This window comes from Corvus kubaryi, unplaced genomic scaffold (assembly GCF_017639235.1).
Source record: "Corvus kubaryi isolate FWS band 111438036 unplaced genomic scaffold, C.kubaryi_AGA036_p1.0 37308, whole genome shotgun sequence".
NCBI classification, from domain to species: Eukaryota; Metazoa; Chordata; class Aves; order Passeriformes; family Corvidae; genus Corvus; species Corvus kubaryi.
This window is the reverse complement of record NW_024581096.1, coordinates 14,003,122-14,289,484: the sequence shown is the minus strand read 5'-3', so window position 1 is coordinate 14,289,484 and position 286,363 is coordinate 14,003,122. Positions and strand designations below refer to the sequence as shown.

General features: G+C 44.3%; 3 protein-coding genes across 23 annotated transcripts in view; all 3 read left to right on the top strand.

Moving 5' to 3' along the window:
- UNC13B (unc-13 homolog B) overlaps window positions 1-118,055 on the top strand; it is a 206,048-nt gene extending 87,993 nt beyond the window's left edge. For 3 of the 7 annotated variants that reach the window (XM_042028646.1, XM_042028644.1, XM_042028642.1), the window contains 29 exons: window positions 33,028-33,074; window positions 37,362-37,440; window positions 39,161-39,235; window positions 39,886-40,105; window positions 47,989-48,216; window positions 48,523-48,664; window positions 57,337-57,506; window positions 58,385-58,500; window positions 60,309-60,472; window positions 62,472-62,622; window positions 63,642-63,710; window positions 65,936-66,025; window positions 67,459-67,593; window positions 68,390-68,523; window positions 69,439-69,524; window positions 76,994-77,120; window positions 81,732-81,828; window positions 82,635-82,778; window positions 82,925-83,002; window positions 83,528-83,605; window positions 90,583-90,671; window positions 93,760-93,912; window positions 95,832-95,955; window positions 102,427-102,483; window positions 106,977-107,057; window positions 107,451-107,598; window positions 113,554-113,646; window positions 114,718-114,877; window positions 116,045-118,055. In XM_042028646.1, the coding sequence (XP_041884580.1) occupies window positions 33,028-33,074; window positions 37,362-37,440; window positions 39,161-39,235; window positions 39,886-40,105; window positions 47,989-48,216; window positions 48,523-48,664; window positions 57,337-57,506; window positions 58,385-58,500; window positions 60,309-60,472; window positions 62,472-62,622; window positions 63,642-63,710; window positions 65,936-66,025; window positions 67,459-67,593; window positions 68,390-68,523; window positions 69,439-69,524; window positions 76,994-77,120; window positions 81,732-81,828; window positions 82,635-82,778; window positions 82,925-83,002; window positions 83,528-83,605; window positions 90,583-90,671; window positions 93,760-93,912; window positions 95,832-95,955; window positions 102,427-102,483; window positions 106,977-107,057; window positions 107,451-107,598; window positions 113,554-113,646; window positions 114,718-114,877; window positions 116,045-116,330 (3,621 nt within the window). In that variant the 3' untranslated portion in view covers window positions 116,331-118,055. Of the gene's footprint in view, window positions 1-33,027; window positions 33,075-37,361; window positions 37,441-38,209; window positions 38,216-39,160; window positions 39,236-39,885; window positions 40,106-47,988; window positions 48,217-48,522; window positions 48,665-57,336; window positions 57,507-58,384; window positions 58,501-60,308; window positions 60,473-62,471; window positions 62,623-63,641; window positions 63,711-65,935; window positions 66,026-67,458; window positions 67,594-68,389; window positions 68,524-69,438; window positions 69,525-72,443; window positions 72,480-74,518; window positions 74,561-76,993; window positions 77,121-81,731; window positions 81,829-82,634; window positions 82,779-82,924; window positions 83,003-83,527; window positions 83,606-90,582; window positions 90,672-93,759; window positions 93,913-95,831; window positions 95,956-102,426; window positions 102,484-106,976; window positions 107,058-107,450; window positions 107,599-110,985; window positions 111,043-113,553; window positions 113,647-114,717; window positions 114,878-116,044 lie in introns of all 7 variants that reach the window. The other 4 variants (XM_042028640.1, XM_042028643.1, XM_042028645.1 and 1 more) reach the window with 4 other exon arrangements.
- Window positions 118,056-140,667: 22,612 nt separating this feature from the next.
- Window positions 140,668-225,334, top strand: LOC121664928 (phospholipid-transporting ATPase ID-like). 6 transcript variants are annotated; one of them, XM_042028634.1, is made up of 29 exons: window positions 152,905-153,343; window positions 153,433-153,952; window positions 160,301-160,379; window positions 172,036-172,094; window positions 181,665-181,778; window positions 183,858-183,956; window positions 184,857-184,918; window positions 186,489-186,561; window positions 186,758-186,828; window positions 187,979-188,061; window positions 191,804-191,962; window positions 192,674-192,762; window positions 197,724-197,920; window positions 199,032-199,240; window positions 201,303-201,346; window positions 202,897-203,062; window positions 203,850-204,038; window positions 204,805-204,920; window positions 205,782-205,946; window positions 207,518-207,629; window positions 208,663-208,768; window positions 209,582-209,729; window positions 212,557-212,740; window positions 214,291-214,514; window positions 215,847-215,930; window positions 216,899-217,144; window positions 218,498-218,636; window positions 220,541-220,671; window positions 222,550-225,334. In XM_042028634.1, exons 3-29 carry the CDS (start codon window positions 160,337-160,339, stop codon window positions 222,769-222,771), a joined length of 3,534 nt encoding a protein of 1,177 aa, XP_041884568.1. In that variant the 5' UTR covers window positions 152,905-153,343; window positions 153,433-153,952; window positions 160,301-160,336; the 3' UTR covers window positions 222,772-225,334. The 6 variants fall into 6 exon arrangements, with proteins under 6 accessions (XP_041884569.1, XP_041884573.1, XP_041884571.1 ...); XM_042028635.1 differs by lacking the exons at window positions 152,905-153,343; window positions 153,433-153,952 and adding an exon at window positions 140,668-140,931; XM_042028639.1 differs by lacking the exons at window positions 152,905-153,343; window positions 153,433-153,952 and adding an exon at window positions 142,767-142,785.
- Window positions 225,335-225,427: 93 nt separating this feature from the next.
- On the top strand, window positions 225,428-285,691 carry RUSC2 (RUN and SH3 domain containing 2). Of its 10 annotated transcripts, none has more exons than XM_042028627.1 (13): window positions 225,428-225,617; window positions 247,663-247,768; window positions 267,178-269,253; window positions 271,515-272,300; window positions 272,793-272,993; window positions 274,207-274,350; window positions 275,274-275,350; window positions 277,386-277,560; window positions 278,596-278,701; window positions 280,250-280,296; window positions 281,568-282,546; window positions 283,597-283,770; window positions 284,087-285,691. In XM_042028627.1, the coding sequence occupies exons 3-13, from the start codon at window positions 267,285-267,287 to the stop codon at window positions 284,265-284,267; spliced, it is 4,839 nt and encodes a 1,612-aa protein (XP_041884561.1). In that variant the 5' UTR covers window positions 225,428-225,617; window positions 247,663-247,768; window positions 267,178-267,284; the 3' UTR covers window positions 284,268-285,691. The 10 variants fall into 10 exon arrangements, with proteins under 10 accessions (XP_041884561.1, XP_041884563.1, XP_041884557.1 ...); XM_042028623.1 differs by lacking the exon at window positions 225,428-225,617 and adding an exon at window positions 232,215-232,534; XM_042028631.1 differs by lacking the exon at window positions 225,428-225,617 and adding an exon at window positions 232,216-232,534 and having other exon boundaries at window positions 267,178-269,151.
- The last annotated feature ends 672 nt before the right edge of the window (window positions 285,692-286,363 follow it).

Genomic DNA, 286,363 nt, shown 5'->3' with positions numbered 1-286,363 from the left:
GAATAATAGAATCGTAGGATGACTTGGATTAGAAGGGACCTTAAAGATGATCTAGTTCCAACCCCCCTGTCATGGGCAGGGACACCTTCTGCTAGACCGGGCTGTTCAGAGGCCCATCCAACCTGGCTTTGAACACTGCCAAGGACGGGGCATCCACAACTCCTCTGGGCAACCTGTGCCAGTGCCTCACCACCCCCACAGTAAAGAATTTCTTTCTGATATCTAATCTAAACCTACTCTGTTTCAGTTTGAAACCATTATTCTTTGTCCTGTCACTTGTGAATAGTCCCTCTCCATCTTCCTTTTGGGTCCCCTCAGTTACTGGAAGGCCACAATCAGGTCACCTTGGGACTTTCTCTTCTCCAGGCCGAACAATCCCAACTCTCTTAGGCATGCTCCATCCCCCTAACCATCTTGGTGGCCTCCTCTGGACTGGCTCCAGCAGGTCCCTGTCCCTCCTGTGCTGGGACCCCAGAGCTGGATGCAGTGCTCCAGGTGGGTCTCAGCAGAGCAGAGCAGAGGGGCAGAATCCCCTCCCTCCCCTGCTGCCCACGGGGCTCTGGATGCAGCCCAGGACACGTTTGGCTCTCTGGGCTGTGAGTGCCATGGCCGGGGCATGTCCAGCCTCTCACCCACAGCACCCCCAAGTCCTTCTGGGCAGGGCTGCTCTGGGTCTGTTCATGCCCAGCCTGTGCTGGTACTGAGGGTTGCCCTGACCCAGGTGCAGCACCAGCACTTGGTCTTGTTAAACCTCATGATGTTCCCATGGGCCCACTCCTCAGGCTTGTCCAGGTCCCTCTGGATGGCATCCTGTCCTTCAGGTGTGTCAGCTGGAAATAGAGTTGCATTTTTATTTTCTGCATAGAATTCAAGCTCTTGTGACGCAGTAAATGAATGCTGCCTATTAGGATGTAGTTCTTACTGAGTGATAACAAGAACTCGCTTTGCATACAGAGTCATTTCTTGGCATTCAAATAGGATTTTTAAGCCATATCATGGACACATACATATCTGCTGATATTTAGGGTCTGGATGGTTTAGTGATGGTTTGGTTGTGAAGGACTGATCAGATGAGCCAGATCTGGGCTTTGTTTATTTCTACTGCTTTGATGGTTAATCACTGACACTTTAAAAAGGGCTTTTTAGTGGTTTCCCATGGGTTTGATTTGAAACCTGGAGATATAAAGGTGGGACCAGTTCTTCCTCTTGGCTTTTGAATCTGTAAAAAAAGGCCTGCAGCCTTTCCTGGCAGTCTGTGAGCTGGGTTTGTAACACACCTCCTCTGCTGAAAGGCACTTGAGAACATCAGTTTATCAATATCTGCTTCGCAGGAAGAGTTTCCTGAGGTTGTTGACAGCCTCATCCTTTGTGTACTGTAAAACTAAAGATAATTTAGGCATAAAGCTGGGGTGAAATCCCAAATGTAGATTGAGATTCTCATCTGTTGCTCAAGTGTGCAGTTACCAGATGCCGGAAGAGCTGAGGTGAATCTGAGTGCCAGTTTACTGGGGTGCTGTAGGCTGTGAGTCTCTTGCTGTACTGGGTGGCTTTTGCCTTCAGGTTTGCAGGATGATGTAGTACCAGGTGATCAGTAGTGCTGTCCTCTGGACTATGGGAGTATCTGCTCAAAATAGGAGGATCCTGTTTAAGCCACGCTTATGCATTGGATCAGTAGGGGAAGGAAGGGCTGTTCTGGGTATCTACAAACTTATTTAGTCTGCCCTCACTAGTGGTTCTGTAGAAATAGTTATGAAAGAGAGCCTTACTGCTTGGCAAATGGGAAATGAGTAAAATTATTAATTGCTTTATGCTGCATGCTATGCTGTGGCAAACCAGGTAGGCAATAGGTCTCTCCTGCCTGTGTTTCTATAGTATTTCTAATATGACGTGAGAAAACAGGAAATTATTTGGAGAAGATGAGGACTACTGCAAACATCAGAGAATAGAAGTGGGAGAGGGGACATCAAGGCAGCCCAGGGAGAGAAGGGGCTGAGGTTGTGTGAGATGAGACCAAACAAGTATGGCTCAGCTTAGTAGACTGGAAGCTGAGAGCAGACACTGCTGCCATGTACTAATAGAACATGGGAGTAAACATTGCCAAGTTTATAGCTATTTAAGTGAGAGGTTAATGTTAGCACAAGAACAGAAGGGCATAAACCAGTTAGGAACAAACCCAGGCAGAAATCAGAAAGTGCTTTTTCTAACTGTTAGTGAACAGCTTCCAAATTGGTTTCTTTGCCCTTTCTAATTAGTCTAAAACCAGGTCTTTTATGAATGCTATTATATGACAGTCGTCTGTGGGAACAAAGAGTGGGACTTCATCATCCAGAAAGCCTCTAAGTAGGCCGCCAGAAATGTCCATGGAACCACGGCCTCCCTCACTGTTCCTCATAGTGTGGCTTCCCTGGGTTCACTCTGCCCACCTGCCTGCCTTTACTGTCGAGCTGTGCCAGATTACAGGACCCTGTGGGTTTCCAAACACAGCCAGAGGGGTGTAGGAGAGGTATTTGCTGCTTAGAAGCTCTCACAGAAATAAAATTGTGACAATCATATTGCGGCCCCTCTTGGATGGTGGCTTTTCCATGCAGTTGCACAGCAGATATTAAGGATGCTAGACTGTGTTAGGGGTTTCTTGAAGAATGGTTGTTCTTAGTGACTCATGCCTGGTAATGAACCTGTCATAGATATAATTTTGTTTTCGATGAATGTTCAAGTGGTAATAGCTCAGAAAATATGGTGTAGTTTGTAAACAGGTTTGTTCTTAAATCAGATTTTTGAAATTCCCCACGGGATTTCAGTTGCTTATTTAGGCAGTAAATTGCAATTGAACTCACAGTCATTAAAAGTTTTTAAAAGTTAGCACTTGAAAATTATTTTATAGGAGACCTTGAAAAGGAGCAGAGACAGTATCAGGGATATGCACTAAAAAGGATCATGATAGAGCTGTCCATCTGCAAGTGAATTTAGATAAATCAGTTCAAGAGTCAATTCATTTAGCCTCACTTTGGTTAATACTTTAGGTTGTTGCAGACAAGAATATTTGAAATACAAATAGAAATTGCTTTATGTGAAAGATCAGTTTATTTTAACCATGTCTCCATCTGGGTTTTATTTTTGTTAATGAGTCAATATTCACCTTGTATTTTAAGATAGCAAACACATTTTTGAGAAACTGTTATTGAGAAACTGAGAGTGCTAAATTTTAATGCAATTTATTTTTATTTTTCTATTTTTATTCAGTGTATTATGTTAGTGCAGCAGATTGAAATGCATGCAAGTTTTTTTGTGCTATCTCATATAACGGGCACTTAAGGGATCCAGTTTTGTCTACACAAATACCTATGGATTGGCTGGTGTATTCACTCTGAATTTCGTTATGCCTAATTTAAGGAACTCAGTTTAAATCAAGTACAACTCTCCTTCATATTTTGTGACATGGATACATGTTACTCATCCAAATTATATCACTCTATTTTTAGCTTGCAGTAGTAATAGCTTGTTAATACACAACTGTTTACTGCTGCTAGAATCATGCCTTTTTAATCTTGCCTTTACACCCATTTCTCTGGGAAGGTGGAGTGGGCTTCTGCGACCTGAGAGCACCAAACAGTGACAGCAGTTATTGAAATAAGCTCGCCATCCCTGCTCAGTATTTGTGTTTTGGGCCAGCTGTACTTGCCTCTTCCATCACAGACTTTTGCCAGAGGGGCTAATTGGCCTCTCAGTGACTTGTCTCAGGTCAGCTATATTTTCAAAGCCTGGTTTGTAGTGCAGTTTTCATCCCTTTGCAGAGGCTTTCTAAGTCCAGGCATTTTCATTTTTTTACATTTAATTTCTTCCTCTGTCCCTCCCAGTCAGTGAAGCAGACTGACTGGATTTCCAGAGCCCCTTAATTCAGGCCCAATATGAGCCTGTCAAGTACCTTTACTGGAAGTGTGGAAAGTGTGTCTGAGTTTATTAATATGGGGGTGGTTGCTGGAGTTGGTTTTGTCAGACCCCTGATGTGGCAGTGCTCCTTTTTTTCATGTTCAGTGTCTATGCTAACAGTGTCCTCAGAGACTGGCAGAGGTTTGTACTTGGTTCACAGCAAGTATTTGTGGGGCATTTTGGTTCATTAATCAACTGCTGCCTTCTGCAAGGAGTATAAATACACAAAATTATTCCCACCTAAGAGAAAAGTGTACTTAAGCCAGGAGACATAAAGGCAAAGGTGGGATAGTAAAAAATGTTTTCTTCATACTTTTTGAAAGCTGGGGCATCTGTAGCAATGAGAAGGAAAATGCTGGTAGAGGACACAATCTGTCAGCAGAGGTAGCTGGGCATTCATTGCTCTTTAAGATTTGTAGTTGTTATTCGCCTGCCATGTTATTACATGATGCTGGGCAAGCCACTGTGTCTTTTGAAAGGGCTTTTCCATTTCCTCTCTCTCAGATCCATGAGTTGATTTCTGATTATCTGATTTAAGATTCTGGAAATGAATCATCAGAGCAGTAAATGAAGCAGCTGGAAAGCCAGAATTTTTAGTGCTTGATATGCTCCCAACTTAATTACTTTGAGAAATCTGGGGTTTGTTGTCCTGAGATGAGTGTTCAGAGAGGAAGCTCTTGACCTGATATTGCACACGTTCTTCAGTTGAAATGGGAACTTTTTGACTTCACAAGTATGCTGTCAAAACACCAATTAAGCTTGAATTACCTCAGTAATATGATGAGGAGTACCCCTTAGCTCTCTGCATGTAATGGTGATGTAACTGCATGTAATGATAGGGCCTGTCTGTGATACAATGAATAAAGCATGCCATCCTGCTTTGAGTAACACCAAAGAAACAATATTAAATAGTTTCTTGTTTAGTGAGCAGGACACCCTCTTCTAGCTTGAGTTTACCTCCGGCTGGAGAAGGAATTGTGGAAGTTCATACAGAATGCTACCCTGTAGGATCAAGGCACTTAGTTCCTTCAGCCAAATCCCTGTGTGTTGGACTGACCTTGCAGAATGCATGGACAGTTCTGTGAGAGATAGTTTGCATGTTCTCACTGTCAAGCTCAGGTAGGAAAACGTCCTCTGCAGTGTCTGAACTGAGCCGTTGTGTTGTGGGAGGCAGGGTTGTCCTGCAGACCATCTGTGGGGGGTAATGTACCCTCATGCCTCTTAGTCTGCTATATGTGTTACCATGTAGTCTCCTACCTGAGACAGGCTCTGGAAGGATAAAGAACAATAAAACTGAGACGTGAAGAGATTAACTAAACCATCTGTCTTCTTCAAAAGCATCCCTTAAAAATGTCTGCACTTCCACTTGTTAAAACCTTTTGGGATAGAGATTTTTTAGCTTCCCTTGATAATCCATGCTCACTTCTGATTAAAAGCTTTTCCAGGAGTCTAACCTAGCTTTCCACTGCTGCAAGTTAAGTCTGTTATTTCTTTATCTGTGTTTATAATAGAAGTTCTGAATAGTTTATTTCCCTTGTGCTTTCCTCAACCAGTTCATGTTGGAAAGCTGTTATGTCTACTTGAGGTCTACATTTCATATCATCTGCAACCTTTCCTTCCCAGGCTTCTTGATCAAAAAAGCAATTACAGCTCCAACTGAGAGTATAATTACAGGTTTTTTCTACTCACAGCACATGTCTGCGCCCAGATGCCTTTGCATTTTAGGAATGCTGATTATTTAATTAGATGTGCAATTAACGCATTGATTGTAATTTTCCAATTTCGTAAGATATCAGGTCCTTACGTTTTGGATGCTGTTAGGAGGGAGAGACATGTAATTTGAAGGAGGAGGCAGCAGAGGGAGAGTTTTCTCTGCTGTAAATGCTTCCTTGCTGCCTGTTGACCGAAGGTACTTAAGCTGACTCTAGTCCAAAAGCCAGCATAATAGTTGTTTCTGGAATGGGGGCATCTAGCTGGTTAAAATTTTCAAGTCATCTGAGTTGAAGGCACCATGGTTTTTTCAAGAGTCCATCTTCTAATTGTACTTGTTAATTAAAAACACAGAGTGACCATTCAGCTAGAGAAGGGCTTCCATGCTTTCAGATGGGCAGCCAAAACCCAGGGCAGGAGCTCTGGGGTTATCCTGATGTTTTCAGGAGTACATTAAAGAAGGTTTTATGTCTGTCGTTGCTGGAGCACAAGGAGACAATGTGCTTCCCACAGCTTGTCACCTGAGACAGCTCTGCTTTTAAAGTTTCACTACCCTGATTCTGAAGGCTGGTGTGGGATGTGACGAGTGGGGTTGGCATTGTCTCGACAGCGGCTTCTGAAGGGAGTGTGGTGTCTGGGAGACAAGGCTTGTTTGTGCCCCAGAGTGGTTGGAACCTACTGAAAGAAGAATAAAATAGCCTTTTCTATGAAGTGTATGGTTGCAGAGCTTACAGTGTTTCTTTTTTTGTATCCCAAAATCAAGAATGCAAACATCCATCAAGACAAGAAACGGACAAGGAAGTTTAGCACCTGCATCTGCCTCACATCTCTGAGGAAAGGCATTGCCATTGTGAGTAACAATGGCTGTAAACAAATTAAATGGAGGATGATAATATGAGGGTTTCTATATGACCAATACTCCCTGAAGGACTTTGCACCTTAAGACTTCCCGTGTGAGACTAGATCTGTTCAGCCTCTGGAGGAGTTTTTTGACTGGTATGGCAGCAGCAGCCTCAGAGGGACAGATATAGGAGAACGCATTGCAGGCAACTCAAAGGTCTCTGATTACTCCCTGCCTGATAAAGATTGGCCTAAACTGTGAAGTTGTAAAGTTTGTGGCTCTTAAAAAATATTAGTGCTATGTTAACTAATTTTTTCATTAACCTCACAAAAATGCCACTCTTTGAATCTTACTACGTTCTTGGCCTTGGAAATATCCCTTATTCCCAGGTATGTGAAAGTCTTTCCTTCTATTAGTTCAGAAATGTTGATGTCTCAGGGTTCAGCAGATGTCCTTACAGTCAGATGATAACACATGGAGTGTCAACATCTTTCCTTTGAAAAGTCCTAATACCTCCCATCTGTAGCATTTTTTTCAATGAGCTAGCACCATTGTCATTGTCTTTCTGTAAACAATTCAACTTGTATGAGAGGAAAAAATAAACTTTTTAAAGAGTGAGAACTTTGGAAACTTTGGGGAAGATTATTTCCTTCCTTTTCTTCAAGTCTTTCAATGTAATTTCACGCTATTGCGAGTTTCCAAGATGCTCAAGGTGCTGTGGGAGGTACCTGTGCCTTTCTTCCCTTCCAAGTTTGTATGTTGCCCTTGCCTTAGCCTTTCCTAGGGGGAAAAGAAAGCCCTTAGTGCTTTGAGTGGCACCTTCTTAAGGTTGTTCTTTCATCTGACAGCGACATCTTAAGTATATGTTTTGTGAGTGTGTTCTGGAGCTGCTGTAATGACAACAGCATCATTGACAGGGCAGTTTTGAATGCCTGAGAATATACAGTCTCCTCTCTTCCAGGCTCTATTTCAGCAGCACTGCTTGGGTTGTGTGATGCACAGCTCCTCAAAGCTGATATTCTTTGAGGACAGCTGCCAAACAGCAGGAGGTCACTGCTTTTTCATTAACACTTCATCTTTAGACTGCTGATTGATTTAATCTTCTTGTGGCTTTGAAGAAGATAATAAATAGGATGTTATCACTGCTGTATAAATTTATAAACTTTACACTGTGTTTATGAGCTTGTGAGGTCTAGTGCAGCACTGAACTCAAGCTGCCTTACTGAGAACTCTGTCTTTAGGGAGACACAGCAGACAGTTTTACTTGGGACAGATGGTTCTTACATTTTTCCCAGTGAAATAAAAAATTTGTTTTAGTGAGCTCTTGGCTCAGAGATGTCCAAGGCCATTTGTGAGATGAATTAAACCTGAGAGTGAGTTGGGCATTTCGCCCTGCAGTTTCAGACAAACCTCTCTCCCTTGACTTTTCTCTCTTGACTTCCCCCCGCTTTGTTTCTTTGTTTCATCTCTCTGTGTAACGTTTTTATCCTCTAATTTCCGTAGCCGCTCATTTTTGTATTTCCCCCAGATCCAGTAGAAATGCTCTTGCTTGCCTTCCTGCAGGGAGAAGGGGTGTAAGTGTGCGAGAGGGAGGGGCAGGACCTGTGCTTGAAGAGCGCTCATTTTCCTTTGGTTAATCCACTCGTGCTCATGAAGGAATTGCTTACTTTTTACAATTTTATCAGTAATTCAGTACTTTACAGGAAGTTGGAATGAAATAGATAATGAGGATTAAAAAAGAAGAAAGGGTAACGTATACCTCGCAGACATCAAAGCATTTGGCCTATATAGCTGAGCCAGGCTTTATCAGTTTTAATAATTCCCTGCTGGCTCAACCTAAAATTAAAATCTGGTGGTGAATTAAAAAATTGCAGTAAGAAGTATTTAAATTTTTAAGTGGAAATTTATTTCTCTAGTAGAAAGCAAATAACTCAGTGCTCTGAGCCTTAAGGTAAAGCATACACTTTCTCATAGACTTTTTTTATGTGCAAGTCATGCTTATTTTACTCATGAAATTATCTTCATTATTTCAGAAAAGATCTCTGAAAAATAGAGTCTGTCTCAATATCCTATGCATTAGGTAAGGGGTTCTAAACATTTGAAAGGTGCCATCTTCCTTTCTTCTGAGGGCACCTGGTTTTTTATCTTTTTTAGCCACATTGTGAGCTCTGGTGAGGGCAGTGACATTTCCCAGCACTTCATTGCTCATGACCTCCTTTAGTAATGTCTCCTGGCTCTGTCTAATGAGACTTGCTTACTTTTTCCATGTGTTTTTCTGTTTCTGTTCGTGTAAGACAGCCATGGGAACATTGGGATTTTATGTGGCAGTGTTTGGAAATTTGCACGGGCTCTTTGGGTCTCAGGAACTGTGGCTGGAGCATTGTGTTTGACTCCAGTACAGTTTTGACTTTGCTATGTTACTGTCTGGTACTGATGACTACAGTGATGGGCAAAGACCAAGGAAGGAACAGATGGGAGGGACAGAGGCAGTGATTGCCAAGATGACACTGGCTCCACTTGTAGTAGGATCTTTGGAAAGAGTATGGCATGTAAAAGCCTGTGAGGCAGTCTAGTGGATATTTCAGGTGCTGTAGCAAGTTAATGTAAATAGAAAATTGTCTGATGGATACTTACTATAATCTTTTTAAACTATTGCTATGTAAGAGACCTCTCTCAAGATTTTTTTCATGTTCCTTGTAGGCAGAGCTTTGAAGATTCTAAGTGCTCTTAAAATCCTGGATTGCAATTTATTTTCTCAGCTGGGCAGTCCTCATCCTTATGTGGATTAATTTGATGTAGAGCTTTGACTCTGAGCTCAAGGGCTGTAATTGCTGTGTTTAGTAGAATCATTCTTATTGCAGTTGGACTCGGTGCTCTCAGTTGGGCAGGAACCCTGCTTTCCTGGCAGAATGCGAACATATAATGAGAAACTCAGGGTCAGACTCTTAAAATCCTTTAAAGCTAAATCACTTCTCAAAATACTCCCTGCCCCTGCAGCAAGGGAAAGAGCAAAAATGAGAGGGTGTTCTGGAGGATGGAGGATATGAGTGACCATGAGGAACATCAGCCTTGCAGAGGATCTGAAAGGAGGTTGGTGATTTCTGTGCCTGGCTGAAAGGGGCAGTGCTGTGGCTGCACATGGACAGAGCAAGGATACAGTTCACCAGTGGTGCTGCTGAGACAAAGTATTGTGAACTGTGACATTAGGCTGTATGTGAAACTTGTTACCCAAAACAAACAAATAAACTGGGGAGGACGCCAGCCTGGCTGTTCTCAGCTGGCAGGTGCTGGGATGGAGCTGTGGGAGCAGAAGGTTGAAGGTGCCAGGAGAATATCCACTGTGGTGAGGGCAGCACTGGAGCACAGTGATGCTTGTGGAGGAAGTGCTGAATAAAAGTTGATACTGATGTAGGTAAGATATTGAAGGGGAAGTATCATTCACAGCGAGGCTGGCTCACGAGGAGGTAGGAGGTATTTGAACAGATGGGAGGATAGTGGCATTTCCATAGCTAAGTCATATAGGCCTCTTCAAAATCCTACCCCACACTGTGAAAAGACACTGTTTTGAAAGATGCAGTGAGTTGTTCTTGAGCAACACCAGCACTCACACAGTGCCTTTGATGCTAGAGGCAGAGAACCAGTATTGGGGAAGGAGGTGGGTGTTTATGCTGGGTGCACGAAGAGGGGGGACAGGAGAAAGGGGGCATTTGTGGGAAGGGGGATGTGAACATGGATCAACTGGCCAGCAAGTTTTTTTGGTGGCAGTTTGTTGGATGCTTCTGGAGCAGGCTGTGGGGCAGATAAAGGGTGCCTTTAATTCAGGCACTTCTTGCAGGATGAGTGCCTGCTGCTGCTCACTCCCAGGAGAGAAGTGTCAGTACAACGTGAGTGGATCTGATTCTGTGCACAGCACTTCTGCAGTCATTCTTTTATGTAACAATGTGACTTTTATTTTTGGGAAATGAGAGATCAACGGGTGTTCAATCCCCCACACTTGTAGCAGAGCTGGTACTAGTCTTCCTTGGAAACTGGATTCATTTCAGCAAGGGCAGAGCTGAATCTTGTGGGTTAGTCAGGGGGTGAACAGGAGAGATAAAAATAAACCTCTATCTCAGAGCTGGGCAAAAAATCTTCTTGGAGCTGGTTAATTATGTTGAGTCCTGGGCTTTTTTCCTCAGCCCCCCTTCTCCACAGTCCCGGAGGATGCCAGAGAGCTTTTCCAGGAGAGATCCGCTCGCTGCGCTGCACTGCCTGCTCTCATAATGCCAAAGGAGTGCGTTTTGTCTTTAGTCAGATTGGCTCCATCAGTTCGTATTTCCTTCTGAATGGATAATAAAGTGGAGAATCATTTTGAGGCGAGGAGTGAAGCGGGGAGGCTGCGTGTGTGAGGAGCTAGGCAGTAGGCAGCTGACGAGGAGGAGTAAAGTAGCTGCACAGCTTTCTCTCTGCCTCTGAAGTACAATATTTTCTGTTGAGTCACATCTGAAGAGAAGGATGAAGTTTTAACTGTACTTGGTACAGCCTGAGAAAGGGAAGAGACGCACTGTGGTGGGGAACTAAAGAATTTCTGTTGAGGGATGCTCCTGGAAACCAAAAGGATTTCTGCATTTTTAGATTTTGCAATCCTTAGCTTCTGCTGTTTTTTTGCTTTTTGGATTTTTAGTAGCTGTTTGCATTTTTTATTCCCTTCAACATGCCTTCAACTTTACATGATTTCTCCTCCTAGTGCTGCTGTGGAACGGGAAACTCACGGTGCCTTTAACGTTGCTTTCCCTGATACCTCAGATGGGACATCAACAATATGTTGATAATCTCCATAGTGAAAGTTCATTATACGGTGAACCTTTAACAACATTAGGAATCCTTCAGGACATGTATTTTCTATGAGAACAAGCTGTTGTATTCTGTAATTTTCTTTTAATTCTATACATTTCCTTTACATTTTAACCTTTTGTTTTATTTTGAAGCAGTGAGGTAAGTGAAAGATTGGAACAAATTAAGTGCCTGGGTATAAACTGCAAGTAGGCAGCAACCAAGGAGAATTGCTCTTTATTTTTAGAGTGGGCTCTGTGTGTGTGTGTGTGTTTACTTTAACAATACAATAGCTCCATTGGAAGCTGACTGGATTTAAAAATGTGCTTTGTAAAAACAATTTACACTTAGTATGTTCATTTGTATGCTCTATTTCTTAGTTTCTGTTCTCACCCATTAGACACTAATTGTAGATGTCTTATGACTGGTATAATTGAGGTTGTGTCTGTTTACTTCTCATACTTCTCTGTTAAGAGGGTTTGTATCTCAGCTGGAATTTGACAGCAAAATCACTATGGGAAAAAGAGTTAAAGGGAAAAGAGCTTGGGGAAATTTAAATTTGATCACTTGAAAAGCAAATAACTTAAAGTAATTAAATTACTAGTTTGATTCTTCCTTAAATATCACTTAAGAAAGGATTTCTTTTAACACAGAGTATTTGTCATTGGCCTGATTTCTTGTGCTGAGAAGCTTGTGAGTTGATGAGATGGAATGACTGGCATGCAGGAGCTATGAGGATGCTGTACAAGCTCGTGAATCAGAGCAGATGGTGTGACTGTTTTCAAATATCTTTTCAGTTTTCATTCCATTTATATGGGCAGGTTTCTTTTGCTAATGGAGCAAGCCTTTGGGGGATAAACCGAAGACTTAATACAGAATGCTAAGGTCTTCAGTCCTTGAGATGAAAAGGAGAGAGCTTATAGAAGTAAAGCTGCAGTTTTAGCCCAGGAAGATTTTAGTTGCCACGTGCTAGGTTTTAGTATCATGAGCTGTAAAACCCTAATTACTCTATTTGCTGCATATGGTACCTTCACCCAGTCTGGCTGAACACTGCTAAGTGTCTGCCCTAAGGGAGTGCAGAATAGGTCACAATCAGTGAGTAAGATCGTGTAGCACCAGTCTGTACCAGGGCTGTGCTCTCTCTGCCCTGACAACAGAAATTGGGTCTCCTAATTCATCACCCTGTACTGGTGGGTGCTACCTGTCCCTCCCCTGCCTGAAAGTCCCTGTGAGCTGAGGCACTGTCACCTGGAAAACCAGCTCCAGACCTCCTCAGTGAGTCATCAGAGTTTTGAGAAAATTCTTACAGATGAATGTTTCGTGGTGGTTCTTGTCAGAAATGCAGAACTTGGAGAGTTCACACTATTCGTTGAGCAATAATTCAGCACTGGGCTGTAAGCTGGGTTACAAGTAGGGGAGAGGTACAGCACGTTCTATTTCTGTTAGTCTAGTCAGAGCTCTTAGCATCATTCAGCATTTTCATAATGGTGAATGCAAACCTTCTTTAAGCCGGAGGTACTGTGTTTGTACTGCCAGTGCTGTCTGTTTTCTTTCTGGTTAGAGATAGCTGAATAATCAGAAACCTTTCCCCAAAGTCTGGCAGGTATTTCTAAAGTTTTCATCCCATGGCCAGCCAACTTGTCAGCATGTCCTGATAATTTTGTTTCAGTTCTTGGAGCTCTTTCCTTTAAACAAGAAGTTGATTCTGGATCCTGGCCCCTGTGTTCAGTATAATGCTTTGTTCTTAGGATCCCGATTTGGGATAAATCTGTTTTAAGGAGCAATTAGTGCTGGGCAAACCATCTACTGATTGATTCAGCTGTGTACAAAACCCCCATGCTCTGGAAATACTCAATTCAGGGTACTGCTGAACTTAATTACTTTCCCATTTGCTCTTAAACTGCTGATAGCTGCTGCTCAGGTTTTGTATTTGCTGGGAAGGAGTGAAGTAACTTTTACATAAGATAGACAGAAGCAGCTGTGATGTCTGTTTTGAGTAGTCAGTTACCCTTTTTGCCTTTTCCTCAGCACAGGGTTGCCTCAGAACTAGGTAGGTGCCTCAGAGTTAGCTTGCTGCTCACTGGGCATGAGCCTTTGCAGTGCCGTGGTCGGCAGCTTGCAGCCTGTGCCTCCTTCTGTGCTTGGGGACAACCCCTATTTCTGTCTGGATGCTGCCTTTTCCTGGCTGCCAGGTGGTGACAGACCTCGTTTGTTACTGCAGGCAGTGTATCGCTGTGCCAGGCGCTGCTGCCTCCAGCCTGCAGGAAAAGCTGGGATAGAAGGATGCAGAGGGAATGAGCACAGTGAGGCACTGAAGAATGGAAGCCTGGTGCTGAGGTGCCTTCCAGGGCTTCCCAAGGCAGATGGACTTAAAGCCTGGACATTTCAGTCCCTCTCCATCTGTGTTCACAGAAGGGGTGCTGTCTGGATGACAGACATTAGTCCCATTTTACAGAACGCTGAGACATGCTTAACTTCTGGGGTGTGCCCTAAGTTTGTAGGGGGTGTTAAGAAGTTAAGGCAAGAAGTGCCATCTCCTTGTTCTACTACACAGTGATACTCTTCAATTACATTAGTTTAATTTTATGCTGTTTTACAACAGAAGTTTTTACGTTGGTGAATGCCGTGAACCCACAACACTTCAGTGGGTGTTTTACCCTCATAGTTTGTGATTTTTACTGTTCCTGTACTTAGTAGCTAGCCTGATAACTTGCTGGTACAGCAAAATATTATTCAGATGTGGTTTTTTTCCTTGGTTGGATGGCCTTGTATAAAAGGTGAGAAATAACTGTGATGTGGGAGGTGCAGAACTGTGTTACATGCAGTGTTCCCCGGATCAGTTTTCCACCATGAATTTGACTGACTACACCTGACCTTTTGTCACTTCTATCAAACTGCTCTGGAAAGGTTTCAAGTGTGGGGTTTTTTTTCTGAAATGTGTCAGGTGGGAAGGCCAGCTGTCATTGATACCTGCATTGGAGTGTTTTGTCATAGTTTTTGGTTAGCTGTATTGAAACCAATGTTGTAGGTACAGATACAACCTGGAAAAAAAAATGGGAAGTGCTTAAAAAACTTAAGAAAGTTCTACAGCTAGGGCTGGCATGTGGTTTTGCAGCTTGTGCAGTAGTTCCCGAACAGGAAACATTGGCTGCAGAGAGACTGTGAAAGGGTTACCAAGGGTCTGAGTAATAAGTTCTTCTCCTCGCATTGTTTTTTGTAAAATTATTTCCATCCTTTTGTAACTACTGTCTTTTCAATGTCATGGATGTATTTCCTCTTTAATCCACATGGAGTTCCACGTGTCTCTTCTGCACCTTACTTCTAGCCGAAATGTCCTGAGGTGAACGTGTTTCTCAACAGTATGTTTTGTTCTCCATCTCTGCTGCTTTTTGCCCGGGATTGCTCAGCTCAGTACCTTATTATTCTGATCATCCATGCTAGGAGTCAAAAGTTAGAATTTTTGTTAATTATCAGGAGAAGGTTTGAAGAAAGACACATTCTCAGAAGCAAAGCAACAATGCCATGTTCAGGTATGATCCAACCCAAAACTAAGTCTAATGATATTAATTAGAAAATTGCAGGCTCATCTCCAGAAGTCAAACAGCAAAACTGATGATAACTCTTCATATCTCTGTCAAGCCTTGTTAAGATTCTTTCAGCAATTATTGTGTTTAAAAATGCTATAATATTCTCAGGAAGAGTTGATGTTTCAGCATGCTGAGTGCTGGGGCGATGTTGCTATGGCAGCCTTAGCCGTGATTTCTTTCTCTTTTTGATGCCAAAATCTTTTTCCCGAGAATGTCCTGCATTTTAGTTATTGGTATTCTTCATGTTTAAATCACACTTTATAAAGTAGCAAGACCATTTATTAGACATTTTATTGCTTTTCCTAGTGTAATTGCCTCTACAGGTAATGCAATACCACTTTGTGTGGACGATACTGCAAATATAATCTAATAAAAAAGATTTCACTCAATAGCATGAGTCAGTAGCCAGAGAGGCTGCTGTGAAATGTTTTTCTGATCATAGTTAATTGTTTTTATATCTCTTTTCTGGGGACCTTGAACATCACATCTGCCCTGAGGTACCAGCACCTTCTAACATGAAGTTGTGGAGTGAAGGTGTCTCAGTATTTACCTCAGTGTGATGAAAACCAGGTAGCCATTAACAAGGGGTATCAGACGTTGGAATGAGCTGCCCGTGGGAGTGATGGAGTCATTACCCCTGGAGATATTTCAAAGACGTATAGATGTGGCACTCGGGTATATGGTTTAGTGGTGGCCCTGCCAATGCTGGGTAAACTGATGGATTTGATGATCTTAAAGATCTTTCCCAACCTAAACAATTCTATGATTCTGTACGATAAACCTACCTCATTTTTGTAGTCTCACCCTGTTTTCTTCCACCAGAGTGCAGCCAGCCCACTGCAGTGTGGGGTAGTGCTGAAGGCACACAATACTACCTTTGTTTTGAACCATGTTGGTCCAGTGTCTCGCAGAACTGAAGGTACTGCTCAGAGAGGGTTGCAGTCACCTCCCCTCTCCCTGGTGAGAGCCTTGCCTTCCCTGAGTGCTGTAAGGATAAAACATGGCTGATCCCCAGCTGATGAGCAGAGATTACATAATTGCATGTTACTCCTTCATGGGATGTCTCATGTTCTTTTTTCTCATTATGGATGCTGGCATATGACATGCTTTTACTCCTGTTGTCATGGCAAATCTGTATGTCAGGACGAAAAGTTTCTGTTGTTCATGCATTACAGGGGTATTTCAGAAGTACGTCCAGTGATAAGGTAATAAGCTGTGCAGTGTTTGTGGTAGCTCACCTGTTTCCCCTCTCTAAAATCCTAATATGTCAGCTTTGTTCTCACGGGAATAGCAAAATAACCCAAACATCCCCAAGTAAAGCAGCAATGTATTCCTCATGTTGAGCTTGAGCCTGGCTCTATTTTGGGAAGTTGGGGAACATAGAAATGGTGGTGCCTGTGCATGCTGTTCTCCTGCACATCCAGAGACAGCTGCCCTTAACTGAGCATGGAGTTCTCCTGGAAGGAGATGCCTCCTAACAAGGCAATCAGAACAAACCTTGTGCAGTCAGTGAAGGCTTGCAGCATCTGGCAGGACACCAGGATCGAAATATTGTTTCCTTAAAGACTTACTTTCTTGTTATGTATTAGTGTGACTCCTGGAGTGATCCTGGAAGAGAAAAAGACTTCAGCAGGGATTTGCATCTAGATTAGGTTTTGGGGTTTTTTTTCTGGGTGAACCTGCATTAACTTTTATTCCCACTTTAGATGTCTGTGCTACAAAAAAGCACGGCTCTAACACAGACAACACGACAGAAATAAGGGAACTTTATAGGGGACATGTTGCAGAGCACCTAGTCTGGAGCAGTGGAGGGGGTCAGGAGCAGGCACACAGCCCTTGAAGAGGAGGAGGGAAGGATCTGGCAGGAGGTGCAGAGACACTGTGGGACCAGCCAGTGGTCCCACAGAATGAGTGAATGCCCAGAGCTTCAGGTCTGAGTGTGGGCTTGGGATGGGGAATGGAGGGAGGAAGCCTGTGGGAGAGCTACAAAGAGGGCGATTCTCTTACTTGATTCTTGGCATTCCACTCAGTGGACAGTGATTTGATCTTTGGTGGTAAACAGCGATTTCCGTTCATTTCCACCCACTGTAGAGAGAGGTAGAAAGGCTTCCCTCTGAGCCAGAGCTGCTGTCCACGTGTTCTGCTCTGGCCTTGTTCCCAGCTTTGGAGGAAACAGTTTCTGTCCTCCTTGGGGAAAGATGGAAAGGTACTGCTGGTATTTCATGAAATCAAAGATGTGCTTTTGAAAATCTCCAATGAAGCAGATATTCTTGTGTGTGTGTATATATATATATATATATACACACACACATACATACATATATACACACCTATATATTCATAAATACGTACACATATGCCACAAATACTATATATAATAGATAAAAATGACAGCATTGTACTGTTTGCACTGAGCTGCTAGCTTTGGAACGACTGCAATCCTGCAAGTAAGTGTTCAACAGGAAAAAGTGATTTCTGTAACAAGCTGCTGCTCTTGAGTGTTGTAGCATACAAAGGAAGTGAGAGCAAGCTGTCTTGAATTGATTTTTTTTTTAAAACTAAAATGATCATTATGCCCCTCTGATGCCTTGAAAGCTGCATACAGAAGGAAACATAATGAAGATGGAGCTTTCTGAGGGAAGCCTTGCACAAACGTATGTAGGCTTTTCTCCTTGCACTTGGAGTTCAGTATGCTGGATAATACTTGAAATGAGCATTTCCGTGTGCTACCCTCAAGCAAAGCATGTAGGGAGCCACAACTGTGGAGCTCTTTTTCTTGGCTGCCATTGAATCCAGTTGCTTGCTCTCCAAGGGTTCACTTCTTACGACTGGTACAGAAGTGATTTTTTGATGTTAAACATCAGTTGCCCAATCAAGTAAAAGTGACTAAACTGTGTGAGTGGTGCAAGAAGATAGTCTGAGAAAATATCCCTTATGTCAGCCCTCTTCTGTGAGGGAATAGTTAGATAAAAAAAAACCTCACAGAAATCCCAACAGATTTTTCTGGATCAATGGCCTGAAAATTCTAGAAAATTAAAGCTTGCTTTCTCTAAAAAAGCTGATAATCAATCCCACAGAGAATTTGTTTAGCCTGCACAAGGGCAGGTAGTGCCTTTGTTATGGAAGTTCAGCTGAGATGCTTGATGATGGGACTTAAACCTGAAGCACAGATGCAACGTCTTTTATAGCATATTAATTAAGCTCTTATTACAGAGATTGGTATTTGCAATGCTGCTTCCTCCAGATCAAAAAATACTCTTTCCCTTCCTGCCCACAAAGTGAAACAATAAAAATGAAAGACAGTTACCATAGGTCTTAAATAAAACAAGAATATGAGAAAGAATATGTGCTTCAGGCAGCAAGTCCAAACTGAATCATCAAACACACTTGTGTTCTCCAGTCACCTTGCCTCCAGGAGGATCCTGTGTGGGTCTCTTGTGTGCCCTACTCTCTGGAGGAAAAAACTGATTGTATGTTGCTTAGTAAGTATGGCAGTAAAGGCACATGGAAGTTCAAGTAGTTAACATTATGGTGGTTTTTGTTTTTATTTTGCTCATTGCAGAGGGGATTTAAATAGGGGAAAATAATCCACTGCAAAATCTTCAGAGCTGGAGTAGAAGTGACATGCAGAAGCTTCATGCTGTCGGCGCAGGCTGTTTGTGCATATGCTGAGTGTGGCATATTTAACTGCAGGTTAGCTTGGGAGCTTGCAAGCTTTGAGGTTTTTTTGGTTTGGTTTGTTTTTTGGATTTTTTTTCTTTTTTTTTTTTACTGCTTTGTAGCAAAATATTAAGATGAAAATACTAAAATAGCAGAAAGGCTTTTACTCCTAAAATCTGTCATCCAGTGTTCTTGCCACTTTACAGCACTTGGTGCAATTCCTGTGGGCTAGCTGGTACTGCGCCAAGTTAAATTTGATTTCTGCTTTGGTTTGAAAAAAGAAAGGATGAAGATTGTGAACTTGAAAGGAAGGGAAACGTGCAAGGATAGAATTTCTAATGTCAGAATTCTGTATTCAGAGGGGTAATTAAATCACACAGTGCACAGTTGCAGGAGCTCAAACTTGAGAGTAATTTGCAAACCTGGTAGAAAAATGGCCACAGAATTGCTTCTTGAATTTGACCTTTTTTTTTTTTTTTCCCCCCTTCACTTTCTTGAATAGAAGAAGGAGCAAGGAACACTTATTACAACAAGAACCTGATCTGGGGAGTTGGCCAAAACCAAGACAATGTCTGTATACTTTAAACAGCACATCCTCTTTCTGTCTGATTTTATGTGTATGCTGATTTTAGGATTTTGGGGTTTTTTTGTTCTGCTGCTTAAGTTACCTCGGATATTTCTATCTGAACCAAACTGTAATGTCTTTTTCCCCTCTTTCGGTAGCTGCCTCATGACAGAATAAAAACTGGATACAAGTTGTGCATTGGGAAGTGATTGATGTGTGCTTGTGCAGCTTGTAGCACTATGAGAAACACAGGTGCAGCTGATGATGTTTGCTAGAAGTAGATTGAAAAAGCAAGAAAATGAAATTTCACTTCTGCACAGAAAACCTGTTGTAAAACTGCAGGGCAGGAAGCAATTCCGGAAGCAAAAACTCCATTTGTTTCTGCGGGACAAAATGAAGAGGCTTCTCCAAGGCCAGGTGGATGATAATTCAAACCACGCACATCGCTGCCAGCTCTCCCCGGTGGAGATTGAATCAGACATGTTTGTTTGTGGAATCAAGAGGAGCTCTCCAAGCACTGAATTTTCCACGGCTGGAGGGGACTTTCATCAGGATGGAGGACGTGATTCCAAGGGAGTGAGTGAAGTGTGTGTTGGTGAAGTGGAACTGAACTGGGGTGGCTACGTAAAAATACCATGTTCAGTTCAACAGAACAAGAAGGACTTGCAGGGGAGTTCTTCTGGTGGTATCACGCAGACCTCTTCTGAAATAAAGGGCAGAGTGTCTGAGGGGCAGGACCTTTCTTCCCTGAGCATTACCATGAGCTGGAGGGATGCAGCTGAAAGGCAAGGATGCTTTCCCCAGGAAAAGACCATTGGGTACAAGAGTCGTAGAAGGCAATCAAGAGACCGCTCAGCTGATGTGGTTGATTACATTGTTAAAGAGCTCCAGGGCATAAGTCGAATCCAGACAGAGATTGCAGAGCTCCGTCAGCACCTCACCTTGATAAAAGGCTCTGTGGATGAAGTCTCCAGCTGTGTGGACACGGTCTTGAGTGAGATAGAAGGCTTGCAAGGTGGTTCTGGTGGCAAATCCCAGGGTATGCATGCTCGAGAGCCAAGAAGGGAGGTACAAAAGGAAGAGCCAGTGTTGTATTTTTATGGCATCCCAGAGAAAGATGGTGAAAACACAGTAGAGCTTATCTGCAGCTTTTTGTCTGAATATCACTGTTTCAATGGTATTCAGTGCAGTAAGTATATAAAAGATGCTTATAGGTCAGATATTGGTACAGGCAAGCCATTAATGCCAAGACCAGCAGTTGTGAAACTTGTGAGTTGTGAACAGAGAGACTTTATTTTACAGAAGTCTATCCTTCTGCAGAGCTCAGGGGTCCGGGTTGCAACCAGTGAGGAGCAAAAGTGGCAGAATGGCCAGAGGGGCCAGAAAACAGATTCAGTCTCTTCGCAGTCTGGCTTCAAGAAAAATAATCAGAACTCGGTGAATCCTGATGGAGCTCAGAGAACTGATGCAGTTGGGCACCTTCAGATGGACTCATGCCAGGTTAAGTATAAAAGCACGAGTAGGAAAGGACAGTGTGCAGGGGAGAGACTTGATTCTGTGCAGAAGTCAGCCTTGACCAAGACAGACACCTTGATACCTGAAACTGGAAAGGAAGCACAAACAGTAAGCTGCAGTGAGCAGCCTTCAGATGACAGGGACATTTGCCAGGCCCTTGCTGAACCTTCACAGGTGACCAATTCGCCCAAATCAGGTGATGGAAATCACTGCTGCTCATCTGACTCTTCGGGCCATGCAAGCCAGATGTGTGCTTCAAGTAATGGTAGTGAGCAGAGGCTTGACACTAAAAGCGTCACTGAGAATTCTTCTTCTCTTCTAGAAAAAGATGAGGGAATAACCACAGAAGAAATTGAAACAGACTATGATAACTCTTGCAAATTTACCAGTGCAGAGAAAGGTGATGTTCAAAGAGAAGATGTTTCTAGTGGGGTGACAACCATTAGCTATGATCATACAACAGATGAAATGGCTGATAGTAGTGACAGCTTGAAAGATATGATCCAGATGGACCTGAATGATCAAGATCCAACTGATCAGGTCTTTAGGGATGTCCTGGAAAATTCCCAGTATTTCCTAGACCACTCCAGGGACAACATTGATCTTGTAGACATGAAGTTTTACACTAATAAGCTTGGGAAAGCTATTCACCACTTCAGGTCTGCTCTGCAAGTGGTGTTCCATAAACTGGAAACAAGTGATTCTGAAATCCTTTTGGAAAATGATAGTGGTTTACAGATGGATGATGACAACACGCTTATGCTGACCAGTTCAGGTATGGGTGGCAGCTCTGACTACTTTGCAGAAACCCCTCCTAGTCAGTCCTCTGAGAGCCAGGCAAACACGAATGTCAACAGTGAAACATCTGCTCAGATGCAATTGGCTCCTTCCAGTCTTTCCTCTGTTTCACATGAGCCTCCTGTTTCCAGTGTGATGCCATCATCTGTCAGTGAAGTCCCTGCTGGGCAGCAATTACCTCCTGAGGAGCTTGGAGAAGATGTGAACCGTCTGGCTGAGCCAGCAAAGGAATGTAGGCCCATGAGCCTTGACAAGGTGTGCGCAGAGACCATCTACCTGAACAAATGCATCAACAATTTCAAAAATGTGCTGAGGGAAAAGAGACAAATGCGTAGGAGACTCTTAAAAGAATTAGCACAGGAGGGAAACTGGATTTCTGCTGAGGAGACAAATTCAGGTAAAATGAAAAGAATGTTTTTAAGGAGATGTCAAAATCTGGTATTTGTGCAGCCAGCGGCCAACACTTCATTCTGTGGGTGAACTGTGAATATTCTGTGAGTGTATTAAAAGTTGTGAGCAAATAGTTACAAAGAGAAGTACATGCACTGTACAACAGTACTGACAAAACCCCCTGAAATTTACTGTGTAACACACTGAAATGCCAGTTAGCAAGCTTCACCTTTTTTTTTTCTTTGAGAGAGAGAGATTTGCAGAGCTTCTTCGAAATAGCAGGTGTTAAGGTTTTTCATCATAATTCGTGACTTGGTTTCTTGTTAAATATAATAGTTAAGACATGTGATAACAAAGTGTGCATTTGAGCTATAAGTAGCCAGATTTGCAGTTTTGTGAGTTGAGTGGATCTAGACTTTAAGTGACTCCATCACAAAGTGACATCCCACAAAGTGGGAGTTCTCAGTGTTTAATCACTGCTAGATGTTATCCTAGTAGAGAGCATTGAAAATAATAAAGAAAATAGTAATAATAATAATAGTAATAATAATAATAACAGTAATAATAGTGTAGTAATAGTAATAATAATAATAGTTTAAAATTTGGAAAGTTGAGACTTGTATTTTTGTATTCTTTCCATAATTTGTCCATGAGGTGAAAATTTTTTGTTTCTGGGGAAACAAAATACATCTCTTATTGCCAGCACAGATATTGAAATGTGTGACCGCAGCAGATGGGAACTGATACAGTGGTGGAGCAGTGCTGCTAAACCATTTCCTGAGGATGTGATGATAGAGCTGACTGGCATCTTTTGATGGGACATGTTTTGATAGGCCTCAATTTAGTAAGACAGAACCTAAAGTTGAAGTGTAGGTCCACCTTCCCTGTCCCTCTCCAGGCGGTGAGAAGGCTTTCTCAGTGTCATCTCTACAAATCACTACACAGTTCAGGAAAGAGGCATTGTTTCAAGAGTGGAAGTTATTTTAACTACAGCTTGAAATCTTCACATACTTGTTGTGAACTTCCTTGTATCAAATACTGTGTTCACTCTTCTTGCCATCATGAAAGCTGGTCAGAATAATCAGAGATAATCCTCTCCCAACTGAAGGAGTCATCTGCCAAGTGCTTTTCCAGTGACTCTGCTTTCACTGTGAAGAAACAATCTGTCAACCCGTATTTGATTTCTGTACCAGCATTCTTCTCAGTTATGCAGATCATAAAGCTGGTAATCAGCTCTCTGCTTTCTTATTTTGTACAAGGTCTTTGTTGAGTTGGCTGAAACAGTAAGTTTTTAATGAGGGAAACACTGGGATTTGTTAGCAGGCTTGGCACAGATACTTTTTTTTTTTTGGTGGTGTTTGTGTGGTGCTCAAGTCCTGGACATATGTCCTAATTTTAGAACCTGAGGGAACAGACAGTGGTTGGGATTAGCATTTGCCACAGTACAGCAGAAGTACTGAAATAGCCTGTTTCTGAATGTGAGAGGAGGCTGCTCATCTCAGTAGAGTTTGAGCAGCAGAGTTTGAGCAGCAGAGTTTGAGCAGCACAGGCACGTTCACAAGGCAAGAAGTAGCCAAAACAATTAAGGAGGAGGAGGAGCAGCAGAGCTGGACTTTGTACCTTAGATCTGGCCCCAAGGTGAATTGGGATTTCTGATCCTCCCTGAATCAGTTCTCTTGAACATCATCCAGTGTGACAAAAAGTTGGTGGCACTTGTGTGCCGCTCCCATAAAGGTGGATCTATAAGGTAGATTTGGCAACTGAAGCTATAAAAATAAGTATGTGATGAAGTCACGATGTAGCAAATGTGCTCTGAGAGATGGAAGAAGTCAAAGCTAGTGGAAATCAGTGGATAAAGGGTAAAAAAAGAGAGACCTTGGGAAAAAAACGGTGGAGATGTCAGGGAGCAAAGCAGCCCAGATCCTGACAGCTAGACAGGAAAGAGTTGGAACTAGATGATCTTTAAGGTCTCTTCCAACACAAACCATTCTGTGATTCTGTGACTGTCTGAAATAGTGTTGTTTTGGCATGCATTTTTCAAGAAAGAGAAGCTGCATCCTGTTTCAATGTACTCAAGTGAGAGCCAAGCTTTTATTTTCTTCCTTTGGAAAAAGGATCGTACCTGGAATGCAATGAAATGTTGTTGGTTTGCTTTTTTGTCCCAGCTGTAGATGAGTGTTTGTGTCTTACTTTAAAAATATAATTTGTTGTTAATAGCCTTTTCAGTTCCCAGATAAGGTCCACTGAAAACCCAGTTCTGGAGCTGTTTTTTTGGTTCTGAACCTGAACTTCACTTTGCTCGGAAGTTCAGTTCAAGGTATTTTCTTAAATGTGTTTGTTAGCAGCCTCCAGCAAAGGAATGGAAGATAAATTTGAAGGTGTTGGTAAATATGCGTGTTTTGGTGATTCAGAGATGATGCACTGGCATAAAGGTTTAAATTATTTATAGTTGAACACAGATGCAAATTACCAGAAGAACTTGGAACTTGGCAGATGCATATAAATAATTATGTTTAATTGGAAGTCAAAAGAGAAAAAATATCCCCTGAAAATCTGAAGAAGCTTTTGAAGTTTGAATTTGAGAAAAAGCAAAAAGTGTAACTGAAGATGATGATAGTTTGAATTTGTTTAAAGAAAAGCCATGAAATGCTAGAGATTTTTTGAGATTTAAGGTGACTGCTCAAAAGTGAAATGGTGAAAGAATTCTGTGATCAGGGTTTAACCAAATTAGTCACCATTGATGAAACTGAGTGCACCTGCTGTAATGAGATGCAAGATTTTAAATCTGTGTCTGCAGTTACCCAGAGCTTTGCCAAATTTTACATTTGGCCTGAAAGTGTCCCTAACAACCTTAAACTGATGGTGCCCCAAAGTCAAAGATATGTATGGATTTTAATACAAAATGTTTTGTTGTTTTCAGTTTTTTGTAATTATCCAAAAATTAGTCTAATGCAAGATTTATAACTTTGCATTTGTATAAAAATAAGTGTGACCTATATTTGAGAAGCTCTGGTGCCCTGAGGTCTTAAAATTTGGCAGTGCTAGTCTGTGTCAAGGAATTTTCTGTGGAAAATCAACCCTGAATGAGCAGAGTGAATACGCTTTTGAAAAATGTGTAGTTTGCATATGCTCACTGGTAGCTTGCTACTGTTGAGCTGTTGCACTGCCAGAGACTCTATCTGTCCCCAGTGTTTTCCAGCTGGGGGCTAGAAGCAGGGTTTCCCTGCTCGACCTGACTGAGAGCCACAGCAGACCTGAGAGGGGACGAGTCCAGGTCTTCTGCATCTTCTGCGCCCCGAGACTCCACAGGAGATGCTAAGAAGGATTAGAGTTTAAATGCAAAGGAATTAAAAACCCAGGAATGAGGGGTGTCTGGGTCTGCCTGAGACTCACTGAAACCGCTCCAGGAACCAAGTCAGGAGAGATTTGGCTTGGGTTGGAAGGGCTTGGAGTGACTGTGTAAAAAGAAGGACAAAACCAGGGGACTTGAAGTGAAATTGTGCCTGTCTAGGTGAGAAGGTTTGGCTTAATTGAATAGGACAGGCAGGAAGATGGTACAGAAAATTACTTTAGAGAGAACAGTCAGAAGGGTCCATGCCCAACAAAATGTGTTCCCATCTGAGTCTTGAAGGGACCCCAAGTTTCCTCAGTTTCTCCAGGTCAGCAGGTCTGTGCAGAGCGGACTGCCAAAACACGGTACTTGTGCCACACTGGTGGTTGCAGCATCCTGCTGCTTGTGATTTCTCCTCCATTAGCACCAAAGGAGAAACCTCCAGGGTGGTCCAGAGGCTTCCTCCCCTAATGAGCATCCATGCAGGCATGTCTTAAGGTGGAAAATAGGATTTTTATTTTAGCTACAATCCAGCACTTCGTTTGCTAAAGTAATTCAACTTCTCCTTAGCGATTGAGTTAAAATAGCTTCTCTATTTTCCTGTCTTAGTGATTGCATGTCTGTAATTACACCCATATAGACAGTAACTTCAAAAACTATTTTTGCTTTTACACCAATTTGAGTGTCTCCTGTTGCCATGAAGATATTCCTTCCCCTCCATCTTTCATACACAAATGAGTAATACGGTTCTTCTGTGCAGATAGAGAAGTATCTGATTGGAAGACTTAAAAAATACCATGTCTGTACCGGAAGTTTTGAGTATGACTCTCATGTAACTTTACTAGCCTTGAAATTGCCTATCCATAAACATGAGATTTAGTGTAGGAGGCTTCTGGATTTTTTTTTGCTCAGAGGAAAATTGCCTAGATGTATAAACTCAGAAAATATCTCTCTGCATTATGGTATTTGCAAAAGCAAAATGTGTTCCGTGGGAGCTGCCAGTTTCCTCATACCGGGCAAAATGTACAGGGGGTGAGGAAGGGAGCAGGGGATATGTTTCAGATGCAGGCAGTGGATGCAGTCTGGGGGAGAGGGGAGCAAATTTGTCCCTCCTTATAATAAATACAGGGTTTTTTTCTTGTATGGTAAACGGCAGCTCCAGTTCTGTATTAAGATTACTTAAAAATCCCCAGTTAATGAAACAGGAATGGTAACTCTAAAAAGAGCTCTCAAAAGCATATATTTTTATGCATGTGTAGTTATGGATGAAATCTGATTAGTTTAATTCAAGGTTGTCTGTTAGTGATTAATTGACTGGTACATGTCCCAGGAAGTGCATGGGAAAACTCTCTGCTGCACAAATGTGTTATCAACTTGTGGCAAACCTTTACCCCAATTTTTGTAAAAATCATTTTACAGAACTCATGGCAGAAAGCTGGTCTACTAACTTTTGTTCCTCTCCTTCTTCTCTTTTTTTTTTTTTTTTTTTCTTTCTTTGCAGAAGGAGGTAGAGGAGAGCTCCAGGTTGTACATGTTGTCCCTTGTAACCAGCATCTCTTTCTGAAACCTCTGTGTGTGCATGACTCATCTTCCTGTAGCCAGTTGCTCCCACTGAGGCTCTGAGATTCAGTTTAGCATGTCATGGTTGTCTGGGGCATTGTTAACACTGTGTATAAGTTAAGAGTCTGTTCAGTGCCTATGACCTTGTAGAAAGAGGAAAACATGAATGCTTGGAGTGATCTCCCTTCAGTGCTCTGTGGGGTGTGTGTGATGTGCACAGGCACCACGTGTGCAGAGGACAAGTTGCTCATTCCAGTCTTCCTCTTTATGAATCTTGTTTAAACCAAGTATTTCCTCATTTTTCTTCAGTTGTATTATTTCATTTCATCTGTCTGGCTTGTCCACTTTCATCAATTAAAGTCAAAAGTACATCTATTGAAAGTATATCTATGGGCTGTAGTAGTGAGATTAATCAAGACTGGATGCTGAAAGGTCTGCTGCAGGTCCCATGCCTTTTTAGATAGTCACTTTGCTTTGAGCAGGGCCCTATGCCCCATGGGAAGGGCAGAACTTTTTCCTTAATACCTATAGTTGTTGTCTTTCTATTCGTGGACTGGCTACCTCTCCGCCCATTATCCTGTGGGCAACAGGTAACTCTTTCCTCCTAGGAGGATCTGCAGAATTGTTTTGTCGACTGCTGTGTGCTTTGTCAACAGTTGCGTTAGCAACTCACATAGAGAAACTACTGGCTTTCGGATCCTCAGCTGTTTTATTTTCATGACTCTGTGCTATATGCATTCAGTGCCTGCTGTGCTTCCCCCTCTCTCGTAGCTGTATGAATGAGGCTAAACTGGCTTCCAGGAGAAGCTGAACCTTGAACGGATTTTGGGCCTCCGTGCAAATGCCATCCATGGAGTTTGATGAATTTGCATTTCTAAGCTTTATTGACTCATGTATCAGCAGTTTTGTTTCCTTCTTACTGGTAAATATCTGTCCATTAATGCTTTTTCAGGAATGCAGAGATACCTGGTGTCAAATACCGGTGTTAAATTCAGTCCCATTTTGGCTTCAGTGCAAAACCACTGGAACCTCCTTTAAACTTCCCATCTGGCAGCTGGAAGAGTGGCTCCAGGTGATCCATCAGCAAGAAGGAGCTTCCTTTGGGGCTCTTCAGCCGTCAATTAAATGGATGCTGTTGCAGAATACAGAATGAACTTAAAATAATCCCGTGACTTGTTGCAGCTTTGGATTCCATGTAAAATGTAGCATACTTGACTGAATGAAGACATTGAAACACAAGACTGAGTTGTTTAATTGGGAAGATTTAGTTCAGTCTGACTCTGTTAATGCCACTGAAGAAATGCTCTAATTAGGCATGACCAGAAGTTTAATTTTGTCAGTGAAACAGTTGCTCCTTGTTTTAGCCTGATTCAGATTAACCTATATCTAACTGAGGTTTTTGAGGTTTAATAATAAAGCATGGTATTTGAAAACAAGTTAGGATGGTTTTCAAAACAAATAAGTTATTATTGATCTTTTTATCTGTTTAAATAAAGCAGCATAAAGCAGCTTTACATGTTTTACATCTGTTTTATATCTTAAGAGGATAATGTGCTAGACACAGTACTTAAATGTGATGGAAAATTACATTGTTAGGAAGCCTTTTATGAGGAGAGCTAGATTTATATGGAGAGCTAACACATCTGTGGATGTTCTTCCTTTCCCTTGTACTGCTCCAGACTTTATGATTTTTTATTTCTTTTTATGCCCCTCTGTCCTTTTTATGGACTTTCACTTTCTCTTCTACAGAAGTGCATAATTGTTTGTTCTATTAAAGTATCTTGTGTAGGAGAGAATTTGAAAAATTTGAAAATTGCAACTTTGTTAAATAACTTCTCAAGTTACTTGTAAGCCCAGCTGCTGCTTTTTCTGAGTAAGCAAAACTGTTGTTTCCTTTTTAGGCTTCACCAAACATTGCCTTTCCTATGACTGAATACTTGCCTTGAGTGTCCATGTCTGTTGCCTTCCTTTAATTTAAGGGCCTTAAATTTATGCTGCTCTGTCACTGGCATTGTTTTGCTAACTGGTTCTTGGTTGACAAGAAACTTTAATTATTTAGAGAAGACCTTTCAGCGCCGGATTATGGTATACTTTACTGTGAGTGAACATACTGCAGTACTAGGGGTCACAAGCACTTCCCCATTTGAAAGTATACGTTGGACAGTACGTATAAAAATGTCATCCACCAGCACCAGAAAAAAAAAAAAATCGCATTCCAGATTCAGCCTGGTGTGGCTGCTTTCAAGGAAAGATCAAGTGATAGAGCTGTGCAGAGAAGGCCATAAGCCAGCAAAACACTTTCTGTGACATGCAGGATGTGGATGGCAGGGTTTTAAATGTGTCTGCTTTCCCTTTGCCCTCCCATTTGTCCCTGCGAAGGACAGTGCTAAAAACTCTAGCAGTTGTTCCAGTGCTCTTCTCACCTGCCTGTTGTTTCTGCTGCTTGCCCAGGCTCTGAGCAGGTCAGGCTGCTGGCATGGGCTGAACTTGAGCAGACCCATGGCTGGTGACAAGTCCCAGGGCAGCTACTGGAGGCCTGCTGTGTCCTGGCACGAGTGGTGCCTTTGGAGGGTTGGAACCTCTCCACCTGCAGCAAATCCATCTGGAGGGACAATATTGCTGTTTGCTTTCTTTAAATGAGGAGGAGTATGTGAAGAGTTCTTACTCCCAACAGGGGTGCAAACTCTGGATTACTGTGTTTAACTGGCACTTGGGGAGGCGTCTTAACCCTCATGCCAGCACTTGTAGCTAATGCAGCCTCTGGTTCTTTGACTCCGTATGTCAGCACAAGAAGGGACTGCAGAGGACTTCTTGGTGACTGCCACTGTGTGATATTATGCCATTTCCTTGTATGTAAACCTCCCAATTTCCTTCTCTAGAACTGATTAGGTTTGGTGTCTGCTTCTCCTTTTGAAAGGCTTCTACAGAACTGTTGTGGTGAGACACCTCTGAATTTTCAACCTCTGTTTAGCTGCAGTTCTTCTCCCATTCACCTACCTATTGAACAAACACAGGAAAAGGTTCTTCTTGCTAGAGTAAGCAGGATGCTTTGTTCTTCTCCTGTAGTATTGTGTTTATATCCTCCAGCTGCTTTTGCTGTTTTCCTTTGTGATTTTTTTTTTACTTTGGTACAGAATAAAAAGATTTCATATACTTTTCTGAAGGAATCTTGCCAGCACAGTACAAAGGTATTTATGCTTTTATTTCTGTGGAGACATTTCATTGGACATATTCTATGGATTATGTTCTCTTTCTACCTGGCTGTATCATTGGAAGCTTATGTCAGTGTGATGACTAGAACTCAAATCTATTGTCACATGCTCTTCTCCACTGAGGAACAGCTTGTATGTAGTCAAATTCATGGCAGCCTTCGGGGCTTTGGCCTTGCCATTTGTTCCATGTTTAATCCTCCATTGTTACAGTGTTTACTGTCATCAATTCTTTCCACTGGACCTATGAGTTCAGGATCAATAATTCCCCTGGGTTTGTCATTTCAAACCAACCAGATTTTATCAGCAGATCCTACTTACTCCCACTAGCTTCCTTATTGCGTTGTCCATGGCTGGCTCAGTTACAGTTACTTGTTTATCCACCTGAAAGCTCCTTCCTCCTCCTCAGCTTATCCGGCCTCATTAACGTCACATGGCTCTGCATCAAAAGGGTTTTTTTAAAATGAAAATTCAGTTCATCATTTATTTTATGGTTAGAGAAAAAGAGTTCCTTTGTGAAACAGGCACAGAATGTTTGCAGGATTGGTTGTGCCTCTGTTATACTTTTTCCTGGTTTTCAGTAGCCTCCGTCTTAATTCTTTCCTTCATGTTTGCTCAGAACCCGTTCAAGCTTTTGAAGCCAGTAATGGTCCTGCACTAATCTGGATCACATTTCCCTCCTCCACACACACACACACACTTTAACTGTGGGTACTGCACTGACTCTTCCACAGTCTCAAGGCATTAGCCCTTGTTTGATGGATGTCAGGTGCTGGTTCTCTTGGCATTTTCTCAGGGAGAAGGCTGCCTGGAGCAAATCAGCTCTTTACTTTGCTTTCAGCAGGTGGTAACTCCTGCTTTCACACAGCCATCACCTGCTTTGGCCCTGCATCAATATTGCCACTTACTGAAAGCCCTTTCTTTTGTTTTCTGCTGTTACACCCAGACGATTTTTAATCTTGACCCTAGAGAAGCTCTGCCTCTTTTTTTCTTTTTATTTGCGTGTCTGAAAGGCTTGGTAAAAATAAATTATACTTTTACTCATTTATTTTAATTATCTGGAGCTCCTGGCAAATTTTACTTTGCATGTCACAAATCTGGGACATGATGGAGGTTTGTTTCCTGATCATACTTTCTGGCCTCCCCACATCTACATTCCTGACTGTTCTCTGTTGACTCATGGTTGCCTGTAAGAAATTGCTCAACTAGGTAACAGCTTTCCCTGCATCTTCCCCTCCCGCCTTTCTCCCAGATTCTTGATGCTGTTGTGGTCTCCAGTCTGCAGTGAACACACTCTTTTGTAGTCTGTTAATGTCTCAAATACCAGTCACTTATATTTAGTTTATCATGTCAAATGATTGAAAACTTTGTTATTACTAATACCTTCTGCCAGTCAATGTTTCCACATTAGTGTTTGTCATTCTCTGTCATTCAGCACAGCCAAGCCATTGGTGCCAAGCTCAATCCAGTATGAAACTTTTGTCCATTTTAGTGTTGCTTTCTAACCACAGCTCTTCCAAGTGTTCAGATGCAAAGGTAGAGATGTCCTCCCCTGTGTGCTCAGAAGGATCTGGTTGCATTTGGTTTATGAAATCTCTCTTGACCAGCAGTTGGTTCATATTCCTTAGGAGGAAATGCAGGTTTCAGGCTGAGGGGTTTTGGAAGCACAGCTTAGTGGAGCCTGGTGTGCTGCTGCAACTGTGGGGAAACATGCACTGTACTGGGCTGTGGCTCTTGGCCCCTTCCTGCTCTGCAGGCCTGTCTGATCGTGTCCATTCCGTTATGGATAACATCATACTGTTCAATCTGTTTAAATATAAAATAATAAACATTACTAATATGTAGTCTTTAAATCTGCCTATCCCTGAAATTGTAGGACTCCAAAGTACAAAGTTAGGACGTTTGCTTCTGTTCAAGTTCATACCTCAAAGAGAACTCCTTTTCCTTGTTTATTTCTGGTCTTCTTGGGAGTCTTTTACCTGTGAACAGTCTGGGGTTGCACAGCTCACCCAAAGCACAGGTTAGGGGAAAAAAAAGAGAGGAGAAGAAAGGAAAAAGAACCCTTTCTTTTGGAGCCGTGTTCTTTTGTCTTGCATAGAGTTGGATCTTATTTCCTGACTTAAGCTCCTTTACTTTGTTGACTCTCAGGTTGTGAGTCCCATGGCTGGAAATACTTTTTCTCTGTGTGCAAGTTGCAGCCTCCTTATTCTCTTGGCAGATGTGATTATCTGAGGTTGGATTTTTAAATGTTTGCATCGTGACTTGCTTAGTCCTGTGTGAAAGCATCATTTCGTTCAGGGAGTGCAGGAGAACATATGACCTGTGAGCTGAAACAAGGAGGTTTCCGATTACAGGTAACCATTTCTTCCAGGTACATTTCAAGTGTTCAGGTACTTATCACTTCTAATTAGTCCACTGAAGATCTGCAGAGAAACAGAACATCACTCTATGAAGGCACTCCTAATAGGAACATAAGAACATGGTTTGAATTCCTAAATATGAATCCCCACATTTGCAGTCTGTTGTGTTTTCCATCACACCATGAGATCCCAGTTGACCTGCAGGTGGTGGCCCTTGTTTCATGCCTGTTGGAAATGAAATACTTTCAAATAAATGGGTGACTCTGTAATAGGACCTCTCTGCTTAGGGGACTAAAGAGTCTTTGCATTTGGGCACGAGCAAAACTCCCAAGTGTTCATACAGAGGTTCGTGTTACTCTGTCATTTGTGCATTTCATACAAGGGCTTTCAATTTATAACATCTTCATTATGACAACATTCGTGTTAAGCAGTGACCTGTAGTAAGAGGAGCTCTCCAATAACTCGTTGGAGTTTGAAAAAAATGAAACGTTTGTCTTCAAGACTGCCTTTTGAATGAGAAGTTGCACTGAACAGGCTCTTCAGGTTCCAGTCCTAGCTGTTCAATGAAATTGCATAGTCTGTCTGTGTCTGTATGACTTATCCTGGCATCTTGGTCACTGGAGGTGCTTGAGTGAGTTTCTGTATGCATTTGCCTGCATGCAGTGTGGTCTATTACCCTTTCCACAGAATATAATACAAATACTTTTTCTGGTGTTCCTGGAAAGTAATTTCATGTTGTTCTTTTCTCTTCCCCCACTTCAGGGCCAAGATGAGGCTGATCCATCGAAACCACCCTGGCTCAAAGGAGGGTAAGTGGTATTTTGAGACCTTTTATCCCTGTATTTATGATTACAGTGTACTTCACAGGTGTGCAGTTCAGTCCAAGTAAAAATAGCATTTCTGATGTTTCTAATGAAGTAATCAAGTGGCCAGACTTCACTGAGGGCCAGGCTGCTGCTATATTTCAGTCTCTTCTTAAGCAGCTGTAGGTGGACAGCTCTTCCGGACCTGTGGTTAAGAACAAGGCTATAGTTGCAATGTATAATCTGTAATGTGTTGGTGGCAAGTGCTTATGGCAGCCGTATTAAATAATTGCTACTGAGTACCTCAGAGTGGTCTGGATGAAATCTTCTCTTTTGGATCAGTCATTGGTGGCAGCAGAGGGGGGGAAGAGAAGCTCTGAAAGTGCTGTGTCTTTTGCTCTTAGAAGAAGAAGATAGGTTTGGGGAAGTCTTCTGTATTTTAAATGATTCCTTGTAGTAGCTAAAACTGCCCTAACTCTAGAAGTTATTGCAATTTGTATTTTTAAAGCAGTGCTCCTCATGCCTGTTTTGCACAGATGAGAGTGATTCTTGTGAATGAGTCGTGCATTCTCTTCACAACACACTACTTGCAGCAAATGAAGCAGACAAATTCTGACTGTAATTTCGGCATGACACTCCGTGATAATAGGTGCCACCACGGCAGCTTCCCTGAGATCCTCTGGCAGGAAAAAGGCAGTGACACATTTTACAGGTTATGTGCCTGGTACCACGATCAGGATGATTTGGTTTGGTGGTGGGGCACCCATGAGGAGCTATCAGTCAGCAGCAGCAAGATTTGCCCTGAAATCTTGGCTAGAGATTTGCTTGCTACGTGCTTAAGTTAATTCTCATACTATTGAAGGAAGCTTCCCTAATAAAACATGAAGTTAAATTGGAAGCTTCGGTATATGGCTGTCTGCTTTTGGAGTCATTGTTCTGTGGTGTTGATGTTCCCTCGAAGCATCACCTGTGGATGCCTGGAGCTGCCTAGCAACCCCCTGCTTTTCCCAAGGACCCTGGGACTTAGCGAGCGGGCTGCTGGAGAACTGGCAATTTGCAGGAGCAGGACACAGTGATTTATTGTAACTATAAACAGCACCTTCCTTTAACAAGGAGACAATGTACTCAGTTTATTGGTTCATGCACACAAAATGATTTCTTAGTCTGAAAGGTGGATACACCTACAGTCCTGAAATACTTAAATACGTGTTATGTCGATTTGAGGCATTGTTTGCTCTAGTCTGTAATTTTTTTTTTTTCCTCTCTGCAAGATATAACTAAACAGTCTGGCTAATGTAGTTTTGACAAAAGTTTGTCATACTCACTGTATCCCCTGTGCAAGGGATTCCCAGAGAAGGTGGTTGTGGGTGGTAAACCTTTAATTCCACCCTTAGCCATATTTTGGCTTATTAGCTTCGAAGTATATGAAAGCATTTATGTTTGGAGTTGTTCTTTTAATGTGAAGATTAGAGCTGTGTTTCTTCGAAGGAAGTAGTCGTCCTCTGTCATTGCAAATCACCTTAGCTTTCTTAGATTGTCAAGATCTAATGGAGGCTTCTGTGTGATACAACTTGTATTAAAAGAAGAATACATGCTTCAAGCAATTTTCATTAATAGTATAAGGCAACAGTAGCTCCCTGTCTGTAATCATGGATTTTGGAGAGATCACTTTAAAAAAAAAAGGTACAATTGGTATTATGGATCAGTCTCTGGGTGTAGTATTTGTATTTTTTATTTATTAGTGCAAATCATCTTCTCATACAGAAATGCTATTCACTCCTCCATACAGCTCTCCATAATAATGCTATAAATATTACATCCACTGCAGAGGAGAGTTACCTTATTACATAGAAAGCCACACTGTGCATATTTGAGGCACTGTCAATTCTTCTCTCTGTGCAAACACAGTAATTTTATTAAACGAGGTAGTAGTTGTGCTTGAATAAAGAGGCTGAGGTAGCTGAAAACACAACACTTTAGAAAACTGGGAATTGTTGTTGAATTTTTTTAAAATTAATATTAACAAGCTAAAAGCAGGTCATCTGGGTGTATAACTATGTAGGTACTAGGACACCTTTCTTCAGTGATGAATACAAGCACCTTTCAAATATGTTTGTCATCCTGGCTTACCACTGGTTCTCTCATAAACCTCAATCTATCAAAAGTATTTTGCAACAAATCAAGTTGTAACTAGACATGTTTCTCAAACACAATCATTTATATAGGCTCATCTTGAATTTATAAAGCATGCAATTTTTATGTTCTTTTTCTTTCCTGGGAAATGTCAGAGTACCACAGTTTCCTTTCAATTAAATTAGAGAAAAAGTACTTTGAAATCATGTAGGAAAAGACTGTTAGCAGGAGCATTGACTCTGGAACTTTTCTTGTTCATTTACTTGATCATTTTGTTGCATCTTTTCAGGTTGTAGTCTCTCCCTTTCTATTTTGTATATGCTTTCATAATTCAAGTGATTCACACAAATCTTATCAGTAAACTGTGTTGTAGTGTAAGTAATCCTGGGATTCTTTGCATCATCTGAGTAGTCTGCCATGACACCTATTTTACCCCAAAACAGTACCACCAGTATCAGAAAGGTTTTATAACATAAGGGCAGCAGACAAATCTGGGAATATAAATGTATTTATTTCTTGATGTGGGTGAGTTTTTTCTATAATAAGGAGGGATTTTTGCAGTGTGACTTGGTCAAAAAGTTTTTCTGGAGTTCTCTGTTCGGAATGGTGATAGCCTCTGGTAAAAAACACAGTGTGGCCTCACTGTGAGGATTTCCAGTGATGGAAAACTGCACTGTTGGAAAACTGCGAAGCTGACATGGCTCTTGCAGTTACACCTTCCCACCAGGCTTGTTCAGCCAGCAGCAGCTGTCAGCTCAGCCATGGCTCGGACACGTCACCCTCCTACGCCCCGTCAAAAAAGCCAATTTTACTATTACAATTCTGTCACATGTTTCTGTAATAATGGACTGTTTTCCTCTTTGGCACAGCCTTGTGCTAGGCTGTGTTGTGACATCCTTGTCCATCCTCAAGCTGTAGTATAGGTTTGGTCACGTTGGACGTTTTATTGTTTGTTTTTTTTACATTTGGCTATATTTAAGGGGGCTTGAGTAGGCCCTGCTTTCTGATGGTTTTAGATTGCCTTTTGTCATTTATCAACCCCACAATTTTTCGTGGCATATGCAAATTTGTAGTGGCAGTTTGATTTCCTAGATTGTTTTGAAAGGTAGGTCCACGTGTGGTTTTTATGGCTGTAGGAACAGTTTGTCCCATACTCCTTTTTCCTGTAATGTTCCTGCAAAGCATTTTGACAGGGTATGTTGTACCAAATCAACAAAATACCCAGGTTGAAATTGCCAGCCAGTTTATCAAATGCCAAAATGTGTTAGGCAGAGTGGTAGGGAGTGAAGGCAAATTGCTAAGGATGGAGAGGCAGTCTCTGTAATCAAGAAAAAGGCCTCGGGAACCATATTCCTAATGTTAGCAAGACCTGAGGGCAGAGTGGAGATGGGCAAGGTGAGAGAGACACTGAGAGGTGCTGTGGATTTTGCCTGCTGGACTGGGTGTTTGTTGCAGGGAGGAAGCCACAGCAGAGAGGTGTATGCTCAGTTTCCAGCTTTAGGAAACAGCATTATCTAAAGTCCTTAGAAATGAATGCATTTACTGAGGGCCTTTAAGCTGGATTAACAGACTTTCCTCAAGTACAGGGTTACATCCATGTGATGTTGCCAGTGAGTGGCGGGATCCAGGTATAATTATCCAGCCTGGTCTCGTCAGGAGGGAAGCAGGTTATAGTGTTTTATTTCATCAGGCTGTGACTGTTGCTAGGGTAATGGCCTTTTTGCTCCATTGTCACTTCTGCCAGCAAATGCCATCTCTTGTGTGTACAGGTCTACATGGCTTGAAATGCTGAGTACCGTGAATAGTCTCTTTTATAGAATTAAAAATAATATATTTTTTCCTTCGATATAAGGTTTTTCCTAGTAATTATATGGACCTCAAGGGCCAGTATTAAGTGTGTTCTAGACTTGAATCAGAAGATGGGTAGCAGCATCCTGCCCCTGGGCTGATCCTCTTTGAGTGCTCCCTCCTAGCCACCAACGCCAGGCAGAAATGTCTGGATTGTTGTGTGTGAAGATAAACACTTAATTGTTTTTAGCATTAACTTTACACTTTCTTAAGTATAATCTTCTGGCTGTTTTTCTTCCTGCAGTAAAGCATCTCCTTCTTCACCCCTCTCAACCCTAAATTAATAATTTTTTTTCCCTCCTGAATTTCCAGGCCTGCTGGTGGCCTCTATGGCATCGATAGCATGCCTGATCTACGCAAAAAAAAGCCAATTCCACTTGTCAGTGATCTGGTAAGAGATTTGTTTGTTTCTCTTCTGCCACACAGCATTTATGCGGCTGGCTTTACTTTTTGAATACATGGGCACATTCACTGTCACTTCAAGCATTTTGTTAAATTAATTCTTACGCTAAAGAGTTAGGAATAGTGCTTGAAAAATCTCAGTGAGAATGAGTTTTTGGTTTTGTAGACAATTTCAATCATTTGACAGAAACAGGGTATTTTTCATGTTCTTTATCCTTTTTATTCTACACAAAATATTTGATTGTTTTTAGGCCTGCATCATTTTTAAATGTTTTGCTAAAAATCACATAGTTTAGGGGAAGTTATAATGTCCATGTGAGGTTTGGCAGCTTACCAGAAGATTGGAATTACAGAGGATAGATAAACGAGCATATGTGCTTGGATTTTAAAATATATTTGCAATATTGCCAGTAGACTTCTGCACTGAAGGAAGCATGAGAACCAAGTGAGTAATGAGGACAACTTTCATATGCTTGTATGAGATGGTGAAATGAGGCTTCTGCAGGACAAATGGTTTTCTGTTGGCTGTATTCAGTACGCGTAGTGATTTCATACTTGAGAGAAATGCTGTAACAGCTGAAAGACCGAAGTTACTATATCCTGTAATTCATGTGAAAAGATGCATACAATTTTGTCTGCCAGCTTATGCATGGGCAGCTTGGTATGTGTCTAGCTAACTGCTTGTATCTTAAATCTTTGCAATAATGGCATTAACTTGTGTTACTTCCCTTGAATGCATTCATTCTCTCTCTTCACAGGCCATGGTAAGTCGAGGTGAAGACTATCCATCAAGTCTTCCCCAGAAAAAAAAAAAATCCCTTACTTACCTTATTTCCCCCTTTACTTCTTTGCTTTTTGTTTTGAATCTGCACTATTGCAGTGAATGCATATCCAGCACTCTGTCCTGCTCCATCACTGTTGGAATGAACTTTTTCAGTCTCTGTTGAAACAGCATAAAGCAGAACATAAATGGTACAAAACTGATAGAGTTGGATGATTTCATAGCAAATGCTGCTACCTTTAAAGACCCTTCTCTGCCTTCATGTTACTGGAGTGGCTGCAGAAATTCCTTGTATGCCACTGTGAGGTGCTGCAAAGACCACTGCCCTGTGCTGTCCACAACTGCAGAGCAGTGTTGGCATGGTGTGAAAGGCAGTTCTTTGAGGGGAAAATGTAGTTCATTGTGTTCAGTGATGGCTGATGAATGTGATACACTGTCACATTCAAACCTCTGCTCCCAACTCACTCCCCTTTCTTTTATCCTTGTTACTTGCAACTCTTTACTGTCACATTTTGGGGTGTTTTATGTGTTGTAAAGCTGATGAAGTAATCTCCTTTTGGATATAAGTGGAGTTCGATATAGAAAAGTGAGTCTGTTGTAGTCACCTTAGACAGTAGAAGAGTTACTGTTGCTACCGTAATGTAGAAGTGGAGATGGGAACCCAGGTTTTCATTTCTTTCAGAGAAACAGATAGAAATTTCCTAGAGTGAGACTGGTTATGGACAGATGGAAATAAGTTGGAGACCTTTCAGGGTATTCATTTGACTCCTCTGAGATATGAGCAGTCATTTTTAAGAAACCAATTTAAATGCAGTAGATGGTTGGTTTAGTGTCAGGCGTGACAGGGTCCCTTTGCTCACATCTCTGGACGTAATGCCATTGCACTTGTAAATATTGGTGGTGAGTAAAAAATTTTTTTCCTCCCTAGTCACTGGTTCAGTCCCGAAAAGCTGGAATTACCTCAGCAATGGCCACTAGAACATCTCTCAAAGATGAAGAGCTGGTAAGTAGGAGGGTTGCTTGGCTTCTCTTAATTCTTAGTAAGCAAATTAAACAGATTTGGCTCTCTGAGGTGCAGAGCCAGCTTCACAGATGTCTAGAAATATAGATGCAAAGCTTCCTGTATCATTTGTTTATAGACACTAAACACGTAAAAATAATATATAATGTATCAATATAATTCTGAAAAATGTAGAAACACAGAATCACAGAATATCAGAATCACAGTTGGAAAGGCACCCATCAGGATCACTGAGTTCAACTCCTGGTCCTGCACAGGACACCCCAGGAGTCACATCATCTGCTTGATGCCATTGTCCAAACTCTTCTTGATCTCAGTAATCCTACCATTTCTGTCTGTGCTATCTGCCATAAGGGACAATGTGTGAAACTTGTTTTATTCAAGATATTTCCCACTCACAAACATTAATTGTTGTCTTCCGATTTTTTAAATGACTAGGGAGACGTTTTTGGAAGGCAAGGGGCTGTGTGTCCTCTGATACAGCATGTAAATACCTGATAGGTTTGTCCACCTCAAATGTGTAGCTTTATTGCACTGGTCATGCCTTTTCCTGTAAAACTCTTGTGTCAACCAGCAAAAATAGGCTCAGTCACCTTCCTGGATGTTGGTTTACATGTGCTCTTGCCTTTCAGAAATCTCATGTCTATAAGAAGACCTTGCAAGCCTTAATTTACCCCATCTCTTGTACTACCCCACACAACTTCGAAGTGTGGACAGCCACAACTCCTACCTACTGCTACGAATGTGAGGGGCTGCTGTGGGGCATCGCACGGCAGGGAATGCGCTGCGGGGAGTGCGGGGTCAAGTGCCACGAGAAGTGCCAAGACTTGCTCAACGCTGACTGCCTGCAGAGTGAGTAGTGGCCAGTGGAGTGTGGCTGTTCCAGAAATAGTTGCCAGAGCCTTCCTAGATGTATTGTTGATATCTAAGGGATCAGTGAAGCTGCAGTGATTAAAGTGACTGTGTGTTTTCTGAAAAGGTGCCTTTGGGCTAAACCTGCCCCCTATGGGCGCAGACAACTCCACTGATGCAGAAGAACTTTGCAGCATTGTGCTTGATGTCCTTTAAAAGAAGGTTTAATTCTTGACTTTTTCACATCCGTTTGTTGGTTTTCATTGATTTTTTGTTTGTTGGTTGGGTTTTTTTGTTTTGTTTGCTCTCTTTGTAGTCAGCTCAGGTTGTGTATTTGCCAACATATCCTGCATTGAAGCATGGGTTGGGTGAAGAGAGTATGAGGCTGAATATTCTGACATTTGTTCTGTCCCTCCTGTCCTGTATTGCAGTCAGATTGCTTGTTCCAACCATCAGTCTGTGCCACTGTTTAAAGCTTTTTAAAGCAACACTAGGTTCCTGCTTAGGGAATAGAGTCCCTGGATTTACCTTGGATTATCTGTACCAACAGCAGCTAGGGAAGGCATTTTGTCTTTTCAACAGTAGGCCTCCTTGGCTGAATCACTTTAGAGACCTAGAAGTGAGTTAGCAGAGATGGTGAGTCACATACAAAGGTGTTGTTCGAGTATATGGGCAGTATTTCGTCTTCCTGCTAACACTTCTGATTATTTTGTTGAGGTTTTTTTCTGCAGTGTAAAAGACTAAGTCATCTCATCAAGGAACTCTGTGACTTTGGAGAATAAATGACACCTTACACAAACTGTGGAGAAGTTTAAAAGGAATTTGATTAAAAGGGGGAAAAAAAGAGCAAAAAGTATTCATTTAGGCATCTGCCTTGGTCCAGTTATTTTTATTTGCTTGTAAAACCATTTCTTAATTTGGTCTCACATTTATATTCCTGCTTGAGAGTAAACTATCGGAGTCTAAATGGAATATAAATTTCTTCCATGTGTGTTAAATTTTGCGTAGGAAGGTGGGGCTGTTTCTGTTCCCTCTTACTTTTCTTGTCATTGTGACTCGATGGACTAAGTCTAAGGAATCAGAAAAGTTTGTGAAGTATGAACAGACCTATTGCAGGTTCCTGTCAGCAATTACAGGAATATAAAAAGTTAAATCTTGTGTCTGCCTTAGGCTGCGGTTGTTCAGGATAGCCAGGCTGATTTGGCAAGGGATACCAACAGGGAGTCATAGGTAATCTGTTTTTTCTTACTGCTTTTCTTAACACCCCAAATGGATATTGTTTATACTTGTATTTTTGATGTGTGCAGGTCTTCAATTTGTCATAGTTAGATCTAGGGCTGTTTGCAATGGCTTATTTGTAAGACACATCTATCTGATCCTGGCCAAACACCTCTGTCCCTCATGTGCTTAGTGGTTCCAGATTTGTCTTTGAGGGTTGGGAGGTGAGTTTATAGCGTTTGAATTGTTGCATCATTGGCACTTTGGCTTTGTTGGGACTTTTTTGTGACTAAGCAAAGAACTGTGATGTTGCATTTGGTCCAGGAGAACGTAGTTCGGTCATAGCTGAGTTTTCTGTCACAGTCTGATGCACGGGGTCAGTTCCTGAGAATAACTTTTTTATTTCTGGAGTTCACCAGAACTCTCTGCTAACTGGTAATTTTCAGCATTTGAGGTGAACAGTTGTGCATCCAAGCTTGATTCAGATGCATACCCCTGATGCTGTAATGTTGCAAGGGAGTTGTGATGTCTCAGTGAGGGGGAAATCTGTGGAGAGCAGAGGAAGACTAGGTTTACACTAGCAGCAGACGGGGAACAGGCACAAAGCTGTTGTACAGAGCAGTGGTCCTGAAATTGAAAACAATAGGGAAAAACCTCTATATTAAAGAAATAGCTAATGACTAAGAGGAAATATGTTCTTGCAGAGGAGGGCTGTCGCTATCCATGTTCAAAAAGGGAGACTTCAGATGGGAATGAGTACTGGAGAGAGTTCAATAGTAATGGGAAAAATATGAGAATGTCTCGAGAGAGGATGATAGGAGATTGTTATCTTTCAAAAGAGAGGCTTGGCAGTCTGGAACAGGAGGACAGGAATCATGCCGGTTCAAAAAAATACAAACAGCTGTACTAGGTCTGTCCTAACAGACTGTTTCTAAAGGGATGCTGTGTAGCCCAAGGCAGAGGTGTAAGGCACATGCATATAGTTCACCTGCTATGACTCTGGCTTACTCTTACAGCTTACAGATATCCATGGCTTAAAGCCTTTCTGGGCAGCAGTAGATACTGTTTCATAGCTGGCAGCGGTGGCTCTGTGAATTGGTTTAATCCTTGTTTGAACCTGTTTATGCTTGCACCATATTGGAGAAGAGGGAGATAAGCAACAGGGAGAAAGATGATCTTTTCAAGCTTACTGTTTACAAAAGAGAAAATGGGCTGGAGTTGCTGTGAGAAAATTAAAGGTGGAAGTAGAAGACAACTTCAGTGATTCAGACTCCCTGAGAGCAGGGAGTCTCTGGAGCTGAGACTCCAAAGAATAACCATGGAGGAAGGTTTTCTTATCTCCAGTTGTAATTGCATAATCTTATGCAGTGGGCTGTGGGATGTGATGATGGCAATACTATGTGTTTTTCCATAGAAGAAACAACTGGAAATTACTTTTCATATATGGCAAAGCATTAAGTAAGAACTTGTTGTTTTATTCAGGGGCTGCAGATGTTTTCACATTTTCTTTCAAAATGTAAACTCAGGGTACTTTGTCATGCAGAATTACAGAAACAGAGAGAAAACAACTGGGATTACACCAGGCTTAAAATTAGTGTGAAGCATGTAGAAAGGTAAAACCCAACCAAACAAAAATTTTACTTACTGAGTTACTTGTAAGCTGTCCAGAATCAAGGAAGATAGACTGTGTGCATGATTTGCAGGGTTACCCACTATAAATCTGGAAGGTATCATTAGCTGGGGTGGAGATGTAGAGGAAACTGAAGATGGTAATTGAAAAGACAGAGAAAACAGAGAATAGTCCTGGGAGATGGAGAAGGGGGTGAATGGGCCTCTAGCATGGGAAAATAATTATCAATACTAGAAATGTATTGAAAGGCAATTTCAGGCAACTGTGTTCTTTGCTTCGGTTTGTTCATGCTAAAATCCTTCTAACTGGAATCCATCAAGCCGGAGGAAAATGGAGAAGTTTAATTTCTTTTTATACGTATGTTTGAAGAACATAATCTGTGGTTGAGGAATGAGAAACAGGGTGTCTGGGGGACAAACAACAGTTTAGAGATCCCATAAATTCAACACTGAACTTTCTTGTATACTGAACTCAGTACGGATTTTTTCTTAACAGAAGCTTTATTGTTGCTGTCGGCAAAAAACCCAAAACATTCTCAGGACATATCTTCACTTAGGTCTATTTAGGACTTCCAGAAAATGTTACAATGGCGTAAAATGAATTTTCAGACCGGTAACAAATACAATTCTATTGATTATACCTTGATGCCTCAGGATATATATTCACTTGAATCTGTGTAAGTCTTCCAGAAAACATTGCGTTGGAGTAAAATGAATTTTCAGACTGGTCACAAATACTTTCCCATTGCTTACGCCTTAAAATTTTGGTAGACACCTGGGGTTTTATTCCTTAGAATCAGAATGTGCTGTTTATCCATCTTCTGTTCTTCATACCTTTCTGGGGAAAATAATTGTCCAAGTCTTTTAGAATTAAGTTTGGTTATCTCTTCTGAGGGTATTTGTCTTTGTCTCTGTGTTTTTAAGAAACTTATTATCTGATACACTCAACAAATTTACCACCAGTATGGGACTGCACTAGTGAAATACTCAAATTCAACAATGCTTTGTTGCAATTTGAATCAAAACCCATTTGCAGACTGCTTCAGCAGGGTTATTCCATGAATTGGTGGTGTCTGAAGTGCAGTAAACTGGAATCAGTTGTAGTATGTGCACTGCAGCCTCCTGGTTTATAGTACTGTAGGTACTTATGATGCCTTTTCCTGGTTTTAAAAGCAAGAGTCATACACAGTTAGAAGGGGAAAAGGGATTTTACCTTGGTATTTATTTTAAGGATCCTTAGGTGCACACATCCAGGTCATATGCACAGAAATGCACCCCACAGTGCATCTGGTATATACAGAAGATCTGGTATAACATTATAGGTTTTACTAATCAGCAGATCTATCAAAGATTCCCCAATGAGAGACTCAAGTGAGCCCCCCTCCCCAAGGAGCCTTCCCCTGGATGGTTCTATCTTGGTTTACAGAATGTGTTCTGGAGAGGACCCTGGGGTCTGGGGCACACTGATCCCTACCTATGAAGCTTCTAAAATGTTTAGTCTCTCAGCTTGACAAACAAGTCCAAGAATGTAGGCAAAAAGCACTAAGAATACAGAGGTTGTAAAAGGGTATAACAGGGGTATAAAGTAAAAAGCAAAAAATCTTCATGGCATCACTTAGAAGTTATTATTCTGATGATAGAGCACTTACCTTTTTATCATAAGCTCATAAATACTTGCTCAAGGGACAGTACTCTCTTTTTAGCTGACTGCTGTTCTTGGTTGTAGTAGAAATCTCTGCTGAATGGGTACCTTTCCTTTCTTACTTGACTGAGAGTGGACAGAGGATGTTCTTTAACATCCCCATGGCACACAAAGCTTTTGGAAACTGAGCTTTTATCTCTTGCCTTGAGCATTGGTGTAGTACTAAGTAAATTACAGTGGGCTTAGCAATTCTGGTATCAAAGAAAGAGTAAATCTGGGGATGGATGTGTAGGAGACCAAGGAACAAATGCAGAGAAGTAATTACCAAGAGGGTGGAAGGGAAGGACATTATGTGAGCCAGAGCCTAGTAAAAGGCCTGCACAGTTGAGGGCTAGCCTTTTTGTTCAAAGCATTTTGACTTGGGACTGTGAGGCAGTTGTGTTTGTTGCTTTTTGGATGAGAAACTTGCATGTGTTGTACTCTGAGTTCAGAGGCTACAGTCCTGAGACCGAGTCAGTGAGTGGGGTGCTAGTCAGACCAATTAAGTCAAGTACTAACCATCTTGGCTTCTGAGTTGAATGATAGTTAAGACACTATGGTGATGAATAGTTGTTTGCTCCCAGAGTCCTATGTAGGAAAATATTTGCACAGAAGGAAGAAGGATACCTTTATTTGAAACTTGAATATCTATTTTAAGTTTCAGGAATATATAATTTCTAAGCATTATCCGCCTACTGAACAGCTGCCTTCTATCCTGACAGTGTTGCTTTCTTGAATTCTTCTTCTTAAAGCATGGAATAACAGCACTGGTGGTGTACTAATAGCTGTTATCAGTACAATTCCCAATATAGATACATTTGCTTTCTGTTTCCAGTCATAAATTGACTAATAATTCAGTCCTAGAGAGGAAGAAAGAAAGCCCAGAACCTGTACACATTACTTGTGCCTTTCTATTGCCATTCACAGGACTTGAAAAGCTGATGCACTCATCAAAAACCTCTTTGCAGCTTGAAGAAACACAATCCCAGTCCAAGAGCAGGAAAAGCACCCTCTGTCATTCAGTATAACAATATGTTTTGTGTTTAAAACACCTACATCATAGTTAATTAGTCCCCCAATGGTTGTTTTGGAAACCCTTTTGGTTTTGTACCAAGAAGCAGGTGTCAAATTTAAGAAAGAGTGTGTTGTTGAGACAGCAGAATAGACATTGTCTGTTCTTTGTTAGTCTGTACTGTTAAATAAGGTGTCTATCTGATACTGGCTTTTGCCCTGCAGTTCGGGCGCAATCTCTGCAGGGAGAGAGGAATGTTTTCCAGGGAAGGAATAATGGAGCTACCTGGGCAAATTACCTGGGCAGAGTGGGGAAGCAGCGTGGATACAGGTGGGGGGTTTCCTCTGGAGTCACAAGGCAGAGCCAAGCCTTGGAGGTGACTGGAGAGCTCTAGGGGTCTAGGGGTCAGGGTGCCCTGGACTGCTGCTAGGCTTGTAGAGGGATAAATCAAGGTCTCTGGAGGTTGTGGGGATGTTAAACATGTTTTAATTAGAATTCCTCCATTTGTCCAAATTTGCATTCTAAAGCCTCATTTGATCCTCCTGCAATGCTTGCATTAAGGAGAGATTTAATTTGGTTCTTAATTTCCTTAAAGTCAGAAAGGTCAGGGCAGAGTTGGTTTCTTTGGATCATGACAGATTTCAGAATTCCAGCTAGGAAAGGCAAATTGTTCAGTTTGGCCTTTCCCAATTCCCCAGTAACTTTCTGTAGTTCTGCATATATAGTATAGAGTCCGTCTCCATCCCCAGGAGACCTGGTTCTGTTAAAGCTGAATAGCACTTCTTTTCTGAAGTTCAAAGCATAGCCCCGGGTATCATTTCAGTTTCATATTCCTTTAATAAATGTTAGGTGCATCACTGGTGAGTAGAAACAGCAGGGACTGTGTAACTAATTCCAGTATTTTTGATTTTATTTCATCTTAAGCCAACAGCAGGAAATTCTGGGGCATGTACTTTTTATTGTACTAAATGAAATACTGATAAATATCAAGCCTCTAGCAAGAAAAATGAAAAAATACTCAGGTAATGTAAAATTATGGCTTGTTTTACACCCAGGTCCTTAACAATATGCCTTGGTATGTAGTGTCCTTAATGAACTTCTGACAGTCTATTGCAAATTGGTTTTATTCTCTTTGGTTATGTACTGCTGGGCTCCTGTGTGTGTGTGTGTGTGTGTTCATAGAGTTTTTTCATATTTAGTCACTACTTGTTGAAGCAGTTTTGTATGCAAAACTGTAATTCCTTATACCAGAGGTGCTTCAGATATCATATTTGCCCACTTCTGGAAGAAAACAGTTTCATGTATCTTTGTGGTTGATGGCTCCCTTTGCACACACCTTGCACCTGCTTTAATACATATTTTTAAGGTAATTTAATATTTGGTGAATACCTGAATGAGGACCTTTTTTTCTAGGACCGAGCTTACTTTAATTAAACTATCCTGGAGAAGTAAAACAAACAAAAGCATATTACATTAAACAGAAAGGTTATGATTGAATGTGTTCACAGGACTTTTGTACTGGTTTAACTTAATCTGATTTAAGATCATAATTTGAAATTGCTGCAGACTCTGTATGGTGAGACTGTGTGCAATCCTGAGTTCCTGCTTTTCATTTCACACCTGACTTACCTGCCCTATTAGCTCACATTGGTGCTTTTATTGATGCATGTCTCACATGTGACACAGTCGTCAGTTTCTAAATTTTGGCAGTAAAAATGACTGTCAGAATTGAGTAGGAAGTATTTGGTTGTGGGAGTAGTCTTATCTCATAATTACATGAATTTTGAAATTTTATAAGAGATAAGCAAGCGACCAGAAGCTTCTCTTTTTTCGGATGCAGTTGACTAGCTGTGCAGTTATAGACTCTACTCTCAGTTACAGACTCTGCTACAAACTTCTGCTCTTCTGTGGTGTTGAAGTGCAGCACTGAGATAAGCTCGTAGGTACTATTTGTAATGGAGGTCCTATGTCCTCTTCATAGCACTTGCCCAAGCAAAGATTTATTTATTCGTAGCAAGGATATGAGAGCAGAGGGCATGCTTATGCTGCTGTTAATTTAAGAACCTCATTCCTGGGTGTTCCTCAGCTGTAACGACATTAAATCAATCTGTTATTAGGAGGGCAATCTGATCCTATATTATAGAGGAACTATCCCCTCTGCGTCCAAATGGTCCAAGTTCTCTGTGTATGTTGAAGTAGCGGGGACTGAGTGTAAAAGTCAGTATCAGGAGCCACCATGTGAAGGGTAACTTGTAGCTTTGATCCCCCTGTCCAAATTCAGTGAGACATGATTTTTTGTGTGTGTTTGTTTCTGATGAGCATGGTGTATTTTCTGGTGCACAGGAGCAGCGGAGAAGAGCTCAAAGCATGGAGCTGAAGACCGGACCCAGAATTTCATCATGGCCATGAAGGATCGCATGAAAATCCGGGAGCGGAACAAGCCTGAGATCTTTGACTTGATCAGAGATGTGTTTTGTGAGAGCAAAATGACACACGCTCAGCAAATGAAGACAGTGAAACAGAGCGTGCTTGATGGTACCTCAAAATGGTCAGCAAAGATCACAATCACAGGTGAGTAGGAGAGTTGTGGGTTCTCCTGGCCTCACTTGGGAGCCTCAAGTAAGAGAGCTGGTGTGAAATTAGAACAGAGAGGAAGGGCTTCTCTGACATCTGTGTCTTTCTGCTGAGTGCACATACAGGTAGCAGGTGGAGATGCCCCTTGCAGGCACTGTGGTGCACCTTGAGCTGAGACTCATCAGAAATGCTCTCATGGGTGATATTCCTGTTTCTCTGGCCATTATGAGCTGCTGCTTCATGTGGTGGTCAGACACACTGTCTTGTTCCAGGGTGATGGTAACCCTTCTCTTTTCCTTTCAGTGGTGTGTGCTCAGGGTCTGCAGGCCAAAGACAAGACTGGGTCCAGTGATCCATACGTGACTGTTCAAGTGGGTAAAACAAAGAAGAGGACAAAAACAATCTTTGGGAATCTGAACCCTGTATGGGAAGAGAAGTTTTACTTGTAAGTGCTCTGACAAGGATTTTTAGCCCCATGTCACCTGTTTGTATGATTTGTGCTTTGACAGCTGTGTCTTCTCTCTCAGTATGCGTTCCCACATCACCTGTAATCTGGGATGGTTCTATTTTTGCTCAGCATTGTGTGTGTGTGGAGGGTTGACATCTTTAACAATGTAGGTAGTGCATACATAGTTATCCCATCTGTCTTCCTTGTGTATATACAAATCATCTGTTTTATGAATACTCTTATAGTGATGTTCCTAGAGAATGCTAAAGAGAAAGGAAAATATTTAAATCGCAGCTATTGTTCCTGGCTAAAAAAATTCCTTGTAATATGAGAGTAAAATTTGTTAAAAGACTAAGGAAACTTCTGTGACCTATTTCTTGGATCTGCTGCTAGTGTTTGGCAACCAAATTTAAGGTAATTAGTTGTCAGTTGTCTGTGACACAGGCAGCCTCTTCTTTCAGTTTTGGAAAATCAATGTAACAATAACTCAAAGGAGTTATTGTTGCAAATGGGAGCTTTCAAGGTGACCAATGTATTGATGTCTGAATTGAAAACAAAGACTGGAGGCACAATTCCTTGGATAACAGCTACACTGAAAATGTACTGTTCCATCCTGCTTTTATTGAATAAGCAAACAGTACCCTCAATTTGTCATTGAAGATGTTATAAACCAAAATGGAGACATGAAATCCAACACGTGTTTTCTGAAGATTCTGGGTGCTCTCATTCAACATCAACAATTTTTATTTCTTTCAATGTGTAAGGTCTTCCATCTCTTTCCTTCCTTTCTTTTCCTCCCTGCTCTTTCCTAAACTGCTTGTCGAGAGCTCTGTCTGCAACGTGCAATATGTTTGTGTTTTAAAATCAGGTTTATATCAGTCCAGCTTTGTCTTTACAATGTACAGTACAAACAAAATTATTTTTAAGCAGTTTTGAGCTACTCATTAACGTCAGAAAAATCTTACTGCTATTTTGAGCGAGTGAGCCCTTGGCTTTATTCTTAGTTTAATCCAAGGTAACATTGCTGCTTGGTAAGTAGTAAGAATGCTTAGGTGCCTGTTATTTGGATAACTGTAGTTACAATAGGAGCAAATCTGTGTGGGAGCCTTAAGGACCTTGATTTACCATGCCAAGTAGTTACCATGGTATTTGCAGTGTGCTCCCTTCTAATTTTAGGAGCTTCAACAAATACTCTGTTTAAAGATAGATAGCAGAGTGTGATAAATGTCACAGTTTTAACGGTGACACTGTTTAGACTTAATCGCCATGTCTGTGATTCAGCAGATAGCATGCTCTTGGGCATTAGAGTTGATGCTACTTTCTGTCTTGCCTGTGGTGGTTCCCTTCATTGTCTTGCAATAGCAGGAGATGAAGGGAATGAGCACAGTGTCCACACTGATGTCTGGAGAGCATTCAATACTGGAATCAGTGTGTTGTTTCATTAGTAGATGTCAAAGCTCACCTTCTGCTGGATGAGGAGAGAGTCATTTACAAGTTTTTCTTGTAACTGTTTTTCTACACACCCATGTTTCTATTTTGCATTTATGGATCTTTTTGCAGCTTACAGCTCTTTAAGTTCTAAAATTTTCTACCCCATAATCAAATGGAAATTTAAATCAACACATTCAGGCCCAAAATACCTGTTACATACCAGGCTTTTTTAGAAGAGATTGTCAGGTCAATCAAGAGATTGCCAAATTTTAAAGGGTTCGATGGGGAGGTGTCTCTGATTCTTAGAATGAGGTTAATTTCTTGTAGTGAGAGAAAGGTGTGCTGGTAGTTACTGAAAGCCTTGCAGTAGACATATGAAAGCTTTGGTGTTCAAAATGGTTAATTCAAAAGGAGCAAGATGTGTAAGTAGAGAGGTCAGGTCAGTTACTAATGTGTATGTCAGCAGTGCTGTTTCTTTTCTGTTTGGCTTGGTGGACTTGTTTGTAGCTGATGTTCATTATATGCCTAGTGCCTTTCATATGATCACAATTCCAGTATCTTTTCAAAGGTTGAATTTAGAGCCAGAAATCTATGTGCATCAGTCATTAGAATTATAACACTGTTATTATAATCCGTGGCATGAATGAAGCACACTTTGTACAGATGAGTGATATAACTCTTTCTACAAGCTCAGTAAAGTTTATTAAAGCAGCCTAAATAAGTTGAAAAATTTTTAAGGCTCTGGTATCCTCTTTTAAATAGGGGGGTTTGTGCTTATTTACGGTGATGGGTAGAAAAGTATATAAACTTAAATATCTCCCCCTAAAAATGCCTTTGTTCTTTTCCATATATTTTCAGAAAAAAAATAGTGTGGTAGGTTTGACCCAATTCTAAAGTCCAGATTTAGAATCATATTTTAGAAAAGGCAAGGTTGAAAATGCTCTGGGTTTCCATTCTAAGTGTTATTTAGGTCGTTACTAGCCTGTGTAACTGTAGGCATCTGCTTAGATTAATCATGAGTTCTTGCAGTGTTTTCATGTTGCCTGAGCAAGTGATTTGCAGGCTGTTTCTTTCTGAGAATTATCTCTTTGTATATTTACATCTATAGCTTTAGGAAATACGTTGTTATGGAGAGATATTTGTATATTGCATCAGAGTTTGAAGACCTTTGAAAGCATAAGGTGTTGATTTTTCTGCTCTGTTCAAAGTGTTGTAGGCTCAATGCAGATTTTGCATATATGAGGCTTGGCAGCAGGAAGCTTGGTGGGGGACTCCAGCCACTGCTGCAACACAAGCATGTTCTGTGAGCGTGCACTAAGGAAACCCTGCTTTGCTTGGGTTTACATCCCCTTCCCTCACGCAGTAAATGCCAATATCTTTCCTCTAGTTATGATAAGCAGGCTTACAGATCTCCTTCTCCATTTGCCATTTACTTTTCTCCCCTTGTGCCCTCAGCTCTCTTCCCTTGCCCTTAGCTCTGGCTGGACAGAAGGCAGCATTTGTCCTGCCTACAGTTGGATTCCGACTTGTCTGTAGTGGTTGGTACATGAGAGCCAGCTGGCTCCAGGCTTTCCAGGGACAGCAGTTGGTATGGGTTTCTCTTCTCCATCTAGCTGTTATTTTTTCACAAAACCTGTTGGAATGTAGATGCTTTCATAACAAGTCTGCATAACTCTCATTTCCTTACGAAGCAGTCCAGTAATATTAGAAGGAATCTATTTTTGCCATATTCAGTGCAATTAGAACAAGACAGTAATTCCCCTTTTCAACATGTTTTAGATTGTCAGTGGAAATTACAGGATTCCTGGAATCTTTTTTTTCTGTAAAGGCTGAAGCTAAGCATGCATTTGCATGGGTTACAATACCAGACAGTGCTTAGGAGGATAAACCTGACCACAGGGCAATTTCAGTTTTAAAGGGAGAGCTCTGGGGTTGTTTGGAGGTTGCTTGTCCATATCTTTTATTCAGAGAATGCCATGCCCACTAAATATTATTGGATTCAAACAGGGCACTGCTGTTCTTCCTGGCACAGGTGCAAAATTACTTGTTCATTTTACAGTAATGTCCCCTTGAAGTTGTATGGTCTGAGTACAGCTATGTCTTGAAGCTTTGAACGGTGAGTGTGAAATAATTGCCTGGAACGGATTACATTGTCTCTGAACAGGTTGCAAGAGACATGTTTATTTTTTCTCACTTCAGAAGAATAATGGAGTTAAAATGAATGCAGGGCCTCCTGCTAGCAGATAGCCAGTATTTTACTGGGACATGCGGAGCCCATATGATATACATACCTGTTAATCCTTTGGGAATGGCGCTGCTGCTCAGCTATCCAGAGGCTAGTTACCCAAACACTTCTATTTGGTTCTGCAGTTTTCCTTTCAGCTGCTGAGCGTGTTGTCAAGCTCAACATCTTTCTGTTGTCTCTGTGATTATATGTACTGTTCCAGAGCTGTATTTTAGGCTTCCCCTTCTGAGATCACTGTATTTATAACCACTGTAACTCTTCCCCCCTCAGACTCCCTTCACTGTGTGGCAGGGGCCATCCAGTTTGTCTTGCTTTCTTTAATATCCAGGTACTGCAGATACTGAAACTGGCACTCTGATAAAGTCTCACTTTTTTCCCTGCTCAGTTACCAGTGTGAGACTTAAATCTGAATGCAGACCTGATGCCTTGTGGAAAGCATCTGGTGGAAAGCCGAGTTAATGTAGCTGGGGATGTAAAATGCAGAATCACTTTATCTGCTCTTTGTAGTTAGAAGGGCTGCACCATTAATTTGTCAGTTGGTGTTGTAACATTGGGTAACAGCAAATGATTGTACTTGTTCTCCTAGGAAAAGAGCTTCATGCTAGTAAGAACAGAAAACTCATTTCTTTATTCTTAGACAGCAACAGCAGGCTCTCCGGGCATATTATTGTGCTGTCATGCTTAACTTGTAAGGTACTGAGGATTTTCCTTCGTTCTCTTTCCACTCTGATTTTGCCTTCAGTGTTTTCTCCACTGTCCCTTTTTCTCCCTAAAAGAGGAGTCTTGTCATTGTTTAAAAATGAGCCTCTTCTGAGAAGTTTCTTGCGTTCCATTCCCACTGCAGTTGGCCACAACTGAGCTGCCAATTGGACCCTGCAATGTTATGACACTTCATTTGAATCAGATTTGAATCCTCCTGCTTTTTCAGCTACATCATTTCCCAAAACAACCCTTTTTTCTGCTCCCTCTCTGTATGTTGTTGCAACTTTTTACTGGGCTTTCTCATACTGGTTGCTACAACTACTCCTTCCTTTCTCATTTTCCAGAAAATCACTCTTTTTTTTTAGGCTTTGCTCCTCAGAAGCAGAGCTGTCCTCCTAAAATGATCACATGTCCTGAAGTCTTGCTGATCTGTTCTCTCCTTCTCATTTTCCCACCTCCTTTACTCTCATCCATTATTTCTGCAAGCAGCTGTGCACTCTCTTTCTTTCTCTTTCTCTACCATTGTTTGAAATATTCCCTGCACTGGACTCTGGAACTTTACAGGCCACTCTTGAGAACTGTGTCGGCAGAAAGGAAACTGCTCACAGAATATGGACATACAGACATTCACTAGACTCTTTGAACCATAAATATTTTTTAGTATCAAAATACAATGAAACTACTCAATTCTGGGCTTGACTGACCTACTTTAAAATCTGCAAAATGTTGTTTCTTCCTCTGGTCTTTTACTTTCATTGTATGTTCTTGCTTAAATCTACATGATGTGTTTCGTCTTTATTATCCTGTCAGCTCTGCAGGGCAAAATTAGCAAATCCAGCACGAATGTTGTTGGGGTTTTTGTTTCTCTGTATGAATTGGTTCAGAGCTAGTGTTCTGGTCATTTTTAGACGCTTCTCCTTTTTCTTTCTCTCCACATTTGGAGCAGACAAGGCACAGGCAATGTCCTTTTCCAGACCCCTGACATCATCCAAGCCCATCTGGCCCAGTCTTTACAGATCAGCAGAGATCTCAGAACTAAGAATCACTTCCTACAATTTTTTTGCAGAAGTTGGAGCTAGATTAGAGGGATACAAATTGCTAACTTCATTGTGGGAGGAACTACAGTGTAAATTCAACAGTTGCTTGTTCTGTTTAGCCACCAATATACTAATTACCGTGTGTGTGGGCATGTCACTGTGTGAGCAGACCAGAATTAACCACAGCTTCGTGTGCTCTCGTGCTTCCCCTCAGCTGGGCATGGGAAGAGACCCAAATATTGACAGTGCAGGGGACGTGTGTGGGTGCTGGGGCTTCAGTGCTGTGTAAGACTAAAGGGGAACGTGGCAAAATAGATAGAGGTAGAGAGTGGGGTAGTGAGCAAGTCAGCAGAACCAGGCTCAGCTGCTTCCAATGCAGGAACCACTGGCTTTAGGCAGAAAATCTTAATGGAAAAAAAAATTTCAATCTTAATTTTTCTTAAAGATTTTGTATGCTGTTTCTGGAAAATGTTACTTCATTTGGTAGCTTAAAGTGTAAAAGTAAGTTCTTTTATAAAAATGGCACCACTCCAAACACTGAGACAATATGGGTAAAAAAGAAAGGGTTTGAGCCATGTATGTAGCATACCTGGTTTCCAGTCTCTTGCTCTCTGAAAGGGACCTGAAAGTATTTGGTAATTTCTTCCTTTTGGTGGCGTCACAGAGTGCTTTTTTTCTCTGCATCCTCTTGGGAAAAGCTGTGAGAGCTCAGCTGTGGGAGGGTGGACAGACATATGTGTGCACATAGTGAAATCAAGCTTCATAAAAACATAGCTAGAAGTGGGGCAGGCATCTTGAGAAATGTGCCAACTCCTGTATTAATGAGGGGGAAAGCTTCTAGCAGCAGAGCTTGTTAGCCACAGTCTTATGGAGTCGTGTCACTGTCACAAATTGGAAGCTATTTCTCATTAGTTAGAAAGTTGTTACCTGTCTGCAAGACCAAGTTTTCCAGTGTTCATGATTCTGTTTTGGGGTGCTCACTGAAAAGTGAACTAGTTTTCACACAACTGTGTTGCTTCACCAGATCAAGGACTGTGGTTCTACAGACTTAGATGTTTGATGCTAAGCCACCAACTGAAGGCTTTCAGCTGCTGTGAGCAAGTGATAAAGCTCACTGTCTGGCATGGGACCAGCACAAAGAAAGCAAGTTGAGCAGTCTCTTAAAAAGAACAAAGGAAGGTGTGCTAAAATAGAAGCTTTAGTAGCTCAGTAAATGGTATTGGAAGGTTTCCTGTAGGATGTTGCAGTGAGTTATGCTGCTGTATTTGAGTGAAGGATGATAGCCAGGCGCCTCAGGAGCGGGGGATGATGCGTGTGGGACTGCTTAAGTTAGATTTAGGTTTGAACAGTGAACGTTTTCCTTAAGAAAAGACCATTGGAAGCAAAGAAGGAAGACCAAAGTGGTCCTAGCAAAGAGCTATGAGCCAGGAGGTGATGTCTGAAGAAGTCAGGAGTTAACTTACTGATGCTTTGTAAATGGCTCTGTGTGCCAGTTGTATTTTGAGGCACGCATGCATTTCTAAGCACTGAGCCTCTACAATACTGACAGGCTGTACATTAGTGCACCATGTCAGGAACAGAGGATTACTTTTACATGCTTAGGCTGTATTGCTGGCAGACATGGCAAAGCACTCAGATAAATTTGAGAGCTACAAAGAGCAGCAATTCCAACCATTCCCTGCTTGTGAACACTTGTTCACATGGTTTTGTTGGGAAGACATTCTTGAAGTAAAGGAGGAAGGAGAGGAGAATGAAGATGGGAGACAAACATCGAACCTCTTTTATTCTGAACTCTAAGTACAGATATGATTGCACAGCAAAGGCAGGGAGCAGCGATGTGCTCTGCCTGTGATCAGAGCTGCATGGAATTGCCTCTAACCTTGTCCATATAATTCCTAGCTATTCCTCTGTACTGGAAAAATCAGTGGGAGCTGCATGGATGTCTGTTAAATGTTGTCCTGAATCACGGTGGTGGCAGTAAGAGCCCAAATGGTTTCTTGGCAGAGAGCATGCTCATAACCAGCCACTGCCACATCCTATTGACCAGGCTTAGCAGATCTCTTCTGACCCATTTCTTCTTTCTCCCTGTTGCTTAGCAACAGATGCAGCATGTTAATGTTAAAAAGGCTGGAAAACAGGCCTTCAGCAGCAGTTGCCTATTTTCATAGGTTTTATTTGCTTGAGGGTAGACATTTGTAGTGGTTATGGTGAGTAATCACCCTTGTCATGGTCTCATATGAGCATTCAGGTTGCTTTATTGCATGCTCTGTAAATTAGCAGAGCTGTTATAATATGGTTCTACCCACTTCTGACATCCTGGAGCCTGTTTGGATCTACGGAAGTTATCTGAACACCTAAAAAAGAGGGAGAGGCTGGAAATTCTGTCTGTGCATTAAACTGGAAGGTGCTGATTCATCAAACAGTAAACTGCTTCTTTTAATGGAAATGTCTTTATTGATCTGCCCGGAGCACAAAGTATCAGTCTAAGCTGTGAATAATAGGCAGAATCAATTCTAGTAATTAAATACCAATGCTGTAACTACTGCATCACACCCATTCCCCTCAGGCAGTGTCGTGTATCATCTGATTGTAATGTATTGTGAATTGATACGCTAGTGCTTTGTGACTGTCTTGAAGTAAGAGATCTACCTCCATCTGAGCTATTTATCCTTTGTTAGAAACCAGCACAAAGGGTGTTCATCACAGATCTTCACTGTGCTAACCTAGAAACTGCATAAAGACAGGTGGTCCTTAGCGCCTACAGCTGAACAGGAGGTCATTGATGGAGAGATCTGTTGAAGCCAGTTAGATGCTGATTGTCGTTTTTGGTGGGGGTGTATGCTGGCATTAACCAGCCTAGCTATCCCCAGGCTTCTGTGGGCTTTACAGCAAAACTGACAGCTGTGAAGAGAATTCCCAAGTTCTGTGAGCTGCTGCTGAGAGTGAGGACAAGTAGCAGAGTCACAGCCACTTAGGAAGTCAGAAATTGGTGGCTGAGGTCAGGGCAGTGCAGTGCTTCAGCATGCATCTGGAGTGCAGCATCTGCCATGTCACACGAGCATTTAGAGTGCACCAAAAAGTTGTCACATGGTTCGTATCAGACACTCCACTTTTGAAAAAATACACATTGTTTACACTCTGCTAATACATCTCTCTGATGTTGGAGGAGTGGGTCATGAGGAATGCAGAGTGTGTAGCATATAAATGTTGCCTGCACTGCGCACTCTTGAAATTACATTTTCTCTTGTTTGCAGTGAGTGCCATAATTCCTCTGACCGGATCAAGGTGCGAGTGTGGGATGAAGATGATGACATCAAGTCTCGTGTCAAGCAGAGGCTGAAACGCGAGTCAGATGATTTCCTGGGGCAGACAATTATTGAAGTTCGCACTCTGAGTGGAGAAATGGATGTGTGGTACAACCTTGGTGAGCAGGGCCTTGGGACTGCAAGTGTGTCGCTTGTTGGTTTGGGAATGTTTGAGAGCACTTGGATGCATGTGGACAATTGGCAAGAAAGGGAAAAAAAAGTTTACATGGTTTCAGGGGCATACGATGCTGCTGCAGAGCAGCTGCAAAGCTGATCCCAGTTAAAATGGAGTATAAGGTGTCAGAAGGTTAATGGTTTTTCTCTGTCAGCCTTTGAAAAGTACAATGGGAGAAATGCTTGGAGCAGGATTCTACTTCCCCTCTGCTGGAGACATGCTGTACTGTGTTCTTTTTTTTAGTGTCAACAGAAGCATTTTACCAGTCTGTAAGACTATCAGGTGCCTTGCACTGGGCTGCCAAGTTGTTGAGACCTTTTCCAGTGGTTGTTGTAGAAAGTACCAGCAAGCAGCCAGATGGTGCTGAGTCGACAGGCACTGTGGATTTGTCATCTCCTAGGAGATCCAAAATCTTCTTGATAGGGACAACCACCAGTTCCAAGGAGTTCAGGGCTCTGGTGAAGTTAGGGACAAATTCCACATCAGTCAGCACTGTTCTCAGAAAAGGAATCTGTCCTTGGTGGTTCTAGTTCAGCTGACCGAATCCGAGACCCTGTAGCACATTTGCTGACAGAAAGGCTGTCTTATGTCTAAAAATGTGCGTAGTTGTAGTTAGATATGTCATATTGAGGGTGTATCATGGCAGTTGTTTTGCTGATGTCTACTTGGTATTATTTAGTGTTTTGAAAGAAAAGAGAAAGTTTTCTCTGTGGTGACTCAGCCCGATGGTCCAGCAGTTTCTCGTGCCATAGTTGTCACCCCGAGATGGCTGTGCTCTGAACATGAACAATGCATATAATTGCTGATGTTTTTGCCTTCTAGAGAAGCGAACAGATAAGTCTGCAGTGTCTGGGGCTATCCGCCTGCAAATCAGTGTGGAGATCAAAGGCGAGGAGAAGGTGGCTCCATATCATATTCAGTACACTTGCCTTCATGAGGTAAGTGGGAATATCACACTGTTCTTTCTGACTATTGAAAAAGCAATCTTCTGACCTTTATTTCCTTGAAATGTTCCTCTTTGCCCTAGGTGAGCCTTCTTTTCCCTCCTATGCAGGCCTGGTAACACACTGAATCATCAAACCCACATTTGTCAGGGAGGCAAAGGCAGATTTAAGCTGTCTCCCCCACACTGGGGACTGGCTGGCTCAGTCTGTCCCACTATCACAGCTGTGCTGCTGTCAGGCAGAGATCAGGCTTTGGTTTCACTCAGAGCCCATGATGAGAAACCTCTGAATTTCCTTGACTGATGTTTTCAACATGTGCTGTACCTCTGTCTTTCTTTAGAGGAAGCATACTAAAATCATTATGAGTAAATTCTGATTGAGGAGGGAGTCTCTGTCTTGGGCTGTTAAGTGATGCAGGTATTGGTGGCATAAATTCTTCGGTGCTGCTGCAGTGGTGTGTAGTTATGAACAACTGTTGGGGAACAGAAGATTAAACTGAGGTTTCTGGGCACTGACCTGTCTCAGGATGGACTGAGCTGCACAGGCAGTGCTGCAGAAGTTGGGAGAAATCCAAAGATGACTTATGAGAAGGACTAAAGGGAAAACCCTGTCTTGGAGAGATGCCCAGTCTATCTGTGTCAAAGAAAAGGCAGGCAGCAGGGTCAGTCTCAAAAGTGCCTGAAGAAGGAAGAGTAGTCAGAGTCCTGTATACAAGAATATCCTGAGGTCAGTGAGGGTTAAGCAAGTTCATCTTAGACAGAGAAGGACAGTTGTATCACAGAGAGGAATGTTCATCTACAGGAACAACATATTTATCCAGATGTTGAGCTGGATGAGCTCTGTGGTGTCTTCTAGCCTTACCAGGGAGCTCTCTGTAAGGTAGGTATGAAGCTCAAGAAAGTAGGCTTCTTTTAGGAGGCTGTGTTGTGTCCTTCAGTACATATTTATTGTTTTTTAATTCAGTGATGGCTATTATTTGGTAAGCTGTTTTGGTTTTGTCCTTTGAACATGCATGATCACTTGCTGCTCTTTTTTTGCAAATAGGTATCTTTTTATTATCACCTTCTTTCTTTTGTGTATTCCAAAATGAAGATGATTTGCAGCAAGAATAATACAATCAGGAAAAATAGTAGTGTAAAGCAGAGTCCTCGATCTCCTAATGAGATCATTAGACTTTTGCATCCCTTACTGTAGGGAGCCAGCTGTCTGAAAGGGTGATGAATCTGTAAGTGACATGAATTTGAGGATTACTGAGTAACCCACTGAGCTGAATGTGCAGTTTCTGCATAGCAATGATAGCTGAAAACTTTTCCAGTGTTGGATAAAGTGAAGGGTTATGTTGAATAATAATGCAAGTGTCTAGTTGTTAGGGGTGATCTTAGGGTGTTCTTTTCAGGAAAAAAAAAATCTGTTTGGACTGTTCCATATAATAATAATTACAACACTGATACAGAGCTGTAATGTCAGCTAGTTTAAATAGCTTGTCCGTATTAAGGCATTTTCATTTTGAGGACAGAAATGCGTAGGTTTCAGGCAAACTAATTAGTGTATAGCACTCTTCTGCATCGTTCACAATGTCTGCTGGGTAAAGTTGTAGGTAAGCATGTGAAAAATTCAGCTATGAGATTCTTACAAGAAGAAAAGAAGGTAAAAGAAAATACAGAGTGGGCAGGGGGAAAGAAAGAGGAAAATGAAGAAATTTGTGTTAGTGCCACCACCTCAGCAGTTCCAAGCTCTTCATGAATCTTACTTAGAGGCTTCAGCAGCCTCAGATACAAACTTGTTCCTGTTTTGTGTTTCAGAACCTCTTTCACCATCTCACAGATGTGCAAGGGAATGGGGTGGTGAAGATCCCTGATGCCAAAGGAGATGATGCATGGAAGGTGTATTTTGATGAGACAGCCCAAGAGATCGTGGATGAATTTGCGATGCGTTATGGCATTGAGTCAATATACCAGGCCATGACGTAAGATGCATTTCTTGTGTTCCTGAGTGCTGATAATTGGTGTAACTAATTGATGTGACTCTTACTATTTAGAAGATGAAGTGTATCAGTAATGGAAAGTTTGGCAGTGACAGCTGCTCCTTATGGGGTTTACTGCGCGAGGGAAGAGACCGCCTGTCCTTGAATCACTGGTGTCCTCGAAGTCTAGAAATTATTGTTTGCCATTTCTGTTTTGAGACTCTCAAATCCCTGTTTGAGAATTCTTCTGTTAAAAAGGTGTTGCTCAAGGTTCCCACTGGAGATTTCTGATGATATGAGAAGGGATGAGGTTTTGTGGAAGTATTTGTCCTATGTGTCTGTTGTGGCAAGTGTTACAGTCCTTTGAAGTGACTGATCTCCCAGGTGCTGCTGAAAGCATTTGAAGAAAGTTTGAGTAATGGTGCCACTGATTTGTCCTCTTCGGAGCTAGGCTAATGCAGTGCTGTATCTTCAAAGAACCTTTTCCTTGTCTGTATACTTTTGCTTGGATTTGGGATTAGTCATTCTTCCTCTTAAAGACTAGTATTGCTATGCTTAGCTCATTTCTTATTTCAAATGTAATATAAAATGTAGCAGACAAAAGTGAACTTTTTCACATAGAAGCTGAAAGTTTTGGGTTACGGGTCCTTAGATGAGTTATGAGCTGTACTTATGTCACCTTGCAAGCAGCTTTTCTGCCTATTGGTTTAAGCCAAAATAGAAAAGAATTGGCAGATTTCTCTGGAAGTCTAGTCACTGCTTATAGCAGGGCTAACTTGAAAGTTGGACTGGGCTGCTCAAGGGTGTGGAAAATTTCCAAGGATGAAGGTCTACTGCCTCTCTGATTAGATCCCCAGTCCTCATGGCTTCTCTTCTCAAAGCTAAACCAAGCCATTTCATGTGCTTATATTTACCCAGTACCTAAATGACCAACTGGTACACAAGTGTCATGCAGCAAGCATGGTTTTAAACTTGAAGAGGTTAGATTTAGGATAGATAAAAGGAAGAAATATTTTACCATGAGTGTGGTGAAACAGTGGATGGATAGGCTAGGCTGCCCAGAGAGGTGGTAGATGTCCTATCCCTGGAAGTGTTCAAGATCATGTTGAATAGGATTTTGAGCAACTCGATGTGGTGAAAGGGGTCCCTGATCAGTGAAGAGGTTGGACTAGATGACCTTTAAAAGTCCCCTCCAACCCAAACTATTCTATGATTCTATGAGTCCCTTAGGGAGAAAGTTACATTTGGAAAATAGCTCCTGGATTTAATCTGGGAATTTAGTGAGTATTTCTGCATAAAAATGGCCCATCTCTTCTGCCTCTTGGAATGAACTTTACTTGCCATTTCCCATGATATAAGACCTCTTAAGCTCTAATTTTTTTTTTTTTTTTAAGGTCTAACAGACTTTTTTAAAAAATTTTTAATCATTTCACAAGCCTGGATGCTCCTAGCATAATTTTGAGATTTCCTGGAGGAGGGTTCCTTGCATTTAATGAGAGAATGGGAAAATGCAAATCAATGTGCATGCTTCTTGGAGGCTGAATGGGTTAGCCATAAAAAGTGCAGCACAGAAATACTAATGTGTACTCTCACTGGGCATTAATGCTTTCCAGTTGCTGCTGCCTCATGACCCCTCACAACCTGTGTCTGCCTCAAGCGGCAGCAAATTGTGTAAATTTCCTTGTGTCAGGCTTGGTTCTAGGAATTGGCATCAGGACCCGGGGCATCACTAAGCCATGTACTGCTGGCAACAAATGGTTGAGAAGCTGTTTTATGATCTGGAAATGGCTGCAGTGAAGGGATTTCTCTTTGTTCTGAGCTGTTGTCTAGATGGCATCTTTCTGAAAAAAGCTCTGAGATACTGGAGTTCTATAAAGGGATGAAACGTAACTTCCATCTGTTCATGGTGCCCACCAGCAGCAAAAGGGGTCTATTAAAGGGATAAAGTCAAGTCTGCTGCACAAAAGAGACCAGAATGACTTATATTGCTGTCCTTTTGCAGGCATTTTGCGTGTCTCTCCTCTAAATACATGTGCCCAGGCGTGCCAGCTGTGATGAGCACCTTACTTGCCAATATCAATGCTTATTATGCACACACCACTGCCTCCACAAATGTGTCTGCTTCGGACCGCTTTGCAGCCTCCAATTTTGGGGTAGGATTGTGTGTTTGGTAGTGTTGCAATTGGCATTCTTTCATTTGCCTACAGGGCTTTCACCCTTCAGTAAACAACTTGTTCTGTTAAAGAACATTAAATCTGTGAGGAGTTGGAAGCAGTGGAACTCTTTTACACCAGACAAAGAGCATGGGTTTATTGTCTTGATCATCACACATTTCAGATATCAATCAGTGTAATGCATTGTGATGTTTATTCTTTGTGTTCACATTGCAGTGGAGCACAGATGGTATGGAATGAGCAAACAATACTAACTCTGCATGTTAGTGCTGTTGGTAAAATACACTGTGTGATCTGGTAATTTCAGAACTTTGTTTTTAAAAACAGCAACTGCTTTAAGAAAAAAATCACCACCACCACAAAAGAAGTCTGTCCTCCTAATGGTTAAAATGTTTTGTATATAATTTGTGGTGGAGTTGAGCATGCTGGAAAAGTATTTGGAAAAGCTAATACTTCCCATCAGATTGAGAATTTATAAATAGATTGAAGAGGTATTCACAATGCCAAATCAGAATTCAGTGGAGAGACCTGACCTCTTCAGTGGAGAGACCTGACCTCAAGAAGTTATGTCACAAGAAGCCTGTAGTACTGGTCACTGATACAGATAAGATCATGGAGCTGTGTCATTGCTCTGAATTAGACCCTTTTCTGCTGGTACTTTATTAATCTCTGAATAAGCATTTTCTCTCAAATACAAATTCAGTGTAAATTGCAGATAGAAAATCAAAGAGGTTTCTGTTCTGCCTCTAACTTCAGAGTGATAATGGAATGTTTTTTCTGACAATTCTGATGTTTCACAGACTTCAGAAATAATTACAGTTTAAAAGTAAATCCAAGAATCGAATGAAAGTACTGTTTGCACAGTGCTGTGTATCCATACTGCTTCCTCCTGCTCTCATGAGATGTAACACTGATTACCTGATACCCTGCTGCTTACTCTGAATAGGGATTGGACAGTGGTGATATGTGAATGTTTATTGGTGTTTTCTGCTCAACAGAAAGAACGATTTGTGAAGCTTCTGGACCAGCTTCATAATTCACTTCGGATTGATCTCTCAATGTACAGGGTGAGTGGGAATAAAAAAAATCCTTACAGGTATTCCGGTGGGCATGGGGAAACACACTATTTGGATTTCTCTTGCATTTCTAAGTTGTTGCACAGTTTGTGTCTTAAGGAATTGTCATGACAAGCTTGTTGTTCAAATGTACCATTTTGTTTTCCTCGTGGATAGAACTTACACCTTGTTTTTTTCTTCCATTATAATTCCTCAAGACTTCTGAAATAATTTGAGGATTGTGAACTGTGCTTATCTCTGATATTTTCCCAGAAGTTGGATTGGATTAAATAATTTGAATTACTCTTATCTGCTACTTCAGGTATTATCTAAAAAGGGAAAATAGAGTTGTTCTATGCTAGGACAGAAATATTTTAGAGGACCATGTTGTCACTTACTTTAGGTTTGGCAAACTCGAATCGTGATGTATTGTCAGATTTGAGATCCCCCCCACTTCAGCAGATTAATTTCAAATGTTGACATTAGTCCAACAGGCTTCATGAAACCTCCACTTTCTTTCTTTGCTGTTCCAGAGTCAGCATTGTCTTATCATGTGACCTGGCTGGTTTTTTTCCCTTAAATTCCTTGCTATGTTATTTCAATTGGTGACTAATTCATTGAAAATTTTGAAAATGGTGGCCAAATATGAGCTTTGATTTTATTTAGTTATCCACTTCTGATTTCAGCATTTACCTGAAACACAGAAAAACATACAGAGGAGAAAAACACAAGGAGATTAAGAGAAGTGCATTAGGAAGACAAAACAAAAAGGAAAAGGGGCAAGGTGCAAAAGAAGATAAAAGGAGTATTGTGGGAAGAGCTATTCTAAAGCTACATTACTAATAAGAGAAGGTCTAAATAGAGTGCTGATCCACTGAGTAGCAGAGAGAAAATTACCAACCCATGGCAATAGGGATCTGTAGCTGTGCTGCCTTTTTTGTTTGCTTGGTATTCAGTAAAAGCTGGTTTTTGGTGGCTAATGCAACTGGATTGTGCACAAAAAAAGTAAGATCTTACATAAAGGACCAGGAAAGATTTGTGTAGTTTAAATAATTCAGGTGTAATCTAATTGCCATTATATTTAGAGAAATGGCTGAAGCACTACGGGAGCACTTAGTAATTATTTTAAGACCCCTATAGGGCAAGTTAAATTCTGTAAGAAAAGTTGTTAGTTTGCAGCTTTCCAGACAGGAGATGGCAGTTTACATTCGTCAGATGGTTTGTATTTAGGTCTTGACCCATGGAAGTCTTCGATTTCGATAAATACCCTAAGTTCCAGAGAGTACGTGTGTGGAGACCTTAACTCTAAAAGGAGAGTTGTCTCAGAAGGACATCTACGAATGACTGCAAAGAGCATCAAATTGCCTGCAGTGGTTAGCTGAACTGCAGTAATATTCAGTTACTACTGTCAAGAGACAGCATATTTTTCTGCAAGTCCTCAGTAAAAAGTTAAAACTTTTTCCTCTCCACCCTTTTCACCTTCATATCTAATAATTTTTGAAAGTGCAGATGTGAAGAGTCTGTCCAAGAGAAGGTTGCCCCTGCTGTTTTACTTGCAGCAAAACCATTCATATCAGCTTGAATGTAAGGACATGCTGAGGAACATGAATGCTGTTAAAGGACACAGGTCGGAGACAGTGGGAATGTAGGAAAGGGCACAGTGCCTGAGGTCGGAAAGGGAAGAGTTTTGTGCAAGAAGCAAAGCTAGCTGCATTCAGCATATGTATTTACATATGGGATCTCACAGGGTTCTGGCTAGTTCCAATACCTTCTTAGGGGATCAGTGTTAATTTTTCTTTCTTGGTCTTGTTTGCTTCTCTGGAGAGGTGTTGAATACACCACACCTCCTGGCCTTTCAGAAGAGAAGCCAAAAAACCAAGCACTGAGTGCAGAAAGGAAAGTGCTCACACAACCTCAGGCAAAAGGCCAGGTCTGCCAGTGGTGAGGCTGTTCCCAGCCTGCTCTTTCTACAGCCAAGGAGAGATTTCCTGCCACCAAGGGCTGTCAGTCTCCTGGCATCCACAGACTTTACGTTTATTTGTATGAGAAGCTGTTTAATTAAGCAAACAGATAAGCTCCTGCAGCAAAAAGGCCTTATTTATTGAGCATTGTTTTGACTGGTGCAAGCTTCTTGAGCAGGAAATGTTTCCAAGACAGTTTCCTTATTTAGCACATGCTTGAAGCCTTGCATGGATCTGACTGTGCTTTCCAACAGGATTTCCCTTTTCTGTCAACAGAATAACTTCCCAGCCAGCAGCCGTGAACGGCTGCAGGACCTAAAGTCTACAGTGGATTTGCTCACCAGCATCACTTTTTTCAGGATGAAGGTAGGGATATGGGTGGGGATGGGAATGGCATCTCTGCAGTTTTTTCCCCCAGGAGTTGATTCCTATTTTCAAACCATTGTTTCATGTTTCTGTGCTTTAGACACTTAAGGAAAATGGAAATCATCTGCTGACCATGTATAAACATCCACATTTTGTCTTTACCTCTGTGTATTTTGCATTATGAGGATGTAAATTGCTTTTCCCTATTGTTCTCGAGTCATAAAGACGGTACAACCCTCTCGCCACCCCCCAAAAAAAAAGAAAAACCAGGAGGAGGAGAAATAAAGGAAATTGTCTAGTTTCAGGAAGATAATTTGCTTTTTTAATAACTTTAGGAAGGTTTTTCACTACCTTTATCTAGTAAATATTTTAGAGTTTCTCTCGTGGAGGATAAGATACTGAAATGGGATAATATCTCTCAGTAGAGATCCAGGAGAGTTGTTATGAATGCTAATGTGCTGGTTTCGTAGTTAAGTTTATTGTCCTAGCAGTGTGTAATGAGATTATTTTATATTCCTGATTTTTGGCTTCTAAGCTTTTTTAAAAGTTTACAACCTTACATTACCAGTTAGTACGTGTCACTTAAAAATTTTTGTCTTACCAAAAACAAAGCAAGTGTTTAATTTGAGCTACTTCAGGAAGTGCTTAAAATTTTACTCCTAAGCCCTAGGGTAAATGATGATTTAGAACTTTATTTTAAGAGTATTAATTCAGACAGTCTGTCTGTGTTGGAAGTTTGCTTTATAGAAATACTCTGAAAAGTTTAGAGGTACTGAAAATACCAAAATTTTTAGGTTATAGTTGTATTTGCAGGGTGATGATTGCCTGTCTGTTTAGTTTAAAGTACCCCTGCAGCATTTTTCTAAAACAACATAACAATGAAATAATGAAAACAGCTGCTGTTGCAAGGCGTATCAGTTGGCATGTCCGTAAGGATTCTGGTTGCTTTAAAATTTAATAAAGTTTGTGATGAAAGATGTACTTAATGCAAGTTTTCTGTATTTAAAGGCAGACAAGTGGTCTTCAGCAAGACTTTCCAGATCAGATGTAAACTGCTCCGCTGGTCTGTTGCACATTCTTCCAATGCTGGGGAAGATTGCCCGCTGGCTTTGTAACAAAGTCCTATAAATTCAGCAGAAATTGTGTGTTTGGTTCAGATTATATACATATCAAGCCACATGATCTGTCTGTTCTGGGGAATCTTCCTTGGCGCATCAAAATCTCTTTCATGCTTCAAGTGGTCCTGTGGGGAGATAAGTGTTGTTACTGCTTTTTTATGCCTGGGGGGAGTGACCCATTTGTGGTTTCAGGTCACAAGTTGCTGGAAGCAGATCCACCAAGCCCCGAGTGGTTTCCAAAACGGCGATGTGTTCTTTCCCTGTTTGTTTTATGAACCGTACTTTGTTTGACGCTCTTTGTTATACCCTTGCCAGGTCCAAGAGCTGCAGAGTCCACCCCGAGCCAGCCAGGTAGTGAAGGACTGTGTAAAGGCTTGCCTCAACTCCACCTATGAGTACATTTTCAACAACTGTCATGAGCTGTATAGTCGGGAGTACCAGACAGATCCTGTGAGTAGCTGATAAGCAAGCAGAAATGCAATTTTTCTGATTTTCTTAAGATAATAACAAGAATACTAATTGATACAAAAAGCCAGCACAAACAAAGTTGCGTGACTTTTTATCTTCTGAGTGCACAAAATTTGTAATCAATTAACGAGCACTAATTAGTAAGGGGAGGATGATAACTGTTTTACACTAATTACAATGCATTTTGCCAGCCTCAGCAGTTATTTGTGAAGAGAAGGTTTGATGTAGCTTTGAGCGAGCAAAAGCCAATTACAGCAAATGTAGGCTGATCAAGGAAACTGTCATTAGCATATGTAAACCTCAAGCAGTGAGATTTTACCTTGTTTTCAGGAACCCAGTATCCTGCACTGGGTTTAGGAGGTGCCTCTAGACACAAACTCTTCTCAAATGCGTGAAAGCACCACTGGCCTCTGTAGTAATGCACACACAGCATGTCAGCGGGGATATAGTCACCAGCCAGGTACCTAAAGAGCAAGTATTTGGAATAGGCTTAGGGCAAATGATGTCTCAGCTGGTCTCCTGGAGCCTGGCCTGGTCTTGGCATGGTAGATGACAGAACAGGGATTAGTTGGGTTTGAGGCTACCAGCTAGCAACATGGTTTGGCATGTTACTGTGTTTTGCATTAGATCAGACAAGTTGCCAGCAGTCATTAATAATGTTAAGCTCTTTGGAAGAAAGGGTCCACAGGTGACTAGTGTTTGCATCGTCATCTGCATCTGCCAGCTTTTTTTTTTCCCCTTAAATTTTATGCTGGTTTTCCAATTGCTTCCTTCCCAGAACAAAACTCAGGACCTTCCTCCCGAGGAACAGGGCCCCAGCATAAGGAACCTTGATTTCTGGCCCAAGCTCATCACTTTGATAGTTTCCATCATAGAAGAGGATAAGAACTCTTATACCCCAGTCCTGAATCAGTAAGAATCCTCCATGTCATGTATGACTATCGCTAGTCCGTGTGTGCTCTGCTTTATTTGTTAAACTGCTTTCTATCTCTTCTGTCACTTGTGCATTTATAGAAGTACTTATCTTGTCTGTCTGTCTTTCTGTCTTATCTGTCTCTGTCTATATAAATAACTTTTTGATTGGGATGGAAGAGTTTCAAAAGGTTCAGTTACGATGGCGTTCGAGCACAAACCCTGATTATTACAATCCTGAACTCAGGGAGGCACCTGAAACTGGGGTGAGAGTTCTTTTGGTTTTTTCTGATGTTGAGCAGTTCAGGGGTGCACATTAATGCACATAGTGGTGCTGAGGTGTCTTACAATGTGGTTTAGGAATGTGGCGTTCAGCACAGCACTGGGAGATTGCATTGGGTGGAGTCAGCACAGCATTGGAAGGGACCCTGAAATAGGTCTGCTTAACCAGTGGATACCCCTCCTACAGTCCCACAGGGCAGAAAGGGACAGAGATCCTACAATGTACTACACACAAAGACCTGGATTATGCCCTAATCATCATTGATTTAGCATGAATAGCAATCACCTGTCAGCCTAGTAACCCTCTAAAAGGAGAAAGAAAAAAAAAATGGACAAGGAAGAGGAAAAAGGTGCAAGGGCATTGAGATCACATTCCCAGAATGACTGTGTACACCTCTTCTAGGAAAGAAGAATCCAGGTCCTGTCTTTCTGAGTTAAAACCAGTTTTTCAGGTTACTTAATCTATGCCACAGAGTACAGTCCATGATCTCCAATTTTCATCTGGTGCTTTATCTAGGGTGAAGGAAGCATCTATAATGTTGAGCTTTTCAGCTTGTAGTGTAGCTCAGAGCTAAATAAAAAAGAGCCCTTTGCTTTGATGTGTGCCAAAGCCTTTTCTAAATGTCCCCTCAGGTTTCCTCAGGAGCTTGCAGTTGGGAAGATCAGCGCAGAGGTCATGTGGAGTCTTTTTGCCCAGGATATGAAATATGCCATGGAAGGTAAGAGAATGAATGTCTCACTGCTGCCAGCTGACTTTTTGCTGATCTCTTGTTCTCCATCCATTTGGTGAAAATGAGGCTTAAGCTCATGAGTAGCACCACTGACCGGAGCAGGGATTTCTAGTGGTTGGTTTGTCTGTGCACAGCTGCTTTATGGGTCAGAACTGAGGCTGAGATCTGCATGAGGCGTAGACCTGCATGTCAGGCTGTGTTGCAGGCTGTTTATTGACATCCCAGCTGGTTTGAAATCAGAAGTTCTCTTTGGCCTGATGATTTGATGGCTTGGATCAGCAGCCAGCAGCAGCTTTATTTTTCCTTGTGCTGTGGTAGAAATGGTTGGAGAAGTTGGTGGACTCTGGGTTGTGCCATGGCTCCAGTTACCTGGATAATACAGCACTGATTGTCTAAGCCATCAGCAGAAAGATGCTGTTCGAACAATTCCTGCTGCAGACATCTTCATTTCGAATTAGTCTTTGCGTAATTCCACCTCCTAGTAAGGAAGAAATTTTACTGTTTCTAAAGATGAGTTAGGCATGCAAAACCCAGGAAACTTCCAGAAGGGAATTCTGCTACTTGCAGTACTGTTCTGATGGTGGGTTTCTGAACTTGATTTTAGTTCTGTACATTGATTTTCACAATCTCACCAACTTTTCAAAGATTTCAGAGAGCATCCGGCTCGCACTGTCTCTGCAGGGTTGGGCTTTATGATCATTCATAAGGTGATACTGTGATAAAACAGAAATGCCTCTGCTGTCTGCAGCATGCTAGCTGTATTTATATTCCAAACCCAAGTCAAGCTACTGCTTCTGGGCACTCAAAAAATTTTGCTCAATCCACTTGTCCCCACTTTGATCTGAGCTCACTTATAGGAGTGACAGCCAATTAGACTCTTCAGATTGGTAGGAAAAAAATGCTGCCAGCAAGAGAGCTGCCTGCATTTTGTACTTTGGAAACAGTCTGTGGGGTTGCTCTGTAGGTGAAAAAGATTTACTCCATTTATTTTATTAATCTCTGTCAGTGCAACAGATGTAGAAACTGTGCTGTGGGGGGGACACTCTTTGCCAGCTGTAGGCTTGAATCTGACAGGCTGCAGGGCTGGATGAAATGTTCTCACTTCTGTATTAGGAACTTTTTATATATGCTTGTACCCCACAGTGCCTTTGTCTTGTGAGGTCAAGCTCATGTAAGAACAGGCAGTGGGAAGAAGGACTATGACCTACTATGTTGAGGAGTCTCTTCTATAGTGACTGTCGCTACTTGCTCATGTGTTAGAGATAAGGCAATGGTGATCATTTCATGTTCTCTTTCCCTAGAAACTGTTTGCTGCTGCAGACCATTTTAGCTCCCCTTTCAATTTTGTCCTTATTTATATAGGAGGGATGGAGATCCTCTCCTGTGAAGAAAAAGTGAGAGAATTGGGTTTGTTTAATGTTCAGGGTGATCTAACTGGGATACCTGAAGGGGAGCCCACAAGAACAATGGAGAGGACTTTTTACAAGAGCTTGTAGTGCCAGGACAAGGAGGAATGCCTTCAAACTGAAAGATAATAGGTTGAAATTAGGTATTAGGAAAAAGTTCTTCCTGATGAGGGTGGTGAGGCACTGTCACAGGTTGCCCAGAGAAGCTGGTTTTGCCCCATCCCTGGCAGTGTTAAAGGCCAGGTGGGATGGGGCTCTGAGCAACCTGGTCTGGTGGAAGGTGTCCCTGCCTATGGCAGTGGGTTTGAAATGAGATGAGCTTTACAGTCTCTTTCAACTGAAGCCGATCTACAGTTCTTTTTACTCTTGTATGCTCACCTTCAGGAGTTTATAATGGAATTTGCACTTCTGCATGTTGAAAGCACCCTAACTTCCTCCTTTGTCTGCAGCCATGAGAATTGGATGTCTCCAGATCTGGTTGCTCACCTCCCTAAGACTCCCTTTCCCTGTTGCATCCAAAATGCAGCTGTAAAAAGGTTACAGATTGCATGACTGTCAAAGGGGACATGAATTTGAATGTTTTTCTGGGTTTTTTATTTGCTTTATTTGGTTGCCAGTGCCCAGATTAGCTCGGTCTCCCAGGTTTTCTCTGTTGGTGTCTCATACCATGACCCCACTGATGACTCTGAGCTTAGTTTACCTTTTCCTGACATCCTTCTGGTTACTTGTGAGCTTCTTAAAACAACCATTGGTATCACTCATGAGTTCCTCAGTGCATACCAAATACTTGATGAAAAGACCATCCCTCTTCAAAATATTTATTGGTGATGAATGTTCATACCAATGCAGCTGGTGGACAGGGATTTTGCATTTTGAACAAAAATTTAAAAACTGCATGGTAATTTATTTGTAGTCTTAACTGTAGAAGTTCTACAGGAGAGTTGAACAGTGATAGAGTCTGTGTTAGGATGTGTCTTTTCCAAATATATATTCAAGAAATGCTTAGGGTGCAGAATTCTATTTGAGGCAAGTGTGATTCCTCACTGCTTTGCTCTTCAGAAACTTGTGAAGATAACCTTTAAAACAAGCTCTACAATAATTCAATTACAGGTCTTACTACATATATTTTAAATACAGATGATTGGATTAGCTCACTGCATTTTTTTTTAAACTAGGGAAAAAGGGATTAAATGAAACTGATTAAATGATGTGTAGGATGATAATTAGATTTGCCAGCCTCAGCTCTTGGCTCTGTCATTTCTCAGGTTCAGTTGCTGGTTTTTCTACCAGTTAACCTGCACCAAGAGTTTTATATTCCTTTTCCCAGTCTGTGGCATAATCCCTGGGTACATTTCTTGTCTGCTTCGAGATCTGTGTGCATCAGGAGCTCTCTGCAACAAAAGCTAATCTATTTTTTTTGAGATATGTGCACATGAACACAGAGTATAACACTTGCCCCGAACTTTCCTCATGGTGTTTTCCCTTATGTTCTGTTCCTAAGTTCTGGATAACATGAGCTCATTCACCTCACCAAGTGGTAAGTTCATGCTCCTTGGTGGAGCGTAGCTGTGAGTAGACAAAGACTTTCATCTGTTAACCGTAGTTTTAGCACTTTGGATGTCGTGTGTAACACTAGCTTTAATGTTCAGTAGTTTTTATGCCAGCAATAAACAGATCTGCAAAGAAGACTTGAAAGACCATACTGCTGCTGTAGAAATGGAGGGTATGTGCTCTAAGGAGGCTCTGGATTAGAAAGAGTGCAGACCTGGCTGTATGAAATGGCCCCCTTCCTCCTTCCAGCCTGATGCTTCCACACTGCTCTCTAGTAGGCAGTGTGCAAGAGAGTTGGGAGGCTCACGTGGGAGATGGCTTCTCTGAGCTGGAGAGCGGTGCCTGGCTGACTGAGTTGTTTTCCTTTTTCCCCATTGTGCCTCTCCCAGCTGGAGCTTAACCCCATATGCACCATGCAGCCTGTGCAGGACAATGCATAAATCCTAATTTACACCTGAAATATTAAGGGCTTCAGATCCAGAACTCGTGCCAGCCTGTGGATGCTGCAGCAATGTGTCCTTTGGGCACCTTCTGAAGAGTTAGATTGCTAATGTGTAAAATGTTGAGTCATAAAAATGAAACGCCTATTCTCTGTATAAGATATGTTCAGTGACTGGTAGCAGTAGTCATGACAGCGGTGTGTTTGACTGCTGGATCTTATTCCTTTGACTGTCCTAAGGAGACTTGGTGTCTGAGACAGAGTAGAAGCTCCAGTATCTACCCCACTTGTTTTCTCTCTCTTCTAAAGCAGTGACTGCTCAAGGCACCATGCACAACAGACCCAGCACTTCCCTGTTTGCTGGGTCTTTGAGAAGTGTCCCTTGTTCCCCATCAGCCCAAGAGTAAAATAGGTCAGATACACATGTCCCAGACTTGGCTGGAAGGCTCATGTTACCCTGGAGTCCGTGTAGGGTAGAGGATGATTTTCCAAGCCATACAGTTGGCTCCACCCCAGGACACTGCCTGGTGCTCAAGCAGCTGGATAGCCTCTCAGTTACAGTTAGCACATTAACTGTAGTTAGTAGTTTTCTTACTGTCCTTTCTGAAACCTCTGTCACCCGGAAAGTGACAGTAGTAAAGTAAAGTAAAGAGGCTTCTGCTCTTCCTTTGCTAGGAACACCTTAAAAGACAGTAATAGAAAACCAACGTCATCCTTGACAGCAACGTTTCATCTTAGTTTGGACACATCAGTATTAGGAGAGCTGCAAATTGGAAACACCTCTGATAGGAAGAGAGACTGAGTAGACTTGGCAGGCAGGATTGAAATAAATCATTCTGCCACTTTCTCACTTCTAATAAGAAGGGGATCAGAGGCACACGCAGATGCCAGCTATCTAAAGTGTTGACGCTTCAACAGCCTTGGTACCTATTAGAGTTTCTTTACAGAAACTTGGCATTATTTGCTAGAAATTAACCCATGAAAAGTAGCTTTACAATCAAGAAAAAAATCTGTGATTAAAGAGTGTTCTGCCTGAAAAGTAGAACTGGACATAACACTAGAAAGTGTGCTGCTAGGGAGCAGTTCCCTATTAATGCATTAATAATATGGCCTTGGTGACTCTAAAAGCTTTTCTCCGTAGGAGGCTGTTTGCAGCTGAAATCTGCTAAGGAAGTGTGGGAGACTTAGAGAACTCTGTGGTCTTTTCAGGATAAAACACAGCAGTTGCTGTACAAATCTGTGTGCTGTTCTGCAGCTGCTGCTGCTGCTAAGCTCTTTAAAAGCCAGCAGGTTATAAAGCAGAACAGAAATGTTCTAAGACTGATGGCTGCCAGGATCTTCACTTTACTTTTTCTAAAATGGGTTTTCAATGTATGCCTCTGACTGATGTGTTTCCATGTCACCTTCAGGTGGTCTTAAACATTTCCACTTACAAAGGAAGCAACTGATCAAAACTGTGTGGGGTCCATTAAATGGGGAAAGGCAGATGGTGCAAACTGGGGATGAGGGGGGTTTGGGTTTTTGTTGGCTTTCTTGGTTTTCCAGAATGTTTGAGCTGTTCATTCTTGTCTTTTCTCTATCACAAGCCCCTCCTTTCTTTCGAATACGTAAAGTTCTCTTTTATGGTGGTAAGACCTCTCCTTCTTTCTTTTAGTTTCATGTGATTTTTCCCTTAGTGTCAAGTGTCTCCTTTAGTGCCTAGATGGCCAGGTAGTCGTAGTAGCTGTACTTGGGTTTATGCTTCTGTGGCTGCTTTGCATCTTCTTCTGCAACTTAGAAGTATTTCAGATGTCATAGAGAACAGGAAAAGGCTCGAATTGCTTGCTTTTAGTGCATTGTTTAATTTTGAGGAACTAAATCTGATTTAAGTCCTTTTTACATCCAAGTCAGACCTTTCCTCAGCAGGAATAGCATTTTCCACACGCGGGAGCAGCAACTGGCGGCAGCACACATCCGAGTTAATGAAGTTATAATTGTCCATCGGTTTCCTCACTCACAGGGAGCAGAGCAGGCACAGTTATTGCTTTATTTGTTTCCAGTTTTAGGTCTGCAGAGGGAGTTCTCATTTTCTTCTACCGTTGCTTGAGGGATAGCAGAGGGTCAGCAGTTCAGATGCTGAGTATACTCCTGCTTTCTTAGTGCTCAAGAAAGATATGAGATTATTAATATAAAGCAGGAATGGACTTTACACAGCTCCCTGTGGAGTGAAATGGACCATAGAACATGTAACTTGTCCATTGAACCATCACCCCTGAGGATTATGTCTCTCAGATATTGGGCATTTTAATTTCTTTTAAACAAAGATTGGGTTTCTTTCTCTTTTTTTTTTTTTTTTGAGATTGTATCTGTGTGGATCTGTGACGTGAACTAGAAGGAAGTCTGTATTACACTGTTACAAAGCTTGCCGGCAAATCACTGGAACATTCAACTGCTTGGCAGTTGACAAGGTTTATGGAAAAATTTTGCATGAACATTACTCTGGATTTTGTATTTTCAGTTGGATAATTCACACTTGATTTGGACTTTATTCTTGTGCATGTTAATGAAGCTTCAGGCGAGATGTGGAAGTTTCTCCATATTTTCAATTAGTTGCAAGAATTGACATTTACTTGAAAATAGGTAATGTTGTAAGATAAGCATACCTATCAGTTAATAAGCCATTCAAAATTGAGAAGAAGACTCCCACTTTTTAACATAGCTGAAACCTCTTTGCACATCAGCAGTGGTGCCCTTGGAAAGTTACATCAGTGATGAGGTTTCCACATCAAAGGTAGAAAGAAGAGTCCAAAGTCAAATACTTCGATAAAAACCTGAGTCTAAGCCAAAATCATGTATGTTTTAGTATAATATCTCACATTGTAGTCATGGGCTAGCAGCTTGCTGTGGAGCTAGGGTGAACAAAGAAGCTTGGCACAAAGTGTATTCCTGCTGTGAAGCTTGGCAGTAGAAAGCTGGATACAGACAGGAGGCACTGGGGAGCGGCAGTGCAGAATTGATAACCTGATAATGCAGGGTCACAGTGCAGGCAAAAGCCAGCTGCTGAGTCCTCATATTGTGAAAAAGGAATTAATTTTAATCTCTTCAAGGAGGATTTTGAAGAAAAGCAGTGCAGTAGAAGGAGCTGCCTGTGTAAGCACAAGGCGTGGCTTGGGAGAAAGCGTTGAGCTGCTTTTGGGAGAACTTAACAAGTATTTTAAATATAGAATTGTGGGCTGATCAGAGGTGGGAGTCAATTGCTGAAAGATGGTAGTGTGGATGTAGGCTGTGGAGGGCCTTGAGGGTGAAGACATGGACCGTACATTTCTCCTGATAAGGAAGGGGAACAGTGGTCTGTGGAGATGATTCTCTGCGGAAACACCAGTCTGATTATGGCCAGTGCTTTAGTGGTGTAGGTGTGTGGGAACGGTTGTGTTGTGGAGGGAGGTATTGGCATTATACAGGGACAAACTGCATTTTCCCAGCGTTGCTTGGGTACAAAAACATAAGGAATCCTGGCAGGAGGAAGAAGCTCAGCAGCAGACCCTGCCTTGTCTCCCGAGAAATATCATTAATTTCTTCAAATGGGAGCAGGGAAGGCTCCAGTTCCTATGTAGCTCATTTGATCTTGCTTGAGTCACGCTGTCAAGCTCTTGGTGCTTTTTACTCTTGTCTCATAGGGGATGTAGTGTAACATGTTGGTATGGCCTTTGTTTATATCCAAGAATGAACAGATTTGCTCGCTTTGATTTTTCTCCTGCAAAGATGGAGTCTCAACTATGATATGTTAAATGAAAAGGCCATGAGAGATTGCTCTGTTTTTATTGCTTTGACAAGAAAAAAATGTTCAACAAATGGAAGTATTAATTGGAGCTACAGAAAAAACTCCAGAGCCCCAGTGGTCCCAATCTCCAAGAGCTCCTGCCTGCTGCCAAAATCCTGTGTTGTGAATATTTTGTGGCTCTATAGGTGCTTCATCCTCAACACCCTTACACTCTGCAGTCATGCTTTAGAAGTTCTTCCTGTGCCTGGTGTGGTGACAGTGGTGAATTCAGACCTAACTGCTATTTTTCCCTTCCTTACAGAGCATGAGAAACACAGACTGTGTAAAAGTGCAGACTATATGAATTTACACTTCAAAGTGAAGTGGCTGTACAATGAATACGTTCGTGATCTGCCTGCCTTCAAGGGAAAAGTGCCTGAATATCCAGCGTGAGTGTTTTATGCCTCCTGTAGTAAATCTCCACTATTTGCCTCCTTCTGTTACCTTGGGGTTAGGGTGGGCCATTTGGTTCTCCTGTGGCTGCCTTTGAGATACATCATTTCTTACCTCCTGATTTTCTGTCTTTATGTGCATGTTTGTCCCCTCTAGTGTTCTGTGACACTGCCCTTCACCCAAGTCAGTCCATTATTGCACAATACCTCCCAACATTTCGAAAGCCTTAGCAATAGCATGGACAGACTTTAAGCTACTCTGTGCCTGCAGTGTGAGCAGTTCTTGAATAGATGATGTATGCCTACAGATATGCTTAATGTGTATATACATTACAGGATTTGTAAGTAAAGATAATGTTTTCTCTTTCTTAGTAAGACTGGGTGGTTTAGTTGGAAGCATGAGATAAGCTGTCGCTCTTGAGCTCTAAGCAATTGTTTGCAACTTTTAACTGTAAAAGAGCAACGATAGATTTCAGACCTGGAGAAGATGTATGAGACCAAAAGGTTGTCTGAGCAACCTGGAGATAATGCTGTAGCTAGAGCATCCCACACTTGCCTCATGCAGGAACAGGTATCCTGGGTCTGACCAGTGCTTTAACTGGTTTTCCAAAGCTTTCAGTGATGGTTGCTGCACAGCTCCTTTTTTCATGTGCTTCACTGTTAACCCTCCACTAGGTTTTGGAGATTTAACATGCACTCTCCTTTTCACCCCCTCCAAATCTTTCTTGCTTCAGTTTGAGCTTGTTATAGGCTGCGCATAGAGAATAAATTGTTCCTGCTTTGCAAGAGTAAAATGCTTTGCTTGTGTCTCTTCGTGGCCTTCTGCTGGTTCTTGTTTGTTCCTAGCTTTCCATCTAAGTGAGGTTTACTCACCTCTTTCCAAATGATTTGTGTCATAGAATACTTGGCCTTAAATATTGATGTTTCATCTAGACCATGCCTTGCATTGCAGGCTGTGCTGCAGCTCTCATGTGCTGTGTTGACAGCAACCTCTTTTTTTTTTTTCTGTTCAGAGATATTGCTGACAGGGGATGCTTCCAGTGGGCCACTGGTCAGTCTGCAGGCACCCTCAGCATTGTGTCCCATGCTGCTGTTCCCACCCTGTACATGACTGTTCAGTGCTGTCTAAAAGCAGCACTGTGCCCCTCTTGACAAATACATTTTTCCTGGACTCTGTTTCCAGTTTGGTACTTTGAATTCTCTTGCCATGCTGTCATGCATGCAGTCCCTCAAGCCTGGTGCTAGCTGCATACTAATGGGACTTGAGGCAGTTGGGCATAATTGCTCGGTGTGAGCTGTGGGCCTTGATTAACAAATCAGGTCAGCAAGAGGCATAAACTCAGTGAGCAGGGTGCTGTGCAGTGACAGTCTCAGAAGCCCCGTTCTCTTTGCTGTGCCTCTGAGTCAGGGCAGTCTCATGCAAGCCATCAGATATTCTTAATTTCTCTTCTTCTCCTGTGTAATCAGGATAATGATGCTCAGTTTTGTTCTGCAGTCTGTTCTGCTCTGCTGGCCTTTGTGGTAGAGCTTCAGTGCTCATGTGCATTTTCAGCCACTGGCTTTGTTAGTTCACCCATGTGTTTCAGTACAAAAGCCACATTGTCAGACATAGGTGATGATTATCTCAACCGTAACCTTCACCTGTCACAAAATACTCCCTTGATATGAATTGTCCTTTGATTTGCTTCATCACCAGTATTTTTAGCCTCAAAACTTCCTTAAACAAAGGAGTCACCGCATCAGATTTGCACATTGGTAAACTCATTAGGTGAAACTAAATTGCTGCTGTCCAGACAGCGGTTGGGTTGTCTGTCTACTTATCAGACAGAAGGCTATCCACAAATTCACTTTTCCTGTTTATAAACTATGAGAAACCGTGTTCCTGGTAGCCTTGAGATGTAATTGAACAAAGTGCAGGGTCCAAAGTATTGAAGCTGAAGTTTTTATACTCCCTTTATTTTCTGAAACTCAGAAGCATTTTCTGAAATGGAAGTAGCTATGTAACTGGGAGTGAATCTTCAAAACATCCTCTCTGCCAGCTAAAAGCTGTGAAGTGACAGTTCCTGAAAAAACCCAGCTTTTTAGGTGTGTAAATAGGTGTTCTATGTTTTGTTTAAGTACTGATCTTAGCATGCAGGTAGCATTGTAGCTGTACTGGAGCCTATGTCCTCTCTGGTGGGGGAAGATACTCCTTCCTTTGAGATCCTGTTGGCATATTCTGGCTCTCTTCATCGAACACAGTATTTATTCTTCTACTCATTGGAACCCCGCCTGCCTTCTTGCCTCAGCTTTTGCCAAGGCCCAGAGATTGTTCCTTAGATACTGACAGGAAATGAACAAGATTAATCCACCTGCAAAGTGTGACCCTGAGGGAGCCAGGCTCATGGCCAAGCTGAAACGGTAGCCTTTTGTGTTACCTCATTGTTGTGCAGCCAACAGAGGTGAACTTATATGTAGTCCTGAAGCACCACTGCCTTTCCCAGCAGGCAGGACTGAAGTGTATTCTGTGCAGACCTTGTTTGGAGAGTCTGGCTGTGCTGTCTGGAGCCAGGCCGTGCTGACCCCTGTGAGCAGAGAACGTCTCTGAAGCAGCACCGTGAGCCACTGCCGTGTGTGCTGGTGTGTGAGTCATTGCAGAGTTTGCTTCCTGACAGATAATTGAAGCAGATGAGGGAGAAGATATTTGCCATATAACAACATTTTGAAGCTATTTCCCTATGAAATCAGATTATTTTTGTTCGTTTCTGTGCTAAATAATTTTGCATATTGTTCTGGATTTGTTGCCTTTGTAGTCCTCAGAGTCCCCCTGACTTGCTCGGCAGTCCAAGACCTGATAGTAAAACACTGTCAGGGGTTTTTGGCCTAAGATAGCTTAGGTTTGTGTTACAGCTCAAAGCATAGTTTGGCCCTGAATGTACACATGGACTGGAAGTATTTGTAAGTTATTTGCATCTCTCAGGTTTTTTTTGTCAGCCAAAGGACAAAATTGAGGCTGGCTCTGCAGATGTATTTGCGTAATTTCCTGAACTAAGTCGTTCATTCAACACTCATAGTAAACCTCTTCCTGAAGGTAATGCTTTTTTTTATGAGAGGGAGAGCAAATACACCACTCCCACCTGCCCAGCAGTGCCGTTTTCTTTTCCCCATTTGCTTAGACAATTTGGCAAGACAGTTAGGTATACCTAGGCACTTGATTTTGTGTAGCAACATACGGTATCCATAAAAATGGGCAGTGTTCTCAACAGCAAATGGCCCTTTCTTGTGAATGTGGTGCAATAACTAAGGGTGAATGATAATCAGGAAGTTGCTCTGCTTCTCAGAGTGAAAACTGTGTCTTCTAGCACGAACAAGTAATCCTCCCTGCATGCTGACCTGTGACATGTGAAGCAGTCAGCAACTCACAGCCTGGTAACTGTGAAACAGGTGGAAGATGTATAGTTGCTTCCCTGTTAACTGCCTGAGTTCCTTTCTAAGGCTTGAGCTGTTTAAAATACACTATTGCAGCTTAAAAGAAAACGTTGAAAGCTTGAGAAACTTGCAGCAGACTTCAACATATGCTGACTTTTAGGAGCCTGAAGTGCCATTCAAAAGGAATTCTTCTAGAATACAGGAAGTCCATATGTCTGTGACAGTGTTCCACTGCTGCTGTCTATAATAAATAGGGCTGCATGGACAGGTTGCTTTTGGCATTTTAACACTGTGTCAGTTACAATTTCCAATATTAGCACTGATGTGCTTTATATTTCAAAGTGTAGAGATTATTTAAGGCTATCTAGTATGCTCTGCCTGTGAATTTGCTCTTGATCTCCCTCTCATGTCTGGCACATGCTTTCATGTTCTTTGCAAACTCAGCCCACAATTAGCACAATCTCTATGAACACAGCTGCCTGTGTAGAGAAAGCTGTACTCTGTACTGCTCATATAATAATCTTTTGTATGGACTAAATTACACATGGACACTTCTTTCTCTTGTTTGTGAATGCTGTTTAGTAATATTTGAAATTAAGATTTGCTTCAGCTGTTCTGTGTTGGCACTTGCATGCAACAAAGCCTAGACAGACATTTAAATAAGGCTGTAAGTGCTATGTTATTGATTAAACACAGGCAATGAAAACACACCCTCCCTTTTGTACTGTGTGTGTCCCTCACAGAAGAGGACAGAGGGACCAGCTGTCAGATCCCATCACTGAAGCTGCTTCTCAGCTTGCCTATTCTCACACTGCCTATTTGGTACACCCAGCTGAGCGGCAGGACAGGTGCCTGTGGGTGTGGAGGCCTCCCTTGTGCTCTCTGGCACGCAGATGGAAGGGAAAGAAACTACAAAGTGCTTTGAGGTGAAGCAAAGTTCAAGGTGGCTCTCAAGGGCGGGGAAAGGGGAAGGTACCAAGAAGAGAAAAGACAGGAAGAGGGACAAGAACAGCTCAGAACCAGCCCAGGTGATGGTACAGGCCCTGTGCACCTGTAGCTTATGTACAGGTGCAAGTATATTTGGGAACTTTGACTGCACACACAGACAGCAGCATTCAGACATCTGACAGCTTTCACAAGGCTTGCTGGGGTTAGGGTGCTCCTCTTCCTGCTGTAACTTGCTGTCTTTCCTCCCTGCAGGTGGTTTGAGCAGTTTGTGATGCAGTGGCTGGATGAAAATGAAGATGTTTCCTTAGATTTCCTGCATGGTGCTCTGGAGAGAGATAAGAAAGATGGGGTATGTAGGCCACTGTGAATGCACAGCTTGGTGCTGCATCATTCAGTGCACAGAACCAAATAAAACACTATAAATTCAGCTGTCATACAAATGGAGGATGTGGTCCTTCTTGCTTGCTAAACACTTGGGAAACTCATTTATTTTAGTACTTTATAGGTCACAGAGAACTTTTTAACAGCAAGGTGCATATCGTTCATTTTTGTATGTTTTGCTGCTGTTAATCTGTCAGCCAGTGGCTTGGTGCTCTCTCAGCTGTCTCTGTTTGGGAGTAGTAATTGAAATTGAAAATTGAGGCACTTTGCATGTACTTAGTCATGCAGTGAGAATGTGACCTTAATCCAGTGAGAGACCAATCTTACTCTTAATTTGCTGAGTATTGCCAATGGAGGGAAGAGCTTTCCTGTTATTCAGTGACTGTTGGCACTGTAGACTGTGATACTCATGCAAACATTCTCTTTAACAGCTAAATCTAAAAAAAAATTAAAATAGCTCTTTACTCTCTCCTTCTTTCCTCATTAGCTGACAGGCAAACCATGCACTGCATTAAGGATCTCAACATCATGGTACATTTCCCTGGTGCTTGTCACGATCATAGTTAGTGAAGGACAGTAAATTTATAATCCAACCAAAAAAGGCTATTTAGTTCCTCTAGGGCTTTTGAAGAGTTTTTGACTAATTCTGAGGAAGATGTAGGTTTTGGTAAAGTTACCCTGCCTTCAACGCGACAGATGATGGAAACACCCATGCAATGTGGCTATATTTCAGATCTTTCCATTTGACAGTGACTCTTTGTACTTCTGTTTTAGTTCCAGCAAACATCGGAGCACGCTCTGTTCTCTTGCTCAGTGGTGGATGTGTTCACCCAGCTCAACCAGAGCTTTGAGATCATTAAGAAGCTGGAGTGCCCAGACCCTGTCATTGTTGCTCACTACAATAGGAGGTTTGCTAAGGTAATACCCTCAGCATCCAGATATTTATCTTTTCTTAATAGGGTGTAAAACAGTATGATTATTTTTGTTCTGTTTCCTGGAGTTCTCCTGCAGTGGTAGAGGACAGTAACAGAGGAAGTAACAGTGCTCACATCTTGTCTTCACAGACTATTGGTAAAGTGCTGATGCAGTATGCTGACATACTCTCCAAGAGCTTTGAGTCCTACTGTTCCAAGGAGAAACTGGTGAGTTATGCTGAGCTTCTCTTTTCCCTCAAAGAATCACATATTTGTCCTGATGAAACCAGTTTCACATTGCACCTGACCGTGGTGATGACGTAAATGTTGTCAGTATTGTTTTTATCATCATTTGTATGCTTTTGAATTCTGGATTGGACCTAAAATAAGAATAGGTCCTGAGGATGATATGCAGATGATATGCTACCAGGTCCCCTTGAAATTAACTTCCACACTGCCTGTGTTGTGTGATTTAAAATAATAAGAGTGGGTCCAGATTACTCTGTAGATCTGGTACTTAGAGAGATCTGCTCATCTGGGTGTTCTGGAACTGGCAACTGACCATACCATTTCAAGCTGGAGAAAAACTGACCTTTTTTAATGTTTGAATGCTGAAATATGTACATTCTCTGCCTCCTTTGTAACTCTCGAATCTGGTGGTGCTTGGGAAGGGTGTTGAGATGCAAGGTCTCCCACTGGTGACAATGTGTTGGCATCCTGAGCAGTAACAATAACCTGCTTTTGTCCCTTCAGCCCTGCATCCTGATGAACAACATCCAACAACTGCGGGTGCAGCTGGAGAAGATGTTTGAAGCTATGGGTGGTAAAGAGGTAAGAGAGCTCAGAGAATGAGTGTTATTCCTCATTCCTCCTGCACTGTTGTTACTGGGTTGTTTGCATCATACTGGTTCTTGAAGACTGCAGTCATGAGGAGAGCCTTGTGACACCTGGCACTGTAAGTGTGAGGAGACAGCCATGACTGAAGGCTTCCCAGATAAATCTCTCATAAAAAGCAGGAGGAAATGTTTTGGAGCACAGAACAGCATAGGAAAGTAAAGGAAGGATTGCCTGTTGTGCTCATGTGGGCGTGGCTGGTGGAGTTCTCAGAGCTGTGGACATTGAATCATTTTATATGGCATATAAATGTGGAGCAGTGCCTTTAGCATGAAATGTCCAATATCTAATAGATTACAGACATGCAAATGAGTTCTCTAGTCATGTTTCGAGGGATATTAAGATGTGTCCATTTGTTATGAGATGGTAATTTTTACAGAAATAATGTTTTACTCCTCCAGATCACTTTGTCTGTTCTGATGTAATATATGTATCTTCTTTTTTTTTTTTTCTCTTCTTTTTTCATTGCTTTTCAAGATTCAGGAAGATGAAGAAAAGCCTGCTGATGTTAGGAAAAAATTATTTTCAAGTGCATTTTCTTTGGTTGTGTTGTGATAGAACCTGTGCTATGACCTGTATGCCAAGAGGAAAGTCAGCTTTGCTGATGGACAGCTCAGTTTTTGCCTGTATTGCTTTTCTAAATCTTGCTTTTGCTCAGTGGCAGAACTCTATGAAGTGACAGAAATCTTGACAAATAGATTTGCCCCATGAGGCAAGGAAAACTGCTGTCATTCTTTCACATGTCACCTCAGTAATCCTAGTTTCTGAGCCCTGCATCAAGAACTAGCATTATATGCTTTCTGCTGTAATAGCAGCAGTAGCTAAATGCTCATTTTTGGGAAAAAAATAAACTTGTGATGAAATGTTTGTGAAGTGGCGTATAAAACTTTAATGCCTGTGCATTTCATTTCCCTTAAGGAATCAATTTGCTACTGTTTTCCATAGTGGTAGCTATTAAGTAGGGTTTCCCTATGTTTCAAATTGAAAATATCCCCTGATACTGAAATAAGTGGAGAAAAAAGGTGTTTCTTGAGGTTGTTGGTTACTTTCCCTAGCCTAGATCTCTTCTCTGCATTTTGCCCTTTAAAACCTTCCACGGGAGGTGTAACTAAGGTAAAAATGGGGTAATGAACCCACTATTTCCCCTGTACTGTGGAAACAAAAGACTGAAAGGGGAGAGAAACCCAGGCAGTGAGTAGTAAAACACACAGGAAGAAGTGTGACAAGCACACTAGGAAGCTGGTTTTTGGAAGTGATTTTTTTTTCATTTTCTTTTCAAATGCTCCTTACTGCACTTCATAGGGCTGCCACTGATCACCAGAAATAAGTGTTGTGTTAGGTGCTTGCATTATCTGCTGTCCCCAGGGGTTTCCCACTTGGTGACTGTGTAGTACATTGCTTCTTGACTCAAAACCTGCCAGGTTCCCTGTTTTGCTAGAGTAAACAAGGTCTTGTCCTAGTTTGAGTAGTCTTTCTGCTGCAGATCAAACCTGACTATTGAGTAACAAGTAGGTGAGACAACAGCTTTGAAAATAGAACTTCCTGGAAATGCATCTGTGGGGTTTATCTTCCTTCAGGAGGGACAGTTCTTACTTTCTGTGGCAGATTTGTTCTATATTCATCTATACATGACACGGAAGCTTGCACAAAAGTAAGCATTATCCTGACTATCGACAAAGGAACTGCCTCCTTGGGAATGTAAGAAACTAGCACAGTGGTATGCCCTGGTCTTGAAATGTTCAACTTCTTGTGTTCTTAAAGGTGTTTTTGAGAGCCAGGTACCAAATATTCCATTGTTCCTGTGGCATTGTTACTTGTGGCATATATGCAGCCAGACCTCGGGGACTGGTTTCAGTTACTGTGTGCTTGTGGCTTCATCTGCTTCTGATTCCCAGATCCATCTCCATCTACAGCTGTAGCTGTAGCACTGCACAACTCTGGAAAGCTCTGAAATACTGCTGCTACCTGGTGGTCTTTGCCAGTGGGTCCAGAGCACATCCCTAGGGAAATCCAGGTCATTTATTCCCTTTTGCAGCAAGGGAAATGAACGGACACGGCTCACCTGTGGTCACCCTGCAGTATAGTGGCATAACATGGAGCAGAAGTGCTTGCCCAGTACTATTTATTGAGATTGGGCTCCTGGATATAGTGCCTTTCTTTACTTTCTCCTCCACCCACTGCCCCCAGTGAGTTATGGTGTCTTTTCCCCTCACTTTTCGTATTATTTTCTGAACTGTAGTACTCAAAACAGGGCAAAAATTGCCCAGCATCTCTGAGTTTAATGTGTCAACATCATGTGGTCTCTGAATATTACTAGTTAGAAACAATGAGCTTTAGAGAGCTCTGGAGGGATTCCCTTGGGTCTGTGCTTGAGAACTCAGGGCAAACATATATATACACACAAATACATAAACACACATGCATACGCAGAGAAAAATACCTTAAATAATTTTTAGGAATATAATTAATACTTTTATTTCCCTTCTAAGCTGTATTGATCTCATGGGATCAAAACAGCTTCATCATGACCCAGGCGTATTCTCAGACATCCCTAAAGCATGTTTTGGAAGGGCAGTGTTTATGAAGTGGCAGATAGCATTAAAAGTATAATGAACAGTGAAATGGGGGGGTGAGTCCTGGATAAAAACTGGGTACGTGAATACCTTTTGAAACATTTGATTCCTCTGAATCATCTCCATTACACCAGCAGAATGGAGATTATAATTTAGCTCTCTGCTAGGGTGGACTACACACATTCAGTGCTAGTGTTTGCCTGAATTTAGCCGTATTTGTTCATTCATTACTTTTCCTAATAAAACCAAACATGACTTGTATTTTCTACCCACCTCTGTGGTTTTCCAGCAGACTTCAGCCTGCAGTCCATTATTTTGCTTAGCTTTTCACGAGTAATGAACTCATGGGAGTGAAATTAAAAGGTGCTATACTGCATTGCACACTTCTGGAATCTAGATGTAGTGTGGAAGAGTAGTTTAAAACATTTCTATACCTTTTTTCCCCAAGGGAAGCATGTGAGGTGAGTATCAAAGACGAGCACTGCCTAGGGAACCCAAGGAATTAGCTGCTGAGTAGCAGCGTATTGTCATCATACAATTTTCATGCCTTCGGTTTCAAGCTAATCTGCACAATTAAAGCTTCAGGAAACTCTCCTCTTAATGCTTAGCCAGGGTTAGCCCACATTTTAAATCCTAAGTTAGCCACCTGAATAACAAATTGCAGGACAGCTTAGAAACAGCCAAGACTTAAATAGGAATGTTCTCAAAGGATTTGTGGTATCTACTGTTTGCTGCTCTTTAGCATCCCACATGCCGGAGCTAAGGCCACCCTAGTATTTGGGAAGTTGGCAGCTATTGTTTGGATTCAGTGCTCCATGTTCCTTACTCTTGAATCCTGTAGGAAAGTGGGGAGATGCCCGAAAATTCAGTGCAAGTGAGTCCTTAAAGGGGGGTTGGATCTGCTGAGCTCCCAGGAGCTGGTAGAGGGAGGCAGAACAAAAGCCAGCAGCTTCAAACTGGAGTCAGATGAACTCCATAACTTTCATAAAGCTAAAATATAGTATCAGGGCATAATTCTTTAGCTACTGATATGCCAGATCAGACCTGATGATTTCACAGTGTCTCTGCCTTTTAGGTGTGAATTGATTAACATCTTGAGCTTTCTAGAAGGCAAGAGTCATGTCTCTCCACCTACACCACCTACAGAAAAGCCTTCCAGTTCTGGCCACTCATGCTTCACCAGTGTGTGTGGAAACCAAAGAAGAACTAATTAAGTCTCTTGGAAAACTTGGATTCTTGGAGTCGGGGGTTCTGTTTCATGCATGAGGAAAGGAGGAGAAGATCATCCTAAATTCAAGTTAATAGCACTTCAGTATAAATGCCACCATTCAGATTAGCAGAGAATTTGAGGTTCCAGCCCTAAATGGAACCCCTAGATGAGACTTTGAGGCTGAGATTCTTTCAAATGCCAAGTCCCAAATATTTTCAGAAAATTAACAGAGACTTGATTTCTCCCCTGAAATTTAAATATGGGATTAGCTTTCCCTCTTTGCACCTCAGTTTTCAGCATCACACATTAAGCCTCAGACACAGAACTGTGTCTGTGCCAGCCATTATTTCCTCTGGAATTGGAACATTTGCTCAGAGATCAGAAGCCACTTCACTGTCCCATGTTTTGCACAGAGAACTTTTCATTCTTCCTCTGAATTATCTCTGATACACCCACAGAATGGAGATCATAAGCCTGCTGAGAGAAATGGTGTGGATGTGACATGTGGCAGTGACCCAGCTGTCTAATCCTGTTTTCTGCTATACCAGCCAAATTTATCGTGCAGTCCAAGTAGCATTTCCTGCTATCAGTGATAGCTGATACGCTTAAAATTCATTGAGTGAGCAGCAACAGCAACACCATTGTGGGTTCATTTGAGCACTCTTATCAGTGCTTCACCACGCTGGCCACATTTGCAGTTAATACCAGATGCTGCAGTACTCTGTTACTGGCATGTGATTTATGCGTGGGAAATGGCAGTACACACCTACCAGCACCTTCCTAATGAACTTAAATCACACTCAGGTAATTCCCCAAAACTTGCTTTCGAGCCAGAGCAGGCCAATACCTAAGTATTAACCATCAGTAATGTGTTATGTGGAGTCCTTCTTCCCTCATAGCAGTTGCTCAGAAAACAACAGCTTTTCTAGTGTGACAAGGGGCTTTGGGGATGCTGAACCAGAATGCTTACCACCAGGGTTTGGCTTCCTGAGGATGAGGCTGGGCACCTCAAAGTTAAGCCTGGGCAGCTGTCTTGCCAGTTGTATCCAGAGAGTTGTGAGCTGATGTTCTGGAGGAGTGAGAGTTCCTTACCACAGATAATGGAGCTCATCCCCCTGGCAAAGCACTGTTCCAGCTGTCTCTTCTTGCAGTAGTGGGACAGCAGTGCGTCTGCTATGAGGAAGATCAGTTCGCAGTAAAATACAGCAGTGAGGGAAAGCTTAGAGGTAACCAGTGAGCTCTCCAGGCCACCTCACAGTAAAATACATCACTGGTTGCATCATTCATGAACCAGGCCAACAAGTTGTTGCTCCTGACCTCAAATATCCTCTAGACTGTGCATCTGATAACTTACAAAGAAGTAGAAGTAAATTGTAAAATTCTTCTGTCTTTTTTTTTTTTTTCTGACTGGAAAAGAAGTTAGTTGGAATGTTTTCATGAGTCATGAACTGGTCCTACCTCAAATCTGTCAGAAATGACTGAAATCAGAGGGCAATTCAGTACCATTAATTGTAGAGAGCAAATCAGACAGCTTGTGACTCATTGTGCCTTTACACAGTAGGAGGGAAGGGTTAGTATAGGGGCAAGAGAAACCACCAACACCAAATGCTGTTTTTATTTTGTTACCTATACGCTTGGCTTGTAGGTAGAATGAATGCTGATTGGCATGACATTAGCTTCCTTCTGCTGTCATAGAGCAAGAGGTGTTGTAAAGATAATAGGAAAAGAAATTTACTTCAATAAGGGAAAAATAATCGGAGGCAGCAATGCTTAAAGTTACAAGGCCTAAGTAATCATCATTTGCTTGGTTGTTGGTTCTTACTTTAATTACTTTTAAAATTCTGATCCAGAAGTTTCATTAGCACAGGTTCAAATGTGTAATAGAGTCAATTTTCCATGCCAGCTTACAACAGGAAAATGAACGGATCAGATTCCAAATCCCCTAAGGCTTGGCTTTCTCTGCCAGATGCTGAAGGAATATGAAGAGGGCTTCAGCACTGATTTTAGAAGTGGGGGCTCCTGTCGTGTTCAAATCCTGTATAGATGGATATACCATAAAAATCTGAACTGATTTTTAACCACTGTACTGGTACCTGGCTCACTGCATTCCTAAATAGATGCTCTGCCTTAGAGGAAGCTTTTTGTTTTACAAACATCTTGTCTGCCTGCATACACAGGCAAATCTGTTTTACAAGTTACTTTTTATGAGCAAATGATCTGAAAGCATTCATTCAGTGCTGCTATGTGTACACACAGGTATGTTGCTCAGAAGTGGCTTTTTTGAGGCTGGAGGGGTGGCTGCATCTGGAATACAAGACAGTATAAATCATGTTCAATTTAAAACAGGTGGATTTGGACTGATAAGAATGGAGGAAGCACTTCCTTGCAGAACTTGCCAAGGTGTCAGCAGCATTCATGTAGTGCTTGGGGCACTTGTTTTTTGTTTTCCTCTGAACACTTGCATACAAAAAACTGTCTGGTTCCATGTGAGAGTAGAGCTACATTTGCTCAATACCAGTAGCTGAGATTTTACTTTCCAAAAATGATCCACAAAAGATCGAAACAGCTCCTGCCATGATACTGTGGCCGGATTTTCAAAATAGCTGGGGCCCAACCTTCTGAGAGCAGTGTCTGGGTCAATCTTCAGCTGGAGTATTTGACAGCAGGGTGAAAGGCGAAACAGCTTCTTTCAAGATCGTGCACGAAGAAATGCATGAGTAGTAACAACCAGTCTGAAAAGCCCTGTATCCTTCTAGACTCAGAGGGGTGAAATTACCTGTGAGCCCAGGGTAATGCCCACTACTTGATGGATTCTCAGCCTAGATACACTCTTGGCCACAGGGAGTTCACATTCCCTTTCTTGCTCAACTTTACAAACATCGGGAACAATACTGAAAGGGATAGGAGCCTGGGGAAATTACTTGCTGCTTTTTAAGCAAGTACCTGTTGATGATTTCACAGCTTCTGTAGCAGCAGCAGCAGGCAGTGGAGGAGAGCATCCTACCTGGCAGGGTCCAGTGGGCATAGTTCACCTGCTTATTAAGTGTAGCCTCAACAGTGAAGAGAAGCACTGCAAAGGACAGTAGACTGCCCTCTGGATTCAAACTAAATGCTTTTCTTTTCATCCACAGTTGGATGCAGAAGCAAGTGACCATCTCAAAGAGCTCCAGGTGAAGCTGAACAATGTTTTGGATGAGCTCAGTGCAGTGTTTGGTAACAGGTGAGTATTACAAGGTCCTTGTCCTTGGTGCATTCCTTTCTTTTGTCTAACCTCATTCAGTCAGGTTAAGAAAGAAAAGAAACTCCTGTGAACTGCATTATATTTTTCTTTTTGTCCTTAATTCATGGCCTTTCAAATACAGAGACCATCTAGGGAAGTGAGAAACATTTTTAATATTAACATTTTTCTCCTCTGTATTTCTCTGCTTGGAAATGTAACATGGAGATCCCTCAACTGTGAAATGTATTTGAATTACACAGAGTGATTTTTTTTTTTCAGTAAGTAGTGCTTGTCAGTAACAGAATTGCCTGCTCCTTTACTGCTCGCAAAGCTGTTTCCAGCTTAGTGTTTATGAAGCAACATTCTTGTTTAAACATTGTGCTCTAAATGTATGAAACAGCTGACTGATTTCTGATTGTTAAATGAATACTGGAATAAGAAGGAAACAGGTTTGGAATTTGAGATTGACTTGTTCTAATACTGCTGCAAATGTTACCTAGTGTTTCAAGGAGCTCTTTAAAGTATTGCTGAAGTAATTGATGGCAATTAGGTTTTGCATGTTGACGTGGAAATCATGTTACCATTTACCTGAGGATAAAAACGTGCTTAACTTTATAAGACTTCTGTAGTGAACTATAAAGGATGTCAATTAAGTGAAATCTAAAAATACAGAACTCTTGAATGTTCTTCGAAAACAACCACTTGTCACTACAAACCCCATTCATTTCATGTTGTGCTGCATAGCAGGATTAGTGCAGGCATGAGCCGTAGTGTAGCTTGAACATGGTTAAGGCAGAGCAAATTGTACCAAGTTGGCCTCCCAGGGTTGACTTACGCAGTTCTTATGGCTAAAAAATCATGGTGGGATTTGTCAATGACTGGATTTCAGCACACAAAGCTAAACAGGGAGATAAGTGAGCTGTTCCTATTGCCAGTAATAGATGCTACAGCAAGAAATGGAAAGACTCAGACTGTAACTGAATAGAATCAATGAAGTTCATAATTAGATGGAGGGTGACTGAGAAATAATGATTAGGGAGGTGAATTTTTTTTTAATCTGAGTATTTTCTCCATGGTGTCACTGCTACAAAACAATTAGGGGACAATCTTAGCATTTGCAAATATGATTAAAGAGATTATCCAGTATCAGCATACATACTGGGGAGTGTTTTAGAGAGATGACCCAGCCAGAGATTTAGGCAGTCAGATGGTTCAGGTGCTTCATTATTCCTTAACAGTCTCAGAGAGTGAAAAGCAGAGCTGCAGTGTACTATATAAGCATGATGTCCTAAAGGATATAAACTGGGGAGATAAGACCGATATCCAAAAGATTCTGTGCAGAGTCTGTAAACAGTTGCTCCTTCAACACTGTGCACACCTGACAGTGCAGATCTTAACTCTTCATCTATGTGAGATAATTGCATTTGCTGAGAAGGCAGCACATGTCCTGAGAGACTCACCACCCTTGTGCTGAGAGAGGATTTTGTCCGGACACAGAAGCATTTTCTACTTTGAGAGGAGTCTTGGAAGGGTTTATCCTTCATGCAAGGCTAACTGATGTTTTGTTCTTGGAGGCTGTAGGAGTGAAGGAAGGAATTCCTGGAGGAATTAAGGAGCAGCAGGCCCTGTCTGACAGCATAGGTGAAGTGTTTTTTAGCTTGCTGCTGCCAAGGGTTCCTGTTAGGCTGTACATCTACACAAGCTTCACTTTCAGGTGAACCTGTTGCCACAGTAACTGATCTACTGTTTTTCATAAAATAGGTAACCATTTTGGCTTGTATTACTTTTTATCTATGAAGGCATTGTTATTTTCCATCCCTGACTGGGGGGTTTAAAGCATCTTGAAGCAGGGTCCTGCAGTTGATGTAGTGATGGGAGAACTGTGGGGTGGGATTGGTCTGTGGCAGAACAGGGACTGTTAATGGCACAGGAAATTTTTTATGCTCTTTTACTTGATGTGGCTTAGGTCTCTGGTTAAACTGACATTGCAGCCACAACTGACTGCTGCAGCACTCTTTCTGCTAGAAACAGGGCAGGTGGGAGACAGCTCTGGAATTTTTCCAGTGAGAGGCAGGCTAGAATTGAGCAAGAGGGGCCATGAGGCTGGCAGAGCAGGAAAGGTGACCAGGTGGAGAAAGAGGATGAGAGCCATGGGGCAGAGAAGTTGCACACTCACACCCAACCCACAGGTGTCCCCAGTGGCTCGCACATCAGAAGTTCAGGGCCTTTTTGCAGCTGTAAAGCTGACTTCCAAACTTTTGTAGCTGCTTTTAAATCTTTACCCTAGCTCCTAACACTGGCTTCTCTTCCTGTTTTCAAACCTCTGTGCCATTAATGGATAGTTAAATGTCACTTGTAGTGCCTATTGTTAGTAACTGTTCTTTTAAATGTCAAAGCATTTTCCTTTATTTGCTGAATTGATTTGTTGTCAGCTCTGCTGATCTATTCATAATTTTTAATCACTGCATTATTTAATTTTGAACCGCCTCTTAGCAGGAAGAGGTGGAAAAGTAATTGTGCTTTAATGCCTTGTGTGTCACTTCGTTACAGGGACACTGCACTTTGCAGCTGAGCCCCACATCCCAGTTTGAGACTTGGTGTGGACTGTATGGCAGTGAACTGGTTTAAGCTGGTGCCTGCCTTCAGGCTGTCTCCATTATTTTAAAGAATTAGCCTATGATGGGTCATAACTGGATTTCTGCTGATGGGCTCCTGGGTGCTTAGAGTGGGGCATGCATTGTGTCATTGCTTTGTGTGATATCCCAGTCTCTGTGGTGGAGAAAGCAAAGGGTAGAGCAGAGTGCTTTGAGCTAAGACTAACAGCATTTCTTGAAGTCAGGAAAGGATCATTTCTTGCTGGAAGATGAATGAACAAACTCCTCTCAAATGTGCTCGTGTCTCATGTTCACAGGTGTGTGGGTGGTGGGCATAAGGAGCTGGAGAGCATGCCCCTTGGTAACAAATACAGTAAGGAAAAGAACAGCAAGTCTTGTGAAAGGAGAGGGTGAAACTGAGTGAACTTGAAATTTTTTACCTTGTGTTTCTGCCACTAATAATCTTGGGTTTTGCCTCTCTCCTATCTGTGCAGCTTTCAGACTCGGATTGATGAGTGTGTCAAGCAAATGTCTGATATCCTCTGTCAAGTGAAAGGGACAGCAAATTCTGCTGCTAATGCCAGAAACACAGTTGCACAAGATGCAGATAATGTCCTGAGACCACTGATGGACTTCCTGGATGGAAAGTAAGGGAGTGTTCAAATATATGCTATACATATGGTTCATTGGATTGGAACAAGAATGAGGCAGAGGGGAAAATAGCTCTCTGTTCTTGAATTGTTACTGAGATTTTCAGTCTCCAAATTTTCAAGATGAATTAATACCTTTTCTTCCCTTATCTGCCTCTCACAAGCCATGAATAGGCTCTTTAGCCTTCATTCAGAGCCAAAGCACACTCACAGTTCTTCATCTACCTCCAGTAATTATAGCAATCAGCAAAACACACTGCTGATCAAGCAGTGAAAAAGACTGAAATTCTGAATTTTCTAGCTGTGGGTTTTTGTCCTATAGAGATTTTACTGTAGACAATTTGCAAGCATATTGCAAACAGTGCTTATGTACTGCTTATGTACATATTCTACTCAGTATCACAGTCGTGTCAAATGTGTGTTCTAGTTATACCTGCTGCTGTTCTGACTAGCAAATAAGCTTCTGAACCATGGAATGTGCCCAAGGTTGATCCATTGCTTTAATTAACCATTGCATTAATACCATGCAGCATGATTCAGCTGGTCAGGGACAGCTAAATGTGGCTACTGGACATAATTTTTGTAAGTCAAGTCTTGAACTGCAAACAGAAATGGTTTTTAATCCTTGTAGTAGTTAAACTTAATGCTGCTTTACATCAGTTCTTAATTTAGTAAGGAATGGCCAGCAATTTTCATAATAAATGCTGCAAGAGATGTGAAGCTTTACAAGTTTAAAATATAGGGGGGTTGGTTGCACTTAGTGTTGATTATCCCATCTTGCTCTTGGGTCACTGTGTACTAAGTGACTCTGCAGCAGTCATTACATCTAGGAGCCTTCTCATCTGATCATCTTCCATGCATGCCGTCATGAATCCTGAAAAGCCAGAATCCTTTGTACCACCGAGAGCTTTGTATGCTACAGGCTTGCCATCCAGCTGTGGAGCGAGTAATTTGATTATGATAATGCATGTCTGGTTTATTTTCTTTCCTCCTTTACAGAAGGAGAGTATTTTTTAATGCTTCCTGCATCCCACCCACATCAGTCTTGTCCCTGTTTGGTTTTGTTCATTTACTGTCTAACCAGCTGTGGGAAGAAGGGAGGTTGGGAGAAGATGGTGCATAATGGAGAAGAGTCAGCTGTCTGAGTGCTGCTGGCCACAGAGTTCCTGTTCTGTAGCTCTCACAGTGTGATTGGTAAATCCCGAAGTTCAACAAATGTTTCAAAGGAGGTTCTAACAGTTCTTGGCCTTTTTCATAGCCTGGACAATAAAAAAGGAAGAAAAGCTAGGGAGATAAAGCTCTTTGTGTTAAAGCAGATAAACACATGGCAGGTGATTGGTGAATGCAATCACAACAAAATATGGAGTTGTCCAAGAAATACTTTGGGGTGATTTTAGAGGTGAAAGATTTAGATACTTCAGCAGCTATCAGAAGCTGTGCAGGAATTTCTGCACAGCACTCTGGGAAGTATTAATTTAGGTATCCATCAAAAATCATTATAGTAACCCCTTGAAGCTTAAAACCAATTATTCTATATTTGTAGTTTTTTTCTATATAATCTGTAAACCAGACACATCTTAAAGGGATCCTGTTCAATGTACCTGCACTTACTTGGATTATATATATTATTCCCAACCACCTATCACCAAGCGATAACTTCTGTAATCCCCAGGTCAATATATAGAAATTATTTGGGTCAGAAATGTCAATCATCCATTTTCGCCAGGGTTTTTAGTGCTAGAACTCCAAGGGTGAACACAGGCTCTGCTTTACGAAAAGGGAAGATTTTTACCCTTAAAGCAATTGTTATGACAAACTGCTTTGGATAGGGCACTGAATCTTCCATATGCAGCTCCTTTTCTTTCATTGCATATTGTGCTCGCTGTACTTACTCAGTTCTTGCTCTCTCCCTGCAGCCTGACATTGTTTGCGACTGTGTGTGAAAAGACAGTGTTGAAACGGGTGCTGAAAGAGCTCTGGAGGGTGGTAATGAACACCATGGAGAAGCTGATTGTGCTGCCTCCTCTTACAGACCATACGGTAAAGCATTTTCTCCTTCCTGACTCATACCAGAAAGTGTTGCCATTGCCGGTGTAACTCATCCCCCTGACCTAGTGAGTCATCCATACAGGTAAAATTGTCTGCTTGTAGCCTGCCTGAGGATGGAAAAACATGTCTGGTAAGACATAAACTTGGTAAAGAAAGAGAGCATCTCTATTTATGGTAGGGTTGCAAGATACAGAGCATGCTCTAGAAAAAAAACCACGATTCAAAATCCATGATCCAAAAGGAATTTCTGTCCATTGTATCAGTTTGCACTGATTAGGGCTTTGCAATCCTCTCAGGAGAGCTCTGTGTGTGGGGGGGATTATGGAACAGGTAGGCTTCATGGGCTTAGGTCATGATCTGTAGCCACTTTTGCCTGATTATTTATTAGCCAGAGTGTCTCTCTCACAATTAGACATGGTTAATTTGAGCGTGATTTTTAATCACCCATCCCCCAATTTAACCCTCCCAGAAGTCTTTAACACCAGCATTGGCTGGCAGGATTTCTCTCTTTGTGATGCTGGGGAGTTGGAAGCGTGTCCAGATAGTTTTCCCTCAAAGGCAGGGTTTTGTATAATTGTTCAGCTGTGTGGACATGCTGGATGAATCTGTGTCATGAATGTAGTGATGCTTTTAACAATGGAAGATTAACTCTTCTCCAGTTTTGAGAAACCACAGAAACTGATTAAATGTCAGTCATGCATGCCCAGCTGCTCTGGGGGATGACACTCAGTTGGAGGCAGTGTGAAGTTTGGTCTGTAACCTCATTATTTGCAGATGATCCAAAACTTCTTTTCTTCTTGCTGTTAAGAGTAAACTTGCGGTCTGTAGCTCATTTATGTAGCCTTACTTTTTTCCCAGTGGTGAGTAGAACAATAGTGGTTTTCACTATTCAGCAGTTCCCTCACATATTTGGACTGGGCTTCCTGGGTTGCAGTGTCCAGGGAAGTGATTCAAACCTACCTCCTGCTCTAGGTGTTTCTTGCTCTGAGAGGGAGGGCCCTTTGTCCCTGGCGTTGATGATGATGACTTTAAATAAAACTGTTGAGAGGAAGTGTGCTGTCATACCTACAACCATAAAATTACCGTGAGGCATAATTTGCTAAAGACTGCTTTCTCTGAGCTCAGATTTGGAATAATCATTTCTAGTTGCCTTTGTGATTCATAAAGAAGAAAAAGAAAATAAATTTAGGAAGACAAAATTTCTTTGTCTTGGTTGAATTGCTTTTAAAAAGGAGTCTTCGGGGACAGGTGCTAAAATCATCATGTAGGAGCAGCATTAACATGACCCATTTGGAATGGAATCAGTGAGATCAAGGGCATTAGAGAGAACTAGGGAGGAGCTGCTTGAGCTTTATGCTTGCTAGTTTTGGATTTCAAAGGCAGAGTAGGAGAGTGATTCAGTACTTGTATCGTGAAAGAGGCAATAACTGTGATCAGCCAATTCTTGCAACCTGCAGGATGTTGCTATAAGCCATTTCAAGTTTTTTTCATAGTTTCTTGTTGCCATCATCTCAGTTTCAAATTATGAAGCAAATTGAAGCACATACTTGTCTGAGATAATGCAAAATACTCATAGCTGGATTTCTTGGTGTCTAATTAGTTGTATGGTAGCAAGGAGGCTGAACTAGTCTAAACTGGAAAAGAGTTGCTGTTCCAGAAGGACAGTTAGGAACAATGCAATGATTAAAATGGCCTTGTCTGCAGTCCTTGAGCAGGGAACCTGTGGTGAGGCTGGATGAGCTGCAAGGACGAAGAGCTGCTTCCACTGTTCTCTGGGGCATAGCAGTTTATTCTGTCACCACCAGATTTTCATCGTTCCCAGCAGTGAAGGCCAGCAGGGCAAGGCAGAACAAGGTTGCCAGCATGGACAGAAGCAGTACTTTCTCTTTGGTATTCTACTTCTGTGCCAAGCAGCTCTTATCTAATTTGGCTTTTTATTTTCTTGCGTTTTTCTTTTCTTTTGAAAGCACATCAGACACAAATAGCCTCAGGCACTGTAACACGCTTTCCTCCCAGCCCTCAGGAACAGAAAGCCCTGGTGGTGCCTCTCCGTGTTTGAACGACCACTGATGGGAATTTCTGTCCTAAAATTCATGTGCAGCCCTTAAGAAGTAGAGGATATTCATGGCAGAAAAGAATCTCTTTTATGAAATATTTTCTCTTCTTTCTGCAAAATTGTTGGAGGTGCAGAAGTCTTTTTTTTGATGGAGAACATGGAAAGCATACTCGGGTAGAAGGTTCCCATCACACTGCAGTTTGCCTCGCCTGTCACTTGTGTGGCCCTGCCACTGCATAGCGCTTAAATGCCTCTCTCCAGACTTAACAATTCCACTTAAATTAGCTTCTGGAAGATTCTGCTGTGTGGGGCTCAGGTGAGAAAGTGTTAACTCTGTGAGGAATCCAGTGGGGACAGGGCAGTTTCACAACCTCCCACTCTGAGGACCTGAGCTGCTGGTCCTTCATGACTTTCAGATGGGTGACTTCAACTTCTCTGAGCACTCTCTGCCTGTGGCTTGTGAGATTAGCAGCAATGTGATCTCCAGTAACTCATTAAGTAATTCACACCTCACTAATTTTAAGATCCAGCATGTAATTAAACACCTTCTATCATGGCTAAGTGGATATACACTCTGGGAATCCTTACTTTGGGGTTCAGTGCACAACACGTGGGGATATTAACAGTTTAGTTATCCATCTCTTTCTCTGCTGCTTAGGATGAAACTGTACCGTGCCATCAGTGACTAGTCAAGTGAGAGAAGAGGTGCTCACTTTACACCCAGGTGATTCCTCTAGAGTCTCTCCTTTATTTATTTCACACAGTACACTGCAGCCATTCACATAAGGTTCTGTTTGTGCTTGCTTCTGCTGTGCTTTTTTTCTACTTGTCAGACTTCTCTTCACTAAATGAGAACAGGATAAGAACTAAATTTTCTTCAAGCTGAGGACAGAATTTGCATGTGACTTCCAGACTGTTTTTCAGGCTCATCTGCCTGTGCTGCTCCAGACCTACTCTGTGGTGGAGGAGAGTATGGCTTCAAAAGGTTTTCTGAAACCTTTCTTAACTTCTGTTAGTTTAAATGAATCCTCTTCCTTGTGCTAGCTTGGAGCAGAAAAGTTCAAGGCTGCCTCTGTGATGAGGAGAAAAAACTTTCTTAGAGTTGAATAAAATTATGGTCTGTGAACTGCATATGTGCCTAGTTCTCTGTACTGACAAGTAATTATTTTCCTCTTTTCATCCCACTTTTAAGCCTATTTTGTCAATTTTTGTGGTTTAATACACCACAACAACTAAAAAATAGTTTTATTTTTATGTGTGCTAACAAACATTACCAGATATGATTGAGTTTTTTAAATGAACTTAAATGCTAAGTTAAATTATCAGATCTCATTGTTATTGAACATAGGAACTAAAAAAATATGGGAAAAGAATGTACAATACCAGATGAAACTTCCTTTCACTGTTATGTCTCAGAAAAATAAGCATCGCTAATAATATGGTTTCCAAAAAAGGATTGGAATCCAAAAAACTTGCAGCAGGCTTTTGTTTCCTAACTTTGTCAGCTGAGCAGTGGGACAGTTAAGCTTTAAGGATTTGAGTCACTTGGAGTATAAATCAGTGCAGTTCTGTTGGCTTCCAACAATTAGACTTCAGTCAGCTGATGATCCTTCTCTAAATGCTTTCACTGAAGGGACAAAAAAGCATCAGACCATTAACAAGGAATTGAAAATCTCTGTGTTGTGGACTATAGGTGTGTTTCTTGTTTCTACGGGGTTTAGGAAAGTAAAACTAGTATTACGGGAAGAGCCAGAAAAACCGGCATGAAGGACCATCCCCTTTCCAGCTGCGTTTGCCACAGAGCTAGGCATGATTCATGATAAGAATTTAATTTGTCCTCATATTCTATCCTTGACATTTTAATCAATTCCATTGTGGGCAGCTTTTCTCAAAGCTACCTGATAATTTAAGTTTAGTTGTTTTCACTCCCTGGCACAACTGGAATAAGTGCTGTCTGTAGAGCTTTGCGGTATGTTTTCCATGCATAAATAACTTTTCTGAGGAGTATGGCATCTTGTTTACAAGAATGCCATTTGGCAGGGGAGCTGTCCAGATTTTCATTAGATGTTACCAGCATTGATGACAAACTCAGTGTAACAGCAAAATAATCTCTCCTTGCAGATGCATTGACAGAGGTTGTCACTGATGGATGAGGATTTTCTTAGCGTGCAAGAACTGGGAGATATCTGAGCAGCTTTGTTCCACGGAGCGTATCCAGTCACTGGGTATTGCTCAGTGTTACTGACCTGCCCTCCTTAGAAGCCTGAGGCAGCAAGACTACATGCCTGGGCTGGTTAATGTTGTTCAAATGTATACATAAAAAAGTGTCCAGTGAATGCTGAAAATACTGAATTAAGAAATGTTGATATTACCGTGTTTTGGGACTACTCCCTTTTTCAAAATTCTGGGTATAAAAATGTTTCGGTTTTTGTTTCCTGCTTGGTCAATAGACTGAAAACCCTTAAATTTTAAGATCTGTAAGTCAACAAAATTTCATGGCAAATCATACAGAACAGCAGGCACATCCATTGGGTAACAGAGGCTGGTGAAACCCTTTATTCTGGTGGGTTATTTGGCATGGCCCACATTGAAATCTCTCTGTTGCTGCTGGTGTGCAGTCATGTTCAACCCTCCTTGCTGGAAACACATGGAAATTTGTGCTCTTTCAGATTAGAGAGCTGTACTCTTCAACACTACCCATTGGAAACTGACAACAGGTTAAGCTCTCAGTCTCATTTCAGAAGCTTTCCTTTGTGGATTCATTGTGCTGCCTGCACTTTCCCCTCCACCCCTGCCAAAAGTTGTGAATTTAATCATTTATCAAGAGCTTCTGTTTAGCTACAAAATCAATAATGTTCATTCTGTGTCAGTTTGTATTCAGCAAACATAAAAGGCTGAGAAACAGTGAGGGTTAGCTGGTGGTTACAAGTAGAGAAAGTCAAGAGGTGATCTGTGGTTTCAGGTCACAGCTTTTCAGCTTGAATAAATTTCCAAAGCTGGAAAAACTAAAGAAAAGGCCCCCTCACCTTAAAAATTCAGTTCTAGGCTGCTGTTCTAATGGGCAGAGAGTGTCCAGTTGCCCTAGAGCAAGTCTTAGGTTTTCCAGTATAAACTGCTTGTTTTTCTTCTGCTACCCCAAGCAACAGGTATAAAGAGACTTTATGCTGAGGGCAGACTTTTAGAGGGGCTGATGTTCATTTTAATCCTTAAAAAAAAGAGTTATTTCAGCAGTGATCTTTGCAGCAGTAGCCAGTTCAAGGCTGGCTATGAACAAATAGTCAGGGAACAAATGAACAAATACCAGAGAAGGCAGCAAAGGAAAGCTGAGTGACATAGGCAGGGGCAAAGGGCAGTGTAATAATTGTGGGTTTACATCTTGCTTCATTACAGTTTGAGGTATTTTGGGGTGGGGAGTGGTCATGGCTGCTGTGGTGAAGTGGGAGGGTTAAAGACTGCTAAGATAAGAAAGGATAGTAAAGAAGAGGGAGGAAGAATTGGATTTACTGGAGACGTTTAGTTTGTGAAACCAACAGTCCTCATACAAGACGCCCCATCCCTAGAAATATTCAAGGCCAGGTTAGATGGGACTCTGAGCAACCTGATTTGGTTGAAACACATTTTATGTGTAAAATTTATTTTCCAAATGCCTAAATAACCAATTGGTACATAGGTATGTAGCTAGCATGCTTTTAAACCAGAAGAGGGTAGATTTAGGCTAGATAAAAGGAAGACTTTTTTACAATGAGAGTGGTGAAGTGACTTGAAGCAAGATTTCCTGTCACTGGAGTTCATCTTCCCTTTATGTTTCTTCATTGGTTATACAGCTTCAGGAAGGCACAGTGGGGGAGAAGAGCCATTGACCAAGCTCTAGGACATTTGAAGGCAATGCTGTAGTATTCACTGGACTGGCAATCTCTCAGGCCTAAACAGCTGAGGGCCAGTTTTGTTTCTGATCTGATCTGTGCTTACCCCCACCCTGATGACTGAGCCTCTGTAGAGGGATTCTCATCATCTTGGGGTTGTGTGATCTTTTGCTTTGGCCAGTCTTTGCTGTCTTCATGTGTATTTAGACGTGAAATCTAAAGGAGTGTTTGGAGATGGCCTGTATCCCAAGCCTGTGCAATCCATTTGAAGGTTCATCCTGTGTGAGTGGCTGCTGTAAGCAAGAGTGAACTGGTTAGCAAGACATTGTGCTCTGAAGTAGCTCTTGATGTAGTATCCACAGAAATGCCAGTGTTTATACTAGGTAATAAACTGGCAAGGAGTCCAGTTGTTGTACCTGGCCTTGGGGTGGTTATGTAAAGTTGCTGTGAACTGACTTGACTTGCTCAAAGAAGAAATATGTGAAGTTTGTTTATAACCTTTTTTTCCCCCCCTCCTTTCTTTTCTAACTTTTGCAACCATAGGGCACACAGTTGATTTTCAGTGCTGCTAAGGAACTGGGACACTTGTCAAAGTTGAAGGTATTGTCCTGCATGGCTTGTGTTAATGTCCCTGTGTGTAAGCATGGAAGTGTGGTAGTGCATAGCATGTCTTGTGCTTGCAGTGGTTTGTTGCTGAATGCATTTGTAGAGAAATGCCTTTAAATGCATTAAATGTGCTTTTAAATGCATTCTACTAACATTAGCATAGTACTTAAGATTAAATCTTATTGTGGGTTAAATCATCAGTGTAGTTTTTCTCTTCTGTATACATGGTGATAAGTCTGGTACATCGATTTAAAATGAAAAAAAGTAGACTCCTCAATATCTGGCCAGCTCCTCCGTATCCCCATTTATAAAAGGGAGTCCCTAATGGTTGGAAAGACACTTGTGCTAGATATGGATGAATTACATGGACTGTTACAAAAATAACTGTTGCTTATGGAAGAGAGAGCCTGTGTCTGTAAATTCCTTCTGCGTGGGCTCCCTTCACAGGCAAGCTGGCATTTAGCATGAAGGCTCTGTTGATGTGTTTTGACAGTGCATGACGTGACAGTGCATGACATGAGCATTATGAAGTGCACGCCACCTCATCATAAGCGAATCAAACACTAATTCACTGATCACGACAGCAATGGTATGAACATAGTGATGCCTTACAGCACTCAGATTGCACTGTGCTGTGGTTGGTCTTGTGTTACAAGACAGGTATGGTGCAGGAGGAGGAGGAGGTCTAAATCTGAAGTGTTACAGTGCACAGTCTGCTGTGAGGGAGATGGAGCTGGACCTGAACTCTGTCTCAGAGCGTGATCAAGGAAATCTTCCCAGTGCAAAGGACATTATTCTAAGTGACTAGTGCCGTTTCAAAATGGATTTGTCCCTTCCTGTTGATTTTTGAGTTTGTATTGCATACTTAATACAGCTGTCTTCATATACCTATGTCCCTTGCCCACCAGATACGTTTTCCATACACGCTTATGTGGCCAGTACACAGCTCATTTAAGGCAGTGCTTATTAGCAGTCCTAGCAAGTGATCATGGCATGCAGGTGTGTCATTAGACATGCTCCTGTTCTCCAGCTACATTTTGAGGCTGTAAAATAGCAGTTAATAGTCACCTAGCATAAACTCCAAGTGTGGCTCCCAATCTGTCACTTGTGCTGAGTGATGGCCTTATGCAGTACCACAGTCAGGCTGTTATCCCTGGTGACATGGTGGCTCATGAGGATTGTTTCCTTCCCTGCTTCCTGTGCTTGCAATGCTGTGTGTCACTTCCATGGGAAAAATGGGGAGAAAGGAGCTTTGTAGCCAGCCTGGGAGAGTGGCAGCAGAACCGCAGCATCCAAATGTGACTCCTGTTTCCTGTGAATTTCCCCTTTTCCTTGCAAAAACATCAGCAAGGACTCATCAAGTGGAGGAAGAGAAGCCATCCCTGCCTTTTACATGTACTCCTGGTGTCTGAGGGCAGAGCTCTGAATTTGCTGTTTCTTCCCCCAGGTCACAAGGACAGTCTGTGAGTTCCTGTGGTTTGCTTGCATTCTTGGGCATGGCCACTGAAATTCACTGTTATCTTTTACTTGTTCCATATTTTCTCATTACTGGAATTTCTGAGCATGTACAGGGCACATTCTGCTGAGAATGTTTTGGAAGCTTTGCTGGTTTCCATTTGCACTGGTCAGGTGAATGCCGTCCCTCAGCAGCAGCCTATCTTCAGTGCCGTTACTGTAGAGCTTAGCTTTGGTGACTCTGGACTGCAATTTTAGAAATGCGCATAATCATGCAAATCAGGCAAGCCCCGGTGTGTGTTCAGGTCTTTATTTGCATATCCACCTATAGAACAGCAGCAATACAGGTGCACGGGATTTTTTATGTGGCAAGACAGTCGTGCTCAAGTGTGAAAGCACCGGAATTTTGGAGACCATAAGGGAAATGGCACTGTGTCCAAAAATTTCCAGAAGAATAGGAGTGTTACAAGAGTGTAAATTGTTTGAGTCCCTGTAAGAAGTGTGGATATTACAGTTTTTGTCCTTTTGTTTTTGCAGGCACATACAAGCTAACAGGGAAGGAAGGCATGGTTCTTCAGAGCCCTCCTCCTCTGCATTTTGCAGTTCCACTAAAAACCTGGGAAAATTATGGGATGGATTTTAAGCTTTATTGGTCTTAAATAGACCAGGGAGAACAGAGCCCTAGTGAATCAGATAACTCAGCTGAAAACTGAGATTGACAGACCTGACAAGCACAGGCTCTCATCCTGATGACAAATCAATTTCACAGTGTATTTTAAAATGCTCAGAAAACCAACCATAAATCTGGCTCCTTGGTGCCACATACCTGCCTCCCACTTACTATCAAACTCTTTCTGTTCAGTTTGCTTAATAGCCAGCAACTGGTGCAGGGAGCAGCTGCCTCCTCTCCCTTGTGCTGCCCCCAGAGTAAACAGCCAGAAACTCTGACCACAGAGTTTCTTCTGAGAATACCTATGGAGAACACAAGGATGAGTCTGAGAGATCATGAAAAGTTTGTTGGGTTGGTTTGGTTAGTTTTTGTTTTGTTTTTTTTTTTTACTTCTTCTGCTTGAACTTGCATAATTATTTGATGTAAATATTTGTTTCTTGCTCCTGGCTGGCAGTCTGGGAAGTGCAAGGTAGCACGTGTACAGTTCTTTATAGGAACAGCGTGGGATTTGGAGAGGGCAGGTATGCACAGGAATGGCAGTCGTGGGCTCCTCTCTGAGTAGGTGCAAATATTACCAGTCCAGTCTCTGGGTTATTTTTACATAATGTGTTGAAGAAACTGACACTGGGAAACTCGGAGAAAGCAGTGATGTGTTGCTGTGCATTGACAGCATGGGCACAGGTGGAGTGACCGCTCAGGGGGCTGAAAAGCTCTGTAGGTGTTTGAGAGAAAAGTGTTGACCACCTGGTTTCTGTGGCAGTTTGGGGAATCTGGCAAGCAGGCCTAGAAAGTCATTTTAGCAGATGTGAAAGTTGCTCTGCCTCGGGAACACAGCTATCCTGACTAAATTGGCCTCTCCCATGAACATGGCCCTGGGCTCTGGCTGATTTTGCACTTAATCTGACTGTCAGACAGAGAAAAGAATGCTTTACCCTCTGTGTGCTGAAGTGTCTGTGTACTGAAGTGTGAAGCCACATCATCTTCAACGGAATTACCCCCAGCTCACAAAGAAGAGGGAGGAGGGCTATTGCTTCCCTCAGGACAGCATATCACAACAGAAGACACGCTGCAGCTCACCAAGTACTGTGCCCCTGCACACAGTCCCCAGACCAGGGACATCCTGTGTGGGGGAAGAGGCGTGTCGAGGCACATCTCTGCTACTCAAGAAAGCAGGGTGTGAACTTGTCTGAGAAACTTGACAACTTGAGAGGCATCTTCTGTGGAGTTCAAGGCTGCACTGTGTAAAGTTGATGGCTAGATGTCTGTGAGAAGTGTAGCAAACGCCTTGTGCTGCCCCTAGACTGCAGAGAGTCCTGTCTCTGTCAGGCAGGAGATGGATTGCAGTGGATAATGGATGGGGACAGCACCAGGCAGTGTGAAGAATCAGCAAGCTGCAAAATAGCCAGCAGGTCTGTCCCTGTGAAACATGCACATGATGCCACACACTAGGTGTGTTTTACACAGAGGCAATTTAGCAGGCATGTGTCCTGGAAAGTGTCTAGGGGGGCTGTGACATGTTTAGAGTAGGGATAAACAGCCTTTGCCTGATTGGCCTGCAGCTTTTTAATGAATGCTTTAGGACCCAACCTGAAGTCAACTGGCCTGACCTTCAGCAGCTCAGTTAGAATATGTGTTTGTGCAAAGCTTTGACTTCTAAAATACGCTGTTTTCCCCTGAGACCCAGACTAAGCATCAGAGAGAAAGAGCTTAGTGAAATGACAAAGGATGGCACATCCCTGTAGTCAGGCAGGAGTCTAACAGGAATGTGCTTCCACTGCAGGAAAGGGAATTCTTTCCCAAGTGATTCCTGGCTTTTTGCTATTAGAGTTGGTGGGTCTCAATGGGAACAATGTCTTCTTTTAGCAAACGTGTTTTCTTTTGTTTTTCTTCTTTTACGCAAATGATGGAATGAATTAGTGACCTTTGTAGTTGGAAGAGTTAAAAAAATCCATAAATGACATAAAACGACTTTGACTAATGTCTGGTCCTCAGAATTCCTTGATTAAGGCGGTATTTGGAGAGTTTTGTTGTGGCTGCTCTAGAATGACAGTGGTGGCAGGCAGACTTCTGTTTGGGTTTTCTTGAGAGACAAACTGTGATTTTAAATTGTCACTTACCTTTGTCCAGTTCTTTCCTTATTTATGTCTTCTGTGCCTGCAAGAAAGAGAGAAAATTAGTTTATTTTCAAGTTAAGCTGTAATAAATGATTCTGAGAGACTCCATTAAACATTACTCGAACAGCTGAATTAATGCTGTCACCACATAGATACAGCATGAATCCAGAGAAAATGATGATACTGGGGACTCCTTTTCCTTTAGCCTCTGACAGCATGCTCATGTCAAATACAATGGTTGTTTGCAGGATCATATGGTGAGAGAAGAAACCAGGAGCCTCACTCCAAAGCAGTGTGCTGTCCTGGACCTGGCACTGGATACAATCAAAGTAAGTGATTCCATTTCTGTCTCTGCTGTTCTCTAACTCCATCTTCAAATCCGTTTTGGGAGGACAGTGCCTGTCCTGGTTTAGGAGGTGACAGGAGTCTGTCCCTACTGCCACAGTGATAAAGGCTCTAAGGGAATACTGCCATGTTTGTCTACACCTGAAGAGGTTCAGGGGACTGGTATGCTGGGAGTCAGCATATTCATATTTAAGTGCTTTGGAACAGGAATGCCATGAGCAGTTGGTGTCAGCTGGTATTAGGGCTGGGTTTCCAGTACAGAAGCTGTTTTGTGAATTTTTCCAGCTGTTTCCTATCCGTACATACAATTGCACAGACCTGTTGGTTGCTGGTTGCAATTCTTGCTCAGTACCTTTCCCATTTCTTTTCACTCTCAGCAATATTTCCATGCTGGTGGCAACGGTCTGAAGAAAACCTTCTTGGAGAAGAGCCCAGACCTGCAGTCACTTCGATATGCTCTCTCCCTCTACACTCAGACCACGGACACTCTCATCAAAACGTTTGTCCAATCTCAGACAGCTCAGGGTAAGACTCTTTTGTATTGGCAGAGTTCAATGGAGCTCTTGGATCTGTTCATAATTTCTCTCCCTGGTACTGCCAGTTTGTAGAGTGCTTTTGGCAGTAACATTTCTGAAAGCGTGACAGTTCAGAGCTTTTGAAACTGGAAAGGAGGGAAAGGGGGTTATTTCCCACTCTATTGACTACATTTTGAGAGAGCAGAACTCTGTGAAACATAAGGCTTGGGGTGTTTGTGGTCTTTTTTTCTCTGCAATCCTCACTTAACAGTCACGTTTCATGAATTAATGTGGGTGGGTGGCTTAAGTGAAATTTGAAGTTACTGTACTGAGACTTGCACAGTGGTGTGAGGTACCATTTCAGCAAGACACCACTGCAGAAACCAGTGGTTAACGTGTGTGGCCTGTGCCTGGGTCACAGACCAGCTGCTGGCACAGCCCATGTGGCCCTGACTAAGGCTGAGTGACAGCAATTTGATGAGTTATGGAGCTACAGGCTTCCTGTAAAGAGAGAAATCTCTCAGGAGAGCAACAAATACACTGTTCTGTCTGCAAGCCAGTACAGGGTATGTGGGAGCTAGATGATTACAGATCACCACAACATATTAATAAGCTGCTGGGATGGGTCACCAAAGTGTTTGGTGACTCTCTGAGAAGCCTTATGGCTCAGTAGTGCTGTTTCATTGATTTTGGAGGGATAAACAGTTAATTTCATCTCTTTCATGTGAACATCTCCATATTATTGTACTGAAAAAATTTGGTCTCTAGTCAAGGACCTTCACTGGCTGACTGTGAATCTCACTATTTGCAGTAAGAGGAGACAGATGCTGTTAGGGGTTGGGTCTAAACCAAAACTGGTATTTTTAAGTTTTCAGGCTGTTTAATTAAAAGCCTTGCCATTAAGCTACTTCATCCCAGATGCAAAGTTATACAACTCCATGGGCATGTCCTTCTGCCATCTGTTTGCATGGAATCCTTTTTCTTTTACTCCTTCCAAGCCTAAGAGAGCTGGCGACCCCACATACTGTACTAACTCTGCCAGCATGCCATCACTTCGAGCCCCAGGATCAAGGGGAAAGCACTCCATTTGCACACTTTCCCTTGTGTGCCAATGAGGCTGCTTGATACTGGCATTCCCCTAGCAGTGTGGAAAGTTCAGAGATTTCGTGAACAAAACAAGGTTTGTTTCTAGAGAGAAAAGTTTGGTTTAGTTTTGGATGGTTGAATCATCAGAAGAGGAGCCTCAGAGGGGATCTGAAACTACCTGAAAGGAGGTTGTAGTGAGGTGCAAGTTAGTGTTTTTTGCCATGTCTCAAGTGAAAGGATGAGAGGAAATGGCCTGAAGTTGTGCCAGGGGAGGTTCAGGTTAGATAGTAGAATTTATTTTTTCATTCAAAAGGTGGCTAGACACTGGAATAAATTGCCCAGGGAGGTGGTGGAGTCACCATCTCTGGAAGTGTATAAGAGGTGTCTGGATGTGGCATTTGGGGACATAGTTTAGGGATGATTTTGATGGTGCTGGGTTGACAGTTGGACTAGATGACCTTGCAGGTCTCTTCCAACTGTGATGGTTCTGTGATTCTGTGATCCCTGCCTTTAGCAGCACAGTCTAGTCTTCCTTATGTTGAAACATACTGCATTAAGACACTGAAATTAAATAAAAAATCAGTACCTTTGAGAGAATGGTCCTGTCGCTGTGTCCCAGCAGAGCAACGATGACATCCAGTGGCCAGACGGGTCAAAGACTGCTACATCCACTAGGGACTCCAGGAACCTGGCTGTTGCCATCACTTACACAAACCACTTTTTAACGGGGAACTTGAGTGCACACTTGAGTGCTTACAGTCTTTGCTGTTCTGTGCACATATTTCCCGTTATATATCCAAACCATGAACTGACGCTAGTTTTTTGTGTGGATCCTGTTAAACTGTCATGATGAACTAAGATACAAGGAAGTGTGGCAGCACTGATGTTCTGCAGTCCATGCTACAGTCAGGAGTACTTAAAACTACAGAAAGAAAGTGCTCCACTGAAGTCACAAAACTGACAAATTCAAAGCTGATATGAAAAAGCAGCTTCATGCAATGCATGATTTGGCTGTAAAGCTTCGCTGAGGGCAAGTATTTAGCAGAAACACAAAGATAATGGAACACTGTCATTATCTCTCAGAAGCAGAAATATACAGGGCTCCCACAGAAGTGGGTGCCTGGGTATTTATGTATTTTTTAAGAAGCTTAGAAAGAATGAAGCTCTGGCGTTAGGGCATAATATGCACACGTTGTGAGATCATCAATTAAATCTCATAGCTGACTGATGACATTTCTTTGTGACTTAGTCTAAGGCACTGTGGGGAACACTGGGCATGGTAGGCCACTGGTACAAATCAGCATCTTGTATGTTAGTAGGTTTGAGAATTTTGGACCCTGTTTGTGGAATAAAAGATCTGAGCTATGCCACCTAATATCTGCAGAATCAGTGCTAGGATATCTCTGAGAAAGGCATGACTCTGATCTCTTCTCTGTGGTGACCAGTGACAGGACCTGAGGGAACGGCCTGAAGTTGTGTCAGGGGAGGGTTAGGTTGGATAGTAGGAAAAGGTTCTTCACCCAGACGGTGGTTGGGCACTGAACAGGCTCCCCAGGGAAGTGGTCACTGTACCAGCCTGACAGTTCAAGAACTGTTTGAACAATGCTCTCAGGTACAAGGTGTGACTCTTGGGGTAGTCCTGTGCAGGGCCAGAAGCTGGACTCAATGTCTCTTGTGGGTCACTTCCAACTCAGCTTATTCTGTGATTCTGTGACTCTCTCCCAGGACTGGGGCTAAAGAAGGATATTTTCTTACCCTTCTTATTAACCACGGCTGGTATATGAGTTTGGAGAGCTGCACACAGGTTGAAGGGACAGAAGGGGCAGCACCACTGTTTACAGCTGACATCTGCTTACCAGAGCTCTGTGATTGAGGTTTCCCTTTGCATAAGTCCCATGAGCTCATGGGAGGACATGGCTTCATGCAGAATCATTTAAATGCTGTTTGCTTCTCTTACTTCTGTGCTCAGTGGTTGCACCTTCCAGTTTGTGAAGTACCTGCTGCTTTCATTTCATTACTGAGTAGACTTCTATTGCACTACTTCTATTGCTGCTAAATGTTTGCTCTGCAGGATCAGGGCTGCAGTTCAGTTATGCCAGCACAAATTCTGTTCTGTTTTAACCCAGACTATGCCTTACTTGCAGACAGCCTTGCTCTCCAAAGCCGGGTGCAGAAGATCTAGGAGGATATTTTGTCTGTTAAGAGCTAGAATATTTGCCTTGTGTTTAAGTGACATTGCTAATTGTGTTGTAATTCATACTCTTCTCTCTTTATCCTGCTTGCTTTCTTGCCTTTTGAATTCATGTCTCAGTGCATGATGGGAAAGGTATAAGGTTTACCACTAATGAGGACGTTCTTCCTGATAAGGGTATGTTCAAGATTAATGTTGTTACCATAACAACATTATCCAACTGCCTTGCTTTTGAAGTCATCTTGCCCATGCTCAGAAACCTTTTCCAGAGTCCTGTTCCCTGTAGTTCCCTTGTAGCAGTGAACTTCCACCGAATGCTTGCATCCCACAGACTGAGCCACAAGTGGTGTGGTTTGGAAGTCTGTACCTTGCCTGAGAGCCTGTTCCCAAGCTTGAGATTTATTCATGGGATGTGAAAGTTGTCTTGAAAATGGACTGGGTTTTGGAAGAAGCTGCAGACTTGTTCCCTACCCTTTACCATGGGGTGTGTGTTTCAAGTCCTGAACTTGCATGTGTGTGGTCTGCTGAGAAGGGCTACTGTAATACGTGGGAATGTCTGATACGCACTCAAGGCTATGGCCAAGCTTGAACTATCTGGCTTGAAGCAGGGTTAGCTAAAGGTCTGGATGCTCTGGAGACCCCTATATATTAAGTCTTGCAGTGTTTCATCTCTTAATTTATTTTTTGCTGTCCAAAGTCTTTTTTTTATATCAGGTGAAACACATCTATAACCCATTGCACGAGCTCTGTTCTGCAGTTTCACCTTTCAGTATTGCAATACCAATGAGGCCTTCATGTCAAGAATTAAATCTGCTTGTCACTAAATGTACAAGTATGTGTATGCACACAGTTGTACATGCTCAGAATATTTTTTTGTTGGCTGTCTTCAGATTGCTTTTTTGTCTCTGAAATTTTCAGTTCATAGAACAAGATTTTTGTATAGAAAGACAAGAATGAAGGCAAGAAAAACTGTAGTGTAAATTTTGTCTTCTTCAAAGGTAATGGAATGATTCTGCTCCCATTCTTCTGAGGCATCAGCATCTCCTTTATAACCGATTAATTACACTAAGGATCAATAAAGTGAAGACCTGAGTGTTTGTTGGCTAATGTTTCTGTGGATTGTGGCCATACTGTTGGTAATTCTGTTTGTTTCTGTGGAAAATGCCAACAGTGTAAGTGACAGATCCACACCATCAAATGGGTCAGGTCAATAATTAAGCCTACCAATTTTAAAGCTCTGTGCTTATATACAGAAAAAAAAGCAGCATTGCACTTCTAACCAAGGAGGAAACAGTACCTTCAAGATTATATTTGTTACAGCCTAAAGGTCAAGAATGAGAACCTACCCTGAGGTAATAATTTGAGGTTGTGTTTTGGTTGCTCAGATACTTGTATATTAATGTGACTTTCACTGCCTACAGTTCTGTGGCATGTAATTTGCCTCAGAGAATTGCACAGTGTCATGGCTCTCAACCTCTTGGTTTTTAAATGAGTGGTTTTGCTGCCTGCAGACCATTCTTGTGGAAGTTAACTTGTTAGATCAGTCTACTCAAAATGTTTGTTTAATGATATCCTTCAAGCTCCTTATCTAGAATTTCAAACAGACCAGTTTTTCACTTAGAAATGTATCTTACCCTCAGATTTGACAAAAAAAATGCTGTTCATAGGTACTCAATTACCCTCTAAGTATCTCGATTACAACAGCATTGCTAATTGTCAAACTGAGGTCAGGCAGTTATCAAAGAGAAAGTCAAATCAATCTCACTCTCTTATCAAAACTTGATCTTCATTTTGCACAGCAGTCATTTTCGGTAATTTACGTGACATCTTAATTGTATTACCCAGAAAAATGTCATTTCCATATACTACATGATGATAATTGTGATTAACAGTTAAAAAGTTGAAAAAAGTCATAATATATGAATTGTAAGGTTCATGAAAGCTCCCTCTGATACCAACATACTGTCTTTCCTTTCTGAAGTTACATCTTGTTTTCTCCATGGCTAATTGATAAAGGGAAATAAGTATGCAAATTGTGAGTGCTTCTCTCTCAACATTTTTGATGCACAACAAAGAAGGGGGGTTCTCATCGTGCTCCAAAGGGAAGCAGATAGGCAGTCAAGATGACAACTTTTAAGTGATGTACAACATGCAGAAAGGTTCTTGGAGGGTGAGACTGCACTATGGCTCCGTGCAAATCACTAATACCTATATCTTTTTTTTCCCCTAAATTTCCTCTGTTGTGTGATGTCCTCTCCTCCTTTTTCTGTTGTTGTTGAGTTTTTTGTCCTCCCTTCTTCCCTGAGCAGACAAGAATGCCAATGCCCATCACTGGAATGCCTGCATGTACACACAGCAGCTTGGCAGGAACCTCTGAAAAATTCTTGCTCCCTGTGAAGGTCCACTGTTGAGCATTAGGTCTTTTAAATTCTTTTAAAATCCTCACTGGTGTCCTCAATAGGATGCAGTCTTGAGTGGAGTGGAAGAAGTGCTGGTGTTTATGTGTGTTGGGCATGTGAGCCTGATGTTATCTTGCACTACCGTGACATTCTCGGTGCTGACTGAGAAGCTGGCTCTGGGAGGTGTGCTGTGAAAACACCACATTGTCTTCCTGAGGCCATAAAGACTTACGCCAATAACAAGTAATCCGTGTGTGCGTGGCGGGGGGTGTTGATTTTCTTCCCACAGGCTCTGGTGTTGATGATCCCGTGGGAGAAGTGTCCATCCAGATTGACCTGTACACCCACCCAGGAACTGGGGAGCACAAGGTCACGGTGAAAGGTATGGCAAAGCACATGCTGCTGCTCAGGCTCGCCGGGGCAAATCTCCAGCTGGCAGTCAGGATGTTTCTGTGTTAGCTCGTGGGATCTCAGGCCAGAATTGTTTTCCCTGTTTCACATCAGGGACACGAAGAGAAACAGCAAATGAGCTTGTGCAGCCAGTGACATGGCAGTGCACAGCCCGGTTGTTTATTGGCAGTGATTTATGCAAGTAAACAGAAATCAGATGATGGCTCTCGCCAGGCGCCACAGTTTAGTCTGTGCTGCAGAGAACAGGGCAGGCTGATCTTGCGAAACTGCTCAGTGTGCACCCGGACATCACAGAGCCACTGAGAGTTCAGAGGCTCCTCTCCCCCGTCCTGAAGGCCATGTTGGTCCCTGAACAGCCACTCTGAAAATAACCAAAGCAGTGATTCATCCCAGGGTTCCTTTTCCTCCTTCATCTCCTTCGCTTGAATACAGCATACTTAACTACTTTAATTTCCTCTGAAGATTTATGTAAACAGTTCTTCAGGCCTCTCTTCTGGTTAAATCTACATGGAAGTGCAAAAGCTAATTTTCAAAGCTATTTCCTCTGCTTCGGTCTGTTCCCTGCAGTGACCTGAGATAGAATGAGAATTAAAAGCTAGTAAGTCTGGATCCTGGAACCACCCACAGCTTTGTTTGTCTTACCTGCAGTCCCATTTTCCCTTTTCAACAGATACCTAAATATTGGCCTCCAAAATGCCCCTTTTTTTTCTTATCCCACACATAATGATGATGTAAGCATGGAACTGTCAGGGCAACCTGCCTGGAGCTGCAGGAGTGCCTGTTTTCTTGGGCTTATTTCTTGACAATCCATATGGCAGAAGCTACATGCTGTCCCAAACATTAAATTCCCTTCACAGAACTTAAACTAGATCAAAAAAGCAAATCCTTGCATTACAAAAAAGTCCTGCTCATGTGTGTTGTGACACTGTCATGTTTCAGGTTAGAAACAAGAAACTGAAAGCAGAGCAGAGTTGAAGGATGTCCAGAGCAATGAGCACAAATGAGTATTTACTGTAAACAAGGTTGTGACTCTCTCTTCCAGTTGTGGCAGCCAACGACCTGAAGTGGCAGACATCTGGCATGTTCCGTCCGTTTGTTGAAATCACCATGATTGGGCCCCACCAGAGTGACAAGAAGAGGAAGTTCACAACCAAGTCGAAGAGCAACAACTGGGCTCCAAAATACAACGAAACCTTTCATTTGTAAGTGTGAAAAATATCCTGGGCATCTGGTATGGCAAGTGCAGATGCAGAGGACAGTTAGGGTTTTCCAGTGTCCCCAGACAGCCTGCTCAGGGCCCAGAAGAGTACATGAACCAGTAGCTTGGTCCTGTCTTTGGTGTCTTTGCAGAAAAGCTGGATTATGGAAGTTTTTGCTGCGGGTGGGTTGCTGAGGTCTGTTCTATACCAGCAGTGTCCTTCGGCTTCTTTCTGAAATACTCTGTGTGTCCTGTGAACGTATTTTACTGTGCTCTGTCATTTTAATGAATTTTGTATTTTTTATTGGTAGAGTTGAGGATAAAAGTTTATTTATTTCTTAATGTGCGTTTTTATCCCAACTTGACCTGTAGGACATGCTTTTGGAACTTGTTTCCAAGGATACAGCCCTTGGAATTGGTAGTAAGTTGCTCTGCTAAAATTGCAGTGTTTCTCAGCATTGAGTATTGATCTCTCCTTATTTCATTTTCTTTCATTATTATAAGGACATATTCCTTCTTGGGAGGCTTAACAGAGGGAGCTGCAGGCTTGAGCTCTCTCAGCTGTACATATAAAAATGAGATGAGCAGAACTGACCAGCAAAAGGCTGTAAATGTCTGGGGGAGAAGGGAGTGTTCATATAATTGTTCTGTTCTGTGAGGAAAGGCAGGCTCCCTCTAAGTGAAGAGATATTGTTCCTTTTATTCTTTTAATTTTAGAAACATCAGAAGGGCTGGGGATTTTTTTTATTAGCTTTTGCATTAATGGAAGGTCCTGAATCTTTAACAAAGACTTCATCTAATTAAAATAGTAATTCTGAAATGAAGCAACCCTTAGCAGAAGCAGAAATGTTTAAAGTCATCTGAGTTGAAAATCTATTAGCATGGCTTTAATGTTTCCCGCTCCTCTCATTTCACAGTTTAACACACACACGCAAGTTGCAAAGGCAGCTTGAAAGGGGTTGTTCATTTTTTCTTCTTGAGTAACCAGGTTTACTTTATCTGCTGTAAATCGGAAAAAATGCCCACATGCTGTAGGTTTTACTTCTCTCTTTCTGACCAGGGTTTTCTGTAGAAAGGAGTTTTCTGTGACTTACCAGAGCCCTCCAGTCAGCTGCTGGCACCTTTGTTTTGCACTCAAGACACTGTAAATGAACTTGTGTGTGTTTTCCAGCATCCTGGGGAATGAAGATGGCCCCGATGCCTACGAGCTCCAAGTCTGTGTGAAGGATTACTGCTTTGCCCGGGAGGACCGGGTTCTGGGGATAGCAGTGATGCAGCTCCGAGATATAGCAGACAAAGGAAGCTGTGCTTGCTGGTGCCCCCTCGGGCGCAGGATTCACATGGATGAGACTGGACTCACAATCCTGAGGATTCTCTCTCAGAGAACCAATGATGAAGTTGCCAAGGAATTTGTGAAGCTGAAATCTGAGTCCCGCTCCACAGAGGAAGGCACCTGAGCTGAGCTGTGTAATGTTCCCTTTCCTCTTCTGCCTTGTGCCAATATGTGCAAGTGTTCAACAATTCTCTTTTATTAATTGCAAAAGGTTTTTTTCATGTTGTCTTTGTCAGCTCCGATAGCGCACGTGTGCTGTATAGGAAACAAATCCATCAATCTGATGTGAATTATTTATTTTTTAGTAGCTGGGTAAGACACCGTAGAGAATGAGACAATCTCTTCTTATTTAACATGTAAATTCTGCTTTGTGTATATAAATTATTTTATATTGGAGGCTGGAGTTGCTGGGTTTTGTTGATATGCAGCACTGTGATTTTATCCTCTGAATTTGGCAGGCATTAAAAAGGTTCTGCATAATCACACTACGATGCAAACACACAACTGTGTGGAAATTGGGAGGAGATGATTTGGAGGGGTTGACAAAGCACAGTTATCTCTCATTGAATTCACGTACTGTGGAGCTGCCTGGGGATCTTCTGACACAGATTATGCCAACGTGATATACAGACACCTCAACATCTGCTTAAAAAAGAGGTTGCAGATGGCTCTGAAGATGCACACCGAATGAATGTATGTCCACGGATGTGCTGCTGTGAGCGCGGGCAAGACCAGGGCCACGAGCCCGGGGTGGGGCCTGAGATGTCGTAGCCAAAAGCTGCAAAGGCAGCACACCAGGAGCAGGCTGCAGCTGCCCTGCCACTGTAATTAGCTGGTGTGTCTCGGAGAGTACAAATCCCCACGTGCTGCTGGGAGTCCCTGATGGCCGTGGGGGTGCTGTAAGCTGCTCAGCTCCGTAAGGCACGCTCGGGCTGCCGTGACCGACACGGTCGGGAAGGGATCAGCGTTAGAATCGTAGAGTTAGAGCCATGGCGAATCACATGGCTGCTATGTGCTTTTTCCACTTCAATATTCTTTTGTTAGTGTTTGACAGAGGATTCGATAATTTAATATCGCAGGCTTTCTGTAGCATTTTTTTACCCTGGAGTAGCTAAGACCATTCCTCACTATGAACCCAGAAATGACGGCTTGCTTGGAAGAGAGGAGCACACCTCCCCTCTGCAAGCCCTCAGTCTGGAGTGCTGGTCAAGGGGCAGCACGTCCATTCGCTTCTGATCTTGGAGATGCTGTTGGCCGTGCTGTGATTGACCCATGCTGATTGTCATTAATCTTATAATACCATTGACAATACCATTGAAATATTTTTGCACTGTCTTAAAGAAGCGTCCTGCTTTTGTTTTCTTAAAAAACAAAACACTGTCCTGAGCAAAGTAATTGCAGGGAGGTCAGAATTTCTGACTGAAAATTCGCAAGAAGGAAGGTCTGGAGTGGTGATTGCACCTGAGGCATGTTCGTTGGAGGGTTTTTATTGGGGATATTTTTGCTTTTCCAGCTGCCCTTGTGCTCTGGAAAGTGCAGCTGGAACAAGCCAGTCCTTGCCCATAAAGTACTGTAATACTGTCAATAAATTCAAGGACTGCATATTGAATTACTTTTTTTTTTTTTTTTCCTTTCTATTTTCTCTGACACTTGTGTAGCTGTATGATGTGACTCCTGTATTTCATGGGCCTGCTTGTAGAGTTCTGAGACAGCACATCTGCTTTGTTCTTGTCCATGTTGTAATAATGCTCTTCAAAACTCCATGCTATTTGTCATGATTTTGAATCATTGTACGTGCCATTGTTATGAGAACTGTTAGTATGGTCTTTAATAAACTCTTTTAGCAGCATTTGGAGCTGTCTTTTGGAGCGTAACTGTGACTGGGTTTCCTAAACCATGGAGGACAGAATCACTGCTGCATCTTCAGAAATTATTCAGGTTCAGTATGTAGTTTTCTTTAGTGCTTTAGATGCCCAGCAAGGAGTATGAGTCAGTTTCCCCCTCCTCCATGGTGCCTCTGTCTGGGACATCTATCCCTGAAGTCCTTGGCTTCTGATAACACTCTGAGACATCACGGAAAAGCATAAAGAATAGCTTATTGACATTTTTTTCTCCTGTCTGGCCTTTAAGCCACATTTCCTTTGTACTCAGGGTAGTCTCCTGAAGGTGCTGAATGGAAAGACTCAACCAAGGCAGCTGGATACTTCGCAGATAACAGATGAAGAAAAATAATTATATACCAAGCTTGATTCATAACTTTCAGCCTCTTACAAACATTAATTCTCTGTAGATGGTATACACAAGAGATGAAAGAATAAGCCTTCTGGATGGCAAATAAACTACTCCCCCTCCCCATTTTTTGGGGATTCTGCCAATTTCCAGGTCAGATAACTCAGAGACTCATATTTCATGATAATGTGGGTATCTGAATTTCTGTAATCTGAAGTGCCATTTTTTCCTTGGTTAACATATGCTTAGCAACATAGTCACTTGGGAGGCAGTCCTGAAGGGCAAAGGAATCAGGGAACATTGGATATTCTTCAATAATGAAATCTTAAAGGCACAAGGCACAGGAGGAGGGCATCTCCATGTGCCGAAAGATAAGCCAGCAGGAAAGAAGGCCAGCCTGGCTGAACAGAGAGCTTGGGCTGGAACTTGGGGAAGAAAGGGAAGTTTCTGACTTCTGGAAGAAGGGGCAACTTGGGAGGACTACAAGGACGTTGTGGGATTATGCAGGGAGAACACTGAAAGGGCCAGAGCCCAACTAGAACTTAACCTGGCTACTGCCATATAAAACAGTTTCTGTAAGTACATCAGCAACAAAAGGAGGGCTAAGGACAATCTCTGTCCCTTATTGGGTGTGGTGGGAAACAAAGTGACAAAGGAGAAGGAAAGGCTGAGGTACTTCATGCTTTCTTTGCCTCGGTCTGTAACAGTAAGACCAGTTGCTCTCAGCCTGATTAGCTGTAAGACAGGGATGGGGAGCAGAATGAAGCTGCCATGATCCAAGGGGAAATGATAAGGGACCTGCTGCACCACTTGGGTGCACACAGGTTCTATGGGATCCACCCAAGGGCACTGAAGGAGCTGGTGGAAGTGCTCACCAGACCACTTTCCATCATTTACCAGCAGCCCTGGCTCATCAGGGAGGTTCCAGCTGACTGGAGATTGGCAAAAACAATGCCCATCTACAAGGAGGGCCAAAAGAAAGATCCAGGGAACTTCAGGTCTAGCAGCCTGACCTCAGTGCCCTGGAAGGTCATGGAGCAGATCATCCTGAGTGCCATCATGGACACATACAGGAAACCAGGGGATCAGGCCCAGCCAGCGTGGGTTTATGAAAGGCAGGTCCTGCTTGACCCACCTGACCTTCTGTGACAAGGTGACCCATGTAGTGGATGAGGGAAAGGCTGGGCATGTGTCTACTTGGACTTCAGCAAAGCCTTTGTCACTGTTTCCCACAGCATCTCCTGGAGAAACTGGCTGCTTATGGCTTGGATGGGTGCACTGTTCACTGGGTGAAAACTCTCTGGATGGCCAAGCCCAGGGAGTGCTGCTGAAGGGTGCTGCATCCAGTTGGTGGCCTGTCACTAGACATGTCCCCCAGAGGTCAGTGTTGGGCCCCGTCCTGTTTATCTTTATTGATGATCTGGATGAGAGGATTGAGAACACCCTCCCTCAGTCAGTTTGCAGATGGCACCAAGTTGGGTGGGAGTGCTGATCTGCTGGAGGGCAGGAAGGCTCTGCAGAGGGATCTGCACAGGCTGAATCCATAGGCTGAGGCCAGTTGTGTGAGATTCAACCAGGCCAAGTGCCAGGTCCTGCCCTTGGGTCACAACAACCTCCTGCAGCTCCAGGCTGGGACAGAGTGGCTGGAAAGCTGCCCAGGGGGAAAGGACCTGGGGGTGCTGGTCAACAGTGGCTGAACATGAGCTGGAGTGTGCCCAGGTGGCCAAGAAGGCCAAGGACATCCTGAATGTATCAGCAATGGTGTGGCCAGCAGAACCAGGGCAGTGACTGTCCCCCTGTGCTGGGCACTGGTGAGGCCACACCCCAAATCCTGGGCTCAGTTTTGGGCCACTTTCTACAGGAAAGACACTGAGGTGCTGGAGCGTGTCCAGAGAAGGGAACAAAGCTAGGGAAGGATCTGGAACACAAGTCCTGTGAGGAGCAGCTGAGGGAGCTGGAGGTGTTTATCCTGGAGAAAAGGACGCTCAGTGTGGACCTGATCACTCTCTACAGTGACCTGATAGGAGGCTGTAGCCAGGTGGGAGTCGGTCTCTTCTCCCAGGTGAACAAGTGACAAGAGGGAATCGCCTCAAGTTGCCCCAGAGAAGGTTTAGGTTGGATGCTAAGAAAAAATTTGGTCACTGAAAGTGTTGTCAAACACTGGAACAGGGCTGTCCAGAGACATGATGGAGCAAACATCCCTGCAGGTATTTAGAAGATGTGTAGATTGGGCCCTTGGGGACATGGTTTAATGGTGGAGTTGGCAATGCTGGGTTAATGGTTGGACTTGATGATCTTAGAGGTCTTTTCGAACTTAAATGGTTCTATAGTTCTGCAATTCTTACGTGAGTAACTCCGGTAACTCAAGTACAACTCAAAGTCCTGGCTTCGTCATGGGGAAGTTGGTGGCATATACTGCATGGTGTGTAGCTTAAAGCATGACTTTAAAGCCCCAGTTCAGTACCTGGTCAGGTGGTTCACAGGTTTTTCACTCATCAGAATTCCTGCTTGTCATGGCTTCAGCAAGTGCTGCAGAGAAGAGAAACCAATACAGAGCAATTCAACGAAAAAAGTGTTGCCTGTAACCATGGTGAAGAGGCTTGGGCAGGGCAAGAGGTCTGGCTTTTACAACAGAGCCAGGAACCCAACTCTGCTGAAGGTATTGCTTATCCACTAGTTTAGCACTTCTCTTGCCATCCAAGCTTGTGAGCTTTTTAATCACAACATCGGTTTCCACAAGCGTTACTTTGTAACATGTTTGCCTAAAACTGTTTGCCCATCTTGCTTCATTTCTTGGGTTTACAGTAATTGTGATGCTTTGAAATTTTCCTTTCTGCCTGAAAAACCTTGCAGATCCGAGCTATGAACATTCATGTTTCTGCTGGTACCTATGGCAGCAATACTGTGGCGTGCTCATGAATGTCTTTAGTCGAATATTCCTCAAAATAACAGCTGGATGTAGGATATGCACTGTAAATGTATTTATTATATATGTAATAATAAATAAATGAACAAATAGAATACTTATTTTACAAATATCTGTATGCTGGTCTACCTGGGGTGGAAAGGGTTGTCTTGAATTGGAAAAGACTGTTCCAAGAACATTGTGGCAAAGATGACAAGCAGCAGGTAGTGGTAAGTGGCCTGCTGTCCCATTCAAGAATCATCTGCGGAACGCAGTGACACCAACTTAGAGCAGCACAGGAGGGAGGTGAGAGCTGCATGCTGGAAGCAGGTGGGTCAATTCTGCCAGTGTTCTCACAGTTCTTGCCCAGGAACTTTCTGTGAGGTCTATGGGAACAGCAGACTGGTTTCAGACCACAAATCTTGCCTCCAAGAGTGGTTAAAGCAGCTGTCCAGAGAAGAGTCAGAACAAGGTAAACTTCATGATGCTTCCTTCTGATGCTCTTTGTGGTGCTGGTGATTTTTAACTTGAGGGCTGTTCCTGACTCCATGATTTCTCTAATAAATTCTGTGTAGTTCCATGGATTTACAAGTGCTTCTAGAATATTAGTATCTTCTTTTATTTTAAACATGATTCCAGCTAATTAATTTGACACCCTCCATTATTTTTTCAAAGAGATGCTGAAGTGCTGCCCTCCTGGCAATGGAGATACTGTAGACCTCTGTCTTATCCCACCCTATCCTGCTCTGTGGGGTGGCAGTGTCTTGGTTTCTTTTTCCCCAAACCTTTGATCGTCTTTGCTTTTCTTTGAACCTTTCCCATTTAAGTGGATCATTTCTGAGCTGTGAGGACCAGGAATATGAGGACCAGAACAGCATCCAGCATTCCAAATGTGGACCAGCCTCCAGGAGGAAGCTGTTTGAGGATAAGAGTTTGCACTTTGCTCCTAATCTTAAGAGCAATGGTCAGTAATTAAAAAAACTCTTGTTTTTCTTCAGAGCATGCTGGAAGGCTGCTGGGAGGAGCAGACATGGTGCCAAACCTTCCCAGTGACACAGAAGCCTTTTGTAGGATCCCAAAAGGGGAAGTTCAAGGGGTTGCTGCAACTTGGGAAGTCACCCAGAGAACAAAAGAAGTCACCCTGATGAGAATTGGTGGGTGATTGAGACCTTCTGACAATCCTTTCATTTCTAGACTTCTAATATTTAAAAATATTAATTAATTTTGTAGGAATAGAGAGAAGGAGAACAAGTCTGGTTTTTGGACTTCAGAGACTTTTTGATCTTTGGGAAATCACCTTCAAAGCTGTGGCCAACTTGGGTCCATGACATCATCAGAAAACTTTGCTGGTGGGATGAGATAGCTGGACTCAAAGGGATGATGTGTGCTTGTGTGCACAGGGTGGGAATAAAAGGTCCATATGGGAAAGGATGTTGTGTTTCTGGGTGTGTGATGGATGAGAGCAGAGACCCAAGGGCAGGACTGGGAAGGGTGGTTTATCAGCCTTCCTGGAAGAGATTAGCAACTTGATGGATGGAGATGAGAAGACTGGGAGTGACTAGCATAGACACTGAGAAGGCAGATGGCACTTGAAATGTGGGATTCGGTTTCTGGACAGCATCAGGGAGGGAGTAGGCAGTGTTGTGGCAGTGGAGTAGGTCAGGCTGTTCATGGGATTTCCTCCAGACATGTCATCTTCCTCCTTTTCTGCTCTTATGCTCTCATTTCCTCCCTTCTAGAGAAATCTCTGGATGTGGCTCTGTGAACATCTGCAACAGCCTAATGAGGCTGGCAGTATTGCCTGGAGCTTGGTGGAACATCCACTGTGGGTCTGAGCCCTCCCTGGGGGTTGTGGTATATAATCCCTCAGACTCTTGTAAACTAGGAGTGTGGATGCTGGAGGATTTTTTTCAGGATCTCATTTCTCTGGTATTTTATCTTCTCAGTTGTTGCCTGAGATTTATGTCCAATGTAGAAATATTTGTTCTTGCACCAGTGTTTTTTATCACAGTAAAGTCTCCTGGTGCTTGGATAACATTGTCATCTTAACTAAACTTTGTTCTGCTACACCAGGCAAGAGCTGGGTTTTTGCTCATAAGCAGTGCTCTCCATTTCCAGTCCCACGTGCATAACTTGTTTTTGTTTCTCTCTGATGTACAGCCTCTCTAGCATCACTTTCCCCTAGCTTTAAGAAGTACTTCTCATTATCAGTCCCTTCTCATATTTCTCTGCCCATTTCTATTATGTCACGCCAGAGTCCTTTCACCAGGAATTCCCATCTCACATTGTATTCAATGAGGGTTTTTTTTGAGTCCACCTAGATTTGAGCTTTCAGATATGTACCTAGAAATTAAGTTTGCCCACCTACAACCTGTGGGAAGATTCAGCTGGCTCACAAATGGTACTGAATGCCTCTTACTATCATGTATTTATTCCTGCAAGCGGCCACTGCTTCCACATCATCTCAGAAGCAATGGACAAACTTTCAGAAATGTACACCTTGAACAGGTCGGAGTTGGGAAATCTCTAATTCCCCAGCCAGGATTAAGCTGGTTCTGCGCATTCTAGCTCTGCCTAATCCATGTTGCATCTCACTTCTCTTTCAATCCTTCCTTTTTCTGTTCTTCAAGACTTCTAAAACCTTGAATGCTGCTCAGGTCAGCTGCAACACTCACAAGTCACTTGGATATGGCACATATTTGGGACAAGAGCTCCACCTTCACAGATTAATAGACCCCCTCTTCCTTCAGTTCCCCTCTTCCTTCAGTTCCACGTGTGTTACCAGAAGTGTAGCATGGAAGTGATCCTTTCCTGGAGATCAGGGGAATTTGAGCCCTCTGAACTTCTAGTGACCATAGCACAGTATAGTCTATTTCCTTGTTTTCTGTTTTGGGCAGTTTCTTTCCCTGTGGGTGATATCTGAGGTGAAGTCCTTTTGTGGTACATTTTTCATCTGCCTGTCCTTGCCCACCTTCCCTGACAAAAAGCTGTTGGGGCTTTAGGAGTTCTCCTTTTGGTTTTTTTTTCCTCTTAAGGAACTTTACCCCATACGTGTTGCTACGAGACAATAATGACTGGATACTTAAGAGAGCCAAAAGATCCGGCCACAGCTCAGGGGAGGAGTCCAGCTGGCTACTCTCTCTTACCTGGGGTTTTCTCATGTAGGGCAGACATGCCACAAGATTCTGGGGGAAAGGAGCTGGGTGGAGCCCCTAGCCCTCTTGTTCTCTCGGCATTCGGAGGGGAGAGAAGCTGCGGTGGCTGTGGGGAGAATTCATCACCACTGCGGGGTTCTGCCTTCTGCTTCCTTCCTTCTACCATGAGTGGAGCTTGCTCGTTGGAGCGGATGTTTCATTGGGACCCTATTTAACACCTTACCTCACTAAAAGAGGGACTTTTCACCATCTGGTCAGGTGCCTCAGGGGAAAAACCCCGGGATCCCGAGCCCGCCTTTCCCTGCCCCGCTGGGAGCCGGGCCACGGCCACTCTGCCCCCACCGTTCCTTTGCTGCTGCTCCGAGCCTTCGCTACACTGCAGCTCCGCACCCCCTGCCTGCCCAGAGGTCCTGGGGTTCCCACTGCAGTTCTGGAGTTCGATACATCTTGTCTGCCACCTGGGATTTGTGCTCGTCCCTGCCGTTCCAGCCTGCCGTTCCAGCCTGCTGTTCCCGAGGGTCCGGCTGGACACTGGGATCAGCTGCCCAGGGGTTTGTGAAGCTTTTTTTGTTCCATCCCTTCCCGGGATCCCAGGGCACCGGTGCCGCGTGCTCCCCGAGCTCGCTCCGGAGCGCCCCCTGCAGCCGCGGGGGAACCATCGCACCTGCCCTGCTCACCGGGAGCCGCCAGCGCCCCTGCCGGCTGCGAGCGGAACTGCACCCGAGGGGAAAGGGCCCGACAGCCGAGAAGGCTGGCACTGGGTTTGTGGTTGGTTGCTGGTACTGCCATAGGTATTGCTGTTTGTTTGACTGGGTTATACACATAGAGATATATAATAGTAAAGAACTGTTATTCCTATTTCCCACATCTTTGCCTAAAAGCCCCTTGATTTCAAAATTATAATAACTCGGAGGGCAGAGGGGTTACATTTTGCCTTCCAAGGGAGGCTCCTGCTTTGGTCTTTCAAACCAAGACAAAAGCATATGACAGAAAGGAGACCAGGCCTCTTTTGAAGACACCATGACCATGAAATAGGCTTTAGACTCAGCAGAGTCCCCAGGAACTGCCTCACACCAAAACACCAAGGAAACCCTCCAGCATCACACCAACAAGCTCAAAATCTCAAGAAACCACAATGACTTATGAGGAGAGAGCAAACCAGATCCACAGCACTGCAAACCACCTTTGCAAATTCCTCTCTCCTAAATGTGTGCAAGTCAAAGAGGGGCAGAAGAGCAGGTAGGTGAACTGTGCCTCTCTAATCCAGATTCTGATGACATCTGTCAGTCTCACCTGGGGACCTCTAGCACAACAATCCTGCTTAACACTGAGCAACAGCAAGTTTGTGAGGTGCCTGAGCTGATTCCTTTGCACATTTTGTGTGTTGCAAAAGACACTGAGAATCAGAGAAGTGCACTGGGAAAGAAGATTGATGATTTTTGGCAGCCTGCAGGTGACAAGGAGAAGTCTGGAAGTGTAACATTGGTTATTTCAGTACAATATAAAACACTGTGTGACAAATAATGTAAGCATATTGAAAGTTCAATGAATACCACATGAAATTTGGACCTCCAAGCACTCAGCATGTCCACAGGCCTGCAGTACTCATCACAAACTCACACAAGACTTCTTCCAGTCCACTAATAGTTTCACTTTGAGACAAAGGCATTAGCCTCAAGTTCTGTCATGATAAAGTACATAGTGCTCAGTACTCTCAATGTGCCTCAAAGAACCTTTATATTTTCCTCTGTTTCCTTGTCAAGATTAACTCAGATGAACTTTAACCTGATCTTATTTATCTTGACTTGATTTTGCTTTGTGAAGTCTTTTGTTGTTGTTTCAGAAATCAAAAACCCTTTATTTATCCTTAAATATAAACTACAGGTAACTATTCACTGGACAATAGTGCTTTTATAAGTTACTCTTTCTAGTATTTTTGCTTCTTATTGGAACTAAACCCAGAATAACACCTCCTCTTATCATCTCTGTGACTGTGTAGTGACAAAACCTGTCATATCTGGTAGTGCCTTGATTAATAGAAGCTATTCACCAATTGCTGAGATACTGTTTTCCTGTAATGACAACTGTCAGCCAAAAGAATTTTCATCTATTTTCCATAATTCAGAGTGAGAACACCAACCCTGTGAATGAACCTGAATTAACTGAATTCTGCAAAGAAAGAAGTGCTCTCACTGCCTACTGAGAATCTTTTTTTCTCTTCCCCCCCTGCCCTCTGCCCTTGAGATGCTCTTTCTCAAGGCTGTCTCATAACCCTCTGGTGTTTAGCAAACTAAGGAACATAAGCCTTGTCTGTCAGCATCTCCAGAAGCAGAAAATACAATTTACAGTGGTTTGCCTCCTTCCTAATCACAGTTAGAGGTGCAGAGAGGTATATGGCTTTGGCAGCTGGAAGATGTGATGAAGTCAAACAGCCTCCTTTAATTCAAGTTGCTGATAAACATGGTCGGTTTATCCTTCTCTGGAGCACAGCAGCTTGTCAGACTGCAGGTCCTTATTTGGAATTATTTTCATGTGCCTGGAGTCAAGCCTAGGTCATCAGTTTCATCAAAGGAGGAAGTTTCTGACTATGACCATCACAGATTCAATAAAAACACAATAGAAACCAAGGTTTTCTCTCAAAGCTTGGCAGCAGCAATAACTTATTCCCCTGTGTGTATGTTTTTGTGTGTGTAGTTTGAAGCCATAAATACCCTCTGTGTTTCAGGAAAGTTTCTTGCTCAGTTTTGAAACACTTTCCAACAAACCCACCCAGTTTTTTACAAAAACCCTCAATCCCCATGTGCTACAGATGTGAAATTTTTGGGGCATTTTCCTCCTCTCCTTTCTCCCCCCACTGGAAGTAGCAAAACAGCCATGAGCAGAAGTGGGACACCATGGCCAATGCTGGATATGAAGCTATTGTATTACAGCTGATTCCTGCAAGCCACCTTTTCCTGACAACACCTGACAGCACTACAGAGAAACCCCCACACATTTTTCTGCAGAGGAGAGCTTGTACTCCAGCCTAGACACTAGAAGCAGGAAAAACAATACCTTGTTCTTTCAGCTGGAGCCCAAATTAACTAAACTCCTGCCATTATTCCCCAAATGAAGGAGGTTGTGAAGGCTTTGGTCACTGGGTGAGTGCTGCACACCATCAAACCTGAAAGCGACAAGTTATGAAAGAAATTAAAGCAAAATCTCTGTCAGAGGAAGTTTTGCTTCACAGATTTGTAGCCCTAGGACTTTTTTTGGGGGGGAGCACTCTTGAAAAATAGAAAACATGAGTGTGTCAGCTCCAGGATAACAAACCAAAGCCCTCCCACTGGGTCAGCTCACAGCCTCATATGCTCAAATGGTTCCTACATTTCAGTGCCAGCAAAAGCACATATTCCCGTAAGCCAGCAGGTACAAGTCACACTTCCCAGGAGCCATCTGATAACTGGCATGATGGCACTTGGTGATCACCCTTCCCTAGTCAGATTTGGTCCCTATCACAATCAAAAGATGCCTCTTTAAGCAATATACAACCCTTAAATTTCATAGTTCTAGTGATGGCAACTAATGCTTTTCCACTAAAAATAGCAATAAACAATACAGAAACTGATACATTTTGCCTGGGAAGTCTTTTTCCTCTCCATCCTTGACTAGTCATTTACTGGCTTTATCTTGTATGTCACAACATTTTTTCTTGCCCAGATAGCCAAGGTGAGTTGTACCTGTGTTCAGTCTTTTCATTTTGATGTCAAAAAGCATGCAGGATTCTTCCGTGCTATCCGGACTAACTGTAGCAATCAGTCATTTTGCTGAGGTTTCAAAATTTTTACCTAATATGCATGAGGATTGAACCAAAGGGAAGCAGGAACAAGAAGGTAACATGGCTTGGGGATATCCACCTTTAGTCTTCCCTGCATGGTGTGGGATGATGAAATGGGAAATAAAGAGATATGTTTTGCCTCTTGACACTGATACATCTCAGTCTCCAGTGTCTGTCTGGTGCCATCCTGGTGCCAAAGCAGAAACAGCTCACCCTTGGTAAGAGCTCACATCTGTTCTGCAGAGCACCACCATAACGAGCATCAGTAAAGCAAGAGCAAATGATGCTGCAGCCAATTTTGTCCATGCTGCAGGTTTCATCTTTAGTAGGTAATGTGGTTTGAGAACACTGACAGAGAAGTGGGACTTGGCAGAAGACATTGCTAGCATGAGTTTTAATAAAGGTGATCAACTTCTGTGAGAGAAGAGCCCACCACTTCTCTCGTCATTTACCACCCCACCATCTGCCCAGCTCACTGCAGACTTTTCTTACATTCACCAAAGCAATGACGACTGCAGGATGTCCCATCCCTGGAGATGTTCAGGGCCTGGCCTAGCACGTGGCATCCCTGCCCACAGCAGGGGAGTTGGAAAGAGGTGATCTTTAAGGGCCCTTCCAACCCAAACCATTCTGTGATTCTATGACTGTCTGTGTAACATCCATATAATCAGAGCCAGGGAAGGACCAGCACATCATTTCAACTCATCTACTGCACTGCCTAGGCCACAGTGCACCACCTGTGAAGTTTGTATTGAGCTCAGTGGCTTTGGATGCATTTGCCAACTCCACCAGAAAAATATTCTTTATCTTGCTGCTGAAACTCTAAGAAATTGAGATCAGCTGTTGGCATTTTGCCCTGTTGGTTAATGGTTTGGGAGTTTTTAGTTTTCTAATACTCATTTACTTGGTTTAAGACTTCCAGACACTGGTTCTTTCTTTATTACACATTTGTGACAGAAGGTCAGGTGTTTAGAGCAAATAAGTGGGGGGTTTAACTGGTGTTGTCTATCTGCAGGTTTACCAGAGCAGAATTAGTTGCTGAAATGAACCCACATGGTTCAATCGGTCCAGAACAAAGAAGAAAGAAATGCCAGATAACACACCATTGCCAGGTCATGTATTTTGGTATTTCAGAAGCCTCCTGGAAGGATCAGGTAGTATCCCATCTTCTCCATCTCACTGAACACTGGTTAGAAATAAGCTAAAAATAAATACAAGCTTCCTTCTCCTATTTTTCCTGTAAAGCACCAGAGATTGATCTTACACAGTCCTCCATGGTTTATGGGCACCTCAAAGCTTCCCTTTTCTTAAGTGTTTGGTTGCTGCATGTCATGGTTTAGGAATGGTATTACACAATTTAGTAGTCCTGCAAAAAAAAAAAAAAAAAAACCAACCAAAAAACCAAAAACCAACAAAAACCACACTCCCACTCACTTCCACTCCCCCTCCAGAAAACACAAAATACAAAGAGATAACAACAATTTACTGGAAACAGCAACGAGATACGAAAATGAACAGTAACAGTGACAATAATAACAAAAGGTATGGGACAAAGAAACAATATACACAGAAAGCCCATGGCAAAATACTGACCATGCTTTCCCCACCACCCCAGGCCTCCTCCTGACTGGAAAGGAACATCCTTCTTCCTGGAAGTGAGTGTCCCTTTTCCTCATCCCTGGCAATGATGTGAGGAGGTATCAAATTCCACAATGTTTTGGCCATGCTCCCTCCCTCTGATCCCAGCTGGAACCAGGACCAAGCATCTCACTCAGATTCCCAGGGTCCTGCTGGTTAATGGATTTGGGATCAAGCAGAAGTATTCTTTCAGGTCATGTTAACTGGAGATTCAAGGGATTTCCACCTAGCTCATCTTCAAGTAACTTTCCAAGCTCCTTTGGCATTCCTGTCCCAGGTAAAGCTTTCTCCATGAAAAGGCCTTGCCTGTGGGAGGCCTCTCAATTAATCTCACTGCCTGTAATGAGCAAGTCAGCCCTCTGAGGACTGAGGTATTTTTGTCAATTAGTGGTTTGGGTTCTTATCACCTTCTCATCTACACCCAGCCTGTTCCTCAGACCATCTGATCTGACGAGAGAGTTCTGCAGAACAGGAAACCTAGGCAAAAATTCTTTAATTGTCACTTTTTTCAAGTGTTCCCAAACAGAAAAAAATTGTTACTGGTCTACAAATCTGGGAAGCAAAACTTCCTCCAGCAGAGATTTTGCTTCCATTTCTTTCCTAACTTGTCACTTTTGAAGAATGGAGTTGATCTGGGTGGGTTTCTTACCCAGAGTACACAGGTCTCTGGGAAGCCTTTGGAAGCCCCATAGCCTCCCAGGTTTGTCACTTGCATGGTGTAGGTGTTTTGCAATTAGGTAATGGACCACTTTGCAGGACTAGAAACACTGACATTTGGTATTTGGTGAAGATAACATTTTCTTGCCCAATGTCAGGAAAGCAAACCTTGTTTTCTTTACAGCACGGCAGCGTAAGCAGAATTCCCACATACCTGCTGCTCCAGCATGCCTGAGTCCTGGTCTGCTCGTGGGCCTTCAGCCAGGACTAACACATCCTTCACCACTGCTTAAGGTCCTGCCTCCCTTAGGATACTGCCCTGGGCAGGCTGATACTGCACAACCCAGGACTGTGCAGACATACAGGGATGAGATCCTGCAAGTGCTGTGGTTTTGCTGGTCCACTGCCACTCCAGCCAGCCACAGGCTTCTCCCTGCCAGGTTAATTGTATTGCTTTTCTTTGGACCTAGGTCTGGCAGGGTATTGCTCCAGTATAGCACAATGAGTTCATTAACACAGAACTTGGAACAAAGGCTCATGACACATGGTGAAAATCATGAGAAATCACAATTGTCTGGGAAAAAAATACTTTAAATAGAAAGATAGAGCATGCTACATATATATAATAATTGTTAAAATAGCATTAAATGCTATTTTAACAGAAGAATAACACAAACTTTGGTTAATTTTCACTCTGTCGGGCAAGCTGACTTTTCTGGCTCTTCATGACAGCCTGTAGTGGTGCCAAAGGCTGTGCAATCACAGCGTGTATCCCTGTGTTGAATGTGTTGAATGCCTGGCATGAAATCAACCACCAGAACTGAAGACACAACTGGAAGGGCAGCTCTGTCATCACAGAATCACAGCATGGTTTGGGCTGGAAGGGGCCTTAAAGACCATCCTGTTCCAACCCCCCTGCCATGAGCAGGGACACGTTCCACTAGACCAGGTTACTCAGAGCCCCACCGAGCCTGGCCCTGAACATTTCCAGGCGTGAACCATCCATGGTTTCTCAGTGTGGTGAGAGATTACAGGTGAGGGCAATACCCAGCAGTGCAGGAGCTGGTATGCAGCCACAGTTTATGACTGGAGACCTGGAAAGGCTCTCAGGTGACCAATTGACATAATCTTTGTGAACTGGCCGCTGTAGTTAAATGAGGGGGCAGGAATCCAAGCCCTCAAAATATACTCCATACTTTGCCAAGGTCTAAGCACCTTCCCCATGAGATTGCAGGAGAGTGCTGGCTTAGTCATGGGCTTGCCTACTGGCTCAGGTAGCTGTTTCAAAGTGAAAGGTAACACATAAATGTGTGTTTGTGTGTCTGAAGCAAAGGGCAGTATATCTAGTGATAGTATTTCACACTCTGACTCCTGCAAGGAAATAAAAAAATACCCCAAAGCATCTCACGAGAGTATTTCTCCTTGGATATGGTTCATTGAAGTTCAGCATAGAGCCTGTCCTGAAAAACATCACATCCAACCCAAGCCATTCTATGATCTCCTAGGACTGACAGTGTCCAGAGGCAGTGGAGAGGGAAATTGGAGTGATAAGTAGAAAAATAACTTTCCCCTCTCCTTTGAAGTCTTGCAGACACAGTGCTGAAACCAGCCCTCTTGGAAAGCACAGCAGCTCGCTGCGTTGTAAATTCACGTACGCTGGGGCTCCTCCAGAAATCTGTGAACAGAGAGTTGAGAGAGATCAAAGCCTTAGGTAAGTAGGGCACCTATTATTGCAAGCATTTATCTTTTCTTGAGAGGAGATGGGAGAGAGCAGGAAGTTTGATGATTTTGCAAACCTAGACCAAAATTTTATTTCTGTAGCTGGGGGATATCAGAGACGTCTTCACAGTGGTTTTGAATTTGCATCTCTCAACATCTGATGTCCCCAGCATGCAAGGAACAAACTCAGGCACTCAGAAACATGTAGGGAAAAAGAGGAAACAATGCTAACAAGGTAATATCTTTGTTTAACTTACTCCCCTGACAGTTTAAACTCTACTTGGGGTTACCACTGTTGAAATTATTTTTCTTGTTCTTATTTGTCAGATGCCTTTTTCAAAAGCCTAAATAATATTGCTGGGTTAAACAGAAGCCTTTAGGTATGGCTGTGATATTGCCTTAACTCAAATTCTCCAGGGAGGAGATGGAAAGCTCTTCACATTCTCAGAATATGGGAATATGTGAGAATCTTAGAAAAATATAATTCCTGCCTAGTTTTTCCTCCCCAAGCCTTTCCAGAATCTTGGCACCTTCAAGCACTTCTTGGGACAAATCAAATAATGAAAAGCCAAAATCTGCATAAGGTTTTCAGTAAAGCAAATTTGGGAAATTTGAGCAGTGGGATGTATTCTCATCTGGTGGATGCTGTAGGTCAGTTTCACTGAGGGCCCTTGGCACTGACTGCCTAATAGTGCAGGCAGGAAACAACCACCTGGCCTGGAAAATACAAAAGCTTGGGCCAATCCTCAGTTAGCACACAGTATGTTAGCTTAATTTCTGACTTAAGCTGGGACAGAAAATGGCCCTTAGTAACTCATTCCACAAGGGGAAACTGAGTCTTATGTATTCTGCTTTGCCTGTCATGCTGAGGGAGTGTTTTAACTTTAATATTTTATTATAAACCTGTCAGCCATTATGTTTCTGGAAGTCCTTCACCAAAATTTCTCCTCGGGCAGAATGGGTATTGGTATATCTGAGTCTGCTTTTGTGGGGATTAAAAGTCTATGCACTGTGTTGTTCTTAATGAACACTGTTGTGACTGAATATGGGGTATGTTAAATAAAAGTATTTTGTGATGTTTTAGAGCTCCCTGACCAGTTCAGGGTGGATGATGCCAGACAGACATATGTCAGCAATCACTTGCAATAATATTTTAAATGTTTTCATTGTAGAAGTTCATGTGTGTTGAACAAGTCCAAGTTTAACACGTGTTGTGATCTTTTGCTTGTTTGCACAGTTAGGCACGTAGGGTCAAATTCTAATCTATGATCCTGTTGTAAATTCAAAGTCCTATCACATTAATGATGTTACCTATGAACCACATTTAATTGTTAAATGTAGATCATGTTTATTTCAATCGCAGAAAAAGTGAGATGAAGCTGAGCAGAAACCTTGCACAAGACTTGACCTACCTCTCACAAAATGAGCTCTGAACATTGTTGACCCCTAAGTGATGTTGAGTTTCACCTTCACTGGGGCCAGATTTTATTCTGTTACTGTTCTCTAGCTATTTTATATAGATGCCTCTCATGACTTTTAATGTCCTTTTCTTGTAATGTTCTCTACATTTAACTGCTGGTCAGAGAGCCAAAAGGTTTCGCTTCAGGTATTCAGCCATGACTGAAAAATCTCAGTTTTTCTCGAAGCCTTAGAAATTGTTGCTTTGAAGGTTATGTCACTGATATTCTCACAAGCTGCTGGGAAACTGAGACTTTTCACAGCAGCCAAAGGGAAGCAGGAACATGAATAGTCTTGAAATTCACTGGAAAGTGACAACCACACTATAGCAAAAGTTAAAATGGAAACCTTGGTCAGGAGTTCTCATGACAGCAGTGGGTTGTAGTGACTACATGACCATGTGCTGCTTTTAGACTCATATTGTGGCACTCGTTCTTTACTTAACACCTCTTATTTTTAATCTTCCATCATGATGAAAGCACCAGGGAGTCTGTTTGTGCAACAAACATCTGACATGCCTTAGAACAAATCAAACCAGTACTAACAACACCAGGGAGGGCTGTCTGAATCCTAATCAGGAATAACAAACCCATTTCTACAGAGCTGTCCCTCCCTGGGGTCTTATGCTATTCCTTCATATGTTTCAGAGTGAAAGGCTGTTTATAGCCCCATTGTAACATGTTTAGCATTAAATGTCAGGAAGCATCTGCTGGCATATTTCTCAGTAGGAGACTTCTAAATTCTGCAAGTGAGTTTGGGTAGCTGTCCTGAATATACATGGGAGTTCCCTCCAGAGATTTAAGTCATGTCTTTGAAGGCAAGTTAATGCTGCCTTATTGCAAATATTCTTCATGAAATAGGGTTCTCAGCAAAGGGTCAGGCTGAATATTCGACAGCAGATATTTTGTTCTTCCCTCATTTCAGTAACATCCACTCTCTGGCCCATGTTGTAGGCACCACTAGGAGATTGCTATTTCTGTTATTTCTGCCATGTGTGAAGTCACACTCCCCTGAGACACTGGTTTCAGTCATAATGCTGGTTTAAGGAGTTAACTTCTACCTAACCCCAGCACCACAGTTCCTCTGATGTGGACTGTAATGGTGCAAGCCTTTATGAGACTCTGTTTTGAACTCAGTGGCTGGAAAGATGTATTTTTTAAAAAAAAAGAAGGAAAGAAAATTTGAAAGCCTTTGTGTCTGATTTTTTTGGCAATAACTTCATGCAGACATAACCAGACCTCACCAGTTGTCATTACATTGTGCAGACATTGCTTTAATGCCAGTGAGTCAGATCATAGACTCATAGAATGGTTTGGGTTGGAAGCGACCTTAAAGATCATCCTGTTCCAATTCCTCTGCCATGGGCAGGGACACCTTCCACTAGACCAGGTTGCTTAGAGCCCCATCCAGCCTGGCCTTGAATGCTGCCAGGATGGGGCATCCACAGCTTCTCTGGGCAACCTGTGCCAGTGCCTCACCACCCTCACAGTTAAGAATTTCTTCCTGATGTTTAATCTCAGCCTACTCTCTTCCAGTTTGAAGCCATTCCCCCTTTTTCCCCTTGTTACTACATGCCCTTGCAAAAAGTCTCTCCATCTTTCTTGCAGGCTCCCTTCAGATACTGGAAGGCCACAACTAGGTCACCCTGGGGCCTTCTCTTTTCCAGGCTGAACAACCCCCACTATCTCAGGCTTTCCTCATAGGAGAGATGCTCCAGCCCTCTAATCATCTTGGTGGCCTCCTCTGGACTGGCTCCAGCAGGTCCCTGTCCCTCCTGTGCTGGGACCCCAGAGCTGGATGCAGTGCTCCAGGTGGGTCTCAGCAGAGCGGAGCAGAGGGGCACAATCCCCTCCCTCCCCTGCTGCCCACGGGGCTCTGGATGCAGCCCAGGACACGTTTGGCTCTCTGGGCTGTGAGTGCCATGGCCGGGGCATGTCCAGCCTCTCACCCACAGCACCCCCAAGTCCTTCTGGGCAGGGCTGCTCTGGGTCTGTTCATGCCCAGCCTGTGCTGATACCGGGGGTTGCCCTGACCCAGGTACAGCACCAGGACTTGGTCTTGAACTTTATGATGTTCCCATGGACCCACTCTTCAAGCTTGTCCAGGTCAAGGGGGGATATGGAACATCAGGGGGGTTGCACCTTCTTTGACTTTTCTTTTCTGGTTAACACACCTGTAGAAGCTCTTCCTGCTATTCTTTGCATGCCTTGACATGTTCAGTTCCAGCTTTGCCTTGGCCTTCCTTACCCCATCCCTGCAAAACTGTACTTTGTCTCCATACTCTTGCCAGCTCACCTGCCCTTGCTTCTACTGCTTGTGCATTTGCTTTCCCTTTAGTTTGACCAGCATTTCCTTACTCAGCCATGCCAGTCTCTTGCCTTTGTTGCCTGACTTCATGCTCCTGGCGATGGCTAGCTCTTGTGCTTTGTGGGAGATGCTCTTAAAGATCTGACAGCTCTGTTCCAATACCTTGTCCCTGTGGGCAGTGTCCAGGGGATCTCCCTGAAGAGCTGGAACTCTGCTTTCCTGAAGTTCAGGAGCCTAACTTTACTCCTTACCTAGTCACATCCCTCTGGACTAAAACTCCATCAAAGATGGTCACTGCAGCCCAGACTGCTTCCAGACTTGATGTCCCCAGTTATCTAGTTTGCATTGGTGACCAACAGATCCACTATCACAGCCCCTCTGGTAGGACTGTATATTCAAGAAGTTATCCTCCATTCCAGGAGTCTCCTGGAATGTCTACAGCTCCCTGCGCTACTTTCCCAGCACATGCTGGGGAGGTTGAAGACCCCCAGTAGGACAAAAGCCTACAAGTGTGATGCCTCCTGTAGCTGCAGCAAGAAGGCTTCGCAACAGGCTCCTCCTGATCAGGGCCTGTAGTAAACACCAGCCACAAGGTTCCCTTTGTTTCCTCTGTCCCTGATTCTTACCCACAGGCTTTCAGCTTGCTCATGACTGTTCTTCAAAGGCAGCTCTTCACGCTCAATCCACCTCTTGATGCAGAGGGCAACCCCCCTGCCTCTCTTTCCTGCCCTGTCCTTTCTGAACAGCCTGCAGCCGTTCATAGTTGCACTCCAGTCATGGAATTTGTCCCACCAAGTTTCAGTAATGGCAACAAGGTCATAGTTTTCCAACACCACAGTGGCTTCCACCTCGTCCTGTTGGTTGCCCAGGCTGTGTGCATTGCTGTAAAGGCACCTCAGCTGGGCTGTCAGCGATGTCACCTTCCTAGGGCAACGCCCCTTAATTCCCGTGAGATAATTTCCTGGTGTTTAAGGGGAATACCACAAGGGAAATGATCCAATAAAAATGTACTTCTTTTTTTTTTTTTTTACATCTTTTTTTCTTTTTTCCCAGATCAGCTTCCAGTCTGATGATGGGGGCAAACATAAGCTTCTGGGGGTGGGTTTTGTGTTAAAGTGGATGCCCCATGCAACTGCCCTGATGGTTTGGAGGAACCTCTCTTTTAACGTTTGCAGGAAGTTGTGTGCCAAACTCATCTGAGGTTTTGTGGCCATAAATCAAAGTGTCCATTTTTCTTCACGCCCAACCAATACACATTCTTAGAGACTCAGTTACGTATATCTGATGACCTGTATGGTCTCTGTGGCCTGCATGGCAAGACCTAGAAAAGGAAATAGGGATAGTCCTTGTCCAAAATGAATGAAATGGTATGGCTGATGAATGCATCTGTGTTTCAGGACCTGTTCTTCCGTTAGATTTTATCCTTCTTTTTGGATATGCAGAAGGGCCAAACCCAAATACCTGCTGCTTCATGTATCAGTTGAAACAAAAAGTTTTAAATCTAACAGCAAAAAAACCTGTTGGACAAATACTCCTAATAACAATTTTGAGTCAAAATTTGGAACATATTGGGAATTTATTTGCTTTAGACATGTTCAAAGAAACAATAATTTTCAGGCACCTATATACACTGTAACATCCAAGATTTTTTTATAGACACTCTCAAAAGTCTGCCCAATTTATTGCATCATGGTATAGGTGTTTTGTTTCTTTAATTACTACCACAATATCTCATCTATCTTTGTTTAATGAATAACCCAAGTTTTATCCAGCTAAACAGTGCTTCATTAAATTTGCTGTCCTGGCTAGACCATTACCATTGATTAAGTTTTCTGAGGTGTACAAGCCCATGAAGTGGGTCCCTTAATGCACCTGCAGTGTATTAATCAAGTTTTCTGGGGGGTATAGGCCTTTGACTCCTTAACTTTCTCAAGGTATCTTTCTTGTTCTATGACATCTAATTAATTAATTTCTAGTTATATGATAACCATTAAACAATTCTTTATTGAATTTTGTTCAGCTATTTATTAAGTTCTCTAAGAGGCATGGATCCATGGAGTTCCTTTCTGCAGGTGAAGTGAGGTAATTTCTCAGGATTTTCTACTGACACTCAGCCAACACAGATTTAAAACAAAAGCAGCTAAAATCACAGTCAAACATTCCTTAACTAATTAAACATAGTTCACTACAAATTTTTTAGAGCCACAAAACTCCTGGCTAACTAAGATGTAACTCACTGTCACAGTGTCATTCTAAATTTTCGTATTCGAGGATGTCTGGTGTGCTTATCGCTGGCAGGATCAATGTCCATAAGAAATCAAGAGAGGTCTGTCCGTTGCCGTTCCTCTTTCCCAGCACATGACAGCTACGTGAGGAAGCCACAGCACAGCAGGATATTTTTAAGGCAGAAACTGAGGGTGAAGAAATTCCCTCAGTAGCTCTGAACAAACACACACTGAATTCACACAGCACGAGAAAAAGAGGTTATTGGTGCGACCCACAGTCCACAAGATGGGAGAAAGGGGAAATGCTCCCCAAAACATTGTATTTTGCAAAGGGGACAACAACTTTTGAAAGAACTCCTCTGGAAGAAATCTTCTGGAAAAGTGCTGAGCGTCATTAAGGGAAGAGCAGATATTGTAAGCAGTTCTTGCAACATGGCTTTTTATCAGGCAGCAGCACGTCTTTCTTTTTCCCTTAAAAATTGCATCATTCTTAAACAGTAGTTTTTTAACTCCAAACGAAGGGAGTTCTCGCGCTACACAAACTTTAATCTAAAGTTGTACTCTCAGCTCCAGACTGTCAACCATTGTTAATTTGAAGTTATTTTTACTTTAGTGACCAACACAGCAAAGACAGGAAAGAATTGTAATTTCGTGTATCCTCCAAGACTAATTCTGAGTGCTATGTAAAAGTCTTCCTATCAGCTCGCTGACTCATAGCTGTAGTGCTTGGAGGCAAAACGCTAACAGGGGAGGCTGTCATATTTCTGCTGCACTATGTGACACCTTTTTCCCTTAAGACCTTCTGTTTCAATAAAAGTATCATGAACCAACACAAGAACTGGAAAGTAAATAGAAAAGGATCTTATTTATTTGTGCCCCACAGAAATGTGATTATTCCCATTTTGGAGTGGGGGGGTGGGGAATAAAAGTGTGTTTAACAGGACTTTGGGACAGCCTCTGCCTTTGTTACATGAAAGAGACTTAGAAATTCTCATGTTCTGAGGCGTCACCGGTGTGTCTCTAAACACCTTGTAGTTGCCAATGTCTCCTACTTGGTCTCTTGATGATGTGAAGAATTATTATTCCCTTTTATGAATAAGGAAAGAGAAGCACAGCAGCATTTATTGACTCATCCAGGATCTGTCACAGATGTGAGAGGGGATTTGAGTCTCATTTCAGTGTTGCTCGGGCTGTTATCCTTCCTTCTTTAGGTCGTGTCCACATGACCCTATTAGTCATAACCACGGCCCATTATCTACTGGGAGATCTTTAAATAAAATCGTAAGCTTTCACTGCTATGTTTGCAGTCCCATCTGCTGCACTGAAAGCCAAAGAATAGATTTCGTTTGAAAAAGGCTGCAGGGAACAGTGGTACTGATGAATTTCTTTTCATTAACCAAGAACAGATAGAACAAAAAACCCCCAAACAGATAAGGTGGTTAAGGAGGTGTGAATTACCTTTTAGAAAGGCTTCTGCTTCAATAATTTAACATATTGCAAAGAATGTTAAAAAAAAAAAAAAAGTTTCTTTGAAAAAAATGTTTATCTATTTAAACCTGACACTAATTTGGAATTGTTCAGGCAGAAGGTGTCATTAAACCTAAAGTAAGTGCCAAAAGGACCTTAAAGGAGCAAATCAAAGCTTGTGAATTAGCACTGGAAGTTTGCATTATCAAACTGTAGGAAAGTATGCAGTACTGGTGTTGCAGATAGATGTCATTACTTAGACAATTTAATTTTATCGAAAGTTTTCATATTGCGCCCTATCACCGTTGTACTTAGGTGGCTTTTTCAGATTAGTCCTGTGTCTTCTCTATCTCATATTTATGATTGTAAACGATTTATTTAGTCTGAAGAGGGCATTGAAACAAAAAACTGTGTGAAAAGCTGAACCTACGTGGTTTTTTTCTCATAACCATGGAATCCAGAAACATGAATCAGGATCCTGTTGTACTTGGCGCCATAAACTCCCCAAACAAGCAACTATCCCACAGAAGTTGCCTGCATTTTATAGGTCCTTATGGGAGGCAGTGAAATGTCTGACCTGTAAGAAAGAACGTATTTTATTATTGAAATTCCCTATCTGAGTGCTGTCCAAGGAGACAAACCTGCTGACTGCCAAAAGCCGAGCTCAAGGTCTCGCTGCTGCTTTAGCTGCAAGCAGGGTGCACCACGGGATTTTTAGGCTGCATTTCTCTTAGACGAAATGCAAAGTCCTGCCTATGGTATAGAAACCTTTGCAATACCTGGTGATCACACCCGAGTCCAACGATCACTTGGTCTTTATTTACTCAGCGCTACGCGGTGCCACGTTCCACCCACAGCCTCGGGAACTTTGCCTTTCCCCTCGCCGTCCTTATCGAGGACACGGAACACACCGAGACATCCTGTAACTCCTGGATCGCGTTCAGCGTGCCCCTGTTTCAAATCCTGGAAAGCGTGGTGTTCCCTCGCCAGCCCCACCTCCCAGCTGGGGAGAAGCCTGGAGTGCTCTGTGGGGGAACCGTCCAGGGAGCTTAAAAGAAGCTGCGGCTCCTTGCGTGGTGCTGAAAACAATCCCTTCTGTTCGTCGTGACAAACAGCTCCAGGTGGAACAGAAGACACAGAACAGCCAGGTAGGACAATTTCTTTATTTCTTTTTCTAAGAGAAAAGTGTAAAAACTGGCATGGAAGCCCAGATTTCAGCTATTTTTTTCCTGTGCATTTTTTTTTTCCCCCTTTTGCATGCTGGAGTATTACTGCATCTGTAAATGTTAGCTCTCTATAATGACCCTGGCGTCAAAGTTTTCTGTTTGTAGTGCCAGCCCCAGTGTGTCAGCAACACTCAAAGGTAGAGCAAGTGTGGCTTTGGCAAAGCTCTCCAAAGTCGGTGGGAAAGCACATGTTCATATTACTGGCTTTGGATCCAGGCACCTCTTCTCTCGCTGTATTAATTTCTGAAGGGAGAGCTGGGCTTCTCCTTCTCCGTGGAAAGTGCTCTGAGTTCTCCCTACCATGATTACTAGCAATTGAATTTTAATTTAACAATAAAGACGTGAAACAAGCCTCCATCATGAAGGGGTTTGTATTGGAACTGACTTTCTCTAGAGGAGACCTGCTGTTGCTCAAACTGGTAGATGGGACAATTAGCAAGTTGTTTTCTGGCCTGTCGTGTGCTAGGTGATAAATGGTGTCACTGCCTTTAAAACTGGCGGGCATGAGACTGGGATGAAGCATTTGCACCACTTGTTTAAGACCCTTATATAGAAATCACAGCGTTGGGTTTCTCCTGGACAGTCTTTTCTTAGCATAGTTATTTTTGTTTCATTAAGCCAGTATATGACACACTGCAAAGGGGTGATGTCAATTTGTGGATGCCCAAAGACTTTGCGAAGTGTTTCCTAGAGGAAACGCATCCAAAATATCTTCTGTACTGTGAGAAAAATCACCCCTTCCCCCCAAAATCCATGCTCATCTAAGTCCTCCCTTGTTTCCTCACATTTGGCACTATGTTGATTCTCATCCCAGGAGTAAGACACTTTAGCATATGTTGAAGGAGGATTTTCACCACAAAGCGTTGCTCTTCTCTCTCTGCCCATGATTTTTCAGGTATCCTGACACAGGCAAAAGAAGTCCCATGAAAGCCAGGAGATTTTGCTAAATGAGGCTGAGGGAGAAGGAAACTTTTTGTTGTAGCTAAAGCAAACTTGCAGCGATACCTAACTCTGCAGATGTTAAATTACTTCAAATTTGAACAGTATTGAAAACAAAGGTTAAGGCCATATTACTGGTGATAAGAGGCACTCTCTTTATTTCTCAGCATTAACGTGGTTTAAAAGCATCAGAGGAAGGTAACACTGCAATTCATAGTACTGAACTGTTTACTTCCTTTTCAGTGGATGGCTTATTTTTCTTAGTGATAGAAGCTCCCTGTGGATCTCTGTTTAGTCAAATGAGTGACTTACTGCACTTCAGCTTTGGTTCTAGGTGTTAGTTTATTCATGACCTACACACAGTTTTGCATTACCAAAAGTCACTATTCCAGGCTTAAGCAAAACAAAAATCACTGGAAGAAGGAAAATAAGATGTAGGCTCATTTGCTGGTATCACAGTAAATCATGGTGTTTGGTGACAGTATAGCTCTCTTCAAATCAGCCAGGAAACATGCTCGCAGTTTCACTGGGAATAGTTCATCTCTATCAGAGAAGACAGATCCCTGGGTTATGACCAGGCAGTCGGCTGTCTGCATTAGAGGGACACAGTGCTCACTGGGGACTCACCTTCCACACACTTAGATTGGCTGTGTTTACTCAGCGTAGTAGTCCAGCCCCTTACACTCATGGGTCCAGTCTGGGACCCATAAGTGTTTGCATGTGCTCAGCACTGGCTGCAGCAGGAGCAGGATTAGGTTCTTGCTTGGTGCAAAGTGGTGTAGAGGTAAGGAGGAAAACCCACCCCAGTACCTGAGACTCACACAGCAGAAGTCAGAGGTGAGTTCTGCTCTACTGTCTGTAGATTTATATCTTATCTATATCTATATTTAAATATTTAAAGGTGATTTTTCACAATTTAAAGGTGGAATGTTCTGATTTTGCCAATGCTTCCAGTACCATACTCCAAGCAGGAGCAGTGAAGGGGCTGTAGACAGGGCTGTGATCCATAAACAAGACTCCTTTTCCCTTCCCCTGAGTCACTCCAGGGGCCTGTGCAGCTCCCTGCCTGCCTCCATAGGTGGTTCAGTGTTACTCTTTCATCTTTTACTTCCTTCCTGCTCCGTTGTTCTTGCGGGTCTGAGTTTAGTGGGATATGCAGCTACTGCAAGTTGCTATTTAAGTGGGAATCTGGACTACCCACTAGTTCAACATTAAGACCTCCACTTGCTTTCCCCTGCCCCTCAGTAAGAGCTGCTGTGTGCAATTTATACTCTTGTGTTGTGAAATGTTACCAGTCATTCCCCACCTTCCATTTCACTTCGTGGATGAACGGGACTTTGTTTACTTCTCCATCTTAAATGTACAGACTTGGCTTTACAAGAGTACAAAAGATACTGGTACAGGTGTGAGGGGAACAATGGGTCAGAGCAATGGGTTTGCTTAAATTATGCAAGTTCGCAAGAGAGTGATGTCTTGCATGCCAGTTAGGATTGCTCTCCCTTGTCTTCTAGACCCCTCCACCCTTGGAGTCATGTCCTCGGAGTGTTTTTTTCTTGAGGGCTCTGTCTCTGCACTGGTTGGGATGGCTTTATCCTTAAGGCTGTTCCCCCACAGCAAAGCCATCCAAACCGAAGTGCATCTCTTCTGAGCTGCTGTAGTTTGTAGGAACTGTTATGTGAGCATAAACTGAAACTGATGCTGATTTATGTTTATTCGTGGGACTGCAAACCCTGACTACTCCAATTCCTCTCCAGCTCTGTCTGCTGCAAGATCAATTGATGCCTCACTGCCTGTGTCAGTTTCAGGAGCCTCCAGGCTCCACTCCACTGCCTGCAAACGCAGGCATCTCACATTAAGTTCACTGGTTTCCAGTGCTTTCCTTTCTACTATATCCATGAAACAATGGGTTTATCTTGAATTTTATGTCTAATTCTAGGGCTGTTTCTGTTCATCCTGGTATGCTCCTAAAGTGAATCCTTTGCCTGTGCTGCCTGACCTTCACGGCTCCATATGTACATTCCTTCTTTCTTTGACTCTTCTCCTTCAAGTGATGTAAGAGCCTCCATGGAGGCCTCTTCTTGTTTTGTTAACAGGCAAAAGACTTGAAACACAAACCAAAAAACCTGAACAAAATTGTAGAACACTTGCAAGACCAGCTGCAGACTGAAACAAGTTTCCAAGAAATCATTCATCCAAAAACTTTCCACTACATCAGATATTGATTAATGAAGCTATATACACTTTGGTCTATTTAAATTTCATGCCTCACTGGCACGGTTGCCTCATGTCCTAGGCATTTTTGGGAGTCTCAAGGTGTAGCTTGAAGCACAACTTCACTACATGCTAGAGAATTTTCCCAGCTCCAGCTGGACACCAGACACTACTTTTGACTTTGTGTGCTTGCCAGAGGTTGTCATTCTGTGGATTGTCACAAGTTTAATTTCTGTTCAACCCTTGCTGCAAAGTTGTGCTGCAGGTCGATCGGCCAGGCAAAGTGCTTTTCTTTATTTGCTTTACCAACACCATTTTTTCTCAGCACTTTTTTGCTGGACTAGTGTAAATATGCTCTTCCCAAATATGCTCTGCAAACTCACTTGGGACACTGCCTTTGACTATCCCCTTTGTGCTTAATGCTGGTTTTTTTCTCCTATGGCCAAAACAGCAACCTGATTGTAGGAAAAAGTTCAAGTCCTTGCCTGGGCAGACACCACCTGTTAAGCAGATGGCATCCAAAGAAACACTCAGGCCTCTGTCTGACCTGTTTATGTCTCTGTACCACTCTCATCCCCAGAGCTAATCCAATCTTGCTTTTCTAAGAGAAATTATGACTTTCCTTTACTGACACAAAGCATTTATTCTGTTCTGATTGCACCATCTTTACAAAGTCTTTAGGGATTACATGTGTTTTCTAGTACTCGGCTTCACCCAGGGAACTTGGCCAGATACTAGCAGTCCTTAGAAGACATTTCTGCTTAACTGAATCCTTGTGGATATTTGCTGTCAAACCAGCCTAAGCAGTTACTTGGGCAGCTGGGCACAGGGGATACCAGCAGTCCAATGTGGAGCTGGGCCACAGGCAGAGTATTGCAGAGCTTTGCTTTTAAGATGTGACACATCTGGAATGAGGAACATGTTGTCGTTGCCCAGATTCAAGGTTATAATCATAGAATCACAGAATGACTTAGGCTGGAGGGGACTGTAAAATCTTTTATTTCCAGGCCTCCTACCATGGGCAGGCACACCTTCCACCAGACCAGGTTGTTCAAAGCCCCATCCAGCCTGGCCTTGAGTGCTTGCAGGGATGGGACATTCACAGCTTCTCTGGGCAACCTGTTCCAGTGTCTTACCACTGTCTCAGTAATAATTTTTCCTAATATCTATTCTAAACCTACTCTCTTTCAACTTAAAGCCATTCCCACTTGTCCTATCACTGCATGATTTCATCAAAAGTCCCTCTCCAGTCTTCTTATAGGTTCCCTTTACGTGTTAAAAGGCTGCTAAGAAAGTTAAGAATGCCTATTTGGAAATAATGGAACACAGTACAAAAAGAACCTAAAATAACAAAACACACCCTGAAGATTTTGCTTAAGAGCACAGTTTCTCATTGTGTGCACTAATTCTCATGCAGTTTCCACCTCTCTTTCTATTATTTTAGCTGGGATATCCTGTGATTATCTAAAGATTATCTATCTCTTTGTGGGGAGGAGGCACCAAAAATGCTTGAGCTTTTATGCTTCAGTGCCACAGCAAGAGAAAGGGCCATGGGTTTTGTGGTTTTTTTTTACTTCCTTATTAAGAAAACTGCTTTCTTTATTTCTTTTGACTAGGCATTTGGTGCTGCACAGTACTGCTGAAACCGTACTTCTTCCCCTTTAGTCCCAGAGTCTTTGATTATGGGGTTTTTTGTTGTGTATCTTCATTAGCATATTACCAGCTTGAGGCTGTGTGTCACTGCCTTCTGGAGATACACCAACAAAACCTTGATCACTTTATCAGAAACAGTAAATGCTGTCTCTTCTTATGGGGCCCACAACTTATTTAACCCTCAAGCAGCACATGAAACCCGGAAGTGGTATGACAGATTGTAACACTGGGAATAGGGTGTTTAATTTAAATACCTGCCTCCTTTTTCATATATCTCCTTGATCTTAAAGGGATCTTCTGTGATACTGCCTCATACCCCAACAGCAGAAATGGCAGTGATTAATCTCAAGTGAGCTACACTCCCAGCATCCTTATGGCTGTGTATGCTGCACATTTCTCACTGGCTTAGCTGATGCTGTCTTCTTCAGGTTCTCCTGAATTGCTGGGAGAAGAGCGAAGAGCACGCCCTCCCAATTCTGCCATCACATCCTGAAGGCCCCAGGCACCCATCAGGTTGTTCCTCTCTTTCATAAGGCTGCAGAGGGATTCATATGCACAACTTCTGTCTCAGTTAACAGGAATTCACTGCCTAAACGCTGACTGTCGGTGTGCATGGAGATGGGAATAGTACAGGTCTTTGCTCTCAGCTGAGCAAGTGCAAAGGAACATACACTTCTGTTAAATACCTGGAGAACAGATGGAGGAACAATATAACATAAATTAAACTTGCACTGAATAAAGCAAAGGCTGGCAGTGCTGGGACCTGGCATGTGCTGTGGCCATGCTGGCAGATCTGTGGATATATATGGCTTATTTACTGCCAAGGTGGTGCTGTAGTTGAAGTGCAAACTGTTACTTAAAATGTCATGCAGTTTTGTTAGAGAAATATCCAGGGAAATAAATTGTTTTGTGCTTATTTATGTCATATTGTATTAGTGCAGGCATTTCAGATCTTTGGTTAATTACCCAAAGTTTAATGTTCCAGAGGGAAGCCGAGTTCTCTATTGTCAATACTTTAGGCTCTCTGGGCCTTGTTTTTTATGATGGCTACTTTTTTTCCTGACCATGCGCCTTTGCCACCAGGCAGGGGCTTCCTTGTTCCTCTCAGAGTTCACAGAACTTGAGTTCTGACAGGTCAAGAAGTCACTCGGTCCCAGTCATGACCACTACAAATTATTGTAGCACTACAGTATTACACTCCTGTGTGCTCACATCCCCTTTTGGGATCATGGCTCGATGGAATGTGCTGGTCCTGCTGCACATCCCTGCAGTGAACATCAGTTGCTCACCCCCAAGGCCCTCTGACCTCTAAAGTGGGCCAGCTTATCACCATCTAGCCATCAAAATTATAATAATATAAAAAAGGACCTAATTATAGAATCATAGAATGATTAGGGTTGAAGGGACCTTAAAAATCATCTTAGCTCCAACCCCCTGCCATGGACAGAACACCTTTCGTCAGGTTAATCTAGCCAGGCCTTGAGCACCGAATTCAGTAAATAATATTAAAAATATAAAAAAGATTGTTGATACTAGGAGTAATTTTGTGGAAGGCAGCAAGTTGCCTCCATATTTTTCCTGGCAGGATAAATATGATTGTACCCTGGAAAAGAGACGGTAGAAATATAAGCGCATACAATGTGTTTAATTTGGAATTATGGTTAAAATGCTTATGAGCATAATTGATGTGACATGCTATTTACAGAAATTCTCTCAGAACACCATGAAGTCTTTCATGGGATGGATAATTGACTGTCAGAGCAATATGTAATGAAAACCACAGAGGACTTCAAAAAATAAATCCCAGATCTCTTGGCTGATGCTGTAGGGAATGCAGAAGCGAGCTACGCCATGCAGAACCAGATACTTCCCATCCCTTCCACACATACCTAGCACAGAAAAGCGTGGAAGATTGTGGGAAGACTCTAAAATGTGGCAGCTTGGCATGCATTGGATTTCCTGTGTGTGTTCAGCCATGGGGTCCCACTGAGGGGTATCCTAATTCCTCAGTGGTTTGAGCTGGGTGTTCTGATGTGTATCTGAGGAGTGGGCATGTGACAGCATCTGAAGTGTCACCAGGCACGGCTTATGTGTTTGTGGTAGCTTCTGCCTTGCCAACAGCAGCCATGGGCCTTGTGCAACATCCCTGTTACAAAGGGCACTCTCCTCAGAGGCTCTAACCAGATGGGCTGCAGCTTTGCCCTCACCTACTGATTTTTTCTATTCACATTGGTGTGATTAGCTTTTAACGAGCCCTCCCAAGCATCCCCCTGGGATTCTCCTCTTTTTCACTGGTGATGATTAGGAAATATGTGTTAAGCACAGTGTGGACACCTCCGTGGTTTGCTGCAGCAGCTGATTAATCCCCATGCTTTGCCGGTGCAGTCGGGCACATGCAGTGTCATGGGCAAAGGAAGAGACACAGATTTTTATTCCAGGAACATAATACTGAGACATGGGGATCTCCATCAGCTCTCACCAATATCTGTGTCCATCAAATCACTCCATTTCTCTTAGGATCACAGAGAATATTTCAGGTACTCAGGAGATTTCTCCCCTTGCAACAGCCTCTTCCCTACTGGAGCAGTGAAATTTTTGGCCGGAAGGGAGTTTGTAAACACAAGATCCCAAGTCTTGTGGGAACTGGACTCAGACGTGAGTTAGCCTTGGGCCTTGTTCCCTGCAGAATTGATTTTTTTTCTGCACTTTTATCTGCCCTTCAGTGTAATCTGAGCATCTGAACCCAAATGAAAGCTCTTTCACCAAAATGTTTTCGGCCCTGCTCCATGTCTCATGGGCTGCAAAGGCGACACCTGAGAAACATTATTTCAATTTCTGTTTTAAAACATCAGATGATATCACATTTGTAGGTTGGTGCCTGGAAGATGAGATCAATAGTTGCCGGAGCAGGTTGTTGTTTTCTTTTTAAAGACATGAGTCTGGGCCTTTTTTGATTTCTTGTGACTTTCCTTAGCTGGCCATTGTTTGTTAAGGGTTTGGAATACTGGGCAGGGGCTGTTGGTGGAGAAAAGGCGTCTCTAGCCACACACCCTTCCTTCCCTGATGAAGGTAAGTGGCACTCCACCATATCCTGATCAGTATGACTCAGGTTATTCTGCACACACTCACAAAAGCTATTTTCTGACCATTTCCATGTAGTGTGTACTGGGACAGCTCACAGTTTCTGGAGTAACTGGTGAAGTATGGGAATACTTCTGTATGAACCTGCAGTACTAGAGCTTATACCCACAGAGATGGATGCATACAGGTAGGAATCCAGAGCATCCCTTCAAACTGAGTTAATCTGGAATTCCTTGGAGGACCGCTCAAATGAGTTGAGCAGAGTAGCTCCCAAAAGGCAAGGACAGCCCTAGAACAATTGGTCACTTCATGACATGACCCTCCTCTGCCCATTTTATTTTCCACCCACAGGCAGGCCATGATAACAGGAACTTGTAGGATTTCATTTTCCCTTCCTCTGCAGAGCTGTGGTATGCATTCTACCAGTCGGACAGTTTCGTCTGCCACGTCCTCCACAGGGATCAAGGACACTGCCAGTGCACTTCACATGTGATACAGTGTGTTTTGGGACCCTTGGTCTTTCATTATTCACTTTACGATTGTGCTGCTGTTTCCTGGACTACAGCAATTTACAACTTGGATGTTTTTTTTTAGACTCTTATTTTTTAAACAGGTCTCATATCCGAGGTGTGGACAATAATGTCCTGATTTGTTCCTTTCAGTCCTGTATTTCTCATGCATCATAATCTGACTTTTGACATCAAGAGGATGCAGAAAGTCTCTCATAGGAAAGCCAGTTGGGACAAGGGGACCATCTGACCCCTTGGACCCATTGCAGGTGCTCAACAGATATTCCAGGGGTCCCCAGAGTGAAGTAGGCTGCTTATCCCTCCCCTAAACAAGGAGCTCCTCACTGGGCAGGACTAGTGGGGAAAGTTAGGACAAGGAAAGCATAGGCTGTGGGAGGAGATTCAGTCATCTAAGGCTGGCCCTTAGGGGGTTTGTGAGGAAGCCCTCCAGTGCCATGTAGAAAGGCTTCTCTGGAACAGTGACTAGCATGGTTAGGAACTGAGCAATGCACTTGTGCTGTTCTGGGAGATGGAGATGAGACTCGTTGGGTGGAAAGGAACCCTGGAGATTGCTCTGGCTCTGGGCGTGGGGAACCCAGCTTGGCTCATCAGTCACAGCTGCTTCTCTGCAGAGAGTGGTACTAGCCATGGTAGAGCAGGTCAAGCTTCAAACCTGGCAGCTCAGGAGTGGCAGACTGCAGTTAGAAGAGAGTAAGGGAAAGCAAAGACCATCAGTGCTCCTTTTGAACAATCCTGGATCATCGGGAAAGCATCAAGATGACAGTAATTTTAAAAATTGCGTATCATAGTGAAAGATTCTCTCAAGGACTGACATTTGGTTCAAGCCTTCATTGTGGGATCCTCCAACATGTCCTTCTCTCCTGTTTCTCCCCTATCCTCTAGTTTGTCCCAGTTACTCAAGGGCATATTGACGCATTCAAAGCCTTACTAAGTCACCAGGCACAGACACGTTAGAGTTCTGGGTGCTCCTGAGGTGATCCTCTGCTCTGTCAGCTTTGCTGTTTGGAGAAAGACCACATCTAATCTGGAGAGTGGGCTGAGAGCACCCTTTAAAACAGTGCTAGTGAGGCTTCAGTTTTGCATCTTGATCACAGCTGAAATGTTGCAGAGGCTGAAGGACTGGAGGTCATTTGCCCAAATAAAGTCTTTGGATAAGGTCCTAATGGCATGAATTTAAATCTATCCCACTCCAGCTAGCCCTCTGTGATTAGTGGGCATTGGGAAGGTGGAGGATCCAAAGGTGAAGGAGCACAGTATGGAGGAGGCTGCCTGGCCAAAAAGACAGTTTACTGGAAAAGCTACAGATTTAACCTCTTCCCACCAGTACGAATCATGGCAAGTCACAGCTGCCCTGCTGCAGCTGTCCAGCTGAATCTCTGCCCAAACTGTGTTGGCTGCAGGGGACACTCAGACACCCAGCATACGTGTACACCCTTTAAACGGGAACTGAAATTTCCATAAATGCCGCTGCAGGCAGCAGTGCTCCCTCGCGTGTTTGGAAATCTGCAAAGGAGGATGCAAATTGTGTGGTGATCGGGAAGATGCTGTCCAGGGAATGAAGTGTAAGGCAAGTTCATAACCCTGAGTCACTCCTGCTCTTCTGAGTACTTCCATGTGTGTTGAGCTTCCCTATGTAAGCAGGTTCACTGGAGTCCACAAGGAAAGCATAGCTGAGGGGAAAAGTCATGGCCAATGTATGTGAGGTGGATTTCAGTGCCAATAAAAATCATTAACAAAACAGCCTACTAAACTCTTAGCTATTTTAAAGTCTAAACAAGATCCAGGGCTGGGTGACTTTATGATTGGTTCCACTTGTGTGTCAGAGGAAGGAGACAAATCTAACTCTAGGAAAGAAGAAATTACTGTCGCCGAGGTCAAAGTGGTAACAAGCAAGTATAAAGACAGCAGCAAAGAAAGTAGGAGTAGTGTAGAATGACTCGTCATCAACCAACATATTAAAATGTCATGAAGAAAAGCAGATGAAAGTTATAAGAAGGAGGAAGACTCCAGAATGAGGCAAAACCAAGGGGTTCTCCAAATATGTAGAAGGACCAAAATTAATCCAGATCATTGTACTTTTGCTTGCAGGAAAAAAATGTGATACTTGGGCTGTTGCTGTTAAAACAAGGTGTGGTTGGTGAGAACTTGAGAAATGGCTACTGCAGGGGGAATTTCTTCTCCAGTTAGATGCTGTCAAGGTCATACTCATCTGAAAATTACCTGGATCTTGAGGAGATCGGTCCTATGTGCCATGTCCCATGCTGGCTGTTTGTACATGTGTTAGAATTAGGAAGCCAATTCAGTGAGTGTTGTCTCACATCAGTGTAGCTTGGAATATCCCTGAAGTCATAGCAAAGGGCACAGACTCTTTTTCTTCTTTCAGAAATTGCTTATGGTGCTAGAGCGTCCTCTTCATTGTCCCTCTGTTCCTCAACCTTCATGACCAGCACTGGAGTACTGCCAGTGCAGCTTCCAGAGTCCTCCCTACCTTTCCTCTTGACTACAGAAGATTTCACTTTCTAGAAAATACTCTTTGGCAAAGCCTTGACTCTTGTGTTACTATAATTAATCAGCTGATTAATGCATTCAAGTGGGTGGGTTTGAAATTAATTTTAACAGCATTGATGAATTTCCCAGTAGAAAAACTCAGAAGTTGAAGGAGAAAAACAGACACAAATACACATAGAACTGTTAGTTTCTTGCGTTGTCACAATAAATGGAGATGTTCCTGGTGGGCATTACTGTGAACATGGCTATGTAAAGAATATGGTGGTTTAAAAATAATTGCAATTCACAGGTATAGGGAAGCTAGAAGTGGATTAAAGTTGTAGTTGCCCCAGTTTTGGTCTGGAGACTAGAGCATCTGGTAGGTAAAATGCCAGGAGACTGGCATATAGGAGGACACTGTATTGTAAAGGGTCCCACAACTTAGGCAAAAAAGTGAATTTTTGTTCGTTGAAGGTGGGAAAACAGGTGGGATGGTTGGAAGGCTCACAAGAGTGCTGGGGGGCTCTGGTGAGGAGGGACCCCATGACCACAGTGAGGTCATGCAGGTGTCCTGGAGGGCAAGAGAAGGTCGTGTTCTCGGGATGAGCAAGCAATTTGGCGCCAAAGCAATCCTCTGGCTGGCCGGAGGAAGCTCTGTGGTTGAGTTATGCAATTGTGCTCTATGAGACTTTTCTCTGCAGAGTTTTTGCTACTCACAGCTTTGGAAAGTGGGTGAGGTGGAGCCTTGGGATCGGCTTGTAGGACTGTGTCTCTGGGTTTAAGGAGTCCTAACCGACTCCAGCGTTACAGACACAGAGAGAAGGGCTGCTGCTAAGAAATGGATCCCTTCCCAAGTTCATCCTTTTTGAAAGCAAATTGATATGTTGGCCTCTTTTACCCGCTTGCTTTCTTTTTGAAAGCTTCCGCGTCGGCAGGAGGTAGGTAAAGCGAGCAGCTGTTGCCTCTGGAGTTAACTGGGTTTCCCCAAGCCTAGGTGTTCTGCTTTTCTGCTTTACTCTTTCACAGTTTGTAGCACTGAAGCATTTTATTTTTAAAGGGAGCTACTACACTCTCCCTACAGGAAACAGAATATAAAAAAAGGAAAGGAGGAGGGAAAAAAAAATTTGGCAAGGAGCCAAGCCCAGTGACTGAAGTAAGAAGTAAGGAACTTGGAGTAAGTGTAGTTGCCGGGACGTTGTATGTCAGACCGAGTCAGCGGCGGACTTTAAGGGTGTCGGAGAGGACACACGATGCCCATCTCACAGCGCAGATAAGGTTTGCGCCCTTAGGTGAATGACCCGGCGCTGCGACTGCGAGCGAAGCTGTCGGTCTTGGGAGGGGATAAAGCTGCGTGTAAATGAGAAGAGAGGAGTATACCAGAGTGCTATGGAGGGCAGCAACTTTGTTGCTGTGACTTTCACAAGGCTTCAAGGGTAAGATTTAATGCTTTCCTTCCGCTCTCCTTTTCCCTGCCACTTTTAGGGGGGGCCGAAAACATGTGGGTTTTTTTTTTTTTTCCCAGACCCAAGAGTTTTGCGAAGCTTAATCAAAGCGCTCGGGGTTGAGCTTTTCCTACGGGCGAGCTGAGAGACGTCTGGGTGGAGTGAGCTGAGCTGTGCATGATTCCAAGCAGCAGCGGCCGGAGCAGCAGCAGCCGCCCGGGGAAGCTGCTATTGTTTGTTTCAGAGGGATCAGACCGCGTTCCTCTTTGGGAGCCCGCTCCGCCACAGCTGTTGATCCGTAACCTGAGCGTCGTTGCAGCTAACTTACCCAAAGGAGCTGAATGCAGTTTTTTAACTGCCATCCTGGTGTCAGTTTAAAGAGTGTTTTAATGAAGACAGATGGACGATGTTGGATCATTACTCTAAGACGTGGCAGATAACAGACTGAGCCTGTTTCCCAGCAATTACAGCTAATTGCATTGGCACATTTGAGTGTAGGGGTGGAAACGCGGAGTTTCACGGGCTTCTGTATGTATAGATTGGAACAGCACCAGAAAATATCTGTAGGGCTGGCTCACCTCATCCAGGATACCTCTTCAGGTATGAAAAAAGCAGGGAAGTTTCAGGGATACTTTCAAACTCTTTGCAGTGAGTCAGTAGGTGTAAACCAGAGACTACACTCGTTTTGTAAACCCTGATGCAAAGAGCGACCACTTACAGTGCCTTAAACTTATTCCGGGTTTTAGTTCTGCCAAATCTGACTTTAGTCCTGCAAAAGAGTAGTTCTGGGATTCAAGACACACATTTTGATTGTCCACCCTGCATCTCACTTTCTGTGTTTGCAAAGCGGGTAGTGGTACAACACATGCTATTCCCTGTTTTGCTCTTGAGGTATTCAAACACCGGAGGCTGTAAGGAGGGGTGGAGAAATGCAAATAGTAATGTATTTCAGTGCTAAATGATGATTAGTGCTAGTTCCTTCTAATGGCTGAAATTTTTGTGTCTGCTTTTGATAGAGAAAAGCAAATGTGTTCTGTTTGGAACCGAAATTTGACAAATTTGACTGAAATAGTTAGTACAGCTGTAGTTCAAAGTAAACATGCGTTTGTGTGGCACATGGCAAGGTCAGTTTGTGCCAGGTGTGCCAGGCCTTTATGCTGCTCTTACCAGAGCCTTGGCAAACACAGCACTGTGATGTCCTTCTTTTGCAATACCTGCGAGTGAATGTGACTGTCCAGCTCCAGCACATGACATGTGGCAGCAAAGGCATGGATAAAACAGGGAGGTTGAGGACCTGATGTATTTTAAATCCATAGTATCTTCTCAGTTGTGCCTCCAAATCCAGTGTAAAGTGATACATGTTTAAAATTTAGGGACTTGTATCTGGCATTTAACATCATTACTCCACCAAGAGCAATGGGTAGTGAAAGCAAGACGTTTTCAACCTTTTCTGTCCTGATGCTCAGTGCTTAGGATCTGTTTTCTTGTATGTTGAGTTATTGGTTGGATATTTAGTACTTGAGCCTGAAAATAATAGAATTCTAAGACCTGTGGGTGTTTGTGGTCACTACATCATCTAAACACAAATTTTAAAAAACTAAACTTATGTGCAAAAACTGACCTGATGTGAAAAGGTGAGTGGAGGCATGGTATGCTTTCTGAATTTGTATCTGCACGGAATTGTTTCAACTTTTTTGTGTGTATACATACGACAGGATATTTGATGGCAAAACTGACTGGAGAAATCTTGTTCTGCTGACTAATTCCCCTCATTTCTGGGTGCTTGCTTCTTGTACTATAGCACAATTCACTGCCCACTCAGATCTGATATGACCACTACTTGGGCAGGACTTTCAGTCCGTACTGAACTACACCCCATGATCTGGATTAAAATAACCCTTCCAAAAATGATTGTATTTAACATGGATCATTTCACAGAGTCTGGGAATGAAGTGATAGGAGCAGAGGCACCAAGTATATTCTAATCCGTATTTATCATTGAATCTGATGTATCATATAGCTTTGTCCAGAGAAATAGGGCCAAGAAACAAGACGTGTTTTCCATCCACGGCATCTGCTCTGCATTCATCCAGGTTGTGCCATGTCTTTTCTCATTTTGCCTCTCAAGACTGTGATGGTGGGAAGTGCCTCCCTCCACCCCCAGTTTGCAGTACAGCCCTCAGTGAACCTTTGCAAATTCCTCATGTTGTAGTTCACTGCAACTTGCCCCTTATGCAGGAGGAGCTTTGCAGTTGTGTTCTCAAGCCAAATAGTTGAATTGTGCAGTGGTTTGGGTTGGAAGGGACCTTAAAGATCATCCTGTTTAGCTCCCCTGCCATGGGCAGGGACATCTTCCACCAGACCGGGTTGCTTAGAGCCCTATCCAGCCTGGCCTTGAGCACTTCCAGGGATGGGACAGCCACAGCTTCTGTGGGCAACCTATTCCAGTGCCTCACCACCCTCACAGTTAAGAATGTCTTCCTAATATCTAATCTCAGCCTATCTCTTGCAGTTTGAAGCCATTCCCCCTTGTCCTGTCATTACATGTCTTGCCAAAAGTACCTCTCAAGTTCTCTTGTGGCCTCTTTAAGTACTGACATTTGCTCTGAGATCTCCCCAAAACCTTCCCTTCTCCAGGCTGAACAATCCCAGCTCTCTCATCCTTTCCTCATAGGAGAGATGCTCCATCCCTCTGATCATCTTGGTAGCCTCCCCTCTGGACTGGTTCCAGCAGGTCCCTGTCCCTCCTGTGCTGGGACCCCAGAGCTGGATGCAGTGCTTCAGGTGGGTCTCAGCAGAGCGGAGCAGAGGGGCAGAATCCCCTCCCTCCCCTGCTGCCCACGGGGGTCTGGATGCAGCCCAGGACACGTTTGGCTCTCTGGGCTGTGAGTGCACATGGCAAGCTCATGTTGAGGTTCTCATCCACTAGCTCCTTCAAGGCCTTCTCCTGGGGTCTGCTTTCAATCCATTCTCTGCCCAGCCTGTACTTGGGATTGCCTTGACCTGTCTGGCTTCTTTAAATAAGTCTGAACTTGGTTTATGAGAAAACATCCCTTCCTTATTCAAGAGCTGTCAAAGCAGCTTCTCGTTGTGGATATTGAAATACTCAGAGCCCGTGATCAAACTGTCAGCTGCCATAAAGCACGTGGATTGTCTTTGCAGATGTGTAAGCAATGGAGACACAGTTCATAGAGCCCTGTAGGTACAAAGGTGTTATATGTTGAGAGGGGATAATTTATTTGTCGCTTATACCCCCAATTCCCCATAAATGAAGAATGGGGAATTTGGACTTTAAATAATTTCTGCTATAGGCCCTGAAAATACAGGGAAGCAACATGTGTCCTGTTAAGCTGAAGGGTTGGACCTGCATGAGTGTTCAAATACTCTGAGCCTCAGTTGATTATTGAACAGTGCAGAATACGTGGGGTAAAAAGAAATAAAGAAAATCCAAAAATAATCAAGTGGAAAACGGAACAACAACAAAGAATCCAGAAGGGCTGACACAGACTGTGGAAAGCAACTAGAGGAGACTGAAGCAGCACTTCACTTTGCCTCACCATAGCTGGTACCAGAGAGACTTAAGAAAAACAGGAAATTGCCTTTTTTTTTTTTTGACTATAGAATGGTTTTTTTGGTGTGTTTATTGGTTTTTTAATTAATTCAGGAAAAGGAGGCTATGAAATTGTCCTACCAAAATTTGACAATACTTAATGCCACACAACCAATGAAATATGAGATAATTTTTTTCCCCTGGTAATTTTTTTTTTTTCCCAGAAAGCACAAAGAGAAATTAAAACTGTAATTAAAAATGGATGTGAGTGATAGGAGGCTGATGACCCATCACTGCAAGTTTGGAAGGGAAACTGAATCTCAGACTTAAAAAATAGAAAAGCAAAGAAAATGGAACAGAGGCATGAATTTTGATTACATGTGAAATCTGTGGGGAAAAAAAATACCCTGAGGGAGGTTGTTGATAAATACAGGTGCAAAGATGTTGGACTCTGCAGGTAGAATTGAGAGTTTAAAGTAAGCCAAGAAAAAAGACCTGGGACTGAAAGACAGGAGGAGCCAAGGTCATCCAAGCTGTCTGCACAAGCTGTGGTCATTGAGACAAACAGGAGCAGTACCTGTTGCTCCACCAAAGGGGACAACTTCACCATTACTTGCTTGTGTTTGTTTTCACACTGGCAGCTGGTGGTCAATGAACTCTCAGACTGAAAACAGACACCTGGAAGTGTGACAGTGTATTGTCACAGAGGGGGTGTGAGCAGGCAGCCTCTCACAGAAGCTACAGCCAGCATGAGAGTGGCTTTCCTCAGTAAAGAAGTATGGGGATTAGATGTGTGAGTCAATAACAAGACAGTAAAGGAAGAAATTTGCAATATTATGAAAATAAAGGGTACACCTCAATGCAACAGGGGTGTGCCCAGCTCTTAATGCCATCGTCTGTGTGCCCATTGAATACTGACACATTCTCAAATTACACTGTGGTTTGAGCAAGTCAGGAACTGAGTTTTGCCTAAAGGATCAGGTCAGCTTGGGAAGGATTCATACGTAACTCCTGGGATTTAACTAAGTGAGCAGGTATGCCGAGTCTGTGTGGTGGAAATGATGTACCGGAGAGGTAATTGGTACAAATGAATGTGGCAAAGTTACCTCCCATGTCTGCCTTAAAAGGCAAAGTTTTGTGGGAATTGAAAGCCTGTAAGGGTATTTGTGCTGGCTATGATGGTAACTTAAATTTACTGCTGAGTGAAGACGTTCAATCAATGCAATCCTGATTTAATGCACTGTGGGAACTACATGCCTTCCATATCAGAACAGTGTATTGTTTCAGTCTTCTTGTCACACTGCACTCCCACCAGAAACCAGTGTTCAAAGAATCACAGTAATTAACAAAAGCTATATGTCAGAGCTGAAGGGAGTTGCAGGTTTTTGTTCAGAAGATGTGAAGGTCTATTGTTTGTTTCATGTTATTGATGCTGAAAGAAGGCTTATAACCACCTTCTCTTCTCTGCTCCCCCAAAAACATAAACATCTTTATTTCACGCTCTGCTGAAATTATATGCCTTGTCAATTGAGCGCACAGCTGGGAGAAGTTTGGGAGCTGGGGATTGTTTTTCTAAAATGTTTGGAAAATACAAGAAGATCCAAGGTTCATATGGATCATGTAATCATCAATATGATGATTATAACCAGTTAACCTTTTGCATCTTTGTGCTGACAGTGAACAGTGACTATTGTTTTTTAAAATGTTTCGCAAATAAAGCAGCATCCAGAGTTCATATGACTCATGTAATCATCAATATTCTGATGACAACCAGTCAACCTTTTGCATCCCTGTGCTGCCAGGATTACCAGATTAGTGATTATCAGATCTGTGGCTCTCGGTGCTTTTGGAAATCTGAGGTATTTACCTCTGTGTGTGTGGGTAGTGTCTCGCTCTCCCCACCATCTTACGGGGAGCTCTCTGTCCTAGTTAGTAGGATTTCGTAAGACATAATAGTAATTCCAAAACATGGAAGAAATATGTTGAAAGTGATTGACTGAGCTCAGGGATGGAAAGTTAGTTTGGTCAGCAGGATCGAGGAAGCTTTAGGTTGTGATATATTGATGCATATTTTAACTTTAAGTGGTTTGGCTTCGTGGGCAGAGAAATTCTGGGGAGAGGTGTTGCCAAAGCATTTGTCATGATGAGCAGAAACAATTGATGAATGAAAGGAAAGGGACTTCTTCCAAGCAGAGTGGGCACAAAGAGGCTCCCAGACCCCTCACTGAATTCAGACTCACTGAGCTGTAGCTGCTAAATAGAGCTTTGCTTTAGCATCTGGGGCAGAGATCTGTGCAGAAGTTTGACCTATGCAAGGATGGTAGAGTTTTCCTTAAAGTTTACCTGTATTTTCTGAAAAGACATGAAGCCTAAACTTGCACCGGCAGTGTTGTATCAGGCTTGCATTTGGGCAGTGGCACAGGCTATGTTTGCACATGTGTGTTTCCAAAATATGATATATTTGTTATTCCTGTCTCCTTATGCACCCTTGCTTTACACAGATAGCATGGGATAAAGTGCAAAAACTACATTCTGTCACCTAGAAAACTTGTTACAGATAGATTGTGACTCCCTTAAGTGTCTCAGCTTGGCTCACTGACCACTTAAACAACTGGCAGAGTGTTCCTGTTGATTCAGGCTCCGGGTCACAGAGCAATGCCAGCTTTTCTCATGTTCACAGATCCCCTAGGTTGTCAGCACCAACATCACCTTCAAATCCTTTAAATAAACTTGTCTGATGATTAGGACACAGAAAGTTTCACTACCAGCCAGTTTGGATGTGATTTTTTTTTTTTTTTTAAATGCTCAATTCCTCTGCCTATCAGGATGTATTCGGGGCCTTAAATGCATTTCTGGTGCCTGGCTTTAGGTTTCTGGGCCAAGTAGTTTGCAGCCAATGGGGGAGAAATGTCATTCTAGTCTGCCCAAACATGCAGGATGACCAGCAATGGACAACAGTGTGAGCCAGCACATGTTGAGCAGAGGCGGATTTACAGGAAACCAGTGCTTCCCGCTGCTTCCTCCTCTTCAAGGAAGCTGGTCTTGCTCTGGGTAGACACGCAGTTCCTCTGTGCCTTAAGTACAAGCCCTGCGTGTGTATTTCTCATTTTCATATAGCACCAATGTAGCGGGAATGTCCTTTCCAGTCTCTCCTCCACTGGCCCCTTCTTTGTGCCATGTCAGGAGATGAATTGATCAGCATGTCCAAGGTAGGGTAGCCCACTGATGCAGTGCAACCTGAAAACCTAAGATTGTTTTGTATTTTAAAGCATTCTAGATGATAAACTGTGGCTATTGGCCACAGTGTTTAGGAGTTTGTTTCCCTCATTTTTTTGGCATATAATTACATGTATGTGATGCTGTATTTGTTGTGAATTGCCTTCTCTTTTCTCTTGTAGAAATTCCATGGAGTTGGACTAAAATAAAGTTCTGGGATGTCTCTATTTGGATTAAAATTTGGAAAGAAGAAATTGAAAGGTGAGTGTGGTCTGGTAATGCCATTATCATGGGAGCAAAGGAATGTAAATACAGCACACATGCAAGTCCTTGAGCTCCTGTTTGGGAGCATGTCTGGCCCTGCAGAGCAGGTGGGGGAAGATACACTTTCTTTCCTTTTCCTGAATTTCATACTACCTTGGGGGAGTGCTGTGGACTGGGTGCCAGTGAACAGGGGCACATCTGCAACAGAGCCAGCTACAGAGTTGGTGCGCTGTTGTGACACATGACTGCCTTGGGGAAATTGAATTTTGGTGGGTTTTTTTATGCAAGAATCCTTTGCAGGTGTGGGGTGGATGAGCAAAGCACAGTGCAAAGATCCAGTGCAGTCTTTGGATGATGAAACGTACTGGTGCAACTCAAATTCTGTGTTCAGTTTTGAGCCCCTCACAAGAAAGATGGAGGTGCTGGAGCATGTCCAGAGAAGTGAAAAGAAGCTGGTGAAGGGTCTAGAGCACAAGTCTTGTAAAGAGCAGCTGAGGGAGCTGGGGGGCATTTAACCTGGAGAAAAAGAGTCTCAGAGGAGACTTTATTGCCCTCTTAAACTACTTGAAGCTGTAGTTAGGTGTAGGTCAGTCTCTTCTACTAGGTAACAAGCAACAGGACAAGAAGAAATGGCCTTAAGATATACTAGGGGAAGTTTAGATTGGGTGTTAGGAAAAATTTCTTCACAGAAGGGGTTGTCAAGCACTGGAACAGGCTGCCCATGGCAGTGGTAGAGTCACCATCTCTGGAGGTATTTAGTGGATGTGCAGATGTGGCATTTAGGGATACGGTTTAGCGGTGGAGTTGGCTGGGTAAACAGTTGGATTCGCTGATCTTGGAGGTCTTTTCCAGCCTAACAATTGCATGATTCTACTTTATGATGGCAATGGCCCCGATATTTCCTTCAATCAGAAACAGGAAGAAGAGTAAATCAGAGACATGCACCCTGAGAGCACATGTGTGTGCACCCTGGAAGACCCAGTGTGGAGCCTCTGGTCAGGGATCCAGGTCTGCAGATACAGTGAAGAGGGAAAGTCTCTAGCCTTTCCTTTCAGGGTGTTCCTCCCTGTGTTTGATGAATGTGGAATTACTGCCCTACTTGTATTTTGACATTAAATTATTTTCCAACCTCTCTGAGCTCAGAGGACTGAACAGCTTTTTCCCAGGGGTTTATTTTTGCAATTGTGCTGCTATTTCCCCTTCCTGGACCAGGGCAGACTGTGAGCCCTGCTTTTAAGACAGGGGCATCCGTTTGCTTCTCTGGCAGTCCCAGGAGAGGAGGTTGCGAATGCTTCCAGGGCAGGGTCTCTGCCAGCCCGAGATCTTTTTTACCTCATCTTGGCTTTGCTGATGAGGGAGTACCGGTTTGTCTGTGAGCCACCATCCACTCAGGGCATCCCCACTTGTTAAGCAGTAGCTGTTCAGATTATCAAAAAGATTCTGTTGCTATATTAGGAAAGTGTTGTGTTTTTCCTGGGCCTGGGCCTGGGTTTTAGCAGAGAAGAATTCAGCCCCACCCTCTTCAGACAAGTATTTGAGAAACTCAGATCTTCCTAGATATAAACCCTATATTTTTTTGGGAAAAATAATTTATTTTCACATCTGATCATAAGTTCAAAACCAATGAAAGCAAACTGGAAATAGTTCAGAGGATAAAGGAAGCTGGGGCAATCAGGGAATGAGGAGCTTCCATAACAGGAAGCTAAGAGTGTTTTCTCCTCCCCTTTTGTTTTTAATTATTTTGCCTTGCAGCCCCAAGCTATGAGTGCTCCTTGCAAACATTTCACTAGGCATAAATGCCAGTGTTGAAGTGCAATTTTAATCCAAGAGTTTATAAGTTTTATGTTTGCAGAAGTCCAAAGGACTGTACTGCCTGAGAGCAGGCAAGGCCCTCCCACAGGGAACATCCCATGTGCTCATCTTGGAGGGACAGTATTGCTTATGAAAAGATGAAATTTCTGTTCCAAAAACAAAGCTGGATGATGTTCAACCTTGATGAAGAGCCGTGCTCATGGTATGACCTCCATGGGAGGGAATGGATTACCTCAGGCATCAGCCGCTGGATCTGGGATCAGGATTGCTCCCACGAGATCCAGTGTTTCTACCCAGCAAGACATGGTTTCCACTTGAGCTGAAGTGGAGGCGAAATTTGATAGGTGTAGTTTAAGAGGACAGGTTACGTGGTCTTAAGTTTCTTGGAGATAAGAGTTGGCTTTTTGTAGTTTCAAGTTCTTTATAGAAGTAATCAGGAATGTAACTAAAACGCAGGTCATGTCAGACAGACAAAAATGCCTAGCTCCTGGAAGCTGTTCAGCTGAAGCAGGGAAGTACACCTCTTAGATAAGCAGCAGTGGTGTTTCTGTGGAAAAGGTGCCTGAGATCTTTTATGCTGAGCTAAAAGAAACAGAGAGGAAGGGGGGCACTCCTAGTTCATGGAGTGTATGGAAGGTTGGAGATGGCTGATAATTGTGGAATATCTCTACTCACTGGCTTCATCCCATGGCAGTTTAGTTCAGCATTGGAGCTTCATACCTCGAGGACAGGGATAGGCAGATACTGTCCATGAAAAAAATGGGAATAGAGAGCAGAGTGAATTCAACTACATGGATGGAAGGGCAGTCATTGCAGCAGTTTCATCTCCATAAGCCCAGCCTCAGGGCACTGTGAGAGGAAGAGGAAGGTTATAAATTGAGGTAGTGCTTTTGGAAAGCTCCGCTGAGTTTTCCTTCTTGCTGCTCACCAAGGCAACTGGACTTGGAGCAGTCGGGCTCTGGGAAGGACTTGGCAGCTCAGGGGGAAGGCAGCCCACAACTGGCACTACGGGACACCAAGCTCAGCTGCCTTCTGGGATCCCCACTCTGATCTAATAGGAAATGTCTCACCACAATAGACACTGAATATGAAAAATGTATTTATTTTTACATAATTTCCCATGAGGGAAATAACTGTGAATTGAAAAACTTCTCAAAGTTCGTTTTGGAGCTGTATTTATTTTTATGATTTTTTTGCATCACTTCCTATCACTGTGCCTTGCTGTTATTAACAACATGTGCAATTGTGTCAAGCTGCGGCATTTACCAGCATGTCTAGGAGATACTGTTTTCTAGTAAAGGAAATTATATGTGACAGCCAGTGACTGTCAGACTAGTTTTCAAAATAAAAACAAAATACTATTTCAGCTGCTTTTTTTGGCATGTTAATATTAGTCAAAATATTGTGAACTACTATCAGAAATAAAACCAGGACATGGAGTGATACAAAATTCTAAACCAAATGGGTGGGCAAGGGGGGGGTGGGGGCAGAAATCAAATTTTTTCAAAATGAGGAAGAGACAATTTGTACAGCCAATATATTTTAAAAATGTATGTTTCATTCTGAAGCAGACTGAAACAAATACAAAAAGACGTAGATGCTTCTTGAGAATTAATTTGTTGCCAGGCATTTTTGAGACATGGTGAGTGGGAGTCCCCACCTCTGCCCAGAGCCGGGGCATGTGGGTGAGACATTGCCAGGAGTAGAAAAGGAAGGAAAACCAGAACTGGTGTTATTGCAGGAGATGGGAAAAGGGAGAGATGAGTCAGCCCGTGTCTCTTCCTAGAAAAACCTAAATGGGAATATTTTCAGGTTTAAGGTTATCCAACACTTCTTCCACCTGTGTCCCAAGAGAGCTGTTTGACCACAAGTGTTGTACATGCTGGGCAAATCTGAGGCATCCTTTTGGAGCTCTCTGTTCTTCTGTTCTCTCTTCTTATGGTGATAATAAAAAATGCTGCTTTTAGAAAAGGGCAGGCTCTACCACTGAACTTTATGTTGATATTAAAAATTTACTAAACCTGAGGTGGAAATATTTCCAGTTCACCCTCAGGGTTTTTTATTTCAGACCTTTCATCTGCTGTATGAAAATGGAAGAGGTCAGTATATCACATAAGTGGGTCCTCTGTTAGTGATTCCAGTAGCAAAATAATTTGGCTTTCTATACCAGGGATGTATGAAGTGTTTTACCTGTGTGAGAAATTCCCCTATATGTGGTGTTTGTTTGATGCTTAGCAGGAGGCTAAGCTCAGTACAATCACCAAAGATGCAGTCCATGACCACAAAAGTGTATTTCTTGCATTTTTTTATTTCTTCAGGAGGAAGGAGGTTTCTTGGTTTTTTGAGGCAAAAAGACACAATAAATATATTTATTAATAATTGAAGGACAGGAAGGAGGAAATAGGGCTAAACCCATTGATGATGGTGTCGCTGTAAGGTCACGATGCATGCTTTTTCTTTATTAAATGCCTCACACTCAGCACAATCTACTCCATTTCAGAGATGAAAATTGCCAGCATAAATCCTCACCAGCCAGAGCAGCCAGAGAGTCTCCCTAGAAAAGGGGGCATCTGCACATTAAAAATGTGTGGGTTTGTAGCATGGAGCCCTGGAGAGCCCGACCTCTGAGTCAATAAAAAAACCACATTTGTTTGCCAGGCAGCTGGGCATGTTCCTGCTCCCAGATGGGTTTGGCTCTGACCTCCCTCTCCCTGTTTCCATCCCACTGGTTTCTCACTGCTCCTGCTGCCCCAGCCATGCTCGCTGAACCCTGCCAGGCTCTGGCTGCAGTTCAGGGCAGGGATGGGCTTTGGTTTCGTGCTGCAGAGCAGCAGGTGCGCAGCACCGGTCAGGTTACAGCATGAGGGTGACACTCAGGTGATGGGGGTCTGACAAATGTCTGTGTCCCAGACTGGCTGTGAAATACAGATATTTAACCAGTATGACCCTCAGACCTGTCATATGGCTCTTTGTTTCATCCATACGTCCTCTGATCCATATGAGATAATGAACTTCTCGTGTAAAGGTCCCTGGCTTTGGTTTTGGAAGGAGTTCACTCGTTGCAGCTCTGATCCCAGCAAGGTGCTGCTGTGTTATGAATGTGAAAACCTGTGGTATCAGTGCTGTAAAATAATCCCATTCTCTTTACCTCAACAACTGGGACTCTACCCACATACAGTACCTGCAAATCAAGACACTTGTTGCATGGTTCTTTCACCCCTAATGATTGCAAAAAGGGGCAATTATTGCTTTAAGGTGCAAGGAGATTTTAGCTATTAGGTTGTATAATAACCTCCTAGGAGAAGAGGATTTTGGTTGCCTAACACAGTATATGATGACTTTGCCCTCTCCCATGGAGTTGCCTTTCAATGGAGACTGTAATTCTCAGTTTTTTTGAGGGGAGGATAGAGGTACTGACTTACCATGGCAGTTTCCAGTCTCTTGTGCACCTGGAGGAACAGTCTCGCAAAGACCAGAAAATAGGGCCAGGATTTCTCTGCCTGTTCAGAGATGACTGATCTCCTGCATGCTGAGTGTGAGGTGGCCATAGTTGAGAGGTGATACTGAAAGCTGGGCCACACAGTGATGATGAGGTGCCCAAAGTAAGGACAACAAAAGTAGGAGGGAGATGGGACAAGGAGGATGTAGCAGGAGACACATCATGAGTTGTGTGACTGGAGGGGGTCTTCTGAGACTGCTTATAGCCTGTTGCAGGGGAGCCCTGAATTACAGTCCCAGTAGGGTCAGTTCCCTTGGAACCAGAACAATCTGTTACAGCTTTCACAACTTGGTAAGGATAATAGCTTTGCTAAGAGCTACTCTGTAAGGGAAGCTGGGGAGATGAGTCCAGCTCCTGGATGCCACTCTTTGTAGCTGGTCCAGGGCAGAGTTTTTGCTCTTGAGGTCACTTGTTTAAAGGGTGGAGGAGAGATTATTATTTTTACAGAGTTTATGCTGTCTCTGTTTTGTTGTCAGGGTTAGTTACGCAGGCACTCCCCTAATTGGGCTGTGTTCATTTCTTGCAGGAGGTATCAGTGCCTAGTTTGTGTAGGACTTGGCAAAACCAGGCAGATCTTAACCTCCCGTTTATTGGAGCCACAAGACCCAATATCTACAAAAGTTTTCCAATACCCCATTGAAAGCACTTCTCTTGGCACATGCTCCTTAGCATAAACCAGAAACAAATTTCCAGGCTGTCTGATCAGATCTTGAATCTAACCTTTTGCAGGACTTTTCCATGCAGCAGTCTTAAAGTAAGAGGCTGGTGGGCTGGCCAGTTACATTTATAGCTGATTTTTTGGCATGGGTTTTATTTTATTAAATACAGATGTTACTCTGAGGTTTAGCTTCTAAAACTGTCTGCCTGAGAAAACAGGCACTTTCCCACTGACTTGGTCTCAGTGGTTAGACCAAGAACTGGGCACTAAGCCATATTTATGTACGCCGAGTTTCCACTGATGAATAATTTAAAATAGTTTTCAGTGGCAGTGAAATGAAAACTTGGAGCACAAATACCATTCCTTCTTTCCAGTGAATGCAATTTGCAGAAGCAGAACATTTGACTTGCTTAGAGATATATTAAAAAGTTTCAAGAAATGAAAAACTTCTCATCTGATATCCGTACAGCTTTCCCCTCCCTTTTTCCTCATTGCTTTCAGAAGCAACAGGGCATGATAAGACACGCATGCTTGGATCTACAGCCAGAAACCCCTGAGTTATGGTTTCCAGGCAAAGCTGGTATAATGCTTGACTTTTCTTAAATTTTTGTTTATTGTGGTGATCCAAGAGTCTTCATTTCTGCGCACACTGTTCCAGAAACAAACAGGAGTCGCATGGTCTGTGATGGTTGAGAACTGCTGGATTAGGAGGCACAGCAGTAGGACCTCAGTGTCTTCAGCTGGTAAAAACCACTGAGGCAGTGTTGGCCTGTGCATGTGGTCAGAGTGGTTCTCCTTTGGTGTAGCCAGAGGACAGGAAGTTCTCCTTGTTGATGCTGTTGGATGAGGCTCCCTGTGAAATTTATTGTGATTTTTCTTGATTTAGCCAAAGGTATTGGCTGTTACCCAGCAGGAAAAAACTGAATTCTCGCCACTAGAAATTAGTCTCATGTTTTGGCCTTTAGGGACGCTGCCTCTGAGAGGGATGGATGGCTATGGCAGAGAAAGGCTCCGTTCAGTTTTGAACCAGATTCACAGTTAGCTGGGGCCTTCAGAAAGGCGTTATCACAGAAAACCTGTGCTTAGGTGCCATATGGGAGTGCAGTGCCTTGATTTTAATTTCTGTTCTGTTTCATGTCCCACTGCCTCGTTTCTCTGCCATCCCAGAGCCGTTTGCTGCCATTAATGTTTCTCATATGAAAGCCATTTGGAGGCTGCATCTCTCACTGTTCTGAGAGGCTCCTTTCCTCACTGGGGCACATAGGTGTGTCAGCTTCTTTCTAAGAGCATTTGAGACTCTTGAGTTCAAATCCATGTGTCAAGTGCCTCTTCCCTGGCTGCAAAGACCGTGGGGGCAACCTGAGAAAGGGGATGGCTTCTTGCTCCCCCAGTGTGCCCTGGGAAGAGCAAAGGAACTCAGGGCATGTTCAGCTGCTGCCTGTAGCGCTTGGATTTCCGTTTCTGCATACAAAACAGAAGGCCACTGAGGACTTCAGAAGCTGCTGTGTGACACCGAGGCTCTGCCGTGTAGCCCGAGAGGCTTTCAAGCTTTGTCACCTATTCCTATTTACATTAACACCATTTATCTTTTCTGTGACATTTCTTCCAGGACTAGACTTGGAGCCCCTGAGGAGGGGATAAGGGTAGCACTTACTGTATGGCAGGAAACAGGCAAGTGTTGGGAACTTCTGTTTTTAACAAATAGGTTTATCTTTCATCAGCTTTGAGATTCCCGGTTGCTCTGAGGAAAATTCCTGAAGGAGCACACAACACAATAGTTGAAGCCCAGCAAGTCTGGACCTCTTGAGCTCTGCTTCTGTTTTCCTCTGGGACACCAGATAAGTGACTCTGATCTCTTAGTACATTGTTCTCCCTGTTGTGAAGATAAGAAAAATTTGTCTGAGGAAATCGGTGAAGGATTATTAAGCACTTTGAGGGTACTGAATGAAGCCGCTGTGGTTGATCTGAATCATCCATTTGGGGCAGATGGCAGCTGATTTCAAAATGACTGATACTGTTAGATGTGCCTGAAGAAGGAGAAGAGCACATTTGCCTGCTCACATTAGCTTCACGTTAGTGATTAGAGGGCTTGATGAAAACAGCCTACAGACAGATACTAAAAAATGTTGGTTTGAAAAAGGGCTTAAAAATTAGGGATGCTGTATATTTACAGGGTCATTGGAGGAAAAGGAGGAAGACTAGCAGTTCGGTGCACTGAACAGCTTAGATGCTTGCTAATGCAAAAGTGGACAAACAGGAAGAACTAGAAGAAATGATGTCTTAACACATCATCATATAATAGGTGTAACAAACACCTGCTGTGGTAACTCATGAGGCTGGAATATTAATAGAAAAGAATAAAACTTAATTCTGTAAGGTTAACAGAGGTTTTCCTTTTATGACTGCGTGGTCTGAGATGCAGCTTGAAGAAAGAGATGAACAAATTGCAGATCTCTGAGTAATGCTACAAGGTAAAGAACACAGGCATGGCAAAACAAGGACAGTCTTTTGTGGGGAAAAAAAAAAGAAAATACAGTTTTCTGAGAGGCAGGGCATGGTGGTAAATGAAGAATTCTAGCTATGCAGAGGCAGAGTTGGAGAGAAGTGTGGAGGAACAGGACCTACTCAGCTGGCACAGAGTTTTGGTGCAGAGGTGGATAACTTTTTGGAGAGGAGAGGAAGTTGTTTCAGAAGTGATTCCCTCCAAAAAGGAAGGGAATGGGAGGAGTTGGCTGGTCCTCTGAAAGCTGGAGGGAGTGTAAACAGGAATAGTTACGAAATGATGGGATGATACTTAGGAAAAAGTGACAGTATCAAATTGTTTAACATTAACTTCAAGAAGGAAACCTTCAGTAAATATGAAGAACTAATAACTGAGGTCTCATGGGAAAGAATCCTGGGGTGGAGGGAGAATTAGGCAGGGCTGTCATTTCCTTAAATAATTGATATTAAGGGGACGTATATTATTAATTGATATTAAGGGCACATGTATATGTTATCACCTTTCAGAGAAATGCTCAGAAAGGTGAGTGAGGTGGTGAAATCAGAAGCTCCCCATTTGCTTCAGACAAAGGAAGGATGCCTGTAGAAGGTGCAGAACTGTTTTATCCAGCACAAACAGTGTGGCAAAGGCTCAAAGTGAGGAAAGTCTATCAAGGACGTAAAGGGCAATAAAAGTTGTTCTCTAAGAGCTGTGGTCTTTGGGGAGGCTCAGTGGAAAAGGCCTAGCAAATAAAGCTAAGAAATCAGGGGTTTTCTTATGGGGTTCTTTGTTGTTTTGTTGATTTTTTTTTCTCTAGATATCTAACATAATACTTGCCAGAAGCAGAGGAGAAAGGGGTAGGTTTTGGGCTGGAATAGAGAGAGAGTGGTTTACTTGGTAAGGTAAAGCATGCCCTGGAGCAGTGGTGCCTTTGAAAGTCTGGCTCATAGGCAGACAAAGTTCAGAAGACTGGGAAGAGAGCAAGCACAGCATCTGTCTTGAAACAGAGGAAAAAGAAAAGCTGAGCAATTATAGATGTATTGGGTTCACTTGAGTAAACGTTAAAACAATACAGCAAACCACTTCAAAGTAACTAGGAGTGTGTGTGTGGGGAAGAGATGATTAACAGTCAGCAGTCCTGAAAAACTGCATCAAACCAAAATTAATTCTGTTTTAGTGGTAGCTGGAGGGCTATTGAAAAAGCCTCAGATAGCTGCAATGTATCTTGACTGTCACTTGTGGCATTTTTACAAGTAAATGGGAGATACATGCCTGAGATAAAATCACAATACAGTGAGTGCCAGATTTTTCAGGAAAAAAAAAGTCATTAACAATAGATATTGATGACTGATTAAGAAACTTGAAAGATCCATCAGGGGTATATCCCATCCTGAGTCTGGTATTCAATATTTACTTCTACATCTTGGCTGACAGAATAAAGAACACACTTAGTACATCTGTGAATGGCATCACACTGGCAGGAGCTACAAGCACACTGAAAGACAGGATTAGAATTGACTAGTTGGAGAAATAGTCTGAAAGAATTTGGATGCAGTTCAGCAAGGACAAATGAAAGATTTGCATTGCCTGATGAGGCATCTGGCTCTGCCAGAAAGGATCTGCCAAAATGGATCATATTCTGGGAAGCCATCCTCTGTGTGCTGGTGGTGCATAAGGATATTTAAATTACTCCTGGGTGAATTCTTATGCACAATATGCATTGTCTGCAAGGAAAGTTGCATGTCCCTTGTGCTCTGCTCAGCTTTGGTAAGGCCTCAGCTGCAAACCATGGCCCATTTTGGGCATTCATCCGGAGTGGGGTGAAGTAGCTGGGAAGGCCACTGGAGAGCAGCAAGAGTGGTGCTGGTACTGATGGATTAATGCATAAGAAGTGGCTGAAGAAATGGGAGCTGCTTACCCTTGGGGAGACAAAACAGCCTTCAGTATGTAGTGAACTTGGAATCACAGAGTCATAGAATTCCTGCACAGAGCTGCCCCAAGAGCCACATCTCGTGCCTGAGAACATGAGGTCCAAACACTCCTTGAACTCTGGCAGGCTTGGTGCTGTGACCACTTCCCCAGGGAGCTGTTGCAGTGCCCAACGGTCCTCTGGCTGAAAAATGTTTTCCTGATATCCAACTTAAACCTCCCCTGACACAACTTCAGGCCATTCCCTTGGGTCCTGTCACTGGTCACCACAGAGAGGAGATCAGTGCCTCCCCCTTCTCCTCCCCTCCTGAGGAAGTTGTAGACAGTGATGAGGTGTCCCCACAGTCTCCTCTCCAGGCTGAACAGACCAAGTGACCTCAGCTGTTCCCCATATGGCTTCCCCTCCAGTCCTTTTACCATCCACATGACCCTCCTCTGGTCTCTTTCTAGTAGCTTTTATACCTTTCGTATGCTATGGTGCCCAAAACTGCACACAGGACTCAAGGTGAGGCTGCACCAGTGCAGAGCAGAGAGGAACAATCCCCTCCCTCAACTGTCTGTACTCTGTGTCCTTGACAAGTAGCACAAGGAACTTAGGGGAAGCAGAAGACCACCTTTGACCCTCCCAGGAGAAGACAAAACTTCTTGAAATTGAAGTAATGAGTTTTATGTTAGATAATGCAGGGAAGGCAGTTGAAGAATAGGCATTGCTGGAGCTTTCTATGTCATTTTGGTGGTAGAGAGGCAAGACCCTGCCTTGAAGTAAAGGACAGATTTGATGATCTTTTGATATCCTTCCAGTAACGTTTGATTTCATGATAGCTGTGGTGATGGTGTCCCATTGGTGGGATGATGCTCAGAAATGCACCTGTAGTGGAAGAAAGGCACCAACTGTAGGCTGATGGCAACAGCTTCAGAGACTTTAGGGGGAAGAGATGGAGCAGGGCAGGAAGAGCGAGCACCACTAGTTAAGTGGGAACTCCTACCCAGAAGGTGAATAACCCATAGACCCAGCACTGGCATTGCAATGAGTTGTGGGTAGAGGAGACTGCTTATATGGTGTTAAGAGTGCCGTGGTACCAGTCCACAGTGCTGCTCCATCACTGTCACCAGCCACTTCAGGTCCCTGACACGGGGCTGCTGACACAGGGCTCCAATTCACTGTGTCACTCCCTTCTAGCAGCTCTGCTTGCCCTTTTTGATGCTTCATTCACATCTGTGTTGACTCTGCTTTACCCTCAAGCATGACTGATGTGTTTCCTCTTCTTTGCAGAGGAAGAGAGACAACTTCAAGCAAACAACCGTGATTTCAATCTGCAGTTTGAATATGCTGTAAGTAACCAGCGTATGTTGTTTCATGCAGATGTAGTCACAGATGTAGCTGCATCTGCTTCATGTCTCAAGTGTTGTTTCAAAGGAGTGAACAGAACTGCATGCCAGCTATGGCTCTGCAAACCAGGCAAACGCATGCCAGATGAACTATCAGAGGTGGATTGCTGCTGAGTCAGCCTGAAAAATGGGCAGTTGTAGGAGATCTGATTCTGGAAAAGCATGCCGCAGTGACTTCGCTCACTTCCAGAAAATAATTTGTTGAGTCAAAGCATTTGCAGGATCAGGCTCCAAGGCCTTTCAATAATGGAACCTGGGGGGGAGTTTTCCATGGAAATTTGTCTCCATTTAAAGTAAAATATGAAAGGAAATGTGTCCATTCCTCAGCTTTTGCAGTGAAATCATCTCTGTCAGGAAGGTTTTGAATCTGGCCCTTGTGGCTTTCTGCCAGCTTTTCTGCCAGATTCTTAACTGCCTACTTAAGTTCACATTGTGCCTTGAAATCTGTGATTCCAAAGAGCGCCTTGACACGGGCTGGCTGTGTCCCAGGTCAGCCAGGCTAATTTGCCAGGGAGCCCCTTAGGCAACTTGATTTCTGAACCTTGTGGCCAGGTTTTGATGCTGTGTGCAGAGGAAGGTTAGCTCAGCCACTAGATGTGTCCTGCCTGCCTGCAGGATTATCCCCGCTGCGAGGCTATCCTGAAGCTGCATTCTTTCAAAGTGTTTGCAGCTGCCAATTAATACTGAAGTGAATTTTGTGAATTTTTGTCCTCTGAATATCTGAATTCCAGTGGCGAAATTAATCATTCAGTTACTTGGGAGCTCCTTTGAATCATGTTTTGGTTTAAGAACATGACAAGTATTTTCTTGGCAAGATCTGAAAAAACTCAGCAGTTTAGAACACACTAATATTTTGTGACGGGGACAGTCTGACTTGCTAACAGGTTTGACTAATGGCAGTATGGTCATTTTCATCCACGAACTATACAACACAGGTTAGAGAGTCTCAGGGTCCAGAGCTGCTGCATGTGTCCTGAATATGAAATGCATGGACATTAATATATGTGAAGTACTATGCAGCGCGAATGTCTTATCAAGACTGGTGATTTGAGACTGGGGAAGTGCACTTGATTTGCACACAACCTGTCAGTAGCATGCTGGGGTGGGTATTGCCACTACATACGGTTTTGTCATCTTCTACTGAATGATTGCTATGTGCAGTAGTGGGACAAGAAAGTAGGAGGGAGATGGGCGATTAAGTCAGGGTAGCGGGAACAAGCAGCTCTTCTGGTTCCGGGTCTATTTTTGTGAAAAGCCATTCAGAAAACTGACTTTGCATGACACTGCTTCCCAGCTGATTGCTTGATTGTGCCCAAGGATTTGCAAATGGCCACAGTTAAGTAGATAACTTTGAGAACACTTCAGAATTTCCATAAATCTATGATTAGGTGATAAAGTGAAGGCAGCCAAAAAGCCAGCTCAGTATAATGTGTTAAAACTTGGCAGTGAGTTTCAGTAATCATGCCCCTCATTTTAGTCAGCTATGGCTCATGATTTCTGGAGACCAGTGTAGTCTGAGGCTTACGAAATCCAGAAAACTGCCCAAAGAGAGTCAAGCCTTAAAGTGGTGAGTGGATGGTGAGGTACTAATAGACCTCAGGTGGTGATGCAAGCATTGCCCTAACTGTACAGGGCTGCACATCATTATTTCCAAGAAGTCCTCGCAAAAGCTCAGTTTATTAACTCCATGTTACTATGGTATGTGAAAAGAACTAACCTTGCTCATAAATTACTTCAGATTCCATGCTGTAGATTGCTGATGAGTGTGGAAATGACAAAAAAGGAGATAGTCTCCTGGCATCCTCCCATAACATATCCATGATGCTTCTGAAAGTTAGCTCATCCAGGCAAGGGTTAAATTTGGGCACCTTCCTCACATTCAGATTTCTCTCACCATGGTGGGGTTGCACTGCTAAGCACTAGGGTATGGTTCTGGGGGAAGGGACCACTAAAATCCAAAGGAAACCCACCAATATATCGAAGCTTTGAAAGTATTTTAGGCAGTGTAAGTCACAGGAGTGAGGTTCAGATTTCTTGGTAACTCAAGGCCACATTAACCATAAAACCTATAGAACAGGTTCTTGTAACAAAGCTAGGTGAGGTGGTAAATGTTTCTTTAGGGTGAGGCAGTTGCTGAGAAAGGCCTGTAAGGACAAAGAAAGGGAAATGCAAACCGAGGTGGTGCATATTGACTTACTGCTGCAGCCAGGATTTATGTCCTAGCTGGTGTGAAGGTTTGAGCCTTTCACTAAAGGGAGAATTTCTATTATGTAGGCATAGATCAAAGGTACACAGATGCTTTGTCCTCCTTTATCACAGTGAGAGCCGGGAAGTGGGAAAGTACAGCCAGAGGTGGGTGTGTTGTACCTGAGTATCCCTATTCCTGACTGGTGGGACTTTGTCCCTTCCCAGTGCAAAGTCTACAGGATATCTGTGAAGGGAGAAGAGACGAACTGATAAAGACTTGAAAACTCCATTGTGTGTGCAGTCTGACATCAGCTCTGGCAGCTGCTGAAAGGTGGCCTTCCTCGTATGAAGCAAGACTCCCGAAAAACGCTCAAACCAGCTTTGCAGGAACCTGGTGCTGCACCGTGGAAAGCCATGGCTGCCAGTGCGTGCAAGGGCATGTCCACATCCATCACACTACAACTTGCAGGAGACTTCAGAGGGCAAATTCCCTCCCAGAGCTCGTCAGAAAATACAGGAAATGCTAAACTGCGATGTGTGTCTGCCTGCCGCACTTCTCCAGCCATGAGGCCTCATTAACTGAGCAGGAGGGTTCAAAAAATAAAACAAACCTTAAAACAAAGTGTTGTGCAGTTAACTGCAAGGGCTGAGTGTGAAGGTATGTACGCTACCCACCAGCTCACAAAATTAGTTAGGAATGACTCAGAAACCAAGTGTGAATGAGTGGCATGAAAAGGCATTTAGAGCAGCACAGACAAGGTCTCAATATAGGTCAGTAAGAATGAAAAGTCAGGTCCTAGTCCTGTGTTCATTCACAATGCAGACAGAAAGATCCTTCCTGAATTCAGAAAGAGGTTTGTCTGTGTAAAGACTGAAATAAAGTGGAACACAGGGTGGCAGGTGTGGTATAGCAAGATTTAAGGACTTTAATCAATTTAATCTGTCTGCACTCTCTCCAGCACAGCTGCAGAGGGGGCAGCCTCTCTGGGTCCACCACGATGGGCTCTCCATCAACACTCTGGAGAGGAAAATCTCTTCTGAAGGCTTTTAATGTTTGCTCTGATCCTAGTTCCTTTTTTATTTCTTTGCTTTCACAATGGAATTTAGCACAGCTGCACTGGGACGTCATGAAGGGCTGCGAAAACAGCTTTGAAATTGGCTTTCAGACAATAGGAGAGGAAATGCAAGGCCTATGAGTCAATGACAAATTTCATCTTGGATCAGGACCCAGGGTCAAACCAGAATTCTTTCATCAGGACCAGCAGCAAGGGGGCCGCTTGGACTCGGGTCACCTGATGAAGTCTCTAGTGGAATAGGAGAGATGTATATAGCTTCCTATAGCCAATGCACATTGCCCTGGGCTGGATCAGCAGCTGGGTTCTGAATCTCTTTGAAATTTAATTGGAAAGCAGGGAGCTCTGGTAGTGGGCTCAGACTCTGCTCCGCCTCCTCTGCTTGCATGCTTTGATCTCAGAAGGATGCCTGGTGGGTGATCCTCAAGCATCTTATCAGCGTGGTCAGGGTTGTGGCACCAGCTGCCCTCTCTGCCTGTCTCAACCTGCAGATGTTTCCCAGTGTCCTTCATGCTCAAGGCTGAAGGGAGTGTGGTCTGATCAAGTGAAAAGTGGTCTCAGTAGTCCCTGAAGGAATAGCTACAGCACCAATCTGCACTGCTCCTTCTGCATTTAGGAAGGTGTAAGTTGGATTCATTCAAAGAGCAGTTGAGGCACTGTCAGGGAGCAGCCAGAGTGGGGCTGTGCTACGAGAGGGGGCAAGCTGGAAGTGGAGGTGATCCCAGTTCAGGCAGAGCTCTCACTGACCAGGGTGCAGTCCTGCAGCATCTGGCTGGCAGGGACAGGACAGGATACTGGTGATGGGGTCCATCCTGACCATTCCAGACAAGGTGAGGTGATGAACCAGATCCGGGGCCTTCTTAGGAGCCCAAGCCGAGTGGCGAGAGGCAGGACTGAAGACAAATCTACAGCAGAGGTCCAAGGTCCATCAAGAAAGTAGAGCTGGATAGGTTTATCTGGGAAACTAGGACAGATGACAGTCTGGAGATGGGGACTCCAGCGTAGCTCAGGCGAGGATAGAAGGCTCATGGCTGAGCTTAAGTGAAGTCCTGAGCTCTGGACAGGGGTTGTGCATGGAGACACCAGTTGAGGTCAATGCCCTCAAGGTATATTAGGGCCCTGGGAAGCACATAAAGATTGAGGTGTGCCAGGTATGATCTTCAGTGAAGTCCACAGACTTCTTTGGATCAAGTTGTCCACTCTTCATCAGATTAAGTCTCATGGAGAGAAAACTACTGCACTGGCTGGGAGTCTTGTTGTGTGAGACCATAATGAACACAGTACAGAGGTTTGGACTTTGCTTCCTTTGCACCACTCAGCAGTGCTCTGCCCTCCTCTTCTTTCCTCCTTCCTGCCAGGCAGCAGCTTCAGGTACTGAGCCAAGCCAGAGGAGAGCACGGTGTTGTCGAAGGGGATGACTAGGAGACAAGACCTTTAGGTGCTGTGCTTGGCCTGTCTGTGAGCAACAGCATGAGGTTGTCCAGCCGTGCCACCCCGTGTCCTTTGCACCACCATGAGGAGGACACTCACCACAGTGATGATTAACTGCTCAGTAATGGGGTGACACCAGACAGAAGGAACAACATAGGAACACACAACCAGTGACCACACTTTCTTACAGATTTTCCTGAAATACCCAACATGTGACAAGATTCTGGAACTCAGTTCATTAGTGCTGTCAAGAGGGGGTCGAAGGTTACATATGTAAGACATTCCTGTCCTTTTCCTGTTTAAAGGAAAAAAAATTGGGGAAAAAAAAAAAAAGGAAGTAAAGAGAACTGTGCTTTGGAAATTGATGTTTTTATTCCTGGTGTTTGGCAAGTCTTTTACTCCTGGGAGTTCACTTTTTTACAGGGACCTTTACAGGGACCCGATTAACACCATCACACCCTTTTGGCCTTTGTCAGTCTTCTGTTGAGTTGGGGCTGCTGCCCACCATCAGGAATAAGTCAATGAACTTGGGAAGCTTAAAACTGCTCTGGTCTGACTGTTCCATACTCCCTGCAAAAACAAAGCCTCGGTGGTACCATATGCGCTGTTAGATGAGTTTATTAAAAATCTTCATGAGCACATTCACAGCCCTGTGGTCACATTTCTGCTTATGGCTGCTGTGTGCTTTCCAGTAGCACTGCTGCAGTTAAACAGAGTGCCATGGGATTCCACTTCTGCCACCTCCTTGGTGAGGCTTTATCAAAACACCTGGGAAAGACATTTCTGCTTCTCAGCTGTTCCACCGGTCTGTACCTTGTGCTACGCGGGTACCAGGGAAATTACCAAGTGTTGTGGCGTAACACCTCCCTTTGAGGTCACCAAAGTCTTGCTAAAATTTACTTAGGGTTAGATTGTCCAGCTGCTGGAAACTATTGTGTCACTGAGCCAGGGGTGTAAATTCAGAGGGTCAGTACCTTGCCATATCCTTTAGCCCCTGTAATCTAGCCACAAAAGCATCAGTGTCTCTTATTTCCAGTGACTTTTATGGCAAGGAGATGATTTGTTTGCTCAGCGAACTAAGGTAGGAGCCATCTGCTGAGTTTTGCTTGCTGTTGGACGTCACAGGCAGGCTTCTGAAAACACCCCCAAAGTAACAGCTCATCTGCCAGATCTGGACTTGTGTAACTGTGGAGAGATGAGCACTATTCTTAGGGACAGCATTTTGGTGGAGTCACACCTCCAGGAGGTGTGAATCTAGCCCCTGAAAAGAGCAGATGAGAATAATCCCTCACCCACAGACAACATTGCTCTGGTGTCAAGCTTCGCATCTGGAGAGCTTCAGGCTGACTGTGGGTAACCACGCTCAGACCTGCTCATTTAGGACACAGGTGCACGCAGGGACTGCCCTTGGACTACCAGAAGTCTATGGCAGATCTGGAAGTAAATTTAAAGCTCCCCATCCCCACCTTTGTGCTTAGCCCATAGAACTGCTCTTCCTAAATGTTGCTTTTTATGAATCTATAGGGAAACCAGAAGTTTCAGTAAGGCCTCTCAATACCTAATTGCTGTTAAAATATTATTCCTCTCCATGACTTTTTCTCTATGGGAGTGTCCCTCACTGAAGGGAGAGCATGGGGACAGTGAGGCAGATGATGTATTAGAGGCATTGCTTGTGAAATGATGGCTGCATGTGGACTATTCAACACATTGCTCTGCTACAGGCTCCCATAGCATCCCTCCCACCCCAGAGTCAGGTTCTGGTCCAGCTGTAAAGAGTGACAGGGTTTGATGATGTTAAGCATCACAGAATAGGATAAGATCAATTGTACAGGCCAAATGAGATTTCCCTGTAGCTGGCCAAGAGCCTGAGCTGTCAAAGCACACAGCCCTGTAGTATTGTCTGAAAACATAAATGATACCTGAGAGAACTGGGTTTGTTCAGCCTGGAGAAGAGAAGACCTCAGCTGTGGCCTTCCAGTACCTGAGGGGAGGGCATAAGAATGATGGAGAGGGACTTTTTACAGGGGCATGTAGTGACAGGACAAAGAATGGCTTCAAGCTGAAAGAGAGTGGGTTTAGATTAGACATTAGGAAGAAATTCTTTACTGTGAGGGTGGTGAGGGTCTGGCACAGGTTGCCCAGAGAAGCTGTGGACCCCCCATCCCTGGAAGCGTTCATAGCCAGGATGGAAGGGGCCTTGAGCAACCTGGATAAGTGGAACCATGGTGTGGGGGATTGGAATGAGATGAGCTTTAAGGTTCCTTCGAACCCAACCCATTCTATGTTTCTGTGATTATATGATACCTTGCGTAGTGCTTCAGTTGTATCTGTGATGTGGGAATGCAGAGCTTTGATTTGGAAAGGCTGAAATTTTCCCTAGTTTGTCACTATAATTTGCTATTGATATTCTTTCAGTCCCTGAGGTCCATGAACAAGTTATGTGTTGAATTAGAAATATTTATGGTAATTACAAGTTCTTTTTTTTTCTGGTGATTAATTTTAATTATTGATTCTAGAGTAACAAGAAGATCCATGACAATACTCCCTGTCCTTATCCTCAGGTCTATAGTGCCCTGGTGTCCCAAAAGACAGTATGTGCACAACAATATCATAATCTTGAACAACTGTGGAGAAAAAACGCTGGATGTCCAGATTCCTGCAGTTAAGCATTTGGAAGCTGTTATGTCTGGAGTTTTAACCATGCCTAATGGCAATAGGAAATAAAATGAATGGCTGTGGTTCATTCAGTGATTTTCCTGACGTAATTAAAGGACAGAAATAGAAGGCAGGAATTGAAATAAACCACTCCCATTCTTTTCTTATTTCCCTCTGAGATTTTTGCAGGCAAAGATCTATAAACTTTATCTGAGTGTTTACTGAGTAATTTTTCCCATGTTATATGTGACCCTCTGTAATCTGTTGACGCACAAAGGTCAAGTCCCCTGCATTTACTTTTTCCTGCAGCAACAGTCTTTTCTTTTTCTTTTTCTTTTAAGTAAGTGTCCGTGATACTTTTCCTCAGAACAGTGGGCAGATTTAGATACTTAGATCCATTTTTTATCAAAAAATATGCTAGACTCTGTGCTTGGTGGACACAGTCTTGCCAAGCAATTTAGTTCTCAGTATGCTGGGTTTGCAGAGGATGCTGCTACTGCATTGCTTCTGTTTCAGCAGTGTCCATGGAGCCTGTCCACAATGCATACCCCACAGCTAAGGATTTTGAAATAAACCAAATTTAACTATGTGTCATGGCATAGACAGAGTTAACCACACTTGCAGGTAGCTACATGATACCAGCAGTCAGGCAATATGGCTTATATGATGATCACTGATAAATATCTTTTCTTGCTGGAGTGTAATCAACAGGAGGATTTGGCTAGCTCTTCTATGAAGGCTGTTTTCATTTCTTCCCTTTTAGAGATTTTCTCATTTGGGTTGTCCAAGGGATAAAGCATTAATTTAATGCTGAAGAACATATGCTGTACTGTGTGTCTGAGCATAGAGAAATCCAGTAACTGCCTAAAATGGAATAGCTTCCCCCACACCTACCTTTCAATGGTAACGTGAAATAATTGGTTTAGTGCTGGAAACATGCTGATGCATGTCAGTGTAGATGTCGAGGTCCTGGATTAATGCATGGATAAGAAGTGGGCTGTGATTCATACTTAGTAGCTTCTGTCCTCCCACCAGCTTAGCAATATCTAAAAGGTATTACAAATACTGCAATCACCATTTTCTCTGCTGTTGAACCAGCATGTTTATTATGCTGGTTATTATATCTGCCTCCTTGTGCTGTCACACCTTAGGTTTCCTGGAACGGTGTTAATGGGCATTGTCTGGAGAGCTTCTAGGAGGAAAAATTTAAGATGTTCTCACAACAGGTGGCATTCATCCTTCCAGGACTAAACATGGACCAGGGCCTGTTAAACTTCATATGAAAACATGGTCTAGCACACCTGAAAACTGAAGGGACAGCCCCAGCTGGTGCATCAGTACGATGGATTGAGCCTGTCTGACTGGTGGCAAGTATTGGATCAGACTGCTCGGATCTTTGGGGAAGAAAATACCCAGTTCTGCAATATCAAGCTTAGGTCTTTCTGTGGTTTGCAAAAGACAGACAGGGGAGCAGCCACTTCTTGTGGCTGGAGGGGCCATCCACAATTAGAAAAGGAAACTGGAAATAGGGAACAGAGCTGCAGCTCACTTACTGAAATGGTGAATTCTTGTACTAGTGGCTGTTTGCACAACACCACATCCAAGTGATCTTTGTGGAATAGAAACAAGCCACCCCTTGAAGCTGCTGAGCTGAAGGTTTGCTGAATCAGCTGAAAATTATAATAATAATGTCATATCCTACTCCTGGGAGAACGTATAGCTGCTGTAGGGTTGTCCAGCTGATGTGTACTTCAAAGCATCAGACAAGCTACAGATGGTTGACCTGGCATGTGTTTTCCAACCCTGCTTTGCAGATGCTTACAGCAAAATTGTTGTCTTCTTGTTACAGTTCTCAATTTTCTTTATGCACTGTGTAAGTAAGAAGACTCTTAATAAAGGGAAGATGTTGTGAGCAACTACATGCAAGTTTACCTGCAGCAGCACTGGCATAAGCTAAGCATCATATTTTCACCCATTCCAAGAGGAGTTCTCTGTTTATCCAGGCTGGGCATGATTGTATGGGGGAAAAGGAAACGCTTTTTGAGCTGCTGTTGGAAACAATGCTATTGCTAAATATAAGCAAATAAGACACAGTTGAAATGTGTTGTGCTGTAATTTTGTTTCCTGTTTTACCAATCCTACTTATTTTCATTTTTTTTCCTTACAGAACAATTCAATTAAAACATCGAAATACAATTTCTTCACTTTCCTGCCTCTCAACCTGTTTGAACAGTTTCAGCGAATAGCCAATGCTTACTTTCTTTTCTTGCTGATTTTGCAGGTATGAAATCACTGTGCTGTTTCCAGCAGGTTGTGTTCTCTGTTATCAAAGCCAGTCTATGTTTGATAGGTGTAATGAAGTGCAAGCTATATTTCCTGTTCTGAATTAACATCTTAGTAAAACCTTACAGTACATAGAAAGTAGGGCAGAAAAAAGCAATTTTCTCTCTTACCTTTGGATATGAGGGTGTGAACTAAATGAAGAAAAAAAAGTTACTTAGTTTTCAACAAATTGTGCAACTTTTTCATACTCTGCCCTACTATGCCTTTGTGTCTACATCTGAGTGCTCCTGGCTGTCCTCAGATTTACATTACTTGTTCATCCTGTAGTATAAAGCCAAGTTTTCTGTTACCCATAGATTTTAAGGCAAATTCCACAGGCAGTCTCAAAGGAAGCAGCAAGAGGGACACATTTGTAACCTGTGGTGTTTCCATGGGAAGGAAGGAGTTAACACCAGGAAGGCTCAAGGTTGTGGCTGGTTTGCATAAAGCTGGATATTGCTGCTCCCTTCTCCAGAGTGGGGAAGGTGTCCAGTATGGAGTGTGTCAGACAGTGGCAGCACTGTTGAACCCTCTGGACTGTAATGGCATTGAGTTGCACTTTGCTCATCACTGTTGCTAATGATCCCCTGAAAGCTGGACGCACTGGATAATTTGATACCAAGATTTCTGCCCCTTTGCACCTTGCTGTGTACTGTTGTTGAGTCATATCAGCATACACACTATCAAAAGAAGGGTATAATTTTGATTATGTTTCAAGCATGATGTTTTAAAGTTGACTATTTCACTGCACACAGATTTGCAAAATAACCCATTTGAAATGCTTTTTTTACAGTTTCAGCTCAAAAAAGCATAGGTGAAATGTGGTTAAGCCTACAGGAAACCATGTATGATCTTTTTTGCTTATTTACAGGGAATGAATTTTTGAGATTTCAGTGCATGTATACTTTTCAAGAAACCAGTGACGGTGCCTTTTCAGCTAAGCTGAGAGCGCAGTTCTTGCGTTGTTGTACTGCACTCTAGCTGTTTTCTGTCAAATTCACAGTATTTCAAAGTACTTCCCTTAAATTATTCCACTGTGTGTTTTGCTGGGCCATCTAGGGTTGACTATTTATAAAAGCACACAGCTTTTTCTTTACATCAAGGTAGCATAAAGAGGGAAGGCATTACATATTCCTCCATTTCATTTTTTTCCTCACTCCATGCCTATGGGACTACTCCTGCATTAGGAGTGGATGTGATGGGCAGGCTGTGGGGACTCTGTCTCCCACTCCTTTGTCACACATCAGTGGGACATGCATATTCCAAGGTAGGTGAGAAGGCAGCAGTTGCAGCCTCTACAGCTGAGCAGGGCTATGGTGCCTGTAGGATCTGGGCTGTGACAGTGCATAAGTATCAACTTCTCAATGCACACGGACTTCACACTTCCCAGATCCAAACTGATGGACACAGTAGTTGCTGCCATCCCTAGTGCTTCTAGAAGAAGGGGAGAACTGTGTGGGGGTAGGACATCTCCCTCTGCATCACTGATGGCATGACAGAATCACCTTCAGCTCTTTGGTCCTCTCACTACTAAAGATGTAGGAAACAAAACCGGCTGTGTTGCTCTTGGGAGAGCAAGGTCAGCCCTAGCAACAGCTGAGCATTGTCCATTGATGCGAAATTTACTTCAGCAAAATGTGAAAAGTTACTGAAACAAAGAGCAGAGGCTTTTAACAGCTCTTCACAGCTGGTTTTGCTCAGATAGCTCTGAGTCCCCCACAGCAGGCTTGCCCATGTCAGTACTTCCAGAGAAATCCACTGGGGACTTTGCAATCCTAATTCTGCAAACAACAAGAAAGAGCAACCCACTACACTTTCTGACAGTTCCATTTTTCAACTTAAATTATAGCTTGTTTTGTAAGGAAAACATGGGTTCCCTGGCTCTCCCACCTTTGGGGGGGTCACATATCAGGGATACAGGTCTGTCTTTAATCTGTATTCAGGTATCATAGAAAAATGTTGTCTGCGGCTTGATTAGGAAGCAGTGGTTTTCTGAACAGGCAGGAAATGTCTTAACTCAGATCTTTTCTTCCTACAGTTGATTCCTCAGATTTCCTCGCTGGCCTGGTTTACAACAGTCGTGCCCTTGGTGCTGGTGCTGGCTGTATCAGGAGTCAAGGATGCCATTGATGATTTTGTAAGATCTGTGTTTCTGACCTGTACTTTGGAGTTGGCCTGTGATTCTTCAGCACAGTAACTGAAATAAACCACTTAAACACAGCCAGTGGCAGGCATTCAGAGAGCTGGTCTGTGGCCAAGGTGGGGTCTGAGATTAAGTCCCCAAAATCTATAGTTTGTTACTTAAGAAGGAGCTAGAATTTCCAAATTGCTGAGCAGCCCAGCAGCTCCATTGACTTTCTCTGAAACTACTTATCATGTCTGAAAATGTGGTGACTGATAGATATGTCTGGACTCAGACACAGAAATTTTTTCTTAGGCTTGCATTTTGGACAACTTTGTCATCTAGCACAATGTAGGTGGAGAAAAACATTTGGTGGGAAGCAAGTGCTCAACCCACCTGTGATTTTTCAAACTTGCCCAGCTTTGGCCAAGGTCTGCTGCCGTCAGAGCTAATGGTCAAAAGTCCAGTTGACTTCAGAGAGTGATATTAGAGCTGAGTTTAGCATCTGATTTTCTCTTATTATTGAAATGATTTTGGTGTTCAATGGAGAAATGCCAGAACTTCAGTGGCCACTTTCCATATGACAGAAGAGGAATTAATTTCTCTGGTGTTTACAAACTGAGGTGGGTAGGAGAAATGCCAGCTGAGTCAGGGCTGTGCTAAAGTGACGTCTAAGGCTCTACCCTCTTTCTTCTCTCCAAGAGCAAGCCCGGTGTTGCCTGTTGCCCTTTGCAATCTGGTTATGCCCTGTGCTACTACTGTAAACATGTGCTGGACACTGACTCAGCTGTGACCCTAATCTGCCTGACCTGTTCAACCAGCTGGGTGGAAACCTGAAGTGTTAATGAACTGCCTATGGCTCCTGTGTGTTTGGTTTCCTGGAAATGCCTTTTAACCTTCTGATCCAATTTTCAGAATCGACACAAAAGCGACAAACATGTCAACAACCGCCCAGTCCAGGTCCTCATCAATGGCATGTAAGTCCTTTTTGATGTAATTCTGACAGGGAAATGTGTTTTATTAGTAATATTTTTGATTTTTTGTGTGTGTGTGTGATTCTCAAGGATCACTAAACAATTTAAAATTGAATTATGTTTCACACCACTAGTTCATCATGCAATTTTGGACCATGTGTCTGATTAATGAACTCTGGACACAGTACTAGAATCTGTGCAGGCATTATGGCTGTGACCTTGTGCTGACACAAACTAAAGTCTTTCTCTGTTCCTGGATATTTATGTTTAAGTGAGAATTTCAGAGTCTTGTATTATTTTACTCCTTACCCCAGAAGTAACAAGCAAAGCTATCTTCTGTGTCCATTTATGCTCATAGCATTTGTTTTGCATTAAGCAAAACTCGGCATTATCAACAAGTTACTTCAAATTAAGAAGCTGGAATAGTTCCCACATACACTTCATCATACTTTGAGTGTGTGTAGCACTTCTGGCTTAGATGTACCCAAAACATTTCAGCTGCGTGCTTTGGACATTGTACTGGCAGCACTGTTCTTTCCTGCAGAAAAATTAGCAGAGGCTTTGGCTTTCATGGCAGACAGATGTGCTGTTTATTTGCAGCTCCATGGAGTCCAGCTATGCGTAGGACACAGCTGTAGACAGCTGTGAAGTCTTTTGTGACTTTTTTCCACACTACAGATAGCAGTATGTTGTGTAAACTCCAACAGATGATCAAACAGTTAAAAATATGAGTGGAAACTGAAGAGTAGGGACATAGTTTTTTGTGCTCTCTGCTAAGTAAACCAGTTTCTTAGTTTACTGTGTATTAGTTACTGTGACTAGGAAACACATTTTGACACAGAAATTGTATATTTTGCCTTTTTCTAAAGCTAGAAACCACAGATCCTGCCCAACTCTGACCAACATTGAATAAGCAAGATTGAACTGAGTTCAAGCTTGAGCCCCCAGTCCTGTTCTGAGACTGGTATTTCTCACCTCTAGAATTTGCATACACAGCTATCATGACTTGGCTGAGTTGGTGCTTGCAGTTTAGCTGCCTGCCTGCATGGACATCTGGCTTAGTGCTGTGAAGACCACTGCAGACATGGCTCAGACAGGCGAGTGTGCAGCCAAAGCACCTGCACTGACCTTCCTGACAGCTGGTTACTCTTGCCCTTAATACCACTTGGAAAACCTAACACAATCTGCGGTTTTCCTAGGTGAAGTCTCTTACACAAAGCAGAGAGGGTTTTTTGAGACAATATGGCCTTTTAAGAGGAGGAAGGAAGGGAGTAGTCAGTCCAGAGACAAGGGCAAGGATAAGGATAGTGCACATGGACTGTGCTGCTGTTGTGGGGCTTGGTCTCAACCCATCATGGGTCAGCCCAACCAGTGCTCTTACTGATTTTTACTGCTTTTTGCTACTTTTTTTTTGTACTGTGGTGGTCTTCCAGCTTAGTATGGATCATCATGGCAGGCCGTGCTCCCAAGTCCTGATGGCACCTACAGTCTGGCTTCAGCAGCAGAGCCAAGTTTCCCACTTTCCCAAGCGGCGTTTGCTGTATGTGCTTACTTACTAGAAGTTTTCCTGCAGGTTAAAGGAGCAAAAATGGATGAATGTCCAAGTGGGGGATATAATAAAGCTAGAAAACAACAACTTTGTGACAGTGAGTACCGTTTCTCTCTATCCTGATCCTGATCTCTATCCTGGTAGTTATTCTCTGCCACCCTTACCACTAATGAGAAGATCAGTCATGGTGATGATGTGGCAGTAATGACAAGCAGCACTGCTCTGCAGTGCCTGCTGACTGTGTGAATTCATGCCAAATCTGTTTGTCTGTCTGTCTGCCTATCTGTGCTCAGGCTGATCTCCTGTTGCTGTCAAGCAGTGAGCCGCACAGCCTGACGTACATTGAGACAGCTGAGCTGGATGGGTAAGTGAGCCTGCCCTGGCATGCAATCACTGCCATCACTGCAAAGCCACCATTCCTGGTGACCCTGGGTGCTGCAGGCATACCTGCAATAGCTTTGGTAGCAAGAGTTTCATAAAATGTAGGATAAACTTTGGGTAGGCATCTTGAAAATAACATCTTCTGGTGGATAGTTTTGCCTCTCAAGTGCAAGTGTCATGTGAGGAGGGGACTTTATTTTTCAGTGACAGTTTTTCTAATACTGAGAGTTAGTTAGAGACATGTTCCTGCAATATCACAAAAGCAATATCCCCAGCAGAGGCTATTTCTTTCATCTCCTTTAGTGTTTTCTTTGAGACAGATTATCTGGCTGAGATAATCATAATTAATAACTCTGGTAATCTCGTTTGAACTGCCATAGAATAATGTCAATGCAAGCACATAGCAAAGGCTTCCAAATGCTGCCCACTCCAGGACAGAAATGGCCACAAGTCAGAGGGCTGCAACTTGTGTTAGTTGGAATAAACTGGAGCTGTCCTCATCTTTATGACCCATTTTGCATTACCTTTTCTGCATTGCTCAAAGCTAGCAGCAGTCTGAGGGACTGACCAAGACCAGAGATTTCAAGAAATTGTGTCTCTTCCAAGACCCTACAGATTGCCCTCTGGACTTTCCCCATCTGATTTCTGCTGAAAATGGGTTTGTAGTTTTCACACATACAAGTGCCACTTCTAAGAGGCCCTGAACAAATGCAGTATTCTATTCACATTGCATTTCCAACTCCTCAGCTAGCTAGTCCCAGGACTGAAGTAATCTTCCAGATCAGAATACCATGGGAGAAAAGATTCAGAGCTCTCCTATATGATCAGATACCTTGGGTTTAAACGTGTCATGGGTGACAAGATAGACAGTGGGGTGCTCTGTGGTAAAATTAAGAAGACAGAGCCACTTCGCCTTTGGTACTATACCTGGAATTCCTCTGAACTGTGTGCCACTGCAACTGAAAGAGACAATCTACACCCTTTGGCCAGGTGGAACAGGTACATGGTATCACAGTCCATCAGATGTCTAAGGAAGAATACTGTCCTCAAGAGCAGAAGTGACTTTCAGGGGGAGCTTTCAGTTCACATATGACTTTCAGTTCATGTGTTTGTCTTAACGTTTTTTGTCACAGTGAAACAAACCTGAAGGTGAAGCAGGCACTGACAGTCACTGCAGAGCTTGGAGAAGATCTGCAAAAGCTGACAGAGTTCAATGGTGAGTACAAATGGAAAATTCACTTTCCAGAGGATTTTCTGAAATTACAGAGAGTAGTTAGGACTGTTCCTTCCAAGCTGCCCACTGCCCCCTGCTAGGGCTTCTCTGGAAGCAGTGCCAGCAAAACAGAACAGGCACTCTGTACAACAGGTATCAACACCACATGTAAAGGAAAAGGTCCCTCTTTGCTTGCTGGTCTTGGTGCCATGTATGACTACAACCTGACACTGCATCGGTGGCACTTCTTGTGGATGGACACTTTTCTTTTGTGTCTGTCTGTGCATGTCGAGACTACCCACCTTGAAACCCAGCACAAGAGTCCACATAACTGCACAATGGAAACTGTTTTTCCAAAACCTTATGCTTAGTTCTGGCCTCAAAACATTTTCACACTGATGTAGCAATGCTGATTCACCGATTACATTTATCTTCTGATCAGTGGCACTTCCCAGACACCATACAGACCTGAGGACTAATTGTGCACACAGGACAGGTGATTACTTCCCAGCATGAAGCCTCACCTTGAAACCATTCCTTTCCTCTCTCAATGCCACAATAAAGACTGAATTTTTAAAAGTATCTAAAGGCAAGCAGTGCAGATGTGGTTAACTTTCTCACTACTACTTGCTGTATCAAAATCAAGATAGGATAGGATAGAATATAGAATAGAATAGAATAGAATAAGAATTAGAATAGAATAGAATAGAATGTTTTAATTGGAAGGAACCTACAATTATCTCTAGTCCCAACTGCCTGACCACTTCAGGGCTGACCAAAAATTAAAGTATGTTTTTAAGGGCACTGTCCAAATGCCTCTTAAACCTGACAGGCTGGGGACATCAATCACCTCTAGAGGAAGCCTGTTCCAGTGAGCAGTCACACTCTCAGTGAAGAAATGTTTCTTGATGTCCAATCTGAACCTCTCCTGGTGCAACTTCAACCATTCCCATGCATCCTGTCACTGGATACCAGAGAATACTTAGCAGCACATACTGCTATGGAGCTAGGCCTGTCAAAACCAGAATACTCCATGCTCACACATCATCTGTCTGTGGAGAGAAGATGAGGGAACAGACCAAGTGGTGTTAGTCACGTTCAGCAGTGCTCTGCTGGCTTAGATACGAGGTCAGGATTACAGGAGGAGTCAGTGTGGAGAGGGGCGGAATGAGTGCTGGTGTCCTTGGAACACCTCAAGGATTGCAGGCTCTCAGGAAATATTTTTAGATAAAGAGGGGAAAAAAATTTTAGAAAAAAATATGTTTGAAATAAGTAGATGATTCCAGGACAAGTGGTGGGGATGTGGCAAAGAGCATAGCTGAGACTGTCTCTGGTAGAGTTTCTTTTGCCTTCTTTGTTGAGGTTTTGTGCAGTAATGTTTGTGGTTTTTGCCAAGTTTCAGCTCAGGACATCAGGATTTCTCTGAAGTGATGGCTGAGGTTCTGAGTGTTTTAGGTCTTGAGAAATATGTGTTTACAGGTGCAGTTAAGATGCTTTACGTTAGTAATTGGAGTGGTGTGCCTTAATTATTTTCCTGAGCAGGCTGAAGTGTCTATCAATTTAAGCAAAATCTTAATCTTAGATAATTTTTCAAGCATGTTTAGTGTGATGCTTATCTAAGGGCACTGTGTTCTTGTAAGTGCTTAATTCAAAAAATGTTTAAAAATATTTTGGAAAATTGAGGATTTTGTTATTGGATATTTATTTATTCTGTAAATATCTATTTTACTTATGTTGTAAATAAAAGTGACCTCTTCACAATACTTAAAATGAATAAAATGTTTCCCAGTATGATTTATATTTGACAGTGTACTGGGAAGAGTGCCTGGAATCAGACCCAGCTTTGCATTTCCCTTAGCAAACCTCCATAGAAATTAAATATTTATGTAACTCTTTATCTAATTACTTTTTAAGACAGGAAGAGAGGACAGGGTTTTGCAGCTAATACAGGCACTCAGTGGAATGCTTAATGTGAGCTATGATGTTTGTTTGATGGTTCAGATAAGGGAGATGCTTGCAAAACTCTGAATTTCTTTGTTTGATTTGGGGAACTGGGAGACCAGAAAGGCAGCAATACTTTTCAGTTACCCTCTACTTACCACATGTCGACTTGGCAGTATTTAACTCTTTCAGCTGAAATGTATTCCAGGTATCTTATTGCTGTTAGTGGGAGAGGGGGACAGGAAGCATGGTGCCTGGCTGTGGTGCCTTCAGCTGCAGAGTTACTGGGCTCAGTGCAGCTGTCCTGGGGGAATTTTTAGAGCTTCTCACTCTTTTGTGGTCAGTCTCATCTGGATGAATCCCTTCTGATCTCAAAATCAGCATGTCAGTAGCCCAGACCCACCTGCTTATGGGAAAGTAGATGTGGACACTGGAGGTGCTCACAGGAGCACTGTCCGATGGCAGGCACAGGGTTCCTGGTGGGAGACCATGCTCTGGGTTTGCTTTGCCAAGCGTTGTGCTGTTTGAGGTTCCATTGCAAAGCCTCTGTTTCCTTTGTGCTTTTCAAGGCGTTGCAAGGGTGGTAATGAGACGGGCCTGGTTACTGGAGACTTTGAGAAATGCTGGAGCACAGGTCTGGTTATTGTTGGACTAACCAGAGGATAAAATAGAAGATCAACACAGTTGGTACCATGAGTTCTGATGTCACATGTGTCACTGAATTTCCTAACTGTTTGATCTTTTGTGTCTGATGATTTGTCTGCCCTAGATTAGCTGCTTTTTTGATGGTTTTAATAATCTTTAATTTTAAAATGTGTAGTGGTAAAGATGTTCATGACACTTAAAGCTGCACTTTTCTTCTGGACTTCCCTGGATTTTGTTTCCAGTCTCTTGAGCCTGGTGTGTAAATCTGAGAGCAGCTAGAAGAACTGCACTCTCTGCAAATGCTAGTCTTTTTGTACGTATTTACAGCCTGTGATCAAAATAACTTCAGTGTTCCTGCTGATTAAGTGAACAGACTGAACTCTTAGATTGCCTTTCAGTAAGGCATATTTGTATTTTCCAGTTCTTTTCAATACATCCACAGGGCTCTGCTTTGAATCTTTAAATGACAGGTGCAGCTGTTGATTTAAATAGTCGTTTTTGTACTGAGGTATCTGAACACATTTTATTACAATAAATAAATATAAAGCATGGAAATAGACACTCCAATCACTTACAGTGTCAGCTGTGTGGCCAAAGAAGGTAGCGGTATCTTTTTATATGCTCCTGAGTTATAAAACAGATGAAATTAAAAAACAGTGAACAAAGACACCTCAATTAATTACTCTTCTGCAGCCTTTAGGCTATGATTTTATTCACTTGGGCTCCTGCAGTTTGAGGTAAAATGAAATTAGAAAAAAGATGATGTCAGCACTTTTAGCTAAAATTATCCAGTGACATCCTACCACTATGAACTTACTGTGAATGGATTAAAAGTACATTGCTGGTTCAACATTTCTTCTCACCCACATAAAAGTTGTGGAAACTTTGTTTTGTACTCTACCAATAAAAAATTGCCATGTTCAAAGAATTGGATAGATCCACGTCCATTGTGGTCCTTTGAATTACAAGATTCATATGGGGAAGGAGCAACATCCCAGAACATGAGTAAATATAAGGTATAGGATGGGAATGACAGGGTTAGGAGTTGATTGCAACAACAGTGTGAAATATGTCTCTCTGAGGAACAGCCGGGAATGCAGTATTGATGACACCTTTCTGGACCAAGATTTTCATTTTTGCTTTTACCTTCTTTTTACAGGAGAAATCAGATGTGAGGCACCAAATAACAAACTGGATAAATTCACAGGAACTCTTACTCTTCGAGGAGAGAAGTATGCCCTGGACAATGAGAAGATGTTGCTGAGGGGCTGTACTATCAGGAACACAGAGTGGTGCTTTGGACTCGTTATTTATGCTGGTAGGTAAAAAGACTGACATGTGGATTGCAGAGCCCAGCAGCCCTAGCATGGGAATACATCACACCCAGCATGCACAAAGGAATCAAGTATTTTCCTCTTTGTAAAGTATGTTTCTACCAGGTACAAGAAGAAAAAACTTTCTTGTTTCAGAAATGCACACAGCAAAGTACAGGAGGGGAGTTTTGATGACTAAGAAAGAATGTAACAGTTAAATTTGGTTAAGAATTCTCTCAAGTGTATTGGATTAAACACTCTGTATCATTTCTATGTGATTTTAATCCATATTGGAATATCAGAGTCATCAATAATATTATTGATTAGATCTACACTTTTCATGAGCACAGTCCTGTTGTTTCTGTACTCCTCTAGACATGTGAGATAATACATAGTATATCACCAATAACATAGCAATATCTGGTATTCAGTGAAGAGTGATTAAAGCTGAAAGGGAGGGCTGAATGTTGAAAGAAAAGAGTTGAGTCAACGTCCAGAATTAATGGTTTTATGTGGCTCTCTCCATGTAGTCTCAGACAAGTGGCTTAACCTGTTTCTGCCCAAGTTTCTCACCAGCACTCAAGACTGTGCATACCTGACTTAAAGAGAGCTGCAATGGTTATTTATGCTGAAAAGCACCGTGGGGCATCAGAGGGAATCAGCTTTAGAACAGCTAAGCTTTATTACTAAAATTAACAAGTGTGCTTCATCTCCAGGGCCAGACACGAAACTCATGCAGAACAGTGGAAAAACAACTTTTAAGCGAACAAGCATTGATCGGCTCATGAATGTCCTTGTGTTGGTGGTAAGTCTGATTAATGTGCCGTTCTTCAGATGTGTTCATCATTTCCAGATGTTCCACCTCATTGTCCACACAAATGGGGGAATATCAGAAGTGACTGACGATAAGAAGAAAAAGTACATAATAATTTATTAGCAGCCTGAGTTCTGCAGCACCTCTGCCAGCCCGTCTTGCAAAGCAAGGCCATTACATTGACAGAATTAAGGCCTTTTCTTCTGAGCTTGTCATTTTCTCTGCTCCTCCTTGCTCTGCATTTTTGTGGGAGAAATATTTTGAAGCCTGCAAAGCCCTTTTTTCTTCTAGTAATTTTGTCATTTTCTATTTAAATAAACATTAGCAGTTCTCTCTCTTCCTCGTGATTTGTTGGCATCTTTGGTGATATCTGCATAGGACTTGGTAATTGAGTTTGCTAATTTACATGATGCCAGCTCCTGACTTAACACGTTAGGATAAATTATTAGACATGGTCTCATTAATGCTAGGAAACTGGTGTTTTTAGCAGCTGGGAAATTTGAGAACACTAATCTTACATAGCAAGCACTCTTCTCAGATTGAAAAACAGATTTAATTTGAGGGTTAAGCTCATCAGTGGATTTAAGAAATGGCAAATACTTCCAGACCGAAATAGTGATTCTTTTACAGACTCTCTCAAGGTTTTACTGCTTGACTTCAAAGCCACTCAGGGAAGGAAGACATACACTCTGACACTACTTTAATCAGTGTTGCTTGAAGAAAAGGTCTTTAGTTTCAGATTTCATTTTCCTTTGAGTGAAAATTTGTCATGCTTTCCCATGCATGCTGCACAACCTTCAGTTTATGGTGGGAACTGGGACTGGGAAGGTCTGGTGGTCAGTGGTCACTGTTACTGCTTCTTCCCTACTACTCTTGCTCTCCAGATCACCCTACTATCCAGCTGGGGACAGGATCCATTCCCAGGCACTGGTGCAAGCCCTGGAGGAGGCATCCAACAGCAGTCTGTGCATCACAGCAAGGCTGTCCTGAGCTCTCCCTGCCCTCTCTGACTTCATGCCTCCTCAGCACTGGGGCTTAAGAGCACACACATCTCCAGGGTGGCACCACCCTCCAACCTCCACACTTCATCTCAGCCCCTGTATTTCTTATTTTTAACTGGGATCCCAAAAGTCCTTTAGGTGAGCCCAGGGATGTCCAGCAGTGCCATAGCACAGAGAGCTACTCCAGGGTTGTCTTCAACCCATCTTGAGGCCTTGCTCTGTGTACAGTAAGGACATGCCCTTAATTTTAGTAACCTTGCACCAATCTTTGCCAAGGGAAAATCTTGGCTATCATCAGCTTGTTTCCCTCAGTGTTTTCTTCCCTTCCTCCCCTGAAGTGGACAGCAAAACCAAACAAGGTTTGGGCCTCTTACATTCAAAATTTTGCAAGCATTTGAGGAACTTCACATTTTCATAGGTGTTCTGCTATGCTCTGACTGTGGAGGAGAATGGGCTCGGGGTGATCCACAGGGCACAGAAACAGAGCAGAGGAAAACCGAACAGGGAATCTGGAATTTAATGTTAAATTAAGATTTGCTAAATCTCCTTTCACAAGACAAGGGTCCCACGCAGAACTTTCAGTCTGTTTGGCCTCTCTTTATAAAAACAAATGAGATGAATTTACCTCCTGGCTCTGTTTTAAAAAAACTGAGCAACTTGCAGCTGATTGCATCAGCCTCTGCCTAGGTTCTTGGGTGCTGGAGGAGCCAAGGGTGTGTTTGTCTCCTTTACACACTTTTAAGGAACCTAAAATTTTGATGTCTAAGTAAAGCTCTATCGTACCCTAAACACCAGACTCTTTGGACACCTAAGAGGATGTGGCATTGGGTTTTTCCAGCTCACTGGGTGGTCAAAGTTTACAGAGCGTGGTCATAAAAACAAGCAGTATATTGTGCTCTCTTGAGTTAAGACAAAGTAACCACAACTTACTATAAATAAGTCATTTACATGTAGTGAAACTTATTCCACATTAACACTGGCAAAGTTATTTTGTGTTTATTTGCCCATAAAACTTCCAGGCACAAAGCAGTATTTAAGTAGGTTCGCCAAAGGAGTGCCTGTTAAATGTTGCCCTGGTCTGCCCCAGCAAGGGTTAATCAGAAGTGAACATTTCCAGATGGCAGTCATAGCTGTTTTGTCACATTTGGAGGTGTTTCTCATCGATCTGAGACAGAAGTTAATGGTCCTCCGCTGGCGATGCACTTGCCAGCTCCAAAAATGCTTTTTTCTCCAAAACCTGCTTCTTAGCATGCTAGGAGGAGCAAATTTTCAGAAAAAGAGAGCTCTCACATTCACCTCTTAAACAACTGACTGCTTCAAATCCCAGAGCAGAACACAAAGCACCAATTAAGAAACCGAGAGTGTTTTAATTCACAGTCCAACAGTCAATGTTCGTCTTGAAGTCAAAAGTCACTTACTCTTTACAAAATTCTTACCGAGAGGATCTCCAGCAGGCAGTGTATGGGCAGGACCCAGGGAGGGAGGATGTTCATGCTGGGAAGCCCCATGAGCATGCACAAGCCTATGATTTTTCATGTCCTTCTCTTCAGGGCTGTGGTTACAATTGCGACACCCTGCACACAGCTGTTTCTATGCACGGAAATTAATCTCCAGGGCTGCTTTTAATGGCTTGGTCCTTTGCATTTGTCTCAGAGCAAACAGCATGTTAGTGAGCTTTGTGCAAGCGTGAGTGTTGCACGAGTGGGGTCGTGAAAGCACTGACATGCCCAATGCACAGAAAACAAAATGGACATAAATTGAGTGCAACTGTGGGCAGGAGCTGCTGTGGTATAGAATCACAGAGTGGTTTGAGTTGGAAAGGACCATAAAGATCATCTTGTTCCAACACCCCAGCCATGGGCAGGGACACCTTGGGAAAGTTCAGCTCCTGTCTTGCCCCATGCATGTCAATTGCTGAATCACACATTGAAATTCCTACATGGATTGTGATATTCTGCAAAGGATAATTTTTAACCTGTGGGGCAGTGAGGTGGGTCATGCCTCTAATATATCCTTAAGTCCTTGTAATTACAATGGCACATATTCAAGTATGTTTTAATTTCTGGTTCACAGAGGTTTAAAAACACTGCACCACATTCCTTACCAGCAAGCAATATTGTCTCCATTTCACAAGTTGAGTAATTTATTTGGCTTTGCACAATTAAATAGAAAAGCTACTACTCGTGTGTGAAATAAATGTGTCCCCTGACACTCAGTCTGCCACCTTTTCTTACAGTTCCCTTTTGTGGCTTTTTTATATTAAAATTTGAGTTGATCAGGCATGAACTTTTCACCAAGTGATTCATATTGCTTCACAGAAGTATCTTTCTTCCTGCCACGCTTACCTCAGCAGTACAAATATTAGCTTTACCATTAACATTTCTATGTTTGTCCCTCAATTACTGCTTTTTAAAAAGGTTGATTACTGTTTTAATGTGATTGTTGCTGTGTGGCCTTTACCTAATGGTCCAAGTTACTGATAATTTTTCCCTAATGATTATACTTGCAAAAGATGATTTTTAATTGCTCTTTTGTGCAGCCTGTTGACTCCATATCTTCACTTTTTTTCTTATTATATTGGCTGGTTTATGTCAAATGTTTGGAAAAGCCTGTGCCAAAAGAATTATTTTATTATCATTTGTCCAGGAAGGATGTCAAGTTAACTGCAGTTTATCTCCCCCACCATCACCATTTCTACCTTACAAATATTGTAATTGTATTAGCAGGATTCCAAAATAGTGGGGCTTCCCAGTTTTTAAAACATTGTTGAAAACTAACCTTATTAAAGGGAAAGTTAAAAACTAACCTCTAAGCTTCCGTCTTTGAATTAGATGGACCTGCTGCATTGAAGATGCTTATCAGCAGAGAGAGCCACACAGTGCTCTGTGTCAGTAGACATAATCTGCCTTTTTCATTTACTATAGGGCAGATAATTCCTTCTTCTTCCTTCCTCCTTCCTCTTGGAGGACTGTCTGTTAACATGTTTGCTTTTCACACACCTGCTTATGATTTTATTTTTTTCTTTTCTTGATATTTTTTGACGGTTGGATATTCACAGTTCTGTAATTCCTTGCAGTCTGTATTAATTTCTGCTAAATTTCCTTCTTCCTATTCTTTTTCTGTTCTTTTCCAAATAATTGTATTGCTACATTCCTGTCTTCTTTTAATCAAAAAGTGCTTTATGACCTATGTAATGTTTTTGTGTCTGTTAAATAGTGTTCCCGAGCAAGCCCCAGTTTTCAGTAAGGTATCCCAGTTTGAACTTCACTTCCCAGCTGCTGTTGCCCTGGTTGCTTTAGGCTTCAGGAAACAGGCTTCTCTAAAGCCCAAGGATACACATCACTGGTTGGTGTTGCTTTTTGTTTGCTCAAAGGAAGTGTAATCAAATCGTGAGGGCAGATACCAAGGCAACCATTCTTTTTGAGAAAGCAATTAACTCTCCTCTAACCATCAGAATAATATCCAGTGCTGAACTCCAAACTGTACGGTGCTGGATTATCCTTAGTAGTCTTTCAGAAATTGTGAGGAATACTGTGATACATCTGACAAATGGCCAGGTAAAGTCCTCCAGACAGTTTCTATTCCCAGGTGTGCAGCCAGATGTTTGAGGATCCTCAGCTCAACTCTCCTCTAATGAGATTTGGTGTTCTGCAGCAGACTGTTGTAACCACCCTAGTTGAGATGTCTGCTTGGGATTTAAATCCCCAGCTGTTTGAGGACTTTTAATTCCAAGTTGCCAGACTCTGCACTGTGTAACTTTGTTCTTGAGGTAAAAGTATCATAATTTTGCTGGTTTTTCCTCTTCATCCCTAGGAACATTCTCCTATGATTCAGGCTATCCAACTCTACCCCATTAGGGTCTTCTAACTAACCTGTACATAAAAAATTCCGTGTCTCTAAAATGCAATACGTTTTGTTTGGGTTTTGAATTTTTTTTTTTGTTTTTTCCAGATCTTTGCATTTTTAGCATTGATGTGTCTCATCCTAGCCATTGGCAATGGTATCTGGGAGCATGATAAGGGCTACTACTTCCAGGTCTATCTGCCCTGGGCAGAGGGTGTCAACTCTGCCCCCTACTCCGGCTTCCTCATGTTCTGGTCATATGTGATCATTCTAAACACCGTGGTACCAATTTCACTCTACGTCAGGTACGTGCCGGAAGCTCCTTTCACTTCTGATCTTAGGAGCCTTTGCCTTAACTGGGAGCAGCATTTTCGTTAAAACCTAACACAGCCCCATCACGGATGATCCTACACAACCACATTCATGCTTTTCCTGTTTCTGCTGCCTTCAGAAGGCTTTATCAGGGTTGGAGTGGGGACAACAGTGAGCCCTGAATGAGGAGAGGATGATTTTGCAGTTAAAGGGGAGGTGTAGGTGTGTAGGATGCTATAGGAGTAGGGCTGGAAGCCTGCCACCATTAGCACCTTGCTAACAGTGAATGAATGGCCTGTTCTTTGAGGTAGCTTTAGGACTGTGTGAGGATTGCCAGGTAAGTAGGTACAATCAGGTTGAAGTACTTGGTGCTATATTATCAGTGTGATTGTTGCCTCTTCCCAGACAGTGCAGAGATGTGTTGGTTATTGGTGGTAGCCAAGCAGGAGCGACAGGTAGGCAATGTGTCTGTGATGCTCTCAAACCTTGGGGCTGGGGTAGAGATTGTATAGCCCTGTTTAATTTATCATTGTACCTGCCATCCATCACCTTTGCTACTGAGACTCTCTTTTGTGCTGGTAACCATGAGGAATGAATTGCATTCCTGTCCAAAGTGAAAATCCATGTCATCTTCAAGCTGATGCCACTCTTTGGTTGTACTGAGTGACTCAATGGCTCTCTTGCTGTGGAGTTCTCTGTTGTTTGAGACATGGCTGTGCTCAGCCCTGGCACTGGGCTCAGCCCAGCCCACAGCTCTCCTGGAAACCATCTCCTGAAACAGCACCAAGTGAAACCCACTGCTCTTGCCTCACTTCTCAGTCCAAAAACTTCTGAAACTTTCCAAGTACTTTTATAAAGTACTGCTTTATAAAACAAAGGAAGTGAGTTTGCTGTAAACTTAGCAGATCATTTCAGTGAGCCTTGATTCAGCATCCCTTACCACAGGCCGCCTGTGGACAGATGAGTTCAACCTGTCGTTGAACTCAACCTTCAAAGGGTTGACCCTACAAAGTTGTCTCCTAATTGCAATTGATAATGGTGGTGCTGAAGATAAAGACCTTGTGCCTTAAGCTGATGAATCACCTTCTCTTTCTGTTTCATCAGTGTGGAGATTATACGCCTGGGTAACAGTTTCTACATCGACTGGGACCGTAAAATGTATTACCCGCTGAATGACACACCAGCTCAGGCCCGAACCACTACACTCAACGAAGAGCTGGGACAGATCAAGTACATCTTCTCAGACAAGACAGGAACTCTCACCCAGAACATCATGTGTTTCAACAAGTGCTCCATCAATGGCAAATCCTATGGTATGTTACCTGTTTGTCGTGCTCTCTGGGTTCTGTTTCACTGTGTGCCTCTTCATCCACAGAGACTAAATCTGATATCCAGAAGAGAATGCCATGTAAGGAGCTGCAGTGATCAAGTGCAAGGCTGCCCATCAGGGATGTCTGGACAGCCTGATTGCACCACTTGCCACATATTAATAATTTCCCCTTCTTTCTCACTCTTTTATCTCCCATTTTCTGCCCCACTGTTATCCCAACTAAAGAACCAACACTATTAGTTTCTCCTCATTTGTCCCAGATTTACAATATCTGTACTCAAATTTGCAGGGTTTTTTTTCTGATATCTCTAGTTAGGTAGTCTCAGCTTTTTATTGTATTATTGACATTGTTAGCCAGGTATTGCTAACCTTGCAAAACATAACATGTAACTCACATAACTAACTCCCTATTAATCCCTTATAAAATCAGCCATCCCTCCTGGGGCTATCTGCAAATTTTGTCAGATTCTCACACTGTTGTCTCTCACTTTCAGCAATTTCTCATGACATGAGTAGTGATTTTCCACATCCTTTTCAGGTAGTTGGACTAGTCAAAGACCTGGTCTTTGTCCTTACACCTGACATTCTTCACCCATCAGAAGAGAGAAAAGTTGGTAGGGAGTTGGAAAAAATGGGGAACAAGAGTAATTAGTTCTGTTAGGTCCTAGAAGTCATTGGTTTAAAAGGCTTGTTCATGCTATGGCCCCAGGCAGTTTTCTTCATACTGCTCAAGAGGTGCTAACACTTCTCAAACTGCCTAATTGATTAACATCATTAGATGCCCCAGAGAAATTAGTCACTGCTTATTCGTATATGGATGCTTGCTTTGCCTGTGTCAGACCCGTTGATGCACTAATGTGCCATAAAGCTTGCATCCTTTCTTAGTACTATCAGCTGACTGCAAGAAGATACTTCTTCCTATCAATCTGTGTATATTTGGAGACCACCATATCTCAAACAGTGATACTATGCTATCTGACATTAGTACTGCTAAACAGTTTGAAATCTCTCCCGTCATGTGTCCTTAACTGACTTTTCTGAAGCAGATGTCACCACTAACAGATACAGGGTAAGGGTTCAAGAAGTGAATGGGAAATACAGGCAAAGAAGTCAAACAATCTATTGCCTGTAGTTTTCTAAATGTTTAGCTTCTTCTAGCCCAGTACTTCTCTGCTGTTCAGGGGCATTCAGAAAAGCCATGCCAGAAAGGATGATCTAGTTCTGCTCTCCTCTGGGCTTAAGGGAAGGAGGTGTACAAAAGCCTCTTGGCTATGGTTCCCAGGGAATCAATTGATGCTTAGGTTCTCAGGAGAGGTGTTTACTGTGTTTTCTTTTATACCCTTGGGGCCTTTGTGAAGGCACACCAGCACTACACTTGAGGTTGGTCACAGTTGAGGTTGCTGGGGCAAATATGAGTCAATCATTCCTGTAATTCATTGCATTTCAATCTTATTTCTATGAAGTGTTGGAACTGGCTGGCCTTGGCACAGTCCAGACCTTCCTAGTGAAACTTGTCTCTGGGCAGAAGTTCTAATTATGTATCCTGTAGATGACATATCTTCAATTCCTGTAACCAGATCATGTGTCCAGGGAATATCAGTAGAGCAGCCTTGCTACCTAGATGGGGGGAAAATGGGCTTTGAAGACCACTTTTCTGTGAGTGTCCAGGGAGTGCTGCAAATAGTAGGATCCAGGAGCTGGATTTTGAAGGAGAAGGCACAAGAGAAGTCATCCCCTGGAAGCACTTTCATTTCCTACTTAGCACTAGATCCTCTCTGGGTTCAGCTCAAGACAAGTCTTCTTTACTCAAATGCCAGTCATTTTTATGGTAACTGCTGTGTGTTTCAAGCATCTGTCAGTCTCCAGATTTTGTCATGGACCAACATAGAAACTGATCGTTAGTATCATCAGTCGTCAGTGCCCGTGTCAATTTACTGAAACTTTTAAAATAGATTCTAGCTCAGAAACACTTTAACCAATTTTGTGGCTCAGAGACTGCACTTATCCACAGTGTGTGGCTATAATTTCATCTTTCTTGCTTGCAGGTGATGTGTATGATATGTCTGGGCAGAGGATAGAAATAAATGAGGTAAGTGCTCAGGTGCTGTCAGGATCTTTGCTTTCTGTGGACCTGGATAAGTACCAGTGGATGCAGCCCACAGAGGCATAGCTTGTGGTTTTGACCCTGCAAGAGCTGATGCTCTTGATGCTCTTAACAGTGATGTGTGTTCCTCTGGATGTGAGAGAATTCCCAGAGTTAAGCTGCTTTCCAGTAAGCCTGGCTTAAACCTGCAGGTCGGGAACAGCCCACTATCCCTTCTGCTTCACCAGACATCCTGGTGCATGCGCAGCTTCCCTTGAAGACCTGACCATTGGTGTTTGTTGGAGACTTGGACATAGGTGAATTTTATTAACCTTGGTATTTAATTAAAGCTTTAGTGAGGAATTAGTGAGTGCAGTTTATACCAATAGCAAGGTCACTGTCAAATTCCTCTAATGTCTGGGCTTCAGAAAGTGTGAAAATACGTCATTTCTACATTTCTCTTTAGCCTCTGCTTGCTGGCACAAACGCACATGTCTTTATTTCTAAAATGTCTGAAAGCTGCATGCAGTAATCCAAATAACAAACAGCAAGATGATGATGAAAATCCCTCTCCCCGTTCCAATGATTCATTTCCAGAATGAATTCAGAGCTCAAATTGCCCACTGAAACAGGCTGTTTGTCCTGAATGCTGTGCCTCCAGCCTGCCCTCTCTCCGTCAGCCTTGCTTGGTGACACACACTGGACCCCTGCCAACTGTCCACCCCACTCTGCTGCTCGTGACACTCTGTGGAGCAGAATCCTGCAGAGTCCTCCAACAATCCATGATGCTGCTGTGCCTGGACCTTGCTGTACAGACGAGTGTGGGAGGGGTCAGTCTGTGCTCTTGGACTGAGTGCTAAATGTCAGTGTGCAGCGGTCAAAAGGATGATTCCCATCCTGGAAACTCTGAGCTCACCGGAGATGGGGCAGGAGACAGAATTGTCTGAGGCAGGCTTGGCAGTCCGTTACTCCATGACACATGGTGCAATGAGCTTCTGGACATTTCTCCAGTGTGTTCTACTCTGCTTGACAAAATGGGCAGTGCCCATGGAGTTTAACCTTTACGTCACCTGTCTGTCCTATTTTTTCCGCATCAGGATTTTTTCTGGCATTGAGAGAATGTGGTGGATAAGACAACCTTTTGAATTGTTTCAGACTGGGCTCCTGCATTCTAGTATCACAGGCAGCCTTTGACATCATGAACACAATGCCTCCAAGCACGCATGTGTTGAAGGCAGGCACTTCTTTGCTGTAGGTATCCATTGGCAGGGATCCTGTTGGAGCATTAGCTGCCGCTCAGAGAGGCAGTTTAGTTAATTGGTTTGTAGCTTGAATGGTGCTCTGAAAGACACATCTAGTGCCTGTCCTGTCCCATGATTAAATACCTTTCATGACCTCCCATTTCCTTAAACCCACCAATCTCTGTCATGAGCAACCAGCCCTGCAGGATGGGGTCCTTTGTAAATGTGAGGAGCAGAGAGGGCCTGTGTTGGGCAGGCATTGGTGTACAGCTGTGTGAGAGCTCAACAAATAATACCAAGCCATGTTTTTTTCAGAACACAGAAAAGGTTGATTTCTCATACAACCCATTAGCCGACCCAAAGTTTGCCTTCTATGACCACAGCCTGGTTGAAGCCGTGAAGCTGAATGATATCCCAACACACAGGTTCTTCCGGCTGCTCTCACTTTGCCACACAGTGATGCCAGAGGAGAAGAAGGAAGGTGGGTACTGTTGAAGGCACTGGAATGAGTGGTTATGTTCACTCGCACCACAGCATGTCTTCTCTCCACAGAAGCTGTTACTGGTCCTTTTGGCTCCCTGGTGATTTTCTGTAGTGTGGCTACACATAAATCAGTGTCTTTGGAGATGCCACATGGGAAGAGAAAGGACCAGGGCCTCCACTGCCTGTGTGTTCCTATGGAACAGACGTATCATACTGCAAACACCACATCTCTGGAGTGCGGAAATTGCAGGTGCCACGGCTTCCCTGGGGTGGCAGAGGCTTGCCCCACTCTTTCTCTACTCTTCTGTTAGTCCCACAAAGCAAAGAACATAGAGCACCTATTCACTGGAGACTCATTGGCTCCTCTCACCCAGTGTTCCCACAGCTACTGGGTCAGCCTCCTCAAATCCCAGGCAGGATGAAAACCATGCTTTAAAGGCTAGAATTAATTGACAGGTATTAGGTGAAAATACTGATCAGAAAAATGTGCAGATCTAACTAGAGGAGGGTAAACCCAAGGAACTTGTCCTCTCAATGAGATGTTAGACTCCAAAGAGAGTGATTAAAGTCCCCAAAAGAATCCAGGGGGTCTCTTGCACTATCCTGGAGGATGGGTTGGTGGGACTTGATGGAGATGTGTGGACATAAGGTGCTTTTTAGTGCTGCACTTCTGTGGATAGACAGAAAAGCAAAGGGATAACTGCTGTATAATGTGTTGGATTTTGTACTTTTTTTAGCTCACAAATAGGTCAGATGCCACATTACATTTTTTTCTTTCATGTCAGGTAACTTGGTGTATCAAGCACAATCTCCTGATGAGGGAGCCCTAGTCACTGCTGCCAGAAACTTTGGATTTGTGTTTCGGGCTCGCACACCAGAGACCATCACTGTCGTGGAAATGGGAGAAACAAAAATATACAAACTTCTGGCCATTCTTGATTTCAACAATGTTCGCAAGCGAATGTCTGTGATTGGTATGTTGCCTTTGCTGCTTTCTTTCCTTCCTGACTTTTTAGGTTCTGGAGCTGTCCCTCATTCTGCTATGATCCATTTTTCTAGGATACCTCTTTTGCAATGTGCTCTGAATAACATTTATTTCTGAGGGCTTGAGATGTGTTGCCTTGGCTTTATAGTTACACAGGAACAGTGCCAGAAAAATACTTAAAGGAGGCAGGTGGGAGAAATCTCAACATCTGGACCACAGGGATGCAAGCCAGCCTCCTGAAGACACTGAGCTTTTCATGTATCTTGCTCCCCCCATTACAATGCAGGAAAGGCCTTTCTTCTAATTAGCTTTTAAATTATCAGTGAAATTTGAGGAAGTAGGAAAGGAGAAAGCAAGAATGAACTGAGAAACCCACTTTCCTGAACAGAAAATGGAGAAATTATTCAAGAAACCTTTTGTAGCCTTTATTAACCCTCCAACATACTCAAATATATCAGGAATATCATAATTGTAGTTACAGTTTACTGGTAGGAGAAATAGGAAAAGTAGGACCAGTTCCCTAAAAACAAGTTGTTCTTAACTTCTGGGTGAAGTTATGTCTGTAGGGACACCGTAGTGTCTGCTCAGACCAACGCACTCCCGTCTTTTCTAAGCAGAGCTTGTCTTGATTCCTGGGAGTTTGCCAAAACTTGGGGAAATTCAGACACCTGTAGAAATTTTTCTTGATTTTGATGGAAGGTCTGTGTACCCCAAGAGCATCATTCTGGGATTTGTAGCATTTCTTTTCCTCACAGTGCGGAGTCCAGAAGGTGACTTGACTTTGTACTGCAAGGGGGCTGACACCATTCTTTATGAACTGCTTCATCCATCCTGCAACTCTCTCAAAGAGGAGACCACAGAACACCTGAATGTAAGTGCTTCCTTCTCAGCAACATCTCTGCTTTTCTCCAGTGTACTTTGTCTTCAGAAAAAAACCCCCAGATTTTAGAAGCAGCACTTAAGCACCAATTTTTAGTTATGGAATAGAGAAACAAATTATGGTATCAGATTAGTTGCTTAGGTATCAGATTAGTTGCCTAAGCATGAGCACCAGGTGCCATTTGAACTGCTCCAGGACAGTCAGCAGATCAAGGGAGGTGATTCTGTCCTTCTGCTCTGCTCTTGTAAGACCTCACCTGGAATACTGTCCAGCTCTGGGATCCTCAACATAAGGACATTGACCTGTTGGAGTGAGTCTATGGCTACGAAGATCATCAGATGCATTTCACAAATACATCTTTGTGTTCCACCAAACACTGAGCTCCCCATTGTACATCAGAAAGCACAGTTACAAGAACTTGCTGAGATGCAGTGACTGGCTGTGCTCATGCTGTGCATTTCAGACAGAATTCATACCCTAAAAATGTTGAACCCATGTCCAAAATTGAAGGTTGTGTTCAGTGTTTATTTAGGTCTCACTACTCTGGAACTCTTGTTGAGAAATATGAGCCTGGGAAACAAATGCCCGGTTACTGTAGAGCTTTAGAGCCAGAAAGTAGAAAAGCCCTTTGGAGTTTTTTCTTCATAAGGACCATGGATGGCAATATTAAAGTGGTCTGGAATTGCTATTTAAAAATACCACAACGTTTGTGGCCTAAGGTGTAATTTTTTCACCTTTCCTCTGCAAACTTTACCAAGACGCTTTTACTGGTCTGCTTTCTGAGGGTCCTTTGTAAGGCTGGCTGACCAGAGTGTTCTTCTTGGACCTTTCTGCCTCACCACTGTATTGCAGGAGTTTGCTGGAGAAGGCCTGAGGACACTCGTGGTGGCCTATAAAAGCTTGGAGGAAGATTACTTTCAGGACTGGATCAGGCGTCACCATGAAGCAAGCACTGCCTTGGAAGGACGGGAAGACAAACTGTCAGAGTTATATGAAGAGATTGAAAAAGACCTAATGGTTGGTAATTCAGTGAATCTGGGCCAAGCTGTGGGGGAGGCAGCGAGGGTGGTGGTTTGTCAATAAACAGCTCAGTATGACTTTGGTAAACATTGCTCTGCAAACAGTTCAGTGGGCTATGTGACAGGAGCGGTTCAGAACCGGGCAGCCCTGGGTGTTCACTGGCACCTCCATCAGGAGCCCATTGCTGGGGTGTCAGCCACTGATGCAGGGGAGTGGTTTTATTTTAACTCACATGGGTGTCAGAGTAGCTTTCTCATGATGAAGTGACGTACCAGAGCCTGCAGGAGATGATGTGGACACAAATACTTCATAGCTGTCCTTTGTATGTGCAAATGGCTGATCTATTTATTTTTCAGCCTTTGAAATGGCAGGCAGTGAATAATTCCCAGTGCCCCTGAGAGTGTCTCCTTTGTTCTTCCAGCCCTGGGCAGGATGGGTAGATGATATCCATGAACATGTTTGTGTCAATTTGAAACAGAGCTAAACTGTGATCTTTGAGTCTTTCTTCTCTCCCTCAGTGTTGTTACAGTTTTTAAATGCCCTGGAGGGTTCTGCCTGTGTTTTAGAGCCATGAATAATGAATGAAAAGCACGTGTGGGATCTGAGGAGAGGCAATTCAGTTTTTGCACTCGTGGCAGTGCTTTCCTGAAATCCTGGCAGACACCTTTGCTCCTTCCATTAGCTGTATGCTCAGAATGCCAGCAGGGCTCAAGGAAGAAGCAAGTGTGACCTGAGGATGCGAGATGGGAGCCTTTGGAAGTTGCATAGTCTCTCTAGCTGGAACAGGGAGTGCTGTAAAATGGGGATTGTACAATTTTGAGGACCCTGTAGAGAAGTTCAGTCGGAGCTTACAATGTAGTTACCTACATTGATAACTCTCATAGCTGATGTATGATGGACATCCCAGGATGCCAGAAGGGATCCTGGACTTAAAGCCAACCTCTGAATTTAGTCTCCCAGCAGCAGGAGGTAGGTGGTAGCAGTGAAACCTGAGGTAACAGTGAAACCTCCATGTCCCTTTGACAGCAGGTTAAAGCCACCATCTCCAAATAGCAGAGAAAGCAGTAACTTTAGAAAAATGAAGGTTTGTGTCCTGAGCAGTCTGCGGTGTAGCTGTGTGGCAGTGTGGAGCAGGGGTGGGGACAGGTCTGTTAAGGGCTGGAGAATATGTTTAGCAGCCATGTGACATCTGCAGTACTGCACAGCTGGGATTGAGTTCCACACAAGAGGAGGTTTGGGGACATGGATCCACAGTGTCTTTGTCCCTCTGTTAAAGCTCTGTCTGCTGTGAAGGGACCACATGGAACAACACAGGCCTGTAGCTCTGCAAACATTCTTGCAAATAATTTCATGCATATTTATAATCCATCAGAGCCTGGGGGGATTAGAGACTAGAACATCTGCAGGATCAGGGCTGTACTCTGTACAGTAAATTTGCTGAGGAAAAATGACAATCAGTACAACCTTATTCTTGGGGATTTCATTTGTGTTTGGTTGAGTTAGTTTTAATGCTTTCTCCTCTGGTAGCAGTGGGAGGACTTAACCAGCTCCCTGCCATTTCTGCTAAGCTGCTAGGTGCCACAGCCATCGAGGACAAGCTACAAGATGGGGTCCCACAGACAATTGAGACTCTTGCCAAAGCCAACATCAAGATATGGGTTCTCACTGGAGATAAGCAAGGTAAAGGCACTACGGCTTTGGATGCTTCTCTTCTCCCACTGGTGGGGTGGTTCTGCTAAGACCTGTGTTCTCATCCTTTGAAAACTGCACAGAAGACAAACTTACAGGGCTTTGCTTCATTGCCAGCTACACAAAATTTCAGTTGGCTGGAATTAGACTGGCTGACTGTAGCTTGTACCTGTCCTTAATTTCTGTCCTGAGGGTGGAAGCAGGGTGAAGGCAGAATCCTTTGTCTTTGGAGAGGTGACAGTAAGCATCCCATAGTCCCTGACATAAGCTGTGAAAAGGTGCAACCTTCATCCAGTTGATCATTCAGTTAAAGAAGGTGGAAAAAATCTTGTCTTGTTTTCCAGAAGCTTTAATGTTAAAGTGGATGTTGGGTGTGTTTCAGTTTGTTTCTGGCTCTCATCATTCCAAATAGAAACAGAGGAGAAACATAGGCTTTTGGAGGTGAAAAGAACAGCAAATAGACTCCAGTGAATTCTTTTGGAGACATAATATATTCACTGAAACAATGGTGTTTCAGGGAGGTCAAAAGTGTTTGCAAATAATTTCATCCAAGACATGAGCAGAGAATTTTTGAGAAAAATGAAACATTTCGTTTTGTCATGTTCCAGATGCATTAATTTTGCTATAAAATAACGAAATATGTTTTTCAGAATTTTATGGACAAAACGTCATATTCTTTTTCAGAGCTGTGGTTTGGGGCTTTTCTGGAAGTATGGAGAGGGCAAATTAAAAATCCTGAAAAAAAGTTTTGGATCAACATGAAGTGCTTTTTGTTTCTCCAAGTATGTTGGTCAAAGGGTGTTTTAAGCTTTTTGGTAGAGTTATTTTTTTCCTGTGGTCTTGTGAAGTCAGATTTGCTGCTATGTCCAGAGTGACTCTCCTGGCTGTCTTACTGTTGACTCTGAAAGGCTCCAGTCTCTTTTGAGTCAGAAAGAGAGCTTTTGTCATGTGTACAAAAAGGTCACAGAAGTGGGTGAATTTGGGGCTGCTAAAATGGATTATCCTCCTGGTTTATCTTTCCCAGAGACAGCAATGAATATTGGATACTCCTGCAACTTGCTGAATGATGACATGGAAGATGTTTTCGTTATTGAAGGCAGCACATCTGATGACGTACTGAATGAGCTGAGGTAAATGGCTGAAACACAATTCACTGCTGTGCACTAGCACTATTTGTGTTTTGTATCATTCCACCTTTTTTCTCCTGTCAGTTTTCCTTGTTGCAGTTCATTCAAGGACCTTAGATAAGGGACACCTGTCTCCCTGGAAGATCCAGAAGCTAAACACAGTGTAGAGATCTCCTCTGAGAGTAAATGCTGAAGCATCTTGAATCAAGAGCTCAAATTAAATAAAGGGATAAGAAAGCAGAGTCAGATAGGGAGTATCAGGTGAAATTCACCAGAAGTGATCCTGAGCCACAAAGCTTTGGCTCCAGGTTTGAGCTATGCTGTTGCTCTGCTGCTGTTGCCATTTATTCACATTGCTGTCCTTTGTCTGGATATATCCTTTGTCTGGATACTTTTCTGGCAGTATCTGAGAATCTGCCTTCCTTCCTCACCTCCTCTGTAGACACAGGTTCTTAGGTAAAGGTGGAAAACGGGAAAGGCTTGCAGTCCTTTTCTCTTGGAATAGACGGTTGCCTGACAACATGCACAGAAAATTGGATGCCCTTTGGGATACCATCCTTCGTGACACTCAGATGGTTTGTTTGACTTCAAATCAGCAGAAGTTTAGCAACACTTGTTAGAGTTTCAGAAATGTAGATGATCTGTGCAGACAGCAATAGCTAAACAACACATATTGTTGTAGGGATACAGTAAAAATTGGACTGAACTATCAAAGGGAAGCATTGATTTTTTGTTTTCATAAAGTTGCTTTAACAAAACATGATATATCTTTTCAAGATTTTCATTACTTTCTTGTGTTTGGTTTTTTTTTTTAAGGAATGCAAGGAAAAAGATGAAGCCAGACTCCTTTCCGGACAGTGATGAAATCAACATTCAGTTTCAAAAATGTTCAAAAAACCAAATAATTTTACCTGATGAGCAAGCAAATGGCATGTACGGTCTGGTTATCACTGGCCACAGCCTGGTAAGGAAGGTTCAGAGCCTTGTTAGGGATGAGTTCCCTGAAGAACTTACTGGAAGGACATACTGGCAATCTGAAAAATGCTTTAAAAATTCAACTCTAGAGGACAAGAATTTTTTCCCCTAATTGAGAATTATGTTCAGTGGTTATTTGAGCTGAGACATCAAAGGTGACAGACAATGTTTCGGAAGACAGGAACAGAGAACAGTTGGCCTTGATCTTTGGTGAACAAAAAGGGATAGAGTAGCTGGATCATATTTAAATGTTTCTGGAAAGACACTAGAAAAATAAACAGGTTTATGTTTGCAGCAAGAAGATAACATGAGATGTGGGTTTCAATGCCAAGGACATACTCTACTAAATACAGTTGAAAACAGATATACTTAATTGATAGGATAGAGATCTTATAACTTAAGTAATGTATTGATTCTCTCATGATGTTCTTCCAAGCAAACTGAAGGAATACACTCTAGATGAAATTGCTAAGGGACAGATGAAAGACTGTGGCTCTGAAGGGCTCACTGTTGATCTAAAACAACAGTTAGCTATCATCTGCAGAGGGTTATCCCACATCTATTTGATGGTCAGTGTTTGTGTTAACTGCTTAGAAAGAGAGGATGTAACACCAGGCTGGGAGAGGGTACAAAGAAACCTGAGTCAAGCATGATCTGGAAAGCACAGGGGGAAACTGAGTCATTTGGGGTTTCTGAGTCTGGAGAATGCTGATCAGTCTTGGTAATAGTCTTCAAATTATAACAGGTAAACAAAGCAATGGAATTAAACTGAGATAAGAGAGTTTTTGGGTGAAATGTCTTCCTGGTGAGAATAGTGAAGCTCTGCAATAAATTTTCCATACTTGGAAATTTTTTAGACGTAGTTAGAGGGAAGAAAAAACAATTTAGATCAATTTAAACCTGTCTGTGAGGAAGGCTTAATTTATGTCAAGTTTATTTATCTGTTGTATTTTACTTTCCCAGTTCTCAGTGGAAGCAAATAGACATATTTAGAAAGTTCTGAGAGGTGCTGCCTCTCAGAAACAAGGTGCTTCTGTTCCCTGTGGTTGCTATCTCTCTCAGTGGCAGTCCAGCAATTTTCACTCCCACCTCTGTACAGCCCAGCAAATTACTATTAAGAAAATCTCATCTAACTCTGCTTTTGGTTCATGTGCCATGTATACAGACCCCAAACACTTTCAGATAGTGCCTAGCTTGTTAAGTACCCTTTCTCCCTCTGTTACGCTCACTTCTTCGTGAGCTCCAGGGCTATAATCCCCTTTAGATTCCTACTGCAAAGTGGACAAGAGGTCTGTCAGATTTGGTCCATGTGTATTGCATGGACATCAGCTGCATGCCCCTTCTCTGTTCCTACTCCATCCCTTCAGCCTGCAGTGCAGACCCTGAGTGCTGTGCTACCAAAACACCACTGGCAGCAATGGAAAAGCTTTCTTTATATTCCTGGAAAAACACACGCTCACCACACCCTGGTGAGGGGATATGTCCCACACAAAGAAACTCAAATCTGGGCTGTGTGGGAGCAGCCAGTCCACATAGAGTAGACACAATGATTTTCACCAGGGTTATGTCTTTCTTCTCAGTGGGGACCACAAGGATAGTGCAGACAAATACAGATGTCATTTTTTTATTTCTATGAGCTTGTACAATGGTAGCAGTGCTGAACTGTCCCCCACACAGCACCTGCTCAGTGCTCTATCCCTGTCTGCAGAGGGGTGGGCAGTGGGCAGAGGGCAGTGCTGGGTTATGCACATGTCTGGTGTTGCCTGAACAAAGCAGTGAACAGAAACTCGCCAGCATCCTTAATGGCATCATCATGCCAGTTGATTTGGATGCAGTTGCACCATTAATATACAGAGTGATAACATTTTGCTGGTGCTGTGCAGCAAGGATGTTGAGGCAAAAGCCATCTCTGACTGCACTGATCAGCAGTACCCAGGCTAAACCATGAAAAGGTGTCTTGTTGAGCAAGCCTGCTGCCACTGACAGAGGAAAGAGGGGACACTGGTGACTCACAGCTCTGTGTTTCAAAAAGAAAGAATATGTGGCATAAAGACTGTCTGCCTTACACAGACAGGGCAGTGGGCCTGGTGTAATGACTCTGAGCAGGAATGAGCCCTGTAGATTCCTTCCATACATGTCTGCTAAAAAGAGACAACAAAGAACAGAGCCAAAACACATGATCTGAAAGAAATATAAAAAAGCTCACACTGCTCTCTCCTCCTCATGCAGAGCTGGAGGGGTGACTAGACATCTAATTATCTCAGTGCTTCCTGAACAGAAACAACACAGCTGACTGATTTAGAAGGTCAGCATTCAGAGTAAAGCAGCCTTCTCCCTAGTTTCGTGTTTTGCTTTGTCATGCCCACCTGAGCTTTTTACATGTTTTTTTTAATTAAGCACTTAACAAATTGGTATCTTTCCTATTTATCTCCCAGAGCTTAAATAGTAATCCAAGAGGGATGAGCAGAGACTCTCTCACATGGAGATACACAAGGTTGTCTCAGGCCCTGCAGCAGCTTCTTGCTTTTGGTGTTTTGACACTTCTGCCCTCTGTCAGGTTACATCAGCCAGAGCAGCTGTGGTGCATACCCAGCTGCGGTGCAAATCCAGATGTGGTGCACCCAAAGTGCAAGCTCGTAGGTGTAGGGTGCACAGCCTGATGTGCTGTGTGGATGCTCCCTGCAACTGGGTGGATGGATTCACCCAAAGGAATGGAAGAGCCTGGCTCAGCTGTCATGGCCACCTCGCAGCACCCTCTTTGTCAGGCCAGGAGTTGCTGCGAGCCTGCCCTGAACACTCCCTTTCCTCCTTTCCAGGCTTACGCGCTGGAAGGGAACATGGAGCTGGAGCTGGTGAGAACTGCCTGCATGTGCAAAGTGGTGATCTGCTGCCGGGTGACTCCCCTGCAGAAGGCCCAGGTGGTGGAGCTGGTGAAGAAGTACAAGAAGGCTGTGACCCTGGCAATCGGAGACGGCGCCAACGATGTCAGCATGATCAAAAGTGAGTGATGGCTGAGAGCCAGCATGCTGTAGCAGACTGACTCAAAGATGTATTTGCTCTCTGAGGTGGGCTGGCAGCAGGAACATGTATCTGAATGCCTCCTGCGCCACCCTCTTTGTGGAAACAAGTGCCTGTGTCCCACATTTTGGCAGGTCTCTACAGAGCACTCTCACCACAAATTAGTTGTGTCTCCTGCCTTCTGGGTCACACTGGGCTCCTTTGGGGGCTAAGGTTGTACTAAGTGCCTATTTTTCTGTTTCTGCCTTAGAACAGACAAAATGGTTGGTCTCGATGATCGTACAGGCCTTTTCCAACCTCAGTGACTGTAATTCCGTGAAAAGCCCACAGGGGTGGGGCTGATGTGTCAGTCAGTGTGTCTGCACAGCCACCATCACAAGGGCAATGTGTATAATGAACAAGTTTATATCACAGAGGGCCTGACTCAAAGCAGAAATAAAATCTTTGTGCCTGTAGATATTCCATATAGTATTATGTGAGGTGGATTTTTTGCATTTCTTTGTGTTAGGTCTGTTTGTTAATTATCTCCCTTGAGTTACAGCTGATGGGTTTCCAGGCCCCTCCATCCTTGAGCATCATTTGATGCTGCATTACCTCAGTGAATTTATGAAAAAAAATCCTAACTAGGTATAATTAAATTAAGATTATTCAGAAAGACCTATTGCTAATCTTCCTTGTGTTAATTTGCAAGAATTGATTAACTGGAGCCTTTTAATTAAGAAAGAAAAGGCTAAGTAGAGAGCTTCAAGGGAGATAAGTCAGGCAGTCAGTAAAGAAAGGAGAAAAAAGTTAAAGTGTACATAATAATTAGAAACTAACCCGCTCCCCCCACAAGAGGATTGGGACTCTGGGATTTTATCTTTTCAGTTCAGTGGAAACCACTGAATCTAACCAACCTTCAGCCATGAAGATTGTATTCATTAGTGAAAGCTGTATAATTAGCTGTCACATTAAACTTATGTCCATGTTTAATAAATGCAAGTTAATATTAAAAAAAATGTGACTCTTCTATCTAATTGTTTGATTGAACTAATAAAGCCCAGGAAACATAAAAAGGCTGCGGTCTGCCTTTTAGCACAGTGTCTGAAAAATTTTAAAATGGTTTGAAGATTTTGTCTGTCTAGGATGATGTTTAAAGACTGCTGGAAGGACATGCATGCATGTAAATAAAAGTCGCATGTCAATATAAATTATAGTTATTTTTTCATAACAGCAGCTGTTATGAACAACAGCATTTGTGCTGCTGGAAAGGGTTCAGAAAAAAACCTATAAACTGTCACTGAACCTATAATTTCATTCAGATAATAAAAGCCCAGTTATGAGGAATGTGTCACAGAGCCAAAATCATAGTGCTGCTGAAAGAATTAGTGCACCAATTTTTTTTTTTTTTTTTTTAAATAGCTTTTCATTTTGACTGTTTATGAAGGCTGTGAGGAAATTAACACAGTGTTCCATGCAGGGTAACTAGTTTCAAAAATGGGGCAGTGATAACTCTCGATGTAATAATGTGATCAATGACCTTCTCATTGCAGCTGCCCACATTGGGGTCGGCATCAGTGGCCAGGAGGGGATGCAGGCAGTCCTGTCCAGTGACTTCTCCTTTGCACAGTTCCGCTACCTGCAGCGCCTGCTCTTGGTCCATGGGCGGTGGTCCTACATCCGCATGTGCAAGTTCCTCAAGTACTTCTTCTATAAGAACTTTGCCTTCACCCTGGTGCATTTCTGGTATGGCTTCTTCTCTGGCTTCTCAGCACAGGTAGGTCCAGCTTCAGTTTTCTCAGGGGCATGGAGGTGGTCAGCCTCTTCTCTGAAGACAGGCTGAGGGAGGTGGGGTGGTTCAGCTGGGAGGTGACAAAGCTTCAGGGAGATCTTAGACCACCTTTCAGTACCTAAAAGTGCTAAAAGAGAGCTGTAGAACCCTTCTTAGCAGGGCCTATCGCAGTACGACAGAGGGTAATCATTTTGAACTAAGCTTAGATTGATACAAGCAAGAAGGTTTTTACAATGAAGTTGGTAAAACACTGACAGAGGTTGCTCAGAGAGGTGGTTGATGTCCTCTTCCTGGAAACATTCCAGGTCAGGTTGCATGGGGCTCTGAGCACTGACCTAGTTGAAGATGTGCCTGCTGATTGCAGGGAGGTTGGAATAGATGAATTTTACAGCACCCTTCCAACCAAAACTATTCTATGAGTCTATATCTAGCATTTTCAAGCAAAGTATCTGGAAACATTTTACAAGGAAATAAACTAAGCCATTCCTCCCACCTGACTGAACAGACTCAGGTCTGTCTTCTTCAGCCATATGGGTATAAAGCGGATATTGCTGCCTTCATCATGCTGCTGCTGGAGGACGGATGCCTGGAGACAGAATATATATATCATGGAATTGTATAATCATTAAGGTTGGAAAAGACCTCTAAGACCATCGAGTCCAGCCATGAACCCAACACTGTCACATTCACCACTAAACCGTGTCCCCCAGTGCCACATCCACGTTTTTTAAACACTGACCAGCCTTTCAATGAGGAATTTTTTCCTACTATCCAGTCTAAACCTTCTCTGGCATTTAGGTGCATTATGAAGCACATACATCATTAACAGGATTTTCAAAAGTATTCAAAGTGATTATAATCATCAGCTGATGACACAGATTAGAGTTCAGTGCAGATCTTGTAAGATCTATGCTTGTGCTGTTAGCATATTTGGAGCAAGCAGTTTAACCCTGAGATGCCTGTGGGCACCAGGAGCTTGCAAGAGGAGCGCATCTAGAGTGAAAAAAGTAGTGTTAGTTCAAGGCAAACCAGCCTCCAACCTAACCCAGCTGTGGGGAGTGCAGGTATCCAGGGGGTGGAGGTGCAGGGTGATGCAGAGGGATTCTGCTCTGGCTGCAGCCAGCAATGGGTGCTGAGCAAACTGGGCTGGCATAATGTGATCCTTCCCCTGTTTAGGGATGCTGAGCTTGAGTCATCTTATCCCTTTTGTCTCAGTAACATCTCAAACCAAGGTGTTGCAGGAATTAACTGCATATACTTTCAAAGAAATGGAGAATACAGCTTTTTGCTAACTTCACGCTTTGTTTTTTTTTCCAGACTGTCTATGATGAGTGGTTCATTACACTGTACAATTTGGTATATACCTCCCTCCCAGTGCTAGGAATGAGTCTCTTTGATCAGGTACTGTTTCTGTCATCGTTTTGGGGATTTTTTTCATAGGGGTTTTGTCTCCAGGTGCTTTGAGCTGGTTCCATGAAGCAAAAGCAGCTGACATTTTGGCTAGATACTGTGGTAACCCCTGAAATAACATCCTGACAGGGAGAAATTAGAGCACAAAAAAAAGACGCACCAGAGAGAAGGTATATTCCCTCCTAGTAATACGATTTGGGTTTAGGTAGTCCTGTGAGCAATAGGGAGTTGAGAGATATATGATTACCCTGATTTGGTCTGTAGGTCTCAGTGTGTGATGAGACTTTTGGGTTAGGCTGCTGCCTACAGCACCAGCTGCTGTTGCAACACTCCCGTGGAGCAGTCATACCCTACTACCTGTGTTCCTGAAGCCTGGCAAGTGACTTTCTAATGACCAGACAAAACAATCAATTAGCTGGATCTTTGAAACCCTATTTTGCAAGTTCAGCCTTTCTAGTGAGTTCTTTCTGCAGTAATTTCACACCCAAATTTCAACCTAATTGTTACTGTTTGACAAGACAAAGGAGCAGTAAGGCTGTTCCTATATGCATTTTACAAGGTAAATAAATAGGAACTGGCTACTTTCCAGTGGTTCAGTGCTCCACTCTGGACACTTAAGGGATCCAAGTCAGCCTTTCTTGTGTGGGGAGGTATTTTCTAATCCTTAGCTTCCAGCCAAGTCTCTGGAGAACAGACCATGCAGTCTGCTTTAGATGAAGTGTATATATATATATATTTTTTTTTTTTAAATCAGCTGTCAATTTTTTGAGCGCAAGAAAGGTAAAATACATTATGAAAATATGCCCAGGTGACCTTGGTATGTGGCATGCCAGTAAACACAACTGAGTGAATTGCGTGCTATGCCTTTCCTCATGGAAGTGCATGTCACCCCCTAACTGGCTCTGCATGCTTGGTTGGGTAGCTGCCAGCAAATCTGACTGTCTCCTCTTTGCATTCAGGATGTGGATGATCACTGGAGCATGGTGTTCCCTCAGCTATATGTGCCTGGCCAGCAAAACCTCTATTTTAACAAGGTGGTGTTTGTCAAGTGCATGTTGCAAGGGATCTACAGTTCCCTCATCCTCTTCTTCATCCCCTATGGGGCCATGTACAATACAGTGAGGAGTGATGGGAAGGCCATTGCTGACTACCAGTCCTTTGCTCTGATGGCCCAGACCTGCTTACTGATCGTGGTGTCTGTACAGGTAAGGCATCCTGGGTAACATTTTTAGGAATTGGTTGTTGTTTCATGATGGCAGCATCTGGAGGGCCAGTTAGGGTACTGACAGCATTGTATTTCCTACTGCATCTTGCATTCTTGCAAAAAACAGTCTCTTGACACCAAGTTAGTCTCCTCAGTTCAACAGAACAGGAGATTTGTATGTTATGAAAGATCTGGGTGACAGGAAAGAAGAGTCTTTGCCTTGGGAAGTTTGCAGTCATAACAGACAAATCAGTTAAGGCAGGGAATAGAGAAGGACTTGTTCTAGTTTCATGGGAAGGGTTTGAAGCACAGGACTGTCTGTCTGCCATCAGGCAGTTATTTATAGGCTCTCCATTATGGAGATGTCTGTGCAGCCTGGCCCAGTGCATGATGTATGCATGACACAGCCTGAACTTGCTGGAAGAAATAGCTAAGACTTGGATGGTAGAAAAGTCAGATGGTACTATCAAGATGAGAGAGATTTCTTAAAAGAAAACCAATCAATCAAACCTCCCTAGATAATAATTTCTGCTGTCTGAAGTCTTGCAGTCTTGTTCTCCTAACTTTCAATGCTACATCACAGCTTAGGGCTGGGGAAATAAGCATGGCTCATTTGAACTTACTGTGTTCAGCTCTGGGGCCCCCAGCATAAGAGGGATGAGGGCCTGTTGGAGCAAGTACAGAGAAGGGCCATGAAGTTGATCAGAGAGCTGGAGCACCTCTGCTAAAGAGGGTGAGAGCATTGGGGTTGTTGAGCCTGGAGAAGAGGAGGCTCCAAGGAGATCTCCAAGGAGACCTCATTGCAGCTTTCCAGTACTTAAACAAGGGCTACAAGAAAGCTGTGGAGGAACTTTTGACAAGGGCATGTAGTGATAGAGCAAGAGTTACTGGCTTTGAAATGAGAGTGGGTTTAGATTAGATGCTATGAACAAATTCTTTACTGTGAGGGTGTTGAGGCACTGGCACAGGTTGCCCAAAGAAGTTGGGGATGTCCCATTCCTGGAAGTGTTCAAGGTCAGGTTGGATGGGCTGTGAGCAGCCTGGTCTAGTGGAAGGTGTCCCTGCCTATGGCAGAAGAATTGGAACAGGATGATCTTTCAAGTCCCTTAATATCCTGTCTCCAGGACTGGCCCCTAGTGACTGCTTGAAAAGAGGGCAACAACAGGATAAATGTAGTGATCTTGCCTTGAATGGTTTTCCAGAATCTTGTGATTTGTGACTTGTTATTTCTTGAGACTTTGAATGAATAGCATTCTCAGGGGGAGGTGTACAAAGCAGAGGACAAGCTGTGTTCAGCACAGATCTGCTGAATAAGGAAGGCACTGACAATAGCTGTATTGCTCTGTTTTTTCAGATTGGCTTGGACACCTCTTACTGGACAGTTGTCAACCAGTTCTTCATCTGGGGCAGCCTTTCTGTTTATTTTGCTATCACCTTCACCATGTACAGTGATGGCATGTACCTGATCTTCACAGCCTCCTTTCCCTTCATTGGTAAGCCTTGGGACAAATCTGGATTGCACTCAGAATGAACACACTGCAGGGCTTAAAGTTTCCAATTATTTTAAAGTATATTTCAGAATATATTGGTTGCCTTTTCTGCAAGAAAAGCCAGGATATTTTTGAGGGTTGCTGGGATTTATTTTGAATCCCATCCATCCAGGTGAATGTGTGCCACATTCACTTCCTTGGGTAAGAGTGGACATTTCCATGCAGTCATGAGAATGGTCCTTTAAATAAACCTACTGAGCAGGGTGGAATGCTTTCTGCTGCTCCTCTATATTTGGGTTCCAGGTGTCCAATTTTTACAGATATCTAGGAGTATCTTATTTGTAGATGTGTGATCTTTGTAACTAAGTTAACATTTTGGCATAGGAAGGCATAGAAGTACAACATCCAGTCAGACATGAGAAAAATGCCATGTGATTGTGGTAAGCCTTCTGACAGGTTAAATGGCAAATTCCCAACAACAAAACATACCAGTGGTGACCAGGTTTTTGTAGTTATTTTACATGACAGGTTTCTGAACACATGCAAAAAATGAAGGATAAAAAAATGAGTCCATTTCCTGAGACTTTGACCAGGAGGAACATGTAACTTTAGCAGAGTAATTCAGACATTTTTAATAGATCTGTGCATCCATAGCCAATATAGATACAACATTGTTATGAATCTCTACTTCTGAAATCCCAACACTTCTAATTTCAAGTCTCAGATTTTTGTATTAATAAGTGCCTTCATTTTTGACTGACTTTTTCAGTAAAAGCTTGTTTTGCCTATCTTCACTGCAACAGCAAGGGGCTTAGCAAACTTAGAAATATCTGAGATGCAGGTCAGTTGTTGTAACATATTTTTCAAACAGATGATCACATCCACTTTGAGATGGTTTTTAGAATCAAAAACGCTGAGTGAGAGAAGACAGAATGTCTGTTCAGTTTCCCGGGGCAGGTGGAGAGTTGGACTGGATGATCTTGAAGGTCTGTTCCCATCTTGAGGATTCTATGATGATTCTAACTCAATTGCCAGGGATATCTCATCTGCTGCTCTGCTATTACTACGTTGCTCAAAGTAGCCATAATGCTGAGGGCTACTCAGTAAGGTCCCAGTCTGAAACCATTTTTAAGGAAAGTGTTTCTAGTCTGGACTGAGACAACTTGTTTACTTAAATTTCAGGGGAGTTGTATTACAGCAGCATTTGGCCAACTGGAAAGAAAACATTCAGCAAATATACTGCCAACACCAGCATCATTAAGCCCTGTAATGAGGGTTTTGCAGACCGTTTGTTCTATCTTACATTCCCTCAGTTTTGGAAAAGCCAAAAGTGAGCACTTTGGTTTCAAAGAAGTTGTCAGTGACATGCCACCACATGGCAGTAGTGCTGCCATTACCCCCATTAAGCTATGGTGTCTGTGCAGATCTCCAGAGCAACACACACTCCTCTCGTAAAGGGCTGTGATTCCCATCACCTGCTGGGTAGAGCCAGTATTCCATATCCTTTAGGAAATCTGCTGGGAAGCAAGAAAGGAGTATTCCTCCCTTTGCACTAGAGTTCTGGCAAAAGGTGGGAGTCGTGGGCTGCTCCTGAAGTTCTCCTGAATGTTTATATCAATCCTTTGCAGTGATTTGACTCTTCACAGAGAGAAAAGATTCACTCTGACACCCTTGTCCACCTGGGCTGTTGCTGCAGTCATGTCTGGACATAGCATTTTTCTTTGCTCATCTCACACAGTGACACTGGCTTTGCTGTCCTCTCCACAGCCTGTTGATTTCACTGTTGGAGGTGATGTCTGCCTTGTATTTTGGTCTGTTTGCCTGGTTGCTCTGAAATCACAGAGAGCAAAAGGGAATAGTGGTGGGAGGTGCTGCTTTTACTGTTTTAATCATGGAGTTTTTTCCAGGTACGGCTCGGAACACCCTCAGCCAACCAAACGTGTGGCTGGCTATCTTCCTTAGCATCACCCTCTGCGTGCTGCCGGTGGTTGGCTTTCGATTCCTGAAGGCTCAGTTAAAGCCAACTCCCAGTGACAAAGTAAGGAGATACCTTATTGAACCAGAAATCCTGCTTACCATGGCCTAGGCTCACCATGGAGCCACAGTGCATGTGCTTGGCATCACTTGGAGTGTGTGTCCCTGTCGGGTGCAAGTGCTGCCATCCGTCTGTCCCCTACTCCCTAGAGAAGGAGGATTGAATTTGGGGTTTGGCACGGTTCAAACCATCTGCAGCTGGGACCAAGGCTGAGATTATTTACATGTGGATTAGACTGCTCTGAGGCAGGAAAGCTGCTCTATTTTTAGGGTTTAAGCACTGTGGCTCAGTGGCAAAGGAGTGGTGTGTTCCTTGTGCCCTGATGCTGTGCAGTTTTAGCCGGGCAGACCTCAAGCCTTCACCCTCCACCCAGGAATATGTGTTTGCTGGGGATTTTTTTTTTATTTCAGAATTTACTTTTTGTAGCCAATGGTTATATGCCCCTTCTGGAAGCAGCTTCCCTCCCATCCCCAGGAATATGAAGATGAGGGCACCAGGGCAAGGAGAGGCAGGGAGTGATGGAGTGGGCAGGGAGCACACAGGTCACTACAGCCAAGGGACCCCCTCAAGAACATCAGTGCACACAGAGCTCCCCGGGCTCTCTTTCAAACAGGAGCATTTGCTGAATGCTACTGCCACCTCGTGCTTCCTTCTTCTCCCTGCGCCGAGCTGCCTGGAATCTCTGTCAGAGACAGCCCCAAGGGAAAGCACTGCAGCTGATGCGCTCCCTGGTTATCCTCTCTGATGTCTGTGGAGCTCCACAGATTCTTCAGGACTGCAGGAGAACATGTTAGGGGAATTCTCAGCCCTTGCACAGAGGCTAGGTGGGTGCTAGAGAAGACAGCTGGGTAGGGAGGTCCTTGGGATGCAGTTTGAGGCAGTTCAGGGGTGTAAAAGTGGGCTGAGTTTACCCCAGCTGAGGAGAAGTCAAACACAGCTGTCACCCAGAATCCCAGTCTCACTGCTGAGGCTGAGCATCCCTCCCTCTCTAGCACAAAATTACTTTTCTGCCTCCTCTTGGAAGTGAATGGTCGCAGGAGAGGAGTGGGTTTCCTGCTTTATGGAGTTCCCCAGCTGGCAGTAAACAGGCTGGATGTTCAGAGAGGCCAAGGACCTGCCACTGCCATTGTGCCAAGCAAGAAGCACAGGAGTCTGGCAGCTGGGGAGTTTTCTGTTGAGCCAGAGGCTCTCAATACCAGCCTCCTGCACTAGACAGCCCCGTTCTGGAAAGGTTCTTGTCAGCAGATGAACTCAGTGGCTACCTGGGAGCAGAAAGCCCCCTACCTGCAAATAAAGTGCAAGATTTATTTTCCACCTGCCAAGGAATACAGGGATCTCTCTATTATCCCTGTAAGTGTTCAAGGCCAGGTTGCATGGGGTATTGATCAACCTGATATATTGGCAGTGGGGTTGGAATGAGATGATCCTCAAAGTCCCTTCCAACCCAAGCCACTCTGTGATTCTGTAATTCCATGACGATAATCATTATCATCATAAAAAGCTTTTACATATCAGAAACTCCCATTAGTAATCTATTTTCTATATTAAATATACCAATTCTTAAATGTTTCTTTATTTGTTTTCTGGAATTTTGACTATTGTCAAGATGACTTTCACTTTTTGGGTGATTTGACTGAAAGTCCTTCAGTAATACCCCAACCATGGCATTGAAGAGCTCTGGGGAATACATGGAAATCATCCCCTCTCATGACTTACAGATGATGCTCCCATTAACACCTTTTAGAGTAGAATAGAAGATGCCCTTTCCTCATTTTTGTCTTTGGATCCCTGCTTTTGTTTGCCTTTCTCTGCTCCTCTTCCACTGTGCTTGTGAATAATGATGCACATTCCACCTTTTCTGCCTTATTTTCTGATTTCCAGGTGCTGCTGAAGATCAAAGAAGCCAAAAAGCGGCCCCCTCCACCCTCACCCAAGCGACGCCTGCGCCGGACCAGCACCCGCCGCTCTGGCTACGCCTTCTCTCACCAGCATGGCTTCGGAGCACTCATCATGTCTGGGAGAAACATGCGGCCAAAATCACCTTTTGCCACAACAGGAACATTTTCACCAAATAGTGACAAATATAAACACAAAGGATTGTAACCAAAAAAAAAAAAAAAGGGGGGGAAAAAAACCAGACACCCCCTTATCCCCCTTAAAAATTAACAACGCAAACCAAAGTAAAGGGCAAACCAAAGTCAGGAGAGGAGGCTGTGCTCCCTGCAGGGCACCGAGCCAGTGGCTGCCCAGAGCTCTGCCCTCTGGGCTGCCAAATCAAGGACTTGGGGCTTTCCTGTCACCCATGTGCACCCTCTGGTTCCAGTTTCTTTTCCAAAGACATGTGCCGCTGCTGGGGAAGATGGGCACAGTGAGCATGGAGTTGTATGGTATCCCTGAGGGGCTCCCTGGCGCAAGAGAGAACGTGCTGTGGGAGGCATCTCTGCTCCCTGAGATTGTTCGTAACGCTATTTTTTTTTTTTCCCTCTAACTACATACCTCAGAGCAAAGAGAATTCCAGTCTGAGGAAAAGGTTGAATTGGCAATGTCTTTCTCAGCCATGTGCCTTCATTTTTCTTCATGAATCCACTCTGGACCATATTACTGGGGTGACAGTATTGACCCCAGGTGTGCCTTAGGTCCAGCCACACAATCCACAAATCCACAATCTTTGTAACGTGTGATTTTGTAGCCTTTTGACTGTAATCTATTTTCTCAAGAGATGGCCAGTATCCAAATACCACCCTCTTCCCACATCTCCCATCAGGAAGTGCTGCAAGCTCAGAAAAACCCTTAATTGGTCAAGGGACCAGGAGCTGACACTCATCAGCCTGCCCTGTTTTATCTGCATTGCAAATCTGCTCCTGTAAAGGATTATTGTCCTGAGAGCCCTCTCAAGTTTTTTAACTGGGCACCAGCCATTTCATTTAGACTTAAAATAAAAGAGCAGAAGGCACTCAGACTTCCTTATGGATCCAACCATGAAATCTGGCCCCTGAGAAGCCTGTGCTGTGGTTAGGGCTCACCTGAGCTGCCAGAACGAGGCATCTGGCCCCCCTTAACAGACTGAGGTGCATGCACGTCTGGCTTGATGGTGACTACACCAGCAGTTTGGAAGCCAGAAAAGCTATTTCATAGCCAGCAGCTGAAATAGCCTTTACTCTGCTGGTGCTGGGGCTCAGTGTAAGGGACAAAGCATGACCTGGTGGCTCCCCCACCCTCCCAATGATCAGAGTGCTCACGATTCAGAGGAACTTAGTGAGGCCTGAGGAGTCTCTGCAGTGTTTCAGGGCTGCAGTGTTTCTCTGTGCTGGCTCAAATTTTACTTGGGAACAGGTTATCTGTCAAACATGGGTGGTAGAGAGCTGAAAATCCAACCAATCTGCCAGCAGATGGACCTCAAATGCACAGATGCAGCCAAAGACATGGTGATCTTGAGGGACTGGGATTTGCTCTCTGTTTTGTTACACCAACTCCATAGTCAGTGGGGTTACTGGGTGGAAGGCCAGTGTGGCAGTGTGAGAGTCTGTCCTGCCAGCACTGCTGAGCTGTCTAAATGCAGCTTTTTTTTGTGCAGAGGACTAAGCCCTGGCTGTTGTAGGGGGTTTTTTTGTTTGTTTTTGGTATTTGTTGAGGTTGGGGTTTTTTTCAGCTCCATTATACAAATTTAGACTCCTTCCTTCTTTTGAATTGGATTTTTTTGTGCAGTAACCGCCTGATATTTATGAGACTCTGCTGTGAGTCTCTGAGCTGTCAGTGGAGGCATGTATGATGGCAACAGGCCAGCCATGTCCCCATTTCATGGAACACCCTGCTGCCTCTGGTCCCAGTTTCAGCAGTTACTGTGTGAGATTGTTTAAGCTGTAATAGAAGATTGCATCTCCCTGTGTTTAACTCAGCACAGGAAAGAAAAAAATAAAAGAACCAAATCAGTCTGTTGCACCTGCTGCATGGGGAGGCTTGTTGCAAACTGTGGTATTAAATTTCAGCATGGCCGGTGCAAAACTGGAGCTGGGACTGGATCCAGACTAAAGTGTTCAGGACCTGCTTGATAGGGAAGGAGCAAATTATCTGGTGATCTCCCTTGCAAGGAGACGCCTAAGTGAAGTGAGAGCCTGCACTCTGGCTGAGGAAACCGCTGTGATAGTTGGTGCTTGTCACCTCCCCCTGCTTTACCATTCACTTTGCAGAGACAATCGTGGCTTTCTGATGAGGATTCTGTCTTTCACAGTCAGCCTCCCTGGGGTTAGAGGAAAAAGGAGAATTTGTGCAGATAAGTAGACATCCCCATGATACCCAGACTGGTCTGTGGACTGAAAGTCCTGTCAAAGCTGTTCCTGGTGTCTGATGCAGCAGAGTATGTTGGCAGAGCAGCAGAGGCAGGTCTTGTGCTGACAGAGCAAGGAAACTCTGACACTGTGCCTCTCTTCTCATATGGTTTACGTGCAAAGTACTCACCTTCTGGCTAAAAGGGGATTTGAAAATGTTGGCTACAACATGCAGGGGATAATAAAGCTGTTGGTGAGCTTGCACCAGATACAATTCTTTCAGTGGTTTGACACAATCAGCATTTGAAACACATCAGCTGGCAGTGATGTCTGTCTTGCATCACTCCTGATTTTGTAAAATAATTGTTTTTTTACAATAAAAAGAGAATGTTGGGATGATAGATTTCTTGGAGCTCCATTAATTGATGTAAGGAGTTAATAACCAGAAGTGCACGGGGGGATGGTATGTGGGACAACGGATCTGAGACGGCAACGCTTCTCATCCGGTATCCTGATGCGGGAAGCACACAAATTCTCAAAATTTTCCATCCTGGCTGGGATGTTTTAAGAGGAAACTTAGAGGAAACGTCAGACATCCTTAGGCGGAGGACCCGGTGGGGGCGGGCAACGTCGAGAGCCCGCCCCGTGGAGCGGCTGTAAACAGCGGAGCGGTGCGGGCGATCGGTAAGGGACGGTGGCAGGCACGGCGCGGGGCTTGTGCGGGGAGGAGCGGGGGCGCTGCTTCCCGTGTGCGCGGTGCTCTGCTTGGCTCCCCCGGCGAGGTCAAACCGTGTGTCATCGTCTGTGCGGTGTCTGAAAATTATAATTTAGTCTTTTATGAAGCTCTCGTATTTCATAGATATGTCAAAAATTAACCCTTGAAATAGATTTTGGATTTTGTTTTCACCTCCTCCCTTTTTTCCTCCTAATTATTCCATAATATAAATATTCACAGTTTGAACATTGTTTTGCTGTTGTGCCTGTACTTGCCACCCTGCTGGGCTGCAGTTTGAGGGTCGAGAATGATAATGCTCTGATGGTGGTGAGGCACTGGAACAGGTGGCTCAGAGAAGCTGTGGATGCCCCATCCCTGGGAGTGCTCAAGGCCAGGCTGGATGGGGCTCTGAACAACCTGGTTTAGTGCAGGGTGTCTGTACCCATGGCAGGGGTGGGGAACAAGATAATCTTTAAGCTCCCTTCCAAGGCAAACCATTCTATGGTTCTTTGATAACCAGTGATTACAGGATTCTATTTCTTACGCTGCAGCAGAGGAGAGCTTAGAACATCTTCTCTGTCCCCTGAATCCACAGGGTGACACTGAGCAACCTCTGTCCCTAATAACCGTGGAGCAGCAGGTGCGTTTGGGCAGAGGCACCTCAAGGGTGTTCTCCATTGCTAACTGCACCACCTGCATTCCTTCCTGGCTGCCTGGTAGCGCTCACTGTGCTGAGTATCCAGTTGGAGAGCCCAGGGCAAGCATGTAGTGCTCCTCTGCCCTCCCATTTCCTAAGAGCTGCTCAGGAGTAAGGACTTCCAGGCTACAGGTCAGTGGGAGAGAGTTGTGTGAATGCACACAGGCGGAGTCTGTTGTATGAATGGAGACATCTCAGTAATGACCCATGCTAACTACCAGCTGGAACAAAAACAGGAGCATAAGGGACCTCTTGGATATCTGTGGGCATGACAACTCTATCCTCTAACTCCATTAGACCACTGATAAAATTCATCCTAAATCCAGGCGTTCCAGCTGGAAAGCTTCCTGTCCTAAGGGTTGATTTTTCTCTCTCTCTAATTTTCAACCTAAATGTGTTCACTGCATTTATTCTCTTGTTGTCGTGCCAGCATTATACTTTTGCTTCAGCAGTTTTGTTTGTCTCCTGTGATATATTTAGACAGCAATCCTATCCGCTCTCTGCCTGCATTTGGCTAGGCTAAACAAGCCAAGCTCTTAAGTTTCTTCTTGTTTGATAGGTTTTCTGTTTCCCTCAGGCCCTTTCTGCACCTGTTCGTTTGAGTTTATCGTTTTTAAATGTGGGTGACCAGAATTTTTTTTGTATGGTGCTTCTTTTATCAGTGCCTATACAGTAGCTCTGGTATTTCACTGCCTCACCTGGGCTGTGTTTGCTTTTCTTACAGCCTCATCATCTCTGTGATCTTTAACACAGTTTTAGTGGTTATTTTTCCTAATTCTATTACGAATATGCACAGTTGTTATCTAAATTGGGTTAGCTACATAAATACTTCTCATGCCTGACAACATGGGGAGGAGCTGAAGTCATCACAGTGTAAGTCTGCGCATGCTGATGCTTTAAACTGGTGCCTTGTCCTCAGGGGCAAGCTTTTTCCATGAGGGCTGGCAAGGACATTTTGCTACATCTGCTGATGTGTTGGCTGATGTAAATATGGAGTGAGGGAGCTACCATTTCTCCAGCAATAAGTGTGGGGCTGAGTTCCCAGTCGCAGCTCCCAGACAGCTCTGTTCCTGTGATAAAGGTCTGTGTTGCTGCAGGGCTGGATGTGATGAAGGGCTCAGAAGAAGGGCACAGAGCCCTGCAGCCTGGGCTTGACCTCTAAGTGCTTTTGGCCATATCTGCAGCACAGCTACTCTTCAGTTTTTCCAAACCTAGTCTCCTGCTGCCCTACTTCTTGTAATTCATTTAGAAGTAGAGTGTTTTTTCTCTTCCTGGCACTGTAGAGAAGCCACCTCTCTCCCATCACTCCCAGCATGAAGGGAAGTAGTTTCCATACCCCTGTCTCTTTCCCCAGCCTGCCTCTCCTCTCCAGCTGGGTGGAGCTGACTGTACTGAGCTGTCAGCCCCTGCTTTTCCACACAACGCTGAGCCCTCTGCCAGACTCTTCAGCTATAAATGGATCTCGACTTTTCCAACCCCCACTCTCAACACCAAGAGATGTTGTGGGATATCGGAGCTGGGCTAGGCTTCCTCTGAATTAGGAAAACATATGACCCAACCACTCGCTTTTTGTAGGTTCTCTGTAAGCATTGTGCCTGGCTTTGGGGGAGCTGAGTGTGCCCTGGTGAGGGCTGTGCTGCTGAATTCCGTGGGTGCACTGCGAGAGCAACTGTTCCCAGACCTGAGTGTGAGGCTGGGCCAGACCTGCAGGTGCTGTCCCCAGCCCCACACGTCACCCCACAAACACAGCACTGTCTGATCTGAGTGCTGTGTCTCCAGGGAAGGCCAATGTTTTTGTTACTGGCTACATCCTGCCTCCACATCTAAATCAGGCACTTCATAAAAGAAGCCTGGCTTTTAGACATAATGAGCAATCCTGTTTACTTCCCTTAACTTTGGGATTTATGGCAGGGATCCTGAGGTCTTTTAAGCTTTATTGTATTATGGCTCCTCTGAGAGGCAGGGAGCATCAATACCTCCTTGTTCACCAGGGAGCTGGGGCCTGAGGTATGCACACCAAGGTGACTCAGGGAGTCAGTAGCTGCCCTGGATTTTAAACTGAAGTCTTTTGTGTCATCAAGTGCTACCCTCCATCAGCCCTGTGGGCATCCAGGCCATTCATTCCATGTAGGGTACAGGTCTGTATTTAGAAAACTAATTTGTACTCTCATGTTGAAAAATTGCAGTCTGAAAGTCTCCTAGTTAGTGTGCTTTGTAGAAGCTGCTGGGCAAGGTTCCAGTCTGGTGACCTTTTCCTGGAAGCAGTGCATTTGCATCCTTTTGACTTAGACAGCAACACCTAGAGCAGCTGCTTCAGAGGCTTCCTTACCTCCTGGCAGTTGTCCCTCAGAAACCTTCAGGCTGTGGATAAGGGATCATAGAATATTCAGAAGGTGCAAGCCGGGTTTATGGCTGTGCAGAATTCTGTCTGCAGTTCTGCTTCTGGTTCAGTTTTTGCTGTGGCAGCAGATGCTGTCTGACACATTTTCTTGCACAGGACGCCTGGTATCCTGCATTTTCCCTATTCAGTGGCTTGGTTGTGTTGTCTTTTGGATGGATCAGTGAATCTGTTGATGGGGCAGTGTTCGATGGACAATGTGCATGAATAATCTGTTCCTTTTTTTTTATGTAAGCTGGAGAATGTCATACCCCAAACCATGATATTACATAAGGCTTATGGTTCACTAAAACCTCATTTCTGTCTCCCTTCTGGGATTGTGAACAGTATTTTGTACAGATGAGGGATAGACTAAGTGTTCCTTCACCCTTTTCCACTCCACCCCTGGGTTTTGAGCTCTGGGAGTATATGAAATGAAGATACTGTGTGTAGTTGTAGCTGCCTGATACTCTTTTCGGTGGTAACCTCTGCTGCAGCTGGGCCAGGCATCAGATCCTGCTGGTTTGCTGGCTCAGCTTGGAGTGCTTCAGGTTAAACTTGGCTGAGAGGAGTCAGGTGAAACTTGGCTGTGAGATCTTCTGCTTGTAGTATCCCTTCCAGATGTTCAGGGAGGCTGACTATCCCCACTTATTTTTGGCTTTATGTAATCTGCCTTCCACTGAACACTTATTTCCCTGTTCTTCACCAAAGCCCTGGACTCATAGCAGGGTGTTTTCTGAGCTGAGGTTTGCCAGCTCTAGGTCTCTGTTCTTCTGAGTCTGGAGCATGAAGCCTGGTTGAGGTTTTGCTACTGATACCTGCTGCTCACCTGAAGTCCACAGTTTCTCTGTTCTCATTCTGGTGTGTGTTTGCCTGGAATGCTTTCCACAATTCACATCTCTTGTGCCTGGGGTGAGTGTTTGGTGAGCATATTTGTAGTCCTTAAGCGCTGGTGTGGACTCTGTACTTCCATCTGAGTCCTCATCTGAGCCATGGATGGGACTGTGTCTCAGCCACCCAACACTGCAGGCTCTTTGAGAGATCTTTGGCAGAGTGATGATGGTGCTGAATCATATTTTCAATTAAAGCTTTATTTTCTTAACAGAAGAATGGCCAGGAAATGTAGAATGGTTTGGGTTGGAAGAGACCTAAAAGATTATGTAGCATTCCTGGCCACTGTGCATGGAGCACTTCATGTCAAATGCTGTGCTTTGCAGGGCATCAGAACTCTGGTGCCTGCAGTGCTTGGTCCACAGGTTTGGAAGACATAGTGAAGACTATAATTTTGCAGTGATTCTAAGCTAGCCAGGGTGGTTGGTTTGAAAACTTCTTGAGGAATTACAGAAGCATCTTGCAGAACTATTAGCATGATAAAACAGCAAATGGGTGACCATGCTGATAAATGCCACGTGTAATGGTGATTTGTGAACAGTTTCTCACTGTTCAAACAAGCAAGCCATTTGGAGTCACTGTGGGTTGTTACCTGAGCACATCAGTTAAATGTTCAGCTGTAGCCAAAGAAGGCAGATGTCACACTGGAAGCAAAAACTGATGGTATATATTCTTGTATACTAGATGTACATGTTGTGCCTGCATCTTGGGTACCACATACCAGCTGGTCACCCTCTTTCAAAAAGAGTAACACAGACCTGGAAATAATAGAGAAAAGTGGAATGGGGATGATTAAGGGACTGGGATGCCTTCTGTAGGAAGAGAGATTAAACAAGCAAAAGTAGATGATACTGGGAAAGAGCAAAGGTCTATAATATAGTGTTCAGCAGGGAGAAGTTGAGTAAGGAATGAGCTTAATACACTTTATTATTTCTCACAGCGCAGAGGAAGCGCATCCAGCAAAATAATTTATTAGACAGGACGTTAAGGAAGTCCTTTTTCAACACAGTTGATTTGTAGAACATGTTGCTACGAGATGGCATGAAGACTGAAAATACACACAGATTCCAAAAGGAACCAGACACCTCAATGGCCAAGATGTGTTTCAGTGTCTCTGAAACGTGATGGTCAGTGTGTGACCTCCACACACTGACTTGATTGTTGCAGGCTGGAAGAATGTGTCCTAAGGGGAGATCATTCCATGATCGCACTCGGTGAAATCACTCTGTGATTTTTATGTGCCAGTGCTGCATTGTCAGGGGTGGGGCACTAGACCAGAAGAATTCTTGGTGTAACCCACTGGTGGTTCTGGTTATCAGAGCATGCTGGAACAGTGGGGTGAAAATGGACTGATTTGGTTTTGAGCACTTCTGCTCTCATGACACTCCTGTGGGATTGTCATGAGAGCAGACTCACACACAACTCACCACAGATTTTCTTATCACTTTTACTAGCAAATCTGGACAGACTTTCAGGGGAAGGGGACTGGTGCAGGCATGGCCCATCAGCTGGCTCGGTGTGCCCAGCACTGCTGTGGTTGTTGCAGGGTGTGCCAGCCCAGTGACCACTGGCCTGCCAGGCAGGTGACATGCTTGGCATTAGCTGTCCAGTCCTATCTTTGTTTCCTCTTGGCTTATGATTAATATATGGTTTATGTCCTGATGGAACAAAGTCTGGATTCTTAGTGCCTCTTATTCACGTAGCTGTGGGTGGTGTTGTTATCCATCCAAATGTCTTGTCGTACGGAAAGGGGAAAGAACATGCTATTGCGAATTCTATTGTGAATTCCTTTATCCTTTCCAAGACCTATGTTGCAATTTCCTTCACAGTCTAAATAGCAAAATGTCTCCAGTCTCCCTACACAGAGAACTGTGAAAGTTTGGAACTGAAAAGCCTTGAAAAGTCTATTTGCTGATAATGAAGTACTCATTTTAGGAGCCTTAACAGAAGCCACTGTTACTTACTGCTCACCCTGTTGAAAACTTACCAAATCAATATTTCTGGGGCTTTGGTTTGGGTTTGTTTGTTGTTTTTTTGTTTTTTGGTTTTTGGGGTTTTTTTGTGGAAGCTGGCTGAGGCTGTAGCAAAAGCAAAATGCAGTAATGGGCATACTGGTTTTGTCTGCCATTCAGCTTGCTGCGAGGGGATTCTTCACTGGTTAAGCCTGATCATCATATCACAGTGAGATTTTGGGAACACTGAATTCAGAATCCAGTCATCATTTTACTTCTGCCTCATTCCTTGAACTCACCAACATTAGAATGTTTGTGCCTCTTCCAGTGGGATGGATAAAGGGTTTTAAAGCCCAGTTCCCTGCTCCCTATAGAGAAGAAAAAAAGTCTCCTGGCAGCCTCAAGCTGTTTTTAAACGAGACAAATGCCCATGGTGCCTGTCTGCCAGAGCCCCCCAGCCCCTGCACCGAGTCCCTTTTTAGCACACTTCTCCATGCAGCTATATCTGGCTCCAGTTCCTTGCTCTGGGAACGTGACCTCATCGTTGTTTTGGTATTTCCAGTGATTCAGCCTGGTCCGGGGCAGGGAGGAGTCATTCCTGGTGCAGGCTGACAGGGTGTTTGTGCGTTTCTGGAATTCCAGAGCAGTGCAGCCTCAGCCCTTCCGCTGCTTTGACAGCTCGGCTGAGGCTGGGCTGGTGCACAGCATTCCTGCCTGGCAGATGGCCTGGGTGCAGCTGGTAGAGGGACTGATGCTCCTGCTTTTGGGGTAATGGGGATCCCTGTCTTTGCAGGGTACCTGCTGTGGTGACGGTGAAGAAAGCTGTGAGCAGTAGCTTCTATGTTGAGGGAAGCCACAAGGGATCTCTGCTTTATGGGTGGGAAGAGAGTCCCACAGAATGCTCATTCCTGTTTACAGGCTGCCAGCATCCCATGAGGAAATTAACTTTGCAACATCCACAGCAGCTTGGTAAGTGTTACGGTCCTTGTTTTCCAGAGGGGGGAAACCGAGGCACCAGGCAGGGAAATGATCTGCTTGAGGTTTTACACCACTGAGCTGGAGCTCCCCCACATCCTTACAGACCACACTTGCTTGAGAACTACAGGAACGCCTTGTTCTTCATTGCCGGTTTCACCCAGAGGTCACTGGTGTGAGCTATATGCCTGCCTGGCATGGGGCTTATAGGCAGTGCCTGCTGTGCTATGAAACGTCCTGAAACAGCTCCTTCCCAGCCTCTCCCTAAGGTCTTCCAAGGTTTGTTTAATGGGCAGTGGTTGACACCAGCAAACCTCTCCTCTGCTGCTGGTTCTAGTTGAAGGCACAGTGGAGGCAAAGCCCCTGAACTCTTTGACACCTTGCTTCTTAACTGTGAGATGAGCTCAGCTGGTTAGAGCATGGTGCTAGCAGTTGTGGGTTTGATCCCTGAATGGGTCATTCAGTTAAGGGCTGGGCTTGATGATCCTTGTGGGTCCCTTCCAACTCAGAATACTCTGTGATTCTGTGCCAACGTAGTCCCTATCGCCCATGTTCCATATTTGGTGTAAATACAGCTGCAGTACAGCATGTAAATTACCCTGAGATGGCGGGAGAGAAGAATCCTGGCAGGAGGTACCAAACACATTGAACTAGGGAGAGAGGGTAAGTCTCAAAGCTGCAGAAAACTGGAGCCTGGGGAGAGGGCCTGAGCAATAGGAATGGGTCCAAGCAGGTGAATGGAGCAATGCTCCAATCAGCCTTTCTCCCTGGAGCAATGGGCTGCTGTGGCACTCTGCACCAGAGAAGGTGTGGGGCTAGGGCCGTCCCGGCTGGCGTGAAGTTGGATGGGTTTGCATTACTGCTAGCACGTACTGCATACGGAGCTTAGGAGCTGATGGAGAATGTGGAACTGGGGGGTCTCCCCTTGCTAGTGGTCACTTCACCCCATGGCTTCTCCTGGCAGGCAGCTGCCCTCCCACCCCGCTGTGGGAGCAGGCAGGCAGTGGACCCATCCCGCACAGCCCTGCCACGCTTCCCTGCTTTCTGTGCCTGCTGTAAATGGCTCTCTGTAACACGAGCTGCATTTCTGCCATAGCCCTCTCCTGTGCGCATCTGTATTTACACTGGGGCTTTCATTAGCAGTCTGGCCCTCGCTCCTCTCCCCTGCCCACATGCTCGCCGAGTGAGACTCTGGCACCACTGTGCCTGACGAGGGGCAGGTGGCTGGCAGCAGGAGGAATTCCTCAGCCAGCTCCTGCCTGGAAGAAGTGCCTTGTCATCTTGCCTGTTGCCCGCCATCCTGCATCAACAGGGGAGCAGCCGGCGGAGACGCCCCGCAGCACGGCTCGCTGATCCCTGAGCCGGCACGGGGACAAGCTGGTTTTGCTTTGGATTATCGCTGGCTCTGCATGCTGTGCTCCTCCTGCGGCTCTCATGCCAGTGCCGCTGCACTCGGCTTCCAGCTGCGGTGAGCTGAGCCCACGTCCTGGGGAGGTTCTATCTGGCAAGGTAGGAGCTGATCCCTTCTGTTTATTCTGCTAAATGTAATGTGACCAGTTCTGCCCATGCCTTTACAGCATGCGTCAATTAGTGGGTTTATTTTGCATTGCTCTGTAGCTCTGCTCGACAGCCAGTATGCTGCTCAGGCTGTAGCCTCTCTTGCAGGGAAAGAGGATGTATATATACCCTTTTTTTTAACCTACATACTGGAAAAATCAAACTTTGGATCCTTTTCTGCTTCAAGATGGAGTCTTCTCTTTTCTGTCTTGTCAGTTTTCATGCAGCAATCCTGTGCATGTTCTTTAGGTCATGTCACCTGCTTCTTCAGGAGATGTGAGAGTAGAGAGCAGTCTGATGTGTCTTGGGAGGAAGGGGGAGGGAGGAGAAACTCACTGAAGACAAAAATCAAGTAAGTTCAATAGGCTCGGAAATGGCTTTAGAGAAGTTATTTTTAACCCAGAAAATCAGACAGGGGAAGAGCCTCCTTTCCTTGGATAGTCTAGGTTTGCTTTTGATTTTTTTTTTTTTCCTGTAGTCCTTTAGGGCCCACTCTTCTGATACGGAAAAGCCTGAGGCTGCTACTGTCCCTAGGGATAAAGGACAGTCAGTCTTGTCAGTCTGGTGCCTCCTTTCCAGTGAACCTTGCTGACGTTAGGTGCTTTGCCTGCCCCCACCTCTGCACACCTTTGCTGCTGCCACATCGAGAAAAGAGGTGATGACCAAGAAACCCGACCCCTGCTGGATTTCTCTGCAGCAGCCAAGGAGCGATAAAATAGGAAGGCATCTGCATTTTCTGTGTTTAGGCACAACTGTTCCCTTTTTAGTCCACAGCAGCTGGGATGTGCACTGAGCCATCCATCTTCCCCGAGCCTAATGTACCTGGGCTTCCCTCCCATATGGACAAGAGTCTGTCTCCTCAGCAGGACAGACAGGGATACCAGGGCTTCTGCAGGTGATGGCTCACTTCTGAGGACTGGCCCAAACAGCAAACCATGTTTTAGGGCCCCGCTATATCCCTGTGAGGAGGAGAAAGGGGTGCTCTAGCTTTCCCCAGCATATCCTGCGGTGCTGCCAGTGGGTGTATAAATAGTGCCCACAGTGTACTATTTTGGTGAGAAGCTCTTCCCAGGATTCATCCAAAGAGTTATGTGAGCAAGTGTTAAAAATAACACCAAGCCCTGCCCAAGTGCTGGCGTCATTTCAGCCAAAGCGTTGGGAATCTTCCATGGAGAGCAGCCTTGGACCCTTGGTGGGGGGCAGCAGGAGGGGGCCCAGCACAGCTTCCCGTATTTTCCTCCTCTTGCTGTCCTGCTGACTACAGAGGACTGTGGCCCTCAGCTTCAGCAGATGTGCTGGTCACCAAGAAGGTGTGAGACTTCCACTTTTTTATTAGGTTGTTTGCCACTGGGCTTTCCCTATATGTTCTGGGTATTATTGCTGGGTCTAATGAGAGGTACAGGAAATTTAATCTAGCTTTAATCTAGCCTGCTGCCAGGTCCCTGGTGGTGGCCAGAGCTCGCTGCCTCATTAGAAACTCTTGGGCTGTAGAATGGCATATGGAGTCGTTCTGGTTCTGGGTTAGGTTTATCCTGCAGACTGGTAGCTGGAGATTAGTTTAACTGTGGAAAGGATATTAAATCTGTGTGTTGCATTATGGCTTAGCTCTGGACATTCTTGCCATCCATATAAACACGAACGTTATCCCAAAATTCTGCCTTTTTTATGGTGTAATTTGTGTCTATAATGGAGATCTGGACTACACAGCAGAGATGTCTGGGGAGCCATGCTCCTTGAGTTGTGCAGCCAGTGCAGGATGCGCCATCCCACTGTGAAGCTGGAGCTGTGGTTTGTTTCCCTCAGGCTGGGTTTTGCTTGTTGTTGGTCAGGTTCTATGCTGGTTATGCAATTCAGCTACTCTCATGCTGCAGCAGCATCATGCTGTGTGTTGAAAAACAGGAGACCTCTGGAAGGCAGCAGACCTCAGTGAGTCCTGCTGCCCAGTGTGTGAAGCCCAGAGCTCACAAAAATGCTTCTTGAGGGGCTCATGCTCAAAGAAACTCTATCTGAAGAAAGAGCTAATCCTTCCTGCAGATGGGTGATGTGGCTCCACTCTGGCCTGGTCTCATATGGGACGTAGAAGCCCCTGTGGGAGTAGAGCACCCATTGCTTAATTACATAGCTTAATACATGAAGCCTCACACACAGGAGAAAAGAAAGAGGTAAGATGTCCTCTGGGCGCAACGCAGGGGAACTGGGGCTCACCTGTTTGCTCTGAGTTGACAGCAGCAGTATCATGGACGGAGAAACATCTCTTTCAGATGCTGGAATTCAGGATCCGCCTTTATAGCTCCTTTGCCCCCATGTTTGCATTCCCAGATACATCAGTTCCAGTTTCTGGCTTTGGAAGGGCTGGGTGGTTACGGCTGGACTTGATGATCTTAGAGATCTTTTCCAATCTAAATGATTCTGTGATTCTGTAGTCTTTGAGCACTTTTAGAAGGGCTGCATTTATTTTAAGCTGAAAGGGAAGGTTGCTGTGAAAGCTGCAGGCATGTGAAAATTGCTAAAAAGGTCACAAGTGCTGTTGGACACTCTATGCTTCACCTCCTCTGATACGGGATTACTAATTCTGGCAGATGTTCCCAGGGATGGAGAGCAGGTCCTGTTAGAACATCATGACCAAGCGTTTTCTCTGTCTGTTGCACTGAGAATGAGTGGGAGAGCAGAGCAGATGCTTGTCGCTGTTGCGCGCAGGGACGGCGAAAAATGACATCGATTCAGGTTAGAGAGGTATGGTCAAAGCTGACCCCTTTAATGCCAAAAACCCATCTTTGCATGGATCGCAAAAGAGAAATTACATGACTGGCCCATTGGTCAACCACCTACCAAGGTGATAGGCCAAGAGGTATAACCACCCATTTCAAAGTATTATTCTCAGTAAAACCAAAACATTCCACGATGTTCTCACAACAGCCCTGCAGGTGCAAATGTTTACCAGACAGCAAACGGGCAGACAGCTAGCTTGTGTGAGAACGGAGACTTTCACATGAGACAGTTAGAGGTGGAGAATTTTTTCTCTGCTAGCCTCCTCAGCATCTATAGATGCTTGGCTTCTGGCTTGGACTGATGTATCTCCAGTGCTCCATCCTTCTCCCCCTCTCACCTCTTAGCTGGTCTTCTCTTTTCCATGCTGTGTGTGGAGAGGCACAGGCAGGGTGTGTGCACGGGATGGAGTGCTTTCTTAAGCATGTATTGAAAGCACCGACTTCAGAATTGTCCGGACATGGAAGTACGTCATGGAGATGAAAAGCATGTTTCTGTTTCTCCAGAAGCGTGCTCTGGGCAATCAGTTCTTCATCAGGGGCTTCCTGCTCCTCAGTTATTCTGTTCCTTCCTCCTCCTCTCCCATGTCCAGCCAACAAAGAGCTCTCTGAGTCACCATTGTGGCTGCTTATTAGGCCTCAGACGAGGCTCTGTGTATCATATATTACAGAGCTCCTGAGGGCTCTTTTAGGGCCCTTTGCACCCTGGCATGCTCTTGTTCCTCTGACTGGAATGTGTCTGGAGTATGTGGGGATGTGTTGTTTGTTGTCCTTGAGCACGTCTTTGCTGGACATTTCTTGATAGTTTTCTCATAGTTCTTCTATCTAGAATAGCCTTCTAGACTATTCTCTGATAGTCAGTGCGGTGCCAGAGCCACACACCAGGGATTCCAGGAGTTCCTGAAGTGCCGAGATATCTCCACGGGGACCTTGTAGAGTGGTCTGCCCCACCTCTTTCATCTGCCTCACAGGAGGCTGAGCCCTATTTCAGTCTGCCCAGCACAATCCAAGCTTGGCACGTTTGTCAGCCATCTCCTGTGACCTGCTTTGCCTTTGTGGCCTGCCTCACCATTGCTGCCTGGGCTTTGCCTCTGCCAGCTTTTATTTTCTATTTTAAAAAAGAGGACAGGATTTCCTCCCACACACAGATCCCCTTTATCCCTATAGCATTTCCTTCACTGGGAGTCTTTCTCCAACCTGAGCAAATTTGTTGCCCTCAGCCTACAAATTTCCCATTTCTGGCTCTTTGTGCCTCTCTGCATATGGGGTGGCTGCCTGTTGCTTGAACGTGACTTTTGGAGGAGGTAGACCTTGCGCAACTTGCCCAGCAGCTGGGAGCTGCAAGTTAAGACTCTTTGTGTTAATTAAATGTACACCGATAAGCACATACAGCCACAAGGTTGCTTAATCATGGGCTGACCTGACATGGAGACCTTGAATACAGCTGACTGATGATCCATGACAGCTTGCTCTGGTAGATGGGAAGATGTTAATAATAACCAGAGAGAAATTTAGAAGGGTTCTCAGCTGTGACCAAGGATCGTCTCCAACAAGACCGAATTCTTGAGGAAAAGGTCTCTTCGCTGTGGTGCATGAAAGGAGGATGAATCCACTGGCTGAAAGCTCACACTAAGCATATTCTTCTTAGGGAAAAAATACACCTGGAGTATATTTTTAACAGCCAGGTGGATTAGCAGCCAGATCAGCTGGCACAGGATGCTTTTCCACTCTCAGCTGCACCTGTATATTTGCTATGTCTTTCCAGGAGCATGTTTCCAGGAGCATATTTCCCCAGGTATTCTGCCTCAGAGAATAAATTGCTCTCATCTTTTAATCCCGCATCAGAGGCTTCCTGCTTCTCTGACTCAAACAGAAGTCACACAACAATAAAACCTCCAAAAGCCATGTAATAATCACGTCTCCCTGAGCTGGCACAGTGGACTTGGGCTATGCCATTCTGTGGGTTTCTTTATTTAATCTCTGGAAGCTTCCACTGATAGGGACATTACCTGCTGCACCCTTCATTTTAGCAATCCAATCCGTTGCTTCTGTTGATATTTCCTGATGCCATGAGTTGACCAAGATTGTAACATGGGCATTTGTTTGGCAGCAAAGTTGAAAAAATAAATTGTTTCCCATTTTTAACAGTAAGGGCCTCTGAAGATTAGCAGGGGTGCATGCCTCTAAATAAGTAAAGCAAAGAGCTTCTGAGATATACAAGACCATAGAAAATTTTAAGAAAACCAATTTACCTCCCGACTTTTATGCTTTTTTGGTTGAATAGGGAATGGTTAGTTTTAACTGTTATACCTGATGTCTAACCTCAGTTCTCCTGTCTGGCCCTCAGGGATCCTCTTCTTGTTGTTGAGGATGTGAAGAACAGCTCGTCCACTTGCTCTTGGCAGCAGCCTTTTATACATTTTGGAACTACTGTAATGTACCCCCTGGTTTTCCCCCCGAGACCTAACCCGCTTGCTTTGCAGTTTACTCCTTTCTGTCCTTTTTTCCGTGTTGTCTTCAAGCTCTCACCAGTTTGTCCATTTAGGGTATGTCCATGAGCCATGTGCCAGTGTGGGCAGAGGGGAAGGATGACTCCAAGTCTTGCACATGCAAGACATGCCTATTCATACAGCCCTACCCATTGTTTGCCTGCTTCAAAGAAAAATGCCACTATTGCTCAAGTTTTGCCTGTGATCTGCAGTAACCACAGATCCCTTCTGAATGAGCAGGTCATGCACAATGATTAAGGGTGGGGATGTGCAGTCTGTGCTGTGTCAGGTGTTACGGTAATGACTGTCATTTATGTCAATTTGCTGTTTGTGTATAGACCTTATCCCTTCAGCTAACAGTACTGTAGACACCAGAGGTGAATAGTAAAAGAGAGCCAGCACGTTAATGCACAAGTGGTGGACAGGGTCTCAAGAAGTTCTCAGTGGTCCTGTTCCCTCTCCCCTTTGTAGCTTTTCTAGGTGCCTGCTGGGATGTGGGTGCTCAGGAGTCCAGGCAGTCTCCCGTGTAGCCCTGGAGCTCTGTGCCTGCCAATACTGTGCTGTTACGTTGCTGCTGGTAGGTGGGGGTGGAGTGAATCTTCAAGTCTCTTTTATCTTTTAGTAACAGAGAGCTTTGCAGCTGCCAAGACATTGCTCTATTTGCCACTAAAACATAGCCAGCTGGGGCAGGTAACACTGCAGAGCAGCACTGTGTGTCCAGCTGGGCGGTAACTGGAGCAACTTAGAGGGAAAATCAGTATAAACAATCATAACTGATATCATGTGTCTCTAATAAATCAGACAGTGGTTATGTACTCGCTAGGCTTCGTTGCAAAGTGGAGTGGGAATGTTTGAGAGCTGGAAGGTCTGCTGGGAACTTGCTGTTCTTTGTGGCGAGCTCCCAGATCTCTCTGTTTGACTCTTGCTTTTGCTCAGAAAAGGGATGGCAGGAAAGGACTTTGGCACGTGCAGAGTGATGTTAATGCGGGTTTTCTATGTGAATCATAGGATCACAGAATGGTTTGGGTTGGAAGGGACCTTAAAAAGATCATTTAGTTCCAACCTCCCTGCCCTGGGCAGGGAAATCCGGAACAGTTTTCATACTTACTGTTGCCTTGGAAAACTGAAATGTTTATGACTCAGTCCTTGAGCAAGAGGGCAGGAGGGTTTTTTTCCATTCTTGGATGTGGCCTCTTGTGCTTCCAACAGTGATGTTTTTCTTCTCCTCTGCTTGCCCTTTCCCTGCATCATCCCTTCCATTGCAGTCCCTGTGAGCTGAGCCTCGTGTGCAGTGCAGTCACCCTCACTTTGAATCAGCCTGGCTATGCCCCCAGAGTGGGAAGGGAATGTCACTTTGGTGCACATCATGGGAACCATAAGCAGTCACTGTCCTCGAGCAGTGTGTGCTGTGCACACAGTGAACCATTTCAGGGCTGCAGATTCAGTTGAGCCCTGCAGCTTTTCATCTGCTTAGTTGGAAGTACATAATTTTTATTTGAGGTCAGAATGCAGCAGTGCTGTGGCTGCCAAGTTCACCAGCTCCAATGTATTATGTTATGTGGCAACTTAAGGCTTTCCTTATGGCAGTGGGGAACTATTAAGTTATTGTGAAACTAGTTATTTAGGTAAATGGTACTTTAGTGGCAGCATTGATCCTGCTTTGAAAACTAATTTTAATAGGAGTGAAGCCAGTAACACCTTAATATCCACTGTTACCATGGCTGCTCTGAGTGGTTATTTGCCAGATTAAAAGGCTTTTTTTTTTTTTTAAATAATACCCTTTTTGCTTCTTTTGCCAAGGCTTTGACTGACGAGAGTTTATATTCCCAGTTAGTGTAGCATCAATATCTGAGTGAGTGCTTGAAGAAACAGCTTTGCCCTTAGAGCTGAGCTCCTACTTAAAACATCCTGAAACCTCAGCCTAGATCAGTTACGTTCAGGCTTTGCTTTAATTCAACATTTTCTATGCAGCTTTATGAGCCTGGTTTACCAGATTGAACCTGAGCCTTCAGACATGATTCAGGAGCTGCTCTGCTGTTTGTTTTCTCATTTCCCTCTGCCTAGAAACATTCAGCTATTTTTTTGTGCTCTTGCATGGGCAGTGCTAGTAGAAGATGGGCACTAAGAATTGGGTTGTAGGGTCATTTCTCCCTTTCCCCCAGAATTCCAAGTGACTCACATCTCCCTGTTACCCCAGTCTCCTTTGGGGTACAAACATACTGGAATCCTGGGCTGGAAAGGACTGGAGACAGACAGCTGGTTGTGGGCAGGGTTTGGTTCTCCCATAGATGTCTCAGTAGTGTGGAGGTATGTGAAACTGAGCCCAGCCCTGTGGGGAGCCGTGCCAGCACGAGCCCTATCTGGTAGTTGTGACTTTTTATGGAGCTTGTGAGGGCCCCTGTTCTTGGGCAGTGAAGCATCAATTGCCAGCACTAGGAGGGATTTGACCTCGGTACTGGAAGTTGGGAATTCAGATGGTGTTTGGGATGGAGGAACCACCTTGCCTAGTATGATTTTTCTAGAAGTGGTTGCAGGTGGTCAGCAAAGTGGGGGAGCAGAACACACAACTATCTTATCTTGTTGGGTTTTTTTTTTCCAGGAGATTGGCTAGTATTTTGTTTGCGTATTAACCTGAAATGAATCTCCCAAGTGCTTGTCCTGCCTCCCTTTTAATCCATGTGTAATTCTTCCATCCATAGTACCCTTTGAGAACTAAGAGGCAGTAAGCAGACTAGAGGAAGATAACAGGAATTTTGAAAGAGGAACTACTGCTCTGAAGGGAAGTTGTTAGTGGAGATAATCCTCAAAATGGAAGCTATTCAATACATGAAATAATGCTCTGTGCACTAAAAAGTAAGACTTCAATAGTGATATTTCCTTAAGACACAAAGCTAAGGAAGCATCATTGCAGGCCATTCAGTGTTATTCAACAGGAAGAGCTGGGATTATTCCTTAAGGAACAATACAAATGGGAACTGGATAGTTCAAAATTGCATTGTTGTGTGCCTGAGAAATCAGCAAAATGTTCAACTCCATCTGGGAGCTCACTGGGGGAAAGTGACAGTGATGGGGAGAAAACTCAGGGTCTCAGAGTGGTGTACAAGATAACTGTGAGCATCTAACGTGATGTAGCCATGGAAAAGATACGTCATCCAATGTGACATGTTGGACAAAGCATTTCTAGCAGAGATTTGGAAATCTGAGCATATTAAGGCACAGGAGACCTTGCCTGGAAGACTGTGTACATTTCCAGTCACTCTCTGAAGGCTGTGTGCAAACTGGGTCGGGTCAAGAGAAGGAATATGGGTATGATCAAAGAAATGGAAAGCCTACCTAATGTGAAGTGATTAGAGAACTCAGATGATACAACTTTAAACACAGGCTGGATAAATGCTGACGTTAAAGCTCATTTTTGGAACATGAGTGAATAGGGGTGAGCTGTGCATGGATAAAGATAAGCTGGAAATTCAGAGAATGTTCTTAAACATCAGAGGACTGAACTTGGGGAATTCATTCTGTTAGAAGACAGTTAGCAGCAACAAGAAATGTCCAACTTTTTTTAAAAAACAGCAACAACTTTCTCTTTTGAAGCCATTTCCTCATTTGGAGGTGTACCTCCTGCCTTGGGTTGCTACCACTGAAGAAATCAGTCCTGCTGTTGTGGTCAGTGGACAGGGCTCACACAGAGCCATCATGGTGGGCTGGTGAACTCTGATGTTGAGAATGTGTCTTTGACTGGCAAATCCCCACAGACTCCTGTGCCTCTGTCCTCAGTTCCCCTTGGAAAGCAGGCTCAGTGTGGATCGGTTAGTGATCCCCCAGGGAAACGTGAGGGCTAAGGGCAGGCATTTCCACTGTGCTAACATATGTTTTTATCAGTCTGCTTGGATTTTTGACCCCTCGTTCAAAAGCTCGTGTATCTCTTCCCACAGAGCAGAAAAGATGTCGAGCGCATGTCAGTAACGATCAGCCCGTATTGATCTCCGTGTGTCAGAGAGATGCTGTTTGACCTTGAAACACAGGACTTGAAGGACTGGGGGAATTATTTTAGTTTTCCTTTAGGAGGATTTTTATAAAGTTTCATCACCTGCTTTCCTGTTGGCTCCTGTATTCTGTTTCCCCCTTGCTCCAGTTGAGCGGACCCATGCTCTTAGTTCAACTCTGACCAACATCCCTCTCTCTGGCATTTCCCAAACAGCCTGGGTGGGGTTGGTGCTGGGTGGGAGTTGTCATGGGATTCAGATTTCTGCCACAAACAATGGGTAAACAAGGTGGGAAGGCACTGAGCTGCTTTCACCTTCTTCCTGAGTGGTCCAGCACATGGGAAAGAGTGAAGATGTCCCTGTGGCCATGCTACAAATGTGGCCAGAATGGGTATCCTAGGCATGTTCCTGCTGTTGTACCTGTGGACAGCAAGGCACAGGTTTTCTGCTGTGATGGAGATCTTGCTGTTGCTTGTACCACTTTCTGTTTGCTTGAGAAACATGGACACATTGAAGGTATTGAGGGCTTGGTCAAAATGCCCACCCTTTAGGAGGAGGTGGCAGACAACTCCCTTTGCTGGGGTACAGCTGTGAGCTGGAGGCAGCAGGTGGGGCTGCCTGGCAGTTTTGAGGTGGTCAGGTTGTGTCCCATGCCTGATGGTGAGGGATGATTAAAGACCTGTTCTAGCACAGTGCTTGATGTCAGAACTACAGCCCAGACAGCTGACTGGAATCGGGCTGAGCTGTTTCCAGTTCATGCATCACTGGACCAGCTTTGCAGCAAATAGGTGGGAGGCTGGGTCAGCTGGTGGGTGATTTTACTGCACGACTGCGGCAAAAGTGTAATGGGTTCTTCTTGTATGTGGGCGTGTGCTGACCTTAGCAGCCAATTCCTGCATGCTATATGAAGGAAGAAGCCCAAGCCCAAGCCTGAAATGTGTTGGGCTTTTTAACACCCAGTTGATCTATTTGTGTCCTAATTGTTGTCAGCAAGAACCCCAGGTACATGTACAGCTCATGTCCAGTGTGAGTGCAGCACCTGTGGCTCTCCCCAAAGTGGTAAGCTTTGCTGCAGCCCAGGACTGGGAGCAGGATGTGCCTCCTTACTGGAATTCACAGGTGGGAGGTTGTGTTGTGCATTCAGTTCTGACAGCCCTGGAGCAAGGGATAAGGAGGCGAGATGGCAGAAATCCTTCCTGACACCTGAGATGCTTGAGGGTAGTGAGGCTGACATAGCTCGATAAGGAATTTTCTCCTGCCAAGCTACCTACACTACAGGGTGCTGGAGTCTGTGGGAAGCACCTATCCCTACCTGCCCAGGTGAAGCAAGATGGGAACCTCTGTTACTGTAGGGGCAGGCATGTCTTGACACCTCCATCTCTCTCACCTTCCTTCTCCAAGGGATACAGTCACCAGCCTGCAGTATCTCTGCTCCTTCCTTGCATGTCACTGTGGAGTCAGCCATGCTCCCCTTCTTGCAGTGACTCATCTCTGTGATCAAAGAGAAGTCATCTCCTAGAAGACAGTCCGCAAGAAAGAGCTTTGTTCTTTCTTATTAGCGCCTGAGATCAGCTGCCTGCAAAGCTTTGGGACAGGCCGTCAGTTCCTAGCGCTGTTGCTGAGTTGAGGCAGATTGGGGAGGGAGATGCATCAAAGGGGTGTGTGCTGCAGAGGGTTGAGGCCATGTGAGTTTGAGATCTGGGGAGCATGCAGAATGTATTTTGGGGAGGAGGGTACAGACATTTATGTTGGGAACAGATGTGTAAATAGTAGTGTTTCTTAGGGAGCCCCTCATCTGCTGCATTGCTCTGATTTTTAAGAACATACCCCCCTGACTCCCATCTGCTCTGGTGTGTGTGTCTGCTACACAAGACAGGCATTGCTGTCAGTGAATTGGTTAATGCCAGTGTCCTGTGGCAGGGATGAAGGCAAGCACCCAGCCTGCCAGCATTTATACCTCCTGGCGTCAGCATTGGCAATGCTTGTGGAGGACTGGGGAGGGCACCGAAATAGTTTCCATTCTCCTCTCTGCTGTGGGAACGAGTCTCCTGGGTAACAAATGCTCCTTGTTCTGCACAGAGCTCCACAGCTGAAACTCTCCTTCTCTTTCCTCGCTGTTGCTCCCTGACTGTCCCAGCTGAAGGGGCCGGAGATGTCTGCTTGAGCCTGCCTTAATTAACACTGACAGTACAATGGGGCTGGCCGTACAGGGGTCCTGGGGCTGCACGTTAATGGGAGCACAGTAAATAGTCTCATTTACTGCAGCTTGGTTGGAACAGAGCCTGCCAGGACTGGCTTTCTGCTGGCTGTAATGGCCAGGCATGGAGGTAGGTCCCTCCCTCCTGCATCCTCCCAGGGGCTTGTCCCTGCCTCTTGAGCAAGACCAGCTGGTGCTGTGGGTCCCGAGCATCCCAGGAAAGGCAGGCAGTGGGCTGGGGAGCATAAAGTGCCACTGACAGAGCAGATACATTGATGTCTCAGAAGGACCTGACCTGTGGAGCCCGACCTCTGGGACTGGTTCAGGGATCGTTCACTGTGGTTTGGAGGTGAGTAGTAGAGCTGCATCTGTGATGCTGGCTCCAGTGCACTGCGAACAATCTGCACAGCCCACAGCCCAAGGCCCTTTCTCTTTTCCCAGTGGAATGGTCTCTGTGCACTGGGGGGAGTCCTGGACTCCTGCCACTGAAACCCTTGGTAGGAACCACCCCCCAGTCCCATGGTTTTCTGTCAGAAATCTGATTTAAATGTACTTGAAGAGGTATTTTAAAATTTTGTAGTGTTCTTGGATCTGAGATAATTGGCAGCCACTTCCAGTAATAAGTCTTAACATTTTTCTGTCATAGCATTTTATGTTGACGTCTCCAGAGGCAGAAGCTTCTGTAAAGTGTTGTATATTGTCTGGGTTGTTGTATTTGTATTACTTGTTTGCTGCTTTTGGTACATCATGGCATAAAGTAAAAAGTACTCAGCTGTGTGGCAGTTCTTAATTTCTTTGAATTTTGTGTCTGTGTGACAGTTTTACCCCTTCTCTGCCTTGCTCTGCCCTGCTCACTTCCTGTGGAGCCTCAGTTTAGGACGTGTTTTGGTTTGGGCTTACAGGTTTTGCTTTTTCCAGCGTGGATGCTCCAATTTCTGAGCTCTTCTTGGCTCTACACAGGGCTGTAGGCGCAGGGCTGGATGAGGAAGGGCAGTAATGTGAGCAGTCCCTCCAGGATGGATGCTGCTCTAGTGTTAGAAACACCTCCCTGGCACAGCACAGCCCGGAGCGCAACTGAGTTTCTGGGGTGTGTGGTTATGCCCCAGCTGGTAGAAAAGCAAAAGTAGCCACATTTGTCCCTTGCACAGCTACCTGTACCCTGTCAGGAGCTGCACTACTCTGCCAATGGAGCAAGTTCCATCACCTCTTCTCACCAGCTGCCTCTGGTGAAAAGGGATATGGGAAAATCCTTCCAGGTAGCAAGAGAGCCTGAGCTTTGCAGGTGGTGACCCCATGTTTCTGCTAGGAAGATCTGCTGTGGGTTGCTTTGCTGAGATGCCAGGATCTAGAAGCATTTTAGTCACAAACTGCAGCTAAGAGTTGGTGGGATCTTGATTTGAGGTCCCCGGTGAGAGCAGGGACTACAGACATCCTGCCCCTACGCGGTGGGTTCAGCACTATGGGAAGTGCTGGTGGTTGCACTTTACTCCAGAGGTGGCTGCATTTCAGGGATGCGGGGTAGATACTGTTGATGAAGCTGTTTAGGACAAGGTACTACAGAAATTTAAAGAAGCTTCAGGAAGCTTCTCACAGTCTTCCCATCCTCCTCCTCCTCCTCCAGTGCGTTGCTTTGCAGACTGCCATTTTATCTCCAAGGGTTCTAGCTGCCGTTATCAACAGCAGGAACATAACACTCCAGTCCCTTTTGCTTTCCTTGGCAAAGATAGGGTAAGAGATCAGACAGCCTGCAAGCACACAGCATCCAAAATCCAGTCTCATCACAGAATAAGCTGCTGCAGCTCTATTTTATGGCACAGGCTTCGATCTTTTTATTTCTCCTCATGCTGCCTTCCTGATTTCCCAGTTCCTGTAAGAATCAATCCTCCATCATCTCCTCCTTTTCTGCTCCCTCCCATCCCCTGCCTTGTCTGAGGTTCCACAGGGACTGAATGCGAGCTGGAGCGGCGGTGCTGTGGGCATGCTTGCTCCTTCACACGCAGCAACGTCACAGCAGCAGCAGCAGCAGCAGGAGCATCAGAGATGTGATTGCGCAGACCCTCTGCATTGCCAGGGATGCAGCTGTGAAGAAAAAAAAATCGGAAAAAAAAAATTGTCTCTGTGTTTCCCACAGCATCCTGGTGAGAGAGCACGGAGCCTTCTGGAATCTAAGCGCTCAGGAGTGGCGGAGCAGAGTGTGTTTGCTGACAGGAGACGGGGAAAGAAGGATCTGTGGAAAGGTGAGGTGGAGAAATTATCGGGGTGGGTGTCAGTTGTGCTATTGATTTTCAGGCCACTCGTCGTCCTGCACGGTGGCCGGTTTGTTTTTGTGGAGGATGCCGGCTAGCCGATGAAGCTTAAGGATTTTAGGATTGCTTTGTCTCTTCAGAGGCTGCATTACTCTGGAGCGGGCTGTGGCTGTCATGGATGTGAGCGAGCGAGGAGGCTGCGGCTGCTGTGCAGACTGTGTGTTTGTCCATTGTAGCTGTGAAATAGCAGTTGTCATGTCCGGGGCTGGCTGTGCAGAGGCGAGTCGTGCTTCACCCCGGCAGTGCCTCCGCACAGCTCTCCATTGTGCCTGCCATGACAGCTGAGCCCACACGGATTGTTGTGGTCCCACCAGATACCATGCTCTCCGTGCATCCCTGGCGGTGATGCTGCTGTGCAGCTCAAAAGCTGTTTTGACAGACAGCGCTTCCATGAAAAGCCAGAGACAAAGGACTCAGACAGAGGAAAGGTTGCTGTCACTGTGGCTTTTGGCTCTTTTTTTTTGGCTTCTTTTCTTTTTTTTTTTCCTTCTTTTTTCTCCCCTAAATACTGGTAAATCATTTGTTCAAAAGGCATTAGGGTAAATATCATGGCATGTAAAACCCTGTCCTTCTGCTAAGAGATACACGGGCTCTGTGCAGGCTGGAGTCCTTTGTGTTGCCAGGGTGTGTCTGTGCTGGCTGTGTAAATGGATGCTTTCTCCCTGCCTCTTTTCACAGATCAGATGAGAAAGGTTATCTAGGAATGGAGGAATTACTGCTTTTAATTACTGAAATGAGGGGTCCAGGCTGGGTACCAGTCGCTGGAGCTTAATTACATGGTCTTGTTGTAGCCAAATCCCTCTTTTCCCTCCCTGCCTTCCTTCTTCTTCCTCCCTCCCCCACCCTCTGCACAAATCCTTCCATTAAATTGCCTCTGCAAATAGGAGGAGGGCTTGAACAAAGAGAAGGATGTATGTGGGATAGGGATATAGATGCTGAAGGGGCGATGTTCAGCATGACAGTGAGAACAACAAAGCAAAGGTATAAAAGAATGAGATTTTGGTATATGTGTTAAAGTGACGTGGCTGTAGGGGAATGTGCAGATGGGAATGTCATAACAAAAGGAGATAATCGAATAGCAGATTCAGTCTTTTGGAGTTATGGAAAATGCTGAGTGTGTGGGGTTGCAATTGCAGGATTTGGGGTGGATGTGGAGTAAATGGGAGTCACAGAGGAACATATCACACAAGGAGTGGATTGATGGGTGGCATAAAGGTGCATTAGAGTACAAGGGAAGTAGAGATCTGCATTTTTATCTCCACACACCTGCAGCTTTTCATACCAGTGTTGCTGAAGAGTGAGTTTGGCAGGTCTTACCTATTTCACAAAATTTCACAAAAACTTTCTCCCATTTTCCAGTGACCCAATAATCATTCAGACAAAGTTTTTTTAGGCTTATAAAGAGCAACAGGATGGTAGGAGAGATGTAGATAAAATGGTAAATGTTTTGCAGAGCTGTAGAGGAACCGTGGAAAGAAGAGGCAGATGAGAGGCATTGCAGAGCTGGAGGAGCAGGGGATTTGGGTCAGAGACCAGTGGGAGAGTGCACAGAGGGGAAATTCAGGGTTGTCATTGTCAGGGAATGCAAATGTGTTGTTTCTGTTGTCATTCTTCAGCCTCTCACTGTGTTCCCTGAGACATTCAGTGCTGTGTGCAGCCCTGCAGGGTTTGTGGGGGTGGGGGTGATCCTCAGCACAGCCTTTTCTGCAGTAGTTCTCTGGAGGAACCATTTTGCTGCTGCAGGTTCTCATTTGGTTGCTCCCTCTCCATCCCTATGGAGTCACAAGTCTCCACAGCTTTTATCCCTGGTGATGAAGGCAAACCCAGAGTTCCAGTGCAAGGTGCCAGGTGAGAAGAAGAGGGCTTCCAGCAAAATCTCAAAGTGGCTTGTTGCCGTCTTGCAGATCGATGGCAATGTCCTGAAAGCACCATAATGCTTCCTGAACTGCAGCTCCTTCTCACCCCTGTCTTGCTCTTGGCCCTGGGAGAACCTCTCTGTGTCTCCCAGAATCTGTCCCTTTCAGGCTGATGGGAGCAGGGAGCGGGATGTCTCCTGCAGGTGTGCACCAGACTGGGTTTGCTGCTACAGAGCAAGTTCCTGTGGGAGATTGGTGGTGGGTAACCCCAGCATGACTGTGTGCAGCAAGCACATCATGTGCTGGAGGACAGGATGTCCAACAGAATGTACAGGACACACATACCTGTATCAGCATGTGGAAGAAAATTCATGTGTGTATGGTTTGTGTGTACAATGCCTAAAGAAATAAAAAGAAGGTGATGCAGCCTCCTTCTTTGTGTGGGGTGGGAATGTCCCCAGGGCATACAGGCTGTGCCTGGCTAGTAGGTACCACTCCTACAAGAACATCTGTTAAGCAGTGAGAGTGCATAGATAATCTCTGCCTTGAGACACTTAAAAGATGGGCAAGAGGTTCTAATGACTGAGCTGACTGAAATGATCCACAGGAGTGTGTCTTCCTCACTGCTTCGATGCAGATGATGGAGATAAAGTGCAGCTGGATCTCTAGGTACAAGGGACCTGGACCTGCATTGCAGAAAGTACAGGTGGCCCAGGAGAATATGCTGTGAACTCAGGAATGGCCTGCCCAAAGCTCCATTATTGCCTGTCAGGTGTCTGAGGCTGTGAGAGCAAAGAAAGAACAAAATTTTAGTCCCAGACATTTTCATTTTCTTCCAGTCAGATGTTCCTGGTGAGTCAAGATCTCACTCTGGTATGATTCCTAATACCCAGACAATACCCTGCCTTTTGCAACCCCTTGTTGTGCTTTGCTCTGTTTTTAGTTTATTTCCCTGTTTTATTTTTCTTTTCTAGTGTTTTCTGAAAGATTTATGTAATAGTAAGGGCAGGTTGATAAATCTAACGTGGGTCGCTTTGCCTGCCCTTGCAGAACAGCTACAGACTTTTACCTTTAATATTTGTCAGCCACATGGTTTCACCTTCTTCCTCTCTTTTCTAATGGGTATTTTTATTGAAAGTGCAGTTGCCAGCTGCGATCAACCAACTATTCTTTCATTGCTCTGGGATCAAGAATATCTTGTCCTTCTGACTTGAGTGCTTTCATCTTCTTGAATTTGTTTCCACTCAAAAGCTCATTTCCTTTTCTGCACCTTCTTTCCCTTGTATTATGTAGCCTGTAATTGCTGCAGCTTCAATATTCATCTTGTCAAAACAGCACTGAAGATGCTATTTTTCTTGTCTCTAATATCCTTCTTGGTGTGGTTGCTCATTCAGGTTGGTCAGGAGCCTTTCTCTTCTAATCTTCTCATCTTTCGTGGTGAACCCAGATTTTTTTTTACTTACATTCAAAGTATTTTCTTCAGTACTTCTCCAAGCTCTTTGTTCTTGTTGGCATTATAACTGTTTACCCTGACATGCCAGAGATCTGCTCTTTAAAAATTAAAAAGGTTTCATTACAGCTCTGTTTGCTTTTTACCATTCTGTTTAATAGAAACTGGGTCAGCTTGAGATATTCAATCCAAAGCCACTTCTGTATCATGGGTGCTGGGTGAAAACTCATCTCAATAGGCACAGTTCTGATAGTTGAACCCCAAAAAAAGTAAATCCAAAGTAAGAGATGTGGAGATCTCTACAGATGGTTGAGAGGTGGAGGATTGGAGCTGGAGGTACCTCCCTGTCAGCAATGGAATCAAGGGAAGTACTGGAAAACAAGATTTTGTCCTCATGCTTGTGGAAACCATTGAAATCTCACCAGTAGTGGAAAACCTCACTTGTCTGCTACCTGTGCTGCTTCATGGGGAGCGTTCTGATGTGGATAAAGTTCTTCTGGCTGTCCAGTCCATAAGACCAAAGAGCCAGAAGCCTAGCTCATTCCAGCTGTCTGAGAGGCTGCAGGATAATGCTTGAAGAAACTGAGGGAGCTTGGCTGGCAGGGGATGAAATCTACAGCAGTGATCAATGACAGCTGTATTGGTAATGAGTCTTAGCAAGGATTTGCCATGTTATCTGCCAAGCAGGTTCCCTGCGTGCCCTCACACTCATCTCAAAGTTGGTTACTCTCCAGTAAGAAAGAAATGGGCTCTTAAAATACCTCTGGTCTCTGATTCTGCTCCAGTTTTCTCTCTTGATGAAAATGATTTTAATGTTCATTTTCTGAAAGAAGTGGGTCAAAGCTGGGACATACCTGTTAAGATGAGCACAAAAGCAGGCTGGTCCACAAGCTCTTTCTCTCCCTGCCACAGTTGTGTTGCAGCCTAAGGATCGTGTAGGTAATGGTTTTTTTCTACCCCTCAGACACATGTAAGTACTTTTTACTGGGCAAGGCTGATGGTTGCTATATTAACAGACAGAGGGATAAGAAACCCAAACAAAACCCACTGTGTTTGTTAACTGCTGTAAATGGGATGGAGGGGGAAGGCAGAGCTGTAATGTAGGTGTGTGGCCATAACGTGGCTGATGGCGACTTCTGGCTCAGACTGAAGTGCTGAGTTTGGACTCTTGGAAGAGAGATCATGTGTTGGTCTTTGGGCAGTGCTGAGGGTGTGGGGCTGGCAGTACCTTTGAGTGATAAATAATCAATATTTGAGTGATGGCAGCAATGCTTTGTACTGACCCTTGGCAAGTGATAGGAAACTGGCCTTACTACCAAAAGGCCACCCTCTGCTCCCACACAAAATGCCCTCTGGAAGCAGAGAACAAGTGTCACTGCTCTGTTGTTATGTTTTTGGGGACAGTGCCAGGGGTATTTCAGAGTGTATGAATGCTAGCAGTTCCTTTTGGGAAGAGGGGAGTTCCTGCTCTGGGAGTTACAGGGAGAAAATATTAAATTAGAGCCTGTATGGAAAACTTTGGCAAATAGAGGGTTTTCACCTGACACTTGCTTCAGAGCCACTGTTACCTCAGACTAGAGTCCCTACACAGTTATACTAATCTCATCAGTTTGGCTCCAGAACTGCACCTCATTCTCTATAAACTCACAGTAGCTGCCGTTGCTTCTGGAAGAATGTGCCCTAAATGCTTTCAGTGAGCTCGTTCTCTTCTTCATTATGCTCTGCCTGCGCTGGTGTAGGACCAGCCACATGGCTACTTTGCCTCCTTCTGCCTATAGGCCCAATTCACCTTGGTTGTTTAGCAAGATACCTTCTTTTGGTCCCTCTCTGGGGTTCCCATGGCAAACAGCAGGGATGTGTGCTTCAGGTTTCATTGTCGTGTGTAAGCTCACATAGCATAGCTTACTCCCAGATGCCCTTCTTTGCAGGGAGAATGACCTGGCTTGGTTATGGTGCTAGTGCAATTTTCTGCTCTTAGCAGGCAGGTTAATTACAGTGTATTTCCCTGTAGTCCCATCTTCAAACCTTTTCCAGTAACTCAGGTGGAAGAATGATAAGCCCACACAAGGAGAAGATCCAGTGGGAGGAATAAATATTTCTTATCTCTGGTCCCAAGATGCTGTTGGCCCACATGGTGTGCCTTCCTTGGCTTTGCCTAATTCATTCTGATGATTGATACCTGGAGTGACACGTCCACCTGGGGTTTGGCTTACTCTGGTCGACGTCTCCTTCACCATTTGCTCTCATCTGAGTTGTTGCAGTGGTTTCTAAGGGGTTTCTTGCCCAAGTGTGTCTTACCCTGACCAGTGATTGTACCTCCCTTCAGAAAACCAGCAAGTGGATTTCAGCATGCATCTGCACTTAGCTATTTCCTACTGGCAGCAAGCTGTTCTCGCTTGTCCACAGTCAGTGGCATCTAACTTACCCTGCTGCTGAGATTTGTCCTCCAACTGCAGGTCCTAGTGCTTTAAATGGTGTTGAGGAGACCATTGTCCTTACCCAGATATCTCCTCCTGCCTTCAGCTCCTTGTCATATGCCCATTCATTTCCATAGGCACCTGCTATTTATAATTACTGCCTTCATAAAGCACTCTGAAGGTGGTGACTGCTTATTACAGTAAGCCTGACAGCCCGTTTGTTCCCATGTGATCCTCAGAGTGGCTGTTTTTGGGGGAACACTGGGTCAGAGGAGAGGTGAGGCAGCATGGAGGACAGGGTGACCTCAGGCGTCCCTGACCCTGGTCAGGAGGGCCAGCCAGTTCATAGTACGATAGGAGAGGAGGAGGGGGGAAACTGCAAGAAAACAGGTGTGTCCTGGCACTGACAAGCAATGGCATGGGGGTGGTTAATGCACAAAGGTGGCAGTGCTCCAGCCACAGCCGTTCAGTTTATGCTTGGCCATATCTGGCTGAGATGCTGAGAATCGTTTTTGACCCTCTGGGGTTTCTGTAATCTCTGTTTTTCTTGATGACTTTGCAAAAGTTTCAGAGACCCCATAGAATATTTCCATCTCTGTAACCCTGACCACTCCCAGGCTTTGTGCTGCTGACAGGATTTGGTACCCCAGGGTAGAGAAACACCCCAAACTGAAATTGTGGATTTGTATTTGTCCCAGAGGCACTGAGGAGTGATTCTCCTCTGTACCAGAGCACGTTCAACATCCAGGATTTTGGTCCAGTGTCTTGTTTCTACTTTCCCCTTGGCATGAGTTGAGGTTGAAAAGAAAAACTACAACAACCTCTTGGCTTGGCCTTCAAAATGGAAGAGGAATCTTCCTTCAAGGGTGCTGGCTGCTAGGCCTCACTGCTTTAGTGAAGAAAATTCACTTTGGAGAAATACCCTTCAGCCCAGACCCTAGTAAGGCTTGGAGAACCCTTTTATCTCGTGGGGGACCTCAAAAAGAACTTGCATATGGGCAGGCCAGAATTTGTATAGCCTGAGAGAGCAAAGACCCAGAACTCACACTCCAGAGAGGAAGGAGAAGAAACCCCTTTCCTCAGAGAACAGATATGTAAAAAAACCCCCCTGGTTTCTTCTAGGCTAGTCTTGTTGTAAATCTTTAAATTCTTTAGCTTGATGCTAAGTTAAATAACTGTGTGTAAGAGAAGATAGTCACAAACATACACTTTGTCAGATTCCAGATTATTAAACTGATTAAATGCATTCCAAGTCATTAGACTGATGTCATTAAACTGCAAAAAGTAACTGGTTGTCACCCTGCTCATAAGGGACGTTACCTGGTGGGCATGTACATATGGATGTTAAGGTACATAAGAAGTGGAATGGAAAATTATTTTACAACTTCTAATCCCACTGCCAATTGGAAAACTGTGTGAAATTAGTCACCCCAGCTCAGAAGCTGGAGGGAATTGAGAAACTGCCTAGGAAACTGAACAAGTCCCTGGAAAATGCTCCTAAGAGGAGAGATTGAAGAAATGGAAGTTACTTGTGGTAAATGGGAAACTGTAGGGTTTGTGATATGAAATAATGAACAATCTAGAGAAAGAAAATAATGATTTATGAGGTGCCCTGATGGTAATGTGAAAGCTCCCGGAAATCAAGGAGGATTATTTGAAACTGATAATATGAATACTTTTCACGTACTGTGATTAATTAGTCCGTGAATCTTGCTTTCAAACTTCAAAGCCCAGCAGTATTCCCAAATGGCTTGGCATTCTTGTGAATAAGACTACCCAGTGTATTTATAGTATGTGTTCAGAAGTTGCAGAGGTTTAAAACCTTGTGGTTTTGTTAAGGCCTATCTCAGTGCAAGGGCTTAACACAGGCAAACATTTGTCTCAGCTACTTGTCTTCTCTGAGACTTCTGGTCCAGAAAGGATGCAACAGCTTCAAGAAAAAAGGTGTTCAAATGTGAATGTGTCCTGTCTGTGAAGATCTGGGAGCCTTGCAGTCTTAAGGTGCCTCCTCAGTTCTCTCAAACACCCTTGAAGTGATTAAAAGAATGCTCACAGAATCGTAGGATGGTTTGGGTTGGAAAGGACCCTGAAGTTCCCCTCTTGTTCCGTACCCCTGCATGGGCAGGGACACTTTCCACTAGACCAGGTTGCTCAAAGCCCCATCCAACCTGGCTTGGTGGGTCTCCTGGAACTCTGACTGCTCTTCCAGTACAGAGTCAAGGATCATCCCTGTTTGCCCTCCTTTTTTTTCTCTAGTCAATAGGTCTCTGTAGCACAACATCCTCAGCAGAAGACCTTGGTTAATCCAGGGTTATCAGATTTAGTTTACCCTTAATGCTCTGTTGAGCTCAGTCATTCCAAGCCTAATTAGCACATGAGCTGTCTTGTGGAGTGATATTCTAAAATAAACTGTCCTGAATAGAGCTTTACAAACTGAGCTTGGTTTGGGTTGCCAGCCCCTACAAGGGATATATTTCCCTCTCAGAAGGAAAGTATGTGTAATCATTAGGAGTGCCTGGTCTGCTTCATAAGTATTTTATTAAGGTTCTGGCTTGCCTTTTGTTAGTTTTGCTGCTTGGAAAATATTCTGTTATATAAACTAATGCTGTGGTTTCATCCAGATCCTCTTGAGTTCTGCCTTGCTGCCAGCCATGTGAACATACAAACACACCCACACATCAAGAGGACACTTGGAGAGAGGTTGGTAATCAGACCAAGGATCTGGGAATACTCTTGTACTTCAGCAGAACGAAAATCTTGGCACTGAAGATAGGCAAATGCAGTAGAAAATATGATCCTCTCCCTGCCCTAGCCCAAGGATAAGCAGTGAAGTTAAATATCCCTATGTTCAAAAGTACTGACAGATAACTACTAGTGTGGCATGTAATTTGGTGTGGAAGGCACTGGTTCAGGAAGTTACAAGCTCTAAAAATCTGTGGGAATCCCAAAAGGGACACTGAGGGATGATTGTATAGTCTCCTAAATTTCTATGGGAAGGTTATGAAACCTGCTCTGCAATGTGAACTATCCCAAATGAAGGAGGCTGCTTGTGACTGGGTAGTCTCATGATGGCCCAAGGATTTGTTCCTACATCAGACAATTCTTGTCTCATCATCCCGGGAATCATTCTGCCTTTTTTGTTTTTACCCACACTGAACTCTGCTGAAATGAGATTCAGACATGATTGCAGAGGACCTGTTTGTTCAGGTACCTGGCCAAAAAAAGGATCAAGAAATGCACAGTCTTAACAACAATCAGGCAGTTTCCATTTTCAAATCTGAGTGCTACAAGATCTTTTCCTCCAGCTGACTTCAAGGGATTGTAAAATCCAGCTTGTGGTCTAAAAGCATTTGGGTATCACTGTTATTACTATATATATATCCATGTATTAATGTATTATATAAATAATGTATTATATATGTATTTTTTAATATATTCATGTATTAATATAAGATAATTAATAATTAACATATATATTATATGTGGTCTTGATATCCTTAAGAAGGCAGGATAAATTTAATGTATTAACTCCTCAGATGCTGCATTTATTGGGCTACTCAACCATTTTGCTTTGTACAATGCTATCACCCCAAATCAGGGAGTTGCCAGCATCCAGACCATTGTGTATTCCTGCCTTGGAGATGCAGAAAATGTCTTCCTGTGTATCCAGGCATTTCTTCTAGTCTTGGTAGAACAGCCTAGGGCTAGGAAGGGTTAAAGTCTCCTGCAGCCTTAGCAGGAGTCAGCTGTTGGTCGCAGCTGCTGGTTGAAAAACCATTTAGATGTGCATCGTGGAAGAGAAACATCTAGTAAAGCAGGCTGCTGCTGGGATGTGTTCTGTTTGTGCCTGATTTTGGCGCTCCTGATTTGTTTGCGCGCAGTGTGCGTTAAATTCTGTGTAGGATTGCATCATTTAATACAGCTCCACAGACGCAGGCATTCAGACTGCCTGGCAGATCTGATGTCCATCATTCCTAGGTGATGCCATACCTGTGCTGCTTCTCCTGCTTACTGGGATGTGGCAGCAAAGCATTGCAGCACTGCAGGCTGAAAATAATCCTGGTGGTGCTTTTTGACATCACTAACTGCTTTATTTACAGTGGCTTCTGGGGTGATATTTTGTTATTTCAAGAGCTTGGCCTGGCTGTGGTTTTACTTGACTCCCCTGTAGCCATCTTTGCTGCCTGTTCTGCTGTCACAATGCGTGAGGTTGTACATCTGCAATCCACCATCTCAGAAATGTTTGGTTTTCACTTGATAGTGAGTAATTCCTGCATATGTGGCACTCTGGGCTGAAGAGACAGTAAACATCATTTTACAGCCTCTTTTTACTGAGTTATCTTAAGACTGAGTTCCTTATTTGTCAGGCTTTTTCAAGTGGTCACTGATGCTTTTGTCTTGTAAGGAGGGGTTTTTTTTCTTGCAGGGATTGTTTTGCAGCTGTGATTCCTGTAATGCATAGTCTGGACAGAAGTGCAATATCAGTTTTAATCTGCACAGAAAGGAAGCAATAGGGAAGATATGCAGCCATGGAGTGGCTGGAGTCTGTATGGATGTGCTGAGCTGTACTGCAGCAAGATCTTGTTCACAGTGAAGACAGGCTTTCTTTGGCCATCTTAGGACTTAGCTCATCTTTTTTCCACAAGTCATGAATGTGGTAGAGGATGTAGGACTACTTGAGGTAGAGCTGGCCTTGTGTGCCTTTTTTGTGCAGATGAAGATTGCTCCTGAAATTATCCTCCCATAAGCTCTGGATAAGTAGGTCATCTGCTTTGCTGTGGTCTGGCAATATGTTGCCTGAAGCCAGATTCCAGTAAGGGTTAGGGAAGAAAATCCAATGCGAGTGATTTGTCACTTCACTTTGAGAGCTCTTTCCAAAGGGTGGTGCAGGGTTGTGTGAACTGATAGATGCTAGTAACCAAGGCGGCCATGACCCACAGCTGAAGTGCAAAGAGTAGATTTATCCCATCACCTTACTGGTTGTGAGGTTTCAAAACCAGATGGATACACATACCCTGCTAAACTTATTCCACCCTAGGAGGAGCCAAAAGCACATGGGCCCATTCCCCGGCCTCAGCATCTCAAAGGGCCTTGCCCATGTGCAATGCTTCATAGTTCTGTGCTTTCTGTAACCTCCAAGCTTCTTACCTCTCTTTCTCACAGCAGGGAGGCCCAAACCTGTGAAGAATGATGTTTTAAGTCATTGACAGGATTCTGTTGTCTTCTACAGAAATTCCATTTCTCAAAGCAAACACAATACATGAAATTTCCCGCACCGAATATTCTTAGCATCTCCCAGCTACCAGGTCACCTTGAGTGAAAACAACTGTGTTTTTCCTCCTCACTAAATTTTCCACTTTCAAGCCTTTTCTCCCTGCAGTGGTGTGATTCTTGGGGTGTTCTGTGCAGGGCCAGGAGTTGGACTTGATGATCCTGATGGGTCCCTTCCAATTCTGCATATTCTGTGATTCTGTGATTCTAATTATAGGGATGCTACAGATCCCCAGCAAGCCCAGAAATCTCCAGTGCTGTTGAGAGTATTTCCATCCATATGAAGCATCTGTGTCCTCTCCACTTCATGAGATTATCTCAGGAGCCTTCACCCCTGCGGTGGACACCTGAGCAAGAGCAGCTGCTCATTCACCATTGCACGTAGCCAGTTTTGCCACCCTGTGCAGGCACAGGTCAGAGAGCTGGCATTGATTCCTGAAGCTGAGCTGAGTTTGATGCCTGGCTCCCTCAGCCAAACACTCCATTCCCCGCCTCCCATGGCTGTTGTGGTGGAGATTTTTGAGCTCACAGCTCCCAGGCATAGAAGTTGGTGGGAAAACCTTCAGTCCAGACTTCTGCTGGCTTTGACTCAGGTTCACCCACAGCTGCTGGCTGTGGTTTTGTCCCCACTCAGCTGCAGCTGCTGGTTCCTGGGGCCCTCAGTTGGGCAGGTCAGTAGAAGGAACACATTGATGAGGCAGCCAGCTGACAGTCCTGCTTTGCCATAAATCACAGAAGCATAAAATGTCTTGGGTTGGAAGGGACCTTAAAGGTAATTTAATTCCAACCTTCTTGCCATGGACAGGGAAGCCACCCATTAGGTCAGGCTCACTAGGCCCTAACCAAAGCTGTGCAGTTAGGGAGGGGTAGTCTTGGCATCTTTGGATACTGAGTGTGCCCAGAAATTTCATATGCTTACAAGATTTTCTTTCCTTCTGCGTGGGTTCCTGAGTGCTCTGGTGACCCTGCAACCCCCGACTCCAGCACCCAGGCAGATGCACGTTTCAGAATGGAATTGTGTGATTTCTGCTGTTGTAAGATCTTCAGGAAGCTTTCAGATTGCTCAGGCAGAAAGATGCTATACAAGCATAGTCCCTCCTCCTCCTGCTGCTGCTGCTACTAGAGTGTCTGTGATAAGAAAGGATTTACTGTGTCTGCAGTTTAATTCAGCAGCAATTTCTGTGTGATATGAACAGCTAGAAACATCAGTCTTTTTCTTCTCTGTGGATTTGCATAAAATAATTAGGAGCATATGTGCTGGGGGCTGGGGCAGGGAGGAGGAGGAGGAGCAGGTTCCATCCCAAAGCACCTCAGTGGATGCTCTGAGTCATGGCCTGTAAATGGCTCTTGCCGAGTGCCACATGCCAGATGATGAGTCACAGAGCAAGGGAACACAGAAATGGGAGAAACTGGTTGGGTCACTGTTCTGGCTCCTGTGTTAGCTGGTATAGATCTGCTGCTTGAGCTATTTCTGTTGTCTTGTGTAACTCTAAATGCACAGAGCAGCTGGGGCTTCTTGTCCTCTGACTGGGAGGCAGTACCTGCCTCACACTGGTTATGTCATCATCAGGAATACACACGCTACACCTATTGCTTAGTTCTGTGTGTGCTGGTGACTCCTCGTCCCTGACCCATGCAGCTCCTTTCTGCCAGCAGCACAAGGGCTGTGACTGACGGTCACATGCTGCAGTTTCCATTTGGAACACATCATAATCCTATATAGTTCTGGGATGTAATGATACATTAATCATGGGCTTAGTCAGGCTGTCCTGGAAACCACTGGATAAAGCCCTGGCTAAGGCAGGGCTTTGTGGAAAGAAAAGGGAAGTGGTCTTTTCAGGAATCACTGCACAACGCCACAAGAGGAACCAACCTGAGCTGAGGCAGAAGTTTAGGAAATATTTAGTCTTTCTATTTTTCTGCAGCTCCCTTTAAACATAAAGGGCTGGAATATTCATCCTGGGAGCATGTAGACCAGCCTGACTATGCTCCCTGTCCCCTGAGGCAGGGAAGGAGAGCTGGAGGTTTAGGATGAGTAAAACAACTAGCATTTCCTTTTATACCTTTTCTTTCATTAAACGCACTGGATGATTTAATAAAGTATATAATGAAGGTGTGAATTTGACAGAGATGTAATAGCTGGCAAGAAAGAAACAGGTATCCAAACAAATACCACTAACTAGACCCATCATGCAACAACTTACAGGCTTCCTCATCTCCACCCTCTGCTTATTCATTCCCATGGTTCAGGACCATCCCCAGGCCACTCACCCCATCCCACTCACCCCATCCTCTTCTCTGATGCTGCTCCCTGAATGTCCTCCAGTTTCCTGGAGTTTTCCTGTTAAGTTTTTTTTTTAAACCATCCAGTGCTTTTTGGTAGCTTTTGGAGTGGCAGAGCCAGGGCAGGGATAAACTGCAGGATTGGTGCTGGATACAGTGAGCCCTGAGATCCCCCACACTGTCCGAAGGGTGGCTTTCAGTTTGGATTAATCCCCCAGCCCTTTTGCCTGGAGGTGGACATACAGGGAGTAAACTGAATATATTGCTCCCTGTGGGGCAAAGAGGAGATGTCTGTATGGTGCATGTGTCTGCAAGATCACACAAACCATCGCTTTTTGAAGCATTTCTGCTGGTGCTTGTTTTGCAGGGTTTTGGGTGGTTTCTTCAGGCATGTTAATGCAAATGCACTGTGGGAGTCAGGGGTTAACATGGAATAACCCTCAAAGAACAAGCAGCTCTATTACAAAAGAATTTTTTCTGCTTCTTCTATGAAACTGACTGCCTAGCTTTTAACCCTGTTTTTGCATATTTCACCCTTGAGTGACATGATGAATTTTGTTCCCTCTGAGGAAGGTGATGATGACAGTGAAACCATAGCCATACAGAAAGAGTCAGCAACAACCCTCACAGTTAAAGGTTTCTGTGCTAGTTTGAAAACAAACCAGTGGGAGGCACCAAGTCAGAATAACAATTTAATGGAAATTAAAGAAAAGGAGGAAAAAAAGGTAAAAGAAAACACTGTCAAACTGACAGAGTCAAGGTACAACCTGACACCCTGTTAGGCAGGGTGGTGGTAGCAGTCTGGTAGAATGGTGGCTGCAGTCCTCTGAAGCAGTGATCCTGTAGTGAAACAGTCTGCTCTTCCTCTGGAAGTCCAGTGGTGGCTGTGTAGCTCCTGTCCTCTGGAAATCCAGTGGGAAGCCCGGTGTCTCTGGTGTTCAGCCTCAGCTTATATCCACGATGGGATGCTTGGTTCCTCCCTCTGGGTGGAGCATCTCACAATGGGGTAATGAGTCATGAGGCAGAGTGTTGATTAGGCTCATTAACAGAAGATAGTCCGGAGGGAGTTATCTCTGAGTCAGGCGGCAGGACAATGATGGGCAATTAACAGCAAGATAGTCTGGGGGGAAGGAGGCAAGGAAACACTGCCCCACCTGATTTTAACAGCTGATGGGGATGGTAATAGAATACACTGCAACCCAGGACAGTTTCCTTTGGACACTCAATTCCGTAGATGAAGTGACTGAGGTTTGTAGAAAGAATAATCTGTTCAGAAAAGGCATCCTCCAAAAAGTCTCCAGCTGACAGTTCTGATGATGTTACTCCTGCTTCTTCATCCTCTGTGCTCTATGTGCAGTCTTTTTGCATTAAAATCACATTTATGTCTTATATCTCAGCATGTCTCCTCCAATGTATTACATTTTATGAGGAAGCCTGTGTTACTGAGCTGAACCCTGTTGCCCCACATGTGTACAGGGGACAGCTCTGAGAAGAGTGGGGTATTAAGGGTTCAGCTTTAGAACTCCGAAATTTTGGTTGGAGCCATAACAGAGATCAGAGTATGCCTGGAGGTGTGCAACCGTAACTCATCAGCTCTTGGAGGCAATTGCAGGCAGGTCTGGTGGCTTCTGCATCTTCTCAGCAGTGTTGCAGAGGCAGAAGCTTGTACCCAAGGAGCCATGAAGCTGCACTGACCACCTTTAAATTAGCACAGTGTCCTCAGTCTTAGAGGTATGACAGGAGAGGGATTTGAGGGTCTCTGTGTAGTGGTCAGCAAGGACTTAGAAGGCACGAAGTGCAGAGCCCAAAAGATTCTGCATGCTCCTGTTACCTGCAGCATGGTGCCTCCTCTCTAAAGCACAGATGTGACCTGGTAGGTGGCTCTCAGATCAGTGCTGAACCATCCTTTGTTGCTCAGCACTCACCTGCTTTTTACCTAGAGCTTTGCTGCAGCTAAGGAGTTTTTGTTGCGTATATTCATTTCCACGGGGATGCAATCATTCATGAGCAGTTCCATACCAAATGTAGCTGTATCGCAAAAAGCCATTCTGTCTGCTCCGTATTATCCTGGTTGGAATGAAGCATCCACAGTCTGGCCCTCACCTTCTCCAGGTAATCCTTAGCACCTCAAGGAAGAGCTCCCTGAATAAACAACCCGTATCTGCCATGTTGCAGCAGAAGGTGTCAGTATGGAGAAGGCAAGAATTCTGACATTTGAAAATAAAATGGCTGATGTACAGACGTGTCTAGAGTTGTGGTGCTCCCTGCATGCTTCCCTGCCTTGCACTGCCATTACATGCTGTTCTAGGCTGGATGCTGTGTTTGTTTTTGTGTGTGTAGCATTGAGCTGGATTCAGCACAATGATAAGAAGAATGAACTGGTCTGGCAAAAAAGGTTCAGGTATGAACTGCCTATCCACACCTGCAAATTTCCTGTTGCAAAAGGGGAGTGAGGGCTTTACAAAGAGCTGATGAAAACCAGCAAAATCTAAAACTAGTCTGCTTGCTGCATTTTATTCCCCAGTGTCGATCCCAGCGTAGCAGACCCTGAGTAGGAAGAGGAAGGATATTTCTTCAGTCTTCCAGAATAAGGAAGGGTCAACTAATGGTGCAGCCAGGGAGGATAATCTGGTGCTGGGAACTGAATAATCCTTGTGCTGGCAGTGCCATTGCCAACCTCCCTGCACCCCTAAGTCCAGAGGATGCCAGGAGGTGTTGCAAGGGAGAGAAATGGAGTAGCTATGGCACAAATGTCCTGCCTACCCCTAGAGAAGCCATCAGAATGTCTCCTGGCAGGACCTGTCTGCATGTCACCTGTGATCCTGCACCTCAGAGCCTGGTGCAGGGAGCAGGCTGTGGGTGCAGGCAGGATGGGCAGCCGTCTGCTGCAGCATCTGTGGCAGCCGGTGAATCACAGCCCACCCGGGGAGCCTGTGCTGCCGCCGGAGCCAGAGAGCTGGGCAGAGCTGCGTGTTGCAGCCAGAGCACGGGAGAGACAGATGGAAAATGGCTGCATGTCAGCTCTGACATTTTGCTGTCAAATGTCAAAGTGTGTCTGTGCAAGCCTTGTCCTCCCACAGCAGCTTCTGCACTGATGTGAATTGTGTGCGGGGCTTGTCAGCAGATGGATGCTGGTGCTGGGAGCCTGCTCCAAGCAGCCATTTCCCAGAGGCAGCAGAGACCTGGTGCTTCAGCAGTGGGCTGTGCTGCCATCATTGTCTGTATCCTCAAAATGATGCTTTTCAGGTGGTTGCATAGTGGCAGCACTCGAAATACAGCATAGCCTGGTGGAGAGGTGTGATCTGAGCATTACAGTCAGATACAAGAGCAGTAACAAAGGCAGGGGTGGGCTACATGAGTACACAGGCACTGGGGGACCAGCTTTTTTCCCAAAATGCTTGTGAGGCAGGGGCGGGGAGACAGGATAAGCTTCTGCTGAGTTAACTAGAAATAAACTCAGATAAACTCAGACCTCCTGCTGTGCCATCACTGGTGCACAAGGTCCAAATTGGGGCATGAACACCACTCCAGCAAGTGTGTGTGTCTATGTGTGCTCTAGGCTCAGGGTCAGGAGCTGCTGTTATCCACAGTGGCTCTTGAGCAATGGGCTCTTAGGAATCCTTGATGAAAAAAAGCTGTCCCCCAGGATCTAGGCTGAGTACAGATCAGCCTCTGTGGCAGCAGCTGTGGGAAAGGAGCCAAAAGCTTGTAAGACAGAGGAGTCACTGAAAGGGGTGTAAAGGTTGATAGAGGTTTTAGGTAGACTAAGGTGAGGGAGAGAGTTTAGGGTTGCACAATTAATAGTCCAGTTGGATGTGGTCCAAGTGGTCCAGGTGATCTCTCTTCTTCAGAGCCTAAACCTGGATGAAACATGCCAGGAGAAGCAGACATGTAGGTGAGAGTCCTGGCCATGTAAGTCTCTGGCAGCATGTACCAGAAGGCCTGTCTGTTCTCTGACACTGGTGTCAGCATTAACTTTCGCATTATTGGGAGTTTACTGTAAACATTAGCTCTGTTTCCATCTTTGTAGTTTTATTTCCTGCCAGCATCATCCTGTGTCTGTGAGATGCACTACTGTGCGTGGGAGGAAAGTACTTCTTCTGATCATTTCTATCATCTTCTAATTGCTATTCTTACACCTTGAGGCTGAAAGAAGTTAAGTTCCTGATGTTTCTGTGTAGCTGTCTCATTGCTTAAGCTCTTGTTCTAACTTCACTTAACCCACATTTCTTAGTTTCCCTCCTGGGCTCCCATGTGCCTTTGCAGGTCTGCTCCAAATCAATTATCACCTCACAATCACAAATGCTGGGGTAAGGTAGGCAAAATCCACTGTACATACCACTTTCTGGAGTCTGAAGGTCAGTGATGGAGTCCTGGAGTCCAGAACAGGATCCAAGGATGCACTTTTCAGGTTGCACTGAGCACTGAGGATGCCTGGATGAGTTACAGGATGTGTAATGCTGACCGAGGGTGCTTGGGCCAAGATTTTCAGGGCAAGTGGTAGATCTGTGAGAGCACTAGGTCATTTTTTAATCTCTCAGACTCATCCTGGATCACTGCTGTCTTTTGTGGATTCTCCCTCTCCTTGCTGCCTTAGCTACCCACCCATACACTTGTCTGTGTTGGATTATCTGATATGTAGAAGGGAAGGGAGGAGGAAAACTCCCTGCAGACTGTGCTGGAGGTGCTTGTAGGCTGGACTTCTGGGTTAGGTGGGGAGGGAGAAGTGAGTTTGTCCTTTGCTATCCCACGTCAAGTGCTGGTGAACATCTACAAGAAAAGATGAAGAGGCACTTTTGACACAAGCCGAGAGTGACAGGACAACGGGGAAAGGCTTTAAACTGGAAGGTGGCATGTTTAGATTAGATCTTAGGAAGAAATTCTTTACTCTGAGGGTAGAGAGGCACTGGAATGGATTCCTCAGAGAAATTGTTGGTGCCCAGTTGTTGACGCTGGGAGTGGCTCAAGGCCAGGTTGGATGGGGCTTTGCACAACCCGGTCCCAGGGAAGGTGTCCCTGCCCATGGCAGGGGGGTTGGAACAAGATGTTCTTTAAGGTCCCTTCAGTCCAAACCGTTTTGTTATTCTGCTGGCTCTACGAGAACCTGCTATTTAGTGAACACAGGGAGAGTGGGGCTCTTAGTGCCCTGCCTGTGCAGTGCCCTGCCTATATGGTCGCCTGTCCTGGGACTGTGGCAGTCACACTGTTGTGAAGTACAGCAGGTAATAAGATAAGCAGGTAAATGCCACAGATAATGTGGCAGAGAGATATGAATCCCTCACAGACCACAGGAGGGACCAGTTTGAGCTGAGGCTTCACCATCAGCAAAACGTCAGCAAAAGCCAGTGGGCTGTATGGGACCTCTTTGACCGATGCCTGTGCCTCCCCATGGCCCCAGTGAAGTCATCCACTCCTTTTCACTGGAGAGGCCCTTGTGTGCATATGTAGTTGCATACTTTGGCATGTTCCTCTGGCACCATTAAAAGGGCTCAAGACCTCATGGGGTCTCCTGGATTTTGGAGAGGAATGACTGTTGCTGCTTTTCTGTTTTAGTCTGCTCCTGCTTTCCAGTCTGCCTGGACTTTTGTGTGTCTGTTGCAGGACCTTGCTGTGTTTGGTTCTTGAAGGAAAGCAAAGATGTTCAATCCAGTGTGAGAAGATAGACTGCTCTCACCAGAGTGCAGTGCTTGACTTCATACCCTGTACTGTTTTCCTGTGAGCACACAGTGCCATCTGCAGTGAGGTCTGTCTTTGGCCCAAAGCCTGTACAGCCCTTTGGCCACTTGACTGAAATCAGTTACTCTCTTCAGGTAACTTTGAGAGGGGTCAGGTGGAATCACAAGTGTTGTCCCAGGAGCCTGCATGGAGGGTGACATATTTGTTTTACATTGTGATGGTTTGTTTCCCAGAAGAAGGACCTCGTGCTCAGGTACTTGTGCTGACAAGAAACCAGTCTGTTTGATCCTTTTCAACACATGGAATCTTCACTCAAACCAAGGATGCTTTAAATAGTCACTGCCTTTCCTGAGAGGTGACTTCCTTTGTGATTTTGTCTCTCTGTAGGTATCTGAATTCCCTCATGAGAAGTGTCCTCCCTGCCTCTCATGTGCAGCCCTACCTGTTTGTGGGTGGTACCAGCTTCACTGATGCCCTGAAGAGTATTCCTCACCATGGATAGTCCTCCCAAACTGACTGGTGAGACGCTGATTGTCCATCACATTCCCCTGGTGCATTGCCAGGTCCCCGATAGACAGTGCTGCTCCGTGAGCAAAAGGACCAACCCCTTCTGCCAGCCAGAGCTCAGCATTACTCGGACCTCTGCCCTTCCAGACAGAGACCTCTCACAGACTGACTCCTTGGTGTACAGCAGCTTTCTCCAGACCTCTGAAACCTCAGCAGAGGCCTCAGACAAAAAAGAAAGAAAAGCGAGGGATCTGATTGTCCCTAGTGTCAGTAAGAGACACAACCCTTTCCTGCTGAGTGAGGGTGAAGACCTCACCATTTTTGGGGATGACTTGGGTCAAAAATCTTTCCACCTTCACAACTCACTCGTCGATGGCAAACCTCCCTTCAGTCTGCAGGATCTGGCCTTGCCCCCTTTCCACCTCCACGACTCCAACCACATTGTGAAATCCTGGAATATGGCCAGCCGGTCTGGTGTGGTGGATGGGCAAGAGGACAAACTCAGCAGTGACAACATCCAGAAGAGGAACAACGCAAACAGGTGCCACCAGGCCTCAGAACACATGGAGCTGGATGAATGCAGCTGCCATCGTGGCAGCTCCTCCAACTTCTCCTTTGACAGTGGTGACCAGGAGTGGAACCAGAACACGCGTGAATCACTGCGGAATCAGGATGCCCTGCACAGGACATGCAGTTGTTCCAGCTCGGAGATCCAGCACTGTCGCTGCTACAGTTCATCAAGTCAGTCTGAAGTGATTGACCAACAGATGGGCTACATCAGTGACTCTTCTTGCAACAGCTCTGATGGGGTCCTGGTGAACTTCAGTGCTCTCTACAACAAAATGAATGGCCAATCTCAATCCAACCTCAATTCAGCTAACCTGTCCTGTGACTCTTCCTTCTGCAGCCACTCAGACACAGGAGCTTTTTACCTGGATTTACATTCATCACCCACTGAATCCAAGATGTCTTGTGAGTCGCATAACCCAGAGAGTTTGGGGAAGGTGTGTGGGTGTCAACACTCCTCCTCACCTGTCCTCGATGCTAACTGCAACTCCTACCACCTCCACTGTGAGCCTTGCACGTCAGAGAGCTCAGACCTCACTGCTTGCTTCCAGAGCCAAGCACGGCTTGTTGTGGCTACTCAGAATTACTATAAGTTAGTCACGTGTGACTTGTCTTCCCAGTCATCCCCCAGCCCTGCGGGATCTTCCATAACTAGCTGCTCAGAAGACCAGACCAAGGGTAGCCCAGCCCAGCCCACAGAATACTATCTCTTTAGAAGGCCCGACCTGAGACAAGAGGAAGGCAACGTAGTGTGCAGTGAAGAGGAGCCAAAGGGAGATTCCAGCCAGAACATGATTGAGGGTCAGGTCTATGTCAATGTGTCACCACCGAACCTCAACACAAGCCGGCAGCGCTCCAGGAGCTATGATCAGAACCTGGACAGGAGTCCTGGCAGCAGGCTGGGCTCCTTGGAGCGCATGGTGAGCTGTCCAGTCAAGCTGAGTGAAAGTCCAGCAATACCCATCCAGAGCTCTCCCCCCAAGAGGGTGACATCGTTCGCTGAACTGGCTAAAGGACGGAAAAAGAACAGCACCTCCCCACCGCTCCGCTCTAGTGGTGATTCTTCCCTGGAGTTCTCTCCAATCCCTGAGACTCAGCGGGATTGCCCAACCTTCCTTGAAGAAAGAGCTCGGCGCAGCCAGAGTCTTCCACCCATGCCCTTCATCCACGGCCTGAACCGGAGCTGCGAGGGCTTCTGTTTGAATCCTGCTTTTGGGGACAGCCAGGCTTTGTGTTCCACCAAAGACTCGCTCTCCAGTGAGAAGGTCCCCAGTGGGCATGGGGCAGGTGAGCAAGCCCCTCTCTCCCTGCTGACGGAGGCAGATGCCAGCTTCTCGGGTGGCTCTGCCAGTGGCCACGGACAAAAAGATGTTAGAGCCCGAGCAGACGGTAAGGAGCCAAACTAGGCAGAAGGGATAAGTAAAAAGGAAGGCAGCTCTTTGGGATATGAGGGGAGCAGCAGGGGAACCTGCATGGTGATAGGAAACCAGTGCCTGTGCAGTTTGGTTCCTGGCCTACCAGTCCCTGGGACAAAGCCTTGCTGTGCTCATTTCAGTCTCATATCAGTGTACGTGTCTTGTCTCTGTATTTCTAAAGCCTCCTGAGGTTTTGTTCAAACCTTTCATACCACGTGAGCGAGGACATGGCATTAGCACTGAGAGAGTCTGTGCAGCTTGAAGGGTTGTATCCCTTGCAGGGAATTTACTGTGCTTGTCCATAAGAATCACCTGCCCTTAGCTCCTAAGACAGAGATGTGAAGATGCCCAGTAGAGTCACAGTCACAGCCTTTCTTCTTTGGAGCTATTTGGGGCAGAAGTGGAGAAGGAAGAGGCATAGCCAGCAATCTTCTCTCCATGCAGGTTCAGGAAGCTCACACAGGTTCTGCTAGGACTTACAGTGTGAGTCCTTAAGAGTCTAGCCTGTGTGTCTCTGCTGGAATATCCTGGTCACGCCCTCCACAGTGCTGTGGATTGCAGCAAAGGTTCCCATGGAGAGCCTTTGTCACAGTTACCTCTGTAGGGACTCCTGTAATATGTGAGTTGTTTCCCACCTTGATATTGCTGTCACTTGTCCTCGTGAGGAAGCTGTGTGACACTCCCTTCAGAGGTATGGTGATTTCTCCAGCATTGTGGGAGACCTGTCTCTGCCCTAGGCAGGTCTTACACCTGCTTCACAGGTAGAAGCCCTTCTAAAATGCCTCTGACCAGACCACTGCAGTAAATAGCCCCTACCATGTCAAAAACCAGACTGTCTCCATTTAATGTCCTCAAAAATTTTGGCAGGAGGTAAGAACATGTGGTTTATTGCCATGTCAGGAGTGGGAGAGATTTTGGCCCTTGGAGCAAAAGATTTTTAGTTATTGTCCTGTTTGTTTATTGAGCCTTGAGTGTGTGCTTGGTTTGGGATGGCAGGTCTCTACAGGGAGAGGGCAGCATGGGAGCAGCCCTCTTAGCTTCAGAGGGAGGGCTTGGAAGGAGCAGGCCCTGCTCAGGCAGGAGGGGGCAGACAGGAGCTTTCGGGGTAATACATCCCAGCAGTTGCTGCCCACCACTCCAATGGGGTCCCTCCCTCTGCACTGTGACAGCAAGGCAGGCATTAGGGCTGTGCAGGAGGCTTCTGCCTGCAGCTGGAGATGGACATGTATCTGCCTTGCTGCAGCCCAGAGCAGCATGCAAGCCCAGAATCTCTGAGAGGGACTAGAGGGAAAGCAAGCCCTGCTAAAAGCTGGCTACAGGGAGAAAGGTCTGGAGCACCCCACAGACACTGGGTAACACCAGGGCTGATCAGGGATCTCAGTCAGCCCCATGTGTGTAACCAGTGCTGTGTGTGTTCTGCACTGAACGCACAGTGTGTCACAGCTGTCTCCCTCAGGATGTTTGTGGCCCCATCAGGAGCTGGAGGCATGTACACATGGAGATCAGCCCACCACACTCCCTCAGGACATCCCAGTACATCATTTGCTGGAGTAGACTGGCGCTTTCCAGGGTTGGAGGCATGATGCTGGGTGTGTCCTGCTAAGGTCTGGTAGAGGCAGGGGGATGAAGGAAGCTCTGTGTTCCAAAGCGGGGACAGTTACAGGAGAAAGAAGAGGGAGGGAGAAGGGGAAGCAGGCAGCCTTTGCAACAGCACCAGTATGTTGCGATGTGGGATGCAGAGCTGCAGTGCTGTTGCATGTAATGCTTTGTGCTGGGCTGGGCAAGTCTGCAGTGCATGTGGGAGGGGACAGTCAGATCCTTTCAGATAGGAAATCTGACTGTACCACAAAGTGTTGGGCCTTGACTTTGTGGTACTGCTTGGGCAGAGGCAGCTCAAGGGCAGGCACCTCACACCATGGCTTTGTGCTGTCCAGGGGGCAAGGCATTGGGAAAGGATGTGAAGCTGGTGACCCTACCAGGACAGACAAGCTCCTGGTGCAGTGCTCTGCTCTTCCAGACAGCTGGAAACTCTGCATTTGGGGCCACATATGTTTATCTTGCCAGCTCTTGGTGTGCATAACCAGTTCAGATTTGAACCAGTCTGTAACTGGCCTCTAGCTCACCCTTTTCCTTCTGCAACAGAGGGCACATTCCCTTTTGCCTGCAATCTGCTTGGCTGACGATGATTGTCGCTCTGCCTGTCCTCACACTTTCTTCCCCTTTCTCTCTCTGAAGGTGGTGGCACAGACAGCAAGCCTGTAGTACGCTACAGCAAGGACCAGCGTCCCACAACGCTGCCCATCCAGCCCTTTGTTTTTCAGCACCATTTCAGCAAGCCACCCAAGGCACGTGCCCTGCACAGCCATTTTGCCTCCAGCCTTTCCCAGCTCTACAGCTTGTCCAGCAACCGGTCTGCCAGCCAGCAGATCTCCAGTTCCCAGTCCTCGGCCTTGGCCACCTCGGCAGAGCGGGTGGCGGTGGCGGGGAGCCAAGCCCATGGCATGCTCGTGACCCAGCGCTCAGCAGACGGAGCTGCCTCGCGCAGTGATGGGGGCATCAAGAAGCCTGGCCCCGAAACAACCCGTCCGTCCCCTCTGGGCAGTTACTCCCCCGTGCGGTGCAACATGCCTTTCTTCCAAAGCGTGGACTCCTCTTCCTCGCCCACCGCAGAGAGAGCTGAAGACAGCCAGCCCCCCAGAAGCAGGTCCTGCCCCATCTCTGCCAACCTGCTTCCCACGAGGTCATCCCCTGCTGTCAGTGCCATGCAGCCCTCCAAAGCCACCAAAACTGACACCCTGAGGCAAAAGGAGAACCCCAAGCTGATTCCCAAGAAGGAGGCCCCGCTGGAGCCAAGCCCACCACTCTCCGAGTACCGACTCCACAGTGGGTCCCTCCCGCCCCTCTCGGTGGGTGGCCTGTCCATGAGCAGAGTAGGAGGCCATGCAGATTCCCACTGGAGAAGTGGCAGTGAAGCCAGCAGCTCTGGTCCCCTGAGCAGCATGGGAATACGGCCTGTCAATGGTAGGTACCCATCCTCCAGGACCTGCTAGTCTGGAGCGTCTCCAGCTCCCTACAGCCATGGCTGCTCCCTATAGTACCACCATTTCTTACAGCCACAGACCAGGGTAAAATTGCATCTGGGTGCTGGAGGAAGACCTACACTAAGAGCATGTCCATCCAGTCCCAACTCCTACACCGTGTTTCCAGAGAGGGCAGTGTGGGCTGCTGGTCTTACAGCACCCCATGCCAGGTGCTTGCACCCCAAACCTGCTGCCTCTATGCCTGCAGCCATGAGGGCATGCAAGCTCCTGGCCTGCTGTGCCAGGCAGCGGCCTCCACTTGTCCTCATGTGCATGTGCTAATGTCCTGAAACGCTGCTGGACCTCTGAGTAATGTGCTGTCTCTCTTTCTCTGTCCTCCTTCTTTCTCTTCTTCTCTCTTCCTGTTTCCCGTCTGCATCCTCCCATGTGCTCTCATCGTCCTGTCTGGTGCTCACTGCCCGTGGCATCCCAGCGAACCACCTCTCCCCACAAGCGCTGAAGTGGCGGGAGTACAGGCGGAGGAACCCCTTGGGTCTGGACCGCGTTTCGGGGCTGCCCAGCTTAGCAGGCAGCCTGGACAGGAGGCAGCAAGAGCCTCGGCTGAACCGGGGCAACCCCATCTTTGAGCTGCCTGGCGCTCTCAGCACCAGCCATTTCCACTGCAAGCTGAACGGTGCGCACCACCTTTCTGCTGGGCGTTCTTGGGAGGTGACCTTGGGACTCAGGCTCAGTTTCCTTGGGGCTCAGGTTAAGCTTGGATTCATCACTGCTCTGCCTGCTCAGAGCAGGAGGGATGATACATCCATTCACAGTGGGGCTGGAGGGTTCAAGAAGAAGGTGAAAATTGCTTCACTGGTTCAAATCTTTGTGGAGCCTCCCTCTTGCGTGAGGTGAGAGCAGTCACGTCCAGCTCTGAGCTGGATTGAAGGGCAAAGTGAATGGCGCAAGAGCACATTTAGACCTCAAGAAATGCTCCTGGGCTGTGGCCAGACTGTAGTTTGTCTCACACAGGAGTTGGGGGGGCCCTTGGAGATCTCGGGTCTGGCCCCACAGTGCCTGACCATCTACCCCAGCCCACACTGAGCTGTAGCTTTCACGGGGCAGCTGACAACACTAAAGCCTTTATGGGACTCTGTCTTCTCCACGCTTTGCCCTTAAGGTCTTCCCTGTCCTCCAAAACCGCTGCAGGAAGGGCTGACAGGGGCAGGCTACTTTTGACTGAGCCTCCAAGAGTCCTGTGGGGAGAGCAGTGTCATCTGTCTGTGAGAGGGAGAGCATCTACAGGCTAGCCTCAAGCCATGGAGGGAATTCCTCAAAGCCTTATACCTCACTCTGCCAACACAAACAGTTTCTCAATCCTTTCTTCAAGGGAAGATGCATACCCCAGAGTCAAACAGATGGAAGTCAAGCACATGGGAGAACTCCTATGGATGTCACTCACCCCTTGAAAACAGAGGCCATCCCAGAGGACAGGCAGCAAACATAGTAGCTTCTTGTCTGTGGGTGCCTGTGTGTGACAAGTAATGATTTTCTCTGTGCTGACTCCTGCCCTGCTTGCAGCAGCTTGGAGACTCTGGTGCAGCAAGGTTTCCCTTAGCCCCAGCCCATGAGACTGAGCCTCCCACGGCATCTTCCAGAGCCCCTGGGCCCCCAGTCAAGCTGGAGATGGATACTGGGAAGGTGATGGGGATCAACTGTTCAGGCACGCATTGCAAACCAGTGCTGGGGCAGGAACAAGCCTGTGGCCTTGCTGTCCCAGCAGAGGACAGGCTGGCACGAAGACTGCTGCTGGTGCAGGTTGCTTCTGGGAAAAGCAAACAACATGAAAGAGGCTTTGGTGTGAGGGATTGGGGCTGATCCTTGTCCCCTCTGTGTTGTCCCCACAGGACAGTCTATGAGGCAACTCCAGCTTACCTACAATGACTTTTTCCCTGACTACTTCTCGCTAGCAGAGAAACCTCCTGCTGAGTTCTGCCTCTCCCCAGATGGCAACACAGAGTCCATCTCCATCGACTTGCTGCAGAAGAAGGGTGAGTCCATGCATCTCCGGTGGACCGTGCAATGTGCCACAGAGTGTGCTTGAGCTGCTTGTGCCAGGAAATACGATTAGAAAGGATCTTAGGCGCACAAGAATGGGCAGAGAGAGCAGACAGGCACGGGAGTGTGATCCTAAGGCAGGGCATGCCGCCACCTCAGGCTCTACATACAAGGGTAGACCTGTGTGTATCTGTGTGACATTGCAGATGTGCTAACCTGAGATTTTGTAATTTAGGTAAAAAGTCTGTTCAAGCCTACATAAGTAATATAAAATTATATCAATTATATAAAAAGGTGGGAGAAAGGACTCCAGAGCAGGACAAGATATGGCCGTGGTGGGATCCATGCTAGAAGGCAGGGTTGGGGATGGGGAATTTGACAGCTGATTTGTTACAATTTCAGAGGCCGTGGATGTGCAGAAGGGTTCCCATGCTTTTGCCAGCTATGTGTTCATGATTACCAGGTGGCAGCTTTCCCTCCCGTTTCAGTTCTGTTCTCACATTATCCTGGTGTAGATGTCAGACTACATACCACTGGCTTGTTACTGAAAGTCATTACAGAACCTGCCAAAGACAAGGCTTCTGCCCTGCCTCCGTGTGGCACCAAGGCAGCAAAAGACTCATTGCCTCAGATCCCATCTCTTCTGTCTCAGTGGATGGGGTGTGGAGGTGACGGTCCCTGTCCCGTGGGAATATTGACAGGTCCTCCTACTGTCAGGCTGATAGGTGAGTGCTGGAACCAGCAGGAACAGTTTTTGGTGAGGATTTAGGAGAGTGTCTGCATGTTTTTTGGCAAAGAGGGCTTGTGTGCAGACATGGCCTTGCAGTGCCCTTAGCTGATTACTTCAAGGAGTGTTTTGTCAGGGTCTGTCCTAGCAGCCACTCAGGCAGCTCTCTGACCTGCTGTTTCCCTCTAGGTCTGGTGAAGGCTATCAACACTGCTGTTGACCTGATTGTGGCTCACTTTGGAACCAGCAGGGATCCAGGGGTGAAGGTATGTCTAGCATTCGACATTCTGAGTGACACAGAGAATAATGGAGCAAGATTGCCTCTCCATTCTCTTCCAGTAAAAAACTCCAGGATACCTAATGAAGGCAGGAGTACCAAGAACAAATCAAACAATGGTGATGGCACACCATGCAGCAGATAGTAAATCTGTGACAATTCCTGCTGCATACTGCAGTAAGTACATGTATTTAAAGGAAGATCAGGAAAAACACAGGGAAGGGAAATTCACTGATGTTTACTAAACACTTAGGAATAATGTCCAGCTTAGTGTCTGAGTTGAAAGTAGTTGTAGGCCGTGAAAGTATAAAAGGCAAGTATTAGATATGTTTGCTCTGGTTTAACTCTTTCTTATGTACTTGCTATGGCTCTTTATAAGAAAAAATACCAGACCAGCTGCCTTCTGGTCTGATGCAGCACACCATTCTTTTATCTCACACAGTGGAGAGTTGTGTCTCCCTCCTCCACATGTCCTGTGACTGTGGCCTGGCACTGGTGCCAGGACACAGTGCAGTGTTCCCCATCCCTCAGTGTCTCACGGGGCTCAATAATGATAAAAAAGTGCATCAGTCTTTGCCCATCTGGGGCAGTTGGTCACCCCCATGGTAGCCCTTACCAGGAATACATTCTTGTAGTCAGAGTACATCTCTGGGACTGGCTGTGTTAGGCCCGTGCTCCCCTCATTTCCCATTTCTGGAATAACACACAAGTGCATCTAGGTTGCCCTGGGGCTGGCTGTCTTTGGCCTGTGCTCCCTCATTCCCCCATTTCTGGAATGACACAGAAGCAGAGCAATTTTTCTTCTGTTTGTACCAGGCATTGTTTGCAGTCCTGTGACACCCAGCATGTTTGTGGTGCCTCCTCTCAGTGCTGAATGCTCAGCTTCAGTCAGGCGACTCTGGGCAGCAATGTGACGCTATTTGGACATGACAACTCCCCTGGCATGCCATCCCCAAGGAGAAACCTGACTGGGACAGATTCCAAAACCGTTCAATCTTATCTCAGAGCCCAGAGTCATTTTCCCCTAATTGCGGCTGTTGCTGATGCAGAGATTGCTCTGCAACATAACTGGAGCTGTTGAGATTCCCACAGCTTTTTAAGGCTTCACTGTGGATTTCCAATTCTTACAGTGTAGGTTTGGGGAATAATTTCAGCATTCCCCCATTAATATGCTTATCAGACAATGCAGTGGTTTTAACCTTGGATTTCTTTATGTGCCAGGGGTTGAGCATTCACCTGTCAAAAGGCAGCATCCATCCCTGCTGCTGCCGTGCTCAGTGGATCTGACAGGATTATTCCTGAGCCAAGTTCAGTTTCAGTTCAGGGCTTTTGTGAACCTGTGCCAAGTGGTCAGTATAATTCCAGCTCAGCTGGTAAAATCTGTGCCCTGAACACCATTGCCTGACCTATTTGGATAGACCCCCTTGGCAGCTCAAAGACTGTAAGCAGCAGAATGTGTCCTTGCTCGGCTGGTGTTGGGCTCTTACATGCTTCCTCTGCACCTCAGTCTGAGCTCTGGCCATCCATTTTGCCCTCACCCTGTTTATTCATTGTAATCCCTAGGAGTTAGAGTTTGATATGTCACTGAGTTAAGTGTTCCTTAACCCCTCGGAGCTGGTACTTCTATGTGGCTTGGTGCTTCCTGCTCCAAAATTAGCAACAAGAAAATCTACAGCAGCAGGAAAATCCCCAGCTCTTTTCTTCCTCCAGCAGGAGAGCCTGGTTACACCTTTTGGGAGAACCCATCATCCCTTCTAATTGGGATATCCTCTTCCCAAGCTAGGATATTCTTTTTTCAAGTCATTGCCTCTTCCCAGCCTGGGGAAGACTTTGCACAGAGCAATCCACAACTGGTGTATGAAGCACCAGGAGTGAAAGCAAAGACGCTGCATGTTCAAGGAGCTGCTGAGCCTGGATGTTGCTTGCTGGGTGCCTATAGTAGGCAAGTGGGGCTGAACTGTTTCCATGCATCTCTACCTTGAAAACAGTTACCAACACTCTCCCTGTTGCCTGTTGTGCCTTAGGCCAAACTTGGGAACAGCTCTGTGAGCCCTAATGTGGGGCATCTCATCCTGAAATACCTGTGCCCAGCTGTCCGGGACATTCTGAGTGATGGGCTCAAGGCTTACGTCCTGGACATGATCATCGGCCAGAGGAGGAACATCCCCTGGAGCGTGGTGGAGGCATCCACCCAGCTAGGTATGGATGTTGTGCAGCAGTGCCTGCAGCTCTGTGGTAGTTGTGGTTGGGAGGTGCTGGGGAAGGTTGGCTCTAAGGATGGGAGTGAAAAACACACATTTCCTGCATTGGAACAGGGTGCACATTGACTGGCTCTTGCAAGAAGGGAGAGACACTGCACTATTGTGCCCAAGCATTTACTGGCATTTCCCCTGAAATTTGCAAATTCTCCCTAACAGGCCAAACCAATAAAAAAAAAGGAAAAAAAGACACCTGTGGATACAGAATGCTGCTAGCAAGAATTTTTGTTGCTTCTTTCCAGTCCCGTGAGATGCTTTTCTCTCTCACGGGAGATATTTGTAGAGTTCTATAAACTATGAACACCTGCGACCTTGCAAAGCCTTGTTTATAGTACAGTAGAAAAATATTTTGACAATGGATGTTTTAGGATTTTAGCCAATCACCCCAAGGGGTGGCTGATGCTTTGACCAATTAGACTATGAAGAGAAAAGTGTATAAAAGAGTTGTAAAATAATGAAATAAATGAATCTTGCTGCACAATTCCTGCCTGCTGGATTTCTCTTCTCCTCCCTACCACTGCGGGATACCGCGATAGACAACCAACAAAATTAATTCCACGTTGGTTTCTGCATCATACTGGGAAGCCTCATAGCCAGATTATGGCAAATCTTCAGCTCTGGGGTTATCTCTATGATTGCAGACACCCCAAAGTATAAGCATGCAGCACAGTACTCTCTTTACATGCTGATTTTGAGCCAACGGCTGCGATTGACACTGAAGTGTGGGAGGCAGGTCCTTGTGGTATTGAAACTCTCCCAGAGTTTTGGAGTGGCAGTCTGGGACGGACCACAGCCCACCTCCCATGTGTGGTTAAATGTTGGGATGGAGTAAGCTCATGCTGGCGTGGTGGAGAGGCAAAGCACACACAGACATGGACACCCAGACAGCATCCATCTTGCCTTGATGCTCCATCCTGTGGTGCAGTTTTGGCTTTGCTCACCACAGCTAATCTCAACCATTTGCTTCTCTCTACAGGCCCCTCCACGAAGTTGCTGCACAGCCTCTACAGTAAGATCAGCCAGTACACAGAGCTCACCAACCACACCATGAGGTTCAACGCGTTCATCTTCGGCCTCCTCAAGTAAGCAGGACCCCTGGGGTGGCTCCATGTCCCTGTCCAGGGCTGGCAGCAGCTGTTGGTCCATGAATGCAGGCAGGCACGGATGACCATGAAAAAAACTTAAGAATCTGGGAAGCCACCTCTCAGAAGTAGGCAAGGGAAGGAAGAAGCTGTAAGCCTCAGGGAACTCCAGGTGGATCAAACCCTCCCCTTCCAGGTCAGGACTGAGAATGAGTGGCTGTAGTCAGCTGCAGAACAGGGTCAGTCTGTTTTAGCCCCAAAACATTGAGTGAGAAAACTCTGCCCAGCTTCATATGAGGTTAGACATAATATATGCATTAATTACTCTTGGAAATCCCTCTTTAAACTGATGCCTTTTCCTGGTCTTAAAATCAAGAGTCATACACGGTTAGAAGGGGAAAAGGGATTTTACCTTGGTATTTATTTTAAGGATCCTTAGGTGCACACGTCCAGGTCATGTGCATTGAAATGCACCCTGCCGAATGCCCACCCCAAAAGATCGGGTATGACATTATAGGTTTTTATTAATTAGCATATCTATTAAAGATTCTCTAATGAGAGGCTCAAGTGAGCCCCCCTCCCCAAGGAGCCTTCCCCTGGATGGTTCTATCTTGGTTTACAGAATGTGTTCTGGAGAGGACCTTGGGGTCTGGGGCACACTGATCCTTAGCTATGAAGCTTCTAAAATGTTTAGTCTCTTAGCTTGACAAACAAGTCCAAGAACGTAGGCAAAAAGCACTAGGAATACAGAAGTTGTAAAAAAGGTATAACAGCGGTATAAAAGAAAAGGCAAAAAATCTTCATGGCATCAAAACCACTGTTTCCTGGAGCTGCAGTGGATCCCAAGGCATTCCCAAGGCAAGGATCTGAAGGAGAGGTTGCCCTGCTCTAGGACTCCAGACCGGCCCTTCCAGTTTGCATAAGGAGTGTGCATAGTGTGCCATGTTTAACAGAGGAAGGCAGCAATACCTTTTAGTGGGTGAAGGGATAAGTGCTCCTAGGATGGTGTTTCCCTGCTCCTCTCTGGTGGTCAGCAAGAGCTCTGGCAGTGGCAACAGAGTTCCCAAGATCTCCAGATGTTGTAGAGCTCCTACAGGCAGGAACAAGCTCTGCCCTGCTCTCCCCACACAAGGTGACCCAGCTCTTCCCTGCTGGCACAGGATACCAGCATATTTTGGGCTGAGCCAGCAGCACTGGTCTTCGTTTTGTAGATAATTTGCCTCTTCCACAGCAGCCTCATCTCAGCGAACAAAGCTCTCCCAAGGACATAGGAGCAGATTAGCGAGGAATCTTGCTGCAAACATGGTTGTTAAGGGTTACAACTGCACGTGTAAAGCCATGTAGATGTTCGGTGACAGGCTGGGTGGCTGTGATCAGGGTATGCTGATGGGACTGAGCCACTGTCCTTTCTCTGAGCTTCACACACAAGCTCATGCTTTGCAAATGCCCTTTTCCAGCCACACCTCTTGTGGCAGAACAGTGAGGATGGATAGGGTGAATAGATCTTCACTATTTCTTTCTTACCCTGCTAATTTTCTGTTCCTGCAGCATCCGGTCCCTGGAGTTCTGGTTCAACCACCTCTACAACCATGAAGGTAAGAGCCTGAGGGCTGTGGGCTGCAGTGGGAGCCAAATTCTGCACACAAATAGAGCATGGGATGGAAATGTGTTTCTCTTGTTGCTCTCTCGGCTTGGGCTGCTCTTCTCTGCCCTGAGCCGAAGGACTAAGCTATACACAGTCTCAATGTACCAGGGAAATCCCAGGTGGAAGTCCAAGTACCATGCAGCTCCTTCCACCTGAGCCTGGACTTCCATTCTCCTTCCCACCTGCAGCTACTATCCAAGGCTATCAGTGCAGATCCCTCAGTCTATCTGCAGGAGATCAGATCTAAGGCTCCCCAATTCTGTGTTCCCTGCCCAGTGCCTGAGACTTTGGTATGCCTAGAGATACGCACACTTACCTGAAATTCTTCAGGCACGGGAAATAGAAAGAAATGGAAAGGAAAATCTGACAAACAAAAAGCAGGTTTTACTGGATATGTCTGTTTTGTAGCAGATTAGAATAGAATAGAGTAGAATAGAATAGAATAGAATAGAATAGAATAGAATAGAATAAGATCTATGCTTATCCTGGCTTTCTGAAGCAGAAGACAACCACCTATTTCAAGCCATCATTAAGAGCTGGAAGTGTGAGCAGAAGCTGGGGCTGTCAGGGTGATGAGAGCTAAGCAAAGGGGAGGTAAGGTGCAAGTTCTGTTTGTGGTGTAAATTTGTTACCTCACTGGGCTGGGGCCACAAATCCCATTCCCAGCTCTCTCCCTGGTAGTGAGACCTGACAACAGAACGGGACAGAAGGGTAGTACAGATGTGGTCAAATCAAGTGAACTATGAATGCTACAGATAGAAATGCTAGTTCATTCTCTGCTAAGACCCACAGTTCAGCCCTGACAGGTCCCTGGAAAGACAGTACCCAGCTGCCCCTGACACCTCTGTCTGTAGGGGACTGGTACTGCCCGTATGTGCAGCTCCTCCTTCGTCTCCAGAAGATGAAGAATAGAATTTTCCCATGTGACAAGCCTTTCATGCTCTTTATTCCCATTCTATTTCCATGGCATTTGGTGGCAGAGGTCATCTGGGTTGGTAGTCTGCCAGGCAGGTCCTGGCTGCAGGCACAGCTGGAGAGCTCTGTCTGGGCCAGTTTCCTGAGAGCTCACAGAGCAACTGGTGCTTCTTGACCCAGGCCTCAGCCTCACACTTTGACCAAAAACTGGTGTCCATCTCCTTTCCTCATAGCTTCAGCAGCTTCATGGTGGCTTGGCAATGGTGGCAAGAGCGTCTCCTCTAATTCCTGTCTGTTTCCCTACAGACATCATCCTGGCACACTACCAGCCAGTGGGCTTCTTGTGCCTGTCTCACAGCGTGTGCCAGCCTCTTTTCGAGGAACTCCTGCTCCTGCTTCAGCCTCTCTCCCTGCTGCCTTTCAACCTGGACCTCCTCTTTGAGCACCACCTAATGCAGATGGGCAAAGAGCAGCAGCAGCAAAAGGAGCTGCTGCGTGTGAAGCAGGACCTGCTGCTTTCCGTGCACTCCACCCTGCAGCTGATGCGGACCCGGGGCAGCAGCGAGGATCCCGACGGCTGCAGCACTGCTCCTGAAACGTGCCAAGGGGGTGCCAGAGATGGTGACATCTCACCAGGGCACAGCCCACAGCAAGCTGTGAGTGAGAAGAGGATCAAGGGAGTGGGGGCCTCCTGCGGAGAAGGTGACAGGCAGGAAGAGCAGAGTAAGATGCAAGAGAGCACATGGGAGGGGAAGAAGGACAAACAGGCAGGCTGGTGGTACCAGCTCATGCAGACCTCTCAGATTTACATTGAGGGCTCAGCCGAAGGCTCGAAGTTCATCCGCTCTGAGAAGAAGAAGGCGGATTTGAACCCTGCGCCCAGGTCAGTGGAGACCCACAAGGCACCACCTCCCCGAGAAGGGGTGGTGGAGGGTGCAGAGGCTTGTCCCATTGCAGAGGGCAACGTGGAGGAGAGGCCCAAGGCAGCCAGCAAGCCAAGTCCTGAAGCCATGGAAGAGCCCTTGGAAAAGCCCCAGCAGGTAGTGGTCGGCGAAGAGGTGAAAGAACGGAGCTGGCCCTTCTGGATGGGCAGCCCCCCAGACTCTGTGCTTACCGAGCTGAAGCGCAGCAAGGAGAAGGAAACTCAGCAAAGAGTGGGAGCAGCAGCAGCAGCAGCCCCCCAAGAGGACAGCAGCACCAGTGCATCAGAGGGCAGCCAGCCCATCAAGTGGGGACACTTGTTTGGGTCCAGGAAGGTACAAAAAGAGCCCAGGCAACCAAACAGGTAAGGGCAGCTGTGTTTTGGGGCTGAGAAGGGCTGGTTAACCTGGAGTGTGGCAGTACAGGTGGAAGTCAGGCCAATAGCTGACCGCTGGGCTACACCATGGTGGTGCATCATGGGTCTGTAACCCTGCTCAGTCCTGCCAGCCTGCCTTAATTCTTCCCGTTGCCTTGCTCAGTCCATCTCATAGGCTTTCCTCTTCTGTCTGAGCTCTGCTGATGCCTTAAGAGGCCTCCTAGAAACAGAGACCAGACAGGAGTAAGGGAATAAGGTAGGTATTTATTTGAAAGGCCTTCAAAGGTACCCCCTGGCTGGGGAGCCAGAGGCTATTGCCAAGATGGACCCCGAGATGGACAACAGGTCCCGAGTTCTTCACACTTTTATAGGTTTGGTTCATTTGCATAGCAGGGTTAATTCTCCAATTAAAGCTTCAGTTTAATGGTGTAATTTCTCCTCTGCTTGCCCCTCTTGCTCTTTGGTTTATACCTTTTGGGCCTAGGATGGTCTGGGTGTCCTTGGAGAGCAGGCCTGGACAGGCTTTGTTACGTCTACGTAGCATGAAAGAGCAGAAGTTAACAGGCTACAAGAAACTTCAAAGTTACACACTAAGCAATACAGAATTTGAAAAATGTAACAGTTAAAACCTAAGGCATCACTACCACTACCTTGGCATCTAAACTCTGCTACACAGCCCCATCATCACCTCATCCCTCCCAAAACCACATACTGAGAACAGAACACGGAGCCATCCCTGTTGCTCACAACAGGTGAGGGGGAGGCATGAAGTTGTCCCCGGTAGCTGAGACCTCCCCGCACTGTCTCTCCCTCTATATACCCTTACTGCTCCTGAAAATGACCACTGGAAATGTCCTTCCCAGTCCAGGCTGTGGTGTTACAGCTGAGCTCTCCCTGCCTGGAGACCTGGGGCACTGCCTAGCAGTGCACTTTGTGCATGAAGCCAAACCTCTAAGGCATGACCTTGCCATGGAAGCAGCTGCTCTGTTCCCCGGGTGCGGTTTCCTGCCACTGACTGCTTCTGTCTCCTCCTTCCAGGCTGCCCTCTGGCTGGCTGAGCTTGGACAAGTCCATGTTCCAGCTGGTGGCCCAGACAGTTGGGGCTAGCATGTGGCGTGAAGCAGCCCCAGAGCCAGACCCTCCCCATCCAGAACCACCTGAGGCACCCGCTGTGGCACAACCAGCCCGGGGGATGTCTCCTCACCCTACCTGGTGAGTGGCACCAAGTGGTCAATCCTGCAGGTGCTGGGATGGGGTAGGTTGAGGGTGGCACGGCTCTACCTGTTGCAGTTTGCCTGACCCCCTTCGTAGTCGTGGACCAGGGAATGGTTGGGGGCAGTGATGCAGCTTGTGCATCCATCCACCACAACTCCACAGTCTGCGGGTGGTGGGGAGCTGGGGGGGCAGTTGGGAGCCTGGCTGGCAAGGGAAGCAGGGGGTGTTTTCCTCTCTCCTCTGGGCCTGTGGTGGTCCCTGGGTGGGGTGAGTGTCCTGAGGTGAGCTAACCCTACTTTCCTTCTGCCTGCAGTGAGGTGAAAGCTCTTTGCCATCACATTGCCACTGAGGCAGGACAACTGAGCTTCAACAAAGGGGATATTCTGCAGGTCATCTCCAAGGTGGATGGTGACTGGCTGCAGTGCAGCCTTGGCTCTGAGAAGGGACTGGTGCCCATCATGTACGTCACCCACCCTGAGGACGAGGACTATTGACACGTTTAGGAGGCCAAGCACAGTTCCCTGGGCTGCTGAGGCTCCTCTGGGGTAGCCTACCCTGCCAGAGGAACAAACACAGCTTCTTGCTAGTTTCTTACCTTTCCTGCCATTACAGAATACAGTAACCATAGGTGGTTCCTTCTTGCTCCTCCTTGTGCAGCTGCCAAAGGCCAACTTAGCCCCCCGGGGTCTTCTGCGAGCTGCACCTCATATTGCCAGGCATTGCCATGCATGCAGCCACACCAGGGACCGCCTGACCCCCCCTCCGCCTCGCACTGTCTCCAGCACCCACAGGCCATGGACTTGTACATTACAGGAACCCAAGCAGTCCCTGCCAGGGCAGCGCTGCCCTGCTGCCCAGCTGTTGGATGCTGGAGGGGGCAGGATGCTGGCCGTCCCCTCCCTGAGGGTGGCAGTGCAGTCTGCAGCCTCCAGCATCCCCGGCATCCTCAGCCGCAGGGGTGGGAGCACGCTGCGTTGTCGTTGTCCCTGTGAGGCTGGGCTGAGGGGTTGTGTTTGATGGGGCACTGCAAGGTAGGCTCCCCCACACTGGAGCATCCTGGTCCTAGTGTGCTGTAGTGGTTCCTGGTGGGGTGTACTGGGACAAGTGGCCTGGCAGTGCCACACTGCAGGGCTGGGGCTGTGCGTGGCCACAGCCAGGGGAGGGGGACAGGGTATGTGTGTGCGTGTGGAGCAAAGGGGTGTGTGGGGTTGTGAGGAAGGCACGGGGATGTTCAGTGTTATGTAGGTCCAGGATGGGTAGTGCTACCCTGTGCAGAGATGGGTGCTTTGGGGGGAGGCCCTGCGCCCTCCACACTGAGCAGGGAACCAGCGCCTGGGATGCTCAGTGGAGGGGCGCTGGAGGGGAGGGAATGAGGGCAGGGTCCCTGACTGGGCTAGGGATTTGGGGGCAGTGCTCCCAGCAAGTAGATTGGGGGTGCTCCTAGAGGGAGCTGGGGAGCCTGGGGGGGGGAGGGGTGGTGCTCCCTTTGGCACAGGGTTTCTGGTCTTGCTGAGCAGTGCTGTGGGGTGGGGGGGATAAGTGTTGTGCACAAACACAAGGGGATACTGGAGGTCCTGGGGTCCTTGGTAGAGGCAATGCCAGTCAACCCCTTCCTTGCCATGTTCATGCCGCCTGCTGTAGTGGGGATCTTCACCTGCCTGTCAGGTGGGGAACAGTGTTAATGAAAGGCCATGCCAGTATTTGGTGCCATGGCCGGCTTGACGCTGTTCACAGCATCGTGCCTGGGCTGGCTTCACCATGGCAAGGGGCCCTGGTCTTGCGAGGTTACCTCCTGCTTGTACATCGCTTAGCGGATGTTGCACCATATTTAATTTGTATTTCCCTGTTAGAATGAGGTGTCTCGCCTTTATTTATTTCTTTATTTATGATGCATATTAATAAAAAAGGTGCTGATTGAGCTCCCTGCTACCCAGACTTGTGATTTCGGTGTATCCCTGGGAAGGGTCTGGTGGTTACCGTTGCTGGGACACTGCACTCCAGGCTTCCTCCTGCGTTCACCACAGCCTACACCGGACCTTCAGGAGGAGATAGGTTGCCCCCAGCAATCAAACCTGTCAGTTTAGGCCTGGGGGGTTGGGGGAGTGGGCACTACACATGATGATAGGTTGGGGGGGGGCAGTGCTGTTTGGGGTTCCTTGGGCATTGCTTGCGGGGACCCAAGCAGGTTTCAGACAGATCACACCATTTCAGCCTGGAATCTGCTTCTCCTGGGTCATGGGAAGGTGAAGGTGAAGGAGGAGTTGTGGGCTGGGACCCATAGGCTGGGACAACCTGGCCATGAATTTCAGTGGCTATGGCTCACTCACAAGGAAGGACTTCAGGGATTCTAAACTTAGACTCACAACAAACATTGGGCCTCCAAGTCCACTATGAACCTCAAGAGCCACCTCTTCTCTTTACCTTTCAGCAGCTCAAAAGGAGAAGGGAAAATCTCTGCTTGCGGCTCCAGCCTTCTCTGCGAGAACACCGCTCTGGAGTTTGCTGCGTCCGTGTGGACAAATGATCTGCACACGTGCAGTGCGTCAAAACTGCTGGAAAAAAATGTACAAGTGAAGAAGTATAAACCCCT

Excerpts from the sequence above, each read along its gene's own strand:
- LOC121664928 (XM_042028635.1), top strand. The coding sequence starts at position 160,337 with ATGTCTCTATTTGGATTAAAATTTGGAAAGAAGAAATTGAAAG. Across the intron at positions 203,063-203,849 it reads GCCAGAGGAGAAGAAGGAAG|GTAACTTGGTGTATCAAGCA; the intron begins GTGGGTACTGTT and ends CTTTCATGTCAG. Across the intron at positions 215,931-216,898 it reads GAATGAGTCTCTTTGATCAG|GATGTGGATGATCACTGGAG; the intron begins GTACTGTTTCTG and ends CTTTGCATTCAG.
- RUSC2 (XM_042028627.1), top strand. The coding sequence starts at position 267,285 with ATGGATAGTCCTCCCAAACTGACTGGTGAGACGCTGATTGTCCATCAC. Across the intron at positions 274,351-275,273 it reads CGACTTGCTGCAGAAGAAGG|GTCTGGTGAAGGCTATCAAC; the intron begins GTGAGTCCATGC and ends GTTTCCCTCTAG. Across the intron at positions 280,297-281,567 it reads CCACCTCTACAACCATGAAG|ACATCATCCTGGCACACTAC; the intron begins GTAAGAGCCTGA and ends GTTTCCCTACAG.